At 42.9% G+C, this 266,059-nt stretch overlaps 7 protein-coding genes across 10 annotated transcripts; 3 read left to right on the forward strand and 4 right to left on the reverse strand.

The window, feature by feature from the left end:
* Positions 1-18,881: 18,881 nt before the first annotated feature.
* On the reverse strand, positions 18,882-27,574 carry pskh1 (protein serine kinase H1; the record flags this gene model as incomplete). Of its 3 annotated transcripts, none has more annotated exons than XM_079162736.1 (3): positions 18,882-21,990; positions 25,566-26,480; positions 27,506-27,574. In XM_079162736.1, 3 exons carry the CDS (start codon positions 27,572-27,574, stop codon positions 21,673-21,675), a joined length of 1,302 nt encoding a protein of 433 aa, XP_079018862.1. In that variant the 3' UTR covers positions 18,882-21,672. The 3 variants fall into 3 exon arrangements, with proteins under 3 accessions (XP_079018862.1, XP_079018863.1, XP_079018861.1); XM_079162737.1 differs by having other exon boundaries at positions 27,497-27,574; XM_079162735.1 differs by having other exon boundaries at positions 27,482-27,574.
* Positions 27,575-61,609: 34,035 nt separating this feature from the next.
* nrn1la (neuritin 1-like a) lies at positions 61,610-120,516 on the reverse strand (the record flags this gene model as incomplete). The annotated part of the gene is made up of 3 exons (XM_079163759.1): positions 61,610-61,907; positions 75,230-75,380; positions 120,459-120,516. 3 exons carry the CDS (start codon positions 120,514-120,516, stop codon positions 61,610-61,612), a joined length of 507 nt encoding a protein of 168 aa, XP_079019885.1.
* A 2,882-nt stretch (positions 120,517-123,398) lies between these two features.
* Positions 123,399-146,255, reverse strand: edc4 (enhancer of mRNA decapping 4). Its single transcript, XM_079162173.1, has 30 exons — positions 146,092-146,255; positions 144,734-144,884; positions 144,451-144,562; positions 144,173-144,272; positions 142,907-143,093; positions 142,495-142,642; positions 142,294-142,398; positions 141,995-142,107; positions 141,739-141,822; positions 141,521-141,616; positions 141,173-141,272; positions 139,676-139,856; positions 137,947-138,013; positions 137,557-137,648; positions 137,150-137,325; positions 136,488-136,567; positions 136,078-136,216; positions 135,677-135,969; positions 135,228-135,458; positions 134,347-134,448; positions 134,028-134,171; positions 133,288-133,324; positions 132,895-133,042; positions 132,059-132,214; positions 131,174-131,289; positions 130,923-131,088; positions 129,498-129,684; positions 128,686-128,905; positions 127,897-128,060; positions 123,399-124,203 (listed from the first exon to the last, which is right to left on the reverse strand). Exons 1-30 carry the CDS (start codon positions 146,177-146,179, stop codon positions 124,020-124,022), a joined length of 4,167 nt encoding a protein of 1,388 aa, XP_079018299.1. The 5' UTR covers positions 146,180-146,255; the 3' UTR covers positions 123,399-124,019.
* A 1,436-nt stretch (positions 146,256-147,691) lies between these two features.
* nutf2 (nuclear transport factor 2) lies at positions 147,692-151,839 on the reverse strand. The gene is made up of 5 exons (XM_079162416.1): positions 151,774-151,839; positions 150,557-150,678; positions 149,599-149,670; positions 149,139-149,237; positions 147,692-148,586 (listed from the first exon to the last, which is right to left on the reverse strand). The coding sequence occupies exons 2-5, from the start codon at positions 150,653-150,655 to the stop codon at positions 148,473-148,475; spliced, it is 384 nt and encodes a 127-aa protein (XP_079018542.1). The 5' UTR covers positions 150,656-150,678; positions 151,774-151,839; the 3' UTR covers positions 147,692-148,472.
* Positions 151,840-162,576: 10,737 nt separating this feature from the next.
* On the forward strand, positions 162,577-193,995 carry ranbp10 (RAN binding protein 10). Of its 2 annotated transcripts, none has more exons than XM_079162866.1 (15): positions 162,577-162,817; positions 171,590-171,701; positions 175,282-175,334; positions 182,412-182,579; positions 182,707-182,729; positions 183,479-183,663; positions 184,333-184,445; positions 184,731-184,839; positions 185,011-185,159; positions 185,282-185,498; positions 187,141-187,280; positions 187,587-187,738; positions 188,597-188,708; positions 188,886-189,027; positions 190,172-193,995. In XM_079162866.1, exons 1-14 carry the CDS (start codon positions 162,619-162,621, stop codon positions 189,014-189,016), a joined length of 1,863 nt encoding a protein of 620 aa, XP_079018992.1. In that variant the 5' UTR covers positions 162,577-162,618; the 3' UTR covers positions 189,017-189,027; positions 190,172-193,995. The 2 variants fall into 2 exon arrangements, with proteins under 2 accessions (XP_079018992.1, XP_079018993.1); XM_079162867.1 differs by having other exon boundaries at positions 187,590-187,738.
* A 45,963-nt stretch (positions 193,996-239,958) lies between these two features.
* On the forward strand, positions 239,959-249,672 carry det1 (DET1 partner of COP1 E3 ubiquitin ligase). The gene is made up of 9 exons (XM_079163037.1): positions 239,959-240,211; positions 241,110-241,451; positions 241,658-241,924; positions 242,032-242,244; positions 243,045-243,268; positions 245,010-245,139; positions 245,615-245,805; positions 246,768-246,959; positions 248,792-249,672. The coding sequence occupies exons 2-9, from the start codon at positions 241,203-241,205 to the stop codon at positions 248,979-248,981; spliced, it is 1,656 nt and encodes a 551-aa protein (XP_079019163.1). The 5' UTR covers positions 239,959-240,211; positions 241,110-241,202; the 3' UTR covers positions 248,982-249,672.
* Positions 249,673-257,116: 7,444 nt separating this feature from the next.
* Positions 257,117-264,121, forward strand: map1lc3b (microtubule-associated protein 1 light chain 3 beta). Its single transcript, XM_079162278.1, has 4 exons — positions 257,117-257,364; positions 260,061-260,116; positions 261,531-261,637; positions 262,240-264,121. The coding sequence occupies exons 1-4, from the start codon at positions 257,325-257,327 to the stop codon at positions 262,415-262,417; spliced, it is 381 nt and encodes a 126-aa protein (XP_079018404.1). The 5' UTR covers positions 257,117-257,324; the 3' UTR covers positions 262,418-264,121.
* Positions 264,122-266,059: the final 1,938 nt, after the last annotated feature.

The raw sequence follows: 266,059 nt of genomic DNA on the forward strand, positions 1-266,059 counted from the left end.
CTAGTTGTGCAGAGTTCTCTTCTTCTTCTATGGTTTTTCAACCGGATGTGACCGGAAACAGCTTGTAGCTAATGCTAGCAGCTACCTCGCTTCGTCTTCTAACGAAACAGGCTAAGCTAACTGGCGAAAACGTTACACAAAGCACCATAGTTTGAACTCAATAACGTGCCGAATTCACACACTATATTTCTGCTAGACCGTGCTTTGACTTCTCCACATGCACCGGTTATTTTATAATCTCCTCGTTTATCTAACCATCTATAGTAAGCACCGGAGCAGGCCTTTAGCTCCAGGCTTCAAACAATTCATTCACACCGTACGTTACCCTTTCTTACAACACAACTTTCAACAACACTACAACATTTATCACAAAATACAGCTGTCAATACAATGTACTATTATCCCTTTATTTCTCATTTATCCACCCCAGATTATAATCCCCTGAACTCAGTCATACCAGCGCTTCGCGACAGCTAGCTTCCAACCAGTGGAGCTAACAAAAACGTGACCCGTTCTTTCGGCTTCTTAAGCTCGTATTCAATTTGTACCCTCCCGTATATTTGAGCCTTTAGTTTACTAGACCCAAGACGCTAATGCAATAACCAGAAGAGCCGTGACCTTCTCCCAAGATACGTCAGTTTGCGTCTCAGTCCGCCTTAGCTCACTAAATGCTCTAACAATATTACACTCGTCTAAACCATGTTCAAACTACCAAATTAACATTACACTCATCCAAACTTCATTTAGACTACCAAATTAACACTCGCTCAAATTTCACAATTCAGAGCTACCAACTCATCCAACCTTTGTTTGGACTACCTAATTAAACATCACAAACAATTTGCATTCGGTCCGCAACTGCTCCTCTGTAACTTATAGTCATTTACCTGCTTCCTGCAGCCTCTCCTCCACGTGTCCAGCCTTTGGGGCCGCCAACCACGAACACCCTCTTCGTGGCCACTCCGAAAATGTCCGTGATTCACGACCCGTCCAGCTTTCCACGAGTCCAGTCGAGAGGTCCCATCTGGGGTGCCAAATTGTTAGGTTCAGAACCTCTCAGAACTGTGGTAGGCCGCATGTTGAAAAGCAGCCCAGAGGAGAAGAAGCCCCCCCCCCCCCTTTGCTCCCATTCTGATGGAGGACAGGAATCGGCAGGTCCAGATCAAAATCACAAGATATTTAATAACCAACAGAAGCCAAAACAGCTGCAAACCGAAGTACACCATGAATGATAAAACAAACATAATATTCCATAAATGTGAGACCCCGTTCAGGCCACCCAGCAAACTGGTGTGTTCACTGGATGGCCCCAAGGAAGTCTGACTCTCTCCTGGGATTCACCGCCCTTTGTCCCCCCAAAGTTACATTCCTGAGCCTATCGATCAGCTCAGTGATTGGCTCATCCAATAAGCCCCTCCTGGGCAGATGACCCATTGTTCTGTTCTTCTCACCTAGGTCAGCCAGCTTCGTTCCAACCCCCGCTGGCAGACACCTCCTTACATTCTTGGGGCCAGTTCCTTTGATTCGCCAAACCCCCGCTTCCAGTACAGTCCTCACACCTTCCTCTTACAGCTTGAAATTACCTCTGATGATGAGATTACTTCTTGGTCTAAACTCTTACATGTAAACACACTGTAACATATAATATCAATGCTAGGAGCGCTTTAAAACTTAAATCCCTCACACTTCTCCTCTGTTTGAGAAACTTCAGCCTCAACAGGTGAATGAAGGATGCTACCTCAGCTTCATCTGTCTTATTTCGTCTCCGCCAAAGTTGGTTCTTTCATAGCTTTCTTTCTAGGGTCCGGAGGCTTAGTTTGATATAATGTGATTCCTCCAAAACGACTAAAAATTCACGATTTGTGAGTCCACGTCTAAAGTGGTCTTCAATTATGGTATCCATTTTGATCTGCCAAACTTCGTCTCATTCACTTTAGCTGCAACAGTGGACTGATTAAAAGACTTTATAATGATATATAACATCTAACATTTAAAAAAAAAAAAAAAACTTTGTGATCTTTTCTTTTTTTTGCTGGCGGGAAACAGGCTTCCATATATACGAAGGACACTACACATTATGGATCATATACAAAAAAATAAGATCGAAGCAATAGTGATAAGCGTAAATGCTGAAAAGGCTTTTGACTGTTAACTTTTCTTTATAGAGTCCTTCACAGATTTGGTCTACATGACACAATTATTAAAACCATTCAGGCTTTATATGACAATCCCACTGCCAGGATTAAAATCAATGGATATTTATCAAACAATTTCAATCTAGAAAGTGGTACAAGACAGGGTTGTGCGTGGTCACCACTACTCTTAGCATTATATTTGGAGCCGCTAGCTCAATACATCAGACAAAATGAAGATATAATGAAGAGGAATTACTATTAAGGGGATGGAACACAAATTGTCCTGCTACACAGATTACATTTTGATCTACCTGGGGCAACCAACATACTCTTTACCTAAACTAATGCAAACAGTATGGTAAACTATCAGGGTACAAGTTTAATGTGGGTAAAACCCAGTTACTCTCATATAACTACAACCCACCAAGAGAAATTGAAAATAAATATCCTTTTGCATGGCAAACAACAGCCTTCAAATATCTGGGCATCACAATTATAAAAGATCTTACAAAACTTGCATATTATAACTACGATCCACTAATAACAAAAATTAAGGAAGACATTAGGGCTGCAACTAACGATTATTTTAATAATCGATTGATCTGTCGATTATTTGTTCGATTAATCGATGAATAAACAAAAAAGCATTAATTTCCAACCCTTTATTCAAAAACAGAACTGACAGTGCAAATTCACAGTGCAAAAGATCTTCAGAAAGTGCACAAACAGGTTGCTCGAACATCCCTGAGCTGTTAAAGTAATAATTTAAAAAAAGAAATGGACTAATATCACGAGTGGGGTTCAGCGGGTTACCCACACTTCTCGGTGAAGGGTAGACACACGCTGATCCACTCAGTGTGGCGCGCGTGCAGCCCCGGACATCTAAGGGCATCACAGACCTGTTATTGCTCAATCTCGTGCGGATGAACGCCACTTGTCCCTCTGGACGCCGACCGCACGGGGCCGCGTAACTAGTTAGCATGCCGGAGTCTCGTTCGTTATCGGAATTAACCAGACAAATCGCACCACCACCCGCAGTATGAGAAGACATTTGAAAGAGGGGACAGTGATTGAGAGGGAATTATTTGGGCATTAAGGGACAGGGTCGTCCTGGTGCTTCTATGTGGAAATAGACGGACAGCGGGTTGGCAGGAGATCAACCTTGCTCTTCTCTACATAAGGTAGCTGCACCTTGTTGCGTTCCTGCTGAATCGAGAAAGAGCTATCAATCTGTCAATCCTTTCCGTGTCCGGGCCAGGTGAGGTTTCCCCCGGCCGTCCCTCTTAATCATGGCCCCAGTTCAGAGAAAAACCCACAAAATAGAACCTGTAGCCACACTGGTCATAAAAGAGTCCACGCTTCTTACTGATGTTCACGTTTATTATTGTCCTCTCATGGAACACTGGGAAAACTAGAAGACACAAAACAGCTTCATGTACAAACAACAAAGAAACAAATACTCTGTCTCTCATCACCTACAAGTATAACAGTACTTTAATGAGTTAACTGAATAAACTTGACCGTGTTCGCCTGGTAAACCAGCAGTAGAATAACACGGGGAAGAAAAAGTTCGCTGTTTTCTCCCGCCATTTCTCATCTTTCTGAGCTCCGCTTAACTTGATTCTCGTCTATCATAAGTAAAACAACGGCAAAACGGTTACGGGTTTAACACAAGGTACTGTTAGGTTCAGAACCTCTCAGAACTGTGGTAGGCCGCATGTTGAAAAGCAGCCCAGAGGAGAAGAAGCCCCCCCCCCCCTTTGCTCCCATTCTGATGGAGGACAGGAATCGGCAGGTCCAGATCAAAATCACAAGATATTTAATAACCAACAGAAGCCAAAACAGCTGCAAACCGAAGTACACCATGAATGATAAAACAAACATAATATTCCATAAATGTGAGACCCCGTTCAGGCCACCCAGCAAACTGGTGTGTTCACTGGATGGCCCCAAGGAAGTCTGACTCTCTCCTGGGATTCACCGCCCTTTGTCCCCCCAAAGTTACATTCCTGAGCCTATCGATCAGCTCAGTGATTGGCTCATCCAATAAGCCCCTCCTGGGCAGATGACCCATTGTTCTGTTCTTCTCACCTAGGTCAGCCAGCTTCGTTCCAACCCCCGCTGGCAGACACCTCCTTACATTCTTGGGGCCAGTTCCTTTGATTCGCCAAACCCCCGCTTCCAGTACAGTCCTCACACCTTCCTCTTACAGCATGAAATTACCTCTGATGATGAGATTACTTCTTGGTCTAAACTCTTACATGTAAACACACTGTAACATATAATATCAATGCTAGGAGCGCTTTAAAACTTAAATCCCTCACAGTACCCAAAATGGCAGTAAATGTAATGTATTATAATTGCAGAAATAAACTAAAAATAATACAAATTACGTAAATCAACTTCCGGTGTTGTCATGGCAACGTTTATACGCCGGTCAGCGTCAGCTACAGAACCGGAGTCCTATTCCACTATTCCTAGATGCTGTATTCAGGCGACCGGGCTTGCTTTGAACACTCAAACATCTCTGCGACTTGTTGAGTGGCGTAATAATCGCGCAACACAACGAATCGATAATGAAATTCTTTGCCAACTCTTTTAATAATCGATTTTTATCGATTTTATCGATTCGTTGTTGCAGCCCTAGAAGACATAGCAAGATGGAACTGAATCCCTTTCCTAAATTTCACTGCGAGGATTGAATCTATTAAAATGAATATACTGCCCAAACTACTTTATCTATTTCAACCTCTACCAAAAGAGATTAACCAAAACCAATTTAATGAATGGGACAAGATGTTATCTAGATATATTTGGACAGGCAAAAGACCCAGGGTCCGTCTCAAAACTTTTCAACTGTTTTTTCCTTGTTCTATGTGTTCTATTTTGTATTGTTATTTAATTGTTTTGCTGTCTGACAGGCCTAGCTTTTGTATTTGTGTATGATGTTCGTGTGTTTGGATGAAGAAAAAATAAATACATGAGAGAAAGAAAAACAGGTAGCAGGGATCAGGGCTGGAGGCTAACGGCGTCCCATTGTCTCTGAGGCGATAGAAGATGTCCAAGATAATGCTACCTTGTGATCAAATAACAATGTTTAAATTGGCAGGAGAGCTAGTTACTGTAGGCTGTTTGGCAGCACACTCCTTCTTGGTTAAGTAACAGAGCTAACAGCTAACGTACAGAGGTTTCTTCGAGTTACGTCATGATGTCTAAAAGCTATTGGGTGAAGGTAAATTATAAATTTGTTTTGAAATGTAATCTTGTAAAATATAAATTTTTAGGTGGATTATCAGGGATTAATAATACATTCACAAAAAAAGCCTGTATATGTTGAGATTTATTTTTATATATGTATAGGGATGTAGGGTAGGGATGAAGTGATTTTGGTGATTAGCACTGATGCCGCACAGCCAGGTATTGGTTACCTTGCTGTGTGGGGTTTGTGTTCACTCTATTTTCTCACCCCTACCCCCAGTAGCGGGCCCATCCCACCTTAAATACTACCAGTTCACCTACAACCCTATACCTCGACCCCTCCATCGCTTCATCCCGTACCCTACATTGACTCCTACCCCTACCCTACATCCCTCTACCCCTAGTACCCTATACCTCGACCCCTCCATCGCTTCATCCCGTACCCTACATTGACTCCTACCCCTACCCTACATCCCTCTACCCCTAGTACCCTATACCTCGACCCCTCCATCGCTTCCCCCCTACCATACATCACGTGTCCTGAAAAAGAATACAAACCCCACACAGCAAGGTGACCAATACCTGGCTGTGCGGCATCAGTGCTAATCACCAATGGTGTCCTGAAAAAGAATACAAACCCCACACAGCAAGGTAACCAATACCTGGCTGTGCGGCATCAGTGCTAATCACCAATGGTGTCCTGAAAAAGAATACAAACCCCACACAGCCAGGTAACCAATACCTGGCTGTGAGCCACATTCATCTCTTGCACAATCTCACATAAATACCTGGCTGTGAGGCATTAGTGCTAATCACCAATGGTGTCCTGAAAAAGGATACAAACCCCACACCGCAAGGTAACCAATACCTGGCTGTGTGGCATCAGTGCTAATCACCAATGGTGTCCTGAAAAAGAATACAAACCCCACACAGCAAGGTAACCAATACCTGGCTGTGCGGCATCAGTGCTAATCACCAATGGTGTCCTGAAAAAGAATACAAACCCCACACAGCCAGGTAACCAATACCTGGCTGTGAGCCACATTCATCTCTTGCACAATCTCACATAAATACCTGGCTGTGAGGCATTAGTGCTAATCACCAATGGTGTCCTGAAAAAGGATACAAACCCCACACCGCAAGGTAACCAATACCTGGCTGTGTGGCATCAGTGCTAATCACCAATGGTGTCCTGAAAAAGAATACAAACCCCACACAGCAAGGTAACCAATACCTGGCTGTGAGGCATCAGTGCTAATCACCAATGGTGTCCTGAAAAAGAATACAAACCCCACACCGCAAGGTAACCAATACCTGGCTGTGCGGCATCAGTGCTAATCACCAATGGTGTCCTGAAAAAGAATACAAACCCCACACCGCAAGGTAACCAATACCTGGCTGTAAGGCATCAGTGCTAATCACCAATGGTGTCCTGAAAAAGAATACAAACCCCACACCGCAAGGTAACCAATACCTGGCTGTAAGGCATCAGTGCTAATCACCAATGGTGTCCTGAAAAAGAATACAAACCCCACACCGCAAGGTAACCAATACCTGGCTGTGCGGCATCAGTGCTAATCACCAATGGTGTCCTGAAAAAGAATACAAACCCCACACCGCAAGGTAACCAATACCTGGCTGTGCGGCATCAGTGCTAATCACCAATGGTGTCCTGAAAAAGAATACAAACCCCACACCGCAAGGTAACCAATACCTGGCTGTAAGGCATCAGTGCTAATCACCAATGGTGTCCTGAAAAAGAATACAAACCCCACACCGCAAGGTAACCAATACCTGGCTGTGCGGCATCAGTGCTAATCACCAATGGTGTCCTGAAAAAGAATACAAACCCCACACCGCAAGGTAACCAATACCTGGCTGTAAGGCATCAGTGCTAATCACCAATGGTGGTAGAAATAGACGGAAAGCGGTTTGACAACCTTGCTCTTCTAATAAGGTATCTGCAACTTGTTGCGTTCCAGCTTCTGTCTGACTAACCTGGTTTGATCTGTGCTGAAATGGAGTAGTTGTTCTCCATCTGTGCTGAAATAGAGTAGTTGTTCTCCATTAGGTTGAGCGCGGTAGCCTAATTGTTCTCCATTAGGTTGAGCGCGGTAGCCAGAGTCCTCCACCCTATCAGGGACCGTGCCCACCCCAGCAGGGACAGAGTCCTCCACCCTATCAGGGACCGTGCCCACCCCAGCAGGGACAGAGTGTTTTCCCGCAAGTGCTCCCTTTGTAGAAATAGACGGAAAGCGGTTCGGCAGGAGATCAACCTTGCTGTTCTCTACATGAGCTAGCTGCAACTTGTTGCTTTCCAGCTTCTGCCTGACTAACCTGGTTTTAGCTGTGCTGAAATAGGGAAGTTTTTCTCCAGTAAATTGATCACAGTAACTGGAGTCCTCCACTCTGCCCACCCCAGCAGGGACAGAGTGTTTTCCTGCAAGTGCTCCCTTTGTAGAAATAGACGGAAAGCGGGTCGGCAAGAGATCAACCTTGCTGTTCTCTACATAAGGTATCTGCACCTTGTTGATTTCCAGCTTCTGCCTGACTAACCTGGTTTTAGCTGTGCTGAAATAGGGAAGTTTTTCTCCAGTAAATTGATCACAGTAACTGGAGTCCTCCACTCTGCCCACCCCAGCAGGGACAGAGTGTTTTCCCGCAAGTGCTCCCTTTGTAGAAATAGACGGAAAGCGGGTCGGCAGGAGATCAACCTTGCTGTTCTCTACATGAGCTAGCTGCAACTTGTTGCTTTCCAGCTTCTGCCTGACTAACCTGGTTTTAGCTGTGCTGAAATAGGGAAGTTTTTCTCCAGTAAATTGATCACAGTAACTGGAGTCCTCCACTCTGCCCACCCCAGCAGGGACAGAGTGTTTTCCTGCAAGTGCTCCCTTTGTAGAAATAGACGGAAAGCGGGTCGGCAAGAGATCAACCTTGCTGTTCTCTACATAAGGTATCTGCACCTTGTTGATTTCCAGCTTCTGCCTGACTAACCTGGTTTTAGCTGTGCTGAAATGGGGAAGTTTTTCTCCAGTAAATTGATCACAGTAGCTGGAGTCCTCCAAGTACTCCTTTCCTGCAAGTGCTTCCTGTGTAGAAATATTGGGCCCTATATAAGTTGGCTGCAGCTTGTTCAGTTTTTTGGCTCCCTCTTGCCTTTGATTATTTTCAATACGGGGTGCACTGTTATATTTTGTGAGGCCGATATCTCTCACCAACATCTTTAAATTGCTTGCATCAACAGCGTCTTTTAGCGGTCCGGTTTGGTGTCGTTTGTCGTCCTTTGTGGCGTGTTGGATTGTCTTATGTGACATGTAGACGCCGTTAACAGGACGACTGCTCCTTTTTCCAGGGGTGCCTAGCGCCTTTTCGTCAAGAGGTTTTCTGTCGTCCTGTTGCGGCATCTTACTAAAGAGCCCTCGGCCAGTTATTAAGAGGTTGGGGAGCTGTGCGTATTCTTTAAAGTGAGACATATCCTTGTGTTTTTGTTGTGTAACTTGCTCTGTCGTGTAACTTGCTCTGTTAAGTAACGTGCTCTGTCCAGTAGACATTGTGCTATGAAATGAAAGAACCAGACGCTGGTGACATCCCGGCATTCTTTGTGACATCACTGCCTTTGATGTCTTCAAAGCACATACACTATGCAAACATTCCCATGGCAACCGGATGACGTCACATCAGAGGGTCTGTGGCGGACATGTTTTTTCCCGAGGGTGGGGGCTTGGCTCGCGCACCACGGCAACCGGATGACGTCACATCAGAGGGTCTGTGGCGGACATGTTTTTTCCCGAGGGTAGGGGCTTGGCTCGCGCACCACGGCGGGGAAGGTGGTGAAACTCCGTGGACACGTTATAGTGACTCGCCGACCTGAAAACACGTTAAAGTGAGTGCTATACCCGTTGTATTAAAGATAGTATTTCACAAACAAAACGTATTTTGACAGAGGTGACGTTCGTTCGCCTGCCCTAACTCCGTCACGAGCGGATATATTGACACAGCCACAGCTGTTTAACTGTTGAACGCATACGTGTAATCAAGGAGTCTAAAACCTAATTTCAGACGTGCACGCCCGTTCCTTCGGCGACTTTAAGTATATTTCTAACTTAAACGTATCAGTGCGGTAATATTAGGGGGAACAAAAACTAAAGTGAAATCTCGTTGATAAAGGTGCGTTGGCCGCTTTCTGCGTTTGGCGCCAAATGTGTTATTGTTACCGCAGCCATTCTGAGCAGTGAGCAGCACTGAGACACGGACATTGCTTTGCTGTTGAACACGAGTCAACTGCCCGCCCACTTGTGACCAGACCATAGTGATGTCCTGCCCTCCAGTGAACGAGCTCATGGACCTCTGGCCTGCTCTCCAAATAGAGTCTGAGGTAATATGGATCAGCTCTCTCTTTTTAAGTGAAAATTGTGATTCTTACTCATTTGGCCGCTATTTTATGCTTTATAAATGTGGCCTAGATTTTTCAAATTGAACTGTTTTTTTAAGTGTTGCTGTATTCTCCTCCTGTTATTTCAATGTAGTTGTATGCAGAGTTCCAGCGGATTATGAATCAGAACCTGCCCAACAGATTCTATGCTGAGCTTGACCGCCATCTTCCTCGACTGACGAACTTATTCAGACAGAAGGCATCAAAAACTGGGAAGACAGCAGATGCTCTGGCTGACATTTTAAAAATCCACGATGAACAGGTAAATAGATTATTACACACTTCATAGGTTGAACCGGTGGAACTTCGAACAGGTTCAAATTGAGCTTTGTGAATTTTGCAATTAGTCCACTTTGTGTTTGCCATTTGTCTGATTGCATTAAAGATGTGAACAGGTTATTTGTGGACATATGTTCTGATTGGACTGTTTAAAATCAGCTTTGCTCACACCACATAGATTCTCTGGTAATTTGACTGATTCGTGTGTGCAGAACATGGATCTTATGTTTTTCATCTCTTACAATGAGACCCAGGTCTCCCTTGTAAAAGAGGTATTGGTTTTCAATGGGACTTGGTTAAAGAAAGATAAATTATATGTCATCTGTTCTGTTCCATGTGTTAGTTTGTGATTAATATCTCTTTTTCATTCATTCAGGATGAGTCTGATGAGCCAGAGCTTGATGGTGTTTCAGTGGGCCTCCTTACTGTCATCAGTGACCATGACACAAGTCCAGTTCACTACCACCCTGTGAGAATCTCTGTCGTCATTGAAAGTGATGCCATGGTCAGCCTCCCCAGACTTGGCGATGCCTTCCTGGTAATATTTGGGCTGATTTATGCACTTTATACACCTCAGCTACCCCAAAGCACTGACCAACACTTTTGAATTCACTCAAAAGATTTTACTTGGTCTAGAAAGTGGTAAACTGTCACCCAGGTTGCAGACTGTCAAGAATGACTTGATGATGTAGAAACTCATCTGAAAGAAGGCTGCAGGGTAAAGCATTATAAAAGGCTAGTTCAAAGTTTTAAGTGAAAATGTTCTTAAACAGTCTATAGATTTTTTGTAATTTCATCAAAATTTGGAGAGACAGCGAGTGCGCTTTCATGGCACTGGCAAGTTCCTGACGGTCAGTCGGTCGTCAGACAGTACCTGTCTGTGACATGTTAGTCTAAATGTATTTTGCCGTCACTGATTGACACTTTATGAAATTACATGTGCAATTGTTGATTAAAGAATAAACATTTCCTGGCAACACCCATTGTTGTTACGACAGGTCAGCTGCCGTAAATCATATTTATGCCTTTATATTATATTATATCATATTTGAGCCCTCGTTCTCTGTATACGTCCTTCGAGCAACCTCGTATTTTTTGGTTTATCATTCATTTTATTTATGTATGATTTCACTTTGTTCCTTTTTGTTTCAAAACCAGTGAAATCATACATAAATAAAATGAATGATGAACAAAAAAAATATGAGGTTGCTCGAAGGACGTATACAGAGAACGGGGGCTCAGTTAACTAAAGGCATAAATATGATTTACGGCAGCTGACCTGTTGTAACAACAATGAGTGTTGCCAGGAAATGTTTATTCTCTAATCAACAATTGCATGTGTACAATTTCATAAAGTGTCAATAAGTGACAGCAAAAGATATTTAAAATAACATGTCACAGACGCGCCGCTGTACTTAACGTTGACTGACGACCGACTGATGACCGCCAGTGACTAGTCACGAACACGCCACAGATGATACACACTCGTCGGAGAAGTCTGACGACCGACTGACCGTCAGGAACCTGCCAGTGCCATGAAAGCGCACTCGCTGTCTCTCGAAATTTCTGCCCTGTTGTCTTACTCAGGAATTGGCAAGGAAGCCAAAAGCACAGTGTTTTTTCTTTTATAGCTGTAACGAAAAATAATTTCATTTTGGTATTATTTATTATTATTTTTATTTAGACTGTGATCTCTCTGGCAATTTTTCTCATTTGGAGATTGATCTATGTTTTATTATTTACAGCTTACCCAACTATTGTCCTGCTCTGCCAAGTCTTTCCTCGTCTCGCCAACTTGTGTTAACAGCATTCCAACAATAAGCCCGCAGGATTACAGTCAGTGTGCTTTGGCACAGGCAGTTCTACTGCCTTTGTGCCACAAAGCCACACTGAATAATAATATAAGGAAGAATAAAGAAAACAGGATAACAATACTTGGAATGCTTAAAAGCATTCCAACAATAAGGAAGAATAAAGAAACAGGATAACTATACATCTCAGTGAATCATTCATATACGATGATCATTTAAACATAAACAATGCCTCAGATGGTCAAGAAACAGTGTTTTCTCAACTTTCTCGACGATTTGTTGCAAAGTTTCACTTCTACAGACGATTTGGTACATCCCGAGAACAACTACAGACTCACAGAGACTGAAAGAAGAAACACAACTGACTTCCACTATGGAAAACGTGAGATTTAAACACTTTGAGTGGTTTTTATGTGTTTTAGTGTCAAGACGTTTAAAACGTTAGCTAAGATAACGTTTAGCTAGCTTAAAAGATAAGTTTTAAGCTAGCTAAACTTCGATCGGCTCTGCCATGAACACTCCCTCACTGAAACAAAAAACTAATAAAACTAATTCATATTATCATAAATATGATTCATATCATCATTATAAACATTGTAGAAGATGCTGTTTTTTACTGTAATGATACACACTGGCTAATGGATCAGGTAGACTACAGTACTGTACTGACTCAGTTCATCTAGTCATTATAAATACATTAAAATCACTGCCTGACTTACTATAATGTTTTATCATATTATTATATGTCTTTTATCAAATAATTCTTATCACAAATTCATGTCAACCAGCTCCAAGCTAACACATTTATATTGGATGTTTAAATATAGCCTATTAAAAGTAGGCTCTCAACTATAAAGTACTTGAACTTTTATATTTTTAATATATTATAATTATATTTTCCTACAGTATGGAAATACTATATATATATATATATATATATATATATATATATATATATATATATAAGGAGGGTCCTGCTTTGTTATCAGACCTCGAGGTTCTGTCTTGAGGAGGTTTTAACTCCTTCACTCTTTCAGTTTAATGAGAACATGCTAAATATTCCTGTAATCATGTTGTTAATCAGGCTACTAGCAAATCTGAAACCAGCTCAAATAAAGCACAGAAATCCACACTGTAAGAGTGTGAGGATCAGGGGTCAACAGGGGGAGTAGCTCATTGTAGCCCTGGGGCCTCCTGCTAACTTAATCTGGCCTCCATGAACTCTTTCAAGGGTTGAATGGACTGATAGGCTCATTATGTTTGTGACAATAAATGTTATTATTCGCTTTATCTATTGCCAGATGTTTATTTGACTGTACTAGTGAAGCCTCATTATAACATGAGTGTGTGTCGTTGCAGTGTGATGTTCCCGTCCACCTCCAGGACAACCAGAGAGGAAGGAGAGTCTCCACTCGCAGACAGTGTCCATGCTGCAGGGATGACCAGGTAACACATTTAGATCCTCATATTCAATAATGTGTGACCAATATTATGTGTTTTAAAATGTTAGTGTATAGCTTTCTTTTTTATGATGATTTTAATGTAAAGTGTCTTTGACAATCATGAAAAGCGCTCAATAAATAAAATGTATTATTGTTATTATTATTAAATAAGTCACAATGTAAATACTCCAGAGAGTATTATACAGGTTTTAGTTTGACATCCTCTAATGTGTTGCTCACCAGGTGCAGACTTTGACACGCAAGCGCCGGCGCTCTGCTGCTACTGGAAACCCAACCCAGAAGAGGAGAAGGAGCTCCGTGGCCCGTCCTGCAGACTCTCCTGTCTCTTTGTGTTTTCTCCCAAAGCCTCGGGCCACCATCCTGCCTGCAGACCTGCCGGTTGCTGGCAGTCAACTGTATCCTAAATCTCTGCCTACCACCTCCACCTAAAGTTCATGTTGCAGCCTTCCGGAATCTGCAGCCACCTCTAACTGCACATTCTGGTAGAAAGCTGCAACTAGAACCTCCACCTAAAGCCTCTGCCAGCAACCTGCATTTGCCTTCTCCACCTGCAGATTCTGGCAGACAGTTGTAACCTTAACTTCCATCTCTAGCCTCCTCCAGCAACCAAAGCCTCCGCCTCCACCTAAGGATCAGGTTGCAGCTTTTTCTGCCAGAATCTACAGCTTCCTCCACCTGCACATTCTGGCAGACAGTTGTAACCTAAATCTTTATCTAAAGCCTCTGCCAGCAACCTACATTTGCCGCCTCCACCTGCAGGTTGCTGGCATTCAACTGTATCCTAAATCTCTGCCTTCGGCCTCCACCTAAAGTTCATGTTGCAGCCTTCTGGAATCTGCAGCCTCCTCCAACTGCACATTCTGGCAGAGTTGTAACCTAGACCTCCACCTACAGCCTCTGCCAGCAACCTGCATGTGCTGCCTCCGCCTGCAGATTCCGACTGACAGCTTAGGTCAAACATCCACCTAAAGCCTCTGCCAGCAACCTGCATTTGCTGCCTCCACCTGCAGGTTGCTTGCAGTCAACTGTATCCTAAATTCTGGCAGACAGCTGCAGCTAGAACCTCCACCTACAGCCTCCTCCAGCAGTCTACAGCCCTGGCCTCCACCTGTTCATTCTGGTAGACATCTCCAGATTCCTGCTCCACTTTCATCCTCTTCCAGTTCCAGCCTGCAGCCTTCGCCAGCGACCAGCAGCTTCCATCTACACCTCCGCCTCACCTCAAGACCCAACGGATGAATTCCTTCTGCAAGATCTGAGCATCAGAGATGCTTCTTCCTCCTCCTCATCCACCACGTTCACCACCAACTCCTGCTCTTCTGAAAGTTAAATAAAGTCCATCAATCTCTGCCGTCATCAGATCAGATTATTTGAGTCCACAACATCCTTCATATTTGAGATCTCAGTGGATTTGTGGGATTTTTAACACAATTTTCTCATCGGACACTTTTCTCATTTTTATTATTTGTTTTGCAGTTTGCCAGCAGCTTTCTGTAATTATTAGTTTAAATGAGGAATGCTAAAGGTTTAACATAGATAAAGATCACAACGTCTGCAAACTTAGAAATATCAATTATTATCATTCAAAGTAAAACCTTCAGTTGTAGCAACAAACCAAGCCAGTCCTCATACTTCACCGACAGTGATCATTCATAATATAAAACGTCTCGTTTTGATTCAGTACAAAGTGAGAAATAATTATTGATACTAAAGCTGAACTAAACAGTTGTAGGTTTATCTTCATATCACACATTTTTCTACATTAATCTTCCAAGTCATGATATTTCTTTACAAACATGGGTCTGTCGTCCACATGTAAGTTATATTCTTGATAAAAAATGTTGATGTTCAAAGCAGTATAAATAAACATGTCTGTTAGACCAAACTATGTTTATTTTATTCAGACTTTTATCTATGGTTTTATTTCTTTTTTTTAATGAAATATTGCATATTTTCCTCTTTGAGAAGCATCTAAAAGCTCTTTAAATTAAACAATCTGAGAGAATTAAACACACCACCTTTAGCTATTAGAGACAGGTGATGTCACTAATCACCTGTGATTTTTATTGTTGATAAAAATCCAAATCCATTGATAAGATGCATTCACTTATAAATGTTTTAACTGCTGTTAAAATGAGAAGAGTATTTCAAAGCCTTGATAAATTTGTGCCCTTGAGGACCTTTTAGTGTTTATTCAGTGAAATAGTGTTTAAACTCGCCCAGGCCCCCGGCCCGGCTCGCCGCCTGGTCTGCATTGCATTCGACCCGGATGCTTGTCCCTGTGGCTGGTGGGTCCAAAGGGTGGCTGCTCCATGATGTTTCTTCGGGCTGAGCCTGACCGGGCGAAGACCCGGCCACCAGACACTCGCCGACGAGCTCCCCTCCTGGGTCTGGCTCCGTGAGGGTGCACCGGTTTCCCTGGTCCAGGCGAGGGAACAGTGGCTGAAGTCTGTGGGCTGCTATTATTATTATTATGCCATCATTTTTGAACCGCTCTTAGTCTGGGCTCTCCCCTGAGACCTGTTTGCTGTGGGAGAACCTAACAGGATCCCTGGACAACATAGCTCCCAGGATCACTGAGCCACTCAAACTCCTCCACCACGTTAAGGTGGCGATTCACGGAGGAGGGGTGGGTGTGTGTGTGTGTGTGTGTGTCTGTGTGTATGTGTGTATGTGTGTGTCTGAGTCTGTGTGGTGGTGGTGGGGCTGGAGTGTGTGTGTGGTGGGGATAGGGTAGAAGTGGGGAAAGGGTAGAAGCGGGGATAGGGTAGAAGCGGAGAGAGTGAAGAGAAAGGATGTTTTCTACTGCCTCTCCTCTTCGTTCTCCATGAACTCCAGTTCTTTCTTTTGTCTTTTGAGTTCCCCCTTTTGTCCCCTTATGAGGTATCGTAGAGCTCTGGGTGAACACAGACGGCTACAGTATTTATTTCCTGATTCAACAAAGCTGCTAGTCTCGTGGGGAGGGGAGGGGGGAGCTGCGCTCATGTGATTGGTTGAAAATGAGGCTGACATCTATCTGATTGGCTACAGACAGGTCTATGTTGAAAAAAACGCATTTGTGAATCCAGCGGCGTCAGGGGAGTCTCATAATACCCACAAATAAATGTGAAGCGATTTACAAAGAAATGCAGTGCGATCCACAAATAAATACATACAAATGCAGAAATATATTTGTGATTTTTTTTTACATTTATATAAATCGTAATTTATTTATGTGTGCATTGGAATGTATTTGTGAATTGTTCTGTGCGCATTTGTGAATCTTTCTGTTTGCATTTGTGAGTCTTTCTGTGTGCATTTGCAATTATTGAGACTGATCTGACCCCATATGATCGGGCCGCTGGACACTTGGCTCTCAAATTGCTCCAAAAATAGCTTGCTTCCTCCGTGTGTAGGTTTATTATGAAATGCAGAATTGAACTGCACAACAGCTGCTTGTATAGACAAAGCCTGTAATTCATTATCCATGTTGTCTTCTTCTAGTGGCGTGACGAATTAAGGGAAGGACACCTTGTAACTGCTAAGACCCGATCAAGTAGCATACGCTTTCAAACGAACACGGCGTCTGTAGCGTTTTCAAACCCCGGAGTAGTGTGGACGCTATAGGTGCAAACATAGCAAAATATATGCGTTTTAAGGTGGAAACGTAGTAGTGTGGATGTAGCCTCACGGTCTTCTTACTATTTACAATATTAAGTGTTACACTTTCTCTATTCATAACCAATTATATATTTTTATTAATCACAAAATCCTTGTAGTTTACGATACAGTATTGGTCCTATAGTCCTATATTAAATGTGAAATGTCCACTGAGGGCAACATGCTCCAGATAAAAGTGATAGGATTTGTATTGTTCAATTTCATATTGAATATGATGGTTTGGAATTTAAATTGATCCCCAATGTAGTAACATTTCAACTCTCTTTTCATGTTGCTCAGTATATTTTCTAATTCAGTTCTCTGAGACACATCTGCAGACAGGACGCAGTTTTAAAAACACCCGTGATGAGAAGTGCTTTAAATGCTCACTTCACCGACGCTAACGGTCATTTTGTTTATGTATATATTTGTGGATTTTCTTTGTCAAGTCTTTATTTTTTAAATGAAACACTGAATAAATCATCTCTTCCATCATTTTCTCTAGTCATTTGTCTTTGTTTGAAATTTCTTTTTTTACATTTCATAAAATAGTTACAGGCTACTTTGAATCTAACTGTGCTCTAATAATAGTAATTGTTTTCTAGATCCACTATATGTATGCAAAATGGGTTATTGTCATGCACCAGCTGGTATTTTGCTAGTGATTGAAATCAGCACAGTTTAAAGTATGGTCAGAAGTCTGGTCCCGGATGTGTTGACAGCATTGACGTTAACTTAAGGAAGGACATTAAGGAGCAAAATGCAGTTTTCATGTAATTTGCTAGTCATGTTATTGTGAAGGACAGAAGTATAGTCCTGGATGTGTTGACAGTATCTTACAGTATTTCATAACTGCAGTTAATATGACATACTGTAAGATACTGTTTTAAATCCACCATCAATTTACAGCAATTCATTAGTGTAGACAGGGCCCGGGTTGTCTGTTGGACTTCTTTGGGAATGAAGAGAAGGATTAGGAGAAATTAAGAATGGCAGAAGAAATATCTAAGTTGTAAAAGTAATAATAAAGTGGCATGGAATGCAGATAGAATAGATGAATACAACTAAATAAATGAAATATTTGTACAAAATAGAAAGACTTGTAAAAACACACACACACACACACTGTTGCTGTTAAAAACTTGATTTAGGGCAGCATAAAGCACAGGTAATGGTACTTTAAGATCACTTTCAAAAGCAGCACTTAAATATAACTCAGGATAATCAAATATTGCCAACTGAGAGCAGACAAAGGCTGAAGGAGCCTTTTATCAAACCTATAGACAATCTCTCACTCCTCCACAGTGAAATGTAACTCCTTCCTGTCATTCTACCAAGCAAACATTGATACCATCTACAACCAACTGTCTCAAGTGGTTTATTTCAAGTAAAATAAAATGACTCTTTGCTGTTTGGTTTTCATCACCATTCAGCCTTCCTTTCATTAACTGTGATTAAACTAGGTAATGTGTATCCAACGGAAAGGATTCATGTCTCAGTAGATTTCAACAATCACAAGCAAAGTCATATGCTGTTATGGTGTAAGCCACAATTAGTTTTTATAAGAATTCTGAGTTTTGACTTTCAGTTATATGCTAAAGTCATTTAAATAAAGTTCCAATACATTTGGTTGATTTTGGTATACTGTTAAGATTCTAAATCCCCTCGAGGCTAATGTGTGATATGAAATTGACTGAACTTGAAAACATTACGGAAGCGTTTTTTTGTGATGATTTTTGGGGCACGACGTCCAATATTCACTTTACCTTTATCTCTGTTTTGTTCTCCACCAACTCCAGAGAGGGAAAAAAAAAAATATCTGTGTCTTTACTAACTTACTTACACATAAACTCCTGTGACCTGATGGACCAATCACAAACAAGAGTGTCACAATCCAAACGCAATACAGAAAAGTCAGGTTCGAGTGTTTTATTGGCACATACAACTCACCGTTTAAAAAAATAAAAAAAGTTAATGGTAGAAGAATCAAAGTGTTATCATTCATTTACACACAAAAAACAACTGTTTTCAGGCAACAGTGATGAGTTGGCAACTTCATTTAGGACGACAGCAATTATATAAAACCACACAGATATATAAAAACACAGAAGGAAACACTTTTACCAATGTGCTGACATTCTGCCAAGCTGCTAATGAACTGATTTGGTTATTCATTGAACATCATTTACAATTAGGCGCTCGACACTGTTACAGACTAATTCAACCGCAGCAATTCCTTTGAGTCCAACTGATTATTTTGTGGCAGTGACTCTTAAGAGCTGATATTTAACAACAAGTTCAACATTTTATTTCACATAGATGCTGTGCTCTAGGAGCAAATAAATGAACTCACCACCAGAACTAAGGCTAAATCATTCTTTTACGATGACCACAGCAGTTTACTGTGTGACGGAAACTACACTTCTTCAAGCCCGCTGTGCGTTTGATGTTAAAAGAGACGCATGTTGGGTGGAGTATCTCTAAAAATGTATATTTGAGTGTACCAGTTCCAATGATAGCCTCATTATCAGTCTTTTATGAACAATTCAGTCACACCGAGAGGTGAGGCGTTCAGGGCAGGTAACGGCAGTGGGACAAAAAGAATAATGCCGTTTTCAATAAGACTTACATCAAGGAAAATGGAAAGACAACACGATGAGCATCCTGAAACAAGCAAAGGACAAAAAGAAAGACTGAGGTCAGCTGACATGGCTCGGTTAAGTTTCCAGTATGTGTAAAAAAACATCAAAATAAAATAAACTTCACAACAGCGACACACTTTATAAGTCTGGTGTAGATCACAGCAAAATACTCAAGTAAAGAAGAGAAGACCACACTGTAGCAAAGAGTTTACTGTGGGAATGTTCTGAAGGGACAAACACACAACGAACAGGTCCGATAAAGAGGAAGAATTTAAAAATAAAAAATTCAATTTAAATGTATAGATTAAGTGCTTCGCCAGATAAATATTTTTTAAGAAAAAGTTGTGCTACTTTTTGGAAATATTCAATAATCAAATATTCATAATTTTGACCAAGTTGGGGATGAATCATTTGGAATCAATCGTTTAAACATGGCTATCACGACCAAACAGGAAGTTGCATTTACTATTCATTTCACTTGAGCAGTTTAATAAGTTCAGGAGCTTTACTGTAACGCAGTCTTTATGACATTGAAACTATACCACCATGTTAGAAAAAACAAAACCACTAGTGTAGTCTCATTTCGGAGTACTACTGTAACATCGAAAGGCTCCGAGTAACTCAGTAATCACAAAACCTTCATAGGAAAGGATGCTTAAGTGCACTTACAGACAAAAGAAAACGTATGCATAAGGTTTTGTAACTCATAATCTTTTATAATCACACATACTAATAATGATCCTTTCAATCACCTCTACATGCTCCTCCCTATCTTCAGTGGTTTCCTTCATTTTGGTCACGAACAAATTTAGGACATTTTGTTTAGTTTATTTCTGCCTAAGAGCTCCTCTCATAGTTAGCCTCTGCTCCACTAGCTGCTACGGCTAACTGGGTCCATTTGATCTGAAATGCAGAATCGTGTTCTTATGACTTTCACTCCATATTCTGTGCTAAATGTGTACCGGCCCTTTACAACGGCAGCGACATTTGAAAAAAACAACAAAAAAAACAGCATAGTAATTCTTTTGACATTTTTGCTGAATGCTAACAACGCCGCCAAAGCGGTGGCTAGGTGGGCAAGATGGCGGGACTTTGGTCGGGTTGCACCGGCTGTTTGCGAGTCCATTGAGAAGTTTTTTCTATCACAAACTAAATCAGCTTGCACCCTTAAAACTACAGACATGGTTCAGCTTGTTTCAGACATTAATAATAAGGTGTATGGAAACAGGAAGTCGCTGTAGCATAGCTTCCAAAAATGTAGTTTTAATCCTTTGTGACATCCGGTCATATTTCTATCCGTACACATGAAGAGGTGTGCGGCCTTTTGTCTAACACGTTGAAGAGTTAACGCAAAACAGCTTCACAATCTTTTGACAGCTTCAGGGAAAAAAAATTAAAAATGACATCAACAGAGCAATAATGGCAAGATTAGATAAGCTTAAGAGTCGCCGAAATGAAAAAAAATGACCTTCAAGGGTGTGGTTCTGTTGCAGTGTGCTTGCATTATTACCCACATCGTAAGACAAGGTCTGTACAATTAGCACAATAATTAATTCACAGCAATTTCCAATCAGGAATGAGTGGAGGGGGGGGGTGTGGGCGGGTCTTTTTTCCCCTCTTCTTAAAGTATCCCTTTGTTCTCAGAAACTTCAGTACCCAGAACTCTGTTCAACAGATCCTCGCGGAAGGTCATTATCCAGTGACCGTTTGAATAGAGACTCGTAATCATGTCAACAATAATAAATAAATATGTAGAGACACAGGGATCGGAAGGACAAAAAGCGAAAGGAGTGGAAGTGGCACCATCCGGCCAGAAAAGAAAAAAAAAAAAAAGGTGAAGGAACGGATGATGTCACCCACGGGAGTTGAAAACGTGACCGGCGTGTCCTCGTCTGTCCTCATCAGGAGAAACGCTGCCACAGAAACTCTCAACTGTTTTGGTCTTTTAAGTCATTTTTTTTTATTGTTTATAACGCAATTATTTGGGACTCGAAGCCACTTTGGCCTCTCAACACCTGGCAGCATCTTCGAAGGGTGGAAGCTATCGCAAAGGTTCGCTGTCCGTCCCCGTCTTCAGCCGTTGTACTGCTGCTGATAGCGGCGGTTCAGCTCGCGCAGCTCCTTCTCTCGCACCCGCCGGGCCTTGTTGGACTTGGTGGAGCGGCTGGAGCGGGTGGACTGCGCCGACTTGGTGCTGTGGCAGCGCGACGACGCTCGCTTCAGGAGGTTCTGAGAGATGCAGCGCTGCAGGTTCTTCATGGAGGAGGAGGCGGCCATGCTGACCACCCACGGGTGCTTGAGGGCCTGGCCCGCCGTGAGCCGCTCGCTGGGGTCCACCGTCAGGATGCGCTCCACGAAGTCTTTGGCCAGGTTGGACACGCTGGGCCACGGCTGGAGACGGGAGACAGATGTGAGACAAGACTGTGATTAACAAAACGTTTAATGCCAGCACGCTAAATATCTAGCACGGGATCTCATGAATATGTCCCGAGTGTTTTAAAAGGTTCCCTCCAGACATGTAGGTCATATAAAGAAATTTAAAAAAACTATCATTTCTGTTGGCTTTGGCCATTTATTTCATACTCCTGTGAAGAAAATCTACAAATATTGGTCATTTTTTTGTTTAAATTCTCAGTGTATGCATTTTTCAACATCATACTGTACGTACACGTGTTAAAACTCGGATTAAAGTTAACTACAGAGAAACTTCCACCTTTATTAGATGAAGGAGAAAACAGCCTCCGAGCGTCAAACTGTTAACATTCATCATTCTGCAGCGAAGCACCGACATTGTCACAATAAACAAAAACACTTTCTTCGAGTGGAGCGGGACGTTGCTATATTGTTTAAGAATGTGCAGTGTACTTAGTTTGGCATCAGTGCAGTTTTGTCTACCGGACACAAGAGGGCAGCAGAGAGACACAGCTGAATTCAGAGATTCAGCTGTGAACTAAAGAAAAGGCGTTTGAGTTATTCGACTCAACGTCTTTTCGCATCGTCAGGATCAATAATAGCTGATTTGAATTCTAAAGTACCTCTACTTTATTGACTGGATACGATTTTGCCCGGAGCACAATTTCATGTTTCCAAGATGTAGTCCTACATAACATATATTTTAGAGCAAATGTCGACAACTACTGTCTACTGGACTCTATTTAGTATGAGTGACGAGTAGTGAGTCACGCGCTACCCCCTGCTTAGACTAAACCCCCCCCCCCCCCCCACACACACACACACACACACACACACACAGTTTGTACATGATGTCCTGGCTTGGCAACCAGCTGTGTTTTCAGTCTCCCAATAGACAACTCTCGCTCCGCTCCTCTCCTCTCCTCTCCTCTCCTCTCCTCTCCTCTCCTCTCCTCACCTCTCCCCCCCCCCCCCCCCCCCCCTTCACACAGCAGGTAAATCACCAGTGTTGGCTAAAGATACATGACACATACTGTATATAAGCCTCAGACTTACACTTCTCCACCGCCTGCAGCAAATGTCCGGGCTGTGATTAGTTCTTGGACCGCGGCTCTAAATGTGAACGTTATTTATCGGAGCTGTAAAGACACATGTCCCCGAGGGAAGTGCATTCATGTCTGCCCGACCACAGCTCCACCTCTCATTTACCCTCAGAACAGGGTTTTATAACTACGGGTCTCAGGCCTCTTCCATACGCTGGGACATAATGCAAGTTGTTATGTTGCAACCTCACAGGAAGACGTTCCTCCTTTAGGAGATGAAAAAGGTTCTCAGTTATCAACGTCTGAGTGGCGTTTAAAGCCAAGTGTCACAGCATACGTATATTTCGGCATCATGTGATGGCGACAGAGCGTACACTTTTGACGACCAGAGAAAGAGGCACGACACGCAGCAAAGGTTCCGGGCCGGGAATCAAACCAGGGACATTTCAGTTCTATGGTATGCTTGTTAACCACTGCACCACCGGAAGCCCCAAACATATCACTTTAACCAAAGATCTCCACTAATACCAGAAAGGACTACACTGCTGGGTGGAAGGAAAACAATCATTACTTTATTTTGTTCAACTATTTATTATTTTCATTATCTTTCTTTGGGGGGTGAATCAGTTAAATGATTCATTGTTTCAGATCTACAAATGTTGACTGTATGTATAATATATGTAATATATATATATAATAGTATGTATATATAAAGTGCTGTAAGATGGTTGATTGAAGCTGCTGTCTTACAATCATTTTAGAGCAGTGAAAGGCACCCTGTGGAGCTCCGTCGTAGCACTATGGAACAATGTTAAATAGCCAAAAACCAACAAAAGTTAAGTAAGAAATGTGCAAGCTCGCAAACAAGCATGCAAACAATGCAGGAATCTAAAATATGAATATGAAATTGCAATGCATGACACGTTTGTCAGGACTCAAGGATGCAGTTTGGTGAAAATGTAAACATAACCTTGATTACAAGAAAACTCCATAGGGTACATTTAAAGCTGCTCTAATCACTTTTTAATCATAACAATGGGTCAATTGACTACGTAATGTAATGTGGAAAACAATGTTGGGGCCCGTAGTGACAAACACACAGAGGATTATCACCCAAATCTGCAGTTCTCACCGCTCGCGCAGCGCCTTTCCTCAGCCGCGGCAGGCCGCTGCTGAGAGGTCGGATGAACCCAACTGTACACTTCCTGCTCGGCACCGAACGACACACAGGCTAAGTTAGCGACTAGCAGGTGAACGTAGCGGAGGTAAAAGAAGAGCGACGATTGGACCTACATTCACCAGGTGTGTGTGTGTGTCAGGGGCGTTGCGTGTCACAGTATCTTGGCTTATTGCTTGAACTCGGATTGTGTGTGTCCTTGTGAGCTACATCATGTTGCCTTCCTCTTCCTCTCGCATGTCAAACAGGAATGCCAAGAATTATCTTTTTGAGGAAACATCAATTTTAGGCCCTATAGTCTGTTGACAGAAAATAGATATTGTTCCGTCACTGCTCTCATTTTCCTTTCTTTTTGTTTAAAACCTGAAGTCTTTAATGTTACTGAGACCACACTATCTACTCAATAACCACTACATCACCGTAGGAATGCGTAAGGGTTGATTCCAGTGAAAGGTCCTCTCCCTGACTTGCTGTACACACCTAGACCTCATCCAGCAGCTCTGCTATACTATCTGCAAACCTCAGCTAAAATATAGCCCCCAGCCCCCCCCTTCAAGTGATTTAAATTATTAAATGTGTCATATCTAACCTTGTCTTGCCGGTCGGACACTTGCGAAGTTCGACTCTGGACGCATTCCAAGAGAACCCGAGAAGATTCAACCGCTCCTCATTAAATATTACAAAACTACTCAGCTATTATTCGCGCTGGAGTGGCTGTTTGTGGGGCGAACATTAACCAAGGGGCCCCTTTTTGTAAAGCTCACTGGCAACATAAACATCCCACGCCGCGAAAGAAAGGAACGGACCACTCAGCATTCTTACAACTAGATACACAGATCGGGCATAAATTATTGAACACACACACACACACACACACACACACACACACACACACACACACACACACACACACACACACACACACACACACACACACACACACACACACACACACACACACACACACACACACACACACACACACACACACACACACACACACACACACACACACACACACACACACACACACTTAAGAGGGAGGGCATATTGACTTAGAGAGGACAAATACATGAGAGCAAGTCGGCCAAGGTACGAAGGTAAAGGGAACATGAGACGGGTATGGACGTGAGCTGTGAGACGATTCGAGAGGAGAGTTAGAAAATATGTGCGCGCGAGATGAACCATGTCACCTCGGCAGGAGAAGCTAGACTTCCCGGAAATCTGTTGACAAGGCCTCATGCGGTGTGAGGAATGTATTCCAAATATGGGTGAAGTCTGCGTGCTTGTGAGACAGAGAGAGAGAGAAGTGTGCAACAGTTAGAACTCCTCACCTCTCCAGAGAAGCTGTACTTCCCCTTGAGGATCTGCCGGTAGAGCCTCATGCGGTTGTCGTCCTCGAAGGGCATGGTTCCGCTCAGCAGGATGTAGGAGATCACCCCCAGCGCCCACATGTCCACAGCGTTGGTGTAGGGCTTCCTCACCAGGATCTCGGGGGCGATGTACTCCGGCGTGCCGCAGGTGGTCTTCATCAGACACTCGTCTCCCTTCTTCCTGCTACTGGCCAGACCGAAGTCGGTGATGATGATCTTGGAGTCGGACCCGGGGTGGTAGTAGAGCAGGTTCTCCGGCTTCAGGTCCCGGTGGGTGATCCCCAGAGTGTGGAGGTACTTGACGCCGTCCAGCACCATCTGCAGCACGCGCGTGGCGTCCCGCTCGGTGAAGGAGCCGCGGGCGATGATGCGGTCGAAGAGCTCCCCTCCGGTGGCCAGCTCCATCACCATGTAGACGCGCTCCGCCGTCTCGAAGACCTCCATCAGCTGGATGATATTGGTGTGGCGGACGCGCCGCAGGACACACAGCTCGGACTCGCACACCTCCCTCCCCTCCCGGTAGCGGGTCTCGATCATCTTGATGGCGTACGGCTGCCGCGTGCTCTTGTGCTCCACGCGGACGACCCGGCTGAAACTCCCGCGGCCGATCAGGGCCTTGATGTCGTACTTGGCCGTGACCCGGGGGTCGAACTTGGCTCGATATTTCGCCACCTTCTTCCGCTGAGGGTCCGACAGGTCGGACGGGTCCTTGGGGGGCTGGGCGGAAGCGGTGGGAGAGGCCGCTTGGGCCTGGGCATGAAACGGGGAGGTGGAGTCAGCCTTGTCACCTCCCCCTCCACCGGCCCCACCCATCTTGCTCCGAGTGCCATCCCCTCGTATGAAGTGCTTATAGATATCTGTCTGAGGAGGATCGACCTGAAGAATACCGGAGCACAGAGCAGAGAAAATATGAACTGAACTAATTGTAAAGACATTGATGTACAGACTCTTAGTCTATAATTAGTTTAGTCTGAACGATATTAGATTTCTGAGGCTGGGACTGATCGACATTTGGGTGATCGTCATCTTTTACATAAAGGAAGGATCTTGATACGGATCACGAACATGAAATTAGTGAACTATTAAACAGTCTAGCTCTAAAAGTTAGTCTATAGTTAAAGGGACAGTGCACCCCACAACCAAAAACACATTTTTCCTTTTACCTGTAGTGATATTCATCAGCCTCGATTGTTTTGATGCGAGAAAGAAATGTATTTGAAAATCTCAACAGCGATGTCTCTTTCCAGTACAAAGAGGTCTGTGGATGTTTCTTGAGTAACCGGGTGATGATTTTTGTTGAGATTTTGGGCTTTGTGCACCTCTAACCTAGTGTCATATATTTATATTATATCGGAGAGAAGGCAGAACGAGGCAACTCACACCAAAACAATCTAGAATGATAAATAGCACTACAATTAAGAGGAAACTTGAAACTTGATTTTGGGGTGAACTGTCCCTTTAAAGATGAATCCCTAATAAAAGCTTGCGTGTGTTGTAAGGCTGAAAATAACAATTATTTATGTTATTAATTAATGTTTTGATACATTTTTTTCCCCGTAATTTCCCAAATCCCAAAATGACATACTCCAAGGAACGGGCAGGAACCCAAATATCTTCAAGTTAATATATTTTTGATTCAGTCATTTGTTTGAGTCATTTTATAAACAAAGAAGCCAATCATGTTATAGTTTCTGCTTCTCAAACATATTGCCGCTTTTCTTAAACTGAATATTTTTGGGGTTTTGGACAAAACAAGACAGACGGTAGAAAAACATATTCGGTAGATAATCACAGCCCTATAAAGTTTGTGCTATCAATACTAATACTGATGGTAGTGTACATAGCAGTATTGGTGGTATCAGTGTTATTACCAGTACTAGCAACAACGTTGTCCCACTGACCTTTTTGACCAGGTCCAACTGAACATCCCCTGGAGGCTCAGGGAGGACCTTGCTGTTCCTGCACCCCATCACATCACCTTGGGCCACTGCCCAGCCAGCCACACAGGCCACCAGGAGACCTGCCTCATCACCGCAACAGCCGATCCAACACACTCAGGGCATCCAACATCCAGGCCGTACCCACACTCGGACAGAGGGTTCATGAATAAAGCCGATTACACCCACTCAAGTCCCCAAATGAGCCAGCATCATCCACTTAAGTCCAGTTTAAAAAGTCCAAGAGTTCATGAATTTATTATTGGCGGGCGAGGTGCGCGCATCGGCTCCATCAGCAAGTACCGTATCACTGGTTGTGCTTTTTGGTGTGGTATTCTTTTACAGGCCTGTGCCGGTGGGTCTCACACACACACACACACACACACACACACACACACACACACACAGACCGGCTGCACGGTCGGCAGGCAGCGTGTGTGGGCGGGGTTGTGGGGGGGGGGGGGGTCCCTCGAGCCCCTGGAAGAACCTACCAGGGCCCCATCTCAGATGGCATACTATGTTGAATGTTTGAGAGGAAGCTGCCTGAGTACAGCTAGCGTGGGATGCTCACGGGACAAAAAAAAATAAGATTGATCGGGGCGGGGGAGGGAGAGAGGTTCTCTAAAACAGGTTTCAAGTGCGGTCGCCTTTAGGAGAAAAATATTCAGGCAGAACTTTCAGAGAAAATAAGATCATCAACTATGCTCGGATCCATTGGGGGTGGTGGTGGTGGTGGTGGGGGGGTTGAGCGAAGCTGCAATGTCAGCAGCGGTCTTGCCACAGATAAAGCAGCTCCCCTCGAGAACGGCAGACAGGAGAACAGCGGAGGGAAGCTCTGAAATGCAGAACACACAATGCAACATGAATCTTGAGTGACTGTGGTTGGGCTCTCACACACACACACACACACACACACACACACACACACACACACACACACACACACACACACACACACACACACACACACACACACACACACACACACACACACGGGTGTTATGCCCAATGCCGACGTGACAGGAGCAGATTTCAATTAGGCCTATCAATGATGGCAGAAGAGCAATCTAAACACATTGATAATTGTAGCACTGAAGTCACACACTCACACACCATTTTTTGTGTAGAAGTTGCGTGTTGAGGGCCATATTGTGAAACTGTCAGCCAAAATATGATTACAGCTATCCAGACATGTTTAGAAATGGCCAAGAAAACAAGCGAAAGCTTTGCCATCGTAAGAAATAGCTGCGCTGACACAGATGGTCACTTATATCCGGGTATCAAATGTTGGAACTGTGCTTGATATATATTGTTGAAAGTTGTCAGGACAAAATGTTTTAACAACTTACTTTTTTTTTTTTCCCCTCAGTTATAGCAACAGGAAAATTAACGGGAAACATCCCTAAAAGACATACTTTAAAATACTTTAAACGCTGAAGATACCACGACACAACAATTGATGGGACAATTGCATTTACGTTTGGGTGAAATAAAAAAAATTAAAAAATGGCCAGGCCCCACTCATGTCAATGCTTTTTATTCAGCCCAAAACTCATTGAACCGTTATTTTTCGGCAACAGTGTGTGACGTCAGGACAGTGTCTAAAAACGTACACAAATAACTCCGACATTACAAGAGTACAAGCCGCTGACAATCTCACCTCATTAGTTATCCGACACAGCGCAGTGTCTGAGCAATGCTAACTAGCATGCTAGCAGCAGGGCAGGAACTCCCAACTTTTGCCAAATCCAGCCTCCTCACCCCACTCTCACTCAGCTGGGCTCTCCGCTTTCACCTCGGAGTTTCACAACTTTATTCCCGAAGAAAAACAAGTCAAATCCGTCGCTTCATTTGTTACCGACATGTTGTGTCAATTCTAGAAGTGCCGTGGTTTTGTCATTGAGATGAAGGGTCTGCAATAAAAACATGAAAAAGTTTTCCCGTCGGTCACTTTTCTAGCGATGTTTTTTCGCCCAGGACCACCTTCCCACCGCGAGAGAGAAGAGAAAAGAGACACAACGACACACATGGGTTCCGGTGTAGGTTTTCAAAATAAAATGCGAGTTGAGAATTCTTTGCAGCAATTTAAGTAACCCAAACAATTTGAGGGGTGTTACTTAAATGGGATACGTAATATATTTCGCCCTTGTTTTAGTCTTTCGCTTGTTTGAGCTATTTTTTTATTGATATTATTATTATTATTATTATTTAAAACTTAAACCAAATATCTGACAAAGAAATATCATCACGGAGGATACATACTTAAAATGAAAAGTCATATTGGTAAGAAGTATTCCGTTCCAGTGTTACCATGTTCTACCTGTACGTCTATTATGTAACATTGAGCATTGCGATGGCTTAAAAGCAGACAACTTCCCCGGGGCCGCACAACTTCAGGCGCTCATTAAGGTCCAGTACTATTGATACCGTCTATCAACTGGTTTGTTCTGATTCATCGAAAAAAAAAGTTTATGATTATGTAGCACTTAAGCACAATAAATAAGCTGACAGCTAATGGGGTCCTGCTTTATTACCCGATCTTGACAGTGGTGTTAAAGACCTCCATTATGGCACTCTTGTGTGTGTTGAATATTCATGATTGAGCAAGTTAAATCAAATTAGCTGAGAGCAGGTCTGGCGTCATGTGGAATTATTGCAGAGAAAACACTGCACCATTCAACATGGAGTGGGAAGGAATGGGGGGTTCAGTGGGGACCCATAGCTGCTGTTGTGTATCTCGGGGCCCTCAGCCACGAGCAAATCACCAAACATCAGTGTTCATCAGAATATTACCCTTTGTGCATTTTCTTAACATTGTGAGGAAACTTATAAAAGTGGAAGTATGTATCTGCTGATAGCTCATAATACATACATTTGTTTTCCCACTACCCACTTCGCATGCTCTTAATTTGAAGGCTCAATTCCTTAACTTCCCGTGTACTTCTATCGGTCGCTCGCTCGCGCGATGGAGCTCCTCTTCCACCCAACTTCTTTTGTAGAGACGGGACGACCTCCCTCGGCTTGTTTGGACCCCATTAAGTCCCCACCGTCACTTCCTGGATACGGGGAGAAGTCCCCTCTGACAGAGGGCTGACTTCTCTTTTGGAAAAGTACTAGGGAGTCTGAGTGGCACGTTACCAGCTCAGGTTAGAGTACAGCATGACTCTTTCCTGACCCTCACTGGTTATGATGAAAAACATCTGAGAGAGCGTGTGACGTTAAGCACGTACACTTCTACCGACATCTGAGCTAAATACGAATGGGACGGAGCTATAATAACGTGAAAATGATAGATTTCGTTATGTTATTGATTTATGTAGTGGACGTCCCACTGGGACACTCTCGGGGGACCCCCTGGTGTTCCGAGGACCTCATTCGGGAATCAACTGAACCAATTAATTATCGGCATAAATGCATGGAACAGTTTATGTAAATCCTGTATACACAGTAAAGCCAAATTAAATTCACCACCAGGCCACTTCACCACGTCTCCGGTCTATATACATCGTATCTGCGGTTGAGTTCATCAATAAAGCCCGGGACCCCCACTTACAGGACACACCCTTATTACAGTTACACACCCTTGCACATCTTTTATCTATTAATATACACTTGCCACTTTAATACTTGTTTTAACGTACTGCTATTTCTTTGTTGTTTACCATATTTTATTACCATCATTTTTTTTTCTTTTCTGTTTTTTAATTATGTCTCATACTATTGCACTCTTTATTGTTGTGCACCATAATTAAATTGATTGTACGTGTAACGTACTTAGCAATAAACCGTTCTGATTGTGATATACAGAACTCAACCACATGTTTTTTCATTTTGACCATCTTTGAAATCTGTATTTTGGATCTATCCAAATACATCAATTTGCAGAAGAGGACAGCAGCTCCTGCAGCACGCGCTGCACACAGTGCTGATGTTTCCAGCTGCTGCACGGCCTCTCCTCTTGGTGTCACTATACACATAAAAGTCAAGTCACTATTAAAGGCCGTCTCAAACTGTACGGCTATCTTCTTAAGTCATTTTATCAGGCTGGCTGTTCCCCTATACATCCCAACACTAATGCCCTCCACCACGCTTGTAAAAAAACCAAAAGCAGCCTGACATGAGCGGCATTCAGCTTAACCCTGCTTGTTCATAAACAGCGTCATAAAGAATGCTCGGCCTCGACTTCGACCGTGACTCTCGCGCAGCCTTTCTTTTTGCGGGACGCGTGGCAGTATTGCGGAACAGCATTTGAGATAGTGGGGGGGGGGGGGGAATTAGGAAGAGGAATACAAACGTTCCAGAAAGAGAGTCAGCGAGACAGTAAAATTCATCTTATGATGCCAATAAAAAGGCTCCTTGAATTGGATTTAGGGAGTGAAAATGAGTGGGAGGGAGGGGGGGTGGCAGAGGAAGACAACGGATGACAGATGGTGGGTACCAGACAGAAATATAGGGGGAACGGAAGAGAGGGAGGGAGTAGTGGGGCAGAGGGATGAGGCGGCAGAGAGTAATCAAAATGGAAAAGAGGGTGATGCAGAGAGACAGAGGAGGAAAGGAAAGACACAATGCAGCCAAGAAGGAGGGACAGAGAGAGAGAGAGAGAGAGAGAGAGAGAGAGAGAGGGAGGATGAAAGTGTAGAGAGAGAGTCTCTGAGGGCCCATCTGAGGTCAGGGCCTCTCCGGCTCTAGATACCACGTCGTCATCCCCGTGATTGATCACCGCTTTGTCGCTCTCGGATTAAGACGCTTTGTCTGAGCGCTCCGCTTCTATTGACACTTCCCTTAGCAGCTCAGCTCCCGGTTTTACACCCTCTCGTCTCTCTCCGATTCTGCTCGTACTGTCCCTCTTTCTCCCCCTTTCCCACCCCGCCCCCCAAAAAGGTCAATATCATCTATTAAGATCCAGATTTGCTGACTGCTGTATTATTTATCCATAAAGAGGAAGAGGAGCCCACTCTATTAAAAGCCCAATTGACTCCGTCTGTGTCTCTGGCTCCATTAATATCTCCATGATAGACCCCCCCCCCCCCCCCACACACACACACACACACATTTGTGTGTTAAATTGTAAGTCTATGGTGTGCTGGAACCCAAGTGAAGGTTTATATGAGCAACTTTATGTGTCTCTGTTTACAGGCAGTCTGGTGCAGCACTTGGCACAAGAGCAGAAGCTCTAGAAAATGACCTGATCCCGTGTCAGATATTGTTGGAAGATATTGCTATTTCTGCCCCCCCCCCCCCCCAAACACACACACACACACACACACTCTCTCTCACCTCCTCCAGCAGGGGTCTCCCCTCAAGAGTCAGGGGGTAGAAAGAGAGGAAAAGGCATGAGGAGACCACTGCTGCATGCCGTTAGTACAATCTGGTGATTGTAAACTCACTATTGATTTCCACAGGCGCATAGTTCCCTGAAGGAATATTGTCTGGCTATACTATACGGAAGAAAAGATATCATAAAGTACATCACACTCATTGCAAGGATCTTATTGACCACCTCAGGGAAGCTGATATTATGAGAACATTTAAGTGATTTTTCTATTCTAGTCAGTAGGTGGGGCATCTTCGTGGCAGGTGTCATTGAGACAGTGGGATTTCATTCGGTCCCGATTGAACTGTGCACGTCTGGAACACCCGAAGCATTAACTTTGATAGTCCAGCTGATGGTCCATGAGTTAACTGCTCCTGCTGTGTTATCGTAGTTCTGGAAATATAACACATTCAGTTTCCTTAGATTGTCCTTGAACTTCAAATTCGAGGGTGCGCACAGCTGGGTGGCATCTGACTATAGGTAGAGTCGTCACTTGTTGAGATTTGTCGACCAAACACCATCACTACGGTGAAATGAATAAAAAGAGAATCCAATACGGTGAAAGACAAGGGTTCGTAGAGAGGGTGAAATGGAGTTTTGCTGAAAAACGACTGCCTGCAGTTTGCCGAAACAACGCTGATGAAAGTCATGAGAGTGAACCAAAGCGCCAGAGTTGCAGTTTATAAGCCAAAACGATGGAAACCTCGGGGTCTGAGAAGTAAAGCCGATGTGAAAATGTCTTAAACTTGCATTCTTTCTAGTAGCCTTCAAGGGGCAACTAACAGAGCTGTACGGCGTCTGTACCACGGCGTCACTCCTCTGCAGTCCAAATATGGTCACCTCCGTTCACTGGTTGCAAAAGTCCAAGATTGTAACAGTCAAAATCCACGATCGCGACGGACAAAATGATGAATTAAAGGCTTTAAAACCGTAGGCCAAGTCCTCTTCTTACATGCAGTCTATGGATGCTAACACGCCGTTGTCCGGTCCAAGAATTGTCTGTGTTTTCCAACTTTAACCCTTTCATAGTGTGTTTTCAGTTCATGAAAGTTAATTGTAACCTTTGTATTCGCCTACAAATGTCTTATTTAGCGTTGTTAACCCTCTTCTGTCACTTCCGGTTGCAAAGAGCCAAGGCGGCGATGGCCAAAAATGGCAAACTTTGCAGCTGAAAAACGACACAAACCACGGTGACGTCACGGTGATACGGTCACCTCTTATATGCAGTCTACGTTTGTTTGGTGAATATATGATCATACACATCAAACTGCTGAATGCATATGTTTAAAAGCCCTATACAGGAGTCCAGGATTTTAAACAGCATGTTAAGCAATAACATGGTAACGTGACCACAGTATTTCTAAGATCCTGGCTACAGCCCCTTATAGAGGTACATAAACGTCACAACACATGAGAATAGATTGAACATAACAGATCAATGGATTATAGAATAATATGAATTGGATTATGGTGCTAAACGTTGTGATGAAAATGTCTGAAGAAGAAGACGGAGAGAAAGACTGACAGGTGGACAGCAGGTAGATGGAGTTGTAAGCTGGCAGTTAAGATGGACTGAAGGACAGAATGGCAAACAGACCAGCTAAGTGACAGGCGGACACAGTGACAGTGACTAATGCAAGCGAGCGTGGGCCAACTTCTGTCCAATGACAACACTGGAAAGCAAAACGACGTGCAGAGGTGGGAAAGCACTATTTTCGATTCCCCTTAAATGATGACACAAGTTACCCCAGTTAAACTTTAGGCCTGAAAAAACACTCTCGTAGAAGTGAATAAGGAAGTACTTAAGAACTCCTTGTGGGTGTTAATTCATTAGCTTTCAGCTTAGGAGACGGCAGTAGGGAGGCATGTAGGCGCAGAGGGATCGACAGGCAGACAGAGATAAATATAGCAGACACAGATGGGGAGAAGGACCACATTTACTCAGGTACATTTATTCCACTAACTGCTTCAGTGTATAAGTTTGAGCGTTTCATGTGAGCTCCGCAGCAGGTAGAAGCAGTTTGATTCTCTGGTAGCAGAGTGTTACTTTGGCTCAGCCATTTTGAATCTTCATGGGACTGTATGCTTGACTTGGTTACGAAAGTCTGAGAATTTGGGCGATCCCTGAAACACTGCAAAGTAAAGCAATGAGCAAATAAAGGCCAAGAGGTCAGAGGTCAGGCCTGACACAGTGTTTTGAGCATCCCTTTACCATCAATATCTCTCTCTTCTTACTGTTTCTCAGCTGAAGTAAACACTGAAACAACCCACTGAGTTGAATCATCTGACTTTCAACACAGTTTTTCTTTCTTTACGGAGGTTACTTTAAATCTTAAATCTTTCAAAAGGAAACACTTTTGGAACTCTTGAAGTTCAGTTTTACATGATCTTAGATTTGTCGTCCCCGATCAGCAAAATTGAATGGAAATAGATGGCAAGTGGGAGGAGGTGGGAGGAAAAGCATAGAAGGTGCTGGGAAATAGAGTGCACCATTACAAAGGTTCAAGGCAGTGGACAAGGATTCTTTTGAATCTCTAAATAAATCTTTGCTAAATATATTGGCAGTGAACAGTAAGAGGTGCAAAGTGATGCACAACACATGAAAGAGTTGTTGGCTGCTGTAGCCAGTGGAGTCTCCTGTCCTGTACACAGTGCACCCGATGGCTTGTGATTTCTTTTATGGAGGGTCGTGAAAGCAGCAAAGAGGGAACAATTTGGACAATAGTGGACACCAGCATGAACACTAGTACTGAATTAATTGACTGTTCTGACGTCAGTGTGCCTTTTAAATATAGAAAGACCCTGAAAGGCTAAAGCTCAGATGTGGAAGTATGTCTTAATACTACACTACAAAGCCCATGCATTGAAAGAGTTATGGTCCTACTCGCCATACTGGCTGTGAAGTGATCCCTTTCTGGCACAAAGACATGGGGGATGAAATCTGCAGTATTCTTTTTTTTGCAAAACTGCATTCCAAACTTCAAGCTAATCTTACACAAAACGTTTTGCATGGAACGAGGACAGTGGAGCAGATACATGGTCTTTTTTTTATACCAGAACTCTTCTTCACTGTCAAACCCTGGCGCCTCCATTACCCACAATACAATGTGATCTCTGACAGTTCAGTCGGAGTTGAGGAGCGGGCTACAGAGGTCTGGTGAGCTTACGTCTTTCGAACTCCAAACCCAGAATTTTTTCATCATTTTTAAGATCTTACGCAGCTCTCTCTGGAGCCACAATATACATTTTCACATATGCAGTACTACTTCCCAAGATCTGTTCACAGACTTCGATGTGTGAAATTGTTCGGGGTTCCCTTTAATGTTACGGCACAGCAGTGCAACCGCTAAGACAAAAAAATACAAGTGAGAAGAAGCAGAAATAACAAGAATTTCACAACTTTTAATGTAACTTACCACTAAGTCCATCAACTAAGAGATGGGAGAGCGCACCATGTTGATATACTTATTCAGAGACATCGATAAGAAAGTGGACACAGTCTGTTTTCAAGCCATATATAAGTCTAATTCTAATTGTACAAAAGCCTGATATTCAAAGTAACTGTATGTTCTGCTTCCATCCATCGTTCATCAAAAAAGGCAGTTGAAAGTTTAAAACAGAAGCATTACTTGATGAGGCGTTTTTGATATTGCATAATTGGTAATGAAAGACTTATGTGAGCCTAAGAGGTTGAATAACTCCCTCAACCCAGGCACATGAACTTATCAGAAAATATGAACATAGGAAGAGGATTTCAGAGAAAACACAGCGTGGGCCGAGAGGTCAATGTTAGATTAGAGCATGATTATCTCATTTGTTTGGAAATGGTTTCTCTTTCCAGTGCAGTCGTTAATTCACCACAGTCTTGCAGAATGGAGAGATTGAAATGTGCTGAAGTTTGATTGGAATTGATGCCACCAGAGTGAAGAGATGACAGTACGGGTGCATGATCTCATTACCGAGTGGAAATTAAACTTGGAAGAAGCAGTTCCGAACAATCTGTACTTATACTGGGTGATAGTACAAGACAAGTGTAAAGTTGGGATCTTGGGAAAATGGAAAAACCTGCTTTAAAGCTACCACGAGGAACTTTCATCTTGTGTTGTCTTTGTGCGTCTTTATTCGTTGTTTTTTCATCACTAAATGGCATATCACAGAATACATTCATCAACATCTGAAAAGGAAGCGTGGGTATTTAGTGCAGAGGACTTTGAGACGATCACCACGGCCGACCTGGCAGACCAAATGCCGCCAAACTGCCCCAGGCAGGAGAGGGAGGAAAGGGAGGAGAGGGAGGAGAGGGAGGAAAGGGAGGAGAGGGAGGAGAGAGAGGAGAGCCGACATGGAGGCAGCGGGAGGTCGGTGACTGTTGAGCCCACATCTTAAAACCGGGCGGACAGCAGGAGAGAGCACAGGACTCCAGTGGGACGAGAGGAGGTGGACTTTGTGTTTACATCATCATGCTTGGTGCTCAAACACAGTCAAAGTTGATGGACAATGTTTTGCCTCATGTTGAATTTTTTATGTTTTTGATGTAATTATCTGCCCAGAGAATTATTTTTGTTTAAAAAAAATGCACTACAGGAATGTACTACTGTTTTTGTTTTGTTTGTCATGTGTTTGGTTTGCTAGAAAAGGGCTTCAACTGAATTTCGTTGCGCATCCCTGTGTTGCATAATGCCAATAAATGATGCTTGAATCTTTGAAACTTTGGCGGTCTCTGTGGAAAAAAGCGGTAGCATTTCCGAGGACCAGAGTCCCTTTAGAAAATCTCTCATTTTACTGCAGCAGGGGTCTGACCCTCTGCTCCACGCAGTCCTGGGTCCTGTCCTACCATGCCTCTCCAATACAGCCTGGGTCTGTCCACAGTGGGCTGGTAGGTGCCGGAGGCCCCCCACTGGAGTCTGTGCTGAAGGAGTTTCTGGTGAACCTGCGTGCTGTAAATCGTTGAAATAGCCAGTCTTTTCACTGATGGTCTAGTTTACTGATGTAGTTCGTATAGAGGCAGTATTAAAGTGAGAATGTTTCATAACCAGTTAAAAGTTCCTCATGGTAACTTTAAACAATGCAACGTCATTAGTTCAGAGGAAGCTGGTACAGGATCATCACTACTTGGAAGAGGCAGACGGGGTTGCAATTCTGATAGCAGGCTGCAGTGTAGCAGTGAGAATGCAAAGCCCAGCCTTTATGAATATTGTTTAAACGGACCGTCTGATTGGAGGATATGAAGGATATGTGAATGTAAAATGACACCTTTCTGCCTGCCTGAACTAACACAGGCTCTGTCTTTAAAAATTACCTGTACGGCTGTTACCAAAACAATTCATATGAGAATTATCTGGTCTGCCACCACTCACTCATGGCTAATTGAAGGACTACTTCACCCTTAAAATGATCATTTGTACATCAACCACTCACCCTGTGTTACCTTGAATTCTTGAAAAAAACCTTTTGTTTTGCTCGAATGCCTCCACGGTGTGGGTGAAGAAATTCTTTAAAGAAAGTTATTGGGTTTGTTGTTATAGCTCTAGCCATCGGTTCTGTCAGTATAGAACATCAACAGATAAAAGAAATAATTCGTAAGCTCTCCGATCAGGGCAACAATGCAAAAGAATTGGTGCAATCGTGCATGAGAGGACAGACAATCATGCAATTATGAACAAGCCAACAAAAAAGCCAGATTTGACACCATTTCAAGTAAAACTGAAAGCTAGCAAAGCTAGGTTTAAAGTAAAACCAAGAAGTCGATCTGTAAATTGAATGATGTTTACTGTGGACAGTTTGCGCTGCCATTCTACGGAACTATTGAACTGTTTATCTCGGTCATTTCACCAGTACAAAAGAAGATGGCGATGGTTTTTAGTTGTGATGGTGAAAACACATGCTAGTGGGCCATAAAGTGTTGTCGCTCACAGGGAAGAAAGTGGATGCAGCTGCGGAGACAGACGGATGGCTGGTTAGCCAGGTAGCTTGTCTTTCTCCAGAGCAGTGGGGAGTGAGGCGGAGGAGCCACCAGCCTGCTGTTTACCTCACTTTCTGTAACCAGTGGAACAATAAAGCACGGAGGAATTAGCAAGCTATATGCTAGCTTACCTGCTAATTCCACCATTATTGCTACACTTGTTACAGAAAGTGAGCCAAACAAAGCCGTCACTTGTCTGGCGATAGTAATGCGCGATAGTGTGTGGTGGAAGCATTAAGTTGTTAAATTGTATTAATTTACTCTGGCTCTCTATGCTTCGTAATGTACTACTCCACTGCAATTGCAACGGTACACATAAAGATAGCCGCAGCTCTCAGTTGAGTTTGGATGGGAATGTCCGTTCTACTCCTATTCTATTTCTATGGTTCTGCCTTTGCATCTTCAGAGACTAGTCCGGATTTGCATTCACTCTAAGAGGCTGCTCGTCGCTGTCTTGCCAAAGAGTCAGACAAGAAGCTTGACACCACATTTATGCAAGTTGTTTACCATGTGTTTCATGTCTTTAATGCTAAGCTTTCATCTGTTGGCTGCGGCTTTGCATGAAATGTACAGACATGAGAATCATAACGGTTTTATAATCCAACTCTTGGCAGGTGTTTTAACAAATGACCAACACTCTCATTTTATTCTTGCTGAATTCTCACACTACCCATCGTCAGCAATTGCAACGCATTGAAACATATCTTCGCTGATATTGTTGACAAGCCTTTGATAGCGGCATATGACAATACATAAACAGAAGTGAATTGTTGTGCCTTAGGAGAGTAAAACCTCCATCACTGGTTAGAATGCTGAATGAGGTTTATTGTCGTGTAGGCACACGTTGTGGTAAACCAGGGATCGGGATATATTGTCAGATTTCGGCAAGCATATTCCCTGCAGACAGTCAGCGCCAGTTTAACATTTGACCAAGTGTCCTGGTGCAATTCTCAAAGGTCTGTATATTTTGTAGGGCTGTCCACACCATGGGAAGAATTATAGATGAGGCATAAGGAAGGTAGATGCTTCAACGCAGCGGCTGAGGCTGAACAGGAAAGCTGAAAAGCCAGTGTAAACCCTGTTTGGGTGGTGTGGCTTAGTGGACATGTTCCCATCTACATAGCAGAGAGAGTGGAGGATTTGTGGTGCAGGGATTTGAGAGGGCCACAAAGGCGTCCTCCGAGGCAGCCACCGTTCGAAATGAGGAAGTGTAAGAGGCATAATTTGGTAAAGCATTGTCATGGAGGTCTGGGAATAAAACACTGACATACTTTCTCACTCACACTGCTCACTTATTTCTTTAACTTGCTGGCTACTATTAGGAAATATACCTAATGTCCCCACGGCGAGCAGTACAATTTCTTTCTGTCACATCTCTAGCGCTTTAACAGAAGAGCACAATACCTCATGTCTTGTATTGTGGTAAATGCCTGTGCCCCTCTCATCTAAGCACCAGTCATTAGACATTAAAAGCAGCTTATGAGTTCATTACAGGCATAATGACCATGATATAATAATCTTCTGTGCAATTTGCACAATGTCTAAAACCTCAAGGCAACGAGCGCCGTCTGAAGGAACCGTGTGGGTAACACACTCATAACGCCGTCATTACGCATCGTTAATGTAACATGGGATGACAGATTGTATGTAACTTTCAAATGCAATGATAATGAAGAGCAACAGTGCGCTCAACGTGAACCAAGGACTTCAGGTCACGCAGAAATACCCAGAGAGCCTATTATCTGGTCAATGATGTGCTTTAGTGACCTCCTGTAATGTCTGTTAAATGACAGCTCCATATGTATATATTTTATACAGAATAACATGTGTATCAAGACAGAATTTGAAGGGGTATGAAAAATTCAGGCTTCCCGCAATAATAAAATATGTATGTAAGATGTAAGATATGTTAGCAATGTTCACGTCAGTATGTGTGGAGGAAACGGTGCATGCATGAAGACACATACACTTTTCAATTGAAGTCTATATGGCTGTAATTACGTTCACACTACTGTGTCTTTTACTATATTTTGCAGTCTTACATGGACATGGACATGTTGACACATCGGCCATTCTGTGTCATGACAGTTTGCTCTGTCCACTCTTAAAACTGCTGTACTGGAATTGTTGTACACAATTATGAAGTATAAGTAGCGATACCACAATATGAAATTACAACATTACAAGGAAAATTTTGGCACGTTCTCACTCGTCAAATACCGATGCTTGATCGGTGGTACTAAATTTCAAACTATGACGCTCTATGTACACGTCTACTCTGGATGTGTTAGTTTTTGACTTGTTACCTGCATTGTGTCTTTTTAAAATAAACTTCAAACTTACTTGGTAAGGTTTAGGAAAAGGTTGTTGTTTGGGTTAAGATAAGTATGTTTGTTACTTTAAATAGGTATGTTTGTACGTACACAGCTTTAGTTAAGTACAGAAGTTACTTAATAAAAGCAAGGGAAAATAAGTCAACTTCAACTTGGTTTCAGATTAGCCATGAACAGCGGGCTCCTGGGTGAAAGTCTACGTTTATTTGACCCAACTTCCTCCCTAAACTGAAATTCATTCATTTCACATGTATGTCTCATAAGTGTGCTTAAGTACATGAGTAAATGTACGTACATTCCACCACTGGCTGTACAATATGTTCATTAAGTAGAGTTTGTTTGCAGCTGCGGTGAATGCTTTGACTGGCCCGTGGCTTTCCCTTCTGTTCTACTTTTTCAATGCACAGCTGCTGGCTGAGTTATCACCATACTGTTCACTGTTACCAGTCTGCCAGCAGCATGGAGTGAGGCGAAGGGACATTGGGTGTGATAGCTAGCCAACGCTAATTCATGTCTCGTTTTTGGTGTGATAAACAGTACAACAGTACATCCACGTGCTATAGGTACATCGTACAAGGCAATGCGAAAAAATGACAGCAGACAACAAAGGTGAGCTTTATTCATATGACACCGCTCAAGAGTAGTCTTATGTGAGGACATTATTACATGATTAACATTAATGGATGTTTTGTTGATCGCTAGAAGCTAGCGAGCTTTGTTAAGCTAGCAAGCCAGCCGGCTTTGTTGAGCTTGAGCTGGTACAAATTACTGATGTTAACGTAACTCTAAGCAATAAGTTAGCAGAGTTGGCCCCACATGTTTTATCAAAATCACAAATAATTTCAGAATTTGACCGCTCTTAGAAGCAAATGCATAGCAACTGATTTGACTGACACGGACAGGACAATAAAGTTACTGGGTAAAAAAAGAAAAAGTCAGCATTTACTTGCCGTTGGTGTTCATAAACCAAGGATCTACATGCTGCGGCTGGAATCAGACCTGTGTCTTTTCATTGGTAGTTCATTCAGGTTTAAATCATCTTGTACTGCCATGTTTGGCTCCTTTGATATATTTTTAAATCAGTTTCCTGAATTTAATTTCATGTTAGAAATAAAAAATGTCATTTGCACAAGTACCAAACTCTGTGCATCATGTGGAATTCACCACAAATAAGTTAAAAACCTGGTTCTACTGCATACAGGTGAGAACCTAAAAGAGAGACCTGACTAAATGAACAGAGACATGTAACAGATACAAATTCTTCCATATAGTCAATGAAGGCTTCTCGTCCCTTTTTGCCGGACCTTCCCTCTCCCTGGTGAGTAGTTTTCAGGGTTGATGTGGGACTGTTTGGACAGCTGCTGGTATCCAAGTGTAACCTGAAGATGTGTGTTTCCACACAGAGACATCAAAACTGACATACATGGGGGGGGGGGGGGGGGGGGGGGGGGGGGGGGGGCAGTATAAGTGTGGATTTTCCAGGAGGGAAAACATGTTGTGGCTTTCACTTTCCTCTCCATCCGTCGGCAAACATTCTCTCTCTCTCTCTTCCTCCCACTGAAATGTCTCTCACTGCTCCTCACTCCTCCTCTTCCTCCCTAATATCCCTCCAACTTTTTTTTTTCTCACTTCCTCTCCTCTCTTTTGCGTAACCTCCTTCCTACCTTCACTCGCTCACTTTACACCCCAGCTCTCTCTCTCTCTCCCCCCCCCCCCCCCCCCCCCCCCCCCCCCCCCTCTCTCTATGGATAATTCATCAGTGTTTCTCAGAGCTGCTGCCTGCCTGCCTACTGTGATTTCCACTGGGACTCTTTGAGGGACCATTCCCACCTCAGCCGGGAATTAGAGCCACGGCTACGGAGAGAAATTAATCACAGCCACCTTATACTAACCCGTATACACAAACACACACTTACACACTTACACACACGCGCACACACACACCCACACACACGAGAACGTTCTCCTTAACTTTTCTTTCTTTTCATATACTCTCTGAAACTTACATTTTGTAAAGGTGCACTTTCTCAAACGTCCCTTCTTTTTTTTTTTCCAACACTTTTGATCTCAAACACACACCCAGACACACACACACACACCTCTCTTTGATCAGCTTTGTCCCCCCGTGGCTGCTGAGCAGCGTAACTGGACTGTAGCGGTGATCGTGATAACTTTAGCTTGCAAATATATGAATGAATGCTGCAGTCTACACACACAATCCCCATTTCTCCATGCACAAGACCGAAAAAACACACACACACACATACGCTGGTGTTCCATGTGACGCACAGCTATCATATTTTACTTATCAGGATGTTTTGTTATCGGAAGGAAGAGAAAGGAACAGCCATTCATCCGGTTGACGTCGGTATGACACGATAAAGGATGGCAAAGGGAAGAGGAAGAAGAGGAAGATGAAGACTGAGAGGTGAAGAGAGGAAAGAAAGTAGATGCAACAAAGAAAGAGAGATGAAGGCAGAGGGAGATGGGACGGCTTTCAGACTTTCACAAATACAACTCGATACACGTGTACAGTTACACGTGTGTATGTGTGTGTATATGTGTGTGTGAGAGAGAGAAAACAGCGTATTGATTAGGGATCGAGTGGCTTCCAGTGTGAACACCCGAGGAGGGATTGGAGCACAGTGAATGTCACCACACACACTTACAGTATTTAAAGTGTGTGTGTCTGAGTGTTTGTGTGTGTGTGTGTGTGTGTGTGTGCATGCATGGGTAAGAGAGAGAGACGTCACAACTACTATACAGAGCTATAGGAGAACATCTGCTGAGATTTGGCCCATCAGAAATTGATCAAACAGCCTCTTTTCTACTGTAACATAGAAAAGTATTCAACAGCAGCGGATGCACTGAGAAGTTGTTTCATCACGGTACTTATTTACACACGAGTAATAATCTGTAACATTTGAATGTAAATAAATCTTATATAAGTCAACGTCTGTTCCTAACATCAAGGAAGTCTCTGTGGTGTGATCACTGACATTCTGCATGGTGTGTGTGCGTTGATGTTGTCAATGTCGCGAAGTTCAGGAGTGGTTAGCGTAGAAAAGTCAAGCATTAGGCATTAACAAGGAGCAGCAAAGGCCGCCACCTCCGTAACTTACATGGAAAACGATAAGATGGATAGAGGCAAAAAAACAAAGAGAAACTGGGATATAGAGGACTTTAAATAGTTTAAATAGTTACATTTTCGGAAAGGCTCTTATTTGCTTTCTTGTCAAGAGAAGATAGGTATTGATTAAGTTCGTTTTCATCCACCTGTATTTAGGTATAAAAAAAAATTCACGAAAAAGTGAAATATATATATTTATACCTACATTTGTATTTATACACTTAGCTGAGGTGGAAAAGTGGTGTCGTTTCCACTGAAACAAATGTAGAACTGCAGCAGACAATAACATCAGATCTTTTTGAATACTTTTTGAATACTTTTTGAATACTTGAAACAAACATAAATTCCGTATTTCCATCACAGTGTCGTCCTTTTCTGCGAAAGTTTAACAAACCCAGGCTGGAGAATTAGCGCCACCAGCTTTTTATCTCAATGCATTTGGACGGAAACCTGAGTACTGTGATGGCTGCACGCTAACTATATAGCGACAGTCAGACAGCTATCCTTTCTGCATAACAACAAGTCGTGGTTTTACGAGGCTAAACTGATCGACCTTCTCATCTAATGCCACATTGCCACTGCGTGGTACAGCAACAGGAACCGTTCCTTTTTAGTTTTTTTTCAATAGCAAATGTTTTGGATAGTACCTGGTACTTTCTTTGGTATCACTTCGGTTCCAAGCAAGCTGAGCCAATACTAGAAGGTGGAGTAAAACACTGCAGACCACTGGTTGGTCGGGGAATCGTAACAAGAATTGTCCCATCTCCTTCCTCTGCTCCCCCTTCTTCCTCCCGTCCCCTGGTTCCTCTCCTCCTTCCTTCCGGTGCTTCCTGTTGGTTCTCCTTGCGTAGCTCCGCTCTATCGTTTAGAAAACCCTCTCGCTATTGGGCACCATTGCCACCCTGCTCACCAGGGATTGTCTCTGTCAACTGTCCATCAAGACCTTACTCAGGTGCAGGGGTTTAGTGATATAGTTTGCAGGGGTCCAAGGTGTAGAATAAGCTCCAAAACATGTTTGGTTGAAAACAATATATGCTAAAACATGCAAAAAAAGAGATAATGAACACAAGATAACATGCAAACAAAGCAACCCAAGGTACAAAGGGTCGTTTTCTGCCTTAGGACACTAGCACAAGTCACAAAGCTTCTTTCTGTTTTCTCCGTAGTGTCTTTTTTACTTCCCCCTGGTATTTTGTACTCTGGATAGTACATTATTTCATTAAACCAAGAGCATTAGTGACAGGAGAAAAATAAACCAGCCTGCTAGCTGCTTTGCTCGGCTTCACAACTGTCTGCAAACAGTAGTTGACGACACAATCTCAACTCAATAAAGGTCCCCTCGCTTCTTCTGGAGCTTTTGAACACATCACACAGTTGTCATCAGCAGACAGAGCTGTGTAGAGTTTCCTCAGTAGTAGTCATGGATCTGTAGATGTTCCAACTTTAAACACTCGCTGACTTTACGTTTGAGCTCGATGAAAACCGTGTGACCGGCTTGAAAGCTCAGCAACGGTAAGTGGACCTTGAGTTGAGATTGTTTTGTCAACTGAGCTAATGATGTTAAGGGATTCAGCAGGGACAAAAATTAGGAAGAATAACACGAGTGGTGCCACAAATTAGTGGCACTAATTAGTGGCACTAATCTGCACTGGAATTAGTGCCACTCCCTTTGGAAGAGAAGGAGCGCAACCTAATACACCCGCGGGGATACTAGAAAGACAAGAATAACAAAACAGCGGTAGCTGGAAAGAACTAGCTTTCTATTCCCGTAAATGCACGATAAATCCACTACTTAACTACAGTTACAGCGCAGCTTCAGTCCAAACATAGAGGGGGGGGATGTGTCCATGCATGGCAAGTTTTAAGTAGCATCCCTCTTTTAAGAGAACACAAAGGCTTGAATGGAACACACGCGGGGAGCGAAGAGCAGCATCATCCCCCTTTAGAGCGGCTTGATAGAGAGGATAGAGCTCAATTGATTAGAGTGAATTAGAGAAAAGGTCAGACCACAGCTGGGGCAATAAGGCTACTGTCGCTGGGATTACTGCAGCGAAACACACACACACTTTCACATCATACATGGAAAACAACACGCACACAAGCACATCCAGTAGGCAGGTGAACACACACACACACACACACACACACACCTCCTGCTGTTCTGAACATCAACCCTCCTCATGCGTAATGAGCCTTGCAGACCGCTTACTACTCTGTTAGGTAGTCTTCGCTGACACTGTGTGTGTGTGTGTGTGTGTGTGTGCAAAATGTCTCGAATAACGTAGCTACTGATTTGGTTGCTCAAGGTCACACACACACACACACACACACACACACACACACACAAAGAGACCTTGCTTTTTTGTCTTAACAAACCACCTTTTTTAAACATCCCTTGACACCCACTCGTTCTCTTCCTAACCTCCCTCTCCCATCCACTTTGCTTTCTTCTCCCTCCTCCTCTCCTCTCTGCCTTCCCCAGTTTAACCATTCATTAGTAACCTTCACTCTCTTTCTGTTCTTTCTCTCTTTCCCCCCGCGTCCACCCCTCCTTTGCATACATCTTTATAATCTGTCCTTTAAGTCCTCGTATCCCCTCCGTCTTCTTTTTCCCCTCTGATCTTCCTTTACTCTCATCGTCACTGACTCGCCGCATCCATTCTACCTTCACTCTCTCTGCTCTTCATAGATTAACACAAAAATGTTGTTTTTAAAAGCAACCCCCTCCCTCAAAAAAAAAAACTAAACAGAGAGGGAGCTTCTCTCTCTCTGACAACTTTAAATTCAATATTTCTACTTCACAGCTGTCTCTTCTCTGTGCTTTTGTTTTTTACTTGCAGTGAACGTTGATGTTCAGAAGGAAAACATGCACTCTTTCTGTAGAGCGGTCCCTTTAACTTATTGATGTTTTAGCCTGAAGCAGCAGCCACTACTTCATATACTGTTGTGTGGTTTAAATGAAATCACTTTCTCGTTTTTGAAAGAAGAAATAACACAATATTTCTGAAAATGAGAAGTTAAATTTGCAGTTCGAGCAATAAAACAAACACACATTGTGAGGTATATGACCAGGAGCTTACGGTGGCTGATGTAAGTTGATGTACTCTGGCTGGATATTGCTCTGCAACTCAGTCTTCTCAGAGAGTTCACTGACTCTTCTCTTACGGTTCCGTTATGTCGTATCTACAACTGTCACTTGTGGCTGCAGAAACCACTGTCGCCACTGTAAAGGTGCTGAATTTGATATTCAGAGCACTGATATGGCAGCGAAGTTGATTACGCTGTCCCGACTGTTAGCTGTCAGCTCTGTCAGCACTTTTGCCGTTCTTTGAACTGTTCGCGCCGCTTTGCTCTGTTTGCGCCGCGAGCCGCCGGCTCAGCTGTCGCCATGTAGAAAGCTGTTGAGAGGCAATAGATGTGCCCTCTATCTCGTACAAGGCACCTTTAAAACAAATGCATCATATTTCTTTCTTATCATACGTAAAGAATGTATATAATTAGTTTTTATTCACAACAGTCAAGGGCAGCATTTCTATTGGGGAAAATCCTAATTTAGCTCCCCCCAACTTTTAATGTATGAGGTTGATCTTCTTGCCAGTGTATCTCGGGACACTGTCCTCTTACTGTCTTGCAACCATAGTCCAGCATTTAGAAGATCTGAGATGATAAAAATGGTGAAACAGTCGTCCGAGTCACCTTCAGTTATTACCTTGTACTATAAATAATGAGAGAGAAGCAGCAGGAAGGGCTTTTTATACTTTTATGCAGTGTTTCACCTCTCCGATTTGATCAAAGGTGTCCTCTACAGTAAAGCACACGTGTGGCTGCTATAGTTTTGCATCTAACAGCTGATTGTATATGTCTGTTTTTACCCTTTGCTACCAATGTGCTGAAGATAAAACTACAAGTTGTGTCAATTCTCTGGACAATGACAGCTTTGTGCTTTATAAGTCACTCCCTGTTTTGTGACTGTTACAGCAGAATAGCGAGGTTTCTCATGTTCCCCCAGCTTTTAATTACATTCAGACAATAATTTATGTCTAGAAGATATGTCATGAATTATGAAATGGTTTAATGTCACTATGAGATAGCCATGAGATCTATAAATATAACACGACAATAAGCTTACAAAAGGCTATAGGCATGATGTAAAGTTACTTAGTTAGCTTCTGATTGGACAATTTATTGGTGGAAAAGGAATCAAATCAAGGCCTTTCTGGAAGTGATGGCCGGCTGTGTCACAAATTCCCCTTCATATTAGTTTGTTTTATTGCCAAGTTCTCCAGCGTATCTTTATATTGTTCTTGAGCTGCCTGTTCCGACCCTGTCTGCCTGTTTTTCGACCTTAGATTGTTGCCTGTTTGACTGACCTCCTGGTTTTGACCCTGCCTGAACTCAAGTAAAAGAACTAAACTTGTATTTTTGTCTCAGAGTTGTGCTTTTGGGTTCAAGTACCTGTAATCCTTACAGGCTGGGGCTTTTCTGTGCAGAGTTTATTTTTCCTGTGGGTGTTTCCCCAACAGTCCAAAACATGCAGGTTAGGCAACTGGCAACCCTAAATTGATTTTAGACTCATTTTCCCCCCAGATTTTCTTTCTGTGTGTAATCCCATGATATACTGGCATGTGGCAACCTGTGTATATATAACCCTTGTACAAAATAATGTTCTCATACATGCAACTAAACTGCTTTCGCAATAACATTTTGAGGGAAATGTATTTTCTCTCTTATTGCAGGTTTAAACATGTGGTTAATGTTGTAAATTGAAACTAAACTGAACCAAACAACTGCAACAAGATGATTTAGTTATGTTTAGTAAAACTGTTTGTTACGTTATTTACATTGAACCATTGACTTTTGGTTTCGAACGGGACACAAACGTCAGTCTCCTGGGTGAAAGCAACTGCATATAAGAAGTGGACGTAGTTGCCGTGATGGCATGTTGGTGAACGGTGAACAAAAGTGACCTTATTTGGACTGCGCAGGAGTGACGTAGAGCAGGAGTAAATTACTTTGTTAGGCATACCCTGCTTTATGGTCTATTTTACTCTAAATGGACCATAATTTACTAAATGAACATCATGCTGTTTTGAAGAAGACTTGAAACTAGCGATTGAGAACATAAACTCATGTTCGCGATGTTTAGTGAGGTAATAAATCAAGTGAGAAGAAAAGTAATTTTCTCTCTTTGCAACCAGAGGAGTCGCCCCCTGATGGCCATTAGAAAGAATGCAAGTTTAAGTTACTTGGCTTTTAGAACTGGAGGTTTGTCTGTTGGAAACACGGACTACGATAAGACACGTAGGCTTTTTGTGAAACAGCAAATATATATACATACATAGATAAATGATGAGATGCTGAGATTTCATTTTTGAACTAAATCTCCTGATTTCCTTTACTCCTCTGCACCACTTCTTCAAAAAAAAGGGAGGCGCAGAACAAAGATACACTTCATCATTTAAAACACAGGAGTCTCAGTGTGCTTGGGAGTGCTTTAACTTCCACTCACAATTAATTGCTATTACAATACAGCTTGCCGCAGCTTATTTCTGGCTCTCATCATAGGGGCAACCATGTGCCCCGCAGCTGTCTCGTACATTGGCAGGAGAGCTGCCGCTGTGTTGGAAACATTTTCACCTCAAGGTCAGAATGAATAAATAAGGAACTTTGACACAGATTTCTACCCACAGTTTTCTGAGCACAAAACCTTTTTTTTTTTTTCCTGTAATTGAGGCCACTGGAGCTGAAGGTTTTGCTGCTCCTTGCCTGGTGAGAACACAGAGGGTACTACAGGAAGGAACACGTGTGTTAGTGTCCCAGACCTTTGGAGCATGTGTTTACGCGTGCTCACACACTTACTGTCTAAATCCAGAGAGGTCTGAGACACCATCTCCACTGTACAAACTGCTGCTGCTGCTCTGTTTACTGAGGCATCCGGCAGTGATAAAATATTCATCTGCAAAAACAACTCCTGTGTAACATACGTGGCTTTCACCTGAGACTCTCACTCACGCTCTCTCACACCGCGCTGTGATGATGAAGCACAGTGTGGGGATCAACGAAGGCCAGACACACACACACACACACACTTACACTCTGTCTTTCTTTCTCTTGTTCTTTGTTAAGTTTTGCATTTACAGCTTGAGGGAGTGCCGCTGACTGACCAGAAAAAAGATCTTCCAGGACGCAAGCATAACTTGTAAATATGGATTGCTGCTAGCGACGTTGCTCTAGGGATGGCAATGACGTTCGTTCGATCCACCACTTTAGTCCAAACTGACTCATCAACAACTATCAGACGAATCGTCATGAAATCTGGTGCAAGACATTCGTGGTGCCCAGGATGATGAATCCTACTGACTTTGGTGATTTTCAGTGAACTTTCCTGACAACTATTGGATGGATTGCCTTGAGATTTGTTACATACATCTCTCTATACATCCGTGATGCATAAGTTCACGTTGCTCTCAGGATAAATCACTGTAATCGCGTCTGTGGTCAAATAGCTGCATATGTACTGACATTTACATGTAATACAGGCCATATTTTCTGTTAACATGCTACCACTTTAAACTTTGTACGGGCCAAACAGTCACATGTTCGCATTGTCATTGTGAGCGTCCTTGCTTGCCATGCCTTGCCATGCCTTGCCAAAGCCTCAGTTTGCAGTACAGCCCATAGACTGTGTTTTAGAAGTGGACGTAGTCATCGTGACGTCAACCATTGGTTTTCGCACAGTGGTTTTGAGGCGTCGCCATCTTGGTTATTTGCAACCAGTGAGTTGAAGTCACCATATTTTTGACTGCGGAAACATGGGCGGACACGCCCTAAAAGATGCCCTGCTTTATTTCACTGAATGAACATCATGTCGTGTTGAAGAAGACTTGAAACTAGTGATTGAGACCGTAATAAGCTGAATGGATGAATGTTTAAATAATATACGAAACAATACCTTCATACGTACATATATATGTGTATAGTTGTAAGAATGTATATGTGAACCATTTTGTTATGTGGTATATATATGTGATTATTGGGGAGAGACATACATGTACTCTACTATCTATGTAAATGCCCACATCTCCATATATAGGTTATGTATGGGTTACATCACAATCCACATATTTGGCTTCTTGTATGCAAACAGTAGCAAAAGGTGAGGAGGCAGCATGTCCAGTGTAGGACAACACCTCTGACCACAATCACACAGGAGGTATTTCAGGAGGGTAAAACTATCCCGGTGGTTTTGCATGAACATGAAGAGGCAGCGTGTAAGTATCCTGAATCATATTTCACATAATGTGCAAAAATAGCGTTCCTGGAATCCACTCTGAAGCGCTAACCCAACAGTGAACCTGAAAGAAAAGATGCACGTTGTGTGTCATGTTTCGGTTGTCAGAGCAAAAATCCAGAGAGGAGATTCAATCAAGCTAAGGCCACATGTTCAGCTTTGGTTCTCAAATCCAGCAGCTGTTACAGAAAGCAGCAGAATTAAAAAAATGTTCAGCTGGTGGTAGGCTACTCATATTTGTCAGGCCCATGCTTTATTCTTAACACATTCTACCAGAACTCCTTAATGGTGTTTGGTGCAGTAAGACCTTCGAATTTGACTACAAATTACCTGCAAAAACTTTCCAAAAACATTGTCATCCGAACAATTCGTAATTTTACAAATATTCCTTATATAAGAGAAAAACTCATGAAGTCCGGCTGCAACAAAGACATTCGTCCCATCTCTGTAAATTGTAGCAGATTCCCCGTCTGCTACAATAAAATCCTACTGTTGGATGTGTTGACTCTTTTGGCCACAGGACATGAAGAATCAAAATGTAAGAGTGAAATCCAATCTGATCCCCACACAGCAGAGAGAGCAGCGCTCTTTTCCAGTTACATTACCTTGCTCTGCTCTGTGGTAAAAAAAAAAGCACCACAGACGAGAATGTTGTGCTGCTAACTGATGTCCCCTTAAAGGATTCCTGGGTATTGAAGTTTCAGACACTTATCTCTCACCGTCATTTGGAACTAAAAACATGCTGAGTTGCCCGGTGATGCTTTAATCCAGAGTCGTGAAATGTCACTCAAAAAAACAGCTAACTTTTTAGAGACATCTTTTGTAATCGAGTCTCGCAACTGTGGCGTAATCAGAATTGTTCTACTTTTTTTAATCATTAATGGTGCAAAAAATATTTAAAAAGTCAAAAGTGATGATGCAAAGTGTGCACTTTACAGCAATACTGTATTAGCATTTTAGGAAATGTTCTTGCTGAGAGTCAGATGAGAAGATTGATACAACTCTCATGTCTGCCCTTTTAATATAACGCTACAGCCAGTAGCTGCTTAGCTTAGCATAAAGACTCACTCCAAAGGTCACAATATCAATAATTTAAAAGAAAAGGGTAAAAATGACACATTGTGATTTTACGAGAGTGTATATGCCAGATTACATGTTAATAATTGGGTTTCAGAGGTACTGGTAGGTAGATTCTGTTACCTTTGTGGGTAGCTGTTTCTGGTCTGTATGCTAAACAAAGCTAACCATCTGCTGGATGTAACCTTATTACCAGACAGATATGAGAGCATTTTACCTTCTCATCTGACGCGTCATGGAAGAACATTTTCCAAGTTGTTGAACCACTGCTTTAACTATGTTTATTTATTGTATATGAATCCATCCATAGAGTGCTGCAGGGATTACGTGTCTTTGTAGAAGTTAGCATCACACTGGTTCCCTCTGGAAAAAAATCCTTACACATTTTTGTCCAGCAAGAAAATCTTTACAAACTACAATCGGCAGAAGTAAAAAGCATTAGGCTATGAACAAACTACACCCCGGTCGCATTCACGTCACCACCACTAAGCTAAAGGCGGACTACTCTTCGGCGTGATAATGTTTCGTAGTCTCATTTAGCCACTTGTTAGCAACCGCCATTTTCAAGCTTGAGGGGTGTTTACTGACGTATGTTATGTCATAGAATAAAATGGCACACATATTTTAAGCTTGTGTCAACCACAGACCTTATTGACTTTGAGACAATGTTGACTAATTTACAGGTTTTAGGACTCATTCCTGCAGCATTAGATACATAACCAGTAAAAGAAAATTTGATGCACTCGCTAACACTTTTTGGCTAACATACTTCAACAAGAGATACGTCTGGGTAGCTGTTAGATCTCACTAGTTCCCAGATATCTCTGAGTTCAATGTTATCATTGCCAAAATGATGAATCATGGGTGCCATCTTTTGTTTAGGTCCAGGTTTAGGTTACTCTTCTCACACTTGGAATTGACAAAAGTGACGAAAACTGCTAAGACGCAGTGCACACAGCTTTGAAGAGACTGAGTAAAAGAATCTCTACTGTATTGCATAAAAGAATGACGCAACACTATTCCTCGTCCTTAAAACTTGTATTCAAGTCAGAATTCTGGCCTATGCTTTCTCTTACACTTATTCTTTGCCACAAATGTGTCCTTGCTCTCCAGCGTTGACTTGCAGATGATTACTGTGTAAAATTGTCTCGTTCTCTTTCAATAGTTTGGATGTCAATGAACTTCCATACTTGGCCTTGTTTTCACACTGAAGAGCTTGAGATGGCAAGGACAAACATGATGTCTCTTGCAAGTAATGTCTGTGGTAAGGGCTCGATCCACACACTTACCACAGCTCTAAAAACAATATACTACTGAACGTTATCAACAGAGCAATACGAACACACTCGATTAGTCGGTCATTCAGCACCAGTTTAATGATTTTCTATAAAGGTAGCAAAACCTACTATGTGTGGACGGATAGAGGGATGGAGGGACAGAGAAAACACCTGTAGGAGAAGCAAGGAGATGGGAGTAAAGAAAGGAGGGAAGGGAGAGGGAAGAAGTGAGAGACAAGCAGACATTACGAAAGACAGCCAAGGACAAATTACAGAAATTGAAAGCAGAAAAGGCTGCGCCTGCACCGTCTGTAAAAGACTCGGCCAAACGCGCTAACTTACAATATAGAGCTTTTGATACTGTCCACAGTAAAATACAGCTACGTGATCTGTGTGTGCACAGAGCTTCTGTTGAGTGGCTTCCTGCTTTCATCCCTGGAAAAGTCCATCCATGATCCAGATGTTTGGATCTCTATTCTGTTTGATGGCAAGCCCACCGCAGCAACAGCAGCATCACTTTAAAGACAACCCGTGTTTTTTTTTCTCGTTTTTTTTTTTTCATGGGTCACTCAGCGTGTGATGTATGTGTGGAGGTAACATATGTGTCAAAGGATCACACATGTACACACTGGCGTTAGTTCGTCTGTTCTGTTTCTCACACATGAAAAGGCAAAGACAGAAAGCTCAGTAACACATGCTATTCCTACAAACAAACAAAGTAAAGGAGCGACATTTGGATTAGAAAGTGCTGGAGATGAGCATTTTAATCAGTAATAATGAAATGTAAAAAATGTGTTGTGTGGATGAATGTTTAATTTAACAAGCTAATTTACACCACAGTGAGATATTTGATCTCCCCTTCTCTCTCTCTCTCTCTCTGTCACACGCTTGCACACAACCTTGAACACAGAAAATACAATACAAAAAACAATACAGTGAAGAAAAGACAAACAATCGAGTTACACATCGCCGCAGAGTTTATGTTGAGCTTCTTTTTTTTTTTTTACTGTGCATTTGACTAAAGGTGGAAATCCAGCATGCGACAGGATTTTAACCTCGCGTTGTGTATTCTGCTTGGCCGATTCTCGTAGCCACGTGACACCACGTGTAGATTATAGAGAGCTCAAGTTATGACGTCACGTCCCGACTAGCTTCTTTAACTCTTGTTCTAACTTGCCTCGTACACATCCATAAAATCCACCCACGCCCTCTTCTAAAGCCACTTTCCTCTTCTGTCTAAAACTGCATTCAACCCTCTTCCTTCATGCATTTGGTCTATGCCAGTCACAACCCCTCGACCCGCCCATGGACAAGCCTCTTTTGTCAAAGTTCTGGAAATTATGGGTAAGGGCGTTAAAATGTTGCTAAAAAAAACAAAACAACGTATTAACTTAACAATGGTATGGATGGACGTCTATTATTTAGACATATAAAGCATACCGTTGAGAGAGCTGTTCAACTGCGGGATTTCTTTCGAGTTTTTCTTATTTCTGGAACAGAACCCGGATATTCCATTTCCATTGAGCTGGTGCTTGTGAGAGCTAGTGGCATGCGACAGAATTCAATTTCACCTTTTGGTGAAACCATGAACAGAGTAACGTGTCCCAAAACTCTGCAACATTTAAGCTAACGCTGAGCTAGCTTGGGCCATTTCTCCAGGTCGTTCTCACATCCCCTGGTAGCAATCGGCGGAGTTATGATCACATTACCAAGTTCAAAGTATTGCGTGATGATGTATTTGCCAAAGAGCTCTGAAAAACAGACTGTAGGATATCGCTAACTCTCACAGACTCCGGTTCATGGAAGTCCCGTCCGTAGTTCACACGCGGTATCATGGGCCTATACGGATAATGTGGACAAGGTGTAAAGCACGACTAATAGAAAATGTTAAAGCTTTTAAAAGTAGCACTTGCAGGGCACAACATTGTCGATATACATCTGAAATATATTACTGCTATATACATTGAGATACATCATAGAGCTGTATTTATTCACACTATACACAGTGATGTGACCTAACTCATTGACAGTCTGTGTGTTTCTAGTAATAACACAGTGATTTGACTTTCTATATTTAGCAATAGCGGTTTTCATTTATTTGACCGAGGTGAGTGTAAGACCGTGAGGGAAGGAATTTAGATGCATTTAACTACTCTCTTCCTCTTTGTCAGCAGAAAAATGAAGATGAAGGAAAAAGTAGAATTATTTTTAATCATCGCCCTCCGAATCAATCTTCACAAAACGCATCTTCAATGACGTGCACAGGTCATTGCCGTACTTATCTTGTGCTTTGCTTCCCCAAGTTTTCAGTCTCATGTCATTTCTCTTTTATCTCATCAGTAATTACAACTGGGAGGCCTCAGGTTTGAACTTGAAAACACACAGCAGTGCTTGCAGCCGCTAGCTGGAGGCGAGTGTATGACTCTGGTGCCCAGGTGGGAGTTTGTCCGTTTGTCTTGTCTCTAGTCTGATCCTCGCTGTTCTACTCAAACCTCAGGTCAAAATGTCATACATTTTTCACTACTGCCATCTGCCACGTCTCTCCCAGCTGAACTGGTTCACTCTCAGAGTTGCTGGCTAAAAGTGCTGTTGAGTCGGAGTTGGTAAGCGGACAGGATGTTTCGTGCCTTCTTAGCTCTTCACCATCTCTCTGTTGGTTTTGCCCCTGCTTTAAGGTTGTATGTGCTTTAATGTAAGGGTCCAACATTATGGGAGTTACTATTAACTTTCTTTTTGAGAGTTAGATGAAAAAATCAATACCAATGTCAGGTCCGTGCGTTTGGCAAAAACTTCACCTGAAACTACAACTTTGCGTTTTTACATTTATTTTTTATGTGTGGATTAAACAAACGAGATACGAGTCAATGTGTGAAATTCAGAAACAGTCATGAGAATGGTGTCAATCTTCTCGTCGAACTCTTGGAAAGACGGCGCAATGCGCATATTTCCCCAGATGTTTTGTTGTAGGTTGTGGCCTCAATCTTTTTTATTAGCAAAGACGAAAGTAAAAAGCACTGAGGTAATGTTAGCAAACATTTTTAGCTCACACTGACAGTTGAATTGAGAAATATCCCCTGCAGCAGATTATTATTATTATACTATACTGTATATTATAATTTCATGAGTGGGATACTTTGGTAAGGGATTTGATAGAATTTGGATTCACCAACCCTACACATGTCTATACTCTCCAATAGAGAAAGAGCAAACAAAGAGTCTCGTTAAGGAGGGAGACATTGTTGGGACACGAAGCAAAGGGTTTATGTACACATTATGTAAAAATGTGAAGGAACATTTAGCACAAAAAAAAACGCCATATAGAGGCTACTAATGGTCTCTGCCGTTTGATCACGGTAATAATACCAAATATACTGCACCATTAATGTGACAATGATGTATTGGTGTTCGCAGTTGTTTCTGTCCAATTTAACCTATTTGTCAGAGCACCAAGCTGGAGGCGAGGAGATGTATAGTCTCGAAGCGCAGTGCTGTGAAATGATTCCCAGCTCCGCTCCGGTCAATAACGTTGCATTTACCCTGCAGCATTATTGAAAACCGCTCTGCAATCAGATTTGTCCACGTACCTAACATGAAACACATCATCTCATAAATACATTTCTTGAGTTGTTTTTTTGTGTGTGTGTGTGTTTTGGAGCGCCTCTGCGCAAGGAAAGACTTTAAAATGTAATCTGCAGTGGTTATTTTCCCATAAAACAATGCTGTCGCTGAGGCGATGATGACTGAACTCACTGTAGGCCAAACCCATCCATTCCGATTTTCTCACGTAGCCTCAAGATTGTGATTTACTCAGATTCAGCCCGCAGTGACAATATCTTATCTGAGTGCCACTTTTCAAATGGCTGCACCTTGGTGAATTAGCCATTGAGGCCACTAATTGCTAATTCTGTCAGTTTAATTAAAGTTCAAAACTACAGCAGTCTCTTTAAACCATCCAAGCATATCTCTGGGTGAAGTCCCTCATGTAAAAAAAAAAATAGCCGTGGGCTGATTGGAGTTTGAACTCTATTTGCTTCTGCTGACTTCCTTCAGCCTAACACTTAGATCAACCAGTGTATTCTGCCGATGTAGCTTAGTTTATTTTAAACATTCCAGGGTCGACTTGTTGAGTTTGGTGTATGTGTGTGTGTGTGTGTGTGTGTGTGTGTGACAAGAATGACAAATAATTGGGGTCTCAAACCGAATAAGACGAATACAATTACCACAAATGTCTCCAGATCTGCTTGCCAATACTGTTTAATTCAGCCCTGTAGGTATATGTATATAACCAACTTGCCACTAGCGAGGCTGACGCTCTATCAGTTCGTAAGGTGAACAGTTGTTTTATCCATTCCCTCCTCTCTTAAAGTGTGCGTACTGTTGCAGCCTTTGAGGATTTCTTTTTGTGCCATTTCAAATTCTAGTGCAACTCTTTAAAGTCGGCACGGCTTTGATTTAAAAAAACTTTGTCGAATAAACAAAGTAAACCTCCAACCTAAAGCCCCCCGTGTAAGACACTCTCGCTGCTAGACAGGTGGATTCAATATTCAACACGGCAGAACTGTATTTGTTTTCCAGGTGTACTCATCTCTCTCTCTCTCTCTCTCTCTCTCTCTCTCTCTCTCTCTCTCTCTCTCTCTCTAATCTGATAGTATTTCTGATCCTGGGCCAGACAGAAACAACTGTTACCCCGAGCCACTTAGAATAACAAGCAGCTTCAGCGGGGCCAGAACCACGGCTCCCGGAGCATGAAACATGGTTGGCATGCGAGGGGATCGTGATTCTGACAGGCGAACATATTGGTCCCATACTGGAGGGCTACGGTTGAAGGATGCCAAGGAGGGGCCTCGGAGGATTTCGTACCTGGGCAAGCACCAAATAAAAACAACTACGGTACACTCTGACTTCACTTTAACTTCAGCTCAAAACTCGCGTTGGTGCAGAGGAAGCTGAAATCCGACACATTTTTCTTGGCATTGTTCTTCTGGTAAAACTATTCATCCGTCAAATTCTTTCCAGAATTGCGGTTTGAGACTGCATGCAAATGTTCCTTCATTTCATTTCTTCAGTTTGGTGCTCCTGTATGATCCTATGGGGCGATAGCACGCATTCAGTATGAAGACAAATTTGAAGGAACCATCATTCCCAGTTTGATCACATTGATATTTCAGGATCCCTTAGACGACGTTGTCCCTCAAAGGCAGCTAAGAACCAATCTAGTTTTTCATACGAGCCGAAACAATGCTACTGCGTCCCAAAGCATTTTCAGACACACCTCTACACCCGAAACCATTTGACAGTGCTTTGTGTGCTTTAGCTAAGAACTTGTACTTAGGGAAACAATGTACGTACTTTAAGAGCACCAAATATTATTTTTTGTTTGTAGGAGAGGTATCATCTCTGGCAGGAGTCCTACTCCATCTTTTGTTCTTGGGTCCTGGGTTTTTTTTCTTGAGGATTCCCCAAACAACAAAAGTATTTGTACACCATATTGAGCCGGGATTGTTGGGAGAGACTAAATACTCAATTGAGTTTATATAAATCCTTGATAGGGAGAATTTAAAAAGCTCTGTATATGTATATTTGTGCATTGCTAGCAAACGATAAAGGCCTTGAGGAGCCATTATCTGTTGTTTTAATATCTTAAACCAATCAAAGTCATCAAGGACTAGTGATCGGGTATCGGTAGGATTTTATCGATACATGTACTCTTATCAATACTCTTTATCGGTTCTTTTTTATTATATTGTGAGAGAAAAAGACAATTAATTAAGAAAACAATCAATATTGCTTTATTATTCTTGTATGTGTACAGAGTCTTTCTTGAGCAGCACTAAAAGAAGTTCCAAAATCTTTCAAATACATTCCCAGCTGAACAATTAGCTAAGCGATTAGCTTTAATATATTAGCCTATTCTAACTCTGTATGGCATCGCTAATGTTACCTGCAGAGGACGAGGATGGACGGCTGCTCGCTAAACAGTAGAAAACTGAGCATTTCTGCAGATTTATGTTCTGCTTGTTTGCCAAATGTTGATGATAAATTGCTTGTATTACCTCCCTTACTTGTGAGGGTTGTATTGCCTATGTGACAACGAGAGTTCTCAGCATCCGCTCGAGTACAATGTAGCCACACTTTGGATCTTTTTGTTCTCTCTGCCATGATGTGTGTCTCACGCTGAGACAAGGTTAGTGACGCTGCTATGTTCCATAGAGATCTCACTCTGTAGCTTATAAAGTACCAATAGCAGAACCTTTAACTTATCGATACTCTGGTATTTTACTAATTTGGAATCGGTTCCTTTTAAGAACCGCGCTTCGGGGGGCATCCCTATCCAGGACACAGTGAAATGTTAGATAGAGTGTCTTAATCTACTTTGTAGTTCTGTGTCAGATGGGAAATTCAAGACAGATTTGATCTAATTTGGGATTTGGTTTGACAGTTCACCACTTGACAAAAGTGGTAGCAAGCATGGTGCGTCTGGAGAATTACGCTGATTTGGAGCTGTAGAGGACTTCACCCATTGATCAATGTTGTTGGTTCAGGAGGAGGAATGAAGACATTACACATCAACCAAGCGCTTTTGGATGTTTTTTTGCCGAATGATATCCAAATTCACACTCCCGCTAGCTGCTAGGCTACAACTTACGAGCTAACACTAGCGCCAACGCAAAGTGCACTTAAGTGAAGATTGGCGGCGTTAGCTTAGCTTAGCACCCCGATACTTTGAAAAAAAAAAGTATATTTGACAGCTAGCAAGATAACCAAACTTGTTTCACTCTGTCTTTTACTGTATTTACTGTGTGCTGGGCACAGGTGTCTTGCTTTGCTTTTTGTGCTTCCAAGTTTCACATTTGTTGCAGGTTTTCCACTAATGTCTTTAAAGAAATCAACAAAATGAACCAAACTATATTAAAAAAATGTTTTGTTTAGGTTTCTTTCCTTGTTCATATATTTTTTAGCTTGCCATTGGTCACAGAAAGGGGGGCTTCAACCTCGGCTGCGTTTAGAGAGGGAAGCCAGCGGGAGATGAAAAGTTTGCCAATTGGAGACTTCTCGCAGCGCTTGGGTCAAACTGATGAGTCACACTGTCTGTGAGTTATTCTTTACTTACAGAAACATGACGTCCAATAGTTCACCTTCTCTTCGCCTGTCCCTATCAAGCAAGCGAGCCAGTTATGTTAGATTTACATGATTATAAAAGGCTTCCCATTGTAAAGCTGATGAATGAATGAGTTTAGCTGGTCGTGGCATCTGGCCTCTTCATCACTTCGTTTTCAGGTTCATCAAGCGGAATGTTGTTTTGTCTCTCTTACACCCAAGAACTAGATAAACTACATGTACGGGGATGGGGGATAAAGACAGATGACATGAGGCTGCTGTCTGTTTAAGTATGTATGTGTTTTCAGTTCTCTTTGTACAGTGGTTGTGCATCTCTGTATGAATCGTGTGTGTTTTCCAACAGAGAGACTAATTAAAAAGGCAGAGAATATGCATGAAACGGCACACGCAGTTTAAAGACGCATCATCAAAAAGACTGTCGGGCCTCTGAACATGCAGTTAGAAATATTCTACCCCTGGCAGAGCAGAGGAAAAAGAAGTGGAAAGTCTACGGACTTGTGGAGGGAAAAAAAGAAATACACAAAGTTTATATCTATTCACACGAGTCCCATTTCTTTTAGGGTAGTTATATCGAAAATAACAGCAGCAGCAGAGGAGACAGTAGCATGAGAAGATGGAGGTCGCCTGCCAGATGATCTGTGCGCCCTCTTAGAGACTCCTTGTTGATTTCTTCCTGGTTGGACGAGCCGCGCGGGGAGACCGAGGCCACCGGGTGGTCGTCGCGGCTGGAGCACATGTCGTACAGGTTTCCGGAGAACTGCATCTTCTTGGATTCCTGTCGGAGGGATTCCCAGACCGCCGCGGCTTCGTCCGGACAGCCGGCCATCGCCACGTTGGCGCAGTCATGGAACTCGTCCCACGACCTGAAGGAAAGAGACGAGAGGTCAGATTCAGATGTGACTTGGTACAAATGACAACAAATGAAGCCAAGACATGTAAGAGACCTAAAACTCAAATGAGGTTATAGAGAGTCAAAGGTTATAGAGAGTCAAAACAGCAGTACAGTAAAAGGCAGAATTCCTGTGTATATGACAAATGGATTTATTGGATGGTGGGAGCCTGTCTACAGACATTAGCCACGCCAACAGTGGTAATTTTACTAATTCACTAATGGCAATTTTCTTTCAGTGCCATCATGAAGTTGTTATTTTTGATTTTGAGTGAAATGTCACCATGACTTTGGTACAGACATTCATGTTCCCCTCAGGATGAATTGTAATAACTTTGGTGATTTCATAACTTCTCATTTATTGCATTCATCAGGTCAAACAAAAACAAGAGCACCATAGTGTTGTTAGTAAGCTCCGAACCACCAGCATGGCTGCAAACTCTTGCTCAAGCCCAACTGTTCAGACATTCCATGCCAGCTAGCAAATGGACGCACCAACCTTGTATGAGGAATGTGCCAAGTTTTTCCCTTTGCTATGGATGTGTGCTATAAATACGATCAAACCACATTTAAATTTCACACCTTAAGCATGACGCAGCCGAGCCAATAATCTCCCGCAGACACATAATTATCCAGACCAGTGAATGCCCCATGATTTTACTAATAAAGATCTAAGCTCGTAAAAAAGCTGATGAAGATGCGGCGACAGTGAAGCATGAGCCCCTTACACTGAGTAAATCTAATTCAATCTATTTGTTTGTTCCTTTGACTTTTCTTTGCAGTTGCCAAGAGACCATCTGCTGATCTCCACTATGCTGAGAGCAAAGGTTGCAGTGCGAGTTAGACTAAAACGAGGGAAAAACGTCATTAGAACAGGTAATGGAAAAGCTGTCATGAACTGGGTGTTTGTTGAACCACTGCTGTGTTATATCCAACCATTTGAAACACTTTCTCTGACCTGAGAAGAGTAATAAGGGGGGGGGGGGACTGGAAAAAAGAAAAGAGCAAAAAGGAGGAGGGAAAGATGATGGAGAGACAGGAGGACGTATTCTTACACAGCTCTTTTTGGATATACATTTTTTTTCAATAAATCACAGCATTAAACTCATCTAAAGCTGAGTCTATCTGACTAATTGGCTGCTAATTCTTCCCCTCATCACGAATGTGTTGGCTAAGTTGTCTCTGAGGAAAAACCGACTGAGTGTTAAGTAGAAGAAGAGAAAAGGAGGGCCGGTGGAGAAAGTAGAAGCAGATGGCTCTGTTCAAAATCAGCCTGACACAAAACACTTGAAGTACTTTACTATGAAAACCATAAACGTCCATATAATTAATATGAACATGCTGCTTTTCCTCTTTCGTAACAGAGGCGCCCTGTGTATGTCATCCACACCCCAGATACCAACACGTTCTCACTCCAAACTCGTCAAATACCGCCGCTTGGTCAGTGAGCCTACACTTCAACACTACACTGACGAAACACCAATACATCATTGTCACATTAATGGTGCAGTATATTTGGTGTTATTACCAAATTATTACGCTCTGACCCCTTTAGCGTCAGGTCTGGATGTGTCATGGTCACGGACGGCAAGCTAGTTTCCACTCATTACATGGATAGTGTCTTTTCAAAATAAACTTCTGTGTTCATAGGAAACATGCAGTCTACAAGAAACGTACAGTTTCCGCTCATTACATAATGTCTCTTTTCTAAATCATCTTATAACATAGGATCACTTAGTTTCTAGGTTTACTTTTGCAATAAAACTACTTTAGGCAACAAAAGTACTTAGTTAGGCCAACGAAAATACCGTGGTTTGGGTTAAAGTAAGGATGTTATTTAGCTTAGTTGAGTACGCTAGTTAAGTAAATAAGTTACTTGGTTTCACACAGGACACGGACAGAACGGTTGAAGGTTTGTTTGACCCTCCCGACCGCTCGCTCTTTATACGACGTCAGTTGCTCTGGTCGTCTAATAACCCGAGGGCCACTGACAAGCGTCAGCTTGGGAATAATAACAGCTTGACAATACATGCTCTATGCTATGACTGCCTTGTCTCGACTCTGATCCTCAAAAATAAGCCTGGCAGAGTCTTTTTTGTTGTCTAACCTGCTGTCAGATAAGGATATCAAATCATTCTGAACAGAAGTCGGTTCGTGTGTTCACGGTGTAGCCTCATGGTAACTGGTCACTTGTTTTTCACTGATTACCTTTTTACAGTACAGAAAGCAGAAAGTAGGCAAGACGAGTACTGATGCCTTCGCTGCCTCTGTCTGTCACATATGCCGCATTCACACGATGTCAAAAAACAACACAAGTGCCTGCTTCAAATGCATAGGTAAGCTAATCACATCTTGGATCTCTTTCAACTAATATCAAACTTCTCATCAAAGACTTTTCCTTTAACCGTGCACGCTTTATTGTCTTTCCATAACACAGCAAATGGCAGCTTTGCACGGCGATTGTTCTAAAGGAAAGTAGTCAAGCGTGTGATACGTCATACCAAAAGGTAAGTTACACAAGGGAAACGAAGATCTAATGTGTCGTTGGTGAGTCCGGCCGCCTCTGAATGGAGCAGTTAATCAGTTTTGATTTATCACTATAGCTGGAGAGGGATTGATCGCCACAATCTAATTCAGACAAATAGGATTAATCACGGTGGGCTTGTTGCAGTCCTGTGTTTTGTTTTGACACCCTGAAGGCTTCATTACTAATCTTAGTGTAGCTGTGATTCTCACCTAAACTGAACTCCCGAATCACGACTCTCACAGCCCCAAACATTAAAAAAATCCTTTAAATAAGTAAGAAGCGACAACTTGTCCTCTTTGTACTGTGTCCATTTTGAGGGCATTTGCTCCTAATTTTAAGTACAGAAATGCAAACACACACACACACACACACACACACACAGACACACACACACACACACACACACACACACACACACTTACAGTACTTTCTATATCCATCTGACATTCACTCTTTGCTATCACATACTGTTCATAAATATAATTTCTCAAAACCCACTTATTCAATATATTGTGTGACTGTGTCGACAAAGCAAGGGAAACACTCTTGAACACTCTAATGCAGCTTTATAAAATTATCAGGCACCACCACCACTGAAGGCCGGGCCTCCCTTGATGACTGGGCGTGTGTGTGCGTGTGTGTGTGTGTCTGGCCTGTGTCCAGGGCTTAAACACCTCAGTGGTCCACCTCCGACTGCCGGAGGAGGGCTCTGCTTACCTGCTGCTGATGCAGAGGAGACATCTGGCTGCCTCCTCTGCATCGGAAAGAGATGGCGTCATGTGCAGCGGGGCAGGGTTTTTGGTGTGTGTGTGTGTGTGTGTGGGGGGGGGGGGGGGGGATCTGCTCAAGTCACAGGTGGTGCAGAGACAGCAAAAACACTACGAGGACACTGACAGACAACCAGCTGCTTTCACAATAATAAAACCTCTTGAGAGTACGTCTGCTCTGCTGCTAACATGCTGCTGCAGACATCCGAAAAACCTCCAAACCCCAGTCCTGAACTTCTTGTTTGATGTTTGTTTCTTTTTTTTTTACTTGAAAACGAATGTACACAGCAATTTGGTCATCAAACAAACAAACATTGAAAAATGTATTGACATTCACACACACAGATATATATATATATATATTGTATATATAAAAGCCAAATTGTGTCAGGAAACTGGAGAAGGCAATGGAGCGAAAGTGTGTAGAGCAGAGAAGAGTGAAGCGCAGCACAAGGTATGTTAGGGAACGCAAGGAAGAAAAGGGAGCTGAGAGTATGTTCAGCTTCAGTGAAGCAGTCTGCAATACTGTGGATGAGAGTGTGTCTGAAAGGAACAGAATAGAGCAGAGTTTTTTCAACTTTGGGGTCAGGGCTCCACTTGGAGTCACATGATGTGTAAATGCAGAATGACTTGACATCTTCACGATTAAATACATATTTGTTAAATGTGTTCTTAACAAAACGTGACACTGCTGTCACTGCGAGCTGTTTACTGTGTTAAACTATTCTTTTACATTTTTGGTGGAAAAAAGGGTGAACGATCAATGACTGCATTACAATTTGGGCCTCCAGCATCATGTATGCCAGGTCCTGTGGCGTGCATGGCCTTGTATAACCATGTTTGTTCTGAAGTGGTTTAAAGAAAAAATGTAACATATTCGATTAACCCTTGGGCCTTTCTTTTTGGGGGATAAAAAACAGAAGATCCTATTAGATGTCGATGCCATTTGGATTGTAATTTTGACAAGTTTGTATGAATTTATCTCTTGTTAAACAAACTATGTTTTATACACATGTTTAATAGTTATTTTGCGACCTTGTCTGAACCTGAGCGTTCGCCACAATCCGGACATTCATACATATTTGATTGAAACGTGTTAAATGTCGCTTGTAAATAACCAACCTGTTAATGGTCTATAGGCTGATATATAGCTGGAGACGACTGATTTACTGTATGACTGTACAGAAGTCAGCAGCCTCACACTCATGCCAACGTTCGCTTTCCATCAGTAGTAACTGTAACAGCATCATTTAGCCATTTACCACCCTGACAGGATATTCAAGAATCTTATGTGCCTCAAATCTCAGTGTGAAAGCCTCAGTTAACCCGCTACACTCAAAGGCTTTGGGTATTTCCCTATTTCCCTCCGCATGTGACAGTGAGTTTCTTTCCCCTGAAAGGCAACTCAGCCTTTGCAATGAAATGATACCGGTCTGGTATATAGCTTGGAGCCACAATGCCGCTCTATCAGGATCATTTTAAGGACATGGAGGGGGGGATCATAGATCAGTTTTTGTATTTACTGTTGTTACCAACTACCCAGAATCTCTTCGGCATAGCGGCAAGTTGCTGTCTACGCGGGATTGTTTTTTTTCACCAAGAGTGGTGAAGGGATGACAGCCGACTGCAAGTGATGCATTGCCGGTCTGAAGTATGAAAAAAAAACACAAAAAGGAATGTGTCAAGAATTAGTAACAACATTGATTATTTTTTTTTTGCACAACACAACACTACTTTCTTTGTCAGATTTGAAAAAAACAAACATAAACAGTTGTTTCCTTAGAGGACAAAGATGTCCCCCTCCTAAAACGTCTATAGAAATACTACATATTAATATTAATGTCTTTCTCATCGTATGTCACTATCAACCGTATCCACTTTCCTCACACCAGTTTTAACCAGTTTGCCCCGAGGTGAGAAAAAAACATATCATTATTATATAATCATTAATCAGTTTAGACTTTCAGAGCACTGCATTTTAAATAATGTACCAAGGTTTCACTGTCATCTTTTATAAGACAGCTTGAGACGTGGATGTAAAAGCAATTCTGTCTGAAACATCACTTATGTGGGTATTTTTTTTTCAAATCCTGCAGAAATCTCATAAAGCCTTGTGACTATTTTGTCAAAGTAAATAAATACCGCGGCCTCTCAGCTCCGGCGGATTGCTTGAATTGAAAAGCAGCAAAGAAATGAAAAGAATTCAGCTATTCTTGAAGAAGAGTTTGACGAGCTTTTATATTAAAAGCCTCATGCTTCAGCTGCAGTGGCCTTCATCAGGGTTACCGTGTTGACGTGCTTCAAGAAGGCTTCTTTCACCTTGTTGAGGAAAAAAGTTCTATTTTCCGCCAACACAAGACTTGATCTATATTTTGCAACTGTGGTATCTCGGCAGCAGGTTCAAGCTGTAAATTAATATTTCTGTTAAACAACCTATTTCATGTTTTTAAGGATCAATACTATTATATGTGACAGACTTTTTTGTTTAAATAAAAAAGGTTAATATAATTTCTAAATCTATGACCAAAAAGAGATGGTCGCATCTTGGGAATATTATGCCGTCTTTGTGTGGCAGCAGTTTAAACCGTAACCGCTACATGCTAAATGAGCTGTATAGAGCTGAAAGGGACTTTAAAGTGAGACAGGCATAGGAATAGAGACGCTGCAATGAGATGCAATGAAAGCCTGAATGGCCTTCTCTAAATCTGTGGAGGATAAGAATTTGAAAGCAAATAGAGAGGCTGCGGTGGAAGGAGGCTGAGTGAAAGAAAACTAAACCTTGGAAGAGAGAGCATAACACACGTTTTATATGTTCTGTAGCTTAAGAATTCATAAGAGAGTACGTCATGCTAATTATGACAATTTCAGACAAATGTCTAACGGGATAAAAAAAGGACATTTTGGACGGACATGGATGTAAACTGCAACATGACTCATTTGCAGAGGCATACAACCATGAGGCAGTACTTCTAATTCCTTTATTTGTTCACTTAAAGAGGGCCAGTGTCTAGCATTTTTGCGGATCTAATAGCAGAAATAGAATATAATATTCAATACGGTGAGCGGTGTTTCCACGGCTTTGCACTCGGCGGCTCACGTTACTGCAGTCTTGGAGAGGGAGGAGTGAGTGGAGGGGTATTCAGTTGGTAGGAAAGCACAACCCCACCCTTAGATGCCGCTACACACTATCCCTTCAAATATTTAGTTATACTATCTGTCATTTTCACTTCCCAAATAGTGTTTCAAAGTTTTCTCCAAACTGTCAGGAATACAGTTCTGGGGGGGGAAAATACTAAAACTTTTATGTATTATTATTTTACATTTTTAAAAAAATATTACTGGCATCCATTTATAATATAGGCTTCCAACAATGTGGCAGATTTCAATTTTATTCTAGTGAGTTCACAACCTGGCAACCCAAGCCTTCTTCTTCTTATATATGAATACATATTAGCGGCTTAATGCTATTATTCAAAGTGATTTTAACATGAATAAACGTATTACCGATAACCCTTTAGAACTTTTCCTTAATAAAGCGGTACCTATTTTTCATCTGAACGTCCCCTGCTCCTTTCAAAGCTGCAGCAAAAAGGTTACTGTTTAATTCTATTGTGCCTAGTAACTCTGTATCTTTAGCCCCAAATATTTCCTTTTCACCTAACCTCCTCCGGATCCACGGTGAATGATTGCAACTGCATAAAGCCCATTGTGAATATGAGGAATAAAAGCAGTGCCACACTCCTGGGAGAGCTCTGACAATGGAGCAGCCTTGGCCTAGATGCAAATCATAGCCTCTTATTCAGACTACACTGTAGCATGCATGTGTGTGTGCGTGCATGTGTGTGTGTGTGCACGTGTGTGTGTGCGTGCTTGCCGATCTTCAGAGGGGAGAGCCATGCTACCTCCTCATTAGGTGGCTCTGATAAAAGCGCTAAAACCATGTTCCTGGATGGAGAGAGGGAAAAGGCTAAAAAAACAGAGTGTAGGGATGGAGAGAGGTGAGAGAAGACAAGAGGGAGGGAAAGAGAGAGTGAACAAAGAGGAGGAGGAAATAGAGGGATGAGAGAGAGAGAGAGAGAGAGAGAGAGGGGGGAAAATACGAGAACGAGAGAGTGAGGCGAGGACACAGAGAGTGTAGATTGGGGAGAAGAGTGTATGCGGACATGAGGATTGTGTGTGAGGGCTCTTATGTCCCTGCATTAGGCAACACTCACACTAAGGTGGCTGGGTTGCAGGATTAGTAGTTTAATTGGTACCTCAAGGAATAGAGGACATTCAACAACAGTGGAGTGGTACCATGGGTGAGCTGCAGGGCCATGGTGACACACACACACACACACACTTATTATTATTATTATTACTATAATTAGTTACAGGGACCCTTAAATTATTATTATATGATAAAAATAAACTGAATTATAAACCTGACAAAAGAAACAGCAGGTCACTATGACATGCTATTTAACTAAAGCATGTTAGTTTACATGTTGGCAGCACTATAGAATGTTAAATTAACTACGAAATGAAAAATATCATTAGCTGTGACTTTAAAATAATGTTCTATGATCCATAATGAATATCAAATTCGTAAGGTGCACGACAATACCGTACAAACAAATGATAATTGTCAATCTTAATACGACGTTGGTACACCGGTACAACCCGACCCTCATTTTGATCAACAGTCAATGTTAAGACCAAACTCTGTGACTAAGTATTTGCAAATCACAATGCTCTCCAATGAATACACACCGATACACACGTCATTGTCGTATGGATGAAAAAGGAGACGCAGAAAAACTGATGGTCGGATGGTGGAAGAGCTTCGGAAACACATTGAACGAGCTAAATATTTCACCAAAAGCCAAAAATGTCCGTCTCATGGTGGCGTTGGAGAAAGGGGATCACCTAAGTCATGAGGATACATCCTCTGTGTGGGAGGGACAACCTGACAACACTTCCAGTCCATCAGTGGTGGAAGAAGAATCCAGATGTTTAAGTATTAACGCCACAGTGTAGAAATACTCCGTTGCAAGTAAAAGTCCTGCATTCAAAATTTGATTTCAGTAAAAGTACAAAAGAATTATCATTAAAATATACTTTAAGTACAGTACCATAATTAAAAGTGCTCATCATGCAGAATGACCAATTTCAGAAAAATTTGCAAATTATAAAGTTGGACCTAATTCTAATAACTTTATATTCTGCTGGGTAGCTTGTGAACTTCACAAAAGCATCAATAAAGTCTAAACTTAACATGTATTTATTGATTATACTTGGTACTAATAATCTGATCCTGCAAAATGACTAAATTTATCAAATAAATGTAGTGGAGAACAAAGTGTAATAGTTACTTCTGAATTGTAGCAGAGTAGAAGTATAAAGCAGCAGAAAATGGAAATACTACAAATACGTGCAAGTACCTCATAATTGTACTTAATTAAGAACACTGCATGAGTGAATATACCTAGCTACTTTCCACCGCTGAAATCCCTCCAATTGTTGAGATATTTCACTGTGAAGACTTTGACCTACGGTTCATCCATAGGGGACCATGAGCGTAAATTCACAGCAGCAATCCAAACAGCAATCCACTCAATGATTGTAGAGATATTTCAGTCTGGACCAAAGTGGTGAACCAACTGACCGACACTACCGTCCCAAGAGCCACGCTGTCAGGCAGCAAGGTTGAAATAGGAGAGAAGCAACTAGGAGAGGAGAGTCCAGAGAGTTTAGTAGAGCCTGAGCCAAGAAAAGATAAGATGCTTTATTGTTATTGCGTGTGAAACACAATGAAATCTGGTTTTGTCAGCAAATATCAAAAGATGCTGCGAGGAGAGGCTCGCGCATGCACACATCCTCACGGGACGATATATTCAGGATGACTCCATTTGGTTTTCCACAAGGACTGTGATGTCACACTTTGTAGATCTCAATGAAAATGTGTCTCGAACAAAAAAAAGGGAAACCCTCCGTGGATCCCCTGAGGTCTCACACGGCGAGCTCAGCGACAACACTTTCCTGTGAACTACTTAATGTCTGTGAGCCGTCTTATATAGAGCATGAATGCTGCCGCTGCGTGATGGCGCACTTCAGATTGCGCAAGCTTCATTCATAATGCAGTGAGAAAAAGAGTGCTAGTCACAATTCCATTTATATCACGTTAAATGACTACTTAACCTGTCAGCTCTTGCAGCGTGGCAACTTTATTTGAATGTAATAACTACTTTGACCTCTTTGGTTGACCTCTGCTGTTCCCAGCATGTGTTGACAGTCTGCTGGGAGGATTCTGCTAATTTAACTCAACAGAAACACTGCTCTCAGATCAGCAGACCTAATCTGAGTCCCTTCGCCCATTAACGGCTCCCATCCCTGGTCGAGAGGATACGACTCCTCTGGAAGATGGATGACAGAGGTATGTATAAATAGAGATGTGAGCGGAGATGAGAGAGAGAGAGAGAGGGAGGTATGATGGATTGATACAGGATATAGAGAAATGGAGTGGTGAGAGAACGAAAAAGTGGGGGTAAAAGAGAGAAGGGAAGTGAAGGATGCTCTGCATCTTTTATCAGCGTCATCAGGCCTCCAGCCCAAACAATGAGAGGCTAAAAAGAGAGCTGCAGAGTGGAGATATGCTGGGAAGAAGAGAGGAGGCAGAGTTGTTTGGGTGTGAAGTGTTTTCTGAGAAATCAGTTCATCAATGGTGGAGTTTTGTTTTTTTAGCCTGTCTTATTTGATCAAAAATGTAATTACCAAAGAAATGACCAGACACTTCTATTTGATCAATTCCTTCCTTCCGTGACTAATGTGATGGTTCAAAAGCTCATCTCTTTAAAGGAAAAGTTCTTCATTTTGGGGAAATGTTTTTTCGCTTTCTAGCCGAGAGTTACTGTAGATGAGAGGACTGATCTCACTTTCATGTCTGTGTTAAAGTTACTGTGAGGAACTTTTAACTGCTTATGAAACAGTCTCAGTTTAATACTGACGCCTCTATATGACCTACATAAGTAAACGAGACCATCAGCGAGATGATTGTTATAGTTATTCTTCATGCATGTCATCGGTGTCACCGGGTCGGATTCAGCGCAAAATCAAATTAAATCATTACAGGTTCACTGTAGCTACGGCAAAGCTCTGCTCCGCCTCCGACCAGGAGCAGAGCTTTGCCTCACTATTACTACTCCGCCGGTCCACACTGGGGGTTAACACCAACACCGTGCTGCAGGAGACCTGGGCCGTGTTGCTGGGCCGTATCTGGGCCCACTGGCAGGACTGAGCAGGTCAGACTGTCGGACTCTGCTGCAGTAAAAAGAAAGTTTTTCTCAAAGAAAACCACTTTCGTCCACAGGGACCGCCAAAGGCAACACAAAATCAAAGTTGCTCAGAAGAAGAAGCTTGAACTTAAACTTTACTCCAATTATCATATATACACAGATACATGAGATTTGTTCTCTGCATTTCACCCATGTTAGACATTTTTAGGAGCAGTAAGCTGCTGTGAAGCGCCCAGGGGGGGGGGGGGGGGGGGGGGGGGGGGCAATTTAATTATAAAGCTACTGACAGCAGCAGCAGCATTTACCTTTAAATTCCAACAATCACACAGGCCTATCCGTGATTTGAGCGCTGCCAACGTTACTTCGTGGCTCCTTATGACAGCTAACACCTGGAGGAACTCTTCCTTTCTATAATGCAGGACAAACATAGCAGTGAGTGTACAGGAGCTGCAGACAACTCAGCAGGTGTTGAAGACAACATGAACAAATAAGAGACGACTAGTGCAAATCAGTGCTGTCGTTTGAAGCCAGCTAGCTTGTACTATATAAGTAGAATACTAACTCAACACCTCGATGGGACTGACCAGATGTGGACAGGCGTCATAAATTGTTTACAGCACATAACCAACAATGTGTAGCAGGGGAGATGTTGAATGCTCTGTGACATGTGACATGCTCCACTCTATAGAGCACCACGGATGTGGACAGCGCGTCCCAGCAACACCGGCTCTCAAATGTCACCGCTGTCGTGGGAAACACCTACCAGGAACCCCAGTCGCTGTTTCCACTTTTGAGAAATGGAAAAATATGAGCAACAGCTACCGCATCATAACAGTTTATCTTCTCTTACATTACAATGGCAGAGGTTAACATTGACTCAGAAAGGTGCCGTCTGCCGCATTTTTTTTTTAACATCGGTGTCAATTAAATGTCATACCTTTGTATACAATAAATGATAAACCCAACAAGATAAACGCGCGCTTTCTCCTTCAACTTCAACCGACACCTGGCAGAGTTGTGGCAATCTAGCAGTCAAACTGCATAACTCGCAGTAATCACTGTTTGTGTTTGTCAAAGACTCAATATCCCTTTCATATAACCCCAGTCAGTAAATCATTTTTCATTTTATCATTGTGAAAGCCACATCACGAGGGGAATTCTTAATGGCAAACGGAAATTTAGTTTGCAGCAGCGGAGGGAGAAATGAAAGAAATATCACAGTCTTGATGTCAGTTTGGTGCACCAGAATCTTCAACATCATGCTGTTGATGACACAGAACTTAGAACAGGACAAATATCCCTTATGCTGTATATATATATATTATACAGTATATATTGTCCACTGTGCAGAGTTCTCCATCCTTTACACCAGCCTCACAGAGCCGTCGACATGACCGGAGACTGTTAGTCTGCGTTACAAATGGTGCTCGTGGATTGACTGAATCGCTGGAGTACCTCCTTGAAGCTACTATGAGGAACTTTCATTTTGTGTTGATTTTGGCAGACCTGTGGACAAAAGCGGTAGTGTTTCCGAAAACACTTTGTAGCCGAAGGAGGAACTGCCAATGCCGGGCGCTCAGCTTTCCTCCTCCTGCCAGAGCTACAACTTTGGTCGAAGGCGGCACTATGGCCGGATCTGGGCCTGTCCGCAGAGGGCTGGTCATTGTATGAGCTAATGATCTCAGCCGTGTTCTTATTTATTTAGGTAATAACACTGAAGAGGATCATTTAAAGCATGTGTAAAAGTTACACATGTACATTGCACACAGGTTATACACACCACTAGCCCATTCTAACAGACATGACACTTTCATGCAACGTTTCAAACTGTCTAAGGCAAACTTACTCATGTGTCTATGGTAATGTCATCATTTATTAATGTTCACACACAGCTATCTTAGGAAATATTATTCTTATAACTGCATGTGAACAGGTCATGGGTAAGTCCAGGGAGGGATTAGAGGGACAAGGCTTCGATCTGTGGGATTCTACAGATGTACGTGCCCTATTGATATCAGATAGCACACTGACTGAGGAATTGCAAAATGCTTGTCTAAACTTTTCTTTCCAAAAGCCTCGCATACTCACAGAATCACAGAATGTGCACTGCTTTTCCCCAGCGAGCGGCTGTTGTTGTTTTCAAAACCCTCTAACCTAGTGTCACTAAATACACCAAATACACACTGATACTGACATATCTGCTCTGAGGGGATTCAAAATGCATTTTAAAATACTGAAACTCGGCAAGCTTCCTATTTAACTTGACTTGGTGATATGTGATTTATAGAGGAAATAAACCACCACTGTTTTCAGCTGAAAACCATTGTATGTGAGTATTTAGTAGTGTTGTTGATGGAACCTTGACATTTTAGTCCAAAGTATTTTAGGTCGACATATTGTGAAGACTGCCCTGGTTGAAACCCGGCTATTGCAAATTTAATTTTGCAGTTGGCTGATCCGGAGCCAGGTGACGTAAACCATTGGCGATTACCTTCCAAGTGCTTCTCATGTTCTGTAACTGTAGCATGACATCATGGTGGAATTAAAGAAAAGAAAAGTCTTCCGATGTGATCGTAATGCTACACTGGTTACCAAAAATGAGCCGACAATAGACGCGTCGTAGCCCCCCTCCCAGCCCTGCCCGTGTACTTCTTTCACTTTCTAGAGGCATTTTTTTAGTTTGGGGCATTTGAGCCCAAACTCAAGTTTCTCAAGTGATTACACCAACCTGCAGATGGAGTGGATCTCGTGCGTGTCCTCGTCCTTGCGGGCGCTGTCGGCGAGACTGTCTCCCAGCGCCATCAGACACTGAGCGAAACCCTTATAGATGGAGTGACACCTTCTGGCCGACGACGCGGCAACAGGGCACGGGCTGAGCACTGGAGAACACACACAAAACAATACACACAGACACAGAGTAAAGATTAATTCAAGTTCAACACGCTGTGGAACATGCACTGGGAAATCAATCCGAGCAGAAATACCAATGCAGCAGTTGACAATAAATAATATTTCTGTTACTCTTTGTTAATGGCTGAGGCTGTTGGAGTGCAATGTATGTGTGCATGTAAAAAGAGGGGAAAAAAGAGCATCCGTCCAGTGACACTGTTGCCTGTGCAGCCTTTTGTTTCAATGATGGACTGAGAGGTTGAGTATATATCATCCGTCATACACGAGGAGCTACAGACAGCTGTGTGTCCTTTCCCCCTCTCGCTCATTCGGCGTTTGAAGTCCGCTGCTGATCGATGGCTCACATCAAAGACGAGAGCTGTCGAGGCTCGTTGACCAGGAAATGGAGATGCAACAGAGGAGAAATGCATTTATTCATCCTCACTGATCCGATTCTGTTTGGAGCAACAACACACACAATCGTGTTTGAATGCAGCCAGGACCTGACCACCTTGACACAGCTCACGTTCACTGACACCTTTGATGACTCAACAAGCTGTTGAAGCCAAAAGCAACACAGATGAGAGCTGTGAGGTTGAATCACAACGTGTCCGAAAAAATCTAGTAGATCAATGTATCCATTGCTGATAAAGGAATATGTATTACTGCAGCTTTGACTTTTAAAATGTAAACGCAGTACCTCTAAACTTTAAACTGCAGATCATCTTGTAGAAAAAGGAACCAACCAGGAGCCACAACAACATAGCTGTCAGGTGTCAACCTCCTCAGGTTATCAGCATGGATTGTCAAGACAGTTGCTGACAGAGAACAAGCACGGAAAAAAAGAAGTAGCGCTGCTTACTGTCAGTTCTAAGGAACAAAGATTAGGGTAGGGACTGGAGGACAGAATTTCATATACGAAATGCATTTCAGGGGCATGTCAGGAAGTAACGAAGGTTACAAACACCTACGCTGTTATGTGTTTTGTTTCTTCAGAATGCTGGTGAAGATAGTTTCTGATTTGAGGTCAACTGTCCTGATGAAATGTACCCTGCATCTACAAAAAGTCTACATACATTCATTTTGCAGAGGGTGAAAACCAAAAGATGAGTATAATTAGAGGCCCATTCAGGAAACCTAAACTAAAACACACACACACACACACACCCGAGAACCCAGTCTCACAAGTCGTTTACTCTGTACATATAGCTATTTACAGCATCTCACCAAAGCCCAAAGCTGTTTGTTGAGTCAGACTTGAGGAGGAGAAATCTCATCCAGAGAGATGCATATCTGGTTGATGTATTTTAAAATAATTATCAGCAATCATTCAATCGTTTTGCCGTTGTACCATCGTTTATAGGGGATTGAAAAGACAGGGAAGTAAGCTTCGTTGTACACACTGCAGAGACCTAGAGCTCATGTGGGACGTGGGCACCGCTGTTTGATTAGGCTGATCCTTTCATGTCTTTTAAAGCAGCAGCAGCAGCAAATGAATGCGAATCAGAAGCCTGAGAAGACTTTGAGTAGCGGATAAGTGTCATGGAAACAGAAGATGCAATTAATCACCATCAAAGGCTTTTCCATTTTCCCCATCTTTTCAATTTTCCAATCTTCCTAGTTCCAGACCTTTCAGTCGCCAACCACGATTCCAGATGTCTCATTGATTCGAATAGGTCTGGCGTTGACTTAAACTTAATGCCAGAGACCTCACATTATGTCCCATGCGTGATTAAGTTTGGGCAACAAAAGCACTTTGGTTGAGGTTAGGGAAAGGTTGTGATTTTGGTAAACACGACGTGTCTCGTGCTACCAATTGTAGACTAATCTACATAAAACAAACAGCATGGTTACAATTCTTAACAATATCATACAATTAAACCCTGTGTTCCATGCTATTCATGGTCAGCATTCAATCAGCAATAGCCATTCAATGTATTTTCATTCAGCAAATACCTCTGTTATTTGTAAAAATAATTGTACCTTTATTTAACCAGATACGTCAATTTAGAACCAGGTTTCATTTGCAATGACGACCTTGACAACAACAGGAGGCAACTCTTTACAAACGAATAAACATAGAAACATCTCAATCAATCTCATACAGAAGTAGTTAGTAGCGGCGAGGTCCGCCATTCTAGCATTGGATTCAGATTGCCAACGTAGGCACGAGGGAATTGCAAGAAAACGATGCTTCCTTGTAATCCCTCATTGATCGCATTGATATTAGCCGCAGTGTGAACTGTTTAATCACTTACAACCGTATCAGAGCTGTGTTAAAAGGTGGAGTCAGCGATTCCGTAAAAGGATTGTTGATATTTGAACCTGCAAACAAATACCCCCTCCAGATTTGCCCTCCCTCTCCCTTCCACTGCCTATGTCTTTGTACATCCATGGCCTTCCCCCTGTCCTGTGCATGAACACCAACGCCTCATGCTGCTGATTGGCTGGAAAAGAGTTGCTCAATCTAAGCCTCTTTGTTTGTTTCCCATTCACAGAGCCACTGCTATGTATGAACATCATATTATTCAGATTACTTATCAGACAATGAGGAGATATTTACTTCTATTTTTTTTGTGTTTTTCTACCAAAGTCCAGCGAACCGTGTCACTTTCCGCTCGTTACATGCATACAGTCTTTTCAAAATAAACATTCGTCTTCACAGAAAAAAACCTAGTTAGGTTTAGGGAACAAAACAACTTAGTTAGATCATAGTTAGTGTTAAAATAACTATTGAAGTAGCGCTACTCAAGTGACCCGTTCACCGTCCCTGGAGCCTCTCAATGGTACTTTTTGTGGTCTTTATACTTCCTGTTCAGCGATTACATGGATTTGATTTCTTTGTAAATCTACGAATTATAGTGCATTCAACGCTGCATGAGAACAGCCGGAGAAAACATGTATTGGTTACCGAGGTTAGTGCTGACCACGAATGTTCATTAAAAAATGTGTCTTCAAGACAAGACAGTGATCATTATTTACATTTTCTCATCAGCAGATCGTTTGACATTTACTGGTACCTGCTAACCGTGGCCAAGACAACCAGGATTGAAACCTTGAGGATACAATCCTTTGACAAGTTGTAAAACACAACCATAAAAGGTCCAACAATGCTTTATTTGCTGTGAGTGGACATTGTATTGCAAGAATGTATATTGTAGGGAAAAAATGTAAAACATACTGTCAGTTTACATTCTCCTGATATGTTCAATATATAAAAACAAATCGGCCCAAGCGGCATTACATTCCCTTAAAAAGTTGCAAATTAGCATGATATAAACACACTCTCTAAAAATGGGGTTGAGAAGGAGAAAGAAGTACGTCAACAAACCTGGAGGAAATCATGTTATGCAGCTTGTATTTCATCAATCCAAATAAAGAAATGTTGCTCCCACAGCTTCCATGTTGAATGAAAATGATGTCTGCGGGACCGATATGTCACTTGTTGCTGATTGATTCGAGTAAAATACCCCGAAAGAAGTCGGCTAACGAGCAGGAAGTCAGACTGAATGATGCAGTGCAACGAAATGGCGATTAAGTCTGACTCTCAGGCTACACATCCTCTCCGTCATGATTTTGATGTAGGTGTGTCAGCAGTGATTACATCCCCGATAACGTGGGAGACGAGAGAGGTTGCTTCGGGTGGAGAGGAGACAGGTGATCAATACAAGAATCATTGGATCGTCTGACGCACATTGAGAACAACCGTCAGTTGACTGTCTGAAACAGAAATATTCTAATATTCAACAAATGACTGACACAAACCTTTGTGAAACAGGTTTGTTTTAAAGTTCCATCCTTTCTTTGCTTACTCCGACTGATGGCGAAGGTGGAGACAAAAGGAGTCGCAGTGAAAGGTTTTGGCAGCTTCTTTCTTTTGCCATCTGTTGCTTGTATTCTGTCTTTCTTCTATTTTAATTCATCCCGTTACTCATTCATCTCGAAGCTCCATGTCTCATGAAGGGCAATGCGCACCAATGAAGAGTTATCACATATACATGAGAGAGGGGTGATACACGATGGAACTCACTCTGAGTGACAAGAGAAGCTGATAACAACTGTGATCTTAAATTTAGAAACAGATCCATCATTAAACAGCTTAATCCCAGTGGATTTCTTTCATCTTTATCTTTACCATTCATCAAGACTCTGTTGACCTAAATCATTCAATGTTTGCACTGGCATGAACATTTATTGTTTGTCAGTTTTGTAAAAGATGTACTCTGATGCTTCAGTTAAGTAAAAAATACTTAATTACTAGCGTTGCATTTATTAAGATCCTACTTAAATAAAAGTACAAAAGTATGTTAAATGGGCTCACGGTATCAAAAGTACTTCTTCCTAAATGCGCTTAGAGACTGACATAGTATCACCTATTACATTCTTAGATTGGTAATACTGATCGTGAGATAATTACTGGAAAGTCAAAGTGAAACTTCTTTTCCAGAAGTAAATCAAAATCGTATCTTTACATAAGGGACATACATTTTAAAAAAAATACTATTTTTTGTAACTATAGTACTAGACATTTGTGTGAATTGTCAAAATTAGCTGTATGCATGTTGTGAGACACCAGTAATTGCCGGCGCGGAGACATAAAAATGCTGATCTCTGATTTGTTCCCCTGCCATGTCCTAAAAAGATCCTAATAGAACGTCCAAGCTATCGACCACACCAGTATCATGTCATTGCAAAGGCTGAGTTGCCTTTTAGGGGAAAGAAGCTCGTCGTCACATGAGGATAGAAACAAGATAAGCCATAAGATATGTGAATATTCACTGTCAGTATGGACATATAGATGTCTGGATAAGCAATATCCACTGTGTTGTATAAGGGGATCAACCATAAGCCATGAAGACATACGTATAAAACAGAAGTTTGTTTAACAAGAGATAAATGTATCAAAATGTGTCAAATATCATTGACATCTATGGGATCTTTGATTTCTTATCCCCAAAAGAGGCACTGCTTTGGCTTTTTGAAAAAGTACCTGTCAGTGCCGGTCTGATGTGCAGGTCATGGCTCAACAGAAGGACAAAGAGGAGCAAACGCTGTAAAAGATCTTTAGTGAAGTATTGGGGCTTTGGACAAAACCAGTTTACAATGTCATGTGTGTCTTGAGCGCTGCAGTTTTTTGTCTTTGCTCACTAAATGTTGTTTAACTTTGTTAAAATTAAATGACAAGGGTTTTGATTTCGGCAACTTCTGTAAGCCAATTTAGAAAGACAGATGAAAGAATTTCTGAATGAGATATTGCATTGAGGTACAGAAGCTGGTGCAACAAAGGCTAGCAGTCTCTATGGGAGAGGAAAAAAGGAAAGAAGAAAATAAGTTCATTTTTGGGAATATCTTCTAATCTGTAAAGTATTTGAAAAGTTTGCCTCTTTGAGCCTCAAACAGTAATTTAAATGAAACAGGTTTAGAGAGGACATTCTTCAGTGGAACTACTAACAACTAAAAAACATCTGAAACGTGACATGGAGCCCTAATTAGACACTGAAAGAAGCCACGAGCCACAAACTGGTCTAATCCTTAACAATTTAAGTGGCGACATCTTGAACAATCATGAGATGAGGTTGAAAATCTGAGAATTTTCCCTAACTGCTGCAGGCTTCATATGAACTGTGAATTCCAAAATAAAAGAATAACTGCACACTCAAACGTGTTTTTTTCAGCTATAAACTAAACGATACGACTGAATTGTGAAGAAACACATCAATTGACACATCAATCTTTCTAAATTTATAAAAATCGGCATTTCATGGTTGAAAACGGCTCAAAACGCTGTTTTAAATCTGACCTAGTCTTGCAAGGCCAATTCTGAGATAGCGAGTCGACCGTTTTGGACTAATCTACGTCATGAAATAAAGGAATGTTAACTGTCTGATTTCTAGTTGCTACAGCCTCGACGATCATCTCCGAAGCTGGCGCCCACACTCCTGACCGGGAAGGTAGTCTTTCAGCGGTCACGAGTGAGGCAGAGGGACTGCAGGGTGTAAGTCTTGTCTTATTTGTGGTCTAATAAACCGTAAATCCATCAAATTCAGTGCCCCGTGCCATATCGCTATTTTCCAAGCCACTGTAGTTGTCATATGTGCCATCACTGTATCGCGGCTATCGTCATACAGAAGAGGGCCTGGTTTCATCTCTCGGCCCCTCGCCCACTTTTTATGCGTTTTTCAAAATGATGCAGTGAATGGACTTAGGCTCAGAAGCACAGACTGTGTATAAGAAGTGGACGTAGTCATTGTGATGTCACCCATTGGTTTGTGGACTGCCGTTATGAAGGCTCGAGTTCGGATATTTCGCCGACGCCATCTTTGATTATGGCCGTCGCCATCTTGACTTTTTGCAACCGGGGAACGGAAGTTACCATATTTGGAATGCGGAAGGAGTGGCATAGAGACGCCGTACACGGCTCTGGTAGCGACAGCGACCTGTCAATCACAGTAGCCCCGCCCTAAAGCATACTCCGCTTCATGGTCTATTTCAGAGGTATTCAATTACATTTTCAAAAGGTCCAGATTGAGAAAATCTCCTCGTGCAAAGGTCCGGAACATTACAATAATATCTAACTTGCGCTATTTAGTGCCATATATATATATATATATATATATTCAAGAAGCCTAGCAGTAACAACGTATCTGTGGAGTCAACAACTGTCAAATCAAATAAAGAAAGAACAAATGAGTTAAAAAAAGTTCAATTATATTTGAACAATTATTGTTCTCAGTTTTCAAAATTAACTGGATGGATTATAAATACTACATAGAAATACATAAATAAATGTTCTTCTCATTTCAAGTAAAGTAATGTCTGGATTAAAGAATAACTGACATAACAGAAAGCTTTTGAAAATGAGCATCTTTAAAATAAAGTACTTCATTTTAGAAAAATGAATTTCACTAAATTGTCCTGCAGCTTCAAATTCAGTTCATTCAGGTGTGAAGTGATGTCAATCGAAAAAGCCACAATATTATATTTTTCTCATCTTGTAATAAGATAAATTAGTGTGCAGGGACTTTATCTGTGATTATTAAACCACTTGTTTCAGCTCTATTCCTCTCTGTTAACATCATTGGACAGTGAATTCATGTGTTAGATTCTGATCATATTGGGCTCTTAGGTTTATTTTCTGTGTCTTCATTTCAGATGTGAGTGGGTACGTTTGCTCCAAATGATACATCGTGTTTTAAAACTGCCCGTGTGAAGAACTCACTTTTACGAATTAGTCCATTCTTGGTTAAAGACTCTAATCTCTCTGGACACTTTTCTCTTTTAGGAGATCGTCTTGGGATATGACTACTCTGACCCACATAAAAATTGTCTTGCTCTGCGATATTTTCCTCGTCTCAGCCCCGTGTGTCACGGTGTGCGTACATCTCATTCGAGTCAGGAAATTTGTCAGAATGCCCATATTTGATTGGCTGAGCTGCATCACGTGATGTGATTTACAGCGCATTGGTCGGCGTGTTTCCTGCACCGCTGAACAAGTGCCGTAAATGTTGGAAAAGCTGCGCCGGTTAAAATAGAAACGCTCCGTCAAAATGTAATAATGATCAATTATCTATCAGTTTTAGGTCCTGGGTCCGGATACAACGGCGTCTGGGTCCGGATCCAGACCGCGGTCCGCCAATTAGTGACCCCTGGTCTATTTGATTCTAAATGGACCATAATTTACTAAATAAAACATCATACTGTATTGAAGAAGACTTGGAAATAGAGATTGAGACCATAAACTCATGTTTACAATGATTATTGAGGTAATAAATTAAGTGAGAAGTAGGGTCATTTTCCCATAGACTTCCATACAATCAGACTTCTTTGCAACTGGAGGAGTCGCCCCCTGATGGCCAGTAGAGAGAATGCAAGCTTTCAGACAGCATTGGCTTCACTCTGCAGAACCAGAGGTTGCCGCCTGCTCAGAACTGAGGGTGAAGTTACCTTTTAAACACAAAATAGTCCCTTCCCCTGTCTGTCTGGCATAGCAACGATTTTCTTTCACAGGACTATTTAACGGTAGCAGTCAGTGCTAATGCATTCACATGATAGCAGCACAGAGTAACATTGAACAAAGCAAAGTCTGTCACCCTGGACAAAAACTGTTCGTGCCCTTTCCATCTGGCAGGAGGCTGAGGTCCATCAGGACCAAGACCTCACGCCACATGAACAGCTTCTTCCCGTCTGCAGTCGGGCTCATTAACAGAGCCCGGGTCCCCCACTGACTCTGTCATCCCCAGGACAATTCCTTCTGGTCACTCCCCTGCACATCCCTGTTTCTTTATTTAAACACTCGACACTTTTAACATTTCACTTACATTCACTTGTCTTACAGTCCTGTATCTGTTTTGTTGCGCACTTTATTTTATATTTTATTGTAAATTTAAAAAAATTGCACTGAGTTGACTGTTGTTGATTGTTTAATGTTTCTGTTTATTGTTAAATGTTACGCACCACCCGCCACGACAAATTCCTTGTTGGTGCAAACTTCCCTGGCAATAAACGGTTCTGATTCTGATTCTGATTCTGAAGAGGCCGTCATCTAAATGTTTCAAGAATTCAAAATAGGTGTTTTTCGATCGGTAAATTAATAGGTTGACTCTTCTGTGAATGTAAAAATAAGACGAAAGCTAAGTGTTTTAGGCGTAGCTTAAGAGTAACACAGTCCCAGAAGAACATCATGATTGGCAACACAAAAAGCTGAGACAGTGTTTGGGAAGAGTTGGCTCATCCCAGAGGAGCCTCATCGTGACTTGAGAGCGAGATCATTTTGGAGCTGGCGGTGACCGATTTATACAGGGAGCCAAGATGGCCCTCTTCAAGGGTGTGACAGGCACAGATGCATCATGTCGTGATTAGTGTACAAGGCGGCGAGGCTAACGCTCCAGAAGAGTGTGACTGTCCCAGAAGTGGCTTGTCGTGACGAGTAAAAGTCAGAGTGGAGCCACGGCTGGAGCTTGGCAGGTGAACAGGAGATGCTAATTGGGTCAGACAATGCATCACCACAACTCTCCCCCTTCTCTCCCATGAGACCTGCTGTTTAATATTTAATAAACCAGACCTCCCCACCACTCCCGTTGTGTTGTTGTTTTTTCTCCAGGAAACCTATTGATTTCAGGCAGAGTCGTTCACGGGGCCTGAAGATTATTGGCTTCACTCATCTCCATCAAGTTTTAATGAGGAAACCTGAGGAGGAAAAAAAACGTCTGGAGAAGGGGAAGACAGGTTTGAAGGGAAAAAGAGATGGCAATGGAGTTGATGGGGGAAGAGAGGACAGAGTCATCGGGAATGCTGGATGTAGTAATAACAGAGCAAAGGAGACGCTCAGAGCAATTTCAGTGATTGATTTGGCGAGTTATAATTGAAAAACCTACTTTTTCATCACAGGTGTGAGGTCACCATCTTACTCAAAGGATCAACAAGAATCCTTTTTATAACATAAAAACAAATCCACCTACCAGCACCTCTAAAGAAGATAATATATAAACATGCTTGGTGTGTGTTTAATCTGTACACAAACTGGATTGTAAAAATGATGTGTCAGAGATCTTTTGCATCCATCCGCCCTGCACTTTCTGCAGCGTCTGGCTACCTCCTACTTCCAGTCTTTATGCTAACCCAGGCTAACAGCATCCTGCCTCTACAGGGCTCCAGACTGCGATCAAAATGGTGTTTGTTTTTTTGTGAGTGTGCGAGTAAAAACATCACGCGGTCGCTATACCATGCGAGTGCACGATGATCATTCTGTAGTGGAGACATCAGCTACTGTCTATTCCATCCGCTTCCAAAGTCTCAAAAGTCAACTTGACATGTGGGTGTTGAGCAGTTGTGAGCGCGTAGGGAAGGTCGAGCTGGTGCTCGTCTCAACCCCCGAGCTTGCGGGACCGCATTTGTGCGCGCGGGTTGATGCTAATTAAACGCCATACGTGTGTAGGTGGTGGTGCACAGCTCGTCTTCACAGCGCCGGAAAACTAAACGATCCATATAGCAGTTACCATGTTCCATAAATGAAGCGGTCTATCGCTGATTGTTATTTTTTTTAAAGTAAAATGAGGAGAGGGAGGAAAGACAAAGAGAGGTCGGACGCCACTGATGGTGAAAGTACTTCTTCGATCACTGGTAACAATCAATGACACTGGTTCAGTCACAAAGATATCTTACACAACTAAAAATACAACAATCATGGTAAAATAACATTAAAAGAAGACCTGCAATCAAAAACGTATTTGAGTAAAATGATGTCAGTATATAATCAAAAAAATGTACTTAAAAGTAAAAGTACTCACTATGCAGCCAACTGGGCTCTTCAGGTGTTAAATTATGATATATTATAATACTAGGGTTAGATTGATCATTAACGTGTAAGATGGATTTTTAATGTTGTAGCTGGTTACATAAAGTTAATTTTATTTTGGTTCGGTCATTTACTTTATTGCACAACAGTGCATTTAATTTACTCATAAATAAATGTAAAAAAAAAGTTTAAAAAACAATATTTCCCTCTGAAATGTAGTGGTGTAGAAAGTAGCATCAAAATTGCATTGTACTCAGTACTTGAATAAATGTACTTAGTTACTTTACATCACTGATTAACACAATGCTGTGCCAAACAAAAGGGTGCGGCAAACTGCACCAGTGGTGCTAGTGGAAAAGTTAGTCTGGAGCCCTGGTATACTGGAAGCAACACAGGTTCTCTAGTTAAATTGAGTTGAATCTCTACACGTCTTTGAAAGAGGCCCTCTTCAGAGAAGTTCATTATGTTTATTTCCACCAGCAACTATTCAAACTGAGAAGAGTTCTTGGGAAATCAAGGAGGGAAGCGCATCTGTTCAATTGGCAGGAATTTGTTGCTCCTGCTTTGGCTTGTAGACTAATGATCTGTTTCCAAGGCTTGATTGAGCCGCCTGCTCCACCTCATGCTGAGGTCACCGGAGGGTCTGACAGGGCGCCTTGTTTAACTGGTTAACGGCTCGGGGTTTTAACACTGTGGCCTCACTGCAAAGAGTATATCCAGAGGGGATTGAATGGCCTTTACTGAATAAAGTTCATATGTTCTTCTGTTTTCTATCACATAAAGGCATGTATGTGAGGAGCCTGTAAACTATCATGTATTTTGTATATTATATTTATAAACTCAGGAAGTCAAGGTCCCTTGAGTTGATTCATTCTTTGGAGAGTATGAATCGCTGTACTTCATTTTATGGCAATGCATCCAATAGTTGTTGAGATATTTAAGTTAGGATCAAAGTGGCAGCTCGACTGACCATCAGACTGACATTGTCACCCCTAGAGAGCAACAACACAGATGTTCACATACAATCTCGAAGCGCTGTTCAGCACTGATTGTGAATTGAAGCCAATGCGGAAGTGCCATGAACATGCATTCAATCTACTTTCACTCCTCTGGTTAAAAAAAGAATCAGATTGTATAGAAGTCTATGTGAAAATTACTTCTCACTTGATTTAAAACATTGTAAACACGTGCCCGACTCCACCTGCCCCTCTCCCCCTGTGTCGACGCTGTGGAGTCCTTCCGCTTCCTGGGCTCCATCATAACCCAGGACCTCAAGTGTGAGCTTAACATCAGCTCCATCACCAAGAAGGCTCAGCAGAGGATGTACTTCCTGAGGAAGCTGAAGAAATTCAACCTTCCAAAGACAATGATGGTACACTTCTACACAGCCATTGTTGAGTCCATCCTCTGCTCCTCCATCACGGTCTGGTACGCTGCAGCCACTGCCAAGGACAAGGGCAGAACTGCAGCGCATCATTCGCTCTGCTGAGAGGGTGATTGGCTGCAATCTGCCATCCCTCCAGGACTTGTTCGCTTCAAGGACCCTGAAGCGAGCAAGAAAGATTGTAGCCGACCCCTCTCACCCTGGACACAAACTGTTTGTGCCCCTTGCATCTGGCAGGAGGCTGCAGTCCGTCAGGACCAAGACCTCACACCACATGAACAGTTTTTTCCCGTCTTCAGTCGGGCTCATCAACAAAGCCCGGGACCCCCACTGACTGACATCCCCAGGACAATTTCCTACCGGTCACCCCGCTGCACATCCCCTCCCTTCTTACTTAAATACACTCAACACTTTTACGTTACACTTACTGTACATCTAACTTGTTTATAGTCCTGTTATCTGTTCGTTTGTGCACTTTATTTTATATTTTACTTTATTTTATATTTTATTGTAAATTGTAATGTTTCTACTTTTTGCACTGTGTTGATTGTTGTTGATTGTTTAATGTTATGCACCACCCGTCATGTCAAATTCCGTGTATGTGCAACATACCTTGGCAATAAACGATTCTGATTCTAATTCTGAACATAGTTTATGGTCTCGATCGCTAGTTTCAAGTCTTCTTCAATAGGACATGATGACCATTTTCTTAAATGATGGTCTCATTTAGAGTAAAATAGACCATAAAGCAGGGTATGCTTTAGGACGTGGCTACCAGAGCCGTCGCTCCTCCGCAGTCCAAATATGGTAACTTCCCTTCAATGGCTGCAAAAAAACAAGATTGCAACAGCCACAATGCCAAACTCGAGACTTCACAAACCAATGGGTGACGTCACGAGATCTATGTCCACTTCTTATGCACTGTTTATGCTTCCAGACCAGAAACCTTTGTTGGTTTAGAACTACGGCCCCAGAATCAAAACCAAAGCTCGATTCATGCAGTCAAAAAGCAGTAAAGCTCCGAAAAAGGTTCCAGAAAAAGCTAACAGAGTTTGAAATGGGCCAACAGTCTATTTGTCAGTACCTGCTGATGTGGTGTGCATTCAGGATGTTCAGGGCCTGACCCTGATTCCTGCTTAGAGCATACCGGGGAGAGCTTCGTTCCCCTTTCGAGGGGATGAGCAGGTAAAGAAAATAAATCATTGAACGAGCCGAAGACATAGCCAACTCGAAATTTAAATAATTTGGGTCCATAGAGAATTTTTAAAACTCTTGCAGGACTTTGCCTATTAGTCAGTGGCAAGAATCTGCCAAGGTTAGTGCAGATGTGCGCTCACCGACTGAATTTGAATGGACTTCTTTAACACTAGCAGGGCCGAGCAGCAGGCGGCTGGTTTGAAGTTTGGAATTGAAATTGAAAATGGCTTTATGGCATGAAGACATGGGCTGACTAAGACAGGGATGCTCAGTAGAAAAGAAACAGAAAATGGGGGCATAAATAAAAAAATACAAAGAGAGAGAGAGAGAGAGAGAGAAAAAAAACACACACTTGAAACTAAATGCTTATTAGAAGTATAACTCCAGCTGCTGGGACACATCAGTGGCTGAAGAGAGCAGGCAGATCAATGAAGGGACAGATGATCAACTGCTTCTCAACATGCCTTGATTAATATTTGAGATCTGAACTGAGAGAGAGAGAGAGAGAGAGAGAGAGAGAGAGAGAGCAGAGGGGTGGAGTGAGTGATTGATATGGTCAGCGGGAGAAATCTCCAGGCTTTTGCAGACTTGATTGCGATCGAAAAGAGATAGAGGGGATAACAAGAGATGAAGAAGTGCAGAAAAGCTGAAGGGGGGGTTGATGAATTGCACTGATAAATAGTATTTGTTCGGCAGAATTGTTTTCGGACTATTGATGTCAGGAAATGTTGCTCTCACCGCATACAGCGAGGTATTGTATCTGTATGACAAATGGGATGAGACTGGTGTTTTCCTAATATTTTTCTTACTATCAACAAATCCCACGAAAAGACTAATAGTGCGAGTCCTTCTCTCGATACCCCTCCCCCGCACCGCCCCTTCATTCCTACTGAAGATGTGAATCTTTAAAAACAGGTCACAATTACATAGTTTCATTTTTCAAAAAGAGTAAATAGTACCAACGAGGCGATGTTGGGGACAAATTCGGAACCGCTCAGGAGGTGATACTAAATCCAAGTTCCATTGTACTTCTGTGGAAACATAAACACACTTAATTTTTGATATCAACGTTTGCAGTGGTGAGCTATTTTTTTCCACCAAGCAGCAGAGCAGCACACCCAAACGCTACATCGCTATATTTTATTGTCTCTCTCGCTCTCAAAAAAAAAAAGAAAAGAAAGAGCTCTGAAATGATTACATTGCATTGGACCCCCCCTTCTTGTTTCTGTACCATCACCTCTCTGATTCAGGAGAGAAACAAGCAGCGGGCTGGTTTGCAGGACAGTACAGTGTGTTTCTTTGAATGATGTTATCATAGTAAATAAACTAAAGTGCCCGTGTCAGTGAGAATGAAGTGAACATGTCATCCAACGCAACTTCGTGGCCCACTGCAGAGTCCTGCAGCAGGTCGGATCGCGGCTGTTGGACAGTAAATGAGCATTTAGGCTATTAAAATCAAATGTAAATAGTAATAATTTAATTTTAATCCTCTTTGCTTTGTGGGTTGGCTCGGTCTTCTGCTCCACCTGGAATATGAGAGTCGCTTTCATCAGGCGCGTTACTAACTGTGGAGATATGCTGCTCAGTATTATGAGAATATAGAAGAAAATCTGTATTTCCTGAATAGATGATGAAAGATGATCTTAGGGTCACGTGTATAAATTGGCCCATAATGATCACTTATTTGAACAGCGCGTGGTTATTATAGGATTTGCAGTTTCGGGGTCGGGCCGTGGATCTCTAGTGTCGAAGGGTCGGGTTGGGGAACTGATTGGTTTGTGTGTACAGGTTGCGGTTCCATGGCGGGTGTAAAGAACCATGCAGGACTCTGGCTCATTGATGTGTCGTTATAGTTTTTGGACAAGAATGGAGCTCTGTGGCACAGAGGAATGAGATCAGGCTTTGAAAACACAGAAAATATTCCTTGATAGGATCATTTATTTTTGTTGGTTTAATGGCATTTGTTGACAAAAATAAAATAAAAACCCTTTCCAACCTTATCCATTAAACTTGCAACTGTGTAGCTCAGGGGTGGCCAACCAGTCAGAGACCAAGAGCCACATTTTTTACTGTGTTACCGCAAAGAGCCACATCATACACATGGGCACACATGAACATCACCCTATCCCTTCCTCACACACACACATACCTTTGCTCAGCCAGATTTATTGTAAATGTCACACACCAATATGATAATGACAGAAATTGACTCCTAAGACCACAGGCCAATCATTTTCAACAATGAACATTGTGTACACTGTCTCACACAGACAAACTCTCAGTTCAACTAAGTCCACAAACAAAAATAAAATAATTTACAATAGTGTTTTTCTTTTACTATGCATGTTACTTAGTGGGACTTCTGGCATTCCTTGCCTTGAACAATCCTCTTCAAATCTGGCTTGTATTCCGTTGTTGCCACTCGAAGCAATTCTTTCACATGGGTGTCAGTCAGAACAGATCGATGCTTTGATTTCACGTGTTTCAGGGTAGAAAACACAGACTCGCAGACGTATGTTGACCCAAACATTGACAGTATCTTAAGCGCAGCCCGTTTGACATTGGGGTATTTTTTCATTGGCACACTTTTCCAGAACTCAATGGTCCCGTCCCTTAAAGCAGGTTTGAGTTGGTCCTCCTCACAAAGATCGATCATCTCCAACTCAGCCGCATCCTCATCTGTGACTAGCGGGGCTTTCAAACAGTCCGTCTCGGCGTTAAATGGGTCGACGAGGAACGTAATCTGTGGCCGCACATGCGCGTTTGACGAAAATACCGTATTTAACTCAAGCGAAGCGAACACGAACATTAAAAAAACACAAATACAAACTTCGATATGAACGTAAGAGCCGCATGAAACCGGGCAAAGAGCCGCATGCGGCTCGGGAGCCGCGGGTTGGCCACCCCTGGTGTAGCTACTGGACAAAAACCCTGAAAGATCCTAAAAGGAAACTGTATTTATTCTTTTGTATTTCGTGACCTGACCAAACACATTTCTCTTAAATTGAAACTGATTTTCTGAGTGAAATGGGCAAAAGCATTAACTCAGCGGTCAGTGTGGCAAGTGTCTGCAAGAAACCAAACTATATCAATAAAATGTAAGCAGGCAATATGCAGTGATACAGTGCAATGTGATTTATGATGTTGTTTTGAAAGTTGTGACTCATTTGTTGACCTTAGTGAGGTGATCACATACATTTGGATTGTTTGGGAAACTCAAAAAGACTGTTTCTTTTCTAGTGTCTTTGATTTGTTGTCTCATAGATGCCAGATAGCTCACCTTTTCCCCTCGCATATTCCAACGGCACTTTGAAAATTCACCTGCATTTTATTTTCCATCATGAAAAATTAAAAAAAAGCTTACGCTGGATTCTACTTTCTCTTGATTTAAGTTCCACCCTGACACCTCAGTATACAGGATGATGTGGAGAATTTAAGAATTAGAAGCATTATTTAGTAGAATTTATAGCACCCCTAGTGGTGAATGAAATTGTCACAATGATGAGAATGTAAATTATGTTAAGAGTCACAATATATTTACTTATGGAATGTAATATAGGTTTACAGGATGTTTACTTATAGAAGATATTATATGTTTGCAATAAGTTTACTTGTAGGAGTCTTTTAACATAATCATTGGAAGTGTTGAACCAAAGTACAGTCACATAGGTTAGGGGGTTCTGAGCCATGAGGCAGAGACATCAAAGGGGACACAGAGGTGCTGGACAAATGGCCAAGGAAGGAGGAGGAGAACCGGAGACAACTGATGAGGAGCAGACGGTCATAAAACAACAGAGAGGACTCCTGGGTAACACCATGCGGCCGCAGGACAGAGGGCAGGTCAGAGGTGATGTCAGAGGTGATGTCACAAGGAGGCCAGCCATTGAGATGAGCAGTGGATCGATGAAGGAGGCGTCAGAGCGATTGGAAGCCAATCACTGACCCCAGAAGACGGCCTTTGTGTTTTACGACAGATTTCGGACACTTTCCGACCATCAAAGGACATAAAAGGACTGTTTGCGAGGACGTGCGCCAGGCCATGGTAGTTCGCTTTGCAGGATCCGACTTGGTCGGGCCTGTGAGGGGAGTTGCACGTGGTCTCTGCTCTCGAGATGCATACTATCGATAGTGTATTATAGATTGTAATTGTCATCATCAGTTTACAGTCGTCATTGTTTAATTAAATACTGTTTTGAATTTGGACCGGATCGAGTTACTTTATGATGCGCCTGCGCAGAAAGAAGTAAACACAGCAGCGGCCTTGTGATTCCTCCAGTAGCTTCAGCCTCAACAATGACTGTGCCGGCCGTTTGCTTTCCTCAAATATGTGATTTAATGCCTTAAACGTTAATGTTAAACATATTCCATTTTACCCTCTGTGGCTTGTTAACTTGCTTATAATGGGATGCCTGTAATCAGATGATTGAGCCTTTCATTCCATAAATCACATCCTTTAGCAGCACAGAATGTAAACTGCTATCTGTGTTCACTGTGTCAGCTGTTTGTCCGGCATCACTCAACCGCCTCTTTATACGTATTTGCTGCACCTGTAAGCTCGCTCTACGGTGATGGCATGGTGTGCTGAGTAAAACTTCTACATCACTGCAGCAAGATGACCGGTTTAACCACCAGAGGTCAGCAACAACAAGATCCTCTGGTAGTGTTAAGTTTGCGGGCGGAGGTTGTTAACCTTAAAGCACCACAAGCAAAAAGAAATGATTTACACCAACAAATCTGAGTTCAAACTAAATATTGAACCCATTTATCAGAACGCGAAGACTAAGGTGGACATTAAAATGACCACACTACGTCATTGTAGCACGTGCAGTTTTACAAAGAACTAGTCAATTATGCGTAGTTATGTTCAAGGGGCTCAACGCAATCAGTAGGGTTTGTTCTCTGGGGACTATGAACATCCACACAAATGTCATGGTGAAACAGCTTTTACATATCCCCAAAGTTGACATTTTTGGCTCCAGGCAAACATGTGCATCGTTCGCATTGAAAGGGCTTCATCCTCTGGGGAGCTTGAATGTGTGTGAAATTTCATGACAATATACACAAATCAAGATTTCTTGTATACTGAGAATTTTGGCTGATGGTGGTGTTAAAGGTCAGAAGGTCACCGGCTGGTGGTTGTCCACCCACCAGGGCGAGGCTTGTCAATTCAAAGAGAACAGTGTTTCATGATGAGATGTGAATACACACAACTACACTCTTGGCCAAAGGTTTTGAGAATGACACAAATATTAACTATATATTTTTATGTCCAAAACTTGACTCTTTAACTCGATCATTTTTTGTCCATCTTTTGGATACCTACTATTGACTTTGCAGAACATTTTTAGAAACTTTAAAACAGTGGATGACAAACAGCTCTCCCCACCTCGCAACTTTATTAGCAAGCTAACATGTTAGCTAGTGGTTCTCAGTTTCTCAATGCCACTCTGTTCTTTTTTCCGCAGGTATGTGCGGTTCATGGTGTCTGTAAACTTTGTCAAGCTTTGCTCTACCAAGCTCATGTTGATAAAACCACTTTCACAGAGCTTGGGGAACTGAAAGTAAGGTAGTTGATGTCAAACTCTCCTTTCGTTGTCGTTCTATCAGTGTTTGTGCATTGGCTTCAGCTCAAGTTGTTGTGTACATTTGTCCGTGCAGTGGAAAAAAAAACATAAAAGTTTGTGTTTTCCCCTCTTTCAAGGCGGCCTGCTGCTGGTGGAGCAGCGGCTCCCCCGCTGACAGCACAGCGTTCAGAGGGCTGCTGCCATGTTACACGCTGAAACATCCAATACAAGACATGGACTCATGGTTATGATGTAAAGTTGGGAAAATACAATGCAGATGGCATCCAGATACGTCCATGTACAACAACACTCACAGTAACACTCACACACACACACACACACACACACACACACACAGACACAATGTACTGATCTATTCATGAGTTTGGTTATGCAGCGGCTGGCAAGATCACTGCTGACTGGACTGAAATGCTGCTGATGCCTCATCTGACAAACACACACACACACAAGGAGCAGTGTCTCAGGGGAACCCATTCAAATTGATTAGACGGGCAGCTATTTTTCTTCAAGTGTCAATCCATTTGCTGAATGATGCACATGGCTCCTCGTGAGCGCCCCGCCTCCTCCACACACACACACACACACACACACACACACACACACACACACACACACACACACTCTCTCTCACACACACCATGTAGCAGTGAGTGTTTTTACATGACGCTATGGTAACTTTCACTATGGAAACTCTGGCCTCTGACGTGCCTCCTCTTGAAAACACATGCAGAGCTAATGATGGTGCTCAGGGTGACGGGCCTCATCGCGTGAGAAACAACGTCCCAATGAGACGCTTTACTTCGATGTGCGTGTGAGGGTGTTTGTGTTATGAACGTGGCCGTACGGGACACGGGTGATGGTGATGAAACCGGTATACCAGCTAACTCTAGTGTGTGTGTGTGTGTGTGTGTGTGTGTGTGTGTGTGTGTGTGTGTGTGTGTGTGTGTTTCTGTGGGAGGGTATTTTCTCACGGAATTCATTGAAAAAATTAAATAAGGGCAAATTAGTATATGCATGTGCACGGAAGTCTACACGGTACAGCCCCCCATGCATATTAATGTCGGTGTGTGTGTTTGTGTGTCGCTCTGGCTTCCTGCGTGTTCATGGGACCAGAAGTGAACAACACCTTATAATTAGATCGCTGCAGGTCAGGTGACTCTCCAGCGTGACTGGAAAACCCGCTCTACAGTACCTTTCCATTAACACCTCTGTGTGTGTGTGTGTGTGTGTGTGTGTGTGTGTGTGTGTGTGTGTGTGTGTGTGTGTGTGTGTGTGTGTGTGTGTGTGTGTGTGTGTAGGTGTATGTGTACGTGTGCTTTTTCCAGCGCAAGATCCAAGAACGTAAAAAAAAAAGTCCAATCAGCAGGTCCTTCTTTATTGAGAGGCTTTAGACTTGAAGGAGTGTGTAACCTGTGAAGAGGAAGCCTCTGTGGGACAGTTCAATTCCTGTTAACATGAGGGGTGGGGCGTCATAAACATAACTTTCTTAAACCGTAAAGTTCCTCTCACACAGGACTCATTTTCCTCCTCCTCAGATGACAACTATTCAAATTACGGCTCGTTTGCTGATGACTGACCTTTGTGTTTATCCCCTCTGAAAGGTTTTGTAATAACACTAGTCATGTTTCCTTAAACATATTTTCATGCATATTTTGAAGTGTCACAATAGAAAAGCTGTATGGAAAAGGCAGTAAATGGGATATAGAAACGCCTCAGCGGAATACATTTTGACGTAGTGAACATTTAATTCACGTGGCTGTTTTCGCTGTCAGTGTCTTCCCGGATATTCCCAAAATGCGCAAGATGACATATCATGAAAGAACGATTAAAACTTACCCAATTGAAAGACATTCCTGAAGAACCTGAGTTTATTCGCTTCGAACCAGTTCATGGAAAACAAATCAATTTGAATTTGTTTTTTGAGACGTTTCAAAAGCTAAACAGAGTTGTCATTACTTTTATGAAATCATTTCATAGTGAGTCTAAATCATTGTTGACCTGGAGAAGTGGTTAGGAAAGGACATTGGGACATCGTTTTTTTTAGACTGCTCAAACCTCAGCCGTAGGGTCCAAATGACCAGCAGGAAAGGTCAAAGGCAAACAGGAAACAAACAAAAGGTGAAGACGAACCAACCGAGAACAAAGGAAGTGGGCTGGTTTAAGCAGAGACAGACTAACTATGGGAGCTAGAACAGGTGAGCAGGAGGTCAGGTGACTGACGGGCTGTAACGAGGGACAGCTGAAACTAATCAGGGGCAGGGGAGACCATCAAAACTGGCGGGAAAACACACAAAGCCAGGAAGTGAAGTGATCTGAAGCGAGAGGAGAGGGGAGTGACAAAATAAAACAGGAAATCACAAAAACATGAATGAAAGACAAACAGAGGAAAACCATGACCAATCAAAGAAACTCTCAGCATATGAGCATTCACAAGAGCAAGTTCGGCACTGTGACCTGCACACTCGCTCTCTCTGGCATCAGTGTCATCAGTATGCAAATGTTATGTATAGTCATAGAATAGAATCACACATTACTCCAGTTTTAGGGTCTCTACATTGGATCACTTTAAGTCTTGACTTACAAGGCGTTACATGGTCACATTGCTCTACACCTTCCTGTGTACTCTGCCCACTGGTAGAAGTCTCAGATCAGTGACACCTTTTAGTTTGCGCTTTGCCCCCTAAATTCAGTTTGTTTTATACAGTATATTGTCTTCTTTGTCTCCTTCAAGTCCCTCTTTCCCCTTTTTTCCCCTTTCCTAATCACCATCTCCCACTGACTGCTACCATGCAATTTGACTTTTACCCTTCAAATGCATTGTTAATCGACTGGGTCTCTTTGGAACCATGGACAGCGCTGTGTGTCGTGCGTGTAGGTGCGGCGCTGTCCGTAGGACTGAAATGGAGCGGAGGAGATTGATAGACAAACCACTGATTTACAGAGCCGGGACCGTGTATGAACACCAGATTTCTTTTTTCAGCGCACACATGGAACAGACAGCTATGAGGAAATATTGGAATTTGACAAAAAGTTAAATGGTTTAGAATCGCTGACTGCACCTTTCAGTTCGGCCTTACAGAGCCAGTGGCACGGCTAATTAACTGGTAGGAAACGTCCATGAAGTCCCGTCTTGCTCTAAAGTGATTCAAGTGTATATTGAATTGCCATGAAGTGCTTTTGTGAATTTGAATCTATTAACGGCTGTAAATCTAACCCTGCCTTTCCTCTGTTCACCAGAAATATTGTTGGTAATGAAAACAGCAGGAAGAATTACTTTGTCACAATTGGGCCAATGCTGTATTTATACCAACAGCACAACTCTGCAGACGCTGTTGCACTCTGAGCCAGCTCTGATCTTCATGCGTTTGTGGTGCATTAGATACTTGGCAGAAGCGAGGCGTTTAATACCAACTAGAAAAACTAACTTTCCCTCTAAAGCAGAGACGAAATGAAACGAGTCTCAGAGTTTACGCAGGTCTTTTAAGTCTGATAAGGCTTGTGATCAGTGATTAAATTGGCTTTAATAGCAGGGAGGTCCGAGCTTGTGCGCGCGTGTTCTCCGGTTTGATATAAATTGGTCAAATTGGAGCTTGTAGCCGTTTCTTTGGAGCTCTCTCCCCTCGCTCCAATGCATGGCAGGTGCTCATGAAGTACAAGTATTTGAAAGAAAATAATTTTCTTTTATCCCGAGTATCAATCCTCTTCTCCTCATCGCTCAACAAGCAGCCGCCTTCCATTCTCTCCACCTCGGGATGATCTTGAAACTGTGTTAAAGGTAAAGGACGGAACAGTAAAAGTATCAGAAACGGTGACGGGCCGGAGGGGAATGAATATGCATCGGTACACCACACAGTCGGGGTCACAGCTGGAGCTCATCCTCAGAGCAGCCCCCCTCCCAAACACACCGGCCACATTCACTCTGCAGTGAAATATTTGTCCTCATTCTCCTCATGGGACGGTTAAATCCTTTACACATGCTAATGAGCCAGCGTGACAACCCATTCTACTTTCAGGGCAAACATGAAGTGCTGACTCGGATCATTTCTGCACCAGAGGAGCTCGGGGCTGATTATCATAATATAATGTTGTAATACGGCACACAATAAAAGCCATTAGTAAGTTAAAAAGGCATGCCAGAGAATGTCAGGCCAAAGTTAAAAGCAAGAACTTACGAACAAGCCGTTTACCACCTTTGGTCTGTAATAATTGTTGCTATGGTTACAGCATGCTATAGAGCTACGCTCAATATGCCATGTCAGCAGAACATCCGCTTCCACTTTGTATGCCGTTGTAGTTGTTCCTCCGTGCCCCACCGCAAACATTTCCTCAGAAAAATCAATTCAGCTCTCCGCCAGGTGTGCACTCAGACCTGCCACGGTGTAGCCAGAGGGGAAACAAAGGGATTACCTGCTCTCTGAACCAGCACATACAATTAGATACGTTACATTTACTGCAAAAAAAAAAGAAAGAAGGGTCTAACAGAATATAAAAGCTGGCTAACCTCATCACATATTCAGACACACGGGGAGAAGTTGCTGCAGCCCGCTGTGGAGAGTGAATGAGGGCGGCTCACTGCCTCTCTCGAATCTTTGCTCAAACTGACAGCTTTAGTTCACTTAATTGGTCGGTTCATGCTGTCAGTCATCGTTTGTCGGAGCTGAAGACTGATATCTCCACTGTTGTGGCTGGTGCCCGCCCCTTTCTGGTCCACTGGCAATGAATCAAGCCTCAGTTTTGCTGCAGTTTGGTGCCAGTTGTGTAAAAGAGGTGTTATTCACGGCACATCACAGGAGGCTGACTAAGATGACTGTTTGCCTTCTGAACCAGATAGCTCATCTCACTCCAACGCTACGATAACATGTGAGGCACGTTTTGTTATTGACTCTCACTTCTATCGAGCTCATATTGTTTGCATTTGGGAGTGGCAGTGCTGTAGGTTTGCAAGTTGTGGAGGAAGTCGACGTACTGACAAACTGTCTCCGCTAGGACAGGCAGAGGAACGCTGGAGAAACGATGGTGCCCACTGGGACTCTCTAATTGTTGCCTTGGCTGCATCCTGAACCACCACTGGCTGTTGTTAAAGACAAGGGCCAAAGACAACTTGATAGATTCAGAAATTGTGTTTTTATGCTGTTGGTGTTTCTCCTTTTAGTTGTCTGTAAGACTGCGGTCAGTGGTTCCCAAACTGCACTAAGGACTCCCAATAAGGAATCACAAGCCAAATCGTGACATAATTGGATAGGAAAGGAGAAAAAAAAAAGTATTTCCGTAGAAGTATACAAACTTCACTGTTTTTGTCTTTTGATTTGAAGAACTGAACCACGCATCTAAAAATGTGTCAAATAAAACAAAAACAAAAAACGTTTTGGTTGAATTGGTCACAACCAGTGGATATTGCAACAAGTGACGAGGTCACAAGTTGGGAACCAATGGATTTAACGTATCCTCATACAACAGTTGGTATAATATCTAAAAAAATATTTGTTCTCATTTTCTGGGCATTTTCTACCAAAATCGAGCAACACATGTACATTTCTGCTTGTTACATGCACAGTCTTTTCAAAATAAACTCCCATTTTCACAAGAAGGCACTAAACCTCCTTAATTAGGATCAGGAAAAGAGGGTGGTTTGGGTTTGACATTACATGAGTGTAAAGAATATACACCACAGACAAAGCCGTACTTGCCATCTTTGTGAAATGTGGTAATTGACACTAGCTCAAGTGCTAAGTGGAATTCTAACGATCAAAAGAAGACATCCATCTATCTAGCTACCTAGCTACCTACCTTCCTGTTTATTAATTCATTATGTCAAAAAGAAAAACCCTCCATAAGGCTGGGTCCACAAAGTCATTAATTTTCAATGGAGCAGCTCCACAGAGTGTCTCTTGATGACGTCACAAGTGTTTCTGGCCCCTTTCACCCTGAAAAGTTAAAATTGCTTCATTTACGAATGCAGTGCCCCTGGTCTCTGAGCCATTAACACGGCACTGTGCTGCATTAGTGCTGCAACATCTTCCAAACTCTCCGCCTCCGCTCCGTGCTTCTCTCAGTTCACCAAACAAATCTGCCGCACCGAGGCCGCGTCCATCCTCTCCGTTCCAAAGAACACGATGCCGCGAGGACACCAGCCAACAGACTGAGGTGAAACGACTGCATGTTGCTAATGGGTGTACTGTGTCTCTTGCAGGTGACACAGTATATGTCTGTGGCATTTGGATCGATAAGCGAGTGTAAACTGCTGGAGGTGGGAGGAAAATCCTCTACTGCAGCGCTGCTTTCAACAAGAAATGTTCATGTGTACAATTATTTCCTAACCATCCCATGTGCATACTCCCATTTATACACTTAATCACAACACCAAGCTCTCTCACTGTTTATCCTACTAAATATCACTGGCTGAAATCCCACTTTGGAATGGGATTTACCGAGTAAAACCTGCGTAATAAGGCTCTGCCTTGGTTTTAAGTTGCTGGTGCATAGCCAATTACGTTGACTGGCTGCCAAACCTATATTTCCCACTGACAAACAAACATCGAGAGTGTGATTAAGGTGGGTTGAAGCCCAGACAGGCCGGCACCGCTGCTAACAAAGTTGGACAGATCAGTGGGAGTCTCAAATGAACACCAGCCGATACTGGTGGATTTTTGGCAAAGTGACAGTCTCAATCAGATACTCTGGCAGATAACCAACTAACAAGCTGACTCATGCAAAAGAGTGGTTCTAAAAATCAGTCTGGGCCTTAATGAGGGTGCTCATGAAGTTGGCTGATTAAATATGCAATTCCGGTATAGCTTGTGAACAAATGGTTTAGTTAAAACAATGTATACGTATTTGAGCTATTCGATCACTGCTAGTTTTAATAATAAATGAAAGACACTATAGACTGTTTAAATGTCACAGATGGAGACATTTCAATATCTTTTTCCTTTTAAATATTATTTTCATATCTACTAAACATTTTAAGGTTACAACTGCTCATTGTCTGAGTTTAGCTTCAGACCAGCAGCTAAAACATGAGGTAACAATAAACCAGTGCTACAGTACTACTTTAAAGTAATAATATAATGGTAATTTCCAACATGATTGCACAGAAAGACGTGAAATGACCACAACCTCATAATAGCGTGTTATGTCGTAGTGGTATGAAATGTGTTTAAAATGTGCACCGCCCACCACTGAAACAATTTAGGTTTAGGCAACAAACTTAATTTGTTTGGTTTAGAAAGGAAATATGTTTTTTTATCTAACCTACCTAATTTAAAGTAAGTCAACACTGATTTTTGGTTTCACACGGAACACAGACACCTGTCTCCTGGGTGAAAGTCCCGTGTTTGACCCCTTTATTCGTGCCACCACCACGTTATACACCATTAAGACGTTAACTTCATTTCATGTATTTTAGTGAGATCAGGCTGATAACTTCAGATGTCTATCATCCAACATTCATCTTGTACTGATTCCTACCGATAGCCCATTAAACAGAGGATAGACTGAAAGCAATGTTAGCTTGATGGCGTTGCTAACGCTAGCTTAGCTTTTTTCGAATGTCAAAGTGCTGGCCTGGATGTTTTTGTGATTTGTTCCAGCTGTTTTGTTGTTGCTTCATATTCTTATTTGAATTGTCAGTGGGATAGTAAATCAATTTAGTCCATAAATGTGTTTCTTCTATTTTTTTTTTATCCCGGTGAGGTTAGCTTACATTACTGGACGAAACACAGTGTTACTGAAGCACTAGCTGCTTTAGGTCAAACAGCTCACTCAACATGTCAAGAAGAGATATTTTGTGACAGAAGGGGATACTTTACAGTTCTACAACGTGTTACTTGTTGGATACATAAGACTGCATTAAAAGAGTAATTAATTCCTCTGTCTTTTTCTTTATATCATGCTTTAATTTGTTGAAGACATGCTAGCATGTTGCTTCTGCTAACTATGGTGTAAACGGTGAATTTACAGTTTGCTTGGAAGATTTAGACCTCTGCCTAAAATAGAAAATGGATGCCAAATAGTATTCCACAAATGAAACCTGGAGGTAAAAGTTTTAGTTTAGGTGGTTTCGAACTACCACTTAATCTCCAGTGCCGCTCTGCATCATTTCACCACACAGAGCGGCACGTAACACAGCTTAATAAAGTCGGATAGGAGCACATCAGTCTTTCAGCGTTTTTGGAAATATGCCGAGCTATGTCGATGAATATGTATAAGGCTTAGTTTGAACCGCCGCAGCACATGCGTAAAAGTGAATTCCTCCAGAGAGCGTCTCTGATGGGTACAACCTCACTCTCACACAAGACGATCTAACGGAGGCAATCCTCTGAGTGGGAGTGACTGATGCACTTATCTGAGAAACAGAAAGAGAGAAAAGCCGGGAAGAATTTTAAGAGAGGACAAAAAAAAAATGGAGGAAAAGTTTGAGGAGGCTCTGGGGAAGGTTGGGACGATGGAGCGAGAAAGAATAGGTTGGTGGGGAGAGAAGAGAGGGGAAGTGAAGAGGGAGATGGTGGGGAGGAGAGGAAAAACCTTGAGAAGGCGAGAGACGTGGAGTAAATGACAGCGGGGGAGAGTGCAGCGGGGAAAAAAGCAGCCACTCAAATCGTGTGTTCTGTCTGGAAGTTAGTTAAACTGTTCTGAGTTACAGCTGTGAGAGGGAGGAGGAAAAAGTGCAGACGGATGAGAGATAAAGTAGAGAAAGAAGTGAAGGAGACAGAGAAGGCAACGAGAGAGAGATGGAGATGGACTGAAAGATGCAGAAAATGAGACGGAGACAAAGTCGTTCTGCCGTGGTAAATATCTGTCAGTCTCTCCTACAAAAATAACAAAAGCAGCGATGTGTGGTCATGATTGTTCTTGGTGATTTCCCAACTGGTCTGTTTCTCGCACATACACACACACACACACACACACACACACACACACACACACACACATTGTAAATGGAGACAACACACACACAGTTTCAGTCCCCGCAGAGTAACACCGGGGTGATTAAAAAGCCCTTTTGAACAAACGGCGTTGGTTGCGGAATGTCTGTTCAGCTTTCAAAAATATGTGCGCGTGAGTGTGTGCTGCATGCGTGCGTCGGTGCAAAGTGGTCGGGGATCCTCCGGGCGTTTATAAGCCGAACACGTTCCTCCAGTACACACACCTCAGTGACTGTTGCACCGCGGGAGGTGGAGGATCTAATCATTTTGGCAGGAGGCTTTTAACATCAGCGGCAGTGTTTTATTCAGGAGACTTGCCTGATGATAAAACAAACGCACCTGGCCACAGTTTTCTTCAACAATCACATAAAAGCATCAGCTGTTTGTTGGCAGAAGTGCATCTCATCATGGAGATGATGTTAGAAGCTTGAAAACAGTTTGGATTGAAATACATAAATCTTTCAGAGGTGTATTGCAAGGCCGTAGCAATACAGTCAGCATTGTGGAAGGGGGGGGGTTGTCCCGTCTTCTTCTCTTTTCATAACACTTCACAAAAACAACCCAATCGTGATATAACCTCTCAGGAAAGGGAAGCCAATTTTCGGAAGTACCTTAAACCTGCATTCTTTCTAATGGCCATCAGGGGGCGACTCCTCTGGTTGCAAAAAGAAGTCTGATTATATAGAAAATGACGCTAAGTCTTAGTTGATTTATTACCTCAATAAACATTGTAAACACGAGTTTATGGTCTCAATTGCTAGTTTTAAGTCTTTTTCAATACGGCAATGTTGATTTAGTAAATGATGATCCCATTTAGAGTAACATAGACCATGTAGCTAGATATGCTTTAGGGCCTGGCTACCTTATGATGGACCGGTGGCTACCAGAGCCGTCCAAATGCAAAGAACCAAAATGGCGATGGCCAAAATCCAAGATGGCGATGGACAATTAGACAAACCTGAGGCAAACTCGAGACTTCGTCTACTTCTTATATACAGTCTTTGGATACAGCCTACGTAACACTCACTTTAAATTCTAGTTTCCCCCGTTTTAATGCATTAGAAAGTAATTTCTAATGCATAATGGGTCATTTATGTTGTTGGGGTTGACATTTTGAACACATTAATGTATAATTATACTGCCTTGGTGCATTGAAGTCCACACCGTAGCACTTTAGCCTGTTTGGACTTCACAACCCTCATTTGCTTGTCCTCTTGTCTTTGGTCACTTTAGACCCAGCTGCCAGGTAATTAAAAACTAATTAGAGAGAACTTTCTCTCCAACCTATTACAGCCGTTTGTCTCGTCTGACTGTCAGCTCTGTGGGTGTGTGAGTGCAAACCTGCTGAGCTATAAACTTGATTCCTCGTGGTAATGTAAAAAAAAAATAAAACCTAGGTGCTTATGAAAACATTTGTTAAAAATGAAAACAAAAGAAATACTGACATTTGGCAAGTTAATGTTTGTATTTCTTCTTGCAACACCCTGAGATAATTACCTTGTTTATAATCCGCTGCTGCGGCCATTTCTGACTCGACTCAAAACTCTTGCAAATATAGCCGTGTTCCAAAAATAATTATCACAGTTTCTGCCAAAATTATGCACAGTCACAGTGTGTGCTTTATTCGTAAGTGCCCAAGTAGCATTATGAGATTTTGTGTGCAAGAATACACATTACATAACAGCCTATCAGAGAGCACTGAAATGGCACAAATGATGCTCCAGACTAGGCTGCTCACAGAGGAAACCTCATCTGTCACTACACAGATTTGGTTTATGTGACAGCTTTTCACAATAAAAGAAAGTATGATGCTCGTGTTTGTTACTGAATCATTTCCCTTGATAGCTTTGAAGCATGAATCTAACAGCGGCATACGTTCAGATCTGGATTGCACCCCACAACACCGGACTGAGATATCATAAGTGGTTAGGCCCTGATTATATTCCCAAGTAGATATTGGTGTTCTTTCATTTACTTTGCGATACAGAGCGACAGGGAGCTACAAATGTATGAATAGATCTGGAGTTAGATCCCGTTAACTACGACTATTTGGCTTTGACTCACTAATAAATAGGGAACTATTCATCATTTGAAAGTTCCCATCATTCACTGTGATAGAGAGCAGCATAAAGTCTTCTTCAACTCTCCACAATACCATGTGAAGACTGTGTACCAGGGCGTCTGACATGGAGGATGTTAACACATGCTACTCCATCCACATTTCTCATCAGCAGCAAATGTGCCGCCAGCATACTGCACAAACACATCAGTAAAGTTCGAGCACAGGTGACCAAAAACACGACTAATGGCGCTCTGTGTCTGCATGATGTGTTTAAATAAAACACTGCTTGCTAGTATGTTAGTCGTATCAACTGTATCAGAGGATAATTAGCCTGGTTTTGGAGACACACCAAAAACTTGATTTTAAGGATTTTAAGGGGTTGGTGTTAATTATGGAGCCTGAGAACACCTGTATTTCATACGCTGATGACAGGGCGATGGGAGGTCGCTTACCTATGGATGCAACCCGGCGCTTGGTGAGCGCTCTTCAGCATCTGATTTTGAGTCCATCTGTCATTATTAGACTGTCAGAGCAACTGGCATAGTATAAAGAGTAAGAAAATCCGCCCACGGTTGGCGGAAGGAGGTCAAACAAACACAGGACTTTCACCCAGGAGACCGCCGTTAGCGTCCAATGTAAAACCAAGTCAACGTTGACTGTTTTTACAGTCAACGTTTACTTTTTTATGTAACTTACAAACTTTACGAATGCCAGTACCGTAACAAACAAACATCGCTATTTTACGTGACAAACTGTAACGTAACAATCTTTTCCTACGCCTAACCAAGTAGTTTTGTTGCATAAATAAACTAAGTAAAACCTATGTTGGAGGTTTTATTTTGAACAGTGTATACTTGCAACGGGGTAGAAACTGCGTTTCCTGCAAACATGGAAGTTTATTTTGAAAAGACATGATGCATGTAATGAGCGGAAACTGACATGCCGTCCCTGACACGTCAGAACTAAAGCTAGAGGGGCATTATAGTTTGCAGTGTAGGGCCACTGAGCGTCGCTATTTGATGATTTGGAAATGGCAATGTGTTGATGGATCTGCTGCTGATGTGTTAGCAGCTTCATTTAAGAACATTTCAGAAGGAAGAGTCTTCCATTGATTAAACATTTACCAAATATATCCAACTGTGACCTTACTAATCCTCCTGAGAGTCTTTACAGCCACCATAAACATTGTTTCCCTTGAGGCGCAGAGTATTGATTTACAATAACTTAACATGTTTGAAGAAACAGATGCAGGTTCCTAATAGACTTAAGAGAATGTAGATCACAGTGCTCATTTGGGTCCACTGATGACGAGGAGTCACATTAACCTTCACACATTAATTTGACTATTTAACGTAATTTATGCCTGACCACGCGAGACAGAACAGTTCACAGCGCTACATGTGAAATTGTAACAATTTCAGACGTTTTTCTAAATTGAGAAATTTCCCTGATGTCCCCCTATGTGCCCTTGGGCAAGGCACTTAACCCTCCAACCTACCCCCAGGGCCACAGAATTGTCTGCATCAACGCAAGCAGCAGATGGGCGAATGGAACGAGCACCGCTCTGCTATGGAAATTAATCTGACCTACGAGAATGTGAATCTGATAACACCCGCACACACACTTGCGTACACTCACACACAACTGACGTTCACAGACCTGCAGCCGAGGCCGATGGCCATCAGTCGGTGCATTATTCAGCCTAAAAGCTTGTTAAGGAGAGCTCACAATGGAGCTGTAATGAAAGATTGATGTGTAAAAAACTGTTTAGTTAGCCCGTGTTATGTAAAGCAATAAAGCAGCCGTTGAGAGACGGGAATGTAAAAGCAGAGAGGGAGATAAGAAGAGAGGAGTTGAGAGGTAATTTCTGCACAGACACAAGGACAAACGCACTAAACAAAGGACATGACAATGAAAAAACACAAGCAGAAAGAGGGAGAATCCTGGCAAACCAGGGAAAGAGATGGAGGAGCAACAGCAGAGCAACGAGACAGAGAGTGAGTGATCTCAGATGAATTAATGAAGTTCTCCTGAGGCACGGTCGAACATCTCCAGATGAGACACAAGTTACAACCTCTCCAGACCAAACACAAGTCAGCAGAAAACAGCGCAGAGACAGACAGCAGCGCGCTGCACGTGGCAGCACAGAGCGGAGACACAAGATGTACTCTCTGCAGCAAGACGCTGCTGTAGGATGAAAACCGTCTTACCTTTATTGACAGCTTTTCGGGAAATAACAAGGTGGTGAAAAAGGTGGGCAAACGTTAAGCAGAGCTTTAGTGTCTTTTTAATTGTTTAAAACATTTCACATGATTCACTCCATTAACAGCAAATCACACACACATGTTTATAAAACCTATTTCTTACCATTGGTTAAAAATCTTTGAATGGTTCCAGTCAATCAGGGTGAAAATGTGTCAATGTTGTGTTTACAGCTTGTTCCGCTGTCCCAAAGTGGCCAAAAGGCAATATTTGGAACTCATGAGGTGGTTTATATCAATCTTAGGGGCAAAGTCACAACCGGATTTTGCAAATAAGACAAAAATAAACTGTAACTCTCAAATCACCCACGAAATGCACCCCTACCCTAGCATTAAACGTCTTGGTGGTCCTGTGCTATGCGCACATATTTAAAATTAGATAACATGCAGACATCATATCAAGACCATCATCTCATATCGATGCAAATGAGCCTCATTACACAAAACGTCCAATCCACAACGATCAGCGCTGATAGCCACACACACAGTTACAGTGAAGTCATTAGTGTCTGATGCAGAGACAGGACGCAATGACAGTTGTGTCATGAAAAATGGATGAAAAAAAACGTATTGAAAATACACGATTAACGATACAAGATTTGTATCATCGATAAAGTTACAGCTCTCTTTTTTGTTGCTGGGCGATCTCTGCAGGTATTTAACTAACTCAAAAAAGGGTCTCAAATCTCTCAAAAAAAGAGAATGTAATAAATGTTGTGTGCATGTGTGTGCTCTGTGGCGCTGAGGCGTCTACGGGATAGAAAGGAGAGAGGTCTAAATGAGCCTGTGTCCGACATTAGCGCTTGCTTTTAAGTGGACTTTGTCACGGCAGACGTTTTGACTTGTGATAGCAGGAGAAGAACAGGTGTTACTGACACCATTAACGATGGCAGCAGTGTCCCAATAAGATACCTCGAGGAGCCAAACAACGCAGCACTTAGGACCTAGGAGCTTGTGAGCCTCCCATCGTTAGCGTTATTAATTGCACCTGTGCTCGTCCTGCAGCGACCCCCGCAAACCGCTTATCTTTTCCGGAATTATCATGACTAATTCTGTCATAATCACTGTTTGTCATTGATCCCGCTAATGTAGTCGTTCTCTTTCATCCGTTTTCTCCCATTTCCCGCCCTCCACTTCTGTGTGAAGTCAAGAGGAAACGAACCGTGTGGTCCCATCGATCCTGCGGCTCACACGTGCATGCGTATACGCGGGGAAAAAACGCCCTCTTGCTCTTGCTCTCTCTCTCTCTCTCTCTCTCTCTCTCTCTCTCTCTCTCTCTCTCTCTCTCTCTCTCTCTCTCTCTCTCTCTCTCTCTCTCTCTCTCTCTCTCTCTCTCTCACACACACACACACACACACACACACACACACACACACACACACACACACACACACACACACACACACACACACACACACACACACACACACACACACCCCTGTGAAGAAGACAAAGTGGGAGGTATATTGTGGCGGACGGAGCCACTGACCCCCTTGTTGAGTTAATGAGCTTTTATTGACTTCCGCACCTGAAGCTGCTGCTGTAACTTATCACTGTTATCACCTCACTCCCCAGACGCACAACACACAGGGGAGCACGCACACACAGACAAGCAAACACACACACACACACACACACACACACACACGCTTTCTATTTGCGTGTCTGTAAAGATCCACGGAGACACACAGGAACACACAAGCCGTCAGCTCTCGGTGTGTAAACCTTCAGAGTCTCCAGGGATTCTAAAATGCGGAGGAACTCACAAACAGGGCTTTAAGCACATTTTGTAGTTTGCTCTTCAACAGGTGAGGTGTGCGAAGATGACATCCCTTCGACATTGTGTCAGATCAGTCCGGGCGAGCCGTGACAGTGAGACAGTGAGCCGGCACGCACACAATACCGTGACCCTGAAACTGAAGCAGCGAAATGAAATCCAGCCATCACTGGTTTTACCATTAACTTGTGCTTTTCACACTGCGACATGTCACAATGTTACATCCAAACATCCGTTTCCTTTTCCACGTTGGTAAAAAATGGAAGGAAGAGAGTATAACTTCCTTTGAATTCTTTACCCACCTCTGAATACTGTTGACATAAAATGTGTTACTTGAAGGATTTGATTCTGATATTTCCAACAGCAACTAATGTCGCGATTAGTGGTGTAACGGACCGTTGTCGAGCGGCGATCCGTATGGATCCCCCTCACGGTCCGCAACGTATGTGAACTGCAGATTAATTACACAGTTTAACTCTCATAGTGTGAAATACAGTTTTATTGCTGATTGTTATCGAATGATATTCAGTAAAAATATGCGTTCAGAGGATCGGCATCAATGCTTTCTATTCGCCGATCCGAGTTGGTTACGTTGGCAGCACTGGAGCTAACAGCTAACATACGGCGGTTCCATTCAGTTACATTGTGACGGTTTCTAACGCCAGCTTTAACGGCTTATAAAATATAACTGTCATTGCAATGTTGTTTTTGTCATTACAGTACAATCTTTTTTTGAATTGGGTGTTTTTATGTAAGAGACCACTATAGATGCGGGTAACAAAGTAAAAGGATAAAATTCTCTGTTGGTTCACACTGATCCGAACCGTGATTTTTGTGAGCCGTTGCAACCCCAGTCAGGATATACCATCCTGCCAGCATCGGGATTCTTCTAATTTTTTAAATTATTATTATTGAACATCTTTAATTGATTTAGTGGCATATAGTGGTGAAGTTGCTGATTGCAACCAACCAACTACCCAGATTACAATACCCTTCAACTAACCCTTCCCAGAGCCAGTGTTTGGTTTGTCCGTTCTTAGTTTCAAGGCAAGGCAAGTTTATTTGTATAGCACATTTCAACAACAAGGCAATTCAAAGTGCTTCACATAAAACCATTAAAAGCATCAAAACATAAGGCAAAAGAAAAGGAGATTTAAAAACATTCATTGAAACACTAAAAAGCAGTGTAAGAAATAAAATACATAGTAAAATGCCAAAATGCAGGAAATTGATTAATATCCTTGAATCTGGTTCAATTAAAGGCAGCAGCAAACAGAAATGTATTCAATCTTGATTTAAAGGAGCTGAGGGTCACAGCAGACCTGCAGCTTTCTGGGACTTTGTTCCAGAAAGGGATTATACATGAGAGAAATTAATTATTCTTTTCCATTTCTGCTAGTAGATCCCCCTAAATGCGACACACTGGCTCCTAAAAACACCTCTCAAACAAAGTCACTATTTAAAACACTGTTCACAACTTGAACACATTTAGAATAACATGTGTAAACTAAGAAATATTTAAATTCTTTAATCTTAGATTATTACATCCACCACCATTTTTCCACACAGGAAACAAAAAATGGGAAGAACTTATCAATGAATTGTAATCCAAATACGACATCATCTTTTTTAAGAGGCGGCACCAACACAAACACAATGGTGGAAGGCAAACAAGTGTCGGTTTTACTGATGCAGTCCATCACAAACCATGTCTCGAAGGACAGCAGCTCAGAATGATCCGTTTGAACAGCGTGTGTATTATCGGGGATGTGTGATTGGGATGATCATATCTTTCTCATTACAGTGAGCTGAGTAGTAACAGTTCTTGATTTGCTGTCATTGAAATGAAGGGAAATTTTAAAATCACTAAAAAAGATGAAAGACGTTCCCTTTGTAGGTGACTCCGTGGGTCTGAATCTGCACCTCTATTCCTGGTAGGGCCACATAGACTCACACAAACAGGAAGCTACCATCCTCTGGAAAAAAACAAAAACACACCTTTAATGTACGCAATATGGAAATCTAACCTTCCACTTCCTGTCCCTGGGGCTGAATGTGTTGTGCATCCATAAAGAACTGAATGTAAACGTGTGTATAAAATCATAACCCAAGAATCAAAGTAGGTCATTTAAAATACTGTTACTCAACTCACAGTAAATAATTAGTTCTGTTTGTGTGTGTGTGTGTGCGTGTGTGGGTGTGTGTGTGTGTGTGTGAGAGAGATAACCTGGGGACGTGTTGATAAGTGTGCTCATTTTCATCCACATTTACATTTCAGAGCACCACTTGATTGGGAGTGAACCTGTGCCTGTGCCACTTCATCAACACATTAGCATGTGCATGTATTTACAGCTCTGTATGTTTCCTGTATGAACGTCACGAGTGATTCTTTAGTAGAGTGCTGCAGGGAGAAGATGAAGAAACTCAGACAATATTTATATAAAAAAAATGTAAAAAAGGGACCAGACTTTTCTTACCAGCATGTACTTCTAAAGCATTTTTGAATACGAAACGCAAATGAAGAGAACTGAGCGGCAAAGCCTCACAAAGTTCATCAAAGTGTGGGTTATGGAAAGGTGAGGAGTTGTTCAGTTCATCTAAAACAACCATACGTGTGTCTAACTGTCAGTGTAGGTTGGCCTCGGTTGTTTACGACAAACACGCCTTCCTCAACCTCCTCGTCTTTGATGGCTTTGGTTTGATTTCTGCTTGCTTCTCTCTTTCACTCGACTGCGTCTGGTTCATCTCCTTTGTCTGGTTTCTGAAGGAGTCTGCTGTCGATCGGCTTCTTTCTTCGTCTCCGAGCCCTCAAAGCCGCGCGGCCGCAAACTGCCGCTCCGTCCACTTCACCTCACCCTGCATCCCACGGGCCTTCATGCATGCAACCAAATGCACACACACACGTAAACAGTGACCATTGCACGTCTGCATATGTGCTCATCCGGTGAGGCATGCGCATCTTTTTTTAATGCCCGTGTCACTTCACATCCTCACAGGTTGAGCACATTTGTTCAAACAACTTCCTCTCTCGTCTGCAGCAGGATGCTGATAAACAAAAAACACAAGAACAACACTTCGAATTAACTGAGCTGCTCAGGAAGCTGTAAAAGCAGAGTCACTGAATGCAAATCAGTAATATGGATGCATCTTCACGGAACCGTTCCAACGTTTGGGGAAATAGGATTTTTTTTAGTTTTCTTTCCGAGAACGAGATCAGAAGATTGATATCAATCTCCTTCCTTTATAAAGTGTGGAACCAGAGGGCGATTAGCTTAGCTTAGCATAAAGACAGAAAGCTCGGGGAAACAGTCAGTCTGCTTCCTTGGAACGCTCACTAATCAACACATCGTATCTCATTAGTGTTTAATGCATGAGATTGGTGCTAATCTTCTTATCTTGCTCTCACAAAGAAAGGGAAACTATTCCTTTAAGATACGTCTGATAATCTGTTGTTTTGTTGTGTGCGTTTCTTATGAATTTGGGAACTGCATTTCCCACGCTACATGACAAAACACAGGTATTTATCAGGAATCACCCGGCTGCAGTTCCCCTCAGCTCTGCAAAATGTTTTAGCGTCCATTAGCTCATTGTTTCGGGTTTATGGCCCGCAACAGTCTGCTTAAGTGCAATTTAAACTTTTTAAATGCAACATTTCTTGTGGTTCAGCCCATGAGCAGTAAAGCTGCACTTCATTTGACTTCATAACTGACCAAGCATGTTAGGTGAAGTCTTTAAATCATAGAATTTCATTTCATTGAATTCTGTTGTGTTAGTCATGTGTCTAATGCAATGTTGATGTCTATGTGTTGATGTTTTGACGCTGCAGTTACTACTGACACAGTTAGATTGTATTAAGGCTTAGAATTAGGCATAATTAAGGGAACGGCCACTTCAAGTGACAGGTGGGAGCCGTCTCAGGTCGCCAGCTGCCTCCACTACTGTGTCACCCGGGCCCGCCTCAGCTCCACCACCCTTCGTCCATTTTTAGAGTAAGGCTGTGTCGTCATTTCATACAGTCTATTTATTTTGCTCATGAATGGTTGGCCCACATTTCTCCCGCCCCCTTGCCAAACTGCCGCACTAGATAATTGCCGAGCTCGCCTATATGGACGTCCGGCGCCGTGTTGTCAGTAATCACTGCTGGTATATGAAATATTGCAGCTGTACTCAAACGCCATGCATACTGTGCATACAGTAGTCCCTGGTCTGCTCCTGCTCACCTGCAGGGCCTTTTTTTTTCTTTTACATCAGCAGCTCACTGCAGTGTTGCTGGATCACGCTCTGCCCATCAGGGACAATACGAGAACATTATCAATCTAAAGATGCTACATAATCTGGCCATTTATTACTCTAACAGGCTTGATCACATCTTCGGCCCATTTAGAGGGAGGCCTGATTACATTTGGACCTATGTTGCTACACGGCCCTCCTGACTCTGTTTACACTGCTAATGTACTCAAAGAAGTCTTCCCCTGAGCCTGTGTGGTCCTCCCCTGTACACCACTGCAGGTTGTCTGTGCTCTCTCTCTCTCCTCTCTCATTTCTGTTCCTCAGTTCTTCTCTGGTGGGTTTTATTCAAAGTTTACAGAGTAGCACAGCTTTTGCAGTATCTTTTGGTTTCAGATCTTCTTTAATTGAATTGTCCGGAGGCTCCGGTCAGTGATCCATGACGGTCCGCCTTTTTTCTGACAGGCCTGATAAATACAGGTCCCGATCTCTGCCTGCGTCTCCATTCCCACCTCCGTCCTCTCTCTCTTCACACTTGTCCTCTGCCTCTCTCACTCACCTCCACAGCACTTCTCTTACTTCTCAGGTATTGTGTTCCCGCAGACTGCATCGCAATTTCTCACTTTTCTCTGGTTCACTCGCTTCTTTCAGACTCAAAGCCAACGCTCTCTGCAGTCCTTCCCTATAGAATCGTGTATTAGTGTGTGTGTGTGTGTGTGTGTGTGTGTGTGTGTGTGTGTGTGTGTGTGTGTGTGTGTGTGTGTGTGTGTGTGTGTGTGTGTGTGTGTGTGTGTGTAGGCAGACTAAAAGACAAGAGCTCCACTGACCTTGGACACCCAGCCCTCTCCTCCTTGCCAATAGCGTTCGTATATATGCTCTCTGAACACACTGCGGGGTGAAAAGTAAGTGTGTGTGTGTGTGTGTGTGTGTGTGTGAGAGAGTAAAAGGAGTTTAGGGAGAATTAATGTACACATACAGCATATCAAACACATGCACTCAGATTAAAATGTTTTTAGGTGCTACATGCAAACACATATAAGCACACACAAGACCACCCCGTGAGAACAGGAGATGAATTGAATTAGACTGATTACAACAGAGGAAAGTGTCTCCTTCCTACAGTATATGTGTGTGTGTGTGTTTGTGTGTGTGTGTGTGTGTGTGTGTGCCATAGGGTCTTTAAACTGTATGTGTGTGTGTGTATGAATATTCATGCTCAGTGTAGTTTGTGGATAGGGAGAAGAGAGTCATGCTCTGCTGGTACTTCATTATTTGGTGTTTGTTAGAGGAACCTTGACACACACAGCTTGTTTAAGTGGTCTTAATCCAATACTTTCTTCATTCTACACACACACACACACACACACACACACACACACACACACACACACACACACACACACACACACACACACACACACACACACACAGTCACCCTTTGCTTACACACACACACACACACACACTTACACCCCCTCGAGGAGATCAAGGAGGAGATGCAGATACAATCAAATGGAGGACACTAATATGTGTGTGTGTTACATGTGTGCATAATATGCTGTTGTGTATGTCTCTGTTTTTTTGAAGGTGTAAGATTCAAGTGTGCCCTCGGAGGGTTTTACGGGTTCGTGAAAGATTTAAGTGTGTGTGTGCACGTGTTCATGTATCCTTCTGTCTGTTCATTAGGGGTGTGTGTGTGTGTGTGTGTGTGCACTACTTTCCCAACCGTGTGTCTGCATGTTGGTTTACAACTGGAAAGCAGAGCTGAACAATTACAGCATGAATACAGGGAGACTGAGGAAGAGATGAAGGAAGCGATGGTTATAGAAGGTGTCTGACCAGGAGGAAGGATAGGAGAGGCTCAGAGACGGAGGAGAGGAAACAGGACCGGGGAGATTAGGAAAAAGAGGTGGAAATTTCAAATGATTTTGCTGGAATCCAGCACAGGAATGGCGGACTCTGCCACTACCAATAAAACTGACTATATAGAGAAATAATGTAAATACATTGATTGGCTATTGCTGACGGAGTGTCAACCATCAAATTGGATTTGATTTCATGACAGTGTTAAGTGTAACAACTTTAAAGCAGCTACAGTCAATATTTTTGATAGCAGTGAATCAAGTGACAATGTGAAGACAACGTGACACTGAACGGGCTGATGAACCTACAGTGAACCATCACCTGATTCTGCAGCTTCTCTAGAGCTTCAGTGACTTTCAGCTCTTTCTTTAGCTGACTGGCCCGCAAATCAACTGTTTTGGTTCACTCTCACGACCTTCATAGGGTTGTTTTTTAGCTTTGTTCGCCTGTTATGAGCGAGATACAATCAAAACTATAGATTTTTTAGAAGAATTTAACAGATAGCACTTTCTTTGTAAACAACAGTAAACCAAACCAAAGTTCCTACAACCTGTGAATTTAAGCAGGTCCCAGTGTGGCACTAGCAGCTGGAAACAAGTAAAGCTGGTAGCTGGTGTCTCCAGTAAAGCTGGTAGCTGGCCAACGGAGATCAAAAAGGTCAAGCTGGTTACAAGCTAGCAACTCAAGCTAAATTAACAGCAGGGAGCCGTTTTCAGCGAAAAAAGGCTAAAAAGTCACTGCATGTTGTGACGTGAGTAAAATATGTTAGAAAAGATCTACAAAAATATTTCATTAAAAAACAAAACTCACTGTACACTACCCGTCCAGTACAAAACGTCAGACAGACACAGTTAGCAATTATAGCTAATGAACACGGTCAATAATTTAGCAGCTAAAGAGATATTTCATATCAGGAGTTGGTGGAGACCAAAAACCGAGCTAAAAGAGAGAGAAAAATGGAATAATATTCATCCCCAAAAATTATAATGTTGCTCTATCTTATCAAATTAAAAGGTGATATTGTTCACAACTTGTTTCTGCTGCCCCCAAGTGGCCAAAACAAAATCACTTACTGCAGCTTTAACCAGAATGTATTAACAGTATTAATAGAATCTTTTACTTAACTTAAGCATTGTGTAATGCACATATAATGTAGACAGAAGTTATTTTTAAAACCTGCCTTCAGTCTTTCAGTCCTCCGTGAGCAGAGCTCCAATACAAAAACTGTGACACAGCGACACAGACGATTCAGCAGACTCATGTTCAGCTTTAGGATTGATCAGGCCGAACCGACTGAAATGGGAGACGACGTGTGCAGCTGCTACCTGCTTCTGCTTGTAAAATCAGGACATGACATGCAGCTTACATCTTCACGGTAAGATGAATCGCGATGATGCCAGTCTGCCAATCATAGTTACTTTCATCAACATTTTCTACAGGTCTTGTTTTTGTTACCAATTTACAGGTCAAATGTCAGCATAGGTTCTTCAGTTCATCCATCACACAGGCAGACTTCAATGGAAGTGAATGAGAAGATTATTAAGAAGATTATCTTCTTTTTTTTTTGCAATGTCTTTGGTGCAAAGTAATAATTGCTGCAATGTTTCCCTCACATGTGATCACATGTTAGACAGTGTGGCCCATGAGATATGTAAATATCCTCCATGTGATCTCTTAAGATCCTTCTATTTAAAAAAGAAAAACTGAAAAAATCCTGGAAATTAAGAGGCTTTACTTTGATTTGAGACGTGACAAAGGACTCCCGCTATCAGATTTATCATTATTTGTGAATCCCTGATGAAAAGGACGAAGGAAGGATGGAAGAAGAAGGGGAAAAAAAGAGAGTAGGAGAAGATGATGAAAGAAGCAGAGATGTGCAAGTTTAGAATAAAAAATGAAGAAGAGGAGCGATGGAGGGATAGCATAGAGATATTAATGACTGCAAACACACAAGAAGTAAGAGAAAAGAGGAAATGCAGTTCGCTGGAAGTGAGGAAGGAAAGACAAGTGGGATGAAGGAAGTAGGGGAAAGAAGGGAAAGAACAGTACGTGGGGGGGGGGGGGCATTGTGCTGGACATAGCGGTGTGTTCAGACTGATCTCTGGGAGTCGGTTGCGGAGGAAAGAGAGGAGGAGGGGAAGCACAGGCAGTTTTCCATGAGGCTTTTAAACCTATTTTAATGAGGAATCTTTCACTTTGTGTGTATGTGCTGCATTTAACAAAAAAAGAAGGAGAAAAAAAAAACTTAAAAAACGCTGCAGTCGACCCACTGACGGGGGACTTGGAGAGAGAGAGAGAGCGAGAGAGAGAGAGAGAGAGGAAGTGATTCCTGGGGAGAACAATTAAAAGCTAAATATATTCTGCCTCTCGCCTATGGACTGCTTTTAATGTGATTATTGGGGTGCTGATGACGCAGAGAGGCGACGTGAACCCAGGGGAAACCCTCTGGCCCTGATACTTGGAGTTTTCTGAGCCGAGACGGAGGAGACAAAACAGTGAAGTGATACTCAACTGGAGCGAAGAGGAGGACAGACAGCGATGACGCTCCCTGTGTTCAAACAATAAATGAGGCATATTCGTTACTACCACTTTGAGATTAAGTTAAAGGTGCTAAATGCAAAATTGAGAGCGTATCTATTGCCTCAACATGGCTACGGCTAGAAGCTAGCGGTCCTAACAGTGCAAACAAAGGCAACAGTGCGGACAGAGCTAACAGTGTTAATCTGAGCGGGAACCCGAGCGTGGGCGCTACGCTTCCACGACGACGTACGAGCGTAGTGCAGAGCGGCGGCCATGAGCTAGCCAGTGGGGCTAGTGCTAACACACACACACTGACATGCACTAAAGGGCACACATGGCCGGTCCGACTATGTGAACGCAACACAGATGAGCTCAGATTACAATACACAACGAGGGACAGCAAGCCTACTCTGCTCAGGTTGACGTTTCTCCACTATATCTTTACATAGCAAATAGTTGTTTCATGCTATATTTACGCCCTGAACGTTGTATAGCCAACATTTAAAGGAAATAGTTCGACACTTTCTTTCAGAGAATTTGATGAATTGATACCGCTCTCGTGTCAGTACGGTAAAAATGAAGCTGGAGCCAATAACCAGTTTGCTTAGCTTAGCATAAAGACTGGAAATGAGGAAACAGCTAGCCTGGCTCAGTCCAAATGTTATATATTTTTCAGCAAACTGTCACACAACGGTTTTGTGTTGAGTGCTAAATAGCAAATGTTTAGCATCTAAAATGCTAAATGAAGATGGCAACCACAGTAAACATTGGCATGTTAGCATTGTCACCGTGAACATGTTGGCATGTTGCCAGCAATTATCTACTGTAGGCTACAACTTTACAGAGTCGCTAGCATGGCGGTCGTGTTATTTAATGTGCACATTGTAATTTTGTCTCCTGGTTGGACTTGATGGTTTCTTTACACTTAATGGCTGGTTCATTGCTGGTGTGTTGTTTAGAAGACTACGTATGAATGTTGTCTATCCTTACCAACAGGGTAGGATCATTATACTCTTAGCGGTGGTGCAAGCGTCCCACAATAGTCCTTCTTCACTGCAGACATTTTGGACTCGTCATAGTAGGAAAAGCACAGGTGTTACTCATAACGTTAACAACGGCTCTGTTTGTACTCAAGTGGCCCAGTGAGCCAGCATGCACAACACCAGAACCCTAAAACCGACAAAGCTGAATGGAATTAAGTCATCATTGGCTTAATTATTCACACCTGAGCCTCTTTTGTGGAGGAAAAAAAAAGCCTTTTAGATTGTGATGTTTCCTTCTTTTTCTTTATTCCTAGAGACACCTAAGAACAGCCCTCTTGAAGCTGCTGAGCAGATTAACTGTTCTCACACTTCTGCTTGAGAAACTTCTTTTTTGTTTTTGCAACATTTGCAGAAATGTTATAAATATGGTGAAATTCCTCCCACAGGACTGAGTACAGACATTCAAGATACACTAGAAATACTTTCTACACTGTGTGACACACAGGCGCTCTGTGTGGCTAAGATCCCTATTGATCAAAGGCAGCTATAAATACTAGTCCTAATTATAGGCTGGTTTTAATCTGAGCCCATTTATGCTTTAGTAGTTTAGCGACTGAACGACACAATGAGTGAATGAGACCACAGAGGAGTGTTTCCCGGTCAGGTTCAGATGCTGAGCTGAACGGAGTCCCCAGAGACTCTGCTGAGCGAGAGGAGGGGGACAGATGCAAATCACTCATTTATCTCCATCAACTTTTTTTTCCTTCTTCTCCTCTCCCCCCACGGTGTCACTCTCCCATGGGAGCTCCACGACCTATCCACCCCCTCATCCCCATTGCTCTGACATCCGCAGCAGCCTGGGAGGATGATCGATGACGCTGTTGATGATGATCAATAATGACAAGACGGGATGATGATTTGTAACATATAATACTTTTTTTAAAGTGCATTCGATGTGGTTTCAGATCACCAATTCAGTATTTTTCTGCATTTAAAGGGCCGCCCCACCAATCTTACACAACAGGTTCAGCTGACTCGTCACGAGGAGCACTGCGTAGCCTGAAAAAGAGTCGCGGGACGTCTTCTGTGGCTTTTGAGGGAGCGAAGATTGAAGAACAACCCTGATGATGTCATAGTGATGTAACCGGGGTTACCTCAGCTTGAGTCTTCGTTACATGCCGTTGGCATGGAGTTTGAGAGATGCGGGCATGGAGCACAAGGCCGCACAGGTGCTATCGAGTTGCATTATGGGAAATGTAGGATCCCGTGTCCATTTTATAGGGACTTAAAGTCAAGGCATCTCGACCTCTGACTGCTGCAATGTACTTTTTTTTTTTTTTCATCAGTCTCTTGTGAAGCCCCGCAACTTTAAGGAAGAGCAGTACCAAAGAGCTGGAGTGAGCCCTTTAAATGTAACACGCTTCACTTTAATAAACACTCGATTTCATGGAGTTCAACTGCAAGGTGGGAGGAGGTGGGGAAACCTCCACCATCAGCGACTTCAAAAGGCTCCCATCATCTACCGATTTCACATGAATGAATCCACCACTGCAATACAATACAAGTTACCTCACTGCGCAAAGGTGTTAAAGGCTCCGGGGAAATAATATCATATTACACTCTCACACAGGAGCACTCGCACGCAACAACCTTTAGGCTATTATTCATGATCTCCCCCTGAGCTGAACGGATCTCCCCTGCAGCAGCAGCAGCAGCAGCACCTGGAGACTAACGTGGGAAGATTACGGGACCCTCTATAACTTGCATATTGATACAGGGCAGAGTTAAGTCTAGAAGAGCGGGGGGGGGGTTATATTACAAGACTCTATCTAAACAGCTGCTAAAAACCTGCATCCATGTCATCCATTTGCGCACAGCGACTCGCAGCCAGAACTCATCCGAACCTTCACGGCACTGCAGTGGAAGTTGTTGTGCGTGGTTCAGAAATACAAAGTTGTAACAGAAAACAATACGACTGAAATACTACTTACTCATTAGCAGAGCAACAGGCAAGAAGAGGAGGCACGCAGAGTTCATCAGAGATGCCATGCTGACCCGTCAAGTCGTCCCTCCGCCCTTCACAAGTTTCAGGGTGCAAACGGGAGAAGAAGAAAAAAAGAACGGGAAGTTGTTCTTCCAAAAGACACGACTGCGCCCACGCTGTCCCGCTCCTCGAGAAGAGAGCTTTCCCCGTCCTGGTGCAGCTCTGTACTCCGGTGTGAGCGCATCCACGGCGCGCTCATCCGCTCCAGTGAAGGAGGGGAGGGGAGGGGAGGGGAGGGGAGGGCGCGTCCGCGCCGGAGAGGAGGAGGAGGAGGATTGAGGAAGGTCTACAGCAGCACAGGCCAGAACCGCCTGGACGGGTGCTTCAGATCCTTAATTTAGGTGAAAGTTAACAGTGCCCCGTTATAAATTAGGCGCTGCATTCAAAATCCTACTAAAGTAAAAAGTACAGTTCGGAAGTATCACCAAATATAGCCTACTAGCTATCGAAGTCTCATTCTGCAGTATAAATACACTTATATATGATATCATTAGATGGTCGTAGCTGGTGACCAGAGTACTTTGTATACCGTTATGAAGTGTAACCCAGTGGTTCCCAAACTAGGGGTTTGGTGCCCTCAGAAGGGCCACAAGATACATGTGAAGGGTCGTGGGATTATTAATGGGAGATAAAATAGGAAAAACAAAGATCTGCTTTTTTTTGTATTTAAAATAAATAAATAAATAAAAAAAAAAATATATATATAAATATATATATATATATAGATATAGATATTGATAGTTTTTGAGCTTGGAGCAGTTTTGAGAGCGTGTGAGTCACCGCAACCACAAGCGGTCAACAAGCATGCGGTCATAACTGGCCACCCAAAATATTGCGCAGTTTGCTGCAGCAGAATGTGAGATGAGCGGTGGACAGACTCAGAGGTGCACGGTCACTCACCCACTCGCTCAGCGAGAGATCGGATACGTTTAAAAAGGGCGAAATGTCTCTTTGGTAGAACTAATAACGCCTCATAGACAGGGGCCCCCTGCTTTAAAATCTTTATCTGAAAATGTGTTGAATAAATGTGGCGTATTAACTACATAGTAACCCTCTGCAATGCAGTCCAGCAGAGGTATTGAGGAGCATTAAATGCAAATACTAAAGTAAAGTACAAGTACCTCAAAATTGTGCTGAAGAGCAGTTCTTATGTTAATGTATTCAGTTACTTTCCACCACTGGGGGCCACTGAAGTGCCCATGAACAAGGCTCTTGAGTCCCGGTCTTCAGGGAATGACGCCGTTCCATCTTCTGCAGGTTCAAACAGTACAGTCACTTTAAGAAGCAGCCCCCCCCCCCCCCCCCCCAACGAATAAAGACAATAAAGTAAACAAGTCTTTTTTTTTTTTTATTCCAAAATGTTTAGGGTAAAATAAACTGTAAAAGATACAACATAAGCATCCAAGCAGAATGGAAAGAGAACAAAAAGAACATACACACTAGCCTCAGTTATTTGTCACACACAGCTCCCACTTTAGGAGTCAACCCGTCCCTCTACGGCGAGGACCACACACCGGGTCTGGAGCTGAACGGTGAGGGCGGTAGTAGTCAGAATAGCATCTCTCTCTCTCTCCCTCTCTGTTGCATGATCATTCAAAAGTCAGCCGTCTCACTGGTTTAAATGTTTTTACGATGCAAAAAGTAAAAAAAAGGAGCCGCTATAGGAGAACGCTTTAACATCGCACGTTGTCTAAAGGCCCGAACGGGATCAAACATGAAGAATACAATAAGGCACTTTGCTAGACAAATCCAAACTTAAAACAGGAATCTAAACACGGAGGTCAAATGAACAGAACTTTTATTTTTTTACAATCGGCAGAACCGTGCGGCCACCCTGCAGCTTAAACAATGCCGTGTTGTACACAAAACCGATCACACGCTGTACGCTGTAAAAGAAGAAACGGACCGGTGCAGGCGCTTTTCAATGTTGTGTAAAACAGATGCTGTAAGAGAAGGAATGATTTCTGAATCCAAAAAAAAAAAAAAAAATAAAACGACAAGAAGGGGCGCATATCTGCAGTCCAACTGAGCGCGCTGCCTCCTTGAGCCTATGAGGAGTAAACTGCACGTTGAGTTTAACCTGATAAAAGAACATCATCGGTAACAATTTATGTTTAGGAAGCGTTTTATTATGTATTATAACTAGTTTGACGACTCTTGAAGCAAGTATACAAGTCTTACGAATGCTAAATGTTTATATATATAATAAAAAAAGGGGGGGACCACAGAGGAGAGCACGGGGAGAAGCCTGATCAGTTTATATGACAGAGCTGTACACATGGACGGCTGCCAAACATCTCAGATCTTTTTAAAGAGGAATTCTATTCAGCCGGGAGCACCTTCGCAAATATTTGTTCAATTTAAAAAAAAAAAAAAATGTAATTTTCTCATCCTTTAAATCATATTTGTATCCATCGGAGACCTCTCGTTAGAATGATTTGTGAAAACAAGGCCAGATGGAGAAAAGTACGAGACACGCTTTACCGCCCCGAATAACAACGCAGGAACAAATTCAATTACACTCTCAGTAAAACAATTCGCCGTGTTGATCCTCTTCAGAGCACCGAGATGCATTCGGCCTGGGCCAAGGTTGTCGTTCTCCAACCCATTAAGAAATAACTGAAAAGGAAAATATGCCGCTGACAAGAAATGGCTTTGAGTGTGTTACATACTTTTGGTTGCCGGGATTAGCTTGGATGTTTAAAAAAAACAAAAACAAGGACATCGTAATTCCTGCAGCAACTGAAGTCCAGGTTGAGGATGCTGGTCTGTGGTGGAGAGAGAAGAAAAAGAAAGAAAAGCCCACGCCTGCCGAGATACAAGGCTCCTCCTGTTGCTCAGAAGAAGCCCCCCCCCCCCCCCCCCCCCCCCCCGTGTGTCACGGCTTGTTCGGTATCACAAAAAACTCAACCGCGTCTGACTGATGGGGTCAGAGGAACACGGCACAACGAAGGAAGCGGGTCTCGTGGGACCGCTCGGCTGGATCATTCTTTGAGTCTTGTGTAACGTTCTCGACTGAAGTGGCATCGACGCAGCGTCGGGTTCCGAAGTGTCCGGGACGACCACAAAGAAAGGTCGTTACCCCGCTTTCGCTCTCGTGGTGGAGGATAAAAGGATGAGACGACGACCAGAGCACCTCTCGGTGGTGGTGGTGGGTGGGGTGGGTGGGGGTGGGTGGGTGGGTGGGTGGGGGGGGGGGTGCAGCAGTTACGAAGGTCTTGAAGAATCTACAGCGGACTGCAGAGTCCGGACCATTATTGTCTTGCATCGAAGTTGTGTCCAGGAAAACAAAACAAATAGAAACAAAACCCGCTTCTATTTCCTAACTTGACACTTCTCTGGTTCAGGTAGAGCGGGGGCGGAGGAACGAATGGTACAGGGGAGACGGAGCTGGATTTCGGGGGGTGTGCAGGAGGTGGGGGGAAGGGGGGTGAAGTTGTCGTGGACTCGCAACAAAAAAAATGGACTCGCGACGACCCGTTCTCTATAAAGGAGAGGACTCTCCTGACTAGTGGCTGACGAGGCCCTGCAGCATCATCATGAGGCGCCGCGCCCTCTTGCTGAGCGGGCTGTGGGGGTCCTGCTGCAGGAAGGTGAAGAGCTTCGGTCTGACCTGGGCCAGCACGGAGGACATGTGGTCTCTCGTCAGCGGGTCGGCGTGGTCCAGGTTCATCACGGCGTCCTCCAGGTAGCTGAACACAGAGGGACAGAGACCAATTCATATTATTGACTGTAGGTGAGAGCAGGAGAGAACATCTCCAGTCAACCAAAGACAATCCTGGTCGACTGAAATCCAACCCAGTCTTCAACCAATCGATTGGTTGATGGAAAAAGAAAAGAAAAGATGAACTGAAATCTGCCACAATGCACTCTAGCCTAAATTAATTATAAATAAACATAAAAATCTATTTGCAGCATATTAAATTATCTTTAACCTAATTATTCTACACTTAAGTAATAACGGACTCAAAGCCGACCGGCACGCAACTTCCCATGTTCATGTTCCAAAAATAGAACCAGCCGTAGACGCTGTCGGGGTGCGCCTGCAGTTATATTTCAATCCAAACAAAGAGGCTATTTATTAGACCAAACGTATGGAAATATGCCAACTCGGATATGTTCACCGAGACGAGGGGAGCAGAGGAGCAGCTTCAGCTAGGGAGCCGTCGCCATGTTGAGAGCCGTGTGGAGTCAACAAGATATGCTCGGAAATTTCTAATTGAACACCTTTAAAAGCCAATAGCTTAGCACAAGCCGTTTGTGACAAGAAAAATTATGAAATGAAAGAAGGTATAAAGGTTAGATATAAAAACAGCATGAGGTTGTGTTTTGACCCGTGGAGCAGCTGCAGGGGACAGAGAGCAAGGCCGCTTCCATCCCCGTCTAAACGAGCATCCTCGGGTTTGAATGTCAAGCGGCGACCTTGATCGCCTCCCTGGCTGATGGCCCGCTGTGCACCTTGCGCTTTCCGCTCAAATACCGCAGCACAAAATGGAGTTATGCCACCGTCACCTGCGCCCTGCCCCCTCGCTCAGACCACACTACATTCCACTCTCAAACTAATTGTTTTAGTCGGACATCTGGTGGTCCTGCAGCTCTATTTCTGTCCCGCTCTCCCACCTTTTGTCTTTTACAGTTTAAATGACCATTCACCTCCGCGTCCGGACCCTCAACACACATTACAGGTCCACCAAATCCCTGTACACTGCCTACACACTCGTCGTGACTTTCAATTTCACTGCATAGAACACTCTCGATACTGACCAGCTAGTTTCTGTCTTACAGGAGATGATCTGCTAGCTGTCCTTTTCTAACACGTAAAGTCCCTCAGCTCACAGTATTCTGTCATCCGTTTGGACAACAATGTGTTCTTTAAAAGCAGCTGACGATCCTCTGGTCCCAGCCATCCTCCCGTTGCTTTCGTTTCGCTCTGGGAATCTTTTGCGGATTCTTCTAAGATGCCATCAATCAGAAGCAGAGAGTAGGAAGGCTCCTTTATCTCGTGCAAAGCCTCAGGAAAAGCTGCCGTACAGTCGCTGCAGTTATCGTCTCATCCCAACATTCACCGGCTTCTTTTGCATGGCTCGAATCTAATTTACCATGTAAAGTAGTAGAGCGTGAGAAGGCGTTAAGAAGTTTTGTGATTTATCCCGTTTTGTTTCTGTCAACTGAACCCATGCGACCTGGACCGTGCTTTGTCCTAATAATGCCTCAGACTGAACCACACCCTGCTGGCCTCATCTCGCTCTCTCCAGATGGCTCAGAGCGGCACCAGAGGGCCGTGTTAGCAGCTGCAACGTAAACGCAGAACCAAACAGGCCATCCAGACACAGAGTGGTGCTGTAAAGGGACTCTGAGTGAGCGAGTGAGTGAGTGAGTGAGTGAGTGAGTGCGAGAGCGAGAGAGAGAGCGAGAGAGAGAAAGAGCGAGAGCTCTGAGGAGACACATCCACACGCTTCTTGAGAATAAAACAACACTTTTCTGTTAAAAGAAACAGGAAGAAAAACAGCCGGTAGTGCAAGAGTGAAAGCCACAAGGACGAGGAAAAAACAGAACGATGGAGAGCATCTAAAAATTGGTGCTCCCCGGACGGCCGTGTAGCGGGGCTACAGACGGAGCAGTGTGATGGGGTCAGCAGTTTAGCGCCGCTTAGCACTCAGGAGACGAGGAATAATGGACGTGCGATGGAGATGAGAGTTGAGAGTTTAGGCTGATAGACGGGATCTAGCTCGTGTGGGGGAGAAGTCGAAGACATTTTGGGAAGAAGTGAGCTCATGCAGCTCACATTTTTTTTTTTTTATTAAACCCAAGCTATGCCTGCTGCGTAGCAAGACAGGCCTTACATCAAACTACAGTGGTGCGAGACGATTTACTGAGCAGAGTATAATTCTGTAATTGTTTCAAGCAAGCGCTTTATGCCTCCGTATGGTCCTTTCTATAATGTTGTCCCACACTATAACAACAACACTTTCCACTGACGTACATCGGGCGGTGTGATGTGATTACATTGCAACCCGTTTAGCATCTGCCCGCTGCAGCGTTCTCCCTCAAATACTGGACCAACTTCAAAGACGGTTGTCCCTCGAGGTCATCATCCCTCAATTATTACTGGCTTCACAAACATGAGAAGATTTTAGTTTGTTTTTAAAATGTGGTTTCGCAGTCGCACAAAGACTTTTTATAGTTTAGTTGGGCTGGTTTAATGCCTGAACTGAACTAATTCAATCAATTACATGAATATGTTCCTGTCCCACTGTAAGTGAAGTGTAGGGAAGCCTTCTGCTTACTAACAACATTATTCTGAGATTAGGGCTGCAACTAACGATTATTTTAATAATCGATTAATCGATGAATCGGATAAAAAAAATCAACCGAAAAAATTGCGTGACGCTGTGGCACGATAGCCTATCAGCGTTGAGATGTTTCTCCTGTCATCACTGACGTCCTGCTGTTGTTGAATCAGGAAATTAATACTGTAGCCGTCTGTGTTCACCCAGAGCTCTACGATCCCTCATATCAATAGACCGGACCAAACTATGTGTATACATGTGTGTGTGTGTGTGTAAACCATATAGTGCAAATAATGAATAGACGCTGCCGTATTTACGTCTAGATGACGTTATTGTGAGTGTTGATGGAGCTGCTACAATGTTAGCATAGCCTAGCACCGGTCGATCCGAGCTCCATTGAGAAAACGAGTACAAATCGGCATCATTACGTAGTTATTTCGGGGTCCCTTTTTGTCAGTTTATTGCCGTTAAATCACAGCCAAATCAGTTTATAGTGTGTTCATACAGCTGTAGTAAACAGCCGACGTGTGTCTCGCTAGACACAGTGAGCTCGATGAAATCCACGGAGCTCCTCTGGACTATGTTATGAACTCAGACATGACGGCATTTAGTTTCCCGTGATATCTGGGACTTCCACAACACGTACTAAGCAGAAATAGAGGCTATTTTTTCCACGGTTGATGGTGGACAGTTGAACGGCTTTCAGGCCGATAAGCCGCACTCCCTCTCCGGCGCCTCCAGCGCGATTCATGCGAATGAACACAAATAGTCCCTGGCGAGACCGGCGGCACCAATGACGCGTTTCACGCCGCGTTCATCGCGTTTGGTGTGAACATGGCATTATTGAGTGGCGTAATAATCGTGCGACACAACGAATTCATAATGAAATTCGTTGCCAACTCTTTTAATAATCGATTATTATCGATTCGTTGTTGCAGCCCTATCTGAGATATCTCAATATATGGTCATGGAGGTTCACACCGGGTCTACTGTGCTTTGACTTTCATTGTGTTAGTCTACAAATGACACACCGAACATTTACTCTGGAATAACTTTGCTATGGCTGCAAGTTAGTGAAAGAGAAAATGACCTCACCTGATTTTGAGCTCAGAGCGGGTGCTGAGGTTGGAGGAGAGCTGCTGGATGAGCGACAGCAGCACGGGCTGGCTGAGAGGACACGGGTGCTGACCGAACACCTGCTGAGAGTCGATGGTCTCGCACACGTACAGGACCAGGTTCAGATCTGTGGCCGACAGAGCCTGGAAGGAAAAAGGGGGGAGAGAGAGGGCATTGTGTTCAGGTTAAACCGGCTTTATGAATCTTTCCTAAAGGAAAAGGATCAATACACAAACTAAAAAGCGATGGGACGGTTTTGGCCACAAGCCACTTCCACCTTAGTGGTTGTATGTTGCTTCTAAAACTAGCCAGAGACATGTCTGTAAAGAAAGAACACTTGTGTATCTTGTTGATGCCTAATTGTAATAAACTACAATCTGCTAAGCATGGAAGAGATTCTAATAAAACTACGAACTTAGGTAGGCTAATCTGAATTTTAAGTGTCAATCAAAATATCCGTGGGTGAAGAACTGAACTCCATGCACATACACATGCACAGATGACGAACAGCCAGAAACAATGAACAAAAAGATAGGTGACGAAATTTCTTAGCGGCCGATTAGAGTAGGTTCATATTATGGAAGACACGGTTCGGTTCACATCCCGGTTAAGGACCGGTTTGCTTGAGGAAAAAAAAAGTTTTTTAAAACTGGCAAATTTGGTAAATATAAATTAGTTGCAGCATATTGGATATCTGGGCCTTGTGTAGTCCAGGCGGGCCTTTACGTGTGTGAACGTGCACGCATTTATTAACAGTTGGGAAATTACCTGCTGGAAAGCCTGGTTCAGCTGGCCCTGCTGGAGGAGCTGCAGGATGTTGGCCTGCTGCGTCTGGTAGTCGAGGTGAGCCGTGGGGACGGGCGTGCCGGCCGCTGACCTCATCGCCTGCATGATGCTGGAGGTGACCACCGCCTGCTGCTCCTTCATCGCCAGGCTCACCTCCCCTTTGACGATGCGCTGCACGTGGCTCAGAATAGACTCCTGCAAACTGTGAAGGGAAAAACGGCGGGGAGGAGGAAACGTGAGAAAGAGGGCGATCCTCCATATAATGTGCGTTTTCTACCACTGTACTGCACTGCACTGTAGCGGGCCGGCCAGGTCAAGGAACCCTCTTTCAAAAAAAGTATTTCTGTGAATCTCAGAGTTAAAAAATAAAATGAAAATCTGTGTCAGTTCCTTTTCAAGATTTTAAAGTTTTAGATGACCAACTACTTTGTCTCTGCCCCCCCCCAACAAATCTATAAACTCTAGAGGCCATGAAATTAATTGCAGAGGGAACAGGAGACTTGATCGAATTTATGTTCTTACATTAGCCTCAGGATTAAGCCTTGCTTGTTTCTACTCTCCAGCCCCATTATGCACCTGCTCAATAGACAGTGAATGAGGCCAGGGCTTTCAGACAGAGCCATCTGCTGATATGCATATCCGATATTCAAAATATCCACTTGGAGTGTCAATCAATGCTATCAGATCAATCACTGCAGGGAATAACAGTTGATGGGGATAGCAGAGATTCTATTCAAAAGTTTATTTGTAGCAGCTTTCTGATCTTAACAGTGTGGCCTCGCCAGGATACATACTTTCCCACCATCATCTGGATCTGGTGCTGGACCTCTGCCCGCACATTGGCCGTGATGTTGTTGGCCAGCTGATCGGTGGAGCTCTGGAAGTTGTCGATCGTCTGCTGGAGCTGGCTAATCACGGGGTCTCGTGCCTCCTGCTCTCTCTGCTGTCGGCTCTTCATGTGGCTCTCGAGCTGCTGGATGTCTACGGAGATGAAAGTCAACAGAACATCAGCCGCCACCGCAACACGAGCAGACACGTTCCAAGTAACACTCTGGTTTAACCGGTCAGAGCAATGTGAAAGGGCAGCGGTAATGCCAAAAAAACAGTGCAGAACTTCATGATTCCTTGTCAAAAAACATTTTTTAAAAAGGGATCATTTAATAAAATTTTGATACATAATACCATAAAAGTGGAATTTCAGCCAGGAAACGTAGTAACAAGCTAGCAAAAGGTCACTGGGTCTTCAGCATGCCGCTTGGAATGCGATCTAAACATGAGGATTTAAACGTTTTCTAGATTATAACTTTTATTTTAATGGCATTTAATAAATGTTTTTAACATATAACTGGTTCAACAGCTGTCGGGATATTTTTGAGCCTTGTCCTCTGGTTTCAATCATTTATCCTTAACACAAAACAAACAGGATTCTGAACAGGGTTTAATAATTCAGGATGGAATTCATTGTGATAAAACACGACAAAGCTGAAGAGATATATATATATATATATATATATATATATATAAATATATATATATATAAATATATAAATATATATATATATATAAATAAAACGTCACCATGCACCAACAACCAGGAGAAGATCGGGGCATAAAGGACACCACTGAAGGTTTGCACACTAGCTGGATGGCAGTGTGGATGTTAATGCAGCATTCACAAAGTTATAATCAATATTTACACACAAAAAGCTAAACCCTGAGTTTGATCGTGGATTAAATTGAAATTGGAACAAGCTCAGAGGATCACATACGCTCAGACTTTAGGACAGCCTTGGTAAATTCTTAAAAAGAACACCTCGCCGCCCTCTTCCAGAGGCGGACATGAGCACAATCTCAGAATAAATAGACTGCTTATCAACAAATCCGTGCTCCGACTGAGTCTGGAAAAGCCTCATTACAAAAGATGTCCCTGAGCTTTTTTTTTTAAAAAGATGGTTATTTAATTAGACTTCCAGATAGACAGACCCTGATTTCAGGGCTAGACAAAAGGACACCGCACCAATAAAAAGAGTCTCAAACAGGACATTGGCCATGGTGAGCTCCCAGAACAGCTTCAAGTGTCTGGACGTCCAGCGACTGAATGGAAAGTCTATTTCCACAGTAAAGAAAATGACCGATTTGAGCTTGTGTGGCCGCAGGTCATATAAAAGATATTTGTGATATATTTGCTGACATTGTGAAGCTTGATAAGACTGCTTTACATTCTTGTGTGCCTTGTTTAAAGCTGTCGTTGATTTGCTGGAACATGGACTGGCAGCCTCTCTCAAAAACGGGCAGCACGATGCCCTGGAAGGCGTCTTTGTAGGCCGCCTGGATGGGCCCCTGCATCGCCTCGGCCGCCGCGCGACCGATTGCATCCGTTGTGGTCTGTAAGACAGGAAGTGGGTACGGTGAGAGGGGCGGGGGAAGGAGGGCGGAGTTACAAAGATACAGGATCGGAGAGGACACTTGCCTTGGACTTGACCACCTTGCTGACATTGTCCTTCAGCGTGATCTCCACGGCGGTCAGCTTGGCAGCGATCGTGTTGCTCAGCTGTCCCGTCACCGGCTCCAGACTCTTAGAGATCGCTGGAGAGGGGACGGAATAAATGAAGACAGATTAGCGAGAATCCAGAGTAGCCGCTGATCAGGCGATGTTTACAGTTCATTCTGATCATGACTGATCCGCGTCAAATACAGTTTCTTTGATAATGTCCTGTCATTTTCTTTGTCAGCTATCGGTTGCAACCCGGTCTGTTTGCCACCGCATCGATCAATGTCATCTTATTTGCCAACAGGCCGATGGCAGTCGAGGCAAATACAGGCCGATACCGATGTTTAGCTGATAAAGCGTTCCCTAAAATAAGCTATGCTGTTTGAAAAACTTCAAACATCTGCTTTGCTGCAAAATGACTGAAACAGCTAAAACTCTGAAAGCAGATTTCATAAGTGAATACAGAATGCTGTCTGAGCTGCACGGTGAAAATAAACAAAAACATCTTTCTAAAGACAAATAATGTAAGAAATAAAAAATGCCAGGCACCTTCAAGTATCACACTTTGAAAGCGCCTTGGACACAGCTACAACCGATAAAGAAATAAGACTTGAACAAAGCACACATTTGCAAGAGGACGGTGGAAAGATTAGAGGAGAGAAGCCAAGGACAGGACTCAGCAGACTGTTAAGATTTACACTTAAAATCATCCTCGACCGCCAGACAACTAAATGGAGCAATAGCACCATCATCTGGTAACAGATGAGGACGATCGTCCACAAAGCTCTGCTCGGCTGTCTCTGTGACGGCGGATTCATTTGTTCTCAATGACGTGTGTAGGTGTGTGCGTGAGTGTGTGCTCACTCGGTGGGACCATCTTCTTCATTTCCTCCCGGAGCACTTTGTCCATTCTGTTGGTCAGCACCGAGCTGAGGGTGCTGCTGAGCTGCTGGCTGAGCTGGTCCTGAAGCTGCTGCTGATGATTCTGACTCTCCGCCAGAACTCGCTCCAGTCTGCGCTCTGAGGTCACGAGAGGTCAAGGCTCACAATAACATGTGGAGGGGAACTGTTAGAACAGCTTTGTAGAGATTCATTAGAAAAGACAAGAGCATACTAACTATTCACACCAAGTATCCAGCTGCATAGTACGATGCCTATTAGAAACGTCTATTAGATTAGAGTATGTGGACTTCACCGGAAATTAGGAGGAAAAGCGCTGGAGCTCACATATATAATGTACTGTGGAAAACATCTTGAACACTAAAGTATTTAATCATTTTAATTTGCTTTTAAATAATACTGGAAAATATTAAATTTAGTGGAAGAGGTAACATCAACGGTAGCTCGGAGCGGTAACGTCGAGATCGATAGAGTCATGTGATGCAGTACATGATGATTGGATATTTTTCAGTAAGTTATTATGAGACTTCCAACACAACACATGGGTTCTGAATATCATTCCATATACACAACCCTTTTGTGGCCTCAGGTGACCTAGAAGTGATGGCGAGTAGCTTCAGGCCTCAGTTTGTGTGAGCAAAAACAAATCCACGTTGCGACCGCTTAAGGCTTTTTGGTGAGTTCTAATGTTTCTGTTAGTAGTGGCATCACAGTTGCTCAGAAAGGCCCTGGGTACAGAGTGGTGGGAAGGCTAAACTACCACAACAAGTTGTGTGAGCAAGGAATAGCCTGAAGGATACGCTCTTGTTCCTGGTGGTTGGTGAGGACGTGCTCCACCTGGGCCATGATGGTGCTCTGCATGGCTTCAATCTGCCCACGCAGGTCCGTCAGCTCCCTCTGCTGGCTACGCAGGAGCATCAACAACTCGTCCTGTACTTCAGCATTCATCTGTGGAATGGAGAGAAAGGGACACAAAGGGCTGCTGAAACACATCAATTACACTTAATCCTGAGTTCAACGTCGATATAAGTAGACGCCTATTTAATAACCGATTGTTAATGTATTTCAAATGGTGGGAAAAAAAGATTAATGGTAATGTGTTTCCAAGAGAACAAAATCATTTAACAATACAAAATAAATCTTCCATTCATAGTAACACCGTGGCAGTTAACGAGCACAAAAGATCACCTTACCTGACCAGAGTCCATTTGCCTTGACTGAGACAATTCACTGAGGAGAAAAGAGAAACATTTACCGATAATATTCCAACCAAATGATTGCTGATGATTCTTACTGTGACTGTATCCAATTAACTTAAATATTCCACTAAATGCTTTGAATACTAAAAGTATTTGGAGCGACGAACACATTTTTAGCATCGTCTTTGTCTAATCTTGACTATCCATAACTCCAGCTGCTCAACTTAACTCAATTATGCTAAATGAAGTCGAGAGATGGATCGAGAGCCCCCTTTCACTATTTCACTACTTACTGTTAGTGAACAGCAGTGAGGTAAAACGGCACTGAACTGCAGTCTCGCAGTCATTTTAGTGCGACTAATCACGTCCCTCAGTCAGTCAACCGCCTACTACGATCAAGCCTAAGTGACTGCCTGACAATGATGCACACACAGCCAGGATCACACGTCATCAAATCGAGCTTAAAAATACAATAAAAGATAGTTGTGACTTTCTAACCAAGACAAAAAAAACGAGTATCCACATTTCTATATGGAATTTACGATTGAGGGATTGCCTCCACACGGCTCTGAACCTAGCGTTGACGGTGCTAACGGACGCTATTTATACGTCCTCTACCTCACACTAGTGATCTCTGTTGCATTCACAGTATAAGATGACCTCAGTACTGCGAATAATGTTCTTTTTACAGCCCCACTTGGCACTGATTCCTTCACTATCACATGACGACTTACCAGTCGTCTTTCTTGGTCTTCCTCTTCACTTTTGGCGAGGCTCGTGGTGAGGTCTTCCAGTCCTTAACCGGTAGTCTGTGAGAGGAGCGAGAGCCACAATTTCCTGAGGATGACGCCAGGCTGGCCACCTCATCGTCAGGGTCACTGGGTCAAACACAGAAACGTACAGATGCACAAAGAGTGAGACAGCTGCTGTAAATGCCACATGCTCTGTATTCATCTTGGAAAAGATCCATAAAGTCAACGTTATTGTGCCTTAAATTAAGCTGCGCGTGTCTTATTTGCTTGACCAGAGAGACGGTGTGTTCGTTTGCGTTACCTCTGCTCTGCGCCGACATCCTGACTGTCGTTCTGTGTGAGGTGATAGGAGCGTCGATGGTACGGTGAGCTCAGGTGTCTGTCCTTCGACTCCTCTCTTGAACTACAACACAGTGGACACAAACCTCTTTTTGCTAAACGTTTCTCACATCGCTTCTACAATTTCAACACAGATATGAAAGAAAATGGCCTCGTCATTTCGTTAATGCCGTGTCATCTCGTAGCTTTACACTTGCAAGCCTTATGCCACCGCTTGTTTTATGTGAAACTTCTGTATTTTTCAACCTGGACCCGATTAGTCTGGGTGACTAATGGGGACAGCAATACTTTAAACTGGACCAGTATTGAGCTGCAATGTAACCCTACCGGTATATTCCTCACTGTCATTGTACGTCCCCTAAAAGCGCTTGTTTTTGCCAATGACAAACTCAGATTATCGCTTGATCTGGTCCGTTTGTCCAAACTACTGTAGATAAGCTACTCTTTCTGTACTCTAACTCCTCTTTCCAACTCTCACTCATGTTTCCATCATTGTCTTCCGGCAACAAGTCTCAAGTTTCAGAACGAAACTTCTCCTTGAGCGACACACAATAACAAGCAGACCGGATAAAGCGCAAAAAGAGGGTCCAGGTTGTTACCCTTTAGGGTTTTTTATAAATTATGAACAAAACTGGTTAACCAGTAATAATATTTAATTATTCATAAAACCCAGATTTCTACAATCTTACAAAAAGTCATGATATGATTGAGACTTTTGCTTTTCTACAAGCCATCGTCTAAAAAGTTAATTAGTGGTCAGATTTCACAAGTAATTTTTTGAATTTTGTGAAATCCTTCATGGAAATCGTAATGTTTTTAATTGTTAAATATGCTAATTCTTACCAGTCTCCAAGCCCGTTGTCCCTGAGACTGTTCCTGGTTTCTCTGGTGATGTCAGGCGCAGCCGGCCAAGGCGTGTGGCTAACGCTGCCCTCTGAAGAGCCTCCACCGACCCCAGGGTTCTCCTGCGATAAGGCGTTCTCCAGCACAGACGGGGTGTGACTGAGTCTGGGCTCAGACTCCACTGAACCGCCCACCGGCCCATCGGCACCTCCCAGTTCCAGGGGCATCAGGCTGGGACAGAAAAATAGTTCCGTCAATAAAAAAGGCCCATACTGACGTTTCTGCAGGTTCTGTATGCTTTAAAATCCTGATGAACATTTTTGAATGATTGCTTGTTAAAAGGAAGGATGGATAGATGGCCACACTTTGCTGACAGCTTCAGAGTATTCACTGCGAACATTAAGTCAGCATTCATTTGTTGAAGTTATTATTGCCCGTCGTCAACGTACCCGTTGTTGGCTGTGCGTGGTGAGGTGAGCAGGTGCAGGGCAGACGCAGCGGACGCCATGCTGTCCGTCTGGAGAACGGAGAGAGGCAACGGCTCCAAACCGGACACGAGGCCGCGCTGAAGCTGCAGGGTCTGGGTCGCGATCTCTGGCATGTCCTGGGACATGGCCGTGGAGGCGGAGGAGATGACGTCGGGGGAGCGGGCTCTGGTCGGAGAGGCCAGAGGGGGCAGTAGGGGAGAATCCAGAACCTGAGGGCTGTCGAGTGCGAGAGGACTGATAGGGGACGCTAATGCCTGAGGACGGAGATGAGGAGTGTGGTGAAAAAAACATTAAAAAAAAAAAAAAAGAGCATTCCATGTAGAGTATCAAGAGGCTGGCAGAAGTCGGAGAGTGTGTCTTACCTGCAGGTTCTCCAGTCCAGGCAGAAGCACAGCAGAAACAGCTCTGGGGCTGCTGGTGGAGGTGGAGAGTGTCAGACTGCTGCTGCTGCTGTTGATGTTCTCCACTCTGTTGGGACTCTGACCGACTTCGTCGATGGCTCTGCACACAGCAACACAGACATTCATGTTCACATGTGACCAGAAGAGCAGGAGATTATGTGGGCATGCTAATCTATATCGGGGATTTACAGTTAAATGAATGGAGGAAGAAAGAAGCTGATATTCTGTAACAATCCATACGATCACATTTCCAACTTGTTATGGAAGAGGAAATGTATGTTTTCGTCATTACCACATTCTAAATACAGATGATGGTCACTATTAATCTTAATCCTGATCTTATCCCTTCTAAACTGCGTAGAGAAGCCCACCTGTTAGTTGAGTCAGAGTTGCTGCTGTTAGCCGTCACAATGGTCAGACTGCTGGCGCTGCTGCCAGGGGATGCCGGTACCTGGAATGAGACAAAGTGATTAGCAAGATGCAATTATAATGAAAAGTTTCTGAAAACCACTAATCATTGGTCAAGAAAACCTCTGTTGCTGTGCTTATAACCTGCATGATTCTTCTTCCGTACTTTCTGACGTTCGTCACTGAACTAAACTAGAGCAACACGGAGAAAACTGGGCTCGGTCACATCACGACCAAATTCTCAAGTGCCTTTTTGTCAAATTCAGCTAATATTAGGACTCTTTTACTTGTTATTTCTCAGCCTCTCACTTCTTTATCTTTGGATCAGCCAAAGATAAAGAAGTTCTTCAGTTTGTACCGACTGTGGATTAACAGGGTTACGGCCTTGTGTCTGCTGAATGCCAGCAGCAGCACAATATGCGGGAGGACAGTGTTATTCATGGGGAAAGATGTTGCTAGGCGACATACAGAAATAGTTTGAAGCATGTTCTTTTGCTGAAGTGGTTTTTTGACTATTTTGTAAACTGGTGGATGTTGAAGTTTCACTCCAGCACGCGAACAGCCCGGACCGCTAGTTAATGAAAGATGGCGAGAAGCGGTGGACGAGGCTCGGGAGTGACGGTACCGAAGTGCTTGGTGTCATGAAGGCGTCGGGAGTCATCAGCTTGATGCCGCTGCCGGCACCAGAGTTTGACAGGAAGTCAGTGGGAGCAGGAAGTGATGGGATCTTCCTCAGGTCGTTCTGGGAGCCACTTCCTGATTCCTTGTCGGAGCTGTGGTCAGTGAGATGGTCTGAAAACCCTGCAGGACACACAAAATGTACAGACTGCTTTATTTTGTGTGGCTGTATTTGGGGAGATTTATGTGATTGTATTTTGCTAATGTAATGGTCTGCCTCCAAAGGAACGCCAACATCGACTAGATTCGATTCATCATTTGTATGGTAAGAAACCTGTGTAAACATAAAGAGCCATCGTCTCCAGGGATTTGTCCTTGTCCGTTGTGTTTTGAAATCTTGGGACTGTGACTCACCAAAACCATCCTGAGAATCAGAATTGGCCAGAAAGCCTGCAGAGCTGGAACCCAAGTTGGGCTGAAACCAGATCTGGACGTCCTGCAGACTCCTGAAAACACACAGACACACCAATTTAGGACTACTCGAATTATCAAGACCTGTGGCCGCTGCATGCTTCCTGTGCCAAACATGCATCCCCAAACCTCCACAAGGACATACATTTATGAAATTTGACACATTGTGATTCACTTAACGCGACTGTTACAAATGAAAAGCTAGTCTTTGGTAATTTGGTATTTAGTAGTTTTGACCGTCTTTAACCAAATTGCTTCTTGGTGACAATAACAAAACAAAACTCAAGCCAACATGATCGTAACACGGACATCAAACTGTAGGAAGAAACTTACTTGGTGTGGACACAGTAGAGTTTAATTTGGATCCCAGACCTCGACTCTGTTGGTCCTTGTGTGCCCTCTGGAAGACAACACACACACACACGGAGAGTAATGCTGTGTTAATTAGGATTACATTACATTACAGTCATTTAGCAGACGCTTTTATCCAAAGCGACTTACAATAAGTGTATTCAACATCGGTATTCAAGAGAACTACTAGTCACCAGAAGTCGTAAGTACATCTTCTTTTTTAAACAAGCATCTAAGAGCATAAACCAGAGGAAACGTACAGTGCAGAAACAAACAAATACAATAAGTGCAACAAAGTAATATGAATACAATAAGCTCTAAGAGGAAGGCTCAGGGTCGCACTTCTTGAAGAGGTGAGTTTTCAGCCTGCGGCGAAAGATGGGCAGCGACTCTGCTGTCCTGACGTCAGTGGGGAGTTCGTTCCACCACTGTGGGGCCAGGACAGAGAAAAGCCGTGACCGGGTCGATCGGACGCAGGGACCTCTGAGCGACGGGGCAACCAATCGCCCCGAGGCAGCAGAGCAAAGAGGTCGGGCGGGGGTGTAGGGCTTGACCATGGTCTGGAGATAGGAAGGAGCTGTTCCTTTCACTGCCCTGTAGGCTAGCACCAGAGTCTTAAACTGGACGCGAGCACGATCGAACACCAGGCGAGCTGCAGCTTTCTGGACAAGCTCCAGTGGTCTGATGGCCGACGCCGTGGCAAGTAGAGAGTTGCAGTAGTCCAGGCGCGAGATGACCAGAGCCTGGATTAGCACCTGATCAATGCTGCTACACATTTAAAGGTGCTATTGATAACTAGATGATGCAGTCTCAGTCCCCCGCTCCATTGCATTCACTTCACAACAAGTGGTTGCCAGTTCTGTTGGAGACGTATGTCGGAGTGTGCATCTTCACTTATGTGTAGCCGGGGTTTGATTTAGGAAACAAACAGCGAGTTGAATTGAGAGTTAATGTGAGAGTTTAAATGTTGTATGTTCACTCACTACGTGTTCTCATTAATAAATGAGAATATTCGACAGGTTTGTTGCACAACCTGCAGATTTCGTGAGACTGACAGTCAAGTGATGACTTTGTTGACGTTAAGAAATTCCTTTTGCAACATATAGCTAGCTATTAGCTACGATATTAGCTTAAGCTACTTTGTGCGAGGGTGTTTCAAGATTCATGCGACGTAACCTCTGGTAATCTTAGGACACGGCTAGTTTAGGTAACATTTAGCTCGTCATGTGAGCGCTGGTTTAGAGCAGGATGTACACCACTTCTAAACCCCGTCTGATGGACATCTTCGTTATTAGGTTACATTGTTTGAGGGAACCAACGTTATAATGTTGCGTCCACCGTCACTGACGCTAATCTAGCTGCTAGTTTAAATATGCCAAATGACAATTTTATCGGTTATTGTTGGACAATTAAGCTAAAATCGCTTATATGTGCCAACAACATCAGTTCTTACGGCAAATATTCACATATATTCTGTGGATATATTATTTTGATTCTTGTCTACATACAAATATTATGAATATAACCTTTTGTGCCCTTGTAATGCAGCAGTGTTCACAAAAAAGTCAAGATGAAAGCTGACAGCGAATAAATGGGCTTGTTTTAAAAAGGTAGCCATATGTGTGGTGGCCCTTGGAATATATTGATGTAAAAAAAATCCATGGTAACAGGAACGATCAAAAGAGGTTTTTGTGTGAGTGTGCATGCACACCTGTTGTCATGCTCTCGCTCTCCTCCTCTGCAGGGAGGACCTCGGTGTGTCGCCATCGGCAGTGGGCGACGTCCCGGACCCCAAAGCTGAGCACGGGGTGGGTCAGCAGGAACTCCGACACAGCTGTGAAACTGGCCTTTCCCTTCTCCTGATCCTGCCGGAGCTCCATCACATACAGAACCTGGCGAAGGACAGCAGCAGAGCATGATAAAGTGGTACTGTGGGAACCAGTTAAAAAAAGAAAAGAAAAAAAGTGGCTCTTCAAACAATATTAAGTCAAAATAGCTCTCTCAGATGAGGCATACCCAAAGAAGATGTAATTTAATTAGCGCTTAACCCTCTGAGAGCAGGACCACCGGTGATTCTGGGCCTTAACGGTCTTTTAAGACGCTGTAGCGAGCTCAGTGCTAATATGAAACAAGAAGACCTAATGAACCCACCGGTGCCGCCCGGTCACACTACATTTTGGTGAGGGAAAACTTGCATGGCCATTTTAAAAGGGGTCCCTTGACCTCTCACCTCAAGATATCTGAATGAAAATGGGTGAACCCGCAAGTTTCCCTTTTGCAGAAATACCCACTTTACACTAATCCCAGGCTGTTTTGGGGGGAAAACAAGGCGTTTTTTTCTTGCAGTATAAATGTGTTATTTTCGCATATTCAAAAAAATTGTGTATTTGAATATTTCTGCACACTGGGGACCCTGAACAGTCTTGTAATTGCATAAAGTGTGTGTGACTGGAAAGCTAATGCGTGATGACGTTAGCCATTGGTCACTGAATAAAATGACCTGTTGTGACCTCTAGAATAACCACAGCCTCATGAAACTAGAGACCGGGAGCATTCAGCACGGCTTTCCAAGTATATCAACATTAAGAAGCTTTTTGAGCAGTTTCCACAACAGAAGTGCTCGCCATCCAATCTGCAAAAAAAAAATGCAAATCTTGGAGTTATCCCCAAAGGTTTTAGATACAAAAGGATTTTTCTATGTTGGTCCTCATTTGTATCAATTCTTGAGCAGTGAGAATGGGTTACATTTAGCACCAAATCTGTGCAACAAATGGTTTCAACCCCAATATAAAATGACTACTGAGAAATAATCATAAGTGATCATGGGAATGGCCATCATAATGTTCTAAGCACTTTCACTTAATTAAGTAGGTTAAGTTCATAATGAATTCATTATTTTGTATTTCTTATTTATGACTAGAACAACTTGACACACACTGAGCTACATCTAGAATTCATTTTCCGGTTCTCAGCTTTCCGATGATGAACACCACATGTATGCTGCATATCCTGTTGACCTGCGATCTCACCCGTAGAAAGACAGAAATGGGTCTATGTGGGTCTCCAAGGTTAAGTACTTTAGTGTTCAGAAAGTGACAGGAAAATAACTCAAATGTATCCATTAAGGAGTAACATTCGCAGTTTATCGATATTGTTAGAAACAATTATTCATGAAGAGCAGCTAAAGCGCACAGAACATTGTGCTGACCTTCCTCTGTACGTCGGTGAGGATGAGATACTCAGCAGCGAGGTCCAGACTGGCCTTCAGACTGGGCAGAACTGAGGAGTTGAACAGATCTGGAGAAAACCTACAAGATGATAAGAACAGCACCATTAGTAACTTTAAACGGGGATGTTAATAGATGGGATGAGCTTCAGAGAACAGGAATAATCATCCACAAACTAAATTCGGACTGCTGTGAAGCACCTATTCAATGGGAGACTACCAGTGAGACAATTAGTAAAATAAGATGAGCCTAATGTATTTTATAGTATAGTAATAGTCATCCCTTATTACAAAGGACTTAGACGTATAATGATGGATGAAAGCAACAACCTGATGGTCTGTAGGCAGGTCCAGGAAACAGTGCACCACAACTTCAACTCCTGGTTCTGATCCGCTCCGGTTATAAGGAACCGCCAGAAAGGAACACTACAAAGAGCAAAGTGGAAGGGAACAGAGTCGGCAAAGGAGAGGAGAAAGAGAGCGTAAACATAGAGCTACAGCATCAGATGAATACATGTTCACAGGAAGCCGTGTGTGCGTGTACTAACTCGGGGTCCTGTCTTTTGTGGTTGTCACAGAAAAGAAGGCAGGAGAGGGGCCGTCCTCCGTGGGGCCGCAATTCATGAAGACATCTGGACAACGGAGAGGAAAGAAAAGTGAAGAGAAGATGGGACGACCACAGAGTAAGTGAGGGGAACAAACAGACATAACGGTCAGGAAATGACAAGATTACACCACGGACCTCATGTTTTAGCACTTTCAGAAATGCCTACATTTACATTTCATGACAGCCTCCTCGCTTACCTCGGCTTGTCCTGCACCCCTTCTATGTATATCTGCCAGAACTTGATGTACCCATCGTGGCTGGCTGTGGCCAACACGGTTCCATCTGGAGACAGGGCCCCCTCACTGACTCGCTGCAGGGCCCGACACCAAGCAACACACACAATCAGTACTGCAAGGAATGTATGCAACAAACAGCACACCACTTTGTACTTCTAGGTTACTGCAGTTCTACGTCCTCGTAGAAAATCATCATTTAAATGTACTGCATTGAATTAATGCTGAAGCACTATTCCACACTCAGTTGTATGAGCTCCTACCTGGGTATGCCCCTTGACTATGATGAGGCCTTCTTTTACGTCCGTGTCATCGACGGGCCAACTGCTGTGGTTGGCTCTCAACACCTCCAAGTCCCACACCTCAGCCTAGACGGAGAGAGAGGGGGGGTATTACAATTAGGGAGGCAAAGTTCCCACTTTTCTGTCTTCCCGATGAATCTGTGACAACAAAAACACGGGTACCAAGTCTTCGTGGAGAAGGGCTAGGGTCTGGCTGGCGTCGTCCTGGTTGTCCTCATTGTCCTCCTGGATGAACGGGCACCAGATGAGGCGACGGTGGGAGTTCAGCGGAGAGTCCTCTGGCCGTCGGATATGAACCACCACCTGATCACTGCGGGGAGCGCGGGTTAAGGAACATGAGACCAAAGAACCATTTCTAGCTCCAGTGAGCACTGTGGCGAAGCAGCTTGTATTATCACCGGGGTTTGAGTAAAATCACCAGGCAGTTTGGGCCGCTGCGTGTGACCGTTTACACTTAGAAAGTACACACAAAAAAATAGGATGAAACAAACAAGCCAGGCATACTCTAGAGACACACATAGACCTGCACATCCTCCCACGCACTCCTTTTAATCTCTCCCACGTGTCAGGATACAGTATCTTGCTTCCAGTGCAGGTGAGCTGCCAGACCATGAGGTTGCCCGCCTCATCTACACAGCCCAGCAGCGAGGAGTCGAGGTGGGCAAAAGCCAGATCTGTAACAGCTCCGGTGAAGCCCTTCAGCAGAGAGCGCTCGGCAAAACTCACACTCAGGACGCGAATCATTGCGTGGTTGTTGGCTCCTGAGGGAACAGATGTTTAGTTTAAGGAACGAGATTAAATGGGGAACCTGGGGTGTCACAGCAACTACATACACCTATTCGATCATGTTTTATCAATATGTTGTCAGAGAAGGAGGACAGGAGAATATCTGGAGAAAATCTGAACTAGAACTGTGGCCTTCTATCATGCTCGGCACGCAAATAACGGTTTTCTAAAGAAATAGTTCCGATGAAAACTGTAGACAGTGAGGTGGGTCACTCACGGTCACTCTTTTTTGTATTTGTATGTTTCAATGCTGTGGCCAGCAGGCACAAAAACCCATTCAGCTCCACTCTATTCTTGTTGATAGACACCACCACAAGTGAGAGAGATTATGTAATGCTTAAATATGCCTAAATATCACCATACCGATATTTAAATGATACCGCTGCAATAATCTAAGACGTCAGGAATAGATAGATGACAGGACATGTCAATTAAAATGATTTTTCTTTTAATCAAAAATGCATTAATAAAAGAAAGTCTACATGGCATGCAGCAATTTGATGTCCCCTACACAGATATCACTACTTATTATGTTATATATTTTTTAAGTTTTGTAAAACAGCACCCCTGCTAACGCATCTGTAACAGTTCAGGCACAGAATGCTACTGCAGCACAGGAGACGGCGAGAGGTCTTTGGTGGATTGTGTGTACGCCGAATTACAGGAGATTACAGATTCAGAAAAAAATGGTGAATATAATTTCAGCGGCACATTTGGTCAGTAATTAAAGCCGTGTTGTTATTTTTCTTATGGTGTTTTTTTAAAGGAGTTCTGCTGATACAGACACCAGCTCAGAGAGGGAGAGTGCAGCCACCGAGGTTCATGACCTGCTTTAATCTCCTTTAAAACCATTTGTTGACTCCACCCTTCTGGTTAACTCTAGCTAAATCCCACGAGCTGCAGTTAGATGTTTTGACTGCTCTAAAATTAAAACCGCTGGTTCCTGCGGGACTTGGTCACAATCCAGTCCTCCAGCAGAGTGCTACACGCACGCGTTTAAATATCTCAAGCGCTATTTGATGTTTGTGTAGTAGAAATACTCCAGGACTCTCACCTCTGATGGCGTAGGCCAGGAAGGAGTTGGACACGGCTATCAGTCGGCCGTAATAATACTTGTGTTCCCAGTCATACTTGGCAACAGGTTGAATCTTCACCTGAATAGAAAAAAACAAATTTACCATTTAAAATGAATTAAAGCTCTCCTAAAAAAAGAGAATACATTTTTTTTCTTTTAACCATGAGGGTCTGGCTTCTCAGAGGTAAGGCCAGGCAAAATTAAGCACAAAACCAAAAAAGTCTGGCTTGCCGATCGCTGATGATTTGGCTTCTTACCTTGCTGCTGCCACGGGCCTTGCTGTTGATGCTGGTGTCCTGACTCGCCACGATCTCCACGTTGTTGGAGGTGATGGGGATACAGGTGGAGCCATCATCACCAGAAAGGCAGCTGAAATTGCACGACACATATTTAACTTCTATATGGATTTAGTTTCTTAAAAAACATGAAGTGCTTAAAAAAAAATGATCTTTTTATTATCAAATTCAAATAGAAGGGAGACAGCACTAGAATTATGCTTAATGTGGTAAAGTCAGCGGCTGATTCCAAGAACCAACGTACATTATCTGACACTCCTGAGTGCTGCAGAGGTCTGTGGAGATGGGTCTGGTAGAGTCTGTCCGATCGGTGCTTCCCAGGAGGCCGACTGCTCCCAACAACCCATTCAGCTCTCCATTAAAAGATGCCATTCTCAGGCTGTCACCTGAGGCATCTGAGGAAAGACATTGAATGCAGGGGTTACAAAGATACAATTCACAGCCTGCAAAGAGAAGATGGTTATTCTGGAAGTTTATTACTGTTTTATTTTCTCAGCGCTCACAGCCCAATACAAAATCATAAAACGTATGCAAATAAGTGTAAAAGAAATAAACTTGAAACATTTAAGATTCACATTTTGACTATAGTTTCACTTATAAGTGAGTTAATCACACCATTCTAGCTTGGAACTATAAACCTTATTAATGACCACATTCATGTGAAGTTTACCAGTTCCAAAGCCCTGTTGCAATGCTTGCTGGCTCACAGCCATCACTTACTGGGACACAGCAGTCAACGGAGCCATGATTAACGTTATTAATTACACCTGTGCTTTTACCTGTAACGACAAATCAAAATGCCTGCTATGCAACACGTCTAATGGGGTCTAGTAATAGCCATTGGGGGGTGGGAGAGAGACTGTAGTTTCTTTCTTTCCTCTCCATCTTGGCTAGAGACTGTAGTTTCTTCGTTACAATCAATCAATCTTCGTCATTATTTACAGGTGCGAGTTTCAAAATGAGCGCGTTTACTCGGCTGCGGAAACAACAAAGCTGAAAGGAGTGTATTCAAATTGGTCAACAACACTGACCTTCTACGCAGTTATGGAGGCTCGAGCTAATTCTTGATAGCAGTGAAATCATTCTGGCTCGACGATTCGATATAAAGATCCACCTCACTTTACTGCTATTAAGTTTTAAAAAATCAGCAGGTGCTGTTGAGATAATTCCGATTACAGAAACATTTGCTCTACTTCGTCGCCCGGCAGCTTAAGACCCAGCTGTCCTACAACAGAAAATAGACTGAGACTTAAGCTAGCTTTAACGTTAGCTCAGTCAACACTATAAAGAAAATACTTGACTATTCCGACGTAGTTAGCGCTCCGACATTACGACAAACATGAACACTTTCGTCGCTCCGCAAAAAGTTAGTCAGAAAATACATTTGTAAACCTATTGACACCCAAATTGTGCTTCCCCGCGATGGGGTGGCTTTCGTTAGCAGGTAGTGAAGCTGCTGTTGAGCTAACTTTACTCCAGTACTGCAGCGCGCTAAACCAACTCGCGTTAGCTAGGTACCAGTTTAGCTAACGTTAGCTAGTGCTCTGTTAGCTTCTGCGGCCTAAGCTAGCGCCGCCGCTTTTCATTCCCGGTCCGACTTACCGGCGCTGTTCCCGGGACGGTCGAGCTTGAGGATGTCCCGGAGATGCTGGGTCGCACCCTCCATATCTATATTAGAATTGGACGCCATGTGTGGGGGGGAAAAGGGGGAAACTGGGTTAATTTAGGGGAAGAGAATAATTTCTTGTTTGATGCGATGCTGTCAATGTTCCTTTCGTTCACCCAGAGCAACCGTCTAAACTTCCGTCATGTCCGCGCCAAAGGCTCCGGCTAGTGTCTGCGTCAGGTCATTGGTTCCTACCTCAATGTTTTCTAATGAGGTTCATTGCATGGATGTATAAAGAGGCGCAGAGATTGTAACGTTACACAAAACGGGAATTATGTCGCCTTCGGGGCAGTTAATCAGAAATCGAAAACATTATGACGATTCCACCCCAACATGTTAACCTCTATTAGTGTTAAAAAATGGTTCGAATAACAACACAATCAGGAGACTTAGGCTTTCTTATTATGTAACTTCCTTTTTGGGGGGTCATGTGCAGACAGACAAATGGGAAAACCAAGTAATACGAGGTGAAACAGCAAATCGTAGGCAACACTAAGAATTCATGTGAGACTGACCACATGCACAGAGGTCTGCAGCTGCTCAACCAGTAGTGGGCGCAACTTGGGGACTTACTTAGCGTAAGGAACTACACTTTTATGATGGGCCCTAGTACATGCTACTTATTAAGTGCGCGTACACACAGGAGTAGAGAGGACTGATGGCAAGCTTCGCTAGATGGTGCAACAACAATCACCTGGAACTCACATCAGCAAGATCAAAGAACTTGGTGGACAGGAGTTATCAATCCGGTATGAAGGAAGTGAAGAGGGTGGACTCAAACAAGTACCGTGGGATCCAAAAACTGGACTGGATTCGACACTGAAGCCCTCCTCAGGAACGGACAGCTGTGTTTTCTTTTCTTGGGCTCCTCATGCTGAAATGAACATCCTGCACTCTTCTGCTACCCAACACATAACAGCTCCAATGGCTCAGCCCCCCCTCCCCAAAATCTATTCACTTTGCATTTCTCGTTGCGTAGTCAAAGGGGCTTCGTGTTTATCCATCAGCCTTAAGAGTAGAGTATTGTTTAATGTTCTGCTTTGGTAGTTTTCCTGCACTGCAAATCCTGCTAAGACGCATTCTGTCCCGCTATAACAATTCTGTTCATAGAGCCACAGCTTTACACCCAGAGACAGTGCTCCCATTGATTGATTTAGATGATTAACCAAGTACACAAAATCGTGAAACGTCAGTAGATAAAGTTACAACCCCTATTCCAAATTTAGATTTTCTTTTGCGATGGTTCAGCTAATCTGTTTAACGAGCTTGTTGAGTTGTAAACTAACATAAGCCTGCCGCAATTTATGCCGAGCCACGGTTTAAAATGACTATATGACCTCATCTTGGCAATTTATTGAAACCTTTTCTATCGTCTTCGGACTATTGGCTGTACAGCGGCAACAGCAATAGAGGAGAAACACTGGTAACCTGCTAATATTTCGTTACAGCTGAGCTGTGGCTGACTAGGGATGAAGGATTTGCGGGGGGACACACAATCGGCCACAGAAAATGACATGGAGAGACAAGGCCACACCATTAAGAAAAAAAGTCCAGGTTTTATTGTCTAACGTGGCTGTAGTCCATGTTTACTGCCAGACATGTCTGTGTGAGAGAGAGACAGATTGAGAGCGAGCGAGAGAGAGAATATTCAGGAGCCAATCACACAGTGCGGTCAAACTTTGAACTCCAAGCATGAGAGTGGATCATGGCAAAGTTAACAATTGTGTAAAAGGAAGATGAAACACACTAAGGCAACACACAAGTGGCATCTAAAAACAACTTATAACAAGAAGTCAGAACTGATGGAACCGTCTCTGAACCTGAACATGGATCTACAAACCAGTCAACAAAACAGTGCTAACAGAACTGATTTGATAGCAGTGGAGTTAACAGTAGAACGGGTTTGAAATAAGAAAAGTTGGAGAGCAGAGCGGAGCTGGAGTAAATGACGTCATTCGGCTGTTTGTCTCTCTGGTGCCTTGAATGTAGATATTGTAATGGGGGACTCCCGGCGTCATGCAGATCAGCAACGTGGCAGACAGGGTCATCTGATTGGTTAGCTGGCTCTCAGAAAAGGAACGAATCGCAGTTCTACTAGCTGGGGCGGTCTGTAAACCCACCTGGATGAGGTTCAGTGATTGACATCTAGAATCCGGTGTTGGAGAGTCAAGCAGGCGTAAATGAGACAGCAGAGGGGAGAGGCGAGTGTCCTCACTTCTCTCCATCCCCAACTCTTCCTTCCCCTCCCTCCATACTTCACTCAAGTGGTGCCCTTCGCTACGGGCACCCCTGCCAACCAGATGATAAGTGCCGGGGATTAGCCAAAGTTGTGAATGGCCAGCCTGAACATGTCATTGGTGCACACCCACGCATCGTTAATGTTCTTCAGGAGGAAACTCTGATGGAAACCCATGACGGGATCGTCATCTACCTATGAACACACAGACAGAAAGAGCAGGGGATCAGGACACAGTCGGCAGTACAGTGGTTTAATATCAGTTGTACACATCAAAGTCAGTCGACGAGTTGTGGAGAAACAGTCACGTAATTCCTACTTTGCCAAGTTAGAGAAACTAACAGCAATAACGTCACCCAGGTTATCCTAGCCTGGAGGAAATGAGCTGCTAGTTAGTTAGTTTAGCCCAAAGGTGCCCTGTGAGTCTTCTTGTAAACAAAGCTTCTGTTTACATTTATTGTTATTCAATAAAATAAATTGTGTGCATCCTTGTGCAACACTTTGGCACCTTATCAATATTAGGACTTGTGTTCTGTCATGTCTTTGTATGAATATTCTGTCTGTCTCTATCATATTACTGTCTCTCTTAACAAATGAGACCCTGTGTCTCAATGAGATTACCCGTCTACAATGAATGAATATATATATATATATATATATATAAATAAATCTTTGAGTTTAATGTGTGATGATTTGGCTGTAACAGGACATGCTTTAAAATAAGGTGTAAATGATAGTGTGACTTACTTTTAGCTGTCCTACTACCATACTCAAGATGTTGCAGTCTGGAGTTGGCTGGTGGTCCTGCACTGTTATACTATGCACTATTTTTGGGAAGGGTAGACTCTGGCACAAACAGACAGGGGGGGAAGGAAAATGAATACAGATATATCAGACACTGAAAGAATAGAAGTCCAACATATCTTTAAGTACATTCGTCAACTTAAAGTAATGATTAGAAATAATAATGATCCTCTATGGCGTTTTTCTGCCATAAAAAGCTTGGGGAGGAATCGCATTATTTGACGGTTGCATGTTTACACAGATTTGACAATAACAGGTTACAGGTAGTGCATGTAAATGCATTATCCCTCAGAATAATCTGGTTTCTTGGTTGCACTTAAACATACTGACTGACATTGCCAGTGTGTTTCTCAGTTGGGCCACCTGTTACATGGTTCTAGAATATTTTACCAGATGAACTCACAATGAGTTTCCCAACGATTGCCTTTTTTCCCTGGAACTGCTGTCCTTCCCATGTGAGGCATGACTCGTCGATCTGTGTGGAGCAAGACAGAGAGAGATGGGGGGGGGGGGGGGGGGGGGGCTTGAGATTGTTAATGACACTAATTCATGACTATGTTGTGTATATTTTCTTAGGTACAATGTACATTAAAAAGGTCCAACTTAGACAATTTGATGCGTGAACATTTTACCCGTCACTCTCAAAAGAATAATCACATATGGTGGTTGAATTTGTGACCATTTTGGTCACAGTCTGGAGCCCTGTGGTCACGTTTTTTTCCGCTCCTAAATCGCGATAATGACGAACGTTAACAGTCGACGTTAGCCTTAAGTTGGAGGGAAATGAAGACGGTGTAGACATCTTAACGCTGATTGGCCAAGACTCGCCACGTCCCATCAAAGATGTTTTATTGCGAAGATGCCGACATAACCTTTTCTCCTCGTCTCACTCCAATCTGAGAAGTGCTGGCTGGCCAGATCGCAAAGTCAAATACGCAAAGATTCAGTTTTTCCTCACGCCCTTGACTGAGAGAAGTCCCCACATGCGAGAGGCTGGAACTGGAGATAATTTGTCGATTTTGCTTGCAACACAACCGAAACGAACAAGTGATTATAAGAATATGATTCAATTTCTGTCCATCGAATAATAGATTAACTGACCAATTGTTCAATTCATAGACTTTGGGTCTAAAAGTGTTCATAATGAATTTGTTACTGATCAAGTGAGACCACATAAGAACAAGCCCCACTCCATTTTTAAGCAGGCTCTGTCTGGGATTACCTAGTGTTGGACGTACTAAAGATCTTGTTAGACTTGTGTTACATTCATATTCATAAAAGAAAGTTAATTCATAAGTGCAGCCCAGCCCCGTGGTACGACATCTCATAACTGGACAAAAGCATTGTTCTGTCACACTCACATATATGGTTCCGAGTTGTGATCTGTCCGAGTCAAATAGTTGATAGTAGTGCTGCACAAAGCTGGATCCTATCTGCTCCCACAGAGGCTGGTCCACCATCCTGAATCACCCTGCAACACACACTGGGAAGATGGAGAGACAGACGGGGAGCCGTTTCAGAAATATTCTCTCAACCATTTACAACAAAAGTGCATAATACATTACAATACATTATAACCGTCGAGGCAGAGAGTACTTGTATTCACTTGTAGCAAAAGTGAGATGAATTCAGTATCTAAAGCCAGTGTATACCCTCACGCTGTACAAACCAACGGAAAAGAGGCAGAAATATAGCTAACCTATCCGGATCACATATATTTATTTCTACTTGAAACTAAATTACTTAGCAGACTTACTTTCTGTAAAAAAATAAAATGACTACTTCCTTGATACTGACAACAAAAAACAATAACAAGTTACAAAGAATAAGAACGTACGAGTACAACCACACTATATATCTATATTTTAAAAAAAGCATTAAAATGACTTTTACCAGCAGAGTATTAATAAACACACTGCTGGTCTCACCACTTAGATGACAGTGACAGCACAAGTCATGTGCTTCAACATAACTATGCACTGTTGTGCCCGGGACAATCTGAAAGCTCTGGAAACTAGCGATTAAGTATATTATATAAAGACCTAAACAGTCCTTGGTCCGCTGAAAAGCAGTTACGCCTAGGGGGAGAAGAACACACGCTTGTTTTGTAACGTTATCAAACGGGAAAGCTCTTGTAACCGTATGGCTAGTTAACGTAAGCTAACTAGCTTGCCGCTACTACTAGCATGTGAGCTGTCTTGTTTGCTAACGTTAGCCTGTGTTGGGAACAGCTCCTGTCCCTAGCATGCCTCTCCGCCAGCTAATGTTAGACGCCAGATACATCATATTTCCAGGCGTTAGCTAACTGACTGGCTGGCGTTCGCCATTTCCCCCGTTGCTAAAAATACCCCGTCTCCGCCAAGTGTTGATGCTTCAACTCCGGGCCCGCGCGCACAGCTACCCTACATAGGCGTGCCCAACGTTTTCCCTAACCCGGGTAGGAACAGCCAATTAAACTACTTATAACCCCTTGTACTTGTTCGAATGTCAGACTAAACTATCACTTTTTGTTTTTCGCATATGTTTCAATTCACTATTCCCCAAGACGGCTTCTTAAAAATAATTAAAATAAACTTACCTCTAACCAACACCGAGGCCTGCTTCACGATGGCACAGTGAAGTGTCCGCTCCTCTTCGAAGTCACGCATTCAAAAGCCGTACTAGCCCCGGTGGTTTGTGGGGATTGTAGTCTATTCAATTTTCGACATTTGATTCGTTTCCAGGTCTCACTATGGTATTGAGTTATGGCCATGCTAACAAAGCCATTTGAATTTAGTATAGAAATAAATAAATAAATAAAAAGGTAGCGTTGTGTTTTGTCTGATGTAAAGCATAACAGAGAACAGTTAGTTTAATTTGATTATGTTATCGTCGATGTCACATTGCATAAATTTGCTTTTTGTAATATGAATATATAAATATTGGGGGGGGAATTGTGATATGAATATATAAATATTGGAAATAATACACCTCAATCAGGCCCAGAGGCAAACATTAGCTGTGTGCCCCTATTCAGCCACTTAGTTCAACTAAATGTTTTGGTCTCTCTAAACTCCACATTGACACTGGTTAGAATAATGTACATACAGCTTTAATCTCTACAAACCATAGAAATGGAATAAAAGTAGAACAGACATTGGCCCAATCCCACTGTCCCTCCTAAGGCCTTAAATCCTGAACCTTCAAGGACTTCACTGACATCACCGGGTCAATGGTTGAGCGTGAGAGGCTTTAAGGGCAGGAAATGGTGTACATACATATGGGACAGCACTTTGCTGCAACATATCACATAACCTTGACAGTGTCATAACATGTTATGTACAATTGTGGTCATTTATTTAATATTTCTTACTCCTTCATTTGAACATATTACAGGCTCTTGTCTTACGAGATGAGAGGTAGTTGTCAAATAATCTATTTACTTGTTTTTGTCAAAACAGCTTTAAAACTAAATTAAAATAAATAGTTGATGAATAAACCGGGTGTGTAATATAGTCCTCTGCTCTCATGTGTTTTTATGTTCCATCTTTAATCTATATAGTTTCTATATAAATGTAATATGCTAGGCTGAACCTGTTTTTACGTATCTGGCATTCACTGGTAACCCAGCGTTTGACATCCCGACGCTAAGAGTTTTGGGTAATTCCCTTAGGCAGAGTCTGCAGAAATGTGGACTTATGGAAAGTTGTCATGAAGGGCTCAAAATGTCTGCGAGAGAGCCCTCAAACACGCAACGATTTGACAGTGGGACAGCCCTAAATCCTCACGGACTTTGTAGGAACATGTCTCAAAGTCTGTGAGTCCTTGAGTGTGTTGATTGGGTTTGGGCCATTCCCATTCGATTCAACGTAGTAGGATGGTCAGAGCGGCGGCCATTTTTATGTGTATCGTTGCCATTGCGACCCTTATAGTGGGCTAACTTTTGCATAAACTAAACCGACTTATGGAATGTCGCGGACTCACTAAGGCGAGGTTTTGCAGTAACTATCAAATCGACTTGTGGAGTTGTAACATTAGGAAGAATAGACAAAGTAAATGAGTACATTTTAACAACTTAATGCTTCTTCCACACATACTTGTCATAGCGCAGGAAAGCGCATTGCTATCGCCGGATGACTGACAACTTTGTTTAAAGCATGGTGGAATTTATAAGCTTAAAAGCTAGCTAGCTAACCAGCGGACAGCTAGCTGGTTAGCTAGCTTGCTAATTCTGCCAGGGCTAGTTTGCTGGGTCTAACAGTCACGCCGCCTTACTCTCCACTGCTACCTAGCTAACTATCCAGCCATCCAGGCAAGCTGTTTACGGCCCCACTGACGTATTGTCACCGTAACTGACAATATTTGCTATTTTCTTTTGTACTAGTCAAATGACCACAGAAAAACAGTTCAACGTCCATTCTACTTCTATTCTATTTCTGCACTACAAACAGACGACATAAAATCTAATAGGACTTTCTCTTCATGTCCAGATGATGCTTGAAAAAATAAACGGGACGCAAAGCCAGGAGGAGAAATCGGTCAATATCTGTCTCTCTAACCCAGAAGACAATGAGAAAAATGGAGCTGAGGGCGATGCTGTTGAGAGGTATGCCCAGACAATGTTCCAGCTTGACAATAAAAATATATTTAGATCCCAGAAGAACACGCATTTTGAGAAAGTGGTGAGCCAACTGACAGAAATCTGCGAGGTCCAGGCGAATGAGAAGAACTCGTTCCCTCCTCTCCTGCTGCCGGGATAAAACAGGCAAGAGGACGACAGTAAGAATACAAACATGCACATTCTGGACAAATAAAAAAAGGGCTATGTGTTACAGATGTTTATGGGTGTCTGGTAATGCGGCTGTGTTGCCTGAAAGCCAACACACCGGTGAAGGAGGGTTCTGCATGCTATTGTGTTGGCCGTGATGGAGTGGAGGTGCGGCAATGAGGACTGGTTCCTCTTTGGCAAGTCATCTAATCACACACTGTGGAACACCGGTCATGATCTGTCCTGCTCCTTTGTTTCATGTCATTTATTCACTCATGTTAAACTTTTCCTGTTTTATTTTGTTACTCGCTCTTTCATATAATTTCACTTCTTGCCTTTTGTGTGTTTTCCCGCCATTTTTTGTTTGTTGCCCCCCTCTGATAAGTTCAACCTGTCCGTTGTTATCACCCTTCCTCGTGCATTTATGCTGCGTTCCAGACATCTTGGAGGTCTGAATTTTCCCATTAGAAATGTTCAACTTCCGACGAAGAGTTCAACGTTCACAACGTCAAACGTAAACAAAAACCATAGCTAACGTGACAAACTGATGATTGTTTGGCAAGTATATGCACAATTGAACAGTAACTCAGTAGTGCAGAACTCAGTAGTGCATCCTCCATGTTTTTTCTGTCATTTTATACTGTTATACTGCAGAGAAAGTATCTTTCAGGGATTGTTGAATATAACCACCTGTTATCATGGCGACATATTTTCATGCAAAACACATGCGTCTTTTAGCTGATGGGTTACCATATATTGTGTGACGTCAGACAGCTGCTTCTTGGGGAAGTTGGGGGGAAACTGATTTACCAAGAGTTCCCAAGTAGAAACTCAGACTTACCCGCTTGATGTGTGAATAACCAACTAACAATCAGGCATAATCAAGTTTGAAGGCGATGATTCGTCAGTGTTGTGTTCACAACATGTTTCTGCTGCCCCTAAGTGGCAAAAAAGCAGTCATTTCAGGTTTTAAAAAGATGATAAGTTGAATTAATAAACAATAAAACACCATTATTTGGTTCAGTATTTCTCAGAGGTTTTGCTACTGAAGTCCTAAAGACCTCGTTCCGAAACTCCACAGGTTAGGTTTCGTACAATATAGCGTCCATGTGTCTTTTCTCACATTATTTGTGATTTGGTTTTGAGATAATACAATTTTTCTGTGTTATGTCTGGGTTAGATGTGTGAACAGGTTTTGTAAGCATGTACTTTAATTTTCAGCCTTTTTTACAAAAACGGTGCAGCTCGTAAAGTTTGCCTCAGAGTCAAGTCTGTCACTTTAAGAAATGACATTTAAAGTTAGATTAAAAAAAAAATGTCACAATGACTATAAAAACGTCTAAATCCTCTGCATGCATTTTACATTGTAGCGGCCAAATAAATGTGACTATCTTCTGGCAAATTGACATGGTGGACATTTTCAAGCACTCAACAAGAAACTGTAGAATTTGCATTTAAAGATTACTGTCCATGGCTGAAAAGAGTTTATCTGGGGTGGCCACTTTATCAAAAACAGCACACATTCATTAATCTCTTTCTCCAGACCACGTACTTCAAGGGCTTTTGAGGCCGGCCCGTTTTGACACTTTCTTTATGCAGATGCGCCATCTGCACTGCTATCTGCTCTCAAGCTGTAAGAACTGCTACACACCAGAATGAATAGTGTGGCCTGTCGGTGTTTCACAGGTTGTGGTGAAAGTAAGTAAGCGTGTAAATACATGCAGTAGGCTACACAACATGTGAATTATATCAGCTATACTCTAATATATCTTAATTTAAATGCTGTCTTTGTAGAAGTACACATTTTCTGTCTCCACTCCTGTGTTTACTCTGATGAACCGGCATTTGTTGAGACTTAGGCCTCCACTGACTTGTTACTTGACCCACTTACATTGTGTTTTCGTTGTGTTTTCGTGGACATCGCATTGACTTACATTCATTTCCTGGAGACCCTAACCATGACCGCTTCCAACCAAACCCGTACCCTAACCTTACACCGACTCTTCACCCTGAAATTTGATGATTTACGTTCATGTTGTCCCCATAAGGAAGGCGAGTCCTCACAATGTAACTGTGTAAACAAATGTATGTCCCCCACAAGACATGAAAACACACCCACCCACCCACCAACACACACTCACAGTCAGGGATTGCTATTAGTAACAGGTAAAGGTTTTCATGAAAAATGACAAATATATTGGAAATTAGCATGTATTTCAAAGTTGTAACAAATAGCTTATGCGTGCAAGAAACATACAAATAAAAAATCATCCGACCGATCATTATAAATTTATAGTGATTTATGTAAGTTGCATTAGGCAACCCACTCTATAAGGCACCCACGGTTATAATGACATCTCAGGGTCAGTCAAATCACATTTCCTCAAACAAATCTACATTGTGAGGCTTCTGTTGCAGCTCCCACTACAAGGGAGGTTAATGACACCATTTTATTTTAAATCAGCAAAAGCAGACAGTGCTATTGCAATATTACTGTACATACATTTGCAGTTATTTAAATATCAGAAACTGTTAAAAAAAAAGTGTTGTGGGGACAATCAATTATCTGTGATTCAAGAATTGAGGTTGCATACACCATGGTTTTCTGACATGACCTTAAGCCGGCAAGTTGTCCCACCTTCTTCACAAACAATCCATAAAATGTATTCGACAACATTATATCAGTCGCTGGCTGGACAGGGATTTGATGCAGCATTTTCCTCTGATTCTTCTAGAGCTGGAGGTAAGGCTCTCGCACCGGATTGTGCCAACTGTTGGAGCATTAAAGTCAAGAGATAAAATCTCAGATAATGAGCAGAAGCCCATTCAAACTCAAAAATACAGTTCATTCAGAAAGTATTCCGACCCCTTCACTTTTTGCACATTGTGATAGGTTGCAGCTTTACATCATGAGACCGTATATGTATATATAGGTGTGAATTTATGCCAGGTGGACTCCAAATAAGAAATATCTCAAAGATGATCCAGAGAAATGGGAGACACCTGAGCTAGTTTAAAATAAGGAAAGCGCCATAGCAAAGAGTCTGAATGTCAATGTGATTTTTCTTTTTAATAAGAATTCTAATATATTGTTTTTGCTTTGTCTTTATGAGGTATGGAGTTTATATGCTGAAGGAAAATTTGGATTTGAACTCACAAGGCTGCGGCATTGCAAAATGGGGAAAAAAAGTGATGGGGTATGAACATTTTCTGAATGCACTGTATATTGTGAATTGCTTCAATGACCACACTTTTTGTAAATATTTAAGTGTAATTCAATGTTTACACCCAATAAGAGCACAAAGGTCTTCGAGGGGCTGCAGATGCAGATTGTGAGATAGGTGAACTAAAACCAGCCTGAGAAGACAGTGAAACCTCTGGTGGTACGTACCAGGCTGTGGAGTCTCTGAGAGGAGATGGTGTCATCGCTGTTGTCTGGTTCGCTTTGAACCGAGTCCACAAGTTCTTCTATTTCCTGATCTGACTTCAGAGGGAACGCTGTTCTCAGGGCCGTCCTGTACAAACATGCATGAATACAAAAGACTCTTTTGTCAGAGGAAAACTGAGACAGAAAAGAAAACTATTTTTTTCTTCTGAAAAAGTTTTCTTCTGAATGGAGGGTCTAATGATAGAGGGTGTCATTCGTCCTTGTTAATTTATATAAATAAAACGTCCGTGACTGCAATTGTGTGTGTGCTTCTGTTTGCATATATTTTTGTATCACCTAAACTCCTGGACGGTGAGTGTGCCGCTCTTAGGGGCATCAGAGTTGATCTGGTCTTCGAGGTGGTCGGACTGAATCTGGCTTTGCCCATGAAACAAACTCTCCTCCATCTGAAAAATAAACAAACAGCTTTTACAAGAAACAGTCCAACATTTTGGAAAAAATGCTTATTTTTTCTTTTATGCCAAGAGTTATCAGACTCTGGTGTCTGTCAGTTCAATTTAAAGCTGGAGCATGAAAATAGTTAGCTTAGCATAAGTAATAAAACAGGGGACAGCGTTTTCATTCTTTATTTTTTCTACGGATTTAATAAACAAGTTATGACATGTTGATTAGTGAACTGCTGTGGCTGGTCAGCGGGTCTTTGTTTACCTTTGGAGAGAGCCAGGCTGGAGTGTTCCCTGTTTCTAAGCCTTTATGCTAAGCTAAGGTAAGCTAAGCTAACTGTGTCCCCTTACATTTAGTGTAAAATGGTATGGCTCTTTTGGTTATTGTTTGGGGCTGCCAACAAAACTAATTAGCTTAAAATTTGGAGAAACAACTCTATACCTGTTGATCACAAACATCCCTTTTGAATATTGGGTGTTACCTGCACAGTGACAGGGTCGTGCGTCTCAATCGGCGGGTGGCCTCTGCTGTGGAGCTCCAGCAGGGTGTCATGCTCACTCTTCAACTGGTCAAAGTCACCCTGCAGCGTCTTCAACTGGACACCGCAGACAATACAAAAAACGACATCACGGTGGAGACTGTTAACATTTTGAAATCATGCATTCTGTGTCTGTGTATGTGCAGGTGTGTTCAGTGTGTACAGTATATATTTCTACATGTGGCCACCTGTAGGAGGTTCTGTTTGTGTGTTTGTTCCAGGGTGTCCCAGTTGCGTCTTGGCACGACATCCCAGTACTCCGCCTTCATCCTGTTGAGCTTCTCCTGGGCTTTAGTCAGGTCTTTCCGACACACCTTCAGAGCGAGCTGCAGCTCCACAGGATCCTTAGCCCCTTCTTTCAATATGGAAACAAAATATTATATTGTTATATATTAGATTTGAAAATTTACTGTTAGATGAGCCTCTTATTTTGTTAAATTCCTAACATGAAAGGTATCGTTCATGTTAGCGCTAAGAATGTGCCTTTGTAAATTGCTTTCTTGCAGAGAGTTAGATGACAAGATTGATATCGCTCTCATGTGTGGACGGTAATATGAAGAGCCAGCCAGGCGAACTATTTCTTGGGGTGCTGTGACTTCAAGTTAAGAAATAGTACAGCACACAACTCCTGGTACTACCACACCTAAAACTGACTCAATAAAACGTGTTGATTAGTGAGCTTCACAGGTGCCAGTAGGTGGGGCTTTTAACTTTGGACAAAGCCAGGCTAGCTGTTTCCCCCAGTTTCCAGTCTTTAAGCTAAGCTAAGCTAAATGACTGCTGCTTCTCAGCAAAAAAGTGCATAAGCATATTTCCCCACAATCTTAAACTATTTATGCAGACTTTGACGGCGCCCTAACCACAAATTGTAAATCAGTGGGCAACGTTTTCAATAATAAATACTGGCTGCAACTGACAATTGTTTTTTATAATTGATTAATGTGTCCGTTATTTTCTCGTCTAATAAATTAATCATTTGGTCTATAAAATGTCAGAAATTGGTCAAATGTGCACATCACATCACACCCTCTTCAAATGTCTTGTTTTGACCAACAGTCTAAAACCCAAACATATCCAGTTCACAGAAAACAAATGAAAGCCTGAAACAGAAATTTGTTTAAGAAAGAAAATGACTCAAAAAATGAACTGATTATTAAAATAGTTTCTGATTCACTTTCAGTTAATGGACAAACTGAATCATCGAGGTACAGTTGCAGCTCTACCTGTGTTTTCATCTGAAGGATGCTCCCCCTTCACAGAGACTCTTGTTACATCATTGAGCTGCCAGATCAGCAACTGGCGGGCATCGCGCTCCTCCCGGTACTGCAGGTACTGGTTGGACAGTTCAGACTGCAGACGGTCCACCTGGAAAGGAATAGAAGATATAGTGGTCTTATTATATGAACCGAATCTCAATCAAAGCTTTTTGTGGGGGGGGATAAAGGGACCTGTCCTATGACCCTAAATAACTTTTTCATACACGTTTAAGAGTCATGTACCACTGCCTGCGTGGCCTTTTCTTTCTCCCTCATGGCCTCGACGTCCCTCTGCAGTTGCTGCTTCTCCCTTTTCAAGGCTCCAATCTCCACCAGCTCCTCTGCCCAGCGAGCTTGAATCCTTCTGTCGCATTCCTCCGTCACCAGCCTCAGATGGGATCGCAGCGGCTCCAGTTCTCCGATTTTATCCTGCTGATATGCTGAACAGATGGAAAATGCATCAAAATGATCTGTCGTGAAACTCTAGGGCTGAAACAATTACTTGGTCAAATGAAAAGTAAGTGATTGAGCGATCTGGAGACATCAATCCCCTCAGCATCTGAGAAGCTGGGATGGGCACTTGCCATCATGTTAAACGTTTTACAGGCTAAATAACTAAAGGATACACTGAAAAATAATATAGCTGGTTGCTTAATCAACAATAAAAACTATATTATCAAATTTCAATGAAACTAATTTAAAAAGTCATCACTTCAGATCTTAAGAGTCTTGAAATTGTGAGATTGGCATTTTGCAATATTTTTGCCAATGACTCATGAACTACTACACTTTAAATAGAAAATGTGTCCCATGGTTGTGACTCACTTTGTGTTTTGATGCAGACTCAAAATTCTTAAATATTTTCTGTCATTTAAATAACAAATTAGAAGATTGTGCATTAGAGTAATGCTCTCTCTGTTTTTCTGATAGATTTCGTTTTTTCTGTATATTTCAAGTGTTTCAAGTTTATAGTGTCTCAGTTTATTCTTGCAGAATTTCTTAAATGTAACTCAGATGGCTGCCTGGTAGTAACTTCACCTAATCTGATCGAGTTATTCTTAAGACACGAAAATGATCATAGAGGTACTGACCCAAAGTGTTTTCATATTCCCTTTTGATGGCAGAAAGAAGCGGTTGGTAGGTTTTGAACTCTTTGATGAAACAACCAAAGACGTCACGGTAGACCTGTGGCCAGATTAAAATATGTGAGTACCCCCTCTAACAATGTTTTTATGGTAATTCCTCTGGTTTTATTGGAAGAAAAAAAAAGAAAAATAACATAGCACCTGTAGTTTCAGTTCCTGAAATGTTGGCTCATAAGAGCTGATAGTATGTAGCTCCTTGTTCACGTAGCTCTCCAGGTGCATCAGGAGTTGAGGCTTTCTCCCTGGGCCTGAATAAATGTAACTGCTACCTTTCCAGCAGAACTACACACACGCACACACACACACACACACACACACACACACACACACACACACACACACACACACACACACACACACACACACACACACACACAGCTTTGATAGTGACTCAATCATCTTCACAGCCAGCATATAATAGGCTAGTTGATTAATCGATTAATCATCCATTTATCTGAAGTGGGCTTTTCATGAGTGAAATTCTGCCAGGTGTTATGAACCTCTGGCTACCTTTGTCCCTGCATGTTGGACAGAAACAGCACCGGCACTTTCTCCTTCTTGTCCTTCCACTGATGTCTGGACAGTGTCATCTTGTAGTCTATGTTCATATGTAAGTCTACAAAAAAGAACAGATCGAAGATACATTGCACATTGTAGTTTGGTTAACGCTAACTCTAGTAGCTCTACTATGGATGACGAGCTAGTAAATTACAATAATGGAATATCCATAATATTTTCGCCATATGAAAAACTTTGACATGGTTACGAGGTTACAAGGGTTTTCATTGGTCATTGTAGGACAGGGTTGTACCACGCAATTTAAATTGTAGTCCCAATTTCCTACATATAGAAAACAAACAAACCAAAAACAAACTACATTATATTTTTGGATATTTTAATGACTTGCCTTTGTTTTTGTGACGGTGTTAAGGGTGGGAATTTTACATCTTTAAGTGGTGACATCTCCAGCGACTCTATGTAGGCTCAATAATAACGTAACTACCTATTGTCCTGTTGATGTTGCTGAATTGGGTTTGTTTAGCTCAAGTTTGGCTTTAGCATCACAGAGCACGGCGTTGTAACAGGGTTTCCACGGCAACGAGGACAAACCACGCAGCAAGACCCACATAGTAGACCGCGGCGCGCCTAACTAGATTTCAAATTGTGTAAGACGAAAACTTTCCTCTTAAATAGAGAGCACGGACACACTGTCTAACCACTGGAAACTGCAACTTTCCCGTGAACACGTCTGTATAAGCCTTCTCTGACTGTTTACAATGACATAAAAATGGATGAATAAATAAAAAAACGGCTAACCTATAAATATCACATATTAACTGCATCTTCCTAAATGCCTTGTTATAATAGGCTTATAATAGCATAGAGATAAGAAAACATGCCAAAATCACTTGAATTGAAACTCGTTAGGCATATTTAGAGAAACAAATACACTTTTTCTGTTATGGAGATACGATTAATTCTGTCAATTGATTTTCAAGCACAGCAAAGACTTTTATTGTTCCCCATTCTCGTATGGATAGCCTACATTTAGGGATCAAGTTGAAATTACATAACGTTAATGTTCTTAAAAACGGTCTATAAATTCTACAGCTGGAAAAACTACATTTCCTAGCTACCTTTCTCTGTGAAAGCCCTTAACCAGGATAACCGTGGTGGAGCTGTGTAGTCATTTCCAAAGACAGTTATCGTTGAAGTCAACGTGCAGCGGAACTACAGTACCCAGACAGCACCGCTCCAGCCTACAGTACATTCTGCTGCTTATCCGGGGATGTCACACCGCTGCTATTTTCTCCCCTCAGTCCCTCTCACTCTCAGCTCAAGCGGACTGACACGGGGTTTTGGATAGAAAGAAACGAACAATAAGATAACAAAACAGGGGCCAAGATGGCAGAGCTCGGAGCGGGAAGCCTGCCGTTGGGAGATCCTGCTTTTAATTACCAGGAACACGAGCTGAACGAGCGGCTGAAGCGGCTCTACCCGGCTGTGAACGAGGAAGAGACCCCTTTACCCCGATCCTGGAGCCCCAAGGATAAGTACAGCTACATTGGGCTGTCACAGAACAACCTGCGGGTCCATTACAAAGGTTAGCGAGCTATAGTCTGAGCTAGTGGTCACAACAGCTAAGAGGGTCTCAGCTCAAATCTGTCACTCTGCTGTTGCGGAGGGGGGTCTCTCTCTCACACACTCACTCACTCACAGTATGCGATTATGTTGATTGTGTGCGTGTGTGTGTGTGCGCACTCCTGGTAAAATCTAGTCTGAGCTGCCTCTCCTGTAACCTTGCTTTGTTTAACAGATGAGCAGAGGAATGCCCAAACGGGTGACAGTGAACTCGCTCACCCTGACAGTTTGTCTTATTAGCACCACGCTCAAATTCACCTTCAATAACACGACTCTCCTTTTGTTTATTTGCCGTTTGTGACGTGATTTGCCCGCAGTAAACTGTGCGTCTGACGTTCCCCACAGTTCGTACTGTAAGGGGCCATTGGCAGCAGTAACGACGCACTGAGCTTAGCGAACTAATGGCATTTAACAAACAGCTCGCTGTTAGCTAGCTCCTATCTCTGAATACAGTAGTTAGCCCTGTGGCTAACCAGCTAGCGTTAGCTAACCTAGCTGTTCCTTGTGCCTGATGTTGTATTTGTCTAAAACAGAAGGGTACGCTGGCTACAAGATGGACACAAGCCAAACTTGTTGTTAACACATTACAATGTAGCTAGCACTGTGGGCAATGCTACAATTGTTTAGTTTTCGACAGCAGCAAGCAACAAAAAATAGAATAAAAAATGGCATTGTTGTGTTTCTCGCGTGATTTCAGTGACGGTGTTCTAGAAGTCTTTTCCAGAATTCGTAAATCTTTTTTTTTTTTTTTTTAGCCTGGAAGCAACCGGTCCAACTCCATTCAGGACTGTATGTGCCCTGAGCTCAACAACAGTCTCACGTCCAACCTCCAGCAGGCAGCCAGCTCGCTTTCAACAGCTGCTGTGAGGGAGGAGGCCTCTGCGCATTAGGCCCAATGTACCGATCTAGTAATACATCTGTGGTATCGGCAGATTTAGGCATTTCCACAACAACCGCAACTTTAACGTTACTCGTCAGACGGTTCGATCAACCATTTATTCGGATGTCTAAAAACCGTCGGTGTGGCCTGCCAGGCCTATCAGCTGGATTAATAAAAAACTAAATATATATAAATATATCCAGCTAACTAAATCAAAACAAGGTGACTATGTGAAGTCCACATGACTCTATGTGAAGTCGTTTGCCTGCTCTGTTATTTTTCGTCAGGCGACACGTCAGGGCAGCCCCCCCTACTAGCTAGCCCTGCATTTAAGGCTAGGAAAAATCCCCACGGAGGAATCGCGAGGCCACTGTGGGCCCTGTTGGCTGTTTACATCAGTGGAACATGCAGAGGATGAGAGGATGCAGGCAGGCTGTGTAACCCATTTTGGAAAGCTTCTTTGGCACAGACGTAGTAACGGCCCTGCTGTTTGTGAAAAGAAGGGAAGGCCTCTTTTTTTTTAGTGTTTGTTAAAATCAAGACTGGCAGTTTGCCAGATAAAACCCACAGATTATTTGATGCATAATGGATCAGATCCCCGCAGTTGATATAAACAGTGGTCGAATTTAATATAAGCCCACATTCGGTTTTATCAGTGGAGTAGATTTTCGGACGCTGCTTTCATTGATTCGTTTTGAAAATGTGACAAAAAGAGCTGTGACAATTTTTTTTGTTGTGCCTCCCATTATAATCAACACTATTGAGATCCTGGCATTCTTTCTCAAATTACCCATGCAGTTGTCACAGCTGTGGCATTGGCACAGAATGATGAATGGGGCCCATGTATGTCTGCAGATAAGATGTGTCATGTCATGTTAGGGTTGTTTATGTAGGTCATTGAGTCTTTATGTCTATGAGAAATGCCCAGATTAAGTGACACAGCACAATTGTTCAGGGATGATGTATAAATAGGTCTATTCTGGAGTGTGCAGGATGATTCCTCTCCTGGTAGTTTTAGCTCCTGCTCTGTTCCCTCACCCTTGTGGTTTGAATGCTATTTTGACCAGTGTGCCAATTTTCTCTGTTCAAGGCCACACCGTGTCTACGCAGTCCTGCTGTGCACAGACAGATTCATTTATCCAGTCCCAATTGATGGGTACATAAATAAACACTGCAACACATAAACAAACATGTTGACTTAGTGGCTGTGGAAACACCAATGAGTGATGTCTTTTTTTTCATTGACATAAACTCTGGCCCATGAAGGATTTATCTGCTTTATTCTGATGTGGGAGCACATTTTATTAGTTAGAATTGCCTGAATTAAACATCACCAGCCAGCAGGGAACATATCAAGCTACAGAAATGGGCTTGGAGCAATTTAAAAGTTTGATGACCTGGCCTGGACCAGTTTCTAGTTTGTGATATTAGCTAACCTTGCTCATCATGTCATGTTGCTAATCATTTAATCTATTTCAAGCTGAAAACCCATTCTAATATCTGGGAACCAGACAAATTTGTTTGGACAGATTTCCAGCAGCCTGAGACGCGCCTGGCCAATCCCAACCGTTTATCGGACACAGGGCGTGTTTGAGACGATGGCTGTGCAGAGGAGCGCTGTTAAGTCAATTTTAAAAAACAACCAAGTTGGCAGCTGATGTGAAACCTTTCTGTTGAAGCCGCAATGGCATCAGTTTCATTGAACTGGACAGTATGTTTTTGCTAAAAGAAGAAAAATCACCGTGTTGTAAACAGTGTTTACCGAACTTCCCACAGGATTTGGCAAAAGTTTCATACACCAACTCATGATATACCAGCTGATCTCTGCCTTCCCCCCCCCCAATTGTTTTGCCTCATGTCCCGCCCTAATATGCTTTGATTGGCTGGTACTGCTGTGCTATGATTGATCATCTTCACTGGTCACTGGTAGCTCAGCACTACGTCACATGTTGCGTTGCTCTGATTGGTTGAAGCTATCCAATTGCGTCCAGAGGCATTTTGTTCTTTGCCGCCGATAATGCCCCCTGTAAAATGGAAAGGGAACTGAGAGGAAACTATTTTGCATTTGCGAATAGTTCTGGCGATGTCATGCTAATTCTAATAAGCTGTATGATGATTTTAAGAGTTTGGACCGATGGTAGCAACCTTTAGTATAGTACACGTCTTTAGTAGGAGCAGAGGTGGCAACGGTGTTGCGCCCTTCTGTTGCCTATTCAACATGCACAACATTGTCCCTGGATGGTAGACGCAGCAGCAACCACACACGCTGTTGGCCAGGTGTTGATATAACTGTCGATCAAAGGCTTTGCAATGCAATAAGTGAAGTACTTAAAGCTGCTCTAATCAGTATTTTTTAAATTGACAATCATTTGATTGTAGTGGTTAGCGCTGTCTCCTCACAGCTAGAGGGGCCCGGGTTCGATCCCGGGCTGCCAGGCCCCTCAGTGTGGAGTTTGCATGTTCTCCCTGTGTCAGCGTGTTTTTCTCCGGATTCTCCTCCCAGAGTCCAAAGACATGCAGCTTAGTTTAATTGAAGTCTCTAAATTGCCCCGTGATCGCCTGGCAACCGGTCCAGGGTGAACCCCGCCTTCGCCCAATATCAGTTGGGATCGGCTCCAGCCCCCCCCTGAATAGGATAAGAGGTTACAGATAATGAATAGCTTCTTATAGACCCACTGTTTCCTACCTGCCCAGAACCAAATGGCTGACTAGCAACTAGCTGGTAAACTGGACGGGAGCATTTAGCAGCTAAAGAGCCAGATATCCATGAGGAGTCACTCCAAAACAGATCTAAAGATAGACATAACCTTATTATTACATTGTTGGTAAAGTTGCTCTGCTGCATGTGTAAATCATAAGTTGTTTGCGAACAACTTCTTAAGGTCAATAATATGCACACGTTTGGATTACAACTTGTTGCGCTGCCCCCAAGGGGCCCACAAAAATCAATGAATGCAGCTTAAGCTCCTGCACTTGTGGCAGCACTTCACTCCAAATCTGTCGGGGATAATTCCCCTTCTTACGACACGAACCATGAGACGCTGACCCTCATCCGAACCACTCTGATGCAAAACCTCCCCAAGTGATGTAGGTCACAGCCTGACAAAGCTACAGCAACTGACAACTACATCTACTGGAAAACAATCTGACATGAAATCTTTAGGTCAACAAAGAAGGTTGGACATCCTACAATCCTTGGCTGTGCCTTAAAAATCTGTCCTTGTGAATAAAAAAATCACAAACAGAATGACCAAGCACAATAGAGTCATCTACTGAGAAAGTGCTTGACAAGGTGCCAAGAGTGAAGACAAAGCTTCTGGTCCAGTTATACAAGGATCTAATTGCTCATAGGAGCAGCCCCAGTGGCCCATAATCCCAGAGATATCCCTTCAGGACACCTTGGACTTGTTCAAGTTCAATAAAACACACTTTACTCTCATACAGAGAGTCAAAAAGAAACGGTACTGCAGAAACAAAAAGCAATATTCGAGCACTGCTAGAAGTTAGAAATTGTTGCCGTATGCTCATTAAAGTTATGGCTAACAGCTGTTTTTTTAAGGTTACTTTGTGGCTGCATTGCTTTTTTATCAAGTGGGTACTGTAGGTGGAGTGAAAGAATTAGCCAACAGGGTTGGGGCCGCTGTATTTAGCTAAGGTAGCTTTTTTTTAAAACAATGGGTGTTTCCCAAAGTCAAGGAAAGAGCCTCAAATGGCTGAATTTGAAGAACGCTAGCTCACCGAATGCCGCCGAAAGACTGTTCCAATGTCGCAGACCCTTTGACTTCTACCGAGCACCGAAGCCTTGTTAAGAGAGTTCCTAGGATGCATGTGTGTATCCTCCGCGCTCCTAAAACACCTAATATTAAATGCCTTTCCTGTCCAAACCAAACCACAGTTAGTGATTGTTTTAAGTAAAAAGATTAGGCTAACCAAAACGGGTTTGATGAGTCATATTTGGTTTCTGTTGAGTATGAATGAAGTTTGTTTTACTTCAGCAAGTTATATTTACTATGTTTTTATTAATGGAGTCTGGTAGGTTTGAGGAGGGCATAACGGCTGTTTCTTTTTGCATCTAACATGGTAAATTAAGGGTTTGTATTAAGGCTTTATTTTGACCAAACCAGAGTTGGGGATTGTCGTAACAGTGGAATGAGACGGTCAAGACAGTTGTGATGAGTTTTATTTGGTTTTTATTGAGTTTGAATGAAGCTTTTTTTTACAATAGACGAGGTACAGTTCAGTTTTGAAAGGGCCCCACACATTCACACAGGTGTGTTCAGCGATTCTGGCTGATTCCAATCTTGTACTCAAGTTTAAGTTTGGCAGATCTTTGATGGGGATCTGGTGAGGTATCTAAAGTCCACGTACTACTATTACGGAGGGCATTTGTGGTTCAGGAGTGGGTTTTATTATCTACTCATAGTGGATGGTTCAATCCCGGCTCTGCCTGCCAACGTATCGCAGTGTCCTTGAACAAGACCCTGAACCCCAATTGCTCCCAGTCAGGAGGCCACCACCTTGAGTTCTACCACCATAGGTGCGTGCTAAGCACTGTGGGTAAAAGCGCTTTATGCAGTTCATTTTCATTATTCATTAAAGGCAGGGTTGGTAATCTTGAGAAACTAGCAAGAGTACCCTAGATTTCAAAAAGTATCCACGGTTAAAACCCAGTGCAGTGTTGCCAACTCTTTTCCAAAGACACTCCTCCAAAATTATCGCGATGAACGTAAACAACAAACAGCACTCACAGCTGTTAATCTAGAGCCAGACTCCGGTAACGAGTAATGAGTACACGGGCAGAATACGTGCAGGTAGACGGGCAGGTTGCCTGAATAAAACGATTAGACGGGCTGTTACGATCCTGCGACAGCCACAGATAGCAGATCTTTCTATTTTTATGATTAATTGATGTCAGGATGATTGAGAATTTCAGCAAAATATCAAAACAAAATTTGAAGAAAGATTAACAACCCTGCCTTTAAGTTGTATGAATAATATAGTATGATAAAATAGTTTGTACCATGCCCATGCAGTCATGAGGAGAGGTCTAATCAGGGATCATAAGTGAAAACAGTGTGTAGGGTCTTCAAATGGTTTAAAACTTATTTTCATAGTTTTGGCCGTAATGCCTTTCTGTAATAATGCTCTCTCTTTGCAACAGAATATTATTAACCATCTATACCAACCACCAGTTGCAGTCGGACTGGATAGATGGCATACCGTTAGCTTGCGTGTTCAGAGGGGTTACCCTCGATTTTCTATTGTATGGTGGAAGTGGGTTTCGGTGAGAGCTGTATAGACTCAACCGTTTGCACCAGCACGTTACGAGCAGTGTATTTTGGTGTATTTGTCAGTTGTTGTTGGTATTCTTTGTGTGGCATATCTACTGCGTTTCGGGCCAAACAATTCTTAATATCTTGCACTGTAGGTGCCGACCATACCCGTGTACACAAACAGGCAATATGTTACCCTGCACTGCACGGCCAGACCTGAGTATTAACTTTGTCACAAATTAATCTCGAGTAATTTTGCAACCACACATTACAGTAGTGCTTTTCACTCTTCTGCTGCTGCTGGCGGGAAGAGGATGAGGACAATGTGGCGCTGTGGCCTTTGTAGCACTTGCTGTTATTGAACCGATAGATTTCGCACATTCCCCCCTGCTTGTGATCAAGCCCAGAACCCGGGATGGGATTACTGGTGACCTAGTAAGCAATTACGGCCTCACTGTGCTGCGGGGGTGAGAGCGGGACATTAACCTTTCGATCCTTGACCTCTAGTGGAGAGGTTCGATGTCACATAACAGCTGAGAGCCTGCTTTCTCAAGAGGACAGTTCATTTCAGTTAAGTAGTTAGTATTTTCATGTAAAGGTTGCAATTTGAAGTACTGGTATAGCAGTAGCTAGTTTTGTTGTCGTAAACACCCGAACAGAGTTTCTCCTCATCACCTGACAATGTGAACAATCCTAAATGATGTCAACTTTTATTTAGCTTTTTGGATTGTCATTTAAGGGTAGGTGTTTTTGAAAGTAGCATGTCTCCTACCCATCTATGCAGCAGTAGGGAGACCTGCTGGCCTACTGGCAACTCATTTTCACAAGGAGCAGCTATAAATAAACACCACGAATGTTGCTGCGACCATTGGACCAGACAATCGCACATACACACACACACACACACACACACATGTGTCAAAGCATATGTTTATATTGTGTGTATTGCTAATGTTAGGCAAATTCTAATGCACTTTAATTAAATATGATGATGTTTTTAGGGAACGGTTGCATTACATCGATCTCTTGTAAGCGCTGTATTCAGTGTGATGAGTGTAAATGTTACATAAAAGTTAAGTATGTCATAGTTAAATATAGAACAACACTAAGCTCGTGCAGACATTTATTTCCCTGCTCAGGGTGAATTGTAATAACTGTGGTGATCCCTTAACTTTTCATTTACAATTTTTCACTTTCAGTCAACTAGCATATTTGATCATAACTTTATGGCCTGTACGTTCCCAGCCGACACACACACACACACACACACACACCCGCACACACAGCAACAGCAACAGCCTCAAGGTGTCTGCTGACAGCCAGCTGCTGCTTCGTTTAAGGTTACAGCCTATCTACATTTCATACATGCGCGCACACACACACACACACACACACACACACACACACACACACACACACGCACACGCACACGCACACCGAGCTCACAATGACTTTATCAGAAGAGGCGGAGTCAGTCACTGGTGTGATTGCATGTAACAGAAAGAGATGCACATGTTTACTGTAGAGCCTAGATGGCAGTTACACAACAAGCTGCTGAACACGGTAGTCTCTCTCTCTCTCTCTCTCTCTCTCTCTCTCTCTCTCTCTCTCTCTCTCTCTCTCTCTCTCTCTCTCTCTCTCTCTCTCTCTCTCTCTCTCTCTCTCTGTCTCTCTCTCTGTCTCTCTGTCTCTCTGTGTGTCTGTCTAGGAGTACTAGGAGTCCTCTGTGAGCTTATGACTCATCACTAGAAGTCATTGCAGGTCCCAGTGCATCAAGTCAAAGTGTTAGCTGAGACTGTGTTTGATATGTGGATTGATATGACGTCAGAGAAAACGAAGTATGACAAAGAGGAGCTTGTTCGTGAAACAAATGCTCAGGGATGGAAAAATGAAAGCTCTTGATGGATCACATTTATCAACTCTAGAACATCAGATGAGATAAGCTCAGATGAGAAAATCAGTGGAAAACCAAAGGCATTATCAGATTTGTGTCATATCATGTGTTTATAGTCCAGTTCACGGCACACAAGCGTTTTGAAATATAAACAAAAACATGCATAAAATGTCCAAGTAGTGAATTTCTGCTTCTTTTTTTAAAAAGAAGCAGAAATTCCATTATTTTCTAAATTGTCCACTGCTACACGTGAGGAAGAGTTTGACTGTGTAAAGCTACAGTTAGATTTGCGAGACACAACTTTTAAAGATGCTAAACACTCAAAAACAGTTGATGCAAGATTATATCGTATCATGAGACAACACGAGCAGTCGGCTTTCCCTCCGCTGGTTTTGGAATTAAACTCAGCCAACAACCGAACATGTTTGGGGAAACGGTCTTGTCTGCTACAGAATCAGCAGTCAAACACAGTTCCAACGTTATTCTAAAGCTCCATTTTGCAAGTGAAGGAAAATTGTTAATGGCAGGTTAATGCCACTTTGTCAACTGTTTGGTTTTGTTGTTTCCAGATGAAGAAAGTCGATGCCACCCCAAACCTTGACAAAACATTTCCTAGAAGAGTTGACTTCTTACATGAAATGATGTCGCCATGTGGTTCACGTACACCTTGTAATTCTCCTCTTGCAGGCCACGGTAAGAACCACAAGGACGCAGCCTCGGTGCGAGCCACACACCCAATCCCTGCCGCCTGCGGGATCTACTACTTTGAGGTCAAGATTGTCAGCAAAGGTCGAGACGGGTAAGCAGATTACCACTCTGTTCAAGCACGATAGACTCTGTTTGAGGTTGATAGAGTGGTGCAAGGGTGACGTATTTTTGTAGGCCAACCCGGAAGTTAGCATCGCACTTGTTCCCTCGACAAGAAGGCCGATGGATACTAACGTGTTTTGTTCAGCAAGATAATCTTCAGAAATGAACACCACTTTTATTTAAAGTACGAATGCAATTGGCTGAAGTAAAGAGCTAACGTTATAAACAAACTACATTATGGTCACGTGACGACATGTCACATGGCGTGATGTTTTGTAGTCTCATTTGGCAACTCGTTAGCAACCCGCCTTTTTTAAGACACAGGGCCATTTACTGACGTATTTTGTATCGTAGAACCAAAACGTTTAAATCTCTTAAGCTTGTGTAAACCACAGACCTTACATCAGGCATCTAATCAAAAACCCATTTAAAAAATACAACTAATCGACTTTGAGACGAGGGAACCGTAAGTGCAAAAATGCTGACTCATTTCCAGGTTTTAGGATTCTTGCAGCACTCTATTGCATGTGTCGTATGTGGTATGTTAACTTTTTCCGGGTCAATATTGCACTAATTGTCCCGATTCCCCGAACAAAATGAAATTAGCTTATAGATTCAAATTTATGGGATCAATAATTACTTCATCATACCAAGCTATTAGTTTTTATTGTCTGAAGTCTCAGTTTCATGTTCAGGTCCATGGATCCCTACACTGCATACAGAACCAATCTCATGAGACGAACTGCCCAAGTGGACGTTCTTATTGTTTGATATAAACATAAGTGCCATGCAGGCGTTACTAGTGGTGCAACGGATCATAAAACGCACTGTTCGGCTCGGATCACAGATCGGATCAGCATCTACTGCCGGTGATACTAATTGCCGATCATTGAGGATCCATATTGTTGTTTGATTATAGCAGCTGGTCTGAACGCATCATAATGTAACTGAACAGAACCTTTGTTCTCCTCGTGTCTAAATGTTAAACTAACATGCCAAATAGCATTACAGCAGTTTATTTAGGAGGTCTAGTATAGTGCAATGTGAAACTGCCTCACCTTGACTCTGCATTAAAAACCAGCAATCTTGATATGACTGTTCCAAGTCCATTGCCAAACACTCACTCACAACCTCTATCAGAGCAGCTTCAGCCTCGTTGCCAATATCTGCATTAGCTGTCCTTGTTTTCCAAACGGTGTAGTACCACGACAGAAAGAGTGTTGCACTAACAGTGGCGGACATTGAAACTCATCTGTTGTGTCGGCGAAAATAGAGATGTTACAACCCAAAAGTGGTGCCCTGGCCCGTCAGATCTGGGGGCCAAAACCTGACTGTCGAGGTTCTGTGTAGACTCACCAGAATTATTCAAATGCGACAGTTGGCCCAGTTATTTATAGAAACATGAATTATAAATGTACATAAAAAAAACAGCCGAGAAGAAATGTCACATTTTTGTCGTGTTTTAGTGGATCTTGATGATACATTTTTAAACTATTATTAGAAAAAAAAATCTTAGTAGTATTCTGCAGGCACTAGTGCAAAACACCCCCCCAAAAATGATCTTGTTCACATCTGGTTTCACAGATTGATCATGCTATTGTTTGTACTCATATGTTGACCCAAGTACACTCTGTGCTAACCGAATGTTTACCCCTTGATTAAACCAATCTAGGCATTGTTTGCTCCAAGATAGCAGCCAGAATAGGTGACATCATGCCCTGCTCCTCAATTAACTGAAAACTGAATTGAATAGTACAGAAAGCAACATTACTGCCTCTTAGCTTAAGCATCCGCTGGCCTTGTTGTGGTTGTTGATCTATAACAGCGACTCTGCAATTACTTTGCCAGGTGCTCATTCCTGGCTTTCAAAACTCACTTTTTGACTTGTACTCCTTCTCCTGGGAACCAAAACTCTCCTACATCCTCCCCAGCAATAGTCTCAAGTTGCATAATATACTGTTAACACTCCCTAGTTCTAGTTGAGCACCTCAATGCGAACAGAACAAACCAGTGGTGTAAAAGACAACTGCAGTGTGGGAGTGTCTGTGTAACTGCTACCTCAGCTGTAAATGGAAAGCCTTCCAAAGCATCTTAGCGACTTGAGTTAAAACACCAGACAGCACCGGTGTGACTGTCGGGAGTGATTGGACACTTCCATTTGAAGAATTGGTCAAAGGCTCAGTATGATTTATTTAGTTTGACTGAAACTATGATTGTAATCTGATACAAAGCTAAGTCTAGGTGTTCTGATGTTTCTATCCTTTTAGAATATCTCTGGGTGCTTCAATCGCTTGAGTGATGACTTAATCATTTTATCACCCGGGTAATCCTTATCAGAAATGTTTTGCCATGCGAGCGTCTGTAGGACCCGGCTGATATTAGTTTACATGCATTGCCATGCAATTTTGTGCAGAAATTCATGGTCTCTAGAGGATGAGGCCTACTGACTTCTTTTCCTGACCTTTTGTCTAGCACCAACAGCAGCTCAAATTCTTTACTAATCGAGTGAAATATCTCAACAACCACAACATTTTGTAAAAACGTTCATTGTCCGCAGAAGATAAACCCTTCTTAAGTGATTCCAAGACTTTTCCTCTAGCGCCACCAGAAGAAATATCAATTCTTTAGTGAAATGCCTCAACAAATGTTGGATGGATTGCAGTGAAATGCGGTGCAGACATTTATTTCCCCCCTCAGGGTGAATTGTAATAACTGTGGTGATCCCTTAACTTTTAATTTATTAAGGCCAACATAGAAAATGTTCAACTGATGTTAGCTTTTAGCTCAAAGTACAGCCTCTCAGAGCTGATAGCATAGCAGAGGACACTTTGTCTTGTTTTATAACGGCAGACCGAATAATGAAATCGACCCTAGACAAACCGTTATCTGGCGCGATACTGACTTATTCCTGTCACTCTGCGTCACGGTTCTCGTCTCACTCAACTTAATCGACAACTTCCTTAAAAATGTCTTCCAGTTGACTGATGTGTCACCACGTCTCTCTTCCTCCTCTTACATCCTAGATGTCACTGAGGAAAAAGCAGGAAACTTGTGAATAGGGCCGTCCGTTTGGCTCGGACAAGAAATAAGTCATTGCTGGGATTTGAGCGATGACATCGGCATGTGCCAAAGCAAGCCGAGACACATTCAACTGACAATATTGATGACTAGTTCAATTGGGCAAAAAGGTTGGGTTTTTTTCTTACGCTGTACGTAAGCTTTATTACACGGAAAGGATGCAGCCCAGACGCTTATCCTCGTGTGACGGACTTATGACGTCACCGCTGGCCCTTCAGCTTTTCATTGCTCGCTGTCACTTTGGATGTGACGATTCTCCCTTTGAGAGAGCTCACTCTGCCATAACTAGTTCACACGTTGGGGAATAAGAAAGGAGATCAGAGACGGTGTGTTCAGAGGCTACCTCTGCCTAACGCTGATCTGAATATATTTCACAGTTAACCCAACCTAAGCGTTGATACCCTGGGGTTGTCACGGATATGTTTAAATGTCGGTGCATGCTGTGTAAAATCTACTAAAGTTTGAATTTTTTCTATTCTTGTTGTGTGCAGGTACATGGGCATCGGCCTGTCTGCCCAGGGAGTCAACATGAACAGACTGCCTGGTGAGTAACATGTGCATGATGTCACCATAACATGACCAGCGTGGGGGATAGATAGAAAGCTAGATAGTCAGATAGATCAATGCTGACATTAATTTAGGGATGTTACAGTGGGCAAGAAGGGTAGATGTCAATATTAATTGATGAAAGGATGGTGGGACAACAGGACGGAGTAAGTGTATAAGTATTCCCAACGGAGCATATGGCGAGTACTTAATCACGTCAATGTCCAGCGATAACTTTGGCTCGCTGTGCCGGAGCCAGCCTTTCAAACACTTAGCGGTCGGACCGGACCATTGTGTTGGCAAGCCGGGGAGAAAAAAAGACATGTCATGCAGCTTTCTTTTCTTCTTTTGTTCGGATTTGGTTACACACAGGACAGGACTCTGTAGGGGTTGGCCAAAACCATGACCCTGAACTTTCCTAATTACTTATTGGCCCACTTTTCCAGCCCTTCGACCCCATTGGCTAAGATTACAATCAAGCATTGATGGTGCTGTGTGGTGGTTGGTTTACTTAAGCCTATACATCACTGAATAGGGAGGTATTATTTAGCAATGTAAACACTGAAAGAGGGTTCATTGTTAGAACACTTAGTCATTGTTTTCATCCCGGCCGTGGACATGTTTGGTGCCTGAGTACTAGTGGGGAGAGATGGTGTGGACGGACGATATCGCCACGTGTGGAGGCAAGATACAGATGTGGATGAAAGGAATGAGGAAAGTGACAAGAAGCGGATTTTGCGGATAAGCGAAAGCAGCCGGAGAACATTTCTGAGATTTGTGGATGAAAGTGGGAGGAGACGAGGACGTGTGGCCTTGCTATAGTAATTGGATGTGGCTTGTGGATTCCGTCTGGCAGCTGCAGAAAGAACATGTCAGGGCATGTCACCGAGCAGTCATATGGATCAGTGTCACATGATGTTGACTTTGGCTTGCAGTCTGACCTCAGAGTTCTCTGACTTATGACAAACACGGCTTCTGACTTTGGAATCATAGATTGCTCAAACTGTATATTCATAGAAAAATACTTTTGGTCCTAAAACACCAAAATATATGAATATAATATGCAATTTTATACACAGGATATTTGTGTGAACGTGTTTCTCACATATCTAACTGTGTCATCACAATACAACTATGTAAAAAATAACCTGTTAGTGTAGTTTAAATTATGAATTACATAGTGCATTTAAGTAATTCCACATTTGATCTCATATGAACAACCATAAAACCAACTGGATTATTAACTGCTGAATTAAGTTAAATTAACAGTTAGCCCAAAACTAGTTCATTATTGAAAGCATCACAGCCGTTCTAACCTTTAGTCCCTATTATGGGTTAAAGGTGCCCCGTGGAACTTTCTTGTGAACAAACCAAAGTCATTCTGTGTTACTCACCAAAATGCATTGTGTGTATCCTTGAGTTCCGTCAAAAGTACTGAATGCATTTTTTTTGCGTCGTATAACATTTGCAAAGCCAACTTTTGTAATATTCCCAACCGTGCGTTGTTTACACTCATGTTTGCTAGCTAGCTTCATTGCTACATTTTTTGTTGCGTTACAGTCACCGACTCTCATCGGCTAGCTTGTAATTGGCGACAGAAATGTGTATTGGGATGCCCATCTGCTCACGTGCATGTATGCCCACTGGTCAGCCTCAAAACGCCATCTAGTGGGCCGCAGAGGCACTACCAAATGGTTAGGTTATATTATAAAAACCCTTTTGAGTAATTTAGAGTAGAGACAATATGTTGTGTCCGAGTTAGTTAGTTAGTTAGTTAGTTAGCTAGTTAGCTAGCTAGCTAATGTTCTCTCAGTTGCAGAGACACAAAATGGATCTGTTATTGAAACCTAAAAGTGATGTGGGATACAACCCTGCTGCAATTCTTTGGTCATTGCCGCCAACAGAAGCACACCACATATTTACAGCTCAGTTTATACTTTCTCCTGTTTTTGGGAAGTTGGTCCTCAGAATGTTTTAACAATCAGAAGTGGGCGTTAAGTTACAAAAGGTTGAGAACCCCTGAGCTGAAAAACAGAGACACACATGGAAAGACGTTGCTCTATAGCGCCACTAGTGGTCATAAAATCCACAGTATTCCTTTAAGCCCCAAACTACTGGTTCTATCACCCTACACTTCGCTTAATGCAAGACAATTGGACTTTCATTGGACCCTCCCTGCTTGGTAAACTCCCATATTTTTCAAACTCCATTCCCCAGTGTGTATTCTCGTCTTACTCGTGTAAATGTATTGTCGCCACACCCAAACTGAGATAACCCAGCTGCAGATGACATACTTTAATACAACAGTACTCATGATAAGTCAACTGACTTTGATGGCTAAAATTAGTGGAGCTCCCCTTCCATTAAAGTGCTCTGTAGTTGTTGTTGTTTTTTTATTCAGCTCAATACAAAACCTAACCACCAAGTATGGAATAACACAAGACTAAATCAAACTCTTAATTCTAATGATCGAATAAAATACACTCTATTACATTGAATTACAGTGACAGAGCCAACCCGCTCTCACTGTAAACTCGTCAAATACCGAACTTGGTCAGTGCCCCATGGCGTCTGATACCGAGACACCCTGTATTTCAACTAACTTAAATGTTAACACGTCATTTAGACAGTCGGAACAACTGACGCAGTATAAAGAGCCAGAAAGTCCGCTTTTACAACAAATGCAGACTTTCACCCAGGTGACCGCTGTTCTTATCCCTTTTGAAAATAAGTCAACGTTCACTTATTTGAACGTACTTTTGTTACGTAACGTACATGCTTAACTAAAGTCGCGTACGTTATGTAACAAACTGACATATTTTACAGAACAAACCGAGTTGAGAGTGAGAATGAGGCAGCCTTCATTTGTTTCTTTTCTTAATATCACATGCTACGCACATCAGTCCTCCTATACTTACGGCCCTTTTTCAAGTGACTTTGTTTACATGTGTGAATAAAGTTTGACTCAAACCACTGCCTATGAGTCCACTGACCGGATCCAGAGAACAAAGGTGCTCCTACAAAGATTTAAAAAGAAAAAGAACTCCTCCAAGCCTTTGTCTACTGACACATAAACATGTATTGTGTGCTGTGCACCAACTGTCTGTAAGCTATTTTCCAACAAAATGGTAATGCAGACCGTCACGTGGTCATGTGATTAGAAATGGATTTGGAAAAACGCACGCACGCCCGCACACATACGGTGACATCCATTTCAGAGATCTCTGAGGACACGAGAGGAAGCGTAGTAGCCATATAGTAGCCTAGAGCCTGAATAAAGCCTCTCCCGACCAATCAGACCACGGCTCTGCTCCGACCAATCAGGTTCTGGGGCTTCCACACCATGGCTGGGGCCTGTTTGACCTGCTCATATTGGACGGAGTCAAGATCTGTCCGGTGGCCGCCGTTTGTGGAATGCTGCGGCGGGCAGTTCAGCAGACTCTGGATCCACACCCTTTATATATATACACACACACACACAGATCAATCATCCTCCTGTCTTCCTCACACGTGTCGAATATCACACAAAGGGTGGAATAGCGTGGAACAGCGTGGAGGGGACGCACTCTTTCCAAACCTGCTCACCTAGTAGTTATGAAAATATGTCCGGTTGCTAGGTTTGCACTACAGATGGTCCGTAGCAGTGGTAGACGGATTACTGTTGATTGCCTTAACTCTGACTGACTCGGTGCTGTTTGTGTGCCAGTGTGCGTTTGTGCCCGAACTCTGTGGATTTATCTGTGTGGGTGTGTGTGTGTGTGTCTTTGAGCGTATACTTGTTTGTCGCCTGTTTGTGTGTCCATGTACACATATTTGCTGGTGAAACTCATTCGTTCATTGTTTGTGTTTATATTTGTGTGTGTGTGTGTGTGTGTGTGTGTGTGTGTGTGTGTGTGTCCTTAATAGTACGTTCTCCACTGGTAACCTCTGTGTCTGATCCTGCTGTGGAGGCCTGCCCATTTCATTAGCATGTTGGAGCAGTGAGCCTGGCTTTAGAGGCAATATCCGTGTCAGCAGATTAATCTAATACCTCTCTCACACACGCACACACCCACACACACACACACACAAGCAAGCAGAAGAACATACACAGAATGTATGTAGAGATGGCCCAGTACGCGCTCGAGTTCAAAAGAAAACACGCCACGTGACGCATGACACAGAAGCAGATTCACATATTTAGGCTCAGGTTAATACTCTTATCACAGGCTCACAGATGCACATATAAGAGTACGCATCTAATATCTTGGCTAGCCCACGACCTACTTTCACTAACCCCGCTTTGCTTTTTTGGCAACGACGGGGGGCGCGCTGTGATTGAGGAGAGACGATGACGGGGCAGCAGCGGGCCGAAGCTGACCCCCCTCTCAGCCTGTTTAGTTCAGGAAAGAGGAAGTCCAGCAGAACTAGTCGACTGTAACAACTTAAGGCACGACTTGCCCGGTCATCCAAAACGACTGCAATGTCTGATGTTAGTTAGTTGGTTCTTCTTGGCTGTGGGGGATTTTACGCTGTAGAACTTCAGAGTCCTGCCTTGCTGTCAGCTCTCTGTAGATGCAGTCTGTGTGTTTCACTAGTCATCAGACAGCTGCTTCAGTTTCTGTTATGTTGCATTCAGAGAGGGACGACAGTCATTTCTGCTCTTGGTTGCCTTTTAGCTTTGGGGGGCATACAGGGATCTGTCTGTCTGGTGTCAGTATATCTCTCCTGGATGGACACATGTAACCCTTTAGAGATCGCTTTACAGCCTCTTTAGAATGGTGTGTATTTATATATGATGACAATTTGTAATCGCATGATTTCTTTGCAATTAATCGCACCGTTATGCGCAAAGTTCAATAATGAAGTCAAAAGTAGTGTATTGTGCACTTTTATTTTAAAAGTACTGCTATATGAACAAAAGTGCAATAACATTTGGTTTGCAAACACTTTAAACAAATAAGGTGCTTTTTAACAGCAGTATTCCCTTTACACAGTAGCAGTTATGATTCTGATAATAGATATTCAGCCGGTGTTCACAACTTTATCTTCATGTGTGTAATAGATGCAATTTGAAATGTACACCTTGAAAACTACAAACCTATCTACGTCATGTTTTTTTCGTCATGTTTGTTAAATTCTCAGTAGTGATAACTAAATGATATGCTTATTATACAAATTCCAAAGAAAAACAACTTTAAAAACTAATTAAAACTAATTTAAATGAATCATTTCTTTTTTGCTTTTTGGGGTATTTTGGTCAGACACATATGCAATGCTGATTACCGTAATATGTGTGGTATTTGTTATAAATGTACGTTGGTACATAGAGGGTGATAAGAAGCTGTACATGGAGGGACTTATTATATTCTTGTGTTAAAAATGTCCGCTTAATAATAATAAAAAAAACTGCCTTAACACGTGATTAAATAATTGTCGGCGTTAATTAATTAATGTGATAATAACGCGTTAACTTGCCCAGCACTGATATATATATATATATATAGGGGGGTATATATATATATATAGAGGGGTATTTGAGGTCAGACTGCACGTTTGCTATACCACATGTTCATGTTGTAACTACACCCCTCTACCTCTGTGCTATCTTCTGTGCACAGAGCTTCTTTCTCTTTTTTTTTTTCTTCTTCAGAGGTTATTTGAGGTTTTATCACCGATATAAAATTAGAACTGTGAGCGTCCTCATCTTTGAAGGAACCGGAATTGTGAAATCCTAAAGGAACATATAATGTTATACTTTAAATAGATGGCTTGTCCTAGAGTGTGACCTGGATATATTAAGAAAAATAAAAAACACTCTCACTACTGTACAGTAAATATGAAGCTAGGGCTAGCTTAGCTTAGCCTGGCTCTCTGTTAAGCAAATAATCGGTGCCTCTAAGGCTCACTAACATGTCATGTCTTGTTTATTTAGATATTTTTTGGACAGAACAATTGACTTATTTCTCTTCCTGCCATTCTTCTTTTTTTTCGAATTATTTTTCCCCCCTTTACCTCTTTAGGCCTGTAAACAAACAACAAAATCTTTCAAATGATGCAATAACTGAAGGAAAACTTGCCCTCAAACAGGCAATAGCCTTTGAGTCGCAAAAACCTGCTGCTTCCATTTTTAAAGGGATTTAATTGCCAAAAAGCAACTAGAATAAAAATTAAAAAATAGGCCTTTTTCTCGGAAATCACTTTGACATGTCGCAGTAGGAAAAGCACAGGTGTTAATAATATAATGAATGATGGCTAGATTCCATTTAGCCGCTTCTGTTTCAGGGTCCTGGTATTGTGCGCGCTCTTTCCATTGTTGATGTTGGTAGATGGAGCTATTCTTAGACACACCTTTGCTTTTCCTACAAGGACGAAGTCAAAATGTCTGCTGTGAACAAAAAGGCTCGTCCCTCGCCGTCTTGTTTTCAATTTGTTCCAAAATTACACATTTCTTTCCGGATGAGCTCCTTGGAAATTACGAGGAAATTTACGAACCTGTGAAATAAAGCTCCATGAAATGAGCACACTGAGTGCCAGTTTTTACTCTACAGCTGCAGTAAGCTAACAGTCTTAGTCGAATAACTACCGCACAGTTACATACACGGGCATCGTCAAGAAATTAGGGAGTTTAATGAGTAAGTCATGACACTCCCCCCCTCCCCTCCCTGTGTTGTCCTGGTTCATCCTCCTGAGCTGCCGTTCCTGTTGGCAGTGACTCACCAGTTTCTTTTGCATAGACAACATCCTCCTGCTGGTCATCCACAGCACTGCAGCGCATGCCAGACATGCCAGCGGTGGTCTGATGGGAAAATCTGAGCAGCCAAAAGTCAATGAGTAACTGTCTCCTCTCCTTCAGCAGCGGCAAATAACCGTCGAGAGCGACCTCGAGCAAGTCGCTGCACCTCAGATGCTCCTCTGGTTTCAGAAGCTGTTTTTATGCCAAGCGGCTCTGACTTGATGTCTGAATAGGGAGCTGATGCTGTAAAACAACATGCGTACTCCTGAAGCTTCGTTGTTAGTCTCAGGGGGCTCGGCTAACAATTCACATTTTCCACAAGTGTAAAAAACTAATCCTAATCCCCCGTCCTATTTTTAGGGTGGGACAAGCACTCGTACGGCTACCACGGAGACGACGGCCACTCCTTCTGCTCCTCCGGGACCGGCCAACCGTACGGCCCGACGTTCACCACGGGGGACGTGATCGGCTGCTGCGTCAACCTCATCAACAACACTTGCTTTTACACCAAAAATGGCATCAGTTTAGGTGGGCGAACATAGACATGAATCGATTTTATAACCGTGTCACACATACGTTAACGTTATGTTTGTTACTGCTTCATCTAGAGCTTGAAATCATCACGTATACCTAACTGTAACCCTTTGTCCCTCAGGTGTAGCCTTCACAGACCTCCCTGTAAGTATCATTGTATGTGCAAAATATACAGTGTTACAATGTTTTCTGCACATTAAGCTAATCGTATGACACCGAACCCATGTGATCCTTATCAAACCATAACTGTAACTTTAGTGATAATCAAAACATATTGCTGGATATTGTACACGGAGGACCACGTCTAATTGCAGCTTGTGTTGGCAGGTTTTTTATTTTTTCTTGTGTCCAGTGGCCGCAGTAACTGGAACATTCCCTTGAAAACCCCAAACATCCACTTTTAACGGTTTTACCAGCCGAATCGTTTTTTAAGAATAGAACAGGAACTGAAAATCACAATTAGCTGCTGGCCACGGTTGCTTTTCATGCCCCGTCAGTGTTTTTTGTCCAACTGAACCATGTCATCTAATGATAGCCAAGTAAAAACACGGAACACGGTGTCGTTAGCCAGAACTTTACAAGCTGTGAACTGAGGCTTTCCATAACCAAAGCTGTTAAGAACTTATGAGGCTTATTTGCATTTCTAATATAATATAAACACCAGGATGTTTCTAAAATATATGTCATAAAAAAAGGCAACAGTGGACCACTTGCACTGTTTGGTGTCCCAGTACGATAAGCTAACAAACTAATAACTATTACGCAACTTCTAACGTTCTCAAGATTACTTGACTTGATACTTAATTGGTCTCACACACACACATTTGTATGTAAAAAAAAAAAGAAATGCTCAAAACAACCCTGAATCCTATTTAATCTGTACCATCTACCAGCCCAACCTGTACCCCACCGTGGGGCTGCAAACTCCGGGAGAGATCGTAGATGCTAACTTTGGCCAGCAGCCGTTTGTCTTCGACATCGAGGACTACATGAGCGAGTGGCGGGCCAAGATCCACGGCATGATCGCCCGCTTCCCCATAGGAGAGAGGCTGGGGGAGTGGCAGGCTGTCCTGCAGAAGTAAGATTCGGTTGCCACATCTCAGTGAACACACACACACACACACACCTGCCACTATGAGAACACGCTGTTTTGAGTGACGCCACAGAAATATAGCTGTGACTGAAAGCTATAAAGATGACGGCATGTAGCAGCTGTGCCATAGAGCTCCACTGCTGTCAAAGAAACTATTAAAACGACATCACTGTTGCGCTGGGTGACGTATCCCCTTATTACCATGAAGGCACTGTCATTTATTTTGATTAAATCCCACATACACGGTCCTGCTGCTGTAAATACTCATTAGATCGCCAAAATGCAGATTAATCCTCCGTTGAAAATAGTCCCCAACAAAAGCACTATTTACTATTGTGTGAGTAAGGTTTGCTAGAAACTACAGTGCCCAGCTGTTTTAGGACATTTTCAAGCATGTTTTAATGAAGAAACCATATATTTGTGAGCTTTTTTTAATACATTTTTTTAAAGATTTATGTCATCAGTAGGAACCAGTGGGCTTGGGGCTGAGAGCCACAGACCGTATCGGGGAGTCAGAAAGCATTAGAGACGGACTAACACACTGTTAGTTTAGTGGGATCCGTTGGCGACACGAATATAGAATATCACCAGACTTCTCCTTTTTTAAGAATTTCAACCTTTTTAAACATTTTTTTTTTTATGTGCCGTCTCCAGTATGGTGTCTAGCTACCTGGTGCATCATGGGTACTGTGCCACCGCAACAGCCTTCGCCAGAGCCACAGAGACCCTGATACAAGAGGACCAGACATCTATAAAGAACAGACAGAGTGAGTGAACAAACCAACCACACGCATATTATTTCACATTTTCATTTCACCGTAATACATACGGTACTAAGTCACGTAACTGCACCAAAGAATGTTCCGGGCTTGGTGTTGTTGAGGTCTTCCTCCTAAACCATTTACGGTGTAGCTGCCTGTTTTTACAACAGAATACTTCCAGCAAACCGTCAAATAATACCATAATATCCATATTGGATTTTACATATGACAAGATTTTTAAGTATCCCATCAATATGCTGTAAATAGCACCGTGATTCTTTGGTCCAATAGGAATACAGAAGCTGGTGCTGGCAGGACGGGTGGGCGAAGCCATAGAGGCTACTCAACAGCTCTACCCCGGCCTGTTAGAACACAACCCCAATCTACTATTCATGTTGAAGTAAGTCTGTGTTTTTAAGGACTAAGATCGAATGCAGGGCAGAGATGCTGCATGAGGAAGTAAAGCCGAGCGTTGATGTTTGCCTTCGCTAACGCTGCTGTGGACGAGGAAAATGTGGTGCCTCTCGCTTAAGAATGCCACTATAACACGAGCGTGCCTCTCGGTTTTTAGGTGTCGTCAGTTCGTGGAGATGGTGAACGGCACAGACAGCGAGGTGCGCTGCTTGTCCATCCGCTCCCCCAAGTCCCAGGACAGTTACCCCGGCTCACCCAGCCTCAGCCCCCGCCACGGAGCCAGCAACACACACCTGCACGCCGGAGGTACACGCTCGTCGCCTCTAAACCTCTTGTCCTTTCGTCCTTTCTGAAAGACGCACACATTTTTTTTTTTTTTTGGCAGAAACGAGATATGCGTCTGTGTTTTCCTGTCACCCACCACACAGGAGCCGACAGCCCGACCTGCAGTAACGGAGTGACTCCCCCCAACAAGTCAAAGAGCCACGGCGGCACTGGCGTCGCCGGCATCAAATACCCCAGCGGGTCCTCCTCCGCCTCCTCTTCCACCTCCTCCTCCCCGTCCTCCGTCAACTACTCAGAGTCCAACTCCTCCGACTCCACTAAGAGCCAGCCACACAGCGCCAACAGCACCCAGGAAACCAGGTAGGGAGGTCTGTCGGGATGAACCCAGACTGTCTCTACCGCTGATACACAACAGGTGTGGAGTGCGAGGGATTCAGTAAGGACATCGAATGCAGCACATACCCGCAATTTATGGTTACAAATACATAGAGATCCAGGAGGTAATGCTGAAGTTATGCTCAGTATGATCACAGTTGATCATAAAAGGTGCCACATGGGATAGTTTATCATCAATAAATGATTACGACAGTCATTTTAAGACATTAATTAGTAATCGGCGCAAGCAAACAAAAACATTGGCAGCATCTATGGCAGTGCACTACGTTTCACTTTCACTGGATTATTTATAGAAGGAAAATCTTCTGTTTTGATCTCCTGTGTTGAGTGAGGGCATAATATTTGCTATTCTCAATCAGTTTCTAACTATGAGCGATGTGGTCCCACATGGACACACTGTTATCTGCCAAAGTTTTTTTTTTTTTAGCCCAATCAAGAGATTCCGGTTCGTGCTGGTTTGTCCCCGGTCTTCTCGCTGATTTTAAATGGGCGGGGCTCAGTTTGAAAAAAGTGACCTCTCATCCTTTCAGCGAGCCATTCGAGATTAAGCAACATCTGAGTCAGGATCTGGCGACGGCGGTGGGGTTATAGTGAGTCCACAACCCCGGGAAGCACTGAGCCACCTTCACCCCGGGCCTATCCAAAGCCAACTGGAGCCGGGGTCCCGGTGGAAATGCGCCCATAAAAGGCGGTGCCAGTGCCGGTGTGAGGTCGTTCTCCCACACTGAGCAGCTGTCCCTGACCCGTCGAGTGTGTGGGGGGGGGGGGGGGCTGTAAAGGAAAGGGACGCACTGGAATAATAACGCAAGACAAAACCAGAGCATAATTGTGAAACACAAAGACCGTTTTATCTCGATTATCTTGTTTTCATAGTTGTTGGAAGCCAAAATCAAGTAAGAAAACTAAATTTGATGAATCGCCCAGCTCTAGTGTTTGAGTGTTAAACTCTTAATGAATAATGAACTTCAACTTTGTTGCTTGTCCAGTCATGAATAATCAATGTTGTAGAAGAATTAGTTTTCAGGGGCTACATGTAGACCTTCTTAGTGAGGTCTACATCTAGTGACATCTTCACAGCAGGAAGCAGCAGGATTGCATTTTTTTCTCTCTTTTTTTTCTTCAATACTTTCTTCCTAATTTAGCATTTCTGGCCATCATTCTGTAGGCGATGATGACATTTCGCCCTCTGACTTAATCGCCGAAAACATGCAGATGCAGCTACTGTGCTACAGCTTCACTGTGTACAAGTCAGGCTGGATGAGTGGTTCAGATAAAACTGGCTGGGTGTCTTTTTAGTGCTTTGTTGCCTCGGTGGACTTCTCTTGTAAACACGTCTCCAGGTTTCAGCAATGTAACTGAGGAACAAAGTTTTATTATCATTTATCGCTGCAGAAATCCTCAACATGGGCTTTGTCACCTCTGCTCAGTGTCATGTTTAGATTTCCAATCGTTGCCTTATCTGTCAAGTTTAAATGAACTGATGAGGCAACTTGGCCTTTTCTATGAACCGTCATCCTTTTTGAGTTTAATGCTCCTGTGTGCCATCGGTTGTGTATTTGTGTGTGTGTGTGTGTGTGTGTGTGTGCGCGTGCGCGCGTGTGCGTAGTGACAGTGAGATGGAGATCGAAGCAGAGCACTATACCAACGGGGTTGTCGAGGGCTCCTCGGCGCGGATCATGAATGGCACATACAAACACGAAGAGATCCTTCAACCTGATGACAACAGCATTGGCAATGGGGTGACAGGTAAACACACACACACACACACACACATAGACAGATCTACACTGTGCATGTAGCCTATGAGCATTATCATTAGCATATATTCTTTCCTTCATTTGATTCATCTTTATGTGCTTTGTTGTGTACCTGGCATCTTGCTGTGTGTGTGTGTGTGTGTGTGTGTGTGTGTGTGTGTGTGTGTGTGTGTGTGTGTGTGTGTGTGTGTGTGTGTGTGTGTGTGTGTGTGTGTGTGTGTGTGTGTGTGTGTGTGTGTGTGTGTGTGTGTGTGTGTGTGTGTGTGTGTGTGTGTGTGTGTGTGTGTGTGGCCAGCAGATGAGAGTTGTAGTAATGGCAGACAGCTGTGTGGAGGGAACCAGGCAGCCACAGAGAGGATGATCCAGTTTGGACGGGAGCTGCAGACGCTCAATGAACAGCTGTGCCACGAGTATGGCAAGAACGCCACGCACAAGAAGATGTTACAGGTACGCACACAATTGCACTTGCACACACTTTTGATTTAAACGAACAGCAGGTTAAAGTGATGTCGAAACTGGGCTGAGGAATTTTGTTTTTTTTTCCTGTTGGCACCTGTTAGAAATCCTGGTTGCAGCGTTCTGTACACGCGTCAGGAATTTGAGTAATGTTTGAGGATGTGCTGCGGTAGAGACCACCCGACTGTAACAGGTGGTGGTTCGGTTCTCTGGTGCACAGGAGAAGGCTCGTGGTTTTGTCCACTTGAATGAAGTTCTTTCTCGTCACATGTGTGATTATGTTAAAACCTCACGTTCATTAACTCCAGTTCTGTGCCACGTGTCGGGCAGAAAGCATACAGTTTAGGTTTCAGATGGCACACGACACACGTGGGATTCAAACACGATGTCTGTGCGCAGCCAGGGAAGCAAAACGGTGAGCTGCAGGAGGCTAAGATCTGCACAGAACTGCTAGATTAGGTGATAACACTCGGCGAGTATGACGCGGACGAGTCCAGAGTTGATCGGCAGTCTTTCTGTCTCTTCTCTACAGCTGACCCAAATGGTCTTGTAGACTCAATAATGTCTCAATAATTCATATTTAGCAATAAGTGAATACTTGAATACTAATAACTCACTTGTGAAGGTGTCTGTGTGGGTGTCAAGTTGCCTGACTGAGACAAAAAATTTGACCAGAGATTATATTACAATTGCCATAAATATATAGATAAAGTCAAAGATAAATAAAAAAAAATAGATACATGAATAGATAAATAAATAAACAAAGTAGTCTCAGAGCCAAACGACGCACTATAAGCCCAACCTGGAAGATGAAGAATGTATTCATATGCTGTCTGTCTGTGTGTGTAGGATGCATTCAGTCTGCTGGCGTACTCGGACCCGTGGAACTGCCCCGTTGGCCAGCAGTTAGACCCCACCCAGAGAGAATCCCTCTGCTCTGCACTCAACAGCGCCATATTGGGTAAAGAGTAAACACGGACACACACTATGTGTGTGTGTCGCACTGACACACACAACTGCAGTTTCTTGTTTTGACTGTAACGCCGTGTGAGTCTCTCACACCCAGCGCAGACACATTGTGGCTCACGTGTTGCACCCTTGCTGGACTGTGTTTTTTTTCATTTTTTTTTTACTCCAGAGTCCCAAGATCTGCCCAAGCAGCCTCCGCTGATGTTGGCGCTGGGCCAGGCCACGGAGTGTGTTCAGCTCATGGCCCGGGTCCGGTCCGGTTCCTGCTCCTTCGCCAGAGTAGACAACTTTTTGCACTAGCCCAGGTCCAGGTGAGTAACGTTTCTGCAATGTAAGGTATTAATACCACCGTCACGGACAATACTTGTGTCCGACTCCAATCTTTTTTTTATCTCACAGATCAGTATAAAAATGATGAATTCCATCGTGTTTCAGACGAGATCTTTCTCTCACATTGTGCTCATTCGGACTACGCAAATTCGACATTGCCCCCCCCCCGCTGTGGAGATTCAGACGTGGACAAAACGCATTTCATGGCGAGTGGTGCAAGCCTCCTATGAGTTAGGCAGTTAAGTTTTAAATAAATCCTTTCAGTACAACTAAAAGTAAACTAAGAAATGAGTGCCCTGGATTAGCTATGATCTACTTCAACTTTCCAGCAAACCAAGCTAGCTGTTCATCTGCAGTAATAACCAACACTTGTTACTTATTGCTGCGTATGATTTTACTTAAACGATAGAATAACAGATATCTGATTGCTTTGTAGGTGTATTTGCTGTTGCTTAGGTTGCAGAGAGGTGACCGACAGGTTTTCCTCCCAGTTTTTGCCATGTCTCTAGCATGTGTTCACAGCAACACACACACACACACACACACACACACACACACACACACACACACACACACACAGCCTAGCCACATGGAAACAAACCGGTGGGCAGATGGCTTGGTTAGCGAAGAAGTGGCTCCATGTGTTTAGCTTAAAAAGCTGACTACTGGGTCTACTTCCGGTCAGACTTGGGAGACAAACGTTTGAAAAGATTTACGCAAAAATGTGTGTTTTATTTCCAAAGCTTTGGGAGGCTTGCAGTGCTTTCTCTGATGCACACAGTTGTTCTAGGTTCACGTTCCCTGAATCTCTACAGCAGAGGTTTAACGACACAATCATGAGAATACGATCCGGGTTGAAATACACCAGAGTGTCCTGTTGTTGTTTTTAAAGGACATAGGACATCCCGTATTGACACGCAGGATAAAATGAAAAACATTTGGTTGATAAATGTATAATATGTCAACTGGTCAAACAGTAAATGAAGTAAAAGGAACTACAATTACTTATTATTGAAAATGCCAAAACACCACATCTGTGCTGTGCAGGAACATGAAAGCGAGCTGTTTTTAATCATGCTACGTTCATTCATTACCGTGCTTAGATGCTTACCCGTCTCTCCACAGGTTAATGTTAAGTAGCACTGAGAGAAGGCATGTCCAGCAGGTAGTTGTCATGGCGACGGAGGAAAGAGCATGCGTGTGATTGGTGTGTTTGGCTGAACGTCAGACCGAGCCAGCGGCACAGACAGAGGAGCAGAGGAGAGCGGCGGAGAAGAAAGCTTCCTTTTTAATTTAGTGTTATCAAATAAAGACATGTGTGACACTATTTAAAGATGATTAATTATTATTCTGTTTATCTAGCCATTTTTATAGTTCTTTTCTTTTGTGTCGGTTTGTTGTGCACATCCTGGACAAAACAAATTGTGAACGCCCTTTTTATTTTTTCTTCTGTTTTTAATGGGTGGATTTTGAATCCCTGCGATCAGTATTTTACTCACGCTGTTGTTGTTCACCATGTCACAGACCACAATACCCGCATCGGGCTGCCACGGTGACCCCCCCACCGCTGTAGGTCAACTTTACAAACCCTGAGGCATATTCACATCGTCTTTGATAAGATGCAGAAGACAGAAAGACTCCTTTATCCTCCTATAATACTTGGAAGCGCATTCATGTCTTGAAATAAATTCAACCGGGGCGAGCAAGCGAGTGCTCAGCATGGACAAAAAAAAAAAAAAAAAAGCACCATTGATCATGTGGAGCAGAGCAGTGGCTCCAGTCAAGGCTGATTCCGTACAGTAGTGAACAATGCTGCTGATAGAAAATAGAAAATGGACTTATGTGAGACAAAACTGGGTCCCTAAATTATTCCAGAAAATTGGAATTAAAAATGCATGTTTCAGTGTCACAGAATTGGAATGCTTAAAGCAGTACAATGCTTTTGTGCTAACAGGTGAGACACAAGGCCTCTGTAGTGGAGAACACGGCCAGTAACCAGGGGGATAGGTTGATGACAAGGGATTGAAAGAACAGTTCACCTGAAAAAAATACATATTTTTCGTCTTCCCTCTAGTGCTGTTTATCAATCTAGATTGTTTTGGTTTGAGTTGCTGAGTGTTTGAGAGGAGGACGCCATTAATGTTTACGTCTCGACCACGAGCCTCTCCTCCACGACGTTGGCCGGTGTAGTTCGGTTAAAAGTAAATAGTTCCTCCTCAACTCGAGTGCCATGTAGTCTCATTATATTGGAGAGATCTCTACGGCAGATATCTTCAACACTCTGCAACTGACACACCAAATCAACCTAGACTGATAAATAGCACTACAGGTAACATGAAAAAAAAAGTGTATTTCTGATTTAGGGATGAACTGTCCCTTTTAAATTGGAAAATAAGAGGTGCTGGAACCTTAGTTCTACTGTAACGACCCCAGCATCGACCAATCAGTGACGTCATTGCAGGTGGCAGCGCTCGGCACCAGCTGCAGCGGCAACACCTGTTATCACGGTTTGCCAGCGTAAAGAAAATCTGTATCAAAGGCGGACTAACGAGCACAGTGTGTGGACGGCTAAAAGTTAAGTCACCTCTGAAGATTTCATTATTGCAGTCTGCTTTTTGTTGCCCACAGCCTGACCTGCTCAGTGCATTTGCTGTTGCAATTAAAATTTCGAAACCGATGAAATCATTTGCAGAACGAGAATGTTTTGATGATTGTGAATGTGATAATTAAGTCGCAGTCTTTCATTTTTGGCGTTTGATGCCAAACCACCTTGTTACAACCACTTGTGTGTGTTGGAAGAAGATGTTGTGTCCCCCCCCCCCCCACACACACACACACACACTCGGACCACTCCTATTCTCTAACAACCATAAACTTGACTTGTCTATGTCCTCTCTAATATTGGACAAGGGGACATAGTCAAGTTTATTTATGTAAGCTCAATTCAAATTCGTCCCAGAGTGCCTCTCAGTATGTCCCAAAAAAAAGATGGAAAAGCCCCCATCTTTCTGTTGATCAGGTTCGCTGCTGGCCGCCGTGAGATTTAACCACATTGCTCCTGATTTGGAGTCCGATCAATGGCAGAAAAATGTCCAATTATCTCTTCTAGGCCTCCAACAGCATGAAATTACAGCTACAGCCTCTTTTGTCAACCGCTGCTCACTGTCAGTGTATGGAGCCCCAAATTGTTTGATATTAAGTGAATAAATAAGACATTATGAAATAAATATATGAATGGAGTCACAAAAAAAATTGAAGCAATTCCTTGTGAAATAATTAAATTCCACATCTATTCAAAATGCCCTCTTTCAAATGTCTGTTTTCGACCCAGTCTTCAGCTTCTCCTCGCAGGCTTAACAACTGCTACTCAAATTTAGCCAGCTAGCTCCTATTAGCCAGTAGAGAACTTACCAGCTAGTAGCTAGCCAACTAGCTAGTTAGTAATTTTTAATCAACCAACTAGTTGCTGCTGCTCATAAACGAACTGCGCAGTAACCAAGCTTTCTTTTGATTTAGCTTAACAAGGCTACATAACATATGCTACCTACCTAGCCAACTAACTAGCTAGGTTGGCTTGTGGGCTAGGATTTTATTACGCGGCAGCACCAAAGCAAAGAGCTAGTGTTAGTGGCTAACATTAGCGGGTTAATTCAGAGTTACTTGGGCACTGCTAATGTTCCTCAGAGAAAGGCACATCACTCTGTGAAGTGCAAGAGGTCTTTGCTAGCTAGCTCCCATTGGGCCTGATTTGGGCTTTGATAATTTATTGAATTGTTTCACAGGTTATTGGCTCTTTTCTATCTGTTCATTCGGTTATTTAGTTCATAATATCTTGTTTTATTTATTTCATATTTGAGTTTAATATTGAATTATTGATTTTGGCATTCTATCATCATGATCAGCTTTCTGTCTCTGTATCTAATCAGATGATTGTTCATTACAAAATAAAAAAATCGTACTCGACACCCTATTTCCAATCCAATAATTGGATGCTGATTACAACAAATTGTTTTGTTCCATCCCTTAGTTTTACGTGAAACATTGTAACTCTTTTTGTTTTTACACCAGACTTATTTTCTACCAAATGGCACTGACTTACTGTTGTCTGACTAGTGGCAAGCTGTCACTTTCGGGTGCTTTGTTATGACCTGGCAAATGTCTAGAGGATCCACCCTGAAGTGTATATTTCCACTTATAAGTCTGATGTAGTGAAATATGGAATAATATGTGGGGTTTATTACAGGGTATGTTCACACTTTTTACCAAGCTGGTTTTTATAAAGACCTTCTGCTATAATAGGAACTATTCTATAATAACCACACATACAGCACACACTCGACGACATCTGCTTCTACAGCTGTAAAGGACTTCTGTTACACACACACACACACACACACACACACACACACACACACACACACTTGTACGAGGAAGAACAACCTCTGTTGCATACCTGTAGGGAACATGTCTCCCAGCTGTCCTTTTGTGTTTGAGTCTGGGCTGCGTCTCAGCACTGTTACCACGCATCCTTCCTCTTATCCCTGCATAGACATAGCCACTGATGTGATCAGTGATTGTTTTAAGGAAAGGAGGGATGTGAGCAGTTTTGGAAACGGGCCCCGGGGCCTGTTGGAGCCACATGGACTTCTTCTGGGGAGGCCGGAGGAATGGATTTAGGCACCGCGGACGAGCTGTGCACAATTGACTTCTATCATGATTTTAATTTCATATTTTGACTTTTGAGTTTTAGCAAAAAAACAAAACAAAAAAAAATTGTGAAATGAGTTACCCTCTACTTAGCATGACTTTTAAAACGATATAAAAAAATAGTAAAAATGATAATTGAAAAAAAAAAAAAACGATGTACTGGAAACATGTTAAAAAAAGAAATATTGTATTCTGTTTAATTTTGACAGAATTATTTTTATTAAAATACATCCATAAGCATATGATTGAGCTACTGTTTTTATTTGGTGTGTTTTTCCCTCCTATAAAGTCGACAGATGTGCAAACAAGAAAGATTGCAGAATGTAAACTGTCCAATATTTTATACATCTCCCGTTACAGCGCCTTATTACAGATGTGCAGTCAACCGCTCCAAAGCAACTCACAGCACTCACTGTGTACGATGCAAGCAGAAAACACTGGGCAGTTTGCCACAAAATGAGAATTCAACTTTTAAAGGTGTATTGGTGACTCGAGGCTGATGAATGTAGAGATCCTTATTAAACAAGGTTGTTGCAAACAGGACATACAACCTTAAAAAAAACAATCTTCAAATGTAAAAGCGTGACTTTTAACTGGAAAAATCACTTGTGAACTTCGCTGAAAGTTACTTTCAATAAACTCTGGCTCTATCAGCTTATCAATCCCCTGCCGTCTTCATTCATCATCAAGCTAATTGTTAATCTTGATACTTTTTATTTAATATCCATCAATTGACCACAATGAATAGTTTTTATGACACATGAAGGGAAATGTAGTCTAAAGGGGTTTTGAATCATCTTAGTGTAGGCCCATAGGTATACATTAAGACTTAATGTGTTACACTTGAGTATAATACAACAGTTTACTGTATGTTCAAAGAGTCTGCCTGTTGTGGTGCAACAAAACGGCAGACATCTTGTTTTATGATTCCATCAAAGGCACCGTGTTCACAGCAGCTTGTTTTTTGTTGTGTGCATCATGCATTCGAGGTCATCTATTATTGCTCATGTGTGGCGTGTTTCTGTTATATAGTCATTGGACAGCAGAGGGCAGAAGGAGGCTGGGGAATACAGAACCACCAGTGCACTAAGAGGCATCCTGCATGAGAATGAACTGTTTTTCATTTACTCTGTTCATGTTACACAGTTTTAGATAGAGATTATACATACAGTACTATATTGAGGTTTCTCCTGATCACTGCTTTTTCTCAGTTTACACATTTTCACTAACTGGGCCTCATATCCCACGTGTATAATGATACATAATACGTGCAACTTTCAAACCAAATGTTTGATCAAGAGGAATCATTGCACATTAATGTTCAACATTGAGTTGTAGTGTAATTCCCCGGTTTACAAAAGCACTAATCTGAAAGGTGGAATGTATAATTTAAAGGTGTAAGGAATTCTTTGTTAACTATACGTCTGTAAGTAAAACAGTTTTGATATCAATCTTTGGTTGGAAGCAAATAGAATATTTAGTGACGAATATTTTTCCGAAAGCTGCGATATGCTTGCAAAACATAATTTGACAAATTTCTTCAGGGAAACATTGAGCTTGCCTTCATTGAGGTTGAAGGCAAATACAGAAGCTCTCTGTTGAAAATCTGCAGAATGTGAGGTTAAGGAAAATCAGGCTATAAAAGTTAATCACACTTCTGATGATAGCTAGAGACTGTCGCCTCACTGCACAAAGTACATTTGGTTTTTTTCCACCCGATCACTCACGACTCCCATGAGTCTATCTGTGAACATTCTTAACCTGTATCCACTTGTTTCATTATAATTAGATTAGAGCAGTAGGTAATCTCTATTCACAGATATTACAGATATAACAGATATTGGCATATGAATGCAGAATTTATCAGGACAAGATTTTGGTATCAGAAGTTACTAGTTTCCGTTTGTAGTCCGAGCAGTATTAACAATCACATTCGAGCAAAGCTTTGGTTGAACGCACATAAGTAGTCCGTGAGGAGAGTAAAGGAGGCAGAACACATTGGCTGAAATGCTAGGCTATCGCCTGGCAACGATTTAGCTTTTAATTAGCTTTTGTAGACGTCGTCTAACAACTCTCACAACTCCTACGTTCTCGTGTTTCAAGTGGCTAATCGGACTGTAAACTATGACCGGAGCAGGCAACAGGAAGTCATGGCCGGGATAGCCACTGGCTTCACCGGAACCCCCAAAATATTGGCCTCGGCCGCAAGACCGAAAGCCGATGGATTCCGAGGTTGAGATGCAGGTTGTTCAGCTTGAGCTGGAGAGAAAACTATTTCAGAAAAGCATATAACAAAAAGAGTATGACATGTACATTAATGGAAATGCAGCAGTGTATAAAAATAAAAAAACAAAGGACCGAAAACAGAGCCTTGTGGGACACCACATGCTGTCGATCAATACTGTCCGACAGCATCAGTTGTTTCAGCAAGTGCAAGTTTATGTTGAAAGTGACAGAGGCTGTAGAAGACTTTACAATTTAAAGGTGCCCTACATGGGATTCAGAGCATTAATATAGCAGCAAACTATGGGGTCAGATCAGTCTCAATAATTGCAAATGCACACAGAAAGACTCACAAATATATTCGATTTACAAATGCACGCAGAACGATTCACAAATACATTTCAATGCACACATAAATAAATTACGATTTATATAAATGTTTGTTTGTGGATTTGTTTGTGGATCACTCCACATTTGTGTGTGGGTTTTTTGAGACTCCCCTGACTCGCTGGATTCGCAAATGCGTTTTATTTCAACATGGACCTATCCGTAGCCAATCAGATGTCAGCCTCATTTTCAACCAATCACATGAGCGCATTCGTCACAGGAGGCAATGCAGTTGTGGTACAGCAGGAGGCTCAGAGCTGCAATTAAAAACAATATCAAAATGTTATTTTTCTATCCTAACCACCATTGTAATGATTGTATGAGAAAAAGTGGATTTTTACCAGATAGCTGTTGAATGTTCTGTATACATCGATAACTATATCTAAATATATCCCTACAGCTTAAAGCCCATGACTAATATTTGTATTGACTCTTAATGCTAAAAATGCCTTTATTGAAGGCAAACCCCCGTCGGGCAGTTTTTCAGTTTTAAAAACTATTTGCTCTGAAATAAAACGCTGTTACTCAGAGCTGTACTGCTGCTGCTCTCCAAATAAACTGTTGCTTATTTGTCGTGGCTTTCCATCCTGAAAAGGAGGTGCTGTTCCAGCTTTGACAACTTAATCCATGTTTATTATAACACATGCCAGCAGTCTGTCTCTTCTGAAGCTAGAGGGATCTTCAAATATTTAACCGAGCTTCAATACCACACCGAGCTTCATTTTTTAAAAGAGAAAACAATTATTTTGCCATCATCAAATAACTCATGGTGGCATTTGATGAAAAAAAAAAAAGCTATCTGTATTGTCCGTACCCCCCCTCACATGCAACATGGGTAATGCTATTCACATAGCTCCTTTCTTTATAAGTAAAATCAATGAGATCCACAGTAAAATGATACAATAAGTGTCGTTCATCGACATCAATCTGCAAGAAATCAATACAGTAATTAAATGTGTTTTTCACTGGACCGTAGGCTATTTGTGATCAGGCTGGTTAACGAGGAGACGAGTGGGTGATTGTGCTCATCGGTGTACAGGGCTGTGTGTCCTTGTAACCTCCTGTAAATAGAATGAAGTGGAAACATGTAAACAAGTGCAATTTGCTGAGGTTCTTTCAATCTCTTCCACCACATTGACCTGCAGCCACAATGTGAACAACATGTGGCTGCAGTTTTGATGTTCAGAATTTGGTGGACATTAGTATAAGATGATGCAAAACATCTACATAGCATCTAATGAAGGACTTGGAACAAGCTCATACATGAAATATATGATCGCGAAAAAGGCCGTCAGAATGTGTGAATGAGATTTTTCCAACCTTGAAGTTAAAGGTGCAATGTGCAATACTCAGAATCCAACCAAAGTGGACGTAGTCGTCATGATGTCACTCATTGCTTTGGGGGAACGTAGTCTTAAAGCCTTGAGTTCAGCGTTTCAACCGCCGCCATCTTGTGTTATTGCAACCAGCGAGCAGAGGTGACCATCTTTGCACTGTGGAGGAGTGACGTAGAGACGGCATATATATGGCTCTGGTAGCGACAGCGACCTGTCAATCACAAGGTAGCCCCGCCCTAAAGCATACCCTGCTTTATGCTCTGTTTGACTCTAAATGGACCATACTTGTAAGGATTACAGATACTTGAACCCAAAAGCACAACTCGGAGACAAGAAATACAAGTTAGCTTTTTACTAGTTTTCAGGCAGGGGTCAAAACCAGGAGGTCAGTCCGAACAGGCAAACAAATCCGATAAGGGGCAGGCAAAAATCCAAGGTCAAAAACAGGCAGACAGGGTCGGAACAGGCAGAACAAGAACAATATAAAGATACGCTGGAGAACTTGGCACTAACACACAAGACAATCTGGCAGGGAACAAGTGCAAGTGAGGGGACCTAAATAGAGAGGGCTAACGAGGGAATGGGCTGCAGGTGAGATGGGTGTGGAGGACCAGGTGAGGGGAATCAGAGGTGACTGGTAGGATCTGAAATGACAGGAGAGTTACTAAAACAAGCAGACAGGATGAAAACAAACTAATATGAAGGGGAATTCGTGACAATACTCTACTAAATGAACATCATGCTGTATTGAAGAAGACTTAAAACTTGCGATTGCGACCATAAACTCATGTTTACAACATGTACTGAGGTAATAAATCAAGTGAGAAATATTGTTTAGAATTTATATTCTATTATTAATTCTATTATTAAAGTATTAGAGTACTCATTACTTTATATTCGGCATATATATTATTTTATTACATATTTGTATATCAATATCATTACATTGGAATGAAGTTGCTTCTATGTAGTTAAACTACTTTTGTCATATTGCTGTAGCTTAGCTTAGCTCATTTAATGTCGGTTAGTAGCTCAGCCCACGAGACCAAGGAGCTTGCCTACCACTGTTTATCTGCTCGTAGTTTTCCTCAAACCACAGGTTCGTATGTCATGGTAAGACCTCTTAGATGGGGTCGAAACAGGTTTCCTCACCACATTATATTACACAGAATACGTGTTTGTCAAACTTATCTACTGCTTTTTTTCATGTTGGAATAAACGTTAAATATTTAACTGCAAAGTAGTAATGCGTGTTTGATACCTTCATTTTTTTTTGCATTAAATCATTCTGGGATGTTTGCTGAAATTGATTGGATGTGGCACAGCCCTACCGAGAAAATGTTCCATCAGCCGCCACTGGAGACAGAGACGCCACAGTCATGGAAAACCTGGAGATAAGGAAACAAAAGGGAACAAAACTTGAAAAAATAAGCGTTTTAACTATTTGTAAAGAAAATCTAATGCAAGAAGAGTTCAAATCTCTCACTTCCTTTATGTATTATTTGTTTCCACAGTGATTACACAGACTGAGGAGAAGAAGAAAACACATGAATGAAGAGAGGAACAGTGGTTGTTATAATATACACTTCTGGCATGTGGCCTTTGTGCTGACCAACTGACCGGTGAAATGTGTTCCTGGAAAGGGACAAAAACAATGACACACACACACACACACATACTCGCAGACCCAAAGTGTTCACTATTTACTCACACTGAGAGGGATTCAAACCCGCTGCTTGTTGCCGTGCCCACATGTTAATCGATGGATTGTAAATGAACGGCAACAGTTTCAAATCAGCCAAACGTAACTTATTAGAGACTTTACACAGATGATTGCTGTGCTCATGTTATGGTTATTATAGTTGTGTTTGAGTCCTCCCCTTGACTTGGAAGATTTGCAAAAACTCTCGCCCTAATTCTCAGCTCTACCCTGATTTCAAGCTTAATGTGTCAGAAGAATTATAATAATTTAGCCCAAATTGTACATTAGGAATTCCCAGAAACATAGTGAACATAATAAAAGGTGTTCTCGCTGCTTTCTAAATGAACACGTTCTGTAACATGAGCTAATGGGGCAGAGGCCGCAGCTCCGTTCATTTGTTCCTCTTCATTCAGTTATTAGATTATTAGAACATCTGATAACTTATACTATCACAGTAGAAGTTATTCCTGCGCTGTTGCACCTGGCCAAGGTTCAGCAAGTGTGTCCTCATATACTGAGGCAGGAGTCAAATGTTCGCTATTGAACCAGAAGAATGGATGAGCGGATGAGCGTTCATCAGTTGAACACTCCCCCTCTGTCTGTAGTTCTTCTTGGGGGGGAAGTTGGACTTCTGTGAGGGGGAGAGATGCCCGGATTAATTACAGGCTCTTCACTTGGAGCGATAAAGGAGAGGGCAGAGTTGACACATGAGGCTGAAACCTCTTTATGGATCAAGTCTTCCTCGAACCTCTGAAAAGCTCTGTGTGTCGTCCGGACTGGACTTCCCCTGGTTCTCATTTCTTCCCTCTGAGAGGGCTGACAGAACATCTGTCCATCAGCATCTCCTCTGTCTGTGATCTTTCTGGTCTCTCCATGGAGATTGTTTCCCGAACCTCCTTTCCACATATGAAGATGTTGGAGATGCCTTCGCCCACAGAGGAGAAGAACTTGCAGATGGTGTCGCGCTTTTTGGGTCGTGTCAGGTGATATTCGACACAGGAGGCAATGCAGTTCCCAAGTTCTCGTTCCTCTAATTTCATGGACAACAGCACCTTTCTTGAACTGCCCCACTTCTCACACATGTCGGCCTTGTCAAGTTTTTTTTAATGTTTTGGGATCAAAATCGACATCCTGGACTTCGATCCACGTTCTAACGAACCCGTTCATAATCAATGCTGATGCTAATCAGGCTAATTGCTGATTTGTGTACTGTTGACATGTTTTAACCAGCGCTAAACACGTGGTTCTCGGTCAGTTATTGGGGATAATACATATGTATGATGTGTTATCGATTACACAAAGTTTAAATTAAATTATCACGCTGAATAAACTAATAACAGCTGTTTATTGTTGTTAGTACAGTTGGCATTACTGTCTCTATCAGTGAGTACTTTCAGCTGTTAATGAATAGTTAGTTAATAACTAGTTAGTTATGTATTTGTACTTAAGTGCATTTACTATTGTACAATTTTGAGGTACTTATACTTCCATTTTCTGCTACTGTATACTTCTAACGTTTCTCCACTACTCTTCAGAGGGAAATATAGTAGTTTTTTTTACAGATTATTCATTCAAAAATATAAATTAACAAATACATGATGATGTATTATTATAGTTTAACATACTCAGCAGTATTCTTTAAAAGTAACTCCACGTTTAGCTGCAACATTGAAGTGATGAACACATTATTGCATTAAAATAACTACTTGGTGAGTCGAGTATCCCCAAATGATTTCAACTAGTCCCCAGCAGGACATTTACACTCAAACATATTGTTGTCAGAAGTATTTTGCACAGGATGTTCAGATTTGGGTTATTTTGTCAAATAACACTTGTTAGATTGGATTAATAAACTCTTGTCTCCTAAACGTGTTCAGGACGTCACCGCTGGGTGATCTACATACCACTAACCGAGGGCTGTATGGTCTGTGTACGTTTTTTTTGTTTCTTTATGGGATTAAATCCAAAGTGGCAGAAAAGACTTTCGTCTACATCTCCAATCAAAACGTACACGGAGGCCTCTGAAAGTACAAGCGGTTACAAGTCGGGACGGGCCGGGGCTAGCCGTTAGCATGCTCATTCCACTATATGCAGTGTCTGACATAACGTCAACACTGTGACCTCTTTACCTTCTGTTGATAATGTCAGTTCATTTCTTTGATGTTTTAAACCAGAATTCTGTCCAGATCTTACACATTGCACCTTGATGAGGAAATAAAAGGCTCAAAACTGGATGTGGAGATGTTAAAAAACGGCCCCCACAACACCGGCACTGCAACTCCCAGTCGAGTGACACAGAAATATATGTTATGGGTTTCGCCGAAACCCATAATCACGCTCGAGGTGAGAGCGGTGGGCCGCCTCTGTCAGCGTTGTGGCCGATGAGTCTCCTACATCACATATTACGCCCTCGAGGCCCGTAGACATCCCCGCGGCGCTGCGAGAACTCTGGCCTTCCAGAATCGGGATTGGAATGTTCAGCGTGGTTGCTATGGTACACGTTAGTCACCGTGGCAACATGCTACATCGTTCTCAGAGGGGGGGGGGGGTGTCAATAACGCAACACCCACTCTTATTGCCAAATCGCTGTGATGCATATTCATGGTCACATGCGAGTCAATAGGGACGTGTTTTATTAGTCTACCCACCCATCCTTCCATCCATCCATCCTTCCATCCATCCATCCTTCCATCCATCCATCCATCCTTCCATCCCTCTATCCTTTTTGGCTTGGCTAAATAGTAATTACTCTGAGGCCAGCTGAAGGATGCAGCACCCGCCTGCTCTCAGCTAGATTGTAATGGGTTCATAAGCGCTGCTGATTGAATTGATTGCCACAGTTGGAGTCTGGCTGACATGTACAATGGGGTGGAATATGCAGAGCGCAGAACATTAATCAGCTCACACAATCCGGTCACAGGCTCTCAGTTTATTTCAGGTGCAGTTGAAAATGTATACAGTTACAAGTCAAATGCAAAAAAAAAAATGACAGCAAAGAAAGAGACTGTATTCCTTTTTTTTTTTCCTCCATTGGGTCAGACGGATGTGCCGCGTTGTTGCCTCGCGGTTCTGTCGTATCCACATCAGCTCAGCTTGTTCAGCTTAACATTTTATTTTTTCTAAAGTGCAGTTTTGCACATATATTGTCTTTACACAAGAACATACTGATACAAGTGAATTTATTCGGAAGCTACAGTAAATGGTTTACGGTACTTACCTTTACAGAAACATGATGTCCAAGAGACGCTTATTTGAGGGTTCCACCTGCAGGACCATGCACAAGTACTTTAGGGGTCAAGGGTCAAGATTAAAAGGGAAAGGTGGGTTACACTATTAAAAATCAAGAAATGTAATCATATCAACCCCCCTTTTTTTTTATTACATCTTCGGCTGGCATTTATTCTTGTACAGCCTCTAAATGTTTTTGGGTTCAGACCGTTTGTGAGCATATTTAGCTTCCAGGAGCAAGTGGAGATCCAGGGGAGCGGATTATAATTGAAGCCATATGGACGCTGGAGGTCCAAACAGAATACAGCGGAGGGGCCGGACGGAAGTGCGGGCGTGACTCGCTGAGGTAGACTGGGACTTGTTGTCAAGAACGTGAACGCACAACAACAAAATCACTAGTCTTCCACAGCGCGTCGCACCGTTCCCAGTCAAAAGTGCCATTTCATTTTCGTGTTTGGTCATTTGCACGACCCATCCCTCATGGAATTATTCAGACACAGTCGACGCACCATCGTCAACAGTCAATCCATATGAAACAGTCTGAGGAACAAATGCAATGTAATAACATATAATAATAATAATAATAATACATACCTTCATTATACTTTAAGGATCACAATGTAAAGAGAGGATGCTACAAATTCTCACTTAAGACTAATCCCATTATAACACAATATGCAGAGAATCTAAATGTGTCTATGAGTCACTTTGTGATTCATGACCGTATTGGTTCATCACATAAACATGGTAAAGAAGGTAAACATCGAGGGACATTAAGGCACTCTGGGTTCTGAATGTGCAAACAGGAGACATACAGCATGGGAGCTGGTAATAACACACCGATAACACTATCACACAAGTCTCACTGTGGCTTCTTCACTTCTTCACAGCTCTGCTATAAGCTAGAGTGCAGAGAGAGATCTAACACACACACACACACACACACACACAGAGCTGAGCAGAAAGTTGTGACAGAGCGGCTGCTTTAATAACAGAAGAGTAAAAGGACACTCGCATAATCTCCTCGTATTGGCTCTCTAAAGCACTGCCAATAACGTTGGATCTCTGTAGGATAAGGAAGAGGAGAGCAGAGGAGAGGAAAGCGAAAAAAGCTAAGGTAAGGTAAAAAAAGTTGCTGAAATGAAAGTGTAAGGAAGGAAAGGACAGAAAGGGGGAAAAGAAACAGGAAAGGAAGGAAGGAAGGAAGGGAAAAGGGAGGGAAAATAACCAAAAGAACTAAAAGAACAGGAGAGGAGACAAAAGGGAGAAAGCAGAGGGGAGGGAAAGACAAGAAAAGGGGAAGGAAATAAGGAGACAGGAGAGAAAAGATAAGTGGGAATAAAAGGAAACAAGACATCAAGAGAAGAAAAAAAGGTGAAGTTTCAGAAAGGACAAAGGAAGCAAAGTGCAAATGAGTATGAATAAAGCAGCGGGGTAACCGTTTTCATGTTTAGCAGTTGTTCTGTTATTCAAGTCAAACATCACAACACTTATTTGTGGGTACCGGTTGTGTTGTGAATGACAAATATCCTGTAAATGACTGATAATGGCTTGTTTAGCTGTAGCCCGCCTACAGCGCCTCTGCTCCATCTTATTTCCTGTTAATATCGCTGGCCTCAGCCTCGCTGACCCCGCTGCCGTTCTTCTATTTCTATTAATCTTTAATGGCGGGTAAACGGCCCGGCGCCACACACCGACCGGCGTGGCTTTCCCGCCTCATTATTGTCCTGGAGGAGAAAAAAAGGGAACAACAAAAAAAAAAAATCACTCGCTTGTCTGAAACGTATCGAGGATGTGGACTTTCTATGATGTTTGTAATACTTCTCCATTATCGGTTTGGTCCGCTCCGAGCCATCCATTGAATTCCTGTTTGTTTAATTACAGGACAAGAAGGACAAGATGTGGCTTCTCGTCTAATGGCGGCCATCTTCCCCGAGCTGATGGTTTTACAGCGATGGCGCAAAGCTGAGGCACCGCCGCCACCGCCGCAGAGAGCAATAAAGTTACCAATTTAGAGTGTTTTTTTGTAATCCTTTTTCTTTTCTCTTTTTTTTACCTTGTCTGTCAGGTCAATCTCATGTAGCCTACAGTACACACACACACACACACACACACACACACACACACACTGCTTGCTGATCTCAACAAAGGTCTGTGACACTGTGACATTTGGAGGTAGATGAAATGACCGGCAGGGTTGTGGAGGGTTTTACTGCTCGGGGGAAGAGAGCTCTTAAGACCTGAAAAGAACACACACACACACACACAAACACACACACTCACACACAAACACGCACACGTCTCTTTGGGACCTCAATACCTGCTTCAATACCTTTCTATTCATATCCCTGCTCTCTGGGTGCTCTGCTCTGCGGAGCCTTTCAGGTCCTCGATGGCGTCGAGGCACTACAGGACCCAATCAAATCTCAGTCTAAAGCCCATTAAGAAGCTGGACCCGGGGGCTGTCTAGCCGTAAAATGTATAATTTAAAAATGGTATTTTGCTACTGCTGGATGAAAACTTCCTCTCAAAAGAAGCACTCATTCCTACTTTACCCATGACATGGATGATTGACGTCTGGAATCACAGGACATGGGTAAATGGATTTCACTGGTTTGCATGTTGAAATATACCGTCATGGATTGTGGGAGGTGTAGTATGAGACACAACAAACAAAACAAGCAAAACAAACTTAAAAACACGTGATTAATGTAAAATCACAGCTTTCCCCCGGAACAATACTGTTTTCTCACCCTCCCGAAAAAACAAGTGGCAAACCCTTGAGTTCTTTCTTTTAATTGATTTTCACATCCTAGGCGCTAACTCGCCGAGGCTTTGGTGCTTCTGCTCTGCACTTCCGCAGATCACTTGTCAGCCGAAGAGCGAGCGCAGCTCTTCTTTGCATCGAGGGGGTTTATGGGGTTTTCTGTAAGCGGCTCTCACTACGGTGTGACAGTATTTATCTTACAGCCAACAAATCCCTCAGCAACACCACAACCAATTATCAAGTTTTGTCCGTGTAGCCGAACCCTGATGTGTCTCTTTCCTCTGTGCCGTAGAGCTCCGTGTCGACAAAAAAACGATACAAAAACACATCAGTGAGCCACACTGCTGCACTGGGCGACACGTTCTTTGATTGTGATAAACACGGGCACGATCCCACATTCCACATCCTGCTGTAAATGCTCACTAGAGCACCAAATGGGTATTAATCCACGGCTGAAAATAGTTGTTTTTTAAAGACTCTGAGAACAAATGGGCTTTGGGGTTTGTGCCACAGGCACGGGAGCAAAGAATAACGCAGCGTTGGTTTTGGTCTTTTTGGGGTTTACTGAAAAATGGGAAAAAGATTGTCTCAGGTATTTGAGATTTGAACCCCTTCGTTGGTTATTGTTGCTTCGTATTGAGAATTTGATGCCAGGCGGATCAACATGGATGAAACGCTGTCTAATGGCGTTCTTTCACATGGCTGTCTACATGGGGTGTATTAGACGAAACCAAATGTAAAAGCTTTCATTAAGTTGCTCCTTTTTTGTTATCAATATACAACACTGACTGTGCAGCATCCCTGACATTTACTTTTATGAGAATGTCATAGGTTGTTTCCATAAATACATGATAGAGTCGTAATAAAGTCATTCTGTTTTCTATAAAGAGACAAATAAGGGACTGTATACAAATGACTGGCATGGGGGAGAGGAGCTGACAGCACGTAATTGGAAAAAATGATTTAATCGTGTACGCCCAAACCTCAACATCTTTATGGAACAACAATAACGAAGCGATCAATGCAGGAAGTGACGCTTAAAAAGGGCCACATTTTTTACGGCAAACATCACAAAATGTTGAATATTTCTCCCACTTTCTATTTTTGGGTAATAGTAAGTCACTGGTTATTACCGACACTGACCCGGGCACAAGCAGCAGCTCTGAATGTACTGACGGACTCATATTTAATACATGTTTCGGGTGGCGGGAGGAAACCGAAGCGTGCGTAACCAACCCACGCAACAACAGCGGGGAGAACATGCCAACTCCACACGGAAAGGCCCTGCCCAAGAACGGGGATCCAACCCCGAACCTTGTTGCTGTGAGATGCTAACCACAAAATAAAATGAATAAATAAAAGACCACCACCTGCTCTCTCAGAAACCCCATCTCCCCTTCCTTTAGCCCAAAAAAACCCCAAACTTCTCAGACCCTCCCGTCCCCAACTAACCCCGCTCTGTTACGCTGCTGCAAATTTAGACATCGTCATCTCGCGGTGAGCTCGTGCAGCCTCCACATTGCACCGCGTCACGTCTGTAGCCTTTTCTGCCGTTCTGCCGAGTTTCTGTCTTTACAATGCCCTCATCAGAGGCTGCTGTCAGAGCCAACAATGCTCAGAATGACAGCTGCCTTCGCTGGCCCACACCGCCGCCAAGTTTAAGTTACGGCCGCCATTGATTCTCTATGGGGTGCTGCCTGCCTGGGTTAGCACACACAATGCCGGGGCGACAATGTGGCTGCATTGTCCAGGTCACAGCGCTGAGCAGGAGAGTGACAGCGTACGGCGGGCTATGAGTTCATTAGACCTGCACTGCTCTCCTTTCTTTCTCCTTCTCTCTCTCTCTCTCTCTCTCTGCCTGGAGAGGTGTGCCCTTCTCGGTACTCATTAACGTCCAGTATGAGCCACTGAGTTACAGGTATTAGCCGAGGAACATTGAAGATCACCACATGAGGACATGCCGCCCCGGTTAAACCACACGCGCGCACACAGAATGACACATTAGAAATTAGCTCCACGTCCGCTCTGCCTCTAATTCTCACATTAAAAAAGCATATTAAGAAATAATGGGCTCCCCACAGTTCACATAACTTACTGGCCCTGGTTATCTCCGTCTCTCTGTCTTTCTGGAGGACTCAGGTCTCCTCACGTACACTTGTGCGGGAGAAAAAGCTCGGAGGGCGAGAGTTTTGGACTATTATCCTCCCGGCCCTGGTCCAACAATTATGGGCAGCCTACTGAATACTTCTCTGTCATTAGAGCGGCGGGATAAATTGTGCTCTTCACTTTGGGATGAAGGTCCTTTCACTCAGAGCCAAAGACAGAAATAACTGGGGGAAGACAGCGGCGTTCAGGGACGGCAGGCTTTCATTTCTCTTCTGGTGATGTTCTGTATTAGACTAATGCTCAATTTGGTTGTCAAGGCCAGTTAGTGAAATGTAATTCTTCTGGTGGGGGTGGGGGTCCTTTTATTTTTGATCATATTCCATCATATCTGACATGAATAATTTCCCTTTATATGTACGGAAAGATAATCAAATGTCCATGATGATGATTTCAAACAGACGTTAATGTTGGCAAAAAAGAAAATAAGAGAGCCTCTCAAGTTCATCTTAATTCACGCCGCCACTTCACACGGACAGGGCTCTTGATGTGGCGGTGATGCATGGGGGCCAAGCATTATTATAAAAAATATATATATTTAAAAAATGAAGTCGTACTGTGTGCAGATGACACAACAGGGGGTGGGGGTGGACAAATTAACAGGTCTCGAGAAAAGCCCGTTATTGCGCGTACATCCTGCGTGTCACGTATGTCAACGCCGCCGGCTCGCCCTCCTGCCCCCGCCGGCTCTGGCTTTTTCGTGGACGTCCCCCTTCGTGCGAAATGCACTGAAATAGCAACACCTTGAAAGAAACATTTTTCGTTTTTCGTTTTTTTTTAATCGATGGGGGAAATCTGATGACAAGCCTTGGTGATTGCAAAGCAAAGGGAAGGCCTTTCTGTTCACTTTCACTTTGCAGAGCGTGTTGTGAACATCTGGCGACTTACTGAGCGACGATGCAAAGATTCGACTGCATTCCGGGGTCTTGCAATGTATTGTCTGAGCTGAGCGGTTAAAAGGGCTCGACAGATGGCTCATGATTTGCTGTCTCTCTGCTCTTCTCTGATGACGCTCAGAAGGGACTCTCGCATGAAGACAGTACATTGGGTCCCTACTGGTGGAGCCTCGATGCTCGTTTTTAATTTTTTTTACGTTGCATCTGACGGGTGACCGCTGGGCTCCCGGGACTCGTAAAAACTCAAATGCCACGGGGGCAAAATGTGACCGGCCACGAGAACACAAGGGGTCGTCAAGATTTTACATCCTCTCCTCTTCTGTCCTTTCACTTCCCCCTTTCTCCCTTTTTCTTTCCATTCCTCTCCCTCTTGACTCCTTTCCTTCCCCTCCCTTTTTTTCTGTCCTCTCCTTCCACTCTATTTTCTCTCTTTTCTTTCCTCCCCCTTTAGCAGCCCCGCCTCACCCCCCTCTCTCACCTCATCCACAGTTCCGGTCCTCCCACGTTTTGTTCCACCTGCAGCCTATCGATTTTGTGTTAGTGAATTTGGAGCCACGGGGAGCTCTGTGTGTGTGGGGGGGGGGGTTAATGACCACTGAGCGGAAGTGACCCCCAGTGGTCTTCTCCACTCCTCTCCTCTATCTCTTCCTCTATATAAATATTTTTTTACCTTGTCTTTCTCTCATTTTCTCTCTCGACCTCCAGGGCCTCTCTAAATACCACGCAGGGCTGCAGACAGAGAGATGGCGGCCCTGTAGGCTGATCATTAGCAGTGCCCCGCGGTTAACTTAGATTAGCCCGCAGAGACGCGGTCAGGTGGGCTTCGCGGCTCTCAGACTTACAGTTCGTCCTTTTTCGAGCCGGAGACTCACACGCGGAGCGGCCGTTAATTAGACGCGGAAGATTCTAACTTTTTGGTTTCAATTCTGTAGCCCAAAGACTCCACAGAGGCTCTCGGGTGGGATGTTGTTCCTGAACGATTGATGGCAAGATGATGATGATAGCAACTGAATATAATAGCTGCATTGACTGTAAACACCCTGCCGGTCAGTCAGTCGTAGTCTTCCGTTGGGATGTTGTGATGCTGCCACTAATCCCGATTGACCCCGACAGACTCTTTCTACATATTTTGACTGCTATTATTGTTCATACTGAGTCAGTGAAAATGTCACTGAGCATGGTGGCAGTTGATGAGGAGGAGGAGGGGAAATCTGTGTGGTGGGCAAAATGGCATGATGGGGAAATGGAGACAAGAAATGGAGGGCGAGACAGAAGAATAAAAGAAAATACAAATTCAAAACAAGGAGAGCGAATGCAAGCTTTAAAACCGAACAGACAACTCTGGGATTATCAACAGTGGTGAATGATTGTCGGTAATGTATGTGTGTGTATGTATGGAGGGGGGGGGGCAATTATGTATAACTCCCCCTTCTCTCTCTCTCTCTCTCTCTCTCTACCCCCTACAGTGGCCCTGATGGGACACAACCTTTCATTTGCTCATTGCGGTAATTGGTGTATGTGAGGGGGAGGTACATGTGTTCGGCTCCCCCTCTGCGTCTGTCAGAGAATTAGAAAATGGAATTCTCTGAAGAGCAGTGTGCGTCTGCGTCCCTCATCCAAGATGACACATTTTCATTATTCGCCCCGGCGACAGCGCGGATTTCTCTGTCCTCTGGCCACCAGCATACATTATGATTTGCAATTCCGGAGATAATTTCTATTATGATTCATTTTCACAAAAGTACATTTCAACAAATTGATGTTAAATTAAAAGGTTCAGCAATTAAGTATTTGTGTTTGTGTGTGTGTGTGTGTTGCTACAGGTCCTTCTCAGCTGGGATGAAAATAATAAATGATACGATCTCTTTACAGCTGAAAACAGCGCTCAAATTGATTTACAAATTAATTTGCCCTATGGAATGGGCTAAAAGGGAAATACATGTTTTCCTTCAAGCCACATTTTCCCTTTTTTAAACCTGACAGCACGGTGGCCTTATTCAAAAATCAATTTTTCTTTTTTAAAGCTGCATTTTAAGGTCGCATATTTTTTTCTTTTGCTAATTTGATTACCTGCTTAAACACTCTACTGTCGTGGCTCCATAGTGCAATACGTAGTAAAAATGGTTATTTCTTTAGTCGAATACTTGGCTATTATATATCCTTGCCAAGAAGCAGTCGCCACAGAAACATTGAAGTTGAGTTTTCAGACTATGTGATAAATGCACACGATGCTAAATCTTAATCTGATGCCTTTTTATTTTCCACCACTGTCACAGGCATGAAACACATACAGGTGGCCTCCTGCACTCTAGGTTTGGAAAATCTAAGGGGCAGTAGTCATGTTTCCTGCGTAAACGTTCACAAATTAGTCTATTTGATACTGTCATAAATCGAAGAGTCTCTCATGCATTTAGTTTGTTCTCTTCAGAGACACATAGAGAGGGATGTGCTTTTTTTTTTGTGGCGGTGAAACATTCAGAGGAAAATGTTGAAGAGTGAATGAAAGACTCTGTGATCTTCTGGTCATGGTCGGAGAATCGCTGAGGGGGAGGAACGGAGAAAAAACAGCCAGACCACTGACCTCTCACAGGGGGAGCATCCTGTACACGGCGGCCCTCGCCGAGGGGCTCGCCGAGGGGCTCGCCGCAGGGGCGGGGAGAGGCAGCGAGAGATGTGGGTGGGGGTGGTGGAGAGGCGAGGAGCAGCCCTCGAGAGGCGAGGGTTATTGGGTTAGGGGGAAAGGAGAGAGGGGTGGAAAGAGCAGAGGAGAGGCATGGACGGGGGAGAAGAGGAGGGGGGGGGGGGGGGGGGGGGGATGGGGGGTTCCTTAATGAGGAGGGGAGAGGCGAGGGAAGTGGTGTAAGGGAGGTGCGAGGTAGAGGAGGGAGAAAGGAAAGGTGCTATGTTGGGATTAAAGCTGAAACGAGCGACATATGGAAAAGGTGGAAGGGAGGCGGGGTGAGGCGGTGAACAAGGAAGGAAGGAAGGAAGGAAGGAAAGGAGGTAAATGACAGAAAAAATGCTTTTTGTTGTAGTACACAAAAATAAACTCACACGTAGCAGGTGCAAAGCAGCTCGACAACCCACTTGTCAATATGGATTTATGAGGATACTTTAAGCCTGAACAGCTGACCGAACGAGCGCTTCCTGTCAACATTAATTATCCCGTAGATATTATTAGTGGGAGCGAATGTGCGAAGCAAACTGAGGGAGAGGAATCCGGGAGATGTGTTTAAACGTCAGGTATAGCTCTATTTACGTTAATGCCAGGTGGAGACGAAGTCTAAGAGGTAACGGCCCTTTGTATTTTATTTTTCTGGGACGGAGCTTATGGCTATCCTTAGATAAAGTGGAGGAGAAGTGTGTGTGTGTGTGTGTGTGTGGGGGGGGGGTGCCTCGCGGGGTTAAAGCGGGAGCTGGAGGATGGAGAGACGAACAGGAGGGTGAATAGGAGGGCAGGCTCTTTCGTGTGGCGGCCGGGAGGGAGGGGAGGAGTGGAGTGGAGAGTGCAAGTCGAGAAAAAATAAATAAAAGCCCTCACAGGTTTACAATTTGATTTCCAGCTCTCTGGCCAGGTGTCAAGGATCATTTCATTCTACACCCTTTCCTCCCCCCCCTCCCCTATTCCTGTTGACTACATCATTTCCCTGACCCTACACCCAAATCTTCTCGGGGGGGGGGGGGGGTAGCGTATTGCTGTTCAGGAGACCGTTTGAACGTCACTCCTAAATTTGGATTTTATACTTCCTGAGTTAAATTGGACTGAATCTCCAGCGTCTCAATTTTGACAATTTAAATGTAAAGTCGTGCCCCACCATTCACCTCATGTCTCAGTCCTAAAGTAAATAAATAACAGTTTTCAACTGTTCAACGCTCTGAAAACCTACAGTGAGTTTCTGATGTCATACAGCAACACAAAAGTTAGATCGAGTTCGGAGCCGAAGAGCTCGGCTGGAAAAAAAAAGAAACGACGATGTCGTGCATTTCTGCGCACCAATCAGGATTTAGCTAAATCTGACTCAGTGGTGACAGTTATGGGGTTGCAATGCTGCTGTTTCCAGAATCAAATCTAATCAAATCACACTTAATCCTGATGAAGAAGTTCAACAGAGTTTTTGAACGTTAAACTCGTAGTAAATAATAGAAATTGAACTTCGCACATTTAGCAATGACTATTCGACGGGGCTTTGAGTTGCAGAATGTCTTCTGTGGCTATAGAGGTATCGATGACGGAGAGATGAGGAATCTTAAGTAGGGCAGGTCTAATGAAATCTGCTATTGAGTTGCATTCTGGGAATTGTAGGATGTGACTTTTTTGAAGCTTCACTCATATTCGGGACTAAAAGTCAGGATGCCTCGGCCTCTGTTGCACTGAATTCTTTTTAAAATCTTTCTCATGCAAGTCCCCCAACATTATGGAACTTCGGTACTAAATTGCTGAAGTGCCCCTTTGATGTTAAAGAGAAAACCTTCAACTTTAACCCCTATTCCATTATGAACTACGCTCCAGGTCTAAAGTAGCAAGTGATGACCCACAAAATGAACCCTTATTTTGACAAAGAACATCCTCTTTCAGAATAAATGAAATCACACTGTCTCCCACGAGGACAACACACACACACACACACACACATCAGTTCAGACTGGGACATTAAGACAATGTTTTTGCGCTCCCGCTGGTTTTTCACTGGCGGCCACAAACACCTGTGCGTTGTGTGCAACAAAGGTTCCTAGCAACAGTCGTCGAGGAGAGGCATCGTCAGGATGCACACCTGTTTGATCTGCCGGGACCCTCTGTGATAAGTGGCTTTGGTAACCATGGCGACCAGGATATGGGATGGATCCATGTGGTGCTATTGAATGGCCTTGGATTATAAACACACACTCACACATACACACATGCATACAGAGAAACACAAGGACGCACGAATTTAGGAAACACACATCGTGCTTGAAGAAGTAGCCTACGCTGCACACACACGCGCGCTGCGAGACGCAGCAAACAAAGAACGCACAATCATACAAACCAATTGAAGTCGTGCACGTGACGAGGCGGGAGATGATCACCTCGGAGCACGTGCGCTTTCACACCCGCCATGCAGACTCGTAACAGACTTCACAGATGGAGGAACGTGCGAAAAAAGGTCTAACATTCAGGCCAATCAAATGAATAACACAAAAATAAAGAATAAACCAGAGAAACAACACGATGAAGTGCGCGGAGAAACAACAAAAAACAAGGAGACGACAGATGGCCGACGTGCCGACAATTACTCACGGTGTGCAGGTGGGCGAGGGAGCGCTTCGCATCAAGAACTCCACATTGACCTTCGAGGGAAAAGTGTGAATCGTGAACCGCAGTAGTCATTCACATTCACACACACACACACACACACACACACACACACACACACACACACACACACACACACACACACAACAAATAGGCATACGAATCTGCACGCAGCAATACATAATTATCTGCTGGTTGCATTCGGTGCAGACTGAAAAGACTGATAGAAATGCAGTCAAACGTGAACAATGCTGCGTGCCGCTCCGCGAGCTTTTCGCTCCCCGTCTGACACGCGAGCAAGTGAATAGTTGCCAATTAAGACATGTGAAACTGAACGCGCTGTTCTGCTCTGTACATGGACTCGCGTGCACGTGTCACGCATCTGCACAGATTAACATGCACTGTTCTGAACAAACGTTGCGCTAAAGACGCGTATACAGATGAGTAAATACAGGTGTATAGCATTTACAATGCGGGGGGCAATTAGCACACACATGTTTCTCTGCGTTGTCAATCGGCAGATCTTTAATTATATTTCCCCCTCGCCTTGTTATTAAAAAAGTATCTGCTATCATGCTGGACTCTTTCAGGTTAAATGCAATTCTAATCTTGCTGATCTGCCTTTTCTCCAGATTAATAGAGATTACAAATAATTCAACAAAATAAATCAGTTAAAAGCTGTTTTTTTTTAATTGATCTTTTTTAGATTAAAGGAGTCACGCCGTTTAGCGACCGAGGGCCTTCACTCCCGCGTGCTACTCTTAAAATAAACGCTTTAGTTTGTAGCCTACCATAGCAACACACAGATGCACTCATGCGTGAAGCAGATCTTGTCTCTGACCTTCCAGTTTTTACAGCATGAACCTTTATTTGCATAAATCCGTATTTCCCTTTATGCTGACAGTCCTTTGTCGGCGCTATTGAAATAAATCCTTTCTTATCATTGTGAGGCGGGGCGAGCCTGACAGCTCAGATGCTACAGACAGACAGACAGACAGACAGACAGACAGGCAGACAGACAGACAGGCAGACAGACAGACACATCATTTATTCTATGAGCCAATAGTGATTCACAACCTGCATGTCGTGAGGGCCGAGCGTCTTTGGCTAAACATACTTGTTTTGAACAACTTGCCTTTCATAAATTACATTTTTTTGTCAGTACAGGGGGGAAAAAACTAAAATGACCACGACTCAGAGTAGGTACATTTTTACATATAAAAGTTTAAATAATCGGAAATGGGAAATGATTCGAATTTTAGCAGTAGGCGGGGCATGTCAGTGATTGACGGAATGCTTGTAGTAGACAAACCTGCGCTGTAGCTCTCAACAGTTTTCTTATAGCGCTGGTAATGAAGAGTAAAGGCCTTTTACACACTGGGGGCCTGTTTTGCGCACGTTTTTGTCGCGAATATTACGCAGCAAGAAAATAACGGAATGAGGCCGATTTTTCTGAGCTTTTTCCACCGCGCATTAAGGCAGCTCCCAATAGTGTGGTGCGGAACGGATACATTAAAAAACGCACATTCCTTTCAACAAAGACAGCCCATACCAGATCCGCTTCTTCTTTTTTCACCTTTCAAAATAAAAGCCCTAGGCACGGTGTAACCGTTCACCAGAGGGAACTCACATTTACTTTTGCTAAAAGGAAACTCATTAGAAACGCTGATAGTAGTTTAGGCGATGCAACAATTTACCTCCGACAGACTCACTAAAGCTGCTCTGGGTCAATAGCAACTGTCGCAAATTCGCATCGCTGCCGTTATGAATAGTTTTGATGCAAAACATTCGACATTTTGGTGTCTTTTATTCGTCACGCCCCCGTTGTGTAAAGGCCTTTAGGGCTTCGCCTTCGTTGACTGTAATGACATTTGCAGGAACGTTTATTTACGATGTTTAATGTGCTGTAGCTGACTAGCTGACTGCTAACTTACGCTAGAGGTGCATTTTCCCGTGCTGAACGTTCAGTCGGTTGCTCATGACAAAAGAGACAATATCAGGAAAGCTGTCGTGAAATGTATTTAGTGATATTATTTCTGCAAATTATCCTGTGATGCAGTGAGTTTCCTTTTACATATGATTAAATTGTAAATTTGTAAACGATGATGAAACATTATTAGGATTTACAAATGTCCAAAGTCTCAGTTTTCTGCTCACTACAGAGTAAATTATTGAGTGTCTATAATAAATGGAGTAGTGCATCTATCATGAGTAAATATAAGTATATATATATATATATACGTTTAAAATGAAATAGATCTTAGTCTTTGTGGATGGAAAATAAAAAGACAGAAATAAAAAAAGAGTAAAATATTAATTCATCCCTTTTGAGGGATTCAAAGAGCAGGTATATATGGTGTAGCAAAAAATAAAACAAAAAACATGCAATTTAATTTTGGTTGGGCATTAAACTTCAACAGGAAACCAATCAATAAAAAGACATGAGTGTTCAGTTTGAACCCCACGGCGACAGGAAATCTCCAGGAAACAACGTACCGTTTGGTCAATATTTTCACTTCATTTGACTTCCTTGTTAAAACTGATCTCTGACATCACTGACTCCAAAATCAAAGAAAAACAGATCCACAAACACTGACAGGCCTGACGCTGCTGGACTCTCTTTCTTCTCTCCCATCCTCAAGTGAACACCCCCCCCCCCCCCCCCCCCCCCACCTCCACCTCCCTCACCTCTCCATCCCTTCCCCCTCTCCTCCTCTCACTGAATGAAAGAGGCCACTTCAAACAATGGATTTAGCCTGCTCCCTAAGTAGATGAGGGGAAGGGAACCAACAGAGGAAGTTGGAGAGGAGAGGCAGGGATACCAAGAGGGTGAGGAATGGGGAGGGGGTGGAGAAGAAGGCGGGAGACTGGAGGAGGGGGGAAGTGCAACAGGTGAAGAAAGACAGGGCGGCGTGAGATGGAAGGAATATAACTGGTAGCAAATGTCACACAGAACTGCATAGATACAATGTGACATTTTATACACACGGGTAGACTGTATTTCCTGACATTTCCATTCACTTGTCTTTATATTCTCTTTTTGCCCATGCATTGTCATGTTGAATATATACACACATTGTATTTGATTCTGTCATCTCATTAGTGTTGAAAGTCATTTTGCTAACGCAACACGAGTTGAAAATGCACTTATCTGTGCGTTTTAATTATTTTGTATCTTTATCTCACTGTGCTTTTTGTGTCGCGCACCCTGGTTTGCGAATTGACTTTAGGTTTTTAAATTAAGACTAGCAAACACTGTGAGGGAGAAAAAAAGCGCATGTTCAAAAGTTCAGCGACGCATCTTATTATAAAACAGGAAAAGGAAGAGAGGGAGAAGGAAAGGGAGTCAACACAAACCCGCAGACGGCACCAGTGACGATGCGCATGTAAAACATAACTGTTGTGTTTTGAACCATACTTTCCTTTCTGCATCCTACTTGTTGTTGCTGAAACCACCCAATTTCCCCACAGAGAATCACTGAAATGCAATCCGTCTCAGGTAGCCAAGCAGTAGTACCACAAAGCTTTTTGTTTTTTTCATACTTCCAGCCAGTATTGAAGAAGAACAATGCAAGGCCACACTAGAGGAACACGGGCAAATTATTTTCACGGCTTTACGGAGACACTTTTAAGTCTGATAGAAAGAGACCTGAAGCCGTAATAACTTGAGCGGAGAGAGCAAGGAATCAATCCAGATCCTGCCTCGACCGTGGCGGAACCGATGCAGCGCCGCTGACTGAAGAAGAAGAAGAAGAAGAAGAAGAAGAAGAAGCAACAGGAGGAGAGGGGGCAGACAGGAAGTGAGGGCAGGCCAGAGAGGAACGGAGGAGGAGGAGTGGAGGAGCAGGTCAGGGGGGAGCGATGGCGGAGAGAGTCTCCCACCGCCGTCGCGCTGTCACCACCACACGCCTGGCTGCTGCCGCCGCTGATTGTGATTGCTGTTCAAACAGGGCCAACAGCTGCCACAAACATCTCCTGCTTCATATGACACGCATGTACGCTCACCTACAGCACCGACACACACACACACACACACACACAACTAGCGCGCGCTGATATTGCTCAGATGTCACTCTTTATGGCACCCTGTTATCTTTCTTTCTGGTTCTTGCTCTGTGATAAGACCCGCGGCCCGCCGTGATTGCCCTCTGCTCTCTCTCTCTCTCTCTCTCTCTCTCTCTCTATTTCTCTATCTCTCTCTCTCTCTCTCTCTCTCTCTCTCTCTCTCTCTCTCTCTCTCTCTCTCTCTCTCTCTCTCTGTGTGTGTGTGTGTGTGTAAAGTCTGACAGCTCAATCACTCCTCAAATCAAGATGCTCAGTCGTCACGATGGAACACCGGACTCCTCGGGCGCAGGCTTCTCCCTTCCTGTCGTTCCCTGGTTGCTTGAGGATTTTCATGTTTGTCGCCTCAGCTAAAGAACAACACCATCATTATAAAAAAAGGCCCCTTCAAATATATATTAAAAAAAAAAATGCACATCACAATCTGGACAATCTTTTTTTCTTCTGTTCCTCCAAAAGAGGAGGAGCTGCAAGAGCTGCAAGAACTACAGCATTTAGACTTTGTTGGTCCCAGCTTTTTAAATATGTCAGCGTGCTGCTTTTCTCACATCATCCGAAACTGAACATCTATTGTGTTTCTGACTGTTGTTCGGACAAAACAAAGACATTCGAAGACGCCACGTCGGGCTCGAGGTGGGGGGGAAATTGCCACCAGGAGGATAATCAGCGACATTGATCCATAATGAAAATAATCGTTTTATTCTTCACGTCCACACAAACAGCTTCCCTCCATTCCCAACCTGCACGCTGTGCTTCTACACACACGCGCGACAGCAAACCAGTAATAACAGTTTATCTCAAACGCACCGATCACTCCGCTGTACCAGGGGGACGTATTTTTTATTTTTTTACATTTGTATTTATTTATTTCAAATCAAACACTGTTGTCTGGACCAGAGGCAAAACAAAAATAATCATGCAGTTTCTAGACAATCTGCTAAAGCTGATAATGACTCTGGGCAAAAAGGAGATTAGTTATGCATTCACAACGCGTTCACTCAAAGGTATATCATTCACTGCGCTTTTTTCCCTTCTTCTTCTTCTTCTTTTCATCCTCCACAGATAACAACAATCGCAACATCATCACAAATGCACCTCTCTCTCTCTCTCTCTCTCTCTCTCTGTCTGTATGTCTGTCTCTCTCCTGCTGTTCGTCCTTCTATTCCCGTGAACACACACACACCACACATACACACGCACACACACACACTCCTCCACAGCAGTTGTACATTATGGAGTGGTAACCAGGCAGCATCTAATTGCAATAATTGGAAGAATGTACCGAGCGGCCTGTTTGAACACCTGTTAGCACTGAATTTCTCTCATGGCTACAGATTGCATGTGCTGTGTCACACCATTTGGTGCGCGTGTGTGTGTGTGTACATGTGGGGGTGTATGTATGTATCTCTGTGGGAGCTTCAGATTGGAGGGGGGGGGGGGGGGGGGGGGGGGGGAGGAAATCCTGGCTGCGCTCCAGTTTCCATCCTGACACCTCAGACCCTGCCAGAAGGAGGCTGCCTGTCACTGACACATCCCGAGGCGATTCACCCAGAATAATTTGTGATTTTAACAAAAAAAAAAGAAATGAATAATGTGCATGATACATCTTGGCCTTCACACGTCTCATGCTGTCATCACTAGTGTCCTTTAGTTTTTTTTTGGTGTGGGGGGGGGGGGGGGTTTCATTTTGATCAGCTATAACGCACTGAAATAACACGTCGAGGGTTCAGTTTGTTGGAGAAGATAAAGTGAGCCTGTGTGTGTGTGTGTGTGTTGCTTTAATGTTTCAGATTCAGCCGGTAACACCCTTCTTGTGTCTTGCTGGGGGGCATCTGGCCAGATGTGTGGAGCTGTCCGTTGCTCCGGTGCTGAAATTTCTATTCTGCCATGTTATATATTTTTTTTAAACACACACTTTTCTTTTCCCGCTGTAATTTGACCACAGCATTATACAATATAAAGCAATATACAATTAAAGGATAAGGCTCCACGCGAGAAAAAAACTATTAAAAGTGAAGTCTTGTACGGAGGAAACCGAAGCTTTTCTAATTTATTTTTAACTGCACGTTCACCGCTGCACACTTTAACCCCCCCCCCAAAAAATCTCTCTTTCTATCTCTCTCTCTCTTTCTTTAATGTGTCCAAACTACAGGAGACAAGCTATTGATTCAGTCAACATTGAGCTGTTGTCATTTGACCCCATGGTTGCCCAAACAGGCTGTGAGGCGGAGTGTGTGGAGGGGAGATGCTGTTAATCCATCGGGAGGGACCGACGGCGGGGACCACGCTGGCTGCTCTGTCTGCAGGGGAGCCAAGAAGAAGAAGAACCCCCCCCCCCCCCCCTTCAATCTAATTATGCTGCCATTAACGTTAATTGGGGACACCGTCGTCTCGAGATCAATACAGGCGCGTAACACCGGGCGCGACATTTACTTTTTTTATTTTCTTTATTTTTGGAGCCATGTGGAGAGGTCGCTCCCCTGTTCGTTACTCTAACGCGTGTAGACTACGCGACTTGGAAGTCTCTGATCGGTGTGTTCACGTACCTGTTGATATCCAGGTCAGTCGGCGCCGCGTGCATGCTGCGTGCGTCCTCGTCGTCATCCCATCTAGAGCACGAGGAAGGAAACAAGAGGATCAGGCAGGGAAAGATGAGCGTATTTTCTCTTTTTACCTCAAATCTCACTGAAACTGTGTTGTTTCTGCTTCCCTGCTTCCCGTTTATTATCTCTATTCCAACAGTTTACCAAACACTATAGCGCGCTGCTCCCCTACAACCCCTCTCCTCCTCCTCCTCCTCCTCCTCCTCCTCCTCCTCCTCTTTCTCGTCTCTTTCTAGGTCCGTTTCTATCCTAACACGCGCTCACCTGGCTGCTGTGGGTCCGGCTCCGCTGCTGCGCTCCGCCGCCGCCGCCGTGCCGGATGGAGAGATGGGGGAAGTGCGGTGCGTTTGAATCAGAGAGCAAAGCCTCCGGTGTGCTGTTGCCTGCTCCTTTAAAAAGCCTCCACTGGTCCAATAGGAGGTCTGTCAGCCTGATGGGACCTGACGTCACCCAAACAACCCCCCTCCCCTCCTCCTCGACACCCATCCCCCCCACCCCACCCACGCACACACACACACTCGTTTTGAACTATAGGAGAAATTATATTTGCGTTATTTCCTCGACATAGAAGAAAAACAACATTGAGGCATTCGAGTCTCGGTGAAGATGTTAGTGTAAGTGCTCAGCTGTGTTGTATTTTTTTTCCCTGGTTTTATTTGATTTTTCATTTCAGAAAAAAAAAAGAAATCAGTGGCAGTGCTGTGTGGTTTTTCCACAAGAACATAGGGCAAAAGATGTTGAAGCAAGGCGATCTGGAGAACACGTTGAATGCTTCACAGCTTCATGATGTCCATTGACGAAGTGAATCCAAACATGTTTCCACCATCACCAATATAAGTCACAACAGGGAGACGCGCAGACAAAGAGAGGCCGGTGAGTCGTGAATTGTGCAACAGGCTGCAGCTCAACATCTGACTGTCCTTCATATCTCAGGTTTGTTTCAATTGCAGACCATAATGTAACGAAGGGCATTTTTCTCAAACACTGTAATGAAGTCACATTTGGAGGTAGGCTACTTGGGCTTTACTGAGGTCTTTCCATTGTTATGCTTCCATATACTTCTACCCCATTTCGGAGGGAAATATTGCAAAATGTATTTATTTCACTGCTGGATTCGACCTGCAGTCGGAGCTCCCGAACCAGAACCAGAGGGCAGACTGTCAGACCCTGCTGCTGTAAAATTAGATTTATTTTCAAATGGAATCTGGTGCTCGGAAACACTACCGCTTTTGTCCACAGGGACCGCCAAAATCAACCCAAAATGAAAATTCATCGCAGTAGCTTTAATCTTTAAATTTTGAATACAGGATTTCAATTTGTAATTGAGTATTTTTATTCTGTGCCATTGCAAACATAGGAAACAAATCCATCTTCATATGAATAAGGATCTAATGTGCACACTTTTGTATCTATCTTTCCAATTATATTGCTGTTGGCAGTCCTGTTTCAGTGGTTTGGTGTGGAAAGAGCGACTGAATAGCTTCATTTTTGATTTTATTTATTTTTATTAAAAAGCCGACCACATTATAGAAAAACTTGAAGAAGATGAGCCTGTTGATAAAACAAGACTGTTGCAATTTATAACAAAATAAACACTTCATATCAAAGATTGTAGAAGTAAGAAAAATGCTTAACTTTCAGACTAACAACCCGGTGTATAGGGTTCATGCAAACCTTTGAAAAGGTTTCATAAGACCAACACGGGTTAAATGAATGCACAGGGGAGCCTGTAAACCTGCAACTGTACAGCATCGAATCAATACTGGATTCACACATTTTCCAGTGAAATGCCAGCATTCTAACACTGTACTGCAGTAAATGATGCACCAGCACACGTTTGTGTGTACGTCCACAGCAGCCCACTCTCCCCAAAACAACACTTCAGTCAAAAACACAAGGTAAGTACACAAATAATTCATCCAGTTTTACCAGGTACCATTAACATCCAAGGCAGCATCATAGTGTGTCACAGCCTTGAGTGTCAATTATGAATTTATGAATGCACCCATCAGCCTGCGTGTGAGATAACCACGCATATCCAAATTAATATCTTCGGTACTTACTGATGATTGTTTTTGAATGTTGGATATGTTTAATGAGATCTGTGCGGTAAATCGGATTTCTCTTTTTTTTTTCGGTAGGAAGACCTTTTTTACCCCTTTTTTTCTTTATTGCAACGATAGAGCGGTGAACCGCCCACCAAATGTAATACTGTACATTCTGTATATTTCACATATACTGTTTTGAAAAAGGAATGCATGCATTTCAATAGAAATACATTACATGTATCTACAATACTGATGCCCCTCGCTCCTGACTGTCCGCTTGTTGCTCTCCAGCTGTAAGCAGCCGGCAGCACTACAACAGTATTTAGAGCCAATAAAGAAATTGAAAAATGATGCTACATTTCATACGAACTCTACTCGCCCAGCGGATGACAGCTACGCATAATCTGTCACTGTGCGTCTCCCTGACGGAGTGATGGCACAAACGCGAGAAAAGGGCTGTATTTTCCGACACAAATGAGCAATTTGTGAGGCCATTGTGTGCTTCGTGCATCATTGTACTTTCTAATTTCCCAGACTCAGAAACCATTGTGGGAAATGCAATTGTGTTGTCGAGTGCTTTTTTTTTTTTGTTGCTTTCTGTGGGTTTTGTGTTTTTTTTTGTGCAGCTTTTGAAACGAGTCCACACGTACACAAATGTATATAAGCGTGCACACACACACAAACACACACGGACATTTATTTTCAGTCTTTTGGGGATCTTGAATGTAACCTGTGTTTGTCTGTGTTCCTTTTCACATACATCTAGGCCAAGTCCAAGGCCTTTCATGCAAGACTGTAGTAGTTTAACAAAGGCAGTGACGACAGTGAACAGTGGGGGTGGCAAGGTTTACTGTACCACTCTACCAGTTTACAGTCAAACGCAGCGTTCTGCTCTCTAAGCTTAGCTTAGCACAAAGACCGGAAATAAGGGGAAACACCACTAAAAGTGCACTAATCAACAAGTCAGATCTTGTTTGTTTTATTACTATTTCTTATTTGGAGCAGTGAGGTTACCAGCTAAGAGATAATCCGGCACGTAGGCTACTCTGTAAAACCAAAACTTGTTGTTTTTCCACTTCAGTTTTTGTACACATAAAACGAACAAGACATAAGTGATGGATTTGAAATCCAGACCAATGATACTGCAGCAAATAACTCGCTGTGTAGTGTAGTAATGTCTACCTGAGCAGAGAATGAAGTAACTGTCCCCTGTTAATTAAGCATTTCTGTGCTTTATTTACGTAGCTGGTCCCGCTGCATGTGCCTTTTAGTGCATGTGTGCCCCCGGTGTGTGAGCCCTACTGGCTAGCCAACCGCCGCTGCGCTGCGCTCATATAGGTAGGTTACAGCTAATAACATCCTCATTCCAGTTCCTCCCCTGGCTATAAGATTGGGAGCATTTCTGTTGCCTTTAAATGGCTCTCAACATGGTGACAGCTGAGCCGGCGGCTAGAAGCTGACGGTGCTAACAGTGCAAACAACATGCAAAAGGGCTGACAGAGACAACAGTGTATACCTGAGGGGGGAACGGGGGGGGGGGGGGGCTATCTTACGTGACGACGCAGCCGCTCGGGACGGCATTATCAGCTGTAACCTCCGTATGAGCGCAGTGCTGTGCGGCTGCCATGAGCTATCATGTGGGGCACGCTAACATGCCCTAACATGCACCAAAAAACATGCGCACCTGGCCCGGCTATGTCAACAAAGCAAGGAGAAGCTCGGATTACAACACAGAGAGAGGGAGTGTGATTTAATAATCTACTCATAGATATTACTCCACTACATCTTTACATAGCAAATAGCTGTTTGTGGCTATCAATGCTGAATTTGGCACCTTTAACACTGTTAGCTCTGTCAGCGCTGTTGCTGTTTGCACTGTTGGTGTTGCCAGCTCAGCCGTTGCAATGCTGAGAGCCGTGTGGAAGCAATCCCTCAATCAGAGATATACTCAGAATTTTGAATTCAACACCTTGAAGTAGCTTTAGAGGTGCTGGTATGCAGTATTTGTCACCATTGGACAGAACCCGACTACCTGTTTCTAGTCTTTAGTTTAATTTAATGAGTGTATTTGTCTTTAGCAAAGAGAAAGAAATGCACCACAAAACTCAGATGTTACTGAATGAATGTGTTTTTGTTATAAAAATAATCCCAATCACAACGGAAATTAAAACCTATACAACCAAATTACGTTACATACAATATGAACACTCTTATATATCAATCAGACGTATTAAAGTCTAACTCACTCATCATTGGATGCATTGTAGGCAAACTGTCTCAAATGCCAACTGTAGAAATAAACACTTGTAAGTTTATGTAATAGAACGTCCTCATACATCGACACAAACAACAACATATGATTATTGCATCCACCAAATATCTAAAACACACTCAGCCAAGGAATCTAAAAATGGTGTGACATTTGTTAGATGAAATAATAGATTAATGGTCTCCCATGGGGAAATCTGGATAATGTTTCAGTTTAGCGTGGATTTTCTTTTTTTTCAGATGTTTTGCACGACCTGCTGTTATATTCAATTTTGACAAACAGTGCAGTGCTCAGGCAACACGAAATATAATCATTCAGTGGTTTCAGATGCGGACACGCTGCAGAGCTGTCAGTAATAGCTAGCATATTCTTTTTCTGCTGTCCTTGGCCTGGTCAACTCTACCTTTGTGTCTGGCATTGCTAGATTTTGCTCAGATAAAAAAAATCTGGCAGATATACCGTTATTAATTTTATCTTGATTAAAAATGAAAGGTTTGGCCCTGCAGCAAGGACTCCCTCTTCTATGTTGCACAAAAACGTGACTTACAGTTTTATTAGAAATACGAATATCCGGTCACAATGTGGAACTGATCTGAAAGAAGACAATAAATACCTTTGTTTTTCTCTGGATGACAATGCACAGTTTGTTTCTATTAGAGGTTAGGTTTCATGAGCCCATTGGGGCGAACCCAGAGAGCAGCGAGCAATCACTTGAAATCGTGGCGCTCACCAAAATTGGAACGTTCTACCATGGCATCGCAGTGTGCAGCTTTGAATTAGGGTTAGAGGGTTAGGGTTATACAGTATATAAGTAGCAGTAACCATTGAACATACGTAATTAATTCTTTTATCTTTAAAGCAAATGCGTTTTGGAACTGAGAGTGTAAAAGCACAAATAGCACTCTGAATGTAAAATCCCAACATATTGGAGACATCTGGGAATGTCTCGCTTGCTAAACGTGGGCTTGTTGTATACTCACAGTGTCCTCTCGTCATTTTGACAGACTGATATATTTTCATAGAGTTGAATATGACAGCACAGTTTGACAAAAGTAGGTCCAAACATCGTTACAGAGAGAGACCTTCTAAATCTATGATTCTGTCTCCTCAGTTCATAGAGAGTTCCCTGTAAGCATGGCAACCACTCCAAATATCACACAATAACACACGCGCACACACACGCGCACACACACACACACACACACACACACACACACACACACACACACACACACCACAGTCAGGTTCGTATACACCTCTGCTCCCAAACACAACTCAAACTTCAAACTCATTTATGCAATTAATTAACCCTCTACAGGTAGAATCTTCACTTTACGACTTAAATCAGTGGAACATAAATGTCTACGGCTGTTTGGCAGGTAGATTTAACCTAAAAATGTCACTTCTAGCCATGAACTTGGAAATAGTAGAAATGTCAATACAAGTAATCTGCATTCTCAATTACATTTTGAGGGAAACAGTTTTAAACACACATTTTTGTTGTAAAGGAATGTAATTTTTAGGAGACAATGGGTCAATGACTTGAAAGACGGGTAGGCAGAACAGGTTCCTCATTTCTAACCGACGACCAGCAATTTAGTTGAAATGACAAATGAAGCTCTAGCGCAAGCTCACTCAGGAAGACTATACTCTAGCATGCCTAAGCCCGTAGTTTATTTACCAGACATCTGCCAATCACTCCTCGCGCATGCACACTCATTATTTCCTTATCATTTGGGGCTGTTGATCATGATATCAGCTGTCTAGATCAGCTGGTCTCTTCTATCCAATAGCACAATGACACAATTACATCGTTAGCCTATCATCTTGCTGCTGTCTCTCTTACATATGATTGTCTCTCTACCTTCAGTAGGTTCATGCTGCTGTTACGCAACCCTCCACCTCCCCATCTCCGCCCAATCTTTACAGATTCATCAGCGTCATCAACTTATCATTCCATCAGCCACCATCACCACCAGTGTCTGGACTCCACGGGGGGCATTTATCTTGCTGCTGCTCAGGACAGACGCCCCTCGATTACAAATCTCCCTGTAGAGTCCAAGCGCCAAAGACTCTGAAGACTTTATCATCACATATCATTTGTTCACAATAAACAATTATTTTTTCTTTATCTGACTTGTCTCTCCTGATTGAACTGACATCAACAGATTTCACAAGCTGCAGTAGCTAGCTAGCTAATCTAACGTTAGCTCCATCATTTGGTTGGAAACTCTGTCCCTGGTGATGATGCATGGAGAGGACATGGGAATAAAAACAGCATTGTTCCTGTATTGTAAAGAAAGAACTACGTTTTGTGTAGCTGAGTTGATGGAACCATGCCTAATTCGCATGTCTTTTTTATGAAAGGTGTCACAAGCAGCGCTATTGGCAGTAATCCCCCGTATCTGCAGCTCCACTCAGCTTTGCAGAGCTTTATAGTGAGGTTCGGCTCATAGTTTAGCAATTTAACTGTTTTGGTTTACTCTCACCGCTCTCACCAAACACAAACAGACAAAGTTAGCAACTAGCTGCAGCATAGTGGAGCAGTTAAGAGCCACATATTTGCTAACTATAGACCGATCTCTAACCTTCCCTTCCTCTCTAAGATCCTTGAGAAAGCAATTGCGAATCAGTTGTGTGACTTTCTGCGTAACAATAGTTTATTTGAGGATTTATTATTATTTATTATTATTTATTATTTACTGATGTTAAACTCAGACAAAACTGAAGTTATTCTACTAGGCCCAGAACACCTCCGAAATCAATTATCTAATGATATAGTTTCTCTAGATGGCATCGCGCTGGCATCCTCTTTTGTGGAACCAGCTTCCCATTTCAGTCCGGTAGTGCTTATAGTTAGGGCTGGCTCAGGTTTGCCTTGGACCAGCCCCTAGATTCGCTGCTACAGGCCTAGACTGACGGGGGACTTCCTAGGATACACTGAGCTCCTATCTCCTCTTCTTCATCTCCTTCTGTATGAATTCATGTCCCATGAATGCTCATTACTAATTTTGCTTCTTCCCCGGAGTCTTTGTGCTTTCTCGCCTCACAGGTTTCCATGGATCGTGGTTATATCTGGACCCTGGTCCTTCCTCCCACCATGGCCCTGCTGACTTGCACTGCTAATATCATTTTTGATATTACTGACATTACTATTCTATATTACCGATACCCAGTGGCGGGCCATGCATTTTATACCTGGGCCTTCAGTGCTGTCCTTCTACAGTTGAACCACCTCCTAATAACCTCATTATGACGCCACAGCTATGGCTATTATTTGTTTCTAGGGGTGTAACAATACTGGAATACAGAATTGGAATTAATCCGTTCGGTACGAGGCTTACAAACCGAACAATACGTTTGAATAATACTAGTGCATTTGGAAAATGCAGAAGCTTAAATTGTGGGAAACATAATGTTTTCGGTGTACTTCGCTCTACCTGGCAACATGCTGTCTGACACGGCCACCCCGGAACCACAACATTGTATTCTGGTGAGGCGCGTGTGTTCTGGGAGGCACGCTAAACTAGCTTAGCAGGAAAACAACAGCAGCACACACGCTGAAAACTCTTCCGCAGCGTTTAGCTGTTCCCTACTGATTCAAACAGCCACACACTCCCCATTTCTCCGGACCATAATCTTGCTTTGTAAAAGAAAACAACAGCCCAAACAGAGAATCAAATCTCCGACCCTAATCTCGCGCATTACGGGATGCTTCGTCATTAACGGACAATGCATATAGTCAAAATCAATGTAATTAACACAATGACAAGAACAAACTCACAAGAACCAGTCACATGTATTTATACAACAAAGCATGACAAATCAATCCAGCAACACTGCAGCGCTAAAACACGCATTCCGCCACACACTGAAGAGCACGGTCCATTCAAATATTATTCACATCAGAGGAAACAATATTAACCATATCATAAAAACAACACCATAGACAAATTAACACAGTAGTAACGTTACTGCAGATGTAAAAACAAAATAAGTTCACTTACCAAAGCTGCTGCTTCACTATTTAAAGACAAAGTCCATCCTCCTTTCTTATCAAACAAAGAGTTTAATACCGCGGTTGTACAGAACATCGGTGTGGTTCAGTTTCAGCCAGAGGTCTTCCTGCGAACGTGTTCTTGTTCGTCTTCTTGTTCGTATTTTGTGATTCTGTTTAGGCCATCAGAGAAGGCTTTGCTGGCCCTGATGGCCCACCACTGCTGATACCATTAACGCACATTACTGACTTTACTTCTTCACGGGAGTCTCTGTGCTTTCTCGCCTCGCAGGTTTCCGTGGATCCTGGTTATACCTGGACCATGGTCTTGCCTCCTGCTGTGGTTCTGTCATTGTCACTCTGTTATGTTGTTCATTCTGTACACATGACATCTATTACACTTCTGTCCATCCTGGGAGAGGGATCCCTCCTCTGTTGCTCTCCCTAAGGTTTCTTCCTCTTTTCTCCCCGTTTTTTTTTTGGGGGGGGGGGGTTTCCTGTTCCGACTGATGTGAGGGTTCCGGGACAGAGGATGTCGTATGTGTACAGATTGTCAAGCCCTCTGAGGGAAATTGTTTTTGTGATTTGTGATTTTGGGCTATACAAAAATAATTTTAATTTAACAGAATATTTGGTCGAGACCAAAACAGAGCTAAAAGAGAGTGAACATTGGACACTTCTTTTCATGAATGTTGAAGCTACTATATGATGAAATAAAATGTAATATCAGACTTGCCATTGTAACCCAGTTTAGCTACTTAGCTTATTAACTTTTTTGCATTTTCACACAGCATGTTTTCATGTTATTAGTACGTCCTGGTATAACATTGCTGTCAAAGGTGTTGGTTGTTCTATGAAATCCTGACCATTGTCTGTTTTCATTAGCACCCTTTTATTATATGTAAGTGGCCAAATTATCCATATTACACTGACCTCTTGGATTTCTCTTTATTTTATTCTCCATTCACTCTGGGTCTGTGTGGGTGGAGGTTGCTGCTTTTATTTTTCTTCCCTCCTAAAGTGGATAATCTGAGAACAATAAAAACCAGTGCAGCCAAACAATACGAGTCAATTTGTGTTTTGAGTCACTCTCGTTTAACCTTCCTCCTTCCTCCAAACCTGAACTTAACCCAAAATCTGCCCACACACTGACCCCTCTCATTGTCTTTTTACAAGTGCGGACGCACAGGGCCGCCTAACATGGACACACGTGAACACGCATGTACAAAGCCACACGGACGATTGTAGAAGTCCTGATGTTTTTAATCAGCAGTGGGGCCCCACCCTGGCAGATAAGCGTCTGGTTACGTGTCTGTAAAGAGCAGTGGCGAAGGCAGAGTCACCTCGGCAGATGGCCCTATCAGTGTTGGGTAAACCAGCGGCCAGCGCGGCCGTGTTTGGCTTAACGGCCTATAAGTAATTCATTGTGTTCACTGAGAAGGAGCATCTGTCGACCCCTTCGGCCCTGGAGACGCACACACACACACAGTTATGCATAGATAAACATACTTACATGAGCATTCGGTCACATGCACAAATGCAGGTATACACACACAATTACGCACGCACACACACACAAACACACACACACACACACACACATACATACAGGGCTTTCAGGCTCATTTGTAGTGGGCAGTGCAGGTGGCTGGAGGAAAAGGAGAGGTCTTTGTTCCATGTGACCCGCTCTGATCAGATAACCACCACTGATCTTAGTTAATACTCACTAAGAACTCATTTACCTGCGAACACGGAGGCAGGTCTGAAAACAGACGAGAGGGAGATAGAGGGAAAGGGACACGATGAAGAAAAAAATGGAGGGGGAGGGAAACGACGTGCAGCTGCAGCTCAACAGGAGGTCCAAAACTCACAACCGAAAAAAAGCCCAAATACCACATTTACATTTTTACGCTAGTGTTGTAGTCAGTTTTTGTTGTCTGCCGCGTATGGTCTTCATTGAATAAGCTCTTGTACAATCACACCTTCCCTTTCATTATATGTCTCCTCAGTCTGTAAACAACTGTACGCCTCAACAGCGAGCGCCATTACAATAATGACATGCAGAGGCTCTTGCTTTCGACACAAACATCGACTTGTATTGCATTTCTTTATTCATAAGCATGGCTGATAACACCTGAAACTTGGCAAGTCATCTTGAAAGGCATGTTCTGGTGATGTGATAGTAATTTCACGAATGGGTTTTAATCGGGGTGAGGCCGAAGATTTACACTTGTGGTTTTGTTTAGGAAATAGGAATAAAAGGTGAGAAAGCTAGAGACTTTGAAATTAAGGACATGACACAAAACAAAAATCTGATATTGGATTAATGGATGAATCTGGTGATATTCTATGTTTTGTTTATCGTCAGCAAACCCCTAAAAATACCAAAGACAACAATGAATTCAGCATTATGAAACATACTGTGTCTTATATCTATATTCCACTGCTTGAGCCACTTTCAATGTTTTGCGTTTACGACGGTGATTTCAAGTCAAAATGTCGGCTGTGAAAAACAGCTGTGTGTGGTCACCGCACATGGAAATGAATTCTTAATGAGCTGTCTTTATTGCGTTACAGTATTTGTAGCGGTATGTTAACAATTGAACCGAAGTAAAAACTAACAGTGTTAAGGCCCAGACACCACGCACCGACGTCAAAGAGCTTAGCGGTCCTGTGTCTTGGCCAAAAGGTCACACTGGAACACATCGCAGTGACTGCAGCCAACGGCCAACTAGCGCGCACGTTCTGCGCCTGCGTGAGAGGAAATAACTCAGCATATTCCAACGAGTCTCAAGGTGTACATGGATTTCGTGTCGCTCAGCACAACTTTCAAACTAATGTATTTCAATTGAAAGTATCTGTCAGCCGGGATGACATTATGCAACAAAACTGATGTTGGTTTAAGGCAATAAAACCACTAAAGATAGGTTTAGGAACAACATCATGGCTTAAAATAAGTAGGTAAACTTAGTTTTAGACAACAAAACCACTTGGTTAGGCCATAAGTGGTCTTTCTCAATATTTAATACTCCGTCAGTTGCTCTGACCGTTGCTTTGTCACCTGGATGAGTTTAATTTGCGTGCCGACCACAAAAAAGGCTCCTAATTGACTTTCCATTGGCATTGTTTTCGTGCTGACTGAAATGAAAAAGATGGAAAACTTGTGTCAGGAATCACTAGATTTTCCCTTTTGTGACTATTCCAAGAACTGCTGTTAGACTAGGTGGACAGGAGGTAGCTGCAGCTGGTATTCGCCATTCTAAAAGAAAAACCGGGAGACCTTGAAATGCGAGTATTCAAGCTATGTTATGATGCATACATGAAACAAAGCATCACCACTTTCGCTGACCACTTAGCTTCATTCCAGACGGCCATGTTGTTGTGAGAAAACTCTGTATTGGAACGATCAGATCAGATGAAGATGACGATTGAGAAGAGTCTTCTGCTTGTACCCTCTTGACTTCACTGGTTGGTTTTGCTTTCCTACACACCTGGTTGGTCAGAACCTTCACATTCACACTGCGAGCCTTAGTGCTCAATTCAGATTTATTTCTCAGTTTACATTTTTGGGATTTAGCCAACAATCACAATCCAGCGTGAACATGGCCCCCAACTTTCCCGCATGCACAAAAGAACAACAACAGAGACGTCACAGGCAGCCGCTAGCTTTCCTAAAGAAGAAGACATGGAGGCCGCTGAAGTCGGTGTTTGCGGTTTAATTTTTACGTTAATGTGCAGTGGAATCCAACAAATGATCGGTTAAAAATGTTGATTATGTCTTTTTATGGAGCAATGACTGCCAGGTCTTTATGGAGGTGTGTGTGGGTGCAGTCGGGGACGTAATAGTCCCATATATTCCTATGTTCAGACTATTTAGGACATGTGAAAGTAGCCCAAATCTTAACTGAAAAGATTAGATTTCATACTGTTTCCAATGTTATAACAAAACAAAACAGATCTAAGTCACATATGTGCAAAAATATCACCATTGCCTACAGCGTGAACATAGTAATGATATGTAACAACCTCAGTTCCTTTACAACCACACTGTTTGAATATTGGATTTTATGTAGATGTAACTGCCAGCGGTTGTGTCTTTGCAGCCATTTATTCCAGCAGTTTTTTGTTTTTCTTGTCGCCAAGTGGGAAATATTGTAGCTGTCGGAAATACCCGCTTACCGCAGACTCCGCCGTCTGAATAGGAAGCTGGCATGAGCGGTTTTTCCCACTTGGCGTGAGGCCCTGCAGGTCGGCTCGGTCTTCAAGGTCAATGTGGTGAATTTTCTACTAAAAAGTATTAATCAGATGCAAATATGCACCCTACTGAACACTGCTGCTTTTGGCAGCCTGTTGTTTTTCAGCGCTCCGAGTATGAAATTACTTCTATTGTGTTCCGCCGTGAGACACTTCAGCGGCAGCGCTACCACGACCTGCTACCGGCGTGTAATGCAGGAGGCAAGGCGGACAGACACGGGCTGAGATATTCTATACCGTAACACGTGCGACCGCACTTGCTTTTCAAAGTTAACAATACAACATGACAGAGTTACTTTTTTACAAATACCATCTCCAAATACTGCCAGCGACTGATGGACATGTTCTTAAAGCACGGTTGTTTCCTTCAGCCAGCACTCTGCCAGAGGAATAATAACAGAAAAGTGGCCATCACTCTGCTTTTCAGCTCACACTCTCAAATGGCAGAAATTACAGGCCTGCTTCGGCTCCAGCTGTAGAGACTCATCTGTAATGCGTACAGCCGCTCAGTCCCCCACCACGGCCATTCTTCTCCGGCTGAATCGGGAACGTGAGAGGGTAGTGAGGCAAGTTCAGCTGACCTCTTTTTGAGCTCTCCCTTTGACTTCTCGTCTTGTGCCGGCAACCCAAGCGAGGAGGAAAGTTTGACCCGGTGGGAAAGAATTGTCCGCGTCCTGCTCGTGATCGATACTGTCCGAATGTCTGATGCTTCTTCTCTGGTCTGCAACCAATAAACTGTTGCACACACACACACACACACACACACACACACACACACACTCATAAACACTACAGCCTCTGCTCTTGTGTCCATTATGTTAAAGCCTGGCGTATGCGAAATATGAGAGGTAAAAAACTGGGACGAATGTGTGTGTTTGAGAAAAATACTAAATTATAACTGTAACTGTGAAATGGCAATTTTCTGCCATTTACAGTGATCAAGAGAAAAGAATAGATGATTGAAATTATTGAACATTACATAAGTATGTGCACACACACACAACAACAACAACTCCCTCACACACACACGCACACACACACACACACACACACACACACACACACACACACTAGCAAACAAGTGTACTGGCTGTTGCATTTTCCCTATCCTTCCTTTCCCCCTGGTAGCTCGCGTCTAAAATTAGGTCTCATTTGAAGAAAATTTCAATTGAAAATGTGGATCATTTAGCAGGAGGGTTCCCTTGTAACCAATTACACACAAGAACCAGAAAACGGCATCCTGAGGCTGAGGAGGTATTTTCAGCGAAAATAAATAACAGGAGGTTGGAGAAAATGTATATGATTAATTGCGAGTCCTGTTTTTTGTGTATTATTTTATCGGGGTTTTTTTCTAATGCTAAAATGACACATACAGTAAAGCACAATCATTGAAACTGACACCCAGAGAGCAAAACGTCAGCGCAAGTCTCCAAAACTCTGAGCACATTTTCTGCTTTGCACCCAATTTGCAATTCAACGTGACACCTTTTGCAAAACGCTGCATGCCGTTCTCCACATTAGTGTTTGCCAATTTCTTTTTCTGGGGACCCAGTTTTTCTAAAATGACAAACCATCGTGACCCTATTCACAACAGGCCTCATCTATAAAAGGTAACAAAAAAGCAAATTTGTGCATAAATGAATGTTCCTGACCATTTGTACTGCCATTATCCACTTACATTATCTAACAGCCATTTCAAAGAGATATACAGTTGATAGGTCACAACTTCGTTTTACCTACGTGTTGAAAACATATACACATGTTAAATACTTTATTCATTAGACCAAATAAATGCACCTCAATGTTTTTTATATCTCCTCAGTAAAACAAACAACATGTAAGCTAGGTTTTCATATTAGAGTGGGCTCCAATCACCAGAGCAATACGGACATTCAGGCTTCTTCATGTCGCTCAAAAGTGTACTGCAGATATAAATGTGAGATAAAAAACTACGGAAAATATTCTGCAAATGTATTTGGCGACCCGAACAAAATCTCCTGCGACCCACCTGTGGGTCCCGAACCAGTTTTTTGGAAACGACTGCTCTGCATGAGACACATGAATTTGACTTGAAGTCACTTGTTTGCTATTTTGAAAACAAAACCATTCAAAGTGCCACGTGGACCAATCGGCCGATACACGTAGCTCCTGACCAAACACCTGATTGATTGTCGACTCGTCAATCAGAATGTAAGTACAGTAAAAAAAGAGCACAGGTGAGTTCCTGTTCACAACAACAATGGCAGCAAACGAGGGGAGTGCTTTTTAAAAAAAAATGTAGCAGCGATAGAAAGAAATCATGCTTTCTTCTTTGTCTCTTTTGTCTCTGAAAAAAGTTAACCTAAATGTTAAAACTAGCAATGTGTGTACTGTGACAAAATTGGGGGGGGGGGTTATGCTTTTTGCACAAAAAATGTGAGGTGTGTTGTGTGTGTGTGTGAGTGAGTAGTGTGCTCTGGTTGACAAAATGATTCCTGTTTCCTAAATCGCTCTTTAGAAATCCTTTAGAAATAGACGATGTGAAAATGTATCAAACCGTATTTCTTTGTTGAAATTGTTGCATCATCTTGTGACTTTTACAACTCGATGTCTTGACCAAGTGATTCAAACAAATGTTGAGGACAAACAGTACATTGTCATTGTGTGTGTGTGTGTGTGTGTGTGTGTGTGCGTGTGTGTGCATGTTTGTGTGTGTTTGTGTGTTGTCGTGTGTCTATATATTTAACCTGTGAACTGTTCTTGGGGACGCCTACACGAGATATGATTTGTGTGGGAGGGCTCACTGACAAGAAGAAAAAAGAACACATTTCCATAAATTATTCAAATAGCAGCAGTTGTCTCTCGTCACACTTGGCCCGTGCCTCCCCGCCTCACACTCTGTCTGAGGGTGAAAGTGCTATCAGAGGTCTGGGCAGGAGCCACATACATTTAAAACACCGCTGGCTCACATTCACGGTTGGATGTCAGTTTATGTGTCTTTCATCACATGCACTTGCATATTTTTTTTACCCTCATAAACACGCCTGCACCTTTGGCCGAGAGGCCACACGGGAGGATCATGAGACGTAGTCTGTATCAGCGTGTACTGTAAATCATAGGCATGTGTACAATGTATCTATGCACTTTAAGAGTCTCTGTTTTGTTTCATGCGTGCTGACTCATGAGTTGTTCTTTGTAATATGTTGCTGATTTTATGTCCATTGTATGTATTTTTTCTAAGGGGCAAAAACAGATTTTGGGCTATTTTGCTTTCATAACACGTCTTATTTCAGAGTAAAGGACAGAAAACATCCTAATACACATTTAGGGGTTTGATTTCCTAATTTGTCTGTTTGCGTTTGTAGATTTCTCCTTAATTCTCCGAAAGTTACCATTAGAAAATGCCTCATTTGTATAGTTAAGTACAAAAAATAATTTCTTTAATGTAAGTAATCAACTGGGGAGGTTTCATGGTGACATCTATTAGTTGATTTCTTTTAGCCTATTCAGCTGTAGTGTCTTCCCATAACATGACTGTTATTTTACAGTCATAGTGCACTATTGAAGGACTGTACATCCAGTTCTTTTTCTCTCACATACTCATGTGAAGCGTGAAGTAACAATGAATGTGATTCCTTACAGTTTGATTCAATTTGGTTCGACACGATCCCCACTTCTTTAATCACAATACGCCGAGTAAGGAATATTAGAACATGTGAAGAGCGAACCACAACTCAGGTTAAAGTGTTTCCTTTTCATGCTGCTCCTCCAGCGCAGAAGGACAAATTGTACTTTTTACTCCACCTATTTTATTTGACGACTCTCGTTACTCGTTACTTTGCAGATTTGTTTATTTATTTAGAATCTCCATTAGCACACCGGTGTGAGTGCTGATCTTCCTGGGGTTCGAACATGCAAATACATTCAGATAATCACTCCATCCAAATTTGGGACGTACAAGATAATAACAAAATTACAAAGAAAAGAGCACAATAATAAATAGAAATAACTCTGAAAAGCTAATTATTCACTACACTTCAGGTTTGAGTACAGCAGATTGAGTAGATTAAGATTTAACATGGCCGCAAAACATATGATGATGTGATGAAATATGAAGCCTTGTAATGGCTTAAACTAAATGAAGCAGTAATAATGATACAATGACATAATATACAATAATGGGACACTCACAGCAACCCTGTCTCCTTCAAAATTACATTCACATACATCTGAAGAGAAACTGATTTTCTCCCAGATTACTGTCACAGTTTGAAACAGTAAAAAACATGTGGTTCATGTTGTAAATTGAAACAAAACCAAAAATGTAAGAAAACGCTAAAAAACTATTGGTCAGGTTTGTTGAAAAAATGACTAGAAAATTGCAACAAAAACAGCTTCATCATGAGTGTTTCTTTACATTTTTATACTAAATGAAATTTCTTACTGTGACATTTTAAATGCAGGACTGAAATTGAGTATTTCTAGAATGCAACTTTAACTGAAAGTAAAGAATCAGAATCTGGCTTTTTTGTTGTTGTTGCTGCATTGAGAGACACTAACATCAGAAGGGTCCAGCTTTGGGGCCCCCTGACCTTGGGCCCCCCCCCCCCCCGGGCCTGTCCCCTGTAGGTCCCATACATTAGCCCACCCAATGCAGGAGGCAGAGATAAGTGTCGCCTTTATCTGCATCCTCCTCTCGCTCGTCTCTCTCCCCGTTCACCTCTCCTACAGTACGCTTTTTTTTTTTTTGCGGCAGCTGAGAAGACTACGGCAAACCGGCCTGCCATAATGCATTTGTGATCACTATAATTTCTCAGAAAGAAAAAAAAAGCAGCAGAAATCATTCACCGTTGCAAAAAGACACGGAAAGTTCAGCTGAACAAGGATTGGAAAGTTACAGTGTTAAAATGTCCTATTGTGCTCTGAAATTAGGCTGGATCGAAAAGTTAAAAGCTTTTGTTAAATGTCAAACACAACTGTCTGAGTAAAAAAAAAAGATGGAAGAAATGGTAAAACTATGTATTTCTATTTGTTCTCCATGCTTTGAGTAACCTTTTCTAAATGCCTTTTTTTTATAGAGGTTTGATCAAGTCAATGAATTTGCTCTATACTTTCCATCCAGATGTCCTTTAATGCAAATGCTCTTTTAGATATTTCAGTTCGTTATAATGATGATGATAATAACGGCAATTGTTGGACTCTGTTCAGCTCCATTATGTACTGTTCCAAAACAATCTTTTTTCTTACATGCTTGAAGCACTGCACATAAGACCTGCCGTCGCAGAAAGCCACTGCTCGCATTTCCTTACCACCCCTCATGTACCCTGACTGCTGAAAGGGAGGCAATTTGAAGTTTTCAAGCAACTCCATTTTGTGGTATAGGGCGATAGTGCCAAAAGCCCACAGTTAAGAGCAAAATGTTGGTGTTGTTTCACCTGGAGAAGAAGACGTGGGGAGCGAGAAGAATAGACGCTGTCCACTTTAGGCTGTACAGAAGGATGAAAAAAAAACTTTAATAAGCACTGTGTCTTCTGGCAGATTGGCTTAAAAAAGAGGCATAAAAACCATCAGATAGACTCTCCGTGCCATCTCTACTTCATGGGCTAATGCTAAAAGCTGAGGCGAGGGCCCGGTGTAGTGGTTTCTTAGAAAATAGCAGAAGAGCGACCGGAGGATATAGTGCATGGTTTCTATTTTTAAATACTCCTGTGCGGGTTATTGTTGTGGCACGCAAACACACCTGTGTGCGCACACACATAAGCACACGATTCTTGAGGTGCATGAACACACCGCTCAGACACTTGCACACACACACACACACACATCTTGAAGCGCTGGCTTAATCAGGTATAGTTGAAAAGGAAAATGCCATTAGATTTTAAAGTGGATAATTTCACATCTTTCCCTCCATTGATTTCTTCATTTTTCTTTTCAAACTGGCCTTTTATGCCCACTGCATGTGCTTTTATGGAAAATTACAACATTCAAACGAGACTCTTTGGTCAGGGATAATTGCACAAAGAACCATTAGCAGTCTTCCAAGACCAACGCACTGCGAACATTTTTCTCTTTCTTTGCATAATGCTATTCTCAGTCTGTCGGAACATGCCTCATAAGAAAGAGGATAATCATAATTTAATTATCTGTCATTAGGGGGGGGCAAAACGCAGGTCACCGCGGGTTCACTTATGCTACACGCTGTGATAAACAAATCAATTACATGAAATAGGCTAAACAAACAAGACAGTTATACACACTGTAGGTACAGTGGCCAAAGGGTTGTTGGTTTTCTCTGCCAGTTCAGTCGAGGCAATCATAGCCATGTTCAAAGTTGGCTGCAACACTTGCGCTCCTCACCTGCAAACCCACCTACTGATCAGTAAATTGGCACTTCAGGGAAATCAGCGGGTGCATGTTTGAACCATGTGTGGCCACACTATAAGGTTACCTCTTAATGCAATTCACTGCGGTTCAATTTGCACGCTGTAAAATGTTACACTGGGATGCTCAGAAATATATTTTATAGCACATTAGTTTCAGCTTGGATTACAAGCATGTATGGTAGAATACCATATGACTTTTTGTATGTAAGTGAGCTTGTTTCCATCATCTTCAACCAATATCAATATAAAAACTATTGTATTATTTATCTATATACTCCCTCTAACATAAGTATTGTTATACTGCATTGTAACCATTGTGTATCTTGATGCCACAATACGTCGACTCAATCGTATTGAATATACCATGTATAATCGTATTGAATAGTCGTATTTAGACCAGCACATTATTACTGTATGGGATTTTTTGTTGCCTTTTTCAGCTGCCAGTATCACAAATACATTCGATTATGTGGGTGCAATGCTATTTCTCACCTGAGGAAGGTGTGGTGGCGCTGTTTGAAAACAGCTCTGCGCTCCTCTTTATTCCAGCGCTGCTCTCCTCTTCTTCTTCTTCTTCTTCTGCGTTTCCTTCCCCGGCTCACCCACAACAAACATAGCGGCTGTATCATAAACGCTCCAGGCAGTCGAGATATTTGGAGAAACGTAGTAGCTTACGGTTACTCTTGCACTATGCGACACAAATGAAGCCGGACATTTCCCACTAACGTGAGGTAGAAGTTAGCCACCGGTAGCTAGCTGTAACTTGTCGAGCTCGTCGGCCAAACTTAACTGCTCTTGCTAACACAGCCAGCTGAACTTGGGAGGACCCAGAGAGCTTCCCGGTTGGATTAAAAACAAATACAAATAGTAAGTAACTGCTGGCTCGTGTTATAATTATCGGTGGCTGCTCTTTAGTGTCGAGCTGGCTGAGCTAGTGACACATCATAGACCAGGGTAGCCTTGCAGTTGGATCAGAGTCAAAGCAGACTTAACGTCAGATATGTGGACAGAGCAGAAGATAGTCCTGCTATCACTGCTGTGGTGCGACTGTTTATTTACATAGTATTTTGTTTTTATGTTCCTTTATACCCACACATAGCTCCACAGAAGGCAGTTTACTCGTCACGTGGAGTAGTGTTGGTACCTTTATGTCGTCTGCGGCTGTGGAGGAGCTTTTTAAAGTCTGATAAAAGCATCAGGGTTACCTCCGTCTGGACTTAAGCATGTCTAACAGAAACCCTGCGCTGCACGCTGGGGAGTTTTAATGAAAGCTGCTGTTACGTTGCATTATGGGCAATGTATGATCGAGTAGTTTGAGAATTAGCACCAGCCGAATACAGGTCAAATATGCAAGTGGCTGCTAGATTTGCTTCACTCACCGGCCTAGAAAAGAAAAACAATAGAAATGTATTGATTTCGGAATCCACCAGCCACAGGTGCAGGTGTACAAAGAAGTATATTTCCAACCCTGAGTGTCTATGTTGAGTGTAAATAAAGATTTGGTTATAAGATTTCACAGAAGACAAGACATCTGTCTTTATAGTCCTCACTTTGTCTGACCAGCAGCCAGAAACTTGAATGGTTTGTGACATGAAAAGTCAACTATAATATAGAAACTACGTACAAGCTTGATCGGTTACTTAAAATGGTGAATCCATTGTCAGAATTGGAAAGTGTTACTGCGTTTTGATCATTTCTTTTCACACTAAAACCTGTTTAACCGAGCACTTGTGTGTTTTTTTGTCTCCCCTCTCACTTTCTTCAGAGAACGCAGGTAACAGACTGCACCTGTGATGTTCTGGCCGCCTGTCTAACTGCCGTCTGACGAGGGGTTTGAGATCGTTCTCTAATCACAGCGATGGACGAAGACACCCCAACCCTGAAGCCCAGACGGATCCAAAATCAAAACGTGGTTTATCGTCTTGAGAGGCGCAGGATCTGTTCGGGCCGACCCGGAGCTCACTGGTACAGAGTGCGCTGCTTCCACCAGAACCTTTTCCCCAACTTCACTGTGGTCAACGTGGAGAAGCCCCCCTGCTTCCTCAGGAAGTTCTCGCCAGACGGACGCTGTTTCATCGCCTTCTCTTCTGATCAGACGTCTCTGGAGGTAAGATCCGTTCATTTAGAGGCGCTTTTCCCTCTAAACGTTGGTGTTAGACTCCTTAGATACCAGATATTGTGTGATCATTGTTATTATTTTTAATCTTCCAACTGTCAAAAGCAACTTGCCCCGACTGGAACAGACCTGGTCCGTCAAACTATCAAATATACCCGAGACAAGCATAAACTCCAATCCCAATGTTCCTCCTACAGATATATGAATATCAAGGCTGCCAAGCGGCTCAGGACCTGCTGAGAGGCCAAGAGGGAGAGACTCTTCTAACGGCCAATGACCAGCGTTCCCTCAACATCCGAGGCCGCCTGTTTGAGCGCTTCTTCTCCTTGCTCCACGTCACTAACGTGGCCTCGAACGGAGAACACCTCAACCGGGAGTGCAGCCTCTTCACAGACGACTGCCGCTATGTCATTGTTGGGTCGGCTGTGTACGTCCCAGAAGAGCCACCGCCTTACTTCTTTGAGGTAACGACACCGCCATACCAACTGCAAAAGTATAGGGGAAAACTACAAATTCAATGCCAGAGTTTGGCTCAGACCGCCCCTTTCATCCACACTTCATCCCCTACCAGGTGTATCGCAACAACGAATCCGTGACTCCTAACCCCCGGTCTCCTCTAGAAGACTACTCCCTCCACATCATCGACCTGCACACTGGCAGGCTGTGTGACACCAGGTCCTTCAAGTGTGACAAGATCATCCTGTCGCACAACCAGGGCCTCTACCTCTACAGGAACATCCTGGCAGTGCTGTCGGTCCAGCAGCAGACCATACACGTGTTTCAGGTGAGCCCATGTACCATTTAGAATGTCAATCTTTGAAGCACGTTGCACTTGAGTGATGTTGAAGGAGATGTTTTGACATCTATAAAAGGCAGAACACTTTCTGAGATGTTAATAATTTGGTTGTGGACAGCCATTTAACATATTTAAAGCTAGGGATGTCCCGATCAAGTTTTGTTTTGCTCCTGTTTCGAGTCCTCTGCCGATACTGGAATGTTCCTACGTAATACAGCTGCACTGTGCAAAATTCAAGTACATTTAAGTTAGTAAACTCAATCCAATGTATATGCTTGACAATTTAATAGCTCTGCATTGCATAAAGTAAAAAAAAAATGCCTGCATCCAATTTATTCCTTAAGGTTTTTTTAATTCAAATCTTCACAAAATAAAGTATAAAATAAAAAACTTTCTCTGTGATCTTTTTGGCCTTGATACTGTCTCGAGGGAATGTCTCTCTCACTTTAAAACTGTGAAGTAAAGATTAATTTGTTAAATAACATAAATAAAGAATCTGACACTGCGTCTTGCTGTGGGCGGGGCTTAGTCCTCGCTCGCATGGAGCTCAGTGAAGTGAAGGACATCTGTGTGACAGCTGATGTAAAACGAAAGATCGGATTGTGCTCCGTAGCTTAATACAGTCGATACTGATCAGTTATCGGTTTGACTTTGACATATGTACAAAACAGTTTTCTAACAATAAGTTAATAACTTTTTTGTTTAATTCTGTCTAGTTTGGGGACCGACTGCTGCTTAAAGACCTCCCCAAGTATCACATTTGGTTTTTTTTGCTCATCCCCTCCCAGGTCACTCCAGAGGGAACATTTCTAGATGTGAGGACGATTGGGCGGTTCTGTTATGAGGACGACCTCCTGACTCTTTCAGCAGTTTACACAGAGGCTCAGGCGGAGAGTCAGTCGGGCTTCCCCCGCCTGTACACTGACAAAACCATCAACTCCCTCAAGCACAGGCTGCTGGTCTACCTGTGGAGGAGGGCTGAGCAGGACGGCAGCGCCACCGCTAAGAGGAGGTACAAAACGTTACTCGCATGCTCTCAGTGGATATATTTTTTAAAAAGGTCACTTCATTTAATCCATGTATTTTTTTACCCGATTTGACCAAAAGGAAATAACTAGAGGAACTAAACTCTAAACTAGGAACTAAAAGTCCTTGTTGCACATTCCTGTTTGCATTTCCGTCGTATCTCAAGAGCCGTGACGATTATTTTAGTCCAATCATGGATTAAAAGAAATTACGCCAACAATTGAAAACGCAATTTTCACACACAACAATGCAGTCAATGGGTTGTTGTTTGTCTTTGCTGTTGCGTGACGATGTTTGAGTTAGATGAAATGAATAAATCAAAAGGGGATTCACAGAGCTGGAAAAGATGGCTCTCCCCAAAATAGACAATCTGCTGAGTGATTGATGGTTATTTATTACTGCGTTACAACAAAACTACCATGAAATTATCAGTGAATAATATGTATGTATATATGTACATGTGTATATGTCAGTGGCAGGCCGTGCATTTTATACCTGGGCCTTCACTGCTGTCCTGCAGCTGAACACACGTATTCGTATTAAACCGTTCGGTACGAGGCTTACGAGCCGAACAATACGTTTGAATAATACTAGTGCATTTGGAAAATGCAGAAGCTTAAATTGTAGGAAATATGTTTTCTGCACTCGCGTAGGAGACAATGGGCTGTGACCTCTGAACCCGGAACAAAAAGAACCAAAACCAAAAACAGCTGAGTTACCGCACGTGTTCTGGGAGGCTAGGCTAACTAGCTTAATGGAAAAACAACAGCGGAACACGCATTCTGCTACACACTCGAGGGCACGGGCCGTTCAGATATTAGATGTAAAAAAACAAACGCAGTTCACTTACCAAATGCTGATCACTTAAATACAAACTCCATCCTCTTTTCTTTGGTGACAAAGAGTTTAATCCCACGGTTCAATCCCAACTCACAAATCCGTTTCTCCTCCTTCAGCCATTGAGTGTTAAAAAAATTATAATCTACACCAAGCAAAATGCTAAAAATGTCATCATTTCTTCCAAATCTTTCAATTTGAACTCTTACTACTCAGACTAAGCTCTGATGGCTACCTTTAAGTTTCGTTTCACAATAGTCACGTGCTCGCCCACTGACCAATCACAGCGCACGCTGCACCTCACTGCAGAGCTGCACCTTAAAACTGAGCTGCACGTAATGCTGATGTACTTATGGGCCAGCTAGCAGGCTCTGGCACGTCAAAGAATACGCCCAACATGTCAAACTAAAGATCTGATTGGTTGAACACTATGACAATCAACAACATCGTCCCCATTCACTTAAACTGCACATGGAGGCACTGGTGAGTCTGCAGGCCTGGGGCCTCTCTTCTACCTAGAGACACAGAGGTGAAATCTGATTGGATAAAAGCTCTACTTAAAACAAGCTGCACTGGAAGCAGAGCAACTGAGGAACACAGTAGCTGTGCAATGAGAAAATAAGATGATGGGAAAAATATTTTTATAAATTATAATACATGTTGTGTATTTAAGAAAAAATACTAAATTATAAAATAGTTATAACTTTATGATTCTGTTTAGGCCAGCAGAGACTATATATACCGTATATATGTGGGTGTGTGTATATGTATGTATATAGGTACATTATAATGTACATTAGCTCTTCAGTCTATCAAGTACCATTTCCATAATGTACTGATGTTAGATGCTCATTTGGTGGAGTTCACCCTGCTCCTGGTTTTGTCCTCAGATTCTTCCAGTTTTTTGATCAGCTGAGGAGGTTGAGGATGTGGAAAATGCAGCTGTTGGATGAGCATCACCTCTTCATTAAATACACCAGCGAAGACGTGGTCACACTCAGAGTCACCGACCCCTCGCAGGTAATGACACACACACACACACACACACACACACACACACACACACACACACACACACACACACATCTGAATTCCTCCCAGTGTTCTCCTAGTTACTCTCTCCTGCTTCTCTCGTGTCTTTTGTTGTTTGTGCTGCAATTCAGGGATTCTTCTTTCAGGTCTCCAAGGAGACGTTTATCTTACAGATTGTCTTCGGTCCTGTTACTCATCCATAACGGCAAACTAAATATTAATTTATGTTTTTATTTGCAGGAAATCACCGCTCTGAGTTCCTTGCAAAACAGCTATTTATGTCTCACCAATGGAGAACATATAAATGATCTCGGTCATTATAAACTTCCATAGAAGCCGAAGCCTGTAATGATTTGTGACACAATAATTACTACCTCAGCATTCCTGGCTGTCCTCTGTATTTCACCTGTGTGGATTCTATCACCTTTTCTCCCAATCTTCACCTTCTCTCTTTCTCCCGCAGCCGTCGTTCTTCGTCGTGTACAACATGGTGTCCACGGAGGTGCTGGCCGTCTTTGAGAACACCTCCGACCAGCTGCTGGAGCTCTTTGAGAATTTCTGCGACCTGTTCCGAAACGCCACGCTGCACAGCCAGGCCGTCCAGTTCCCCTGCTCCGCTTCCTCCAACAACTACGCCCGGCAGGTCCAGAGAAGGTACGGAGAGGAGAAATGTCACGTCTGCGGCCGGATATTAGATTGTTGAATTCAAATGCCAAATATATTTCTGCAAAAGAAATTGACTGTATTTCAGTTTGAACATAATTGTGCTGGCAAACTGCAGGGTCCGGGGATCTTTTCTGAATGAAAGAGGGGAAAAGAGAAGCCAACCTGATTGTGTGCAGCCAAATGTCAGGGTGGATTTGAAGAAGGCGGTCAGGAAGGGAAGTGGATCAGCGGTGATTGCCTGGAGGAGGGGGAAGTTTTAGGACTTAATCTAGATATAGAAGGGAAACATTAAGACAGTCAGCATGGCTGGAGGGGCTGTGATTGAATTTTGCGGTTCGACTCGTCAGTGTAGGTGACAAAATCCTCTGTGGAAGGTGAAGAGGGAGGACCAGACGGGGGGGGGGGGGGGGGGGGGCAGGCAGGCAGGCAGGCAGGCAGGCAGGCAGGCAGGCAAAGGGCTTAGAATTTGATTTCAGAGTGGTGAAAACTGATGTCGGGAAGAAGGAGAGGAGAAATTGAAAGCTGGCGAGCACATTCAGCAAACCACATTTGTACCATTTACAACTGGCCAGCACCGGCCCAGTTCACTGGGTATTATATGGCCACTAAGCACGTGTAGAGAGAGCCGCGGGTCTGCATGTGTGGAACACAGAACAAGGTGAGAGGAAAGACTAAAACTCGCGCCTGAGTGTTGGTAGCGTGCAGCGATACTTGGGATTATAATTCAATTTGAAAGGAATTGCTCGGAATAAACACAAAGGTTCTCTCCGAAGCAAAACCATAGTGGAAACGAGACCGTTCACTCCTTTCTGGTCTTCAAACCAAACCAAGAGGAGTACCACTTTGGGCTCACAGAAGCACTTTTATGGCCACAGTGCCGATAGAGACGGCACATTCACTCATGAAGACTCCTGTTGCTGTTTTAAAACCCCTGTTTCGCTGTGCCTCAGATTCAAGGACACCATAGTGAACGCCAAATACGGCGGGCACACCGAGGCGGTGCGTCGGCTGCTGGGTCAGCTGCCCATCAGTGCCCAGTCCTACAGCAGCAGTCCTTACCTCGACCTCTCCCTCTTCAGTTATGACGACAAGTGGGTGTCCGTAATGGAGAGGCCCAAGACCTGCGGAGATCACCCCATCAGGTACAGATTCAAGGCCAGCACACACACACACACACACACACACAACAAACAGCGCTATCCGTCTGAGAATAACACATAATAATTCATGTTGATGCATAATGAATAATGTGGAATTTAGGTCTTTGCGGTATGGCCTAAAATGTCCCACTGTATAATTTTGAAGCATGGAGGGTAACTGTAAATATCAATTTATTCGTTTATTTTTATATGTCGATATAGATGCTTCTGAAGATGTAAAGCACTGCTATGGCAATTGCATGGCATGATTTCAACCATCCCCAAGTCAATGTAAACCTTAAAAAATGTTTACTTTATCGTCATCTATAGTTTATTTGCAGAAAACACGCAGTTCAAATGAAAAGGAAATAAATGATTGTAGTGTTGTATTTGAATAGTTGCTTTGATTTAAAAAGCAAGCATTAGTCCTTTTTAATAATCTATAATAAGATGCTCAGCGCTGTTGTTAGGGAGTTAATGTTCCACGTTATCGTCAAGATTCATACTTTCTATACCTTGGATACCTTCCACCCCGAGTGATATCACTATTCCTTATTTCATGGGCTCTGATTTCAGATTTGGGGGTAATGCATATATTTAAAAAAACAGCAGATGCATTTGAATAGTTAATTGGACGTCGATTACCATGGCAACAGTTGAAGCCTTACCATTGAAGTAACACATTCCTCAGCGCACGCTGTATTGACCGAAACAAGCTGCGTTCTCTCCCGGGCGTTGAGCTGTGCCTGCGGTGCCGACATGTACCAGGATGCATTGAGCACAAGCGTCTGACCACCCGGAGGGTTCCCCACCGGCCATACCCTCCGCTCCGGCCGCATACTCGGGCTCAAATGAATGTGGCTGAATATCCGAGTCAGACAAAAACACTGTCAAATGTGTCCATGTCCGTAGCATCCTCTGCACTCCTATTTTGGGATGCCAAGCGGAGAGAACAAGGAAGTTCTGTTTTTGAGTCTCATCTAGAGCTCACACTTCCCAGCTCGGAGACTAGAAAACACAACCTGAGACAGACAGCCTGTAGTTCTTCACCGCATCCGATGCCTCACTGTCGTGTCAAATGACGGCGCTGGATGCAGGAAGAACTACAGAATTAGCAGCAAGCAAACTCTGCTTTCTCTGTCAATGCAGCGCCCACTGAGGAATCGACGCCATCAACACTGATTTGGACATCCACATAAAAGATGAAGTCGTGTCTCAAATGAAAATCGTATTTTTGAATATATAATTGTATAATTTGTATAACAATCGGACAAAACAATCAATTTTAGGCATTCAGCGATATTGTGAATGGGCATTTTTCACCATGTTCATATAACTGAATAAGCGATTAATCAAAAAAGAATGTTCACATTGATCTGTACTGTAAAAAACAATAGTTAGATGTGGCAGAATTATGACACTGTTACCCTGATCAGAGCTCGGAGGTTTATTTGCGCTCCGTTAGATCTTTGCCTGTGGACGTGAGAATGAAATGCGTTTCTATATTCTCCTGTTTTAGAAAATAATCATGATCTTTGTGTTAAGCTTTAACTGAAAACGTCTGCCAGACATCCCAATCTGTTTGATATGACAGATGAATGTAGATGACAGCACATGTTTATAATGCATTCTGACATAGCTAGCTTCTTATCTCCGAGTGTTTCTATCTGATAGACTGTGTTTGACAGATGGCATGCACACACTACCATGTGTTGGCTCGCTTTCCTTTCTTTTCTCTTGTCTACGCATTTCTCCAAGAGACTGGACTAAATGAAGGATTTAACGGCACTATTTTCTCTCCAACCCCCCCCCCCCTCCTCACCCTCACCCACCAGGTTTTACGCGCGGGACTCCGGCCTGCTGAAGTTCAAGATCCAGGCCGGACTGCTGGGACGGCCAGTAAATCACGCCGTGCGGCGCCTGGTCGCCTTCACCTTCCACCCCTTCGAACCCTTCGCCATCTCCGTGCAGCGCACCAACGCCGAGTACGTGGTCAACTTCCACATGAGGCACGTCTGTGCGTGAGGAGCTTTGTGTTCGCGTGCAAACGAGTGACTCGAAAGTAAACTCGCACTCAAAATCAAATTGCAGGAGCGCTGGGCTTCTGTTAGCGGCCACTGGTGACAATACAGCAAAACACATCCTCCACCAGGAGGCACAGAACAGTTGTTCCGTTAGTCGCTCTCTCCTCCTCCTCCTCCTCCTCCTCCTCCTCCTCCTCCTCCTCCACACAAAATCAGCGGTCCTCTCCCTGCGTTCTCCTCCTGATGGAAAACCACTGTTCCTCGCCTCTGTCCCCCTCCATCACACAGTGGTCACTCCAAGGCAGCAATTCTACCTTTTTTCCTTTGGTCGGCACCTCTTTGCCCCTTCCTCCACAGAACAAAGAGGGACCTGTAGGGAGGAGAGCCTGGAATAAGTGTAAATGGAGACGTAGCGAGAGAGTGATTGATGTGCGACGGAGGTGGGAAGCCGCAGGTAGCCGGACCTCTGAGAAGGAACCAAAGGTGTTTTTCTTTTTTCCTACCGTGCACTGAAAAGCTGCACGTTGATATCCGAATTGCTTGTCCAGTTGGTCCATGACCAGCTGTCCAACTAACTTTATTTTTTTCTCACATGTATGGGGAAAGAGGTAGTTTTATATTATATTGCTTTTACACGTTTTTACATATTATCACTTGTATATATTTTATGCCAATAAAAAAAAATTTTGCTCTGTTGAATTTTTTTTTTTAGCTTTGCAAAAGGGAGAAGCTTGCAGAAGGATAGAGATTTTTTTTTTTTGATTGCATATTAGTGTATGCAGTTAGTTGTACACAACAGCTGTGGTTCGATTCCATCGTAAGCCCTGATGAGAGTAGCTACTAATACTTCACAGGGTGAAGCTCGGCGTGGCAAGAAACCTGAAGTACAGTGTTGTCGTACAACAGATTCAGTGCTTTTCCCATCATGCTTTGCCTGTAACCGATCTAATAATCCATTTCTTTACTAGCTGTACCGACACTAGTTCCCAACATGTCGCTGCATATCTTAACGGAGCCTCGTAATGAACCTGAAACGATGTGAGCACGGAGCTGTAACACATACGGAGAGCAGACAAGACACAGTGTAAGTGTCATCATATTTAATTTGAATACTGATCCCTGCAGTCTGTTCTCCTGCAACATATAGCGTCCTATTTTATATCAGCGTCCATCTGTGTTGCGGACCGAAGCGCGGAGGGGGACATCTGTTTAGCGCAAATGTGTTATTAAAAACACGCGAGCGCACGCAGATAATCTACAGATACACAAATGGACTAAAACACTACCCACTCCTGACACGAATGCAAGGTCGGAAGTATCGCAAAAAAAGAAGGCGAAAAGCGCACACCCGAGCAGCTGCGAGAGGTCATGGTGGTAAGGAGAGCAGGTGCTGAGGGATTAAGTGTTCTCCTAGCCTCTGGTTACACACCACAGTGGACCTGGGATCCGTGTGTCTGTGTCTGACAGACACACACTGCCGGGGGGGGAGGTTCAAGGTAGAGGCGGTAGAAGGTGTTTACGGACGGAGAGATGAAACAATGGGTGAGAGGTGGAGAGGCCGCGGGGATCGATGCGCTGCGAGTGCAGCGACTGTATTGTGCGGCCGCTTAAGTTTGCGCACCAGCAAAGCAAATGCCACCTCGCAGATCCGAGGTTTAAGTAGGCCGTGTTATGTCATTGTCATCATGGCGTGTTTGTGTAAGCTGGTGTGCGGCAGCATGCTGTGATAATCAACTAATTACAGGAAGCGCACACAGACAGGCGTCCGTATAGGAGGACACACTGTCTGTTGTCCTCTCGGTTCCGACAGGTTGCCGATGGGAAATGTGCAGCCCCGTGTTTGTGCGAGCGCTTCCCCTCTGATGTTCAAGGGTCTGTTTTTTCTTTTGTGCTTCAAGACACATTTATGTTTTTACCCAATCAAACGCCGCTAGGGATAATGTCTCTTCGGTTCTCTGCACTAACTGTAAGCCTTGTGTCTAAAGTAAGCAATCATCAGCTATTCAGTTCCCCCACAGATGTTTAAGAGCCAATAAGGAAGCCGGGCAGAGTGGAATTAAAGTCTCTGCCGGAGTCGTCAACGCAAACACAGATAATATATCACCACGTGAACCCAATGGCTCCCAGTACTTAGTGCAATAACGAATATGTCGTATCTGTCTTACTCTTCAGAATCAGGTAAACCCAGAGCCTTCTCCCTGACCTTGGTTGCTACGGGAACATAACCACTCTCTGCTTGGTAACCAATTCTTTTCTAATTGCTGTTGTCGTGGCAACAGCGCAACCAATGTAATCCAGAAAAGGCCACAATCCTAAGTGTTTCCTGTTGCAGCGCTCGCCTTCTCGGGAGCGGTCCCTCAGCACACACACACACACACACACACACACACACACACACACGGGCACATCTGATCATTCAGACAACGGTCGCCACCAACACTGTAAAAAGCCTGGTTCAAAGCGGGAGCTTTCGGCTTTGCAGGTGTGTTTTTTTTGGAGGACACAGATGGCGGGGTTGACACTGAAATACTCACAGATGTATAGCAACAGAAATTATGGATCTTTTTTTTTTTTCCTCACTTCCCATGTCTTTACACATCGAACCCTGTTGTGCTTTCTACTTAAACACGGATCCAGTTCTGAAGGCACTGCAAATTGAAAGCATCTGTATTCGGACCTATCGGAAACAATCACCTATACTCCCTTCATCAACCCTTGACTCTACTTTTTCTAAATGGGAAGATGTAGGTCTACAATGACACATTTCCCAGCTTTGATGAGCTGCGTCAAAACCAATATTTTTAGGTTATGTGTGGCATTTTATAAAAAACAACAATTTCCCTCATTTCCTTTTTCTTCCACCTCACCTCGCTTGGGGAAAATATCATTCATTATCAGATAGGAGAGCCTCATTCAACTCGGATAATCGAATCCTGTTGTGAAAAGGAACTACATATGGAGTTAACAGATGACTATTGGAAGGGAGCGTTAAAACGGGTCACCTCATCATGTGCTAGCCTTTCACTAATTCAATTGAAGGTTTTTACATCACTCACTCGGATCTGACCCATATGTTTCGGTCATGCTCTGCTACTCCACATTATTGATCTTTGGTCTGCTACACCCTTTCAGATCTTCAAGGGGTCCCTGTTAAACCAAGTCCACACATTGCCACCTTGGGAGAACCAAATCTTCATTGTTTGTTTTTGTTTCTTGAAATATGAAATGTGGAGATCTCTGTTACTTTTCAATACTGTATTTGTACCTACATCTCCAGCAATGCGATTACTTAGGAAAATAAAAGATGCATATCCACATATTGAGTCAACTACGACACCTGAACACTAGGCCGAGAACTAGAAAACTAGCGAGCAAATTTGTCCAAACAGTTAGCAGAAAAACAGTTCCAATAGTTAACTAGAGGTAATGGATAACAGTTCCAATAGGTCATTAATATTAATGGATATATAGTTCAAAAAGAGGGCTAAAAGATAGTTACCAGTTTGCACGTATAGCTCTTTATTAGAAAAGAGATTGACAGGAATATACAACATTTCAGTTTGCCATAGATGTAGCAAAATGTATCAGATTTTAACTTATGTGTGCATTGGTGACTGTTGTTGTTCTATAAAGATATTTAAATATGGGTACACGGTCAAACAAGTTGCATCAACAGTCTGCAGTGTATCTGTTGCAGTTGTTATTACGTTAAGGGGAGGGTCTGAAGAAAATATGAATAGGGTTTTGTTTTTTTGTTTTTTTAAAGGGAAATATTCAGCCCACCACCTCATCCCAGTTCCTTTCATACAGTCCATAACCGACTCTGGAAAATGACATGGTTGTGTGAGGTGTAACAGGGATTAAGCAGTAGGTGGTTTGTTGATTTCTAACAGGGGGGGGGGGGGGGGACGGTTTGTTTCGTTCTCCCTCATGAACGACTTATCGTTCTGTCGTGCTGTTGTTTGAAGAATGTTACAGATCCAACAGGAAACTGACAAAAGGGCGGGAAAAAGTTGGGTTTAGAAATCCCTGCAACACCAACAGTCCACTCAACTCTGATGGATGTAAGAGCGTCAAAAGAGAGCAGCGGGGGGGGGGGGGGGGGGGGGGGGGGGGGGGGGGGGGGGGGCATGTTGCTCAAGTTTACTACTCCAACTGGTGAGAAATACAGGCGAGGTGGTGAAGGAAGAACAGATAATCATATGGATACAAGGCAGTGGCTGCAAAAAAGTCAGAAAAGATTTACGGGGGGGGGGGGGGTTTCATTATACCCTCACAACAGCTAGAATGTCCACCAATGACTGAAGGGCCACAGCTTTTATTACTCTGAAGATGGCAGAGAGATGGCTCTCCGTGTTTGCTGTCATGGTGTTTTGCTCCAGTTGGACAGAGTGACTCCTAAAGTCTGTTTTGGTTGGTAAACTCCAATTTCACTGAGTCATATCGTGAGTTATATTGTGTATGCATAGACACACAAATAGAGACAGTGCAGAGTAGATTATTTGTTAGCCTTCAAGCTAACTGCTAGCTTGTATTTCATCACAATTAGACATGTGTTTAAACCTGTACACAAGAGACATTCTCATAAGGAAGTTCACTTAAATTGGTGACCAATAGTACCGTAATGGTAAATCCAAAGTCAATAGAACTTTGTTTGTGCTCCTCAAAGCGCTGGAACTTTACATTTTACAAACTCAGCAGTGCCTAGTCCTTGAGTAACTTCATTGGGACTATTTCTTTGATATAAAGTAGTTCCATCGACAACTTGCCACAGTGAAGTCTGTGGATTATTCAGAGCAACCGGGACGTTGCTTCTTGAAAGCAGCGTTTTTTTATTAAAAAATTACAGCAAATCAATACGGCTTAGTGGACAAGAGTATGTCTCCCAAATCCTTTATACTCCTCTTATACGTTGATGCATACACTGTGGGAATACACACACACACCTTTACCCTCTCCATATCCCTCACCTGTTATTGTTATCGACCACACCGGTATTATTCCTCCCTGTTACATAGAACACTATAACACTGTCAACATTTCATTTCACACGGATTACCACTTCAGCCGCATCTGTACAGCTGATTGAGACCAGTTCTGCACTTGTGGAGCCTCCCGGCGAGAACCATCAAATCACAAACACCACCACCTAATGAGCGTAAGGAGCAGGCGGGGGCCTGTTGAGGAGGGAAGGAGAGGGCCTAAATATTGACGGCAAATATTTGATTGAAGGCGTAGGGGTTGTTCCCCCGATTCATAGGTGTGTGCTCAGACACAGAATACACACACACACACACACACAAAAACCACAATCCACAATTCCATGTGTTATCAGCGTCTGTAGCTGTCTGTGACTGGGACAGAGAGGGGTGGATGCTTCATATATGCACCTCCACACACAGTCCTCCGGGCCTACGCCATGCTGAGACAAATACACAGATCGACTGTGGTAGATGCTACTGTGTGTGTGTGTGTTTGCTGCAGATTATTTCTAACTGACTTCATATATCCGTCGTTCACCCGGTTGGATGCCAGCACGTGCACAGCACCCACACACACACACACACACACACAAACAGCAATCCTCTGTACAGCCCTTCAGCACGCACTCGCACACACCTGACTGAGCACCAGTTGGGGGGTTTCAGGTGGAAATCCGCAGGGGAAGGGCTTCGCAGCATGGCCGACCTAAAAATAGGATGCACTGGGATGTCCTTTGTGGATAAACACTCACACCGTCACATTATACCCAAACAGAAAGAACTGGGAGAGAAAAGGTGAAGAGGCAAGCGCTAGTGGTGTACATGAAATATTATCATGACGGTGCGTTCAGTGAATAAGAGACATCTTACATGTGTGTGTTCATGCTTGTGATGGGACACGGTGATGTTATCAACGTGCATTTGGAAAGCTAACAGGCCTGACTCTTCGGTTGTCAGAATGCCCGTGTCTCTCTTGCAGCAGGGGCTTCCCTTATTACAGTCAAAGACTCAAACTAATTTAAAAAATCAGTTTTGTGATTTCTGCGTGCAGTAATGAGTGTAGTTAGGTTCCCCAGCACCAGTCTTTGGCCCCTTTGCACTGGTCCCTGAGACCAGCGCGGTTCCGGGGATTCAACAGGTGATCAGAGTTCTCCACCTGCTGGACGACAGATAGAACAGCATCTTCTCCTCGGCCTACATTCTTTGAACTACAACTTCCATCAGCCCTGCGTGTCCATGAGCAGAGAAGAAAAGTAATTACGTGCATTTACTCAAGTCCTGGATTTAATTACACTTTTCTATTCCACCACCGAAAATGTACTACCAACAGTACACAGAGTAGTCAAACTCACCACCACGAGCTGCTACTGCAATACCAAAAACACAAGCAGCCAGTTTAGATTCAGACAAAGGTTCAGAAAACTGAGTAGTGAACTTTGTCACTGAGTCAAAGCACTTTGAGTCGAGTTTTACTCTATCTCCACAGGAGATCTATCCATTTGTCGAGGTGAACTTCCGGTGACAGTTCCATTTTATGTTACTTTAATACTGACATGTAAAAAGTAGGCTAAACAAATATGATAATCAAACTGTTTTATAAGCAGTTTATTCATTTTAAAACATTACACATACCTGCTATAAAGCTGCACTAATATGCTGTATTGAAAATAACTGGCTTTTCAACCGTAGAAACAAACCCAGGTTGCTAAAAGTTTCCCAAAGTGTGTCCCTATTAGCAGTGCAAACTGCTATTTTAAGACAGTACGAGGCTGTAACGGTCAAGATATTCTTTGATCACTGTGAAGTGAAAATGTTTTCTTTAGTAGAGTCTAAAGTGACATGGTGTCATGGTCCTGTTTTCTTTTTTGTATTGCTGAACCTGAGACAACATCCCTCAGTCTGTCCAGTTACAGTTTGTCCCTACTAATTATAAAGTGGATTTAAAGGGGAACACCACATAAATGAAGATTTCTGATGTTACTGCCATTACCAAGGAAAGTTGAACCAGTATACTTGAGCTATTCTCTCTCAAAGCCAGAACCCAGAGAGCACAGTCATAGACAATGACTGGTTTTGTGGACCCACAGAAGGTTTGGTTCCCTTTTGGGAAATGAGTTTTACTGTGCTGGGTGCTCTCAGTGTCATCTGAAATCTTTCACAATTCATTATCGATGGAGTAGTTCCACATTTTATACTTGATGACATCACACATTTGAGTTTTAGCACTCTAGCCTTTTGACATACTAGAGATGTTCAGTTTGGGACTGTCTTAGACCATACAAACATGTAGACATTTTGGAAATGGGTGTAGCAGAATAAGAATACAGCCTACTGGAAAATAATAAACAAGTATATTGTTTTTCAGTCAAACTGACTTGTTCATTAAAGGCTGCTGTTGCTCAGGGTTACACTTGATATCCTGTGTTTTAAATCTTCTAAATGTTGGGAGATCACAAAGGTGATCTGATCTGGTCTTGGAATAAGATAAGATAAGATAAGATAATCCTTTTTTAGTCTCGCAGTGGGGAAATTTACACGATCACAGCAGCAAAGTGGACAGTGCACACAAGGTACAAGGTAAAGTATTATAAATAAGTAATAAACATTAAAGAATATCAACTAAGTAAAAAAGTACAAAAATCCACAGTAACTAAATATAACTAAAAAATAAAATAAAATGAATAAAATATTATATATACAGACAAACCTTTAAGGGACGATGCTAGATTATTATACCTTCCAAATGGGTATAACAATAACATAACTCAAAATATAGACCTTTGTGTTAACATTTGTCTCACTTACATTTCATATTTTCAATGGTGGTGCATTGTTTGCCTTTTTCTGTGAAGAGAAAGCTAAAGTTTCTAAAAGTGGTTTTATCTTAAATTCAATTTGGCAGAGAGAGAGAGAGAGAGAGAGAGAGAGAGAGAGAGAGAGAGAGAGAGAGAGAGAGAGAGAGAGAGAGAGAGATTTAATTTTCAAGTTATATTAATTTTAATCTAAACTTTTGTATTTCGATGCTTTGGCAAAACATTTGTTGAGAGAGAGAGAGAGAGAGAGAGAGAGAGAGAGAGAGAGAGAGAGAGAGAGAGAGAGAGGCACATGACGTCAGAGGTCAGCTGACAGGTTTGTTTTGCTTGCTCTTGCTCGTCCCGACAACAACACAGCAAGAGGAAGGAAGCAGCGACATCAGACCTCCACTGAACTACAGTCCTTTAGTTTGTATTTTACCAACAAGCCACCAGCACAGACGCCGCGGATAGTTTCTCAAATCGTGTTTTAGCTTTTATAGTTCCGCTTTGATACAGCCGCTACCTCCGTTTCTCCGTCTACTGCCAACTGGTTGACTTTGACGCAATATGCCTTCAGAAAAAACCTTCAAACAAAGAAGGACATTCGGTAGGTGATGTCACTCTGCTTTTACCATTTCCAAAAGCAACTCCTCTGCTTTTTGTCGTTTGAGTAGAGGCTCTACGTTAGCAGCTAGCTAACGCTAGTTCAGTTTACAGTTTGTTTACCACACAGGGGAGATAGCCTGCTGGAGCTAGTTAGAAAAAAACCTAACCATATACGGAGGCCTGTGCTCGTGTCAACTTATCCAACAAGAAGATAAGACATAACAGTTCAAATGACATCTGTTCTCGCTGGTATACGTGCATGTTATATGTATAATATTATAGATTACAGTAGGCCGAGAGGCTGCAGGCCTGTCTCTCTCTCTCTGTGTGTTTATTTGCATCAGAGCTGCGGGAGAAAAACAAAGTGGTGTCGAAACGCAGGGCAGAGAAAGACGGGAGCTGCAGGATTGGGGGATGGGACCGTTTGTGTTTAGGAGAAGAGAGGAGTTCGAAAGAGAGGACGAGATCAGATGATAGTGCGGAGTTCAGCTTTTCTTTCTTTTTGTTCGAGGGGGGGAGGAAGGCCACAGCCTCGGTGCGGAGTTTAGTTTCAGTTACGATTCTCAAATCGCCGAGCTAAAGACGAGACTTTCTTTCTTTCAAAATGCAATGCAACTAAGTTCATCCCCTTGTCTTTCTCTTACATACTTTGTGGCGCGTTTCTGTAATTTAGTACACAAGAGAATAGAAGTGAACAACTAAATGAACTCAGTATAGTGCTGTGAATTGGCCTTGACTTATCTTGAACGAACAGACAGTGGGGGGGCCGTCGCCCTCAGCAATGGGAATATAATTGCCAGGATGACTAAAAGTAACCGACTTCCTGCCAGACGTCACGTTATTGGTCCGAATTTGCACAACCCCGGGCACGTGAGGGCCAGACAGCAAAGAGAAACACGGTGTCACGCACAGACCACGAGCTGTTTGTTATGGCCGTCACGTGACTATATGTATATATAATACACACGCATGTGTGTGTGTGTATTCGTGGTGTTCACAGTGTGATAGTGTTTTTTTTTGTTTAACCCATGTGCCACTGCCTTGTGTAATATCTGATTCCACAGCTTATACACTGTTGATGTGTCAGTGTTCATCACATGTGTCGCTTACACACCGAGTGTGACTGTGAAACGGGTCCGGTTGCACATCTGTATGATAGGTCACAGGGGGACTCAGGAATCCACGGGGAATCTTCCAGTCGTGCCAGGCGGTACCGATTAATTCCAAAGTGTATGACATATAACAGGAATGTGTGGAAAAAAACCCACAGGCACATTTTAGACCGGACCGCTTCCCTTTTTTCGTTTTCCTCTTTTATCTGATTGAAAACTGACGAGTCAAAGTCTGTTTGTCGCTCGGTGTCGTCAATAGAGACGCACTAACGCACACAGAGCCTCCCTGTGATCTCATCATCCCGGTTGAAATGTAATCATGGAACAACGTCCTTCATTTCCTCATCTTAGGCACGAAAACGGCGGCCCCGGGAAGATAAGCGTGTGTCTGTTGATTGAATTAGATATGCAAACATTTATTTAGTGGCATGTCACAACACTGGAAAGCATTCACTTTAAAGCGTGACTCTGCCAGCTGCCAGGGCCCCCCGGTGTTTTTCACTCTTCCCACCAAAAGTTTTCATTTGAATTCAAAGTCCAAAACCTGATGGAGACGATCGTGACGTTGAGGCCATCAGACAGCTGTCTTTGTGTTGTCAGTACAAAGTGCAGTAAGCCCAAGGTGTTATCTGCAGCCATTTATTTTGGCCCGGTTACAAATCACTTAGAGTGGGGTTAAACCACAGAAAGGAGGGGCCTGCTCTGCCATAGGTCATCGACGACTGAGCGATCCGTCCAATCAGCAGCTCACCCGTTGAGTTACCGCCGTGGAGGGAAAACATAGTGCTGAAGAGGCCCTTCTACAGCTGACATTCCTGCACTTGAACATGATTTCATATGGTGCAGCACTGAGGGCATTTAGTGAATATGTAATGTTCCCATTGCATCAGGGGTTCTAGGTACACCCTAGATAAATAAATACACACATAGATAGGTAAATACATCAAATATCCACATTCTAGTATCATTCCCTACTCACGGAGGAGATGTCTATTTGTAAGGAATGCCAAACTACACACACACACACACACACTTGTGAACACACATTGGAGTAATCGAGTCAAAGATTATAGTCTGCTAATCACTGTGAAAACAATGTGGTTACACCATGAGTGGATTTTTAGGAAAGCTCATTATGTTTTCCACTGGAGCGCATTAGTCCACTTTGCCCAGATGTTTATTACCCTGCTGCACGTTAGGCTCATAGAATGGAAGCACATTAGGGCTTCTTTATGAATACGTTTCAAAGTAGTATAATAATAATAATAGTGTGAGACTACATCTCGGTGGAATGAATGATATGTGACACCTCCACATAGCTAATGGTAGTTTAGATTGAGCTCTGTGTGCGTGGCTGCAGAGCCTCAGGCGTTCTGGTAAACCTGCCTGTGGGTTTGTATGTACTATGACTTGCTATTTATTTTTTTATTTGACTCACTTCTCTTTCTCTGTTCATGACTTTGTATATGTTTCTGCTTTGTCTATGACCTCATTTGTGGTGTTTATTTTTTATCAGTACCAGCTGATTCTCCCTTTATCTGCTGCTACATCTCCACTAACCCGAGTCTGTTCCTCTGCCCCACAGAACAGAGAGTAGAAGATGTCAGACTGATCCGAGAGCAGCACCCCAACAAGATCCCGGTGAGTTCACACGTGCACATTCCCTCAGCAGTGATCGGCTGGAAACACCGAAGGCCGGCGCGGTGCAAAAAAAAACCCCGCGAGGGCAGGAAGACACGAGTTTCTTACCGCAGACGTACTGCAACGGAAAGTGTGACCACGTGTTTCCTGGTTGTGCTCTGAACTCTCCGTGAAACAGTTTCAAATGTCATGTGCTGCCATCAGACACTGCTAGGCCTCTCTGCTTGGAGACTTTATTGTTGCCTTGATGGTCATTATTTTTTATTTCATATATAGTTTTTATTATCAAATAGTTTTTTTTTCTTTTTCGAATGACAAATGCTCGTGACTGCTGCTGCGAATGAGTCAGGTGTGCTGTAGCGCCTAGCAACCGGCAATAAACAAACGCGCACCTCGTGTTTCACCTGCTTCCTTTATCGTTTTGAGATAGAGTATCACCACAACCGTGTGTGTGTGTGTGTGTGTGTGTGTGTGTGTGTGTGTGTGTGTGTGTGTGTGTGTGTGTGTGTGTGTGTGTGTGTGTGTGTGTGTGTGTGTGTGTGTGTGTGTGTGTGTGTGTGTGTGCACGTGCGTGCGCGCGCGTGCGTGCGTTTCCTGTGTACTTAAACTGCCATGTCATGCTCCATGTTGAGGAAAGAGACAGATGCGCTGTGTCACTGTAATGCCGCTCCATCCAGCCGGCCACAGTGGAGCCTGTTTCAGGGGTCGTGGGAGCAGAAGACTGCTCTCAGATCAGGCCCTTCCTCACTCAGCAAGGCTTTCATGCCGAGCGGAGGTCAATGCACTCATGAGTTCCTGCTCAAGTTTCAGATCAGCCATTTTATTTTTCGTTTTGATCATTATTGGGTTGTTGTTTTTAACACTGGGGATATTAAAATAGTTTATCCCAATGTTCTGCATAAATATGAAAACAGAAAATAATTGACTCAATAAAAATGATTAAAGTTTGGTTCGGTACATTAGAGAAACCAGCAAAAGTATGGTCGATTTTCAAGAAGATCCAACAGAAAAACCCGGCCAATCTGTCTGTCCATAGTCTATCTATGAATATGTGTGTAATGACTTTGGTCAAAAATATATCAGAAAACAGGAAAAATGTCCATCACAATTTTCTAGATTTATGTCACCAAATGTTAAAGATATTTAATAGAATATCCTTGATTTGCCGTATATGTGTGTATATATATATATATATATATGAACACATCTTAACTGCATTAAATGTCTCACTGAATAAAAGATTTCATGTTCATAGCTCGAGCTAATCAGTCGTGTTCCAGTGAGCATGGACTACAGAGTGACATGTCATCTGATCTGTGTGACTCCATCTCCCTATCACAGCTGACTATTGATCATGGACTCTGGAAGGGGAGGAGTCATTGATTGATTGTGTGTGTGCGTGTGTGTCCTGTAGGTGATCATTGAGCGGTATAAAGGAGAAAAGCAGCTTCCCATCCTGGACAAGACCAAGTTCCTGGTGCCAGACCACGTGAACATGAGTGAACTCATCAAGATCATCAGGTAGACCTGAAGTCCTCTCTTTTCCTCTCCTCTCCTTTAATTCCTATCCCCTTCTTTAGTTTCATTACCTCTACTTTCCTTTCCTCTCCTATCCCCTCCTGTCTTTTCCTCTACTCTCATGTCTTCTCCTTTCCTGTCTCCCCTCTTTCCTCTTTTCAATTCCTTTCTTTTCCTATCCGCCCTCTCTTTTCCTTTCCCCTCCTTTCCTCTGCCCTCTTTTCTTTTCCTCTCCTCTCATTTAGTCTCCTCTCCTACCATACCCACTTCCTCTCCTTTCCTATCCCCCCTCTCTTTTCCTCTCTTCTCTTTTCCTCTTCTTTCCTTTCCTATGCCTCCCCTTCTTTTCCTCTCCTCTCCTCTCATACCACCACTCTCTTCCTCTCTTTTCCTATCACCACTCACTTTTCCTCTTTTCCTCCTCCTCCCTTTCCTATGCCCTCCTTTCTTTTCCTCTCCTCTCCTACCACCCCTCCCATCCTGTCCTTATCCCACTCTCTTTGTCTCTCTCCTCTCCTATCCCCACTCTCATTTTGTCTCCTTTCCTATCCCCTCCTATCTTTTGCTCCCCTCTTGACACTGCCATGTCCATGTCTCGCCACCAGGAGGCGCCTCCAGCTAAACTCCAACCAGGCTTTCTTCCTGCTGGCCAACGGCCACAGCATGGTGTCTGTGTCGGCTGCCATCTCTGAGGTCTACGAACGGGAGCGGGACCAAGATGGCTTCCTCTACATGGTGTACGCCTCCCAGGAGACCTTTGGCTCTGCTCTGACCGCCCAGTGAACCGCCTCCCTTCTTCTTCCACCTGGCAGGCGATTGAACAATTGTAGTTTTTAGCCCCCTCCGCGTCTCTTGCCACAAAACCTTTAGTCTCGACTGTAAGAACTAAAACACATACCGCTTAATGTAAACACGGCGTACGGTAATTTACAGCCGGAATTGGTTAGGTTGTGACCTATTTATGACTGCAATGAGCGACTGTTTGTGTACCACCGCACTCCCCCAATAGCATAGAGCCACAAGGGTCAATCCCTAAATCTGACTCAGGCCAATAGAGTCTTTTAGCGTGTGTGTGTCTCTGCTTCTTTATCGTCCTCTCTGGTGGACCAACCGGTCGACGGCAGTTCTTTTCAGTGTTGTGGTTGCGTGTCTCCTCGGCTGTATTTATGTTAATGTATATATACATTTCAGGTAGTGATGTTGCATTAAAGTGGTGAGGCTCTCCACCACTTGTCTATATATACATTAGCCAATGAACAACGCCAACCTGGATCTGAAGATTTGTGGAGACGGGCACCAGAGAAAGATGAGGGTTTCTGGGTTCACCTGTTGTTTTTAGTGCAGCGTTTTATTGCAGCGACAAGGTGAAGCTTTGGGTTTTATAGTCTGGATCAGAGTACTTTTTGCCAGAGATAAATGCTAAATGAAGTAGAGAAAATTCCTGTTAATGCATCCCCGCCGTGTTTTTATCCCTCCCTGCCTTGTATCCTGAAGCGTCTTCACTGTAACAAAATCTATGTTAGGGGAATTGCTTTTGCTCTGGAAACGGATGATTGTAGTTTGCAAAAAAGAAAAAAGGAAGGAAAAAAAAGCCTTGGTGTACAGATATTATTGACTTTACAGCTTAGAGTATAAAAGGGGTTCCAATGAGAGTGTAACCAAGTTGACGTTGGACGCACTACAGCAGCAGGGTCTGATTGCATGTGTGAGTGGAGGCTGATGAGGAGGCGTTTCTGTAAATGATGAGGGGCACGGGGGTCGCCGTTTCCCCCTTTCCCCTTTTTTTAATGTCCTTTGTCACAAGTATTTATTAAGGTGATCAAGGACGGTCACACAAACGGTGAAGCAGAGGCCGGTTGACGAGCATCGTGTCTGACTGTGCTTCTGTGTTCTGCCTTTGAGCTGCAGGGCTGATTTCTCAGAGCTGTCGCCGTTGTTCAGTTTCAGTTCGCTGTCATTCAACAAGCAGTTTGGCTACCCGGTGGGTTTTTAAAAGGGCAAAACCTGAAAGAACAAAGAAGTAGAATATCCCGTGTGTCTATAGATGGTCCTTCATGCTGTGCTGTGCTTCCCCTCTTCCTCCTCACCGTCTTCTTCACAGCTGCTTTTATATATCGCGGTATTTTATCATTTTAGTTCCTTTTTATTCGATGTGATTTTTATTTCACTGTACAACATGCCCATACTCTCCGCTGTCTACAGCATGTGATGCCGGCCTACAGAGCTTTCCTCACTTAAGTGAAAGCCACTGTGTGTTTGTTACAGAGGGGTGGAGCGTTTGTTTCCGGGGTCTTTTCTGCCTGCTCCTCTGTTTCACACACACACACACACACACACACACACACACACACACACACACACACACACACACACACACACACACACACACACACACACACACATATCCACACTCAGCAATATCACACAGCCTCTTCTTATGTATTTATGTTGGTATTTTGTAAACAATAAAAGGAGAAAAAAGAATCAGTTATGTGTTGCCTGTGTTTTTCTACTTATAAACACAATTATCAACATGCTCATTGACCAAAAGCTGTCACAACCTTCCAAACATAATGCTTCATATGTTCAGTATCTGGCATCATCATCATCATCATCATCATAATGCCACATCTTCTCACATGGTGTCCAACCCAGTTTACAGTGGCTACTCCCCAGATATCATGTGTCGCACATTTACACCTCAGAGGGCCAGACTTCGGTCGCAGAGAAGAAGGGAGGACGTCACAGCAGAGACATGTGGTGGAGTGCTTGGGTGGCTGATGAGGTTCATGTTTTTTTTTCATATTTCTAAAGCTCTTAATTTACATGCATTTGTCTTATATTTTTTCACTGTCCATTTTACATTACTGTTACATATAAGATACACACCTGGTGGCCCTGACAATATGATAACACATGCAAAGAGACAAAACTCAAGCAAATTCTTAAAAAAAAACTTAAATAGAGAAAACAACCAAATACAGAAACGCACTGCAAGTAGAGAAAACACAACCAAACACACGGTTACAAACGCTATGGAGGTCACAGACAGAAATATAAACACCTGCCAAAAGTACTCAAAGCTTCTTCTGTGGTAGTTTGTATTGTGCTTTATTTGTTAGTTGAAAGCTTAATTGAAAATATGCCTATTCTGTCATTTTCATTAACGGATATTAAAATGACTAGTGGCCGCTGTAAAATGTCACTTGGGGCCCCAAAATGTTCAGAAAAGGCCCCGGACTTATGGCAGGTTATAGTTTCAGCGGTGCGCATCACTTTTAAATGTCCACCTGGAAACAGTTTCCATTGTTGTGTGGTGCTATATTTGGTTGTGTTTTCTCTATTTGCGCATGTGTTGCCAGATTGGTAAAGATGTTCTTTAAATTTGTTTGCTTTTTTTATGTTTTTTTTTCTCAATTTGCAGTTTTTTCTCTCAGTGCCAGTTATACCAGAAAGGTGAACAGTGACAGTGAGCAACCTGGGAAGAAACACAACAAGGAACACAATTTCTAACATGCCAACAGTTGATTGTCTGTAATTTGAACCAATGTTAGAAATAAATATAATTTTAGTTATTTACTTTTGAGGTGAATGCTCAATCCCAGAGGCATTTAGTATTTATAGTTGGAGGTGTGCAGACCTGTGTGTCCCGTTCTGCTAAACATACATTTAGCAGAAATATAGATCAGAAAATGTTCCCTTTTATATGCATTCCTTATGTCTGGGTAAAAACAAAACAATGGTCACCACTTTTTAGTGGTACCAAAATAAAGGCGCATTGAAAGTAGTTTGATGCAACACTAAAGTTGTTTCTGTGTTTTTTTAGCATTCTGAAACATTGAATCATACATGTGTAAATATGGGTCTGTTCCACTGTCCGCCCTGTCATTTTCTATGGAGGAGAATGTTTGTTTTTATCCATGACAACATGAGACCTGTAATCTCAGTGTTGCTCCAACTGGATCATTTCAACACAAGTCTTCCAGTGTTTTAGGATCCGACTATTCAAACACAAATCTTATTGTTATTTCATTTGCTGCACATCTTTGAAAGGGACTTTGAATTGTAATGAGAATAAATAATTATTTCTAAATATGAATGGTCTGATTTTGTCGTAAGAGTCAATCAGCTCATTGATCAGGTGACAGCCAGGCGCCTCCGATCATGCCCTGGGTCACGCAGTCAGCGAAGAGTAATTGCAGCAGCCGCCTCGATTTCATGAGGTTCTCGTTAGCTACGTGTGCGTGATGCCAATATTGAAAGTCAGGGTCAAACCGGACAGAAATCCAATCGGCATGCATTGCGCGTCAATCACGGTGATCGATTCAACGAGACTAATATCTCTGTTCAACGCTAGATCGGGGCAGTACATTTTTAAGAATTCAATTCAATAGGTCTTTTTCATATCAGACAATTTGACATATA

This window comes from Pholis gunnellus, assembly GCF_910591455.1.
Source record: "Pholis gunnellus genome assembly, chromosome: 7".
Classification (NCBI taxonomy): domain Eukaryota; kingdom Metazoa; phylum Chordata; class Actinopteri; order Perciformes; family Pholidae; genus Pholis; species Pholis gunnellus.

Coding starts and splice junctions, on each gene's coding strand:
- edc4 (XM_079162173.1), bottom strand. CDS start 146,179: ATGGCGTCCAATTCTAATATAGATATGGAGGGTGCGACCCAGCATCTC. Junction 141,617..141,738: donor CACAAAAGACAGGACCCCGA/GTTAGTACACGC, acceptor TGCTCTTTGTAG/TGTTCCTTTCTGGCGGTTCC. Junction 131,290..132,058: donor GAAGAAGATGGTCCCACCGA/GTGAGCACACAC, acceptor TCCCCTCTCCAG/CGATCTCTAAGAGTCTGGAG.
- map1lc3b (XM_079162278.1), top strand. CDS start 257,325: ATGCCTTCAGAAAAAACCTTCAAACAAAGAAGGACATTCG. Junction 260,117..261,530: donor AGCACCCCAACAAGATCCCG/GTGAGTTCACAC, acceptor TGTGTCCTGTAG/GTGATCATTGAGCGGTATAA. Junction 261,638..262,239: donor GAACTCATCAAGATCATCAG/GTAGACCTGAAG, acceptor TCTCGCCACCAG/GAGGCGCCTCCAGCTAAACT.
- ranbp10 (XM_079162866.1), top strand. CDS start 162,619: ATGGCAGAGCTCGGAGCGGGAAGCCTGCCGTTGGGAGATCCTGCTTTT. Junction 182,580..182,706: donor CAAAAATGGCATCAGTTTAG/GTGGGCGAACAT, acceptor TTTGTCCCTCAG/GTGTAGCCTTCACAGACCTC. Junction 185,160..185,281: donor CACACACCTGCACGCCGGAG/GTACACGCTCGT, acceptor CCCACCACACAG/GAGCCGACAGCCCGACCTGC.
- nutf2 (XM_079162416.1), bottom strand. CDS start 150,655: ATGGTGGACCAGCCTCTGTGGGAGCAGATAGGATCCAGCTTTGTGCAG. Junction 149,671..150,556: donor CACAACTCGGAACCATATAT/GTGAGTGTGACA, acceptor TGCTCCACACAG/ATCGACGAGTCATGCCTCAC. Junction 149,238..149,598: donor CAATCGTTGGGAAACTCATT/GTGAGTTCATCT, acceptor TGTTTGTGCCAG/AGTCTACCCTTCCCAAAAAT.
- det1 (XM_079163037.1), top strand. CDS start 241,203: ATGGACGAAGACACCCCAACCCTGAAGCCCAGACGGATCCAAAATCAA. Junction 243,269..245,009: donor AGCGCCACCGCTAAGAGGAG/GTACAAAACGTT, acceptor TTTTGTCCTCAG/ATTCTTCCAGTTTTTTGATC. Junction 246,960..248,791: donor TGCGGAGATCACCCCATCAG/GTACAGATTCAA, acceptor CTCACCCACCAG/GTTTTACGCGCGGGACTCCG.